The following is a 266,692-nucleotide window of genomic DNA, read 5'->3' as shown; positions in this document are numbered from 1 at the left end:
TGAAGAATGGTCTCCCTTCACCCACACAGAGACTCTCCTGCTGCTGAAGGCTTAAAGAGATACTCAACCCTTCCCATGAATGCACTTTAGATAACCATCTAAAGCGGAATAACAAAAATGTGTTTGTCATTTGTATAGGAAATGCCTTTAGTGTCAATTAGATAAACATTTAGCCCTAAAATACTCACAATATGTCCCTTTATATGTGGGCATCGTCATTTTGTTATGTGACACACGTATTTTCAAGAGTAATCAACATTCCTCCCAGAGTTCAAAATCCTGTTAGTCACATTATTCTGAATCTATAAATTGATTCAAGAAGTAAATACATGTGTATTATTAGTGATTATTTGTCACTGTGTGTTAGGCTATAATGCTAGCTGCCTGTTCCTCCTGCCTAGCATTCAGCGCTCAAATTCATACACATTTGTGCACCTCGAGGAATAATTACGAAAAAATATATGTATAAATTCTTATTCTAAAAAGCAAAATTGGAATGTCATATGTTTTTTTGTTTTTAGTTTCCTCAAATATCTCAAGTCTCCTTGATTTCTAAGCCTTCTTTGTACTACTAAATTGCTTTCTAATGATAAGAAGTAGAGATGTTCAATATTATCCGAATAACTGATATCCGATATTGTCCAACACTTAATTTCCAATATAGTCCAATATCGATAAAAACCCCCTTCTGTCCCCAACCTAATTTTAGTTGACATAATATATGTATATATACAGTATATATATGTCATAATTGTAATTAATTACAATTATAATTGACCTCAACTCTGACCGTAATCAATTGAAGGTGTAATTGTAATTAAAAAATGTAATTGACCCAGCCCTGATTAATGAACTACTGCTTTGAAACTTCTAAAGACTCGTTTTTACTGTTTACATGGATATCATAAAGTGAGCAACTGAAACCAGGTCCACTCTGTGATGTGGGAAATCTGGAGACCGATAAAGAAGTGCCCCCTCCCCAGGTGACCGAGTAAAGCGGATAAGCTGCTCTGAGGGCTCCCCCCCCCCCCAACTCCTGCCCTCAGCAAAGATGCTAGGTCTGATTTTATGTACAGTATTTGTGTTGTTTATGTTAAGCCTGGGACACGAGCACTTCTTGCTGCTCGTGACTCTCGCGTCAGTTGTTCCGTAGCATCTTTGTGTGTGTGGAGCTCAGGGGGTGGGGGTGGGGGTAGTCAGAAGTATAGCTTAGAAGTCTCTGCTGCGGGTGACTTATGTGGATTTGCCTATCTTAAATTTGCTGGCCCCTGTCACCATGGCAACGCCAGCAAGTCAGTGTGCTGACAGTGGCTAAGGAACATCCATGGCAAATGGACACACAAGGGTTAATCCTGTGTGTACACGTGTGTGTGCGTGCGTGTGTGTGTGTGTGTGTGAAGTGGTACATGATGGGGTTAATCCCCACTGTGTGTGTTTGAGTGAGTCTGTATCTGTGTGGCGGGTGATGGAGAGGAGGTGGTGGGAGGTGTGTTGGGATAAGGCTTGAGGGGCTTACACACACACACACACACTGTCTTTGCTCTCAGGCATTGGGTAAGCCTTATCTGCAACCAGCATCCCAAACACCGAGGCCAAACATGTACAAAATGTACACACCTAACCTTCACTTCATGCACACTGCTCCGCATTCATACATAAACCACTAAATCATGTAGAAAAAGGGATTACTGCTGACACATATACAGTAGCTGCTGAGTAAACACCTGGACAGCTCTGCTTAACTGACTACTTTTACAGAAACTTCATCAGAACTTGCTGGAATTATTACGCAGAAGTCAAGGAAACATCAAAGCAACCAGCAGACGCCTCTGAAGAAGACTAGCAGAGTTGACAGTCGAAAAATGTCAGGAGATCATGAAAAACTGTTATCTGGATAAATGAAACCTTAACATATGATTAAAAGAGAAGCCAAAAAGAACTTGCTGGAATTATTACACGGAGTTCATTGAAATATCAAAGCGATCAGCAGACGCCTCTGAAGAAGGATAGCAGTTGACAGTCGAAACATGTCAGGAGATCAAAGTAAATTTCATGAAAAACAGTTGCCTGAATAAATGAAACCTTAAGATATTATTAAAAGAGAAAACAAAAAGAACTTGCTGAAATTATTACGCGTGATTCAAAGAAACATCAAAGCAAATAGCAGACTGAAAAACAGTTGTCTGAATAAATTAAACCTTAACATATTATTAAAAGAGAAGACAAAAAGAACTTGTTGGAATTATTACGCGTAATTCAAAGAAACATTAAAGCAATCAGCAGACGCCTCTGAAGAAGACAAGCAGTTGACAGTCGAAACATGTCAGGAGATCAAAGTACATTTCCTGAAAAACAGTTGTCTGAACAAATTAAACCTTAACATATTATTAAAAGAGAAGACAAAAAGAACTTGTTGGAATTATTACGCGCAATTCAAAGAAACATCAAAGCGATCAGCAGATGCCTCTGAAGAAGACTAGCAGTTGACAGTCGAAACATGTCAGGAGATCAAAATAGATTTCCTGAAAAACATTTGTCTGAACAAATGAACCTTTAACATAATAATCTTCATCAAACACAACACAGAACTCGTGCAATGTCTCCGAAAAAAGAAAAAGTTTGCTGAGATCAGAGAGACATATAAAGGAAATCAGAAAAGAAAAAGACACAAAGGCAAAGGTCATCTACGGTCTTACCTCCATCAGACTCTGACATCGCCATTTTGTCTGCCACTAAACACACGTTCACAGCTACACACTCTGTGTTTTCATGCCTCTTCTTCTAGCTGATATCTGCCATGTCCAGACTGTCAGACTCAGGGGCACGATAGGGGTGAGAATGACGTGTGTGTGTGTGTCCCACATGCGTGTATAAAGTGTGCAACATGTCACTTCCACTCTCGAGTCAACAGGAAGCCGAGTGTCACATGTGTCTGCCAGAGAAGTGATAACAGCCGTCTCCTCGGCCTTTCCTTCAGCACAGCCCCAAACAATGAGGACAGAAACACGTTGGACTGACCTCTGGAAAATAATCAGGAATAACTCTTTATTTAGCAAGTGTTTGTATTCAGACTTTTAAAATAACAAACAACTTCTTAGGTGCTTATAAATGATTTATAGCAAAAGTTTAATTATACAAGAATACTACATTTATTTTTGCTGAATAAATGTCATTTAAAGGACATTTTACTGAGAAATGGACTTGTTAGAGCCCGATATGTGACAACAATCCAAAATGTAACAAGACCCAAATGTTATTAAAGTAATAAAACCCAAAATGTAATAACTGGCCAGTATTTTAACAAGATGCTGAGCCCAACACTTAAGATGTATTTGCCTTTTGTTATTACATTGTAGGGCAGTCAAAATATTTACCCTTAATAAGGTAATAATATTATTACATCATAGACTGAGTCAATGATTTATGGATTAAAGGACTCATTTCTTCAATGTAGAGAGTAGTATCATACACAAATGTGTATATGCATAAATGTGTGTGTTTTTCTTACGGTTATTAGATTATGGGGAAGGTAAAATACTTTTCCCCAAATAGTGCAATAATTTTATGACATTATATACTGTATATATTAGTTCTGGGACTTTCTTGCATTAATTGCGATTAATGAATCGCAAAAAAAAAACACACAGAGTTAATCGCTTTTTTTTGCACTCTAAACAGTGCGGAACTGTTCTCATTGTACGGGTTCCCCGTATTCCCATAATACTGATGCACAGACCACAACACAAGAAAAAGGACAACCCAAGGAGAAGTTGATGCTGTGCTTCGTGAATGGAAATTTTTGTTTAAAAAAAAATATAAAATAACAGATAGAAAACAATTATTACATTATTGACCAGTTGTAATATTTCAGGTTTTATTACATTTGTATTTTTTTTAATAACAATTTTGATCTTGTTACATTTTGGGTCGTTGTTACATTTCAGTCTCTAACAGGGCTGAAATTTGTCATTGTTCCTTTTCAATCTTTAACATACATACCACTCCCTGTATACTTTTATATACCCTGTATATAAAAATTACAGGTTGCCAGATATCCATTAGCTATCAGCAAAAAAAAAGTATTATATCGGCCTGCATCTAAAAACTGTATAATATTGTTTTTATTTGAATTATTGAGTTTTTCAGGGTTGTCTAAATTATTTTGTATTTATTTTATTCAATTTTAGAATATTCTTGAGTTTAAGTTTTAAATGTATGTAACCCATTTGTTATTATGTCACTTGAGCAAACCTTTTCTAACATTTCACACTAAAAATAAGTAATATTTTTATCCGATCAATATCGGTATCGGTCATAATACTCACGGCAGCAATATCAGTACGGTATAGGAAGTGAAAAAGTTGTATCGGCCCTAATATTCCGGTATATGGTCCCAAGGTATTAATAGAATGACTCTGAGGAGGTAACGGCACCAAAGCAGATCAAGCTGTGTAATTTCTGACCTCAGTTGTTTTCCAAATCAGGAAAGTAAACAGATCAACTCCCTTTATGACAGCTCTTATCTTGATTCTCTTAGCGTAGCCTACAAACAAAACATCTCATACAACAGCCGTACACACGCATTATAATGTATTATTCAGGTTCACATGGGATAATGCAGAAATACAGACTACAGTTAATCTTACATGCATGTTTTTGGACAATGGAAAGAAACAAGAGACAAATCCTCTAAAAGCTTGTTTTGAACTTGTCCCTTGGCCTGTTCAAAGTGAACTGCACTGATCCCTGTGCTTAGGATGAGAGCTAACTGTGAAATTAGTTTATTATAAGTGTCTTTCTGTCGTTTTTAGCCCAAACAGGAAGTACAACGCCTCTGCCACCCCCACAGACAACAATCCTTATGTTTCCTTCCCTGAGCATAAAACCAAAGTCCACCTTTCATGACTTCCACATGTTTTTTCACCGTTTAATGACTTCTTTAAACACAATGATCAAGCACTCGCTCCATGTCTTGACCTAGATATTATTTGGCATTCTGGTTCTGTTTTTCGGACAAAGAATTCTCTATTGAGGGAGGATCCAAAGACTGAGATGCAACTGTTGAAAGAATAAACTTGCTAATAATGGTGTCAGAAAGAATTAAAACAGCTCATATTCTCTATTCATTTGTTTTTCAAAATAATAAATATTTGTTATAATTTACTTGCAGATGAATAGATTTTTTCTAAAAGACAAAATAGACCATGATTAGTCTCATTTTAGTTACAGTAGCATACATATAAGAATATAAAATTGTCAAACTCATGGCCAGGGGCCAAATTTGGCTCTTTGGAGCATCTAATTCAGCCCCCAGGTGAAAGTAAAAATGACAGGAAAAACATGAATCATTGTGTAAATGAAAATCAACAATATTTGCAGGGGCTCACGGTATTCCCGGTGCTTATATCGCATGATTGCAGTCATCTTTAATGTTAAATAGCTGGTAAAAACTCAAATTACTTACAAAATCCTTCAATTTTTCTCAAATTATGACAGAATTTTTCCCTTGATTAAATATAAATTGATCACAAAATCTAGGACATTTGAAGTGAAGATCCTCTTGAGACTGATGTCTGATATGATACATTTCTGTTTCGTATTTTTTCAATTGAACTAAAATGAGTTTGACACCCCTGCGACTAAGCTTTGAGTAAAAACTTTCTATTTTAATACTTTGAATAGAAACACAGTCAAACACGACTTTAGAATTTGGTTTTTCCAAATGTTACAAAAGTCACTTCTGTTTTCCACGACAGGATCGTGCATCCCTGTGAAGGTGTGAAAGAGTCACGCTGAGGCCTGCAGGTTTCTAATGTGTCCTTGCTTCAACTGTAATTCAGGATAATGTTAAATGACTTTATTTAAAGCATCATGATGACTCTTTAATCAGACTCTGGTTTGTAGATTAAAGGAGAGATCTTAAAGCCGATGGACTGTATCGCTCCAGGACTAAATTTGACTCCTAAATCTGTGTTTGACCCCCTGACCGCAGTGTACTTATCTTTTTGTGGTTACTTTTAGCAGGATAAAATCCTCATTTAGGTATAATATTGTCCAAAAGTTTTCTGAACGCAACAGTGTTTGCTCTACTTCTATGTCCTTCCTTAAAGCCGGGATATACAGATAATACCAGAGGTTTATGGAAACATTTCTCACTATGACTCCCAAACATTATGATAATAATGTCAGCTTTTTTTAAGCATACTTTCTTTAATAAAAGCTTTACATGCAGCCCTTAATAATGCCACCTAGAGGATATAATTAAAGTATTAAAATAGCCCAAAGATCAGGAAAACCAAGATGTACAAAAAAGGAAAAATGATATACAGTATGTGTGGAGATTTCTCCAACAAACATGCAGAAACATGCATGTTATGCTATTTAATTTTTTAATGTTATAAGAAATGTTTTTAGCCAATGATATAAAGAATTCAGAGAAATCCAGAGGCATGAGGTTGTTAGAAGTCTTAAAACAGACCACCACCATTGAAAACTTTTAAAAGGGAGTACTGGTGTGAAACCTGGTGTGGAAGCTGCTAATAGAGATCTACAGTATGCCCAGAGGTGAAAGTAACAGATCACAAGTACTCACATTACTGTAATTGAGTTGCTTTTATGGGTACTTTTGAGTATGTTTCTAAATCAGTAATTTTACTTGTACTTAAGTATGTTTTAAAAGAAGTAAAGCAATTTGTTACATTTCTACACCAAACCATTACTGAGCTAATTATTATTTTTAGTTTTAAAATTATCAACGGACACTGTGAAACTACAAAAATTGAACATTCTGAACACTGATGACGTCATCATCAGTGTTCTAAAACAATGTTTTTAACAGAAGTTCCACAGTGTGGATGGGATATTCTTTTGGTAGCTAGAACATCACCAACATTTAATCACATCTTCCTTGTCCCATTAGAAACATTTCCTGAAAATTTCTTCACAATCCTTTCATAACTTTTCAAGTTATTGTGTACACAAACATACAAACACACTGACCAACATACAGTACTTCTGAAAACCGTTTTTGTTTTCCAAAGTAATAAATGTAAAGTACCACGCCAAAAAAAAAAACATATTGTTTGATGTTATTTTATTTTTATGATGTTTTAGAGTTCATAAATGTAGCTATACGTGGAACCTGAGAATCATTTTTTTTAATTTATTTTGAATTGAATTAATTGGTGTTATTTTATTTAAGAATTGTACATTTTGACAAACCTTTTATTTTATACAGATGCCTTTGTGGGGGGAAAAAAGCTTCCAATTTTGTGCAAGATTTGGTTTTGTCCTTTTTTGTATACATGAGATGTTTACAGTATGTAAGGGAACCGTGGCAAGATTTATTACCAAAGATAAGCCTGTAACTAGCAACTTTTACTTTGAGTACTTTTTAATAGAGATAACTTCTACTTGTACTTGAGTATTTTATGTATGACTTACTTGTACTTTTACATGAGTAGAATATATCAGTACTCTTACGCCTCAATCTAAGGTTGTCCTTTGACAGCAGCGCCACCGTGTGGCCATGATGAGTCTTCGTTTTCCTCTCACTCTACTTTGTTTTTTTCCTCAATGAACGCAGTAGATGAACACTAACTTTTCTACAACAGGAGGACACTGAACCAGTGATGTATGCAGTAAGTAGCCTCACAGATATTAGAATGAATCAGTTGGTGAAAGTTAACAATGATCATGTCATTAACTTTTTGACCCCTCACGTGTGTGTTAATGGAGTGTGGAACTACATGATAATGAGCCAATCAGAAGTAAACACATGTGGAAAGATAATGCCAGTTGAATGATGCAAGAACAAGTCATTTTACAGGAGCAAAATCTTAACAGATTGATTGATTCATTCATAACTGTCCTGGTCAGGGTATAAATGCCATTAGATGTTGGGTCGCCTGAAATGTCTAGTAATAATTTAAGCATATATTTTCTTAATTTCTATTACATTTTAAAAATAATTGAAAATACTTTAAATTTAATTTAAAATTTTTACAATCTTATTTATTTTCTTATTTTTATCTACTTTGCACAATTAAAATAAAAAATAATACAAAATATCACAGAAATATAGATATACAGAGCAGGAAGAGGCAGCAAGCTTAGAGTTAATAATAATATAATTATTAACAATCTCAAACAACTGCATTCTACACTTTCACTTTTGCAAATATAATGCAGTATAAAAAATATTTTGTCCACTGATACTGTATTTGTAACACAGAATAACAAAAAGAGAAGAAGAGAAAAATATCTGGAGTCGCCAGAAATTTGTTGTCTAAAAATGGGGTCACGACAAGAAAAAGTATATAATGTATATAATGATTTTTATTTTTTTTTTTGACTGGGAGGGAAAATCAGTGTAGCTTACCCCCAAAAAGCTACAGTGTAAATATTTTAATCCCACATAAGAAGGTTTCATAATGAATCACGGCTAGGTTTAGGGAGAGACATGGGGGTCCTTCAACATTTAACTAAATTAAAAATTAAAAAAAACACACTAATTATGTACAAAGCAAGGATAAAATAAACAAATATGCACATATAAAATATAATACATAAATTATTATTTTTCTTTGTTTTAAATTGCTTTTCTTTTTTAAGTTTTAGTTTGAAATCAAAATGCAGGACAGACATGACCAAGCAAACCTGTGTTGTAAAACACCTTCGACAGCATGTGCAGACAAGTTAAAAGGAAAAAGAAAACAAAAAGAAAAAAAGAAAACAACTTAAAATGATGCAAGGAGGTAATTAGGAGATTAGGTGGAAACAGTAAGGACGGACCAATGAAAATAACAAGCCACAACTGAAAAATGTGGCCATACCAGCCCGTCATTGCCTGATCTCGCTAGATCTCAGAAGCTAAGCTAAGCTAAGGCCTGGTTAATAGTTGGATGGGAGACCACTGAGAATTCCAGTCACCCCACTGGTATCTGTCATTGTGTCCTTGGGCAAGACACTTCACCCATATTGCCTAGTATGAATGTAGTGTGAGTGAGTGTTGGTGGTGGTCGGAGGAACCGATGGTGCACTATGGCAGCCTCACTTCCGTCAGTCTGCCCCAGGGGCAGCTGTGGCTACTATAGTAGCTTACCACCACTAAGTGTGGAGTGAAAGAATAATGCCTTTATTCTGTAAAGCGACTTTGAGTGTCCAAAAAAACGCTAAATAAAATTGATTCATTATTATTAAATCAGGGTTTGAACCCATGATGATCTAATGCTTAATCACATTTTCACTGACAGGTCACAGTTAGTGACACCAAGCTTGACAAATGAATATATGAATGAATAAGAATATTTAATAGGAACTGAAGACTAAAAGCACAATTCAACATGAAATAACCTCACGGGAAAAAATATGGAAAAAAATAGATACTGAGATTTACACAGGTCCAAGGTTTTGACTCTGTGTGCGTGCGTGCGTGTGTGTGTGTGTCATGTGACAGCTGTGGGTGTGATGATGACAGTGCCCTGATGCTGTGTTCTCTGTTCTCTGGGAGCCATTTTGTCTGTCTCTGATCTCAGAGTCAGGTCTGCCCACCACCACCACCATCACCTTCCCCCTCAGCCAATCACGTCAGGGCTCAGCCTTGCAGAAACACAGTCTGATCTCTCCCTGTCTCACCCTCCCTCTCCTCCTCCTCTGCCCTACAGTGCTTCTCTCCCTCTCTTCTCCTTCTTCCTATCTCTTTACACACCCCCCCCCCCATACACCTCTTATTTTCTCGCTCGCCAACTTCCCACCTCCTCTTCTTCTTCCTCCCTTAATCCACATCCTTCCCTAGTTCTCGCTCCCTTCTTCTTCCTCCTCCTCCTCCTCCTCTCTTGTTGTGCAACCCATTTTTAAACAGCTCAGCCTTTGTGCCTTTTTGTCTGTTGCCATCTCAGCCAGAGCTGCAGTCTTTACTCATTTTCCTCCAATCAGAGACACCATGTGACTCTCTGCATGAGAGGGCACAGTCCCTTCCCTCCCCCTTCTCTCCTCTCTTTCTCTCCCTCTTTTTTTCCTTATCCCTCCCTCCTCATCCTCTGCCCTCAGCATGCAACATACGCCACAGTCACAGGAGCCAAAGAGAAGGAGGGGAAGAGAGGATGAACACAAAAATAAAGAACAGAGGAGATGGTGTGCAGTGAAGAGAAGGGAGTGTGATGACATGATGAAGTTGTTGGACATGAGGGTGATAGGCAGGGTTGGGGTCAACTACATTTTTAAATTACAATTACATCTTCAATTTTCCATGTTCAATGACAACTCATCTGTGAATACGTTGACTGTCATTTTCCAGCAATTACAATTACTATTTCCCGCCACTGCAGTCAATTACAATTATGTTCTCAATTACTAAAGTTCGAATGACAATTAATCACAATTCAAATTAAATTATCTGTATCATATTTCTATTTTTTTAAAATATATGTATCATATTTGTGTATAATTTGTATGATTAGTATTATTAGTATTATCTATCTTACTTTATTTTTTACTACTGTAATGTGTGTGTATCTGATCCTTGTTTTTTTTAACAGTCTTTTACTTAATTATACACCTATTTAACGTTTATTCTTTCTTACGTCTTTGTTAAATGTTTTATTTTTTTATTTGTGATTTTTTTTTTCTTAAGTGGCTGTAACAAAAGCAATTTCCCCCTGGGATTAATAAAGGAATTCTGATTCTGAAAATACACTAAAAAGCCTTTTTCTTGACAGTGTACCCCACGATTTAAAAATGTCTTAAATAGTAAAAAGTAGGGGTAATATGGGAAAGGTAATGGGAAAACTTGATATGAAACGAATTTTAATAATTGTTAACTACGTATGCGTAAGACATAGAACTGTAACATGGTTTCCCAATTTTGCAATTAATTAAATTGTACTTTTTATTGAATTTCCATGCCAATTACAATTTCAAAAATAAATTATCTAAATTCTATTATAATTCAATTATACCACAGCAATAGCTTTGTTCGATTACAGTTACAATTATGATTACATCATAATTGTAATTAATGATTATTTAAGCGAATACAATTATAATTGATTCCGACCCTGCAATGAAGTCTCACCAGAAAAACAATTCTGGGTTAAATTTGCTGATACAAAATACCACACAGGCACATGTATTAACAAACAGCTGCACAATATGTGCCATTTAAGTCTTTTTCTCCTCTAAGGGACAGCACATGTGAGTGAGTTCTGTAGTGTGGCTTGTTTAGGGGAAGGTCTGGATTAGGACACACTCAGAAATCCATCAAATTGTTCTTTTTATGCTGTTAATTTAATACAGTATACAGTATATTCCCAAAATAGAAAACTCAATAAATCTTAAATCTTGATTTGTTTCCACAGCTCTTCTTCATCCTCTCCTCCTTTGCTCGTGTCATACACATGTTGGGGCACATGCCGTGCGTGTGCAGTCACACACTCAGAGCCCACACAAGAAGGAGGAGGAGGAGGAAGAGGAGGAAGAGGAGGAGGATCCCTGTGTCGGACACAGCTCTGGAATGTAAACATGGGAGACTGTTGACGACCAAAGACAGATTAAACCGCTTCATACTTTATACATTATGCAGTGTTTTCATCCAGGAGGAGACGATCAGCGTCTCTCCATGACATGTTTTAACTGTATAAAATCCTCCTGGGGAGGGTTTACTTGGCAGCATCGCCGAGAGGTCATGTTTGTGGATCATTTGAAGTTGAATGAAAGGACGCAATTGTTCCATGTTTGGAGATGGTGTTTATACTGGTTTAAGTTTACCTCATGTTGTATATATGCAAGAACATGTGAAGTTCATTAATCACATAAAACATTATTAAAGGTCTTTGAGCTTGCTGGAAAACCTGCACATCTTTTACACTTAAGTTATTGAGTACTCATTGAAATCACTGAAACATTTTCTCACTGAAGAGGATCTCAACACAATACTTATCGTTAAAATATCTGTTTTTCTTATTCTTTACAATAAATTAGAAAAACCACTAAAAATCCAGAAACCCTACGGCAGTATTTTTCAACCTTGGGGTCGTGACCTCTTGTGGGGTCGCTTGGAATTTTAAAAAAAAAGGATCACCTAAAATGTCTATTGATTGATAAAAAAAAAAAAAAAGTGACATATCAATATGATATATGATATACATATTTACTCCTAGAGATTGAAACTAATATGCATGTTTCTGGACCACACAAGGATACAGAAGTTTTCGGGGGGGGGGGGCATGCAAATGTAAAGAGAACATGCAAATCTGCCACAAATTAATATTTGTTCCCTTACTTTCTGTTTGCTTTTATAAAATGAGTGGAATGACAAAAAACAAAACAAAAAAAAGACTATCAAAACCCTCATCAATACACAAAATGGCTCCAAAAATTCACAGAACAACAACAATAACACACAAAACAACAACAATACATAAAAAGGAAAAAAAAAGACTGAAGGACAATATAAACACAAAAATATACAAAATGAGGGGCGGTGTTTAGCTCAGTGGGTAGAGCGCCCGCCCCATGTACAGAGGCTATAGTTCCTCACCTGCAGCGGGTCCAGGTTCGATTCCCGGCCTGGGACCCTTTCCTGCGTGTCATTCCCTGCTCTCTCTAACCCCCTTCCTGTCTAGCAACTGTCATATAAAGGCCACTAGAGCCAAAAAAATCCTTTAAAAAAAAAAAAAAAAAAAAAAAAAATATACAAAATGAAAGAAAAATAAATGGAATGACAAAAAAAATACACAAAACAGCTTCCATAACACACTTAAATACCCAAAATGACTTCAAAAATGCTAAAATCAACAACAATAACACAGAAAACAACACAAACACACAAAATGACAGAAAAACATGCAAAACAACAACAAAAATACATTCAAATGACAGAAAAAAACACACTAAAGGACAATATAAGCACACAAAGTTGACAGAAAAATATACAAAATGACAGAAAAAATAAATGTAATGACAAAAAAAATACACAAAACAACTTCCAAAGCACTCATAAATACACAAAATAACAACAAAGACACACAAAACCACTTCATTTCCTGTATTAATGCTCAGATCAGTCATTACTTTAAATGCTGACATGAATGTTGATTATGTGTTTTATGATTAAAGTTGCCCATCTCTGCTCTGAGAAAATCGAGCCGCTCTGCAGTTTTTGTGCTGCTCTGCTTGTTTAACGCTTGAGGTTTTCAACGTTTGCCTTTGTACGCTGAAGACTCAAAGACACTGGTGAAGCCTCCTTCATACTCGCTGTTAGATTTAACACCAAGGCACCTCGTCTCCTGTCACTGTGCCTTCCAGGGAAACTGTTATCTGGCATGTCGAGGGACTCCAGTGTCTCAGCTTGGATCTGTCCTATTTGATCACAGCACCATGAGTCGCTCTACATTATTCACTTTCCTGTCTGTAAGCTGCAGACTGTTTCTGGAAGAATGAGTTGGCTTTTTGCTCTCTTCAACTGAACTTTACACATTTCAAATGGTCTGTCAGCTAAAAAGTTTCCAACCACTTAATACAGGATTAGGTCTAATTTGTGAAGTCAAGATTGGCACAAGGAGGAGAAAAAAAAAGATTCTGGAATAGTGGTGGAATCATCTTTCTTTCCACATCCCGGTTGTTTTGAGGGCTGACCGCTGTGGTCACTGTGGTTTCATTGGCTGGAGAGAAAAGAAGAGGCCACACCAGGGTGATACAGCACCCTGAGCACACACACACACTGACTTACACAACTCCATCCCACTCACTTCAAAGTCTCCTGTTTCTAATTATTACAATGCTTTTATTTCCAGCTCCAGGATTATAACTCACGTGACAGTGATTCTTATCAGTAGTGTTTTATAACTCACGGTTAGACCTAATGATATGTTGTTTATGTATCAGCAATACAAGGTTGGTTCTAGTGTGTGTTTACAGTCAATATAAACAGAGCAAAAGCAACACTTAAACAGGTTTCTGAAGTCACACCTAAATTCCTATTAATGGTATATAGTATTGATACACTTACTTGTTATTATTATTATTATTATTGTTGTTGTTGTTGTTAATATTTTTATTATTATTATAATTGTTTTTAATTCATATTAATAAGAATAAGAAGAATAAGAATTAGATTTAAATTACAGTGGTAAACTAAATCTTGTTCAATGTATTCAATATTTAAAAATGATCAACAGGTTTAGACTTTAGGAGCGTTTTACAAAGACAGATCCAAAGAGGCCTCTGGGTTTAGTCACTGTGACTAAATTTATCAGGATTCAGCTTTAAGTTGCAGTGTTGGTTGATTTAAAGCCAGAAAAATCTAATAATTCTGCAGAAAAAAATAAGATGGTTTCTGATTACCAGTAGTTTCTCCTTTAGTAACTTCTGATGAATATAGATTTTTAGGAGTCCAAAATGTATAGCATGAACCAGTGTGTCCCTTGGGGAAAAAACTCAAGTGACAGTATTTTTTTTTTCAATACCAGTTATTATTAATCAGAAAAATACTACCAAAATAAAAAGGATATATCATTAGTTTCTTTTTTAAATGTGGATTATACAAGGTTCAAATTGAAGCAATTTTCTGAAGCAAGCGGAAGCGTCAGAAGTCCTTGTTTCTATTTTTATTCTATTCTCCTTTTATTCTGCTCTGTGTGGGATTATCTGACACTGTTAGACGCTGCTTGTATTTTAGCAGTATAGTATAGTGGTTGAAAAAGTGCAGAGACAAAAAGAAGGTTTTAATGTGTAGACTATAGGTAAAAAAAATTTTAAAAAAATAAAAATTAATGATGCTTTAATTATGTTTGATTAACTATAAATGATATGTATAAACTTTTACCTGGGGACATGGGTTTAAGTCCTATAAACAAAGATGTAAGAACTTCCTGTTTACACCGCAGTCTCTTTCAAAGTTTTACTTACTTCCACGTAGCCAATACTTACACAGCAAATGTAAAGCATTGACCAGAGTGAATATTCAGCACATTTTATGATGTATGAGAAAAATTTTAAGTGGGACTGGTATGTGTCATTTATTGCTTGAATATTGTCAGTTTCTTACATATGTTGTATTTATATATACAGTACGTACAAGTGCAAACTACTGCAAATGACTTGTTTTTCCACATAAAACCTGTGGCCCTCTTGAGATCTAACTGCTCTGTATTTGGCCCCTGAACTAAATTGAGTGACACCCCTAATATAACATAACATATTATGTATAATATTATATATCATGTCTTAGCTTTTCTGTTCTTAGCCGCTTTTACAAGCACTTAGTGGAAATACGTGTAGTTGTAGTTTTTCAGAGTTTAACAGACCATTTCTCCATCAGCTTGATGTGTCAAATATGTGAGGGCAAGGTCAACATTTGCCCTTCTGCCTCACTGACCCCTTTCCACGGACACTGGGAAAACCACTGGGAACAACAGAGTGGGAACACTCAAACAAGGTCACCACACCATACACCACCCACCAACCCATGCCACTGGTAAACACCATGGATGCAAGCAGCCTCTACAAACACAAAGCTGCTGACTTTTATCACTGCATTTCAACTCCTGTGCGAGCTGTAAAACGCTCATTAATAACTCAGGGGGCCGAGGTGAAGAATCAATCACGTTCCAGCCTTTTGATCCGATCCGTTGATCTCTGACATTTAAATGTCACACTTTGATCCTTGTTTTTCCTCACCAGGACAGCTGGTTTTAAAGGCACCAGCGTTACTGTGGATAAGTGAGTGTAACATCTGAGTCGAGTTTAAGAAAAGAAAAGAAAACCCCCACCGTCAAGTCTGAAACCCTCAACCGTGAAAACTGGTGAGGAAAGAAAGAAAGAAAGAAAGAAAGAAAGAAAGAAAGAGACGTTTCATTGGTGGTGGTGTCATGGCAACGACTTCATGTCCAGATGTGTGTTTGCCGCTGACAAACATCGCCTTCTGCATTTAATCTCAGTGCTGAACAACAACAAAGTGAAGTTAAACCAGCAGACACTGAACATGTGGATCAACCCCTGGTGTTTATTTCTGTCTACAGAGCTCCACCTCCCATGAGCCTTTGCAAATGAACTCACAGCTGGGAGCCCCTGGGGCACCTCTGTCCACCTCGTCCCTGTGGCCCTGTGGTCGTGGCATGGCAGCAGCCAAGAAAATTAAATCAGCAGCAACAACAACAACAACAACAAAAAAACACAGTGAGATGAGGTAAAGTGTACTCACCGGGACACGCACAGCCGCCCACAGACATCTTCTCACATGTCTGGTGTGAAGCCGATCAGAATGATGGTGATGGTGTCTCTGTTATCCCTGCTCTCCTCCTCCTCCTCCTCCTCCTCCTCCTCCTCACTGCTGCCGCCACTGAGGCTGCTCACATGAGCGTCTGTTATCCCCACTGTTCACACACACACACACACACACACACCACCACCACCACCACCAGGGAGCACAGAGAGAGGAAGAGAGTGACGATGAGGGAGGAAGAGGTTAAGAAAAGAGCACACAAAGGATCAGATTCTCTCAGTTGTAGTTGTACAGTGTGAATCACACAGTGAGAGAGAGAGAGAGAGAGAGAGAGAGTGTGAGTTAAAGAGTGAGGCGGATTCTGCTCTGCCCTCACCCTCATCAGCCCTGCAAATTACAGCTCAGGTGGGAGGAGAGAGGGAGGGAATGAGAGGCTGAGTGCTGAGAGAGAGAGAGAGAGTGTGTGTGTGTGTGTGTGTGTGTGTGTGTGTGTGTGTGTGTGTGTGTGCGTGTGTGTGTGTGTGTGTGTGCGTAAAGGAGAGGCAGTGCGTAGACTGTCAAAGTGACCTGAGGCAGATTTGAGAGAATCACAACCATGTGATGTGGGTCTTTTTTTCTTTTCTCCTTTTAAAATGTAGAGGCTGTTTCTCACCACTGACACACGCGCGCACACACACACACACACACACACACACACACACACACACATCCTCATGTGAAATCTGCTTACACATGTGTTGGTTTCAGCCAACAAATGAGCCTCCTCCTCCATGGCAGTGGGGGGGAGGCATTGCTTTGGAGTAGTGTGTGTGTGTGTGTGTGTGTGTGTGTGTGTGTGCGTGTGTGTGTGTGTGTGTGTGTATGGTTTAACTGGCCTGCCTCCTCTCTCCTCTCCTTTCTAAGCCGCTCACTCTCTTCGCTCGGCTGGTCTTTCTGTCTGCAGTATATGTCACAGTGTTGCTTCTCCATCTTCCCGCGCATACTTAGTCTTTTATTTTATCTCGTCCTCCCTCGCTTCCACTTTTTCTTGTTACTCTTTCATCCATCAGACCTTTCCCCTGCCTCCATGTATCTCACTCTCTGTTCTCCATCACTATGTCAACTATTGTGTAAGTTTGTGTAGGCTTTATATTTGTTTATTAGTTTATGAAAACACCAATAAAGCATTAACTCCCAAAATGAATATATGCTGTTAATGGTAACTGCCTCTCTCATGCTTTAGATCAGAGATGTCAAACTCATTTTAGTTCAGGGGTCAAATACGGGCCAATTTGATCACAAACAATTTCAACATTATAGTTTTTTTTCTTTAACAAGCATTGATCTAAACCAGGGGTCTGCAACCTGCGGCTCTGGAGCCTCATGTGGCTCTTTGACTCTTTTGCAATGGCTCCCTGTAGCATTAAAAAAAAATGAAAAATAATGAATTGTTATTGCTTACAGAGGGTGTTGATGATTAATGACATTAACTGGAAATACAATCCTGATAAAACAATTTGGGAACCTTAAAAATTAATCACTGTGCAATCACTTTGCTACCTTCCTACTCCACCTGCAACCTCTACAGACTGTCAATTCATTAATAACCTCAAGTTTTAAATCCCTGATAAGATAACTGAACTAACACAAAGACTATTCTGGAAGAAAATAGAGACTTTAATTGTGTGGGGAAATATTTATTTAATTGGCAACATACCAGCTTAAAATGCATGCTTGATATGTTGCAAGTAATGAGCAATTAGCATGTGACATCACATGATCATGTGTTATCAAATTCAAGTCATTTTTGCAGCCCTTCAAATTCATTAACTTATAAAGTTATTCAATATTATTTTAACTGTATTGTCTTCATTGAGAAGGGTTTTGTTCCGGCTCCGGAAGAACTTTAATCCAGGCGAGATAATGAAAAATGGCTCCTTTGAGAGTAAAAGTGAAGTCACATGTTCAAAACTCATAATAAAGTCTGCAAAACTCTCAGTCCATGTGAACTAAACTGTGAATCACTTTTCATTGCTTTCACACTAAATACATTCAGTGACCACAGTCACCAACATTCAATAACGTTTTTTCAGTCACTACATCACCACCTGCGAAAACACGACACTTTTACAGCACATTTTTCAAAACACAATCAAAACAGAACGATGAAGGAAAAATTACGGGGAATGTCTGCTGCAGCCACATTGACATCTATTGAAAATTATATTAAATAATGACGAATGAAAAGAAATAAAACAAAATTACAGACCACTCTTCTTTTTAAGTGGAACAGCTTGCACAAATACTTTTTTGCCCCACTGTAATTTAGTTCCAGATCATTCAATCAAACTCCCAGATATATGAGGAAGCCTGTTTACGTTTCAGTCGTATTTCATCACAAATTGTGGCAAGAACTCCTAATTTTTCATATATCCCTACAAGTTACTTTGCTATTTGAAGTCAAAATTGTAAAATCAAGGACTTTTGAAACTGGCTTTTCCATAAACCCTTTTTGTTTTTGTTTTGTCTTATTCCCTATGTAAAGCGTCTTTGAGTGTCCAAAAAAGCACTATACAAATTTAATGTATTATTATTATTATTATTATTATTATTATTATTATTATTATTATTACTATTGAAGATCCTGGACTTTTATATACCTGTAATTCATTGCTTGAATATTGTAACAACAGGATTCAGAAATGGCACAATAATGTTAAAAATGCTTTTGTCCTTTAAAAGTTGTTTTTTTTTTTTTCTGGTTCAGACGATTTGGGATCAAACTAGATTATGTATGCCCTCCAAACAAAAAAGGTGCAGCACATCTGTAACGAAACCCCCATCTGTCTCAGGGGATATTAAGACATATTTGAAATAACATTGCAGGTCCTCCGGGGGGACCTTTGTCAAACATGTCAGGTGGTTCAGCTCCAAATCTCAGTGAGTAAAGCTTCCTCACAGGTTTGGAATTGTCTCTGCTTACTGTAGCAGCCTGAGTCAGCTTTTTGCTTTCTATTGAAAAGGTAAGCACAGAAGTTGCACATATCAGCAAAAATGCTTTACTCACACAGAAATCTATTAACGCATTAAAGGGGGGCACAAGTAAAACAACACAATGAAGAGATAAACTGTGCTGTCAGAAGACCTGAGAGGCTCTAAGTCTTGTATAATTTTTTTTATTTATATATTATTATTTTTTTAAAAAGCATTGTCAAATCCAGAGGTGAAAATAAATCAGGTTCCAATTGCACAAGATTTTGTCTCTCGGTGGCAAAAATAAACAAACCTGAAATTTTACACATAAAGGCTGACATAACGCTGTCATTATTATGACATGAAACCTGTCATTAACATGAATAAGGTGTCATGAAGGCTGTCATTAAGTGTCGTTCGCTACCCTAACCCAGGGGTCTGCAATGTGTGGCTCTGGAGCCTCATGAGGCTCTTTGACTCATTGCAAGGGCTCCCTATAGCTTTAAAAAATATATATTAAAATAATGAATTGTTATTTATTACAGAGGGTATTGATGACTAATGACATTAACTTCAAATAGAATTATGATTAAACAATTTGTTAACCTAAAAAATATTCTGGAAGAAAGTAGAGATTTTCTTTGTGTGGGCAAATCTTTTTTTTAATTTAGTTAATTTAGTTTAATATGCATGCTTGATAGGTTGCAAGAAATGATCAGTTAGCATGTGTTGACCGACATGATCGTGTGTTGTAGCCCTTCAAATACATGAACTCAAAAAAGTTTACATAAAATGAAAATAATTTTATACACTATATTGTCTTTATTAAGAAAGTTTTATTTTGGCTCCAAAAAGGACTTTAATCCAGGTGAGATTAGGAAAAATGCTCCTTTGAAAGTAAAGGTTGCAGACCGCTACCCTAACCCTAACCCTACCTAATCCCACTAGATCCCTCCACCTAACCCAAAAAATGCCAACATAGCTCCAAAGGTGTCATAATTTAGCAAACAACACTTAATGACAGCCTTCATGACACCTTATTCATGCTACGGACAGCCTTATGTATAAAACTTTAAGGAAAGTTTTACGGAAAGTTTTACTTTGAGTACTACTTAATTGAGCTACTTTTTACTTGTACTTGAGTATTTTACTTGTAATATATTACTTATTACAGTATTTTACTTGACTGCAATTTAACTCAAGTGACAGTACTTCTTCTTGAGTAGGATATATCAGTACTATTTACACCCATATTGTTACATAAGGACAGACTGAACGAAGGGCATCAAGAGTTTTAGCTCAGACTGATTACAAAGGTCGTGACCCAGACAGGTTCTATAGAAGTCCATTAAATGACACCATACAGGTAACAGAGCTGTCTGAGCGTGTGCTGACAGCGGCTGTTGTTTCTCTTTCAAAATGACATCACTGACTTTGGTTAAATCAGGTCTCTTCAGAACCAAAGAGGAAGAAAAAAAGTCTGCATAGATCGCCTCCCCCACAAATTTTGCTTTTTTTATTTATTTTTTTTAAGACACTTGCTCTTTGTCCGCCCCCCTCCTTCTTATCCTCACCCTCTGTCTCATTAGGCCATATCTCATTTTGAGGAGGAGAATGTTAAGCCAATCAGAGAGGAGAAGAAAGAGCTGAGAAAGGAGGTGGAGAAGAGACTGCAGGGGGAAGAGGGCAGCGATGGAGAGGGAAAGAAGGAGGGAGGGAGGGAGGGAGAGAGAAGAGAGGACGGAGGGAAGGAGAGGGCAATGGATGGATGGATGGATGGATGGATGGATGGAAGAGGGAGGGAGGAAGGAAGAATAAATAGCTCTGACTGGCGCACTCGTCCCCCATTACCCCGGGAGGGCACTGTCGCCATGGCAATGTGGCAGAAAAAGGATAGTACAGGCATGATGATCCTTTACACACACACGCACGCACGCACACACGCTCAAATGCAGATCCACACATTAACAGACAATTGAACGATTCTCACCAACAGTTACAGACAAACTGTCTCACACTTTCGTCCTAATTATTTATACATGCACAAACACACACACACACACCCACACACCTCAGCACTTCACATGCATCTGTAACAGATGACAGAGACATGGAGGGTATCACACACAACACAGTCTGTGCAAATAAGATGAGGATGAGAGAGAAATCAAAGGCCACACATGATCACATTGTTCTTTTTCTCTTAAATTATTCAACTATGCTCACTTTTATTGTCCTTTGCTGTTTGTTCATGTGCACTCCAATATAAAGACATAATGATATGGCTTTTGGACTATTCTATTAAGGCAGTCAATAAACATTCATCTCTATAGCCTTTTACTGCCCATAAGTGTTTGAGAAGATGTGCAGTAAAGTAAAAGGAGTGTTAAAAGCCTGCATGAATACATTTGTTTTATGTTCATGTTGTGTTTATATGTTTACATTTGTGTGAAGTGAAGTCCTTTGTCTCTTTTCTATGGAAAGAATGCGTGCGTGCTTCTGTGTCTATCTGTAGAGAAAGCTGTGAGAAATTCCTGTGCCCTGAGATGAAATGGATAAACCAACAGGTGGAGGGTTAGTGGGCGACAAATCATCTCCTGTTTGTTTTTCATCTTGTACTAAAAGAACAAAAGGGGAAGCAGGAAAAGGTTTTATTGCTATGTCAAATGATCTGATATTGCTTTCTTCAAAGAACCATTTTGTGTGTGTGTGTGTGTGAGAGAGAGAGAGAGAGAAAGAGTGGCTGTTTAAAATAGCATACTAACGTACTACTCATACTAAGTCTGACATCAAAATGAGTATGTAGTGCGTTCACATTGGATAGTATGAAAAAACACCTGGATATACAGTATACTATTTTGGGATATTTCTAAGTATGCATGATAGGCACACGAGTCATACTCAACTGCCCCATTATGCATTGTGAGCAGAAGGTAAAATCATCTTAAGACAGGCTTCAAGCTAAAAAATCAAACATCCCCTTTTCAAAAAATCTCCTGAATGTCGGCATTTGTTTTCCATATATTGATATTCTACTTGGTCAATTTCTCACTTAAAATGCTTTCAGAACTTTCAAAGATGGAGAATCAACAGAGATATTTAGCCTCAGTGTGCTTTAGGTTTTTGTTGTTGTAGGTTCGCAATGCATCTTGGGAAACATGGAAGCATACTTCAGTGGGAACGGTCATCATCCTAATCATCCTAACCATACTTATAATATATAGTAGTAGTATACTCCATCCTGTCATCAGTCGGGTGTTCCTCATTTCCCAATTACCTTCCCTCACTAAATAAAGAAGTGTTTAGACAAACTGTGTTTGTTGGATCATTGTCTTCTGTTTCTGCACTTCTTGATGCCTGGTTAGTTTTTACCTCCGCCAAGGAAGTCATATTGTTACAAGAATTTATGTATTTGTTTGATTGTCTCTTAGACAAATGGAAGAGGGAAACATCTAAAACATGCTGGATAGTGGCCCTCGAGGACCGGAATTGGACACCCCTGGGTTAGGGTAACAAACGACACTTAAAGCAGAACTAAGTAACTTTTTCACCTTAATAAATCCTTCTCATAGTCTCTGTGAGTGTAATACAAGTGTTTATGGGGTGATTGGGGGATCTTTCATCCCCCCCTGCTGTCTCTGGCCAGAAAAACCACACTTGCAACTTTCCTGCCTCCGACCCGGTGGCAAGACGTACTGCTTTACGGCAGCCCAATACAAACACACTGTCGTCGCGACAACAGGAACGCACACACACTCGCAACCCAGCGCTCCATCAGGCAGCACACACACAAATATCCATCCCTCCATCTATCTATCTATCTATCTATCTATCTATCTATCTATCTATCTATCTATCTATCTATCTATCTATCTATCTATCTATCTATCTATCTATCTATCCATCAATCTATCTATCTATCTATCTATCTATCTATCTATCAATCTATCTATCTATCCATCAATCTATCTATCTATCTATCTATCTATCTATCTATCTATCTATCTATCTATCTATCTATCTATCTATCCATCCATCCATCCATTTTCAGAGCCGCTTTGTCAGTACACAAATAAACACATCACACACATTTCCACACTCCCTTCCATATTACTTATTATTCCGTATCATTATTTTACTTGTTTCTCTTCCTCATACTGTTCACATGGTCACATGGGACTACATGTGTGAAAGCACTCGAATCCATCCAGTGTGAAGTGCTCAGACAACAAACAGCACGTAGCAACGGTGAATAATGTACAGTTAAATAAAACAGTGAGTGAAGAAAAAACACAGAAGAAATAGTTTAAAATGTGGGTAGATGGGAAGGAAAATGACCGTAGTGTCATTTATGTGCCTTTGTTGGAGCACGTTAATGTGGAAAGGTTGTGTGGAAGGCAAATGTGGCATTTAATTAGCTTAAGAAATCGTTTGTGCATGGTGCCTGAGGGCAGAGCACAGAATGAGAGAGGCTGCTTTGAGCCAGGCAGCAAACTCTTATGTAAGGTAGAATGTGCATCCCATTTATCTTGGCTCCATCACTGGCTATTTCCTCTATTTCCAGGCTCTGTGTGTATGTGTGTGCATGGCAACACATCCACCTGTACGTCTGCACCTCTGGCTGGATGGATGTCCTCTTACCTTTGCTCTACAGGCCTCCTCTGGCTGCAGTCCTGCCACTCTCTCCTGCACTTCCTTTGGTTCTCTGTACTAATGCAAGCCTTCTTTCACCTCCTCCTCTCTCAGGCTTTCTTACAAACAGATGTTCTCTGAACCATGTGGGAGGGCATTCCTCCCCTTCGCTATGAAAGCAAAGGAAAACAGACAACTTGTGCAAAATAAAGAGAAAAACAAACAAAGATAAAGCAGCTTGACCGCCCGACTCAGCAGCGTGTCTGCATAACGTCTGCAGCGTCCTGCGTTCCTTGTGGAGATGGTGTCAAATTAAAGAGCAGGGTGCTCTTGCCTTTTTATAACACACTGCTCCCAGCGTTGCACAATATTGGAAAGGTCACAAGAGTGCACACGGACACACTCACAGCACACAATGGATGAGTGAGCAGCCAACAGGGCTGGAAGTCATAGAGGAAGCAAAAACCACACAAGCATGGAGAGTGAAAGGGACACAAATCATCATGAAATCATCAGAACCATAACACACCATTCTTCTCCTGTTTCTCTGCTGATGAATGAAATATAAGACTGAGAGAGATTTAGGTTCATTGAGCAAATGGGAACATTCTCCCACCTCAGCACACATAACATTCATTTGTGAGTCTTTATGACGGACATGGACAACTGCTGTCCCGGTCTATTTTTGTGTGGCCCACTAATGTAAATGTACTAAATGACCAAAAAAAGACACAAAAATAGAAAAAACACTAAAAACGACTCAGTAACATAAAAGATTACAGGAAAAATAGACAATAGGACATCAAAAATACACAAAAAGACAAGGAAAACACACAAAACTACAAAGATGCACAAAAGGACAGAAAAAATACACAAAAAGACCAGGAAAACACACAAAACTACTACAAAAAGGCCCTAAAGGACAGCAAAAATACACAAAAAGACCAGGAAAACACACAAAACTACTACAAAAATACACAGAAAGACCAGAAAAACACAAAACTACTACAAAAAGACAGCAAAAATACACAAAAATACAAGGAAAACACACAAAACTATTACAAAAAGGCCCTAAAGGACAGCAAAAATACACAAAAAGACCAGAAAAACATACAAAACTACTCCAAAAATGCACAAAAATACACAAAAAGACAAGGAAAACACACAAAACTACTACAAAAAGGCCCTAAAGGACAGCAAAAATACACAAAAAGATCAGGAAAACACACAAAACTACTACAAAAATACACAAAAAGACCAGGAAAACACACAGAACTACTGCAAAAATGCACAAAAAGAAAGCAAAAATTACAATAAAAATGTTGTAGCCCTTGCTTGGATAGATGTTGCCCATCACTGCTTTATGATAAAAAGATGACATTTCTCACAGCAGTCAGAAAATTATCAAACAGTCAGTACCTTCACAGACAAAATCTAAATCAAATCAAAAAATGCAATCCTCTAATTTGCAACTTTTACTAATAGGTAACTCCAGTATTTAAAAAAAACCTATTGCAAATTATGGGTCAATTACTTATTAAACCAATATCATACAACATTTTTTGCTCAAATGACATCAAACTTGCTCCAGCTTATCTTCAGACTGTCCAACACAAATGATCCACACAGATTTTTGATTTATCAAAATTTGACAGTGAATCAAAATGTTTGACTATAAAATAGTAATGTAAACATATACCTGCAAATTCTTGCATTATCCATGTTCTTTTTTTTAATTAAAAATGTTTTAATCATTGTAGATGATGTTTGAGAAATGTCCAAATATTACTATTGTTTTTACAGCATTTTCACTCTCGTGAACATTTGGAGTCAGTGCAAAAATTGCATTTTTAAAGATCAGTTTTTCAGTTATGGAGCCAATCAATCATTGTTTAAAACAAATTACCAAAAAGTGCAATATAAAATGTGTATTTTCAGATCTTGTCTTAATAACTGAATTATTGACAGCTGCTGTCTTCTTTTGCCTAAAATGGCCTGCCCCCAACCATTGCTGCGCGGCAGCTAGAATTAAAATTGTTCCTTTGCTTCCTCTTCATTACAGCAGCAATGATAGTGGCAGGTTGGTGAACGTTTGCCTGACCTTGACTTTCAGTATGAAAGCAGAGTGTGAAAGCAGGGCTTCATGATCTTTTTGAAGCAGCTGTCAGAAACCACGGGGACCACTTCTTGTGGTCGGCCAACAGTACATAGTGATGTTTCTATTTGATCCGTTGACGTCAACTCTTCTTATAACTGAGAGGCAGAATTCAACAAGCACTGGAATGTTTAGCCCTAATAGGGAGGGAGCGTGACCTGGGGTTAGACTGTTTGTGAGACAGATTAGGTTACTGTTTAACCCTAACAAAGATATTCATATTTTAAAAGCAAACTTCCATCAAAAAAGGAACAAAAACTCATCATGTGTGTCGACCTACTTGAATAGGCAAAAGCTTTTATTTATGAACTCATTTTAGTTCAGGGGCCAAACACGGACCAGTTTGATTTAAAGTGGGATGCAGATTACAGGTAAATGAGCAATTTAAACATTACTTTACCTATATTTGCACTTATGTATAAATGATATGTAAAGTATGTAAGGCACCGACAATATCCTCAATAGACCTAAATTATCTCTTATCCTGTATTTTTTTTTTTTTTTTTTTTTTTTTTTCATATTTTATTTAATTTGGGGATATTTTGACTGCCGTCATGTAATATTGGCACAGCAAAACTGTGAGCCCTGCAAATATTGTGAAATTTTGCTTGAAAACACAACATTGGTACTTTTCCTGCAGGCTACCATAGATGCTCTAAAGGGCCAGATTTGGCCCCCAGGCCTTCAGTTTGACTCATTTGATTCAGAGAACATACGGGAATGGTGAAAACTTATATTATTTTATACAAACAGGACATTTCTTAGAAAGTTTACTGGCATTTTTGTGTGAATCTGAAGGGCGCAAATATGGTGCCAAACATCTTTCATTGTTGAGGAATACATTTCTTTGTAGGTGTAAAACATGCTGTATTTGTTTGATAGGTATGTTTCTTATTTGCAAAACCAAATGCATTAGTTTGTGAATGATGTTTTGTATTTGCAAACCACACTGAATTTTTTTGTGAATCATTGGGCGTGAGTAGATATTGGCATGATTTTAACTCTAACATAGGATACACACACAGGCACATAAACACACAGGCATCCCACCACAGGATGCTTTGTTTGGGGTGTGGGTGCACGGTGTTAAGCTGTGCATGTGAGGAAGAATTGACCAGGACTGTGTGCTGCTAACCAATAGTGTGTGTGTTACCTTGTGTGCCAACTGGACATTTTCTGACACACTGATGTAATGCAGACAGAGTCCATGGTGACATTCAGCAGAAAGGTCATCTCCTCCCTGGAATGCACGAGATAACAGATCAGACACATGTGAAGCCCTGTAAAGGAAGGGAATCAAACACACACTAACAAAACAAGATAAGGCTGAGGAAGGAGTGATCGGCCTGTACTTTATGACCATCTCAACCATTCCTGCTGTGAATCTGTGACACTGAGGATGGTTAGAGTCCATGAATCAGATCAACCACATTCTCAACTCTGACAGAAACATCAGGGAGGAAAGTGGATGAGGTGTACAATGACACCATCTAGTGGTGAAAGTTTTTTTTGTAGTTTTGTTTGCAAATCTTTTTTTTTAATTTAATAAATCCATTATTTTATGTTAGCAAACTTTTTTGTTGTTGTTTGATTGCATAAAAAAGACCCAAATTTATCTCCATCGCCCCAAAGACGTTTTTCTTTCTTTCCAGAATGAGCAAGGATTAGTGACAAGTTACAGATACTTTTTTTTTTACTGCATTTTGTTGGAACCAGATTTATATTTGAGAAAGTGAAAGTATAGAATACAGTTGTGTGTTGTTTTAATCTAATATTTTAATATATCTTAATTAAATATTAGCATTTTTTTTCCCTTATATAAATTACTAAAAATGTCAGGCCACCCAATTCAAATTCCAGGTGACCCCACATGTGGTCACGACCCCAAGGTTGAAAAAAACTATTTTAAAACATCATGTTTATCTTCTTCGTCCTCCAGGTCCACCCAAACATTAGTGCTTTAGCTGTCCGTTACTATCTTTAATGAACATAAATAAACACCATTCTGTCATAATATTTGGATCTGCTTCATTCTTTACCTTTAAATACCACAAAACTCTCAACCATGCACCAAGCTACTGATCGCAGTGGTAATAAAGAAACATTGGGCCAGTGCTACCACAGCTGGGTTAAATGCAGAAGACAAATGTCATATATGTAAAAAAAAAAAAAACAGATATGACCGATTTAATCTTATTCTTAATCTTTAATCTTAATATCGGGTCTTCAATGAGGCTCACTTATAGCTAAAGCATTTTATGTTTTTATAGTCTGTAAACTAGACAGTGGAGGACTAAAATTAGGGCCATTGGCCATTGTTTAAAAAAGAAATAAAGCGTTTGTAGTGTAATATTCCAATGTTTCATTCATGTGAAGGAACAAGGACAATGCAATGTGGTTGTGTTTTTGTAGCTTTGGTGGTGAACAGTCTGACCCACTTTTTCTTTTATTTTGAAAAGCTAAAGAAAATAGAGAGTCCAACCTGGGTTGCTTTGACCTACATCCAAAATAGTGACCATAGAATAGATCAGCTGTTTACCTGAAGACATGAAGCATTGATCCATTTCTGTTTCCTGTTACCATCTTTATCGCTTTGAGTGATCGCAGCTTTTAAACTATCGTTTGCATTTTTACAGTGTAAAAGGAAAGATTAGTTACTTTTACGCTTTACTTGAAGTTTTATACATAAGGCTGACATTATGCTGCCATTTTTATGACATGACACCTGTCATTAGCATGAGATTGATGGGTTTTTTTACACAGTTTTTTTTAGATTTTCACTTTGTTGTTTTATTCATTGTATTGTTTTTATTTACTTTTATAGTAAAGATAAGATAAGATAAAATAAAACTTCATTGATCCCCAAATGAGGGACATTTAGATGTTACAGCTGCTCCAAAAAAACAGGGAAACAGGAAATATAACAGCATCAAACAATAATTAAATGAAGGAAGGAGAAAATACAGTAGAATTAAATAATAAAAGGCATAGACACTGTACAATTTCACTTGTAAAATGTCTATCCCTTCCTAACCCCACTAGATTCCTCCGCCTAAAATGCCAACATAGCTCCAAATGTGTCATAATTTAGCAAATGACACTTAATGACAGCCTTCATGACACCTTATTTATGCTAATGACAGCGTAATGTCTGCCTTATGTATAAAACTTCAAGTAAAGTGTTACCATGTGGAGTGTAAGAGAAACTTTGATGAATGGACATTACTCCACCACCAGACAACAATAGTCAGCAACAGTAGGGGGCAAACGACTACTTGTATCAGAGTTCTTATATCGGAGATTTTAGATGCAGACCAATATTATCTGATATTCTGTTTTCTTTTTTTTTTGCTGAAATCAAACCAATATCTAATATCAATATCTGACCGGGACACCCCTAATTACAGTGTCTGATGTCCAGCAGATTAAAGGAGATTATCATCACATGCAGGAGAAATATAAACATGCTTTATGTGAGATAATTCCTCATTAACAGCCAGGCCTGGACTCATGCTAAACTGCACAATGTTGTCACCAGATCAAGCTTTAAGTAAGGGAGTGCCCCATTTTTATTTATTTCTTCAGCATTGACTAAAACAGGAGTGTAATGGGTGGCAGAATCTAAAACCAGAGAGCAACTCTCCTCTGCTGAAGTGAATATGTAAATGTAATCAAACACAGCTGGAAACCCTAGTCTGAGCTTTATGTATGTGAGGCTGGGCTCTTTTTTTTTTTTTTTTTTTTTTTGATTGGTCTATTTAACGTAATTGGGGATTCAAACATCTCAGAAGATAAAGTGGGGAAAAAAACTAAGATTTTATGACACAGTAGTGCTTTGAAGTTTCTATTTAAAACAGATAAAAACAAAGCAGAAACCTGCAGCGCAGACAGACAAGCCTCGATGTAATGGGTTCCTCTTCAAAAAGTGGACCGGAAACTTTTATGGGGTCACATGAGGCGAAGGCGAAACAATCAAACTCAAGATAAAATCATAAAGCAGACGTACTCTCTTTTAATGCTGAAAAAGAATGATGGTCACCCACTGCTGTTATAAAATAATCTTTATTGTGGTAGCTACTTCTGTGATATGCAGAAATGCAATAGTACAAAAGACCAAACAAGAATAAAAGCATGGTACGAGTGTCGTACAGTTTATAGTTTATTGCATGAGGCGAATTGACAAAAGAACTGCTCATCAGATGAGTTCGTATTCTATTATGGGTCAAGTCCATTAACATAATTGAAAACAAGTGTCTGGGTCTGTTTGTGCACACCCTCAGAACCCTGAAGCTTCTCCCAGAGCAGCAGCAGCAGCTCAGTCTTATGATGTCCTGCAGAATACTGCGTGCACTCATTAGACAGCGGATGCTGGAGAGGTCCTTCAGGGATGGGAGAGGCCAGGCCAACCACAAACAGATGCAATATAACAGCACACTCTCTATGGAGCAGCAGTAAAAGACAGTCAGCAGCTTCCACCTCAAATCAAACCACAAATCGAAAAAAAAATTCTGCTCAAATTTTGGCTGCTTTTTAATGTATTCTGGATGAATTCTAACATCTGGGCTGTTGCATGACAACATGAAAGATTTCAGGCCACATGTAAGAATGTGAGGTAATGATTGTAGAGATTTCATGTTCTTGTTTCTTTTCAAAGTAATCTAGATTCCTCCCCACGGTCAAAAAAACATGACTCTTCCCCACCCCTTCCATTGTCCTACCCTGACTCCCTCTCCCCCACCCCTCACTAAGACATAAATAACACTGCCCTCTCTTTTTATATTCTCTTTTTAATAAAGTTTCCCTTAATCTTCCTTAGGAGCTATGATGGTCACAGTTGTGCAATATCTGTTTCAACCCCTAGTTTAATGTGGCTGTTGCCACTGGACTGACATGAATTTAAAAATCTTGCATGAACATGATATATTGGTGTTAAAGAGTCAGACTTTAAATCCTACAAACGTTTTTGTGTATATATCTTGGGGGTTTTTTTTTATTATGCAGTTTTTATTTTATTTATCTGCTGTGCAGTGTGCAAGTTTCCCCTCGTGGGACGAATAAAGTTATCTTATATTATCTTAAAAACCCCTATAAGAAATAGTGAGTTTAACTGCGATGTAACATTGTTCAGTGTTGACAGCACTCAATTCACTATATCAGACATTAGCAACTGGAAGCCTGGGGGAGTGGGGGCTTAAAATAATAAATAAGTAGAGAAAGAATAAAGGACTGCATAAATAGACAAAATGACAACGTTACTCCAAAAACTAATACTACGACTTCAGAAATCCACATAAATAATTTAAAAATATACAAAACAAAATAACAAAAAGTACTAATAACACGCAAAAAAAAAAACAAAATACCAACAAAAACAGAGATTGGGAGAATATTTTAAAAATTGACGACACAAATATATAAAATTATTTCAAAAGCACACAAAATTGACTGCAAAAACAGTCACTGTCACGATCTGACTTCAGATCAGTGGTTTTATGCCGAAATAAATAAATAAATAAAAACATTAAGTGGTTTTGTGCCGCTAACCACGTGTCCTGTGAGAGTGATGTTGCCAGGTCTGTTGCTTTTCCGTCAATTAGGCTATGTCTAATTCTGTTTTGTATGCACAAATATATTGATGCAAGTAATCAACGAGCTTATTTAAACTGTCTAACCACTTTCTGTGCTGGTATGTTGATATTTATGCTGTTTTAAAGCGCGAAATGTTCCACCGTGTTTGGCAACACTGACTCCGGCCCACACGCGGCTCGCAGCGTGGAGCAGCAAAGATGGCGACGCGGTGGAGCGGCTCTCTCATGGACTTAAATGCCGGGAATAGAGGCTTTGTGGACATCGACAGGCCGGAGCAGGTACCGCTTTTTCACTTTGTCGCTGCATACGTCCATTTGTGCGGATTTTTGTGGCGCGCGCGGGGCCCAATGCACCGGTGCCGTGAAGCCACGCGGCCCGGTGGCGACACGTGGCGGAGCAGCAGGAAGTGAGCCACGAGGTGACCAGGGCTTTGGGATCCATAGGGTGATCCCACTCGGAAACACACAATCGCACTGTGGAGGTCACGTGCTTTTGATAAGGTTTGCGTGACGATTCGCGGTGGAGAACATGCGGTCCCTTGTCACGTGTCCTGATGGGCCCCCATCACTCATATTAGAGCCTGATAAGGTCACACTATGGATCAGTCACCGATCCGACCGGTGGAGATGGTCATTAGCGGGCTCGTGCTCCTCATTCAGCCCCATTGGACTTTTTAATGTGTCCTCGTGAACATTTTAATCCCCTCATTAATATCCACACATTAGTCATTCGTGTTACTTTTTAAAGCCACAGGTTTTATTTATGAGGATTTCCTTCAAACCATCCCCCAACCTCATTCATGGCACTGCTACTTTCTGGTTAGGGCCAGGGGTGGACTGGGACAAATTCAGACTCAGCCCTGGTATTTTCTGTCCAGGCCAGTCCACTACATCATCAGCGACACCATGATAAATATGTTATTAAGTCAGTGATTCTCAACATGTGACTCTTTATGTTTTCATTTCAATTAGTATTCCCCCAGAAAACCTTAAAAAGGGGAAACTTTTTTACCAATATTCTTTGACCATTTTTTGCATTTCCTTTGTCCTTTGTCCCATTGGTGCTCTTTTCAAAAAGTTCTGACAGTTTGTTTTTTTTTAGACTTTAATTTCCTTTTTCCAATATATATCGCTTTTTCTGCTGTTTGGTTCTTTTTTTGCAAGTTATTTTTGAAACTTTCCATTCTTTAAGCTTTTTTGGTCACTTTTCATCACAATATGCTACCTTTTGCCTAACAAATACCACTTGTTTCATTTTTTCCCTACATTTTGCCTCTTTTTGTTCCACATTTTTGCCCTTTTATACATCGCAATAACAATAATTACAAATTTCACCTTTACACGTACAAAATAGTATGAAATACAATTTCTTTCTTATTCATTTTTTTAATTGTGAAAAGAAGTAAATGATGACAAACTGTCATTAAAGTACAAATATCAAAGACGTGGTATGTTTATCAAACTGTTAAATGACAGTTTACCTTTTGCTTCTACAACAGATTCTGATTCTGATAAATTCTTTATATATATATGTATATATATAAAGTAACCACATTCATCTATAAATGTGCACAGTATGTTTTATAAAAAATGAAATGCAATCAACTTCCAAGCTAAAATGCATAGATGAGTGAGGTAGTTTAATTAACAAGATCAATGTGGTTTACGTGCTATGTACACTATATGTTTGCGTAGTTAAATTTTTTATTTTTTTTCATTAAAAACATGATTTAAAGAAAATAGATGTGGACATTTTTTTCTTAATCGATACAATAATCGAGCTGTGAAATATGGCGATATATTGCAGAACACGTTTTTTTTTAACACCCTTAGTTTTCAGTGTGTCGAATTTAGGATCTCTAGTTTTATATAATGACCACTAATGTTCGTATAAGTAGTTTTTTCTGAACCTGTAATATGCAAACGCTCATTAGGGACTGTGTTGCAAATAGTTTTAGAAATTATAATCCCAACAGACACAGAGGATGTCAAGTAGTGTCATTGTGATGTTTGTTGTGCTCGTGGTTTTGACAGTTAAAGCAGTTTTTCTTGTTGGTTCAGTGTCACACTTTCTGTCCTCAGGCCTTGTTTTTACATTAGTTGAACTTTAACTGTTAATATCTGCAGGTAATGGAAGGTGATGGCGAAGGCGTGGGCATTGACCACTCCATCCTGGCCCTTTTTGAAGACTCCACAGTTGAATCTGAGGTCAGTGTTCACTTTTTAATCGATTAATCAATCAATTAAATCTCAGTTTTGCAGTCTCTATGCTTCTTAATCTTATTACATTACAGATTTGCAGGACACAGAAATTATTTTTTTAATGCACAAAACAAATAATAACATGCAACAATTAAACAAAATAATTTCACATGAGCTTTTAAATAAATATTACTGAATTAACATAAACATTAAACAACAACTTAAATGTGAATGTGATAATGTGCAATGCTTGTAGCTATGTTTTAACACTAATAATCAGGTAGGAGATACAAAAGGTACAAAATAATTCAATAACAAATACAGCTTCCTTTAAACATTAAGCAAAAAAAAAATAGTAATAATAATTAATGATTTTCAACTGTTTAATCAAAGGTAACGCAGTGAAATTAATGTTTTTATGTTAAATCTTTATTGTTTTTCTTATATCTTAAATGTTTATATGCAATTAAATTGTAGAATAAGTAGATGCATTGTTGTTTTTCACACACAAAAACAACAAAGAGCAGTGTTACTCAAACTTTTTCAGACCAAAGACCACATGACCAATTAAAGAAAATCCCCGTATCAGTTTGCTACTCCAGCAGTGTATTTAAAATTAACATAAAATGTTGTTATTTAAATAATTTAAAATGTATAACCATGTAAACGATACAAAGTCACACAGCATTGTCTCAATGAACGTGTGCATGTGCTGAGGTTTTCATTCACATTGCAGCTCATGTGCTTTCAGGGGAAGAACGGAGCAGATGAAGACGGCGCTGCGCTGCTGTCCGCTCTCACAGAGATGTTAGACAATGTGGCTGAAGAAGACGACAAGACTCTGTCCCCGTTCGACACCCTGCCAGACACCAAACTCATCAGCATCACTGATTGTAGAGATGAGTCGTTGGTGAAGGTAAAAATTAGTCAAATATGACCTTAAAAGTTCATTATGTCTGTGGTTTGCTGTGGTTAACCATCAAACCTCAATGGCCCAGTTTTTCAAAAGATAAAATTCACCTGGATTTGGTCCCTTTTTTTTTCGCTATTTATTATCACGTAATCCATCTTACTTTTGAGCCAGTTTTTCAAAGCATCATCGGATTGGATCAATCTCATCCAGATAGAAACTTTTCAGGATGACCAAATCTGGATAACTAGTAGGTGTGAGTATTGGCAAGGATGTTGCAATACGATATTATCATGATATATTGTGATATTCTACCCAGTTAATATCAAAATTAAACGTAGAGATGAAAAATGAAGTTGCTGTATATGTTCATCAGAAGGTATTGATCATTCAGTAGACAAATTCAGTCAAAACTATTTGCTTCAAAACACCCTGTTTATTATTAGTGTTAAACACTGCCGTCATAAAATAAAGTGCAACAAGTTCCTTTTCTCTGAAACTACTGCGTAGCAGTCTCAAAGTAACCATGACAACATAATGATGGCATTGTAACAATAATTTCTCCTATTGTGTCAGTTTAAACACTGATCTGAACAGTGCCTGTGCAGTGTGTCCAGCAGTAGAAAACACACGTCCATGAAAATGTGAAAAATACTGATTAAATATCAGAAAGAAAGAAAGAAAAAGAAAAAAAATTTGTGGTTAATATTGACAGCTGTTTGGGGGATTATTTTATGAGGTCAAAGTATTTCTACTCTGCTGTACGCCTATAGTATAGGCCCTATACTGTTATAGCCTCTCTAATCCCTGTAGTCTGACGGATGAACAAATCAGATTAGAGCCTTGTGAATAAATTAGATATCTTGTATTCTATACTGCATGATTCAAATATAGTATTATTTGATACACTTTTAAAGTTTTATTACATTTTGGGCCTGAAATCCACGCTGAATCCACCCTTCTGATGGGATCAGTTTAATCCAGATTATAATATTATTTTTTTTTAATCAAAGTGATCCCAATCCTACTAAAAAGTTCTGAAAAACCCAAACTAAAGGTTTGATCCAGATCAGAACCAAGACCCATAACTGTCTCTTTTTTTTTAAAATTTTTTTTTAATGAAGGGTTCAAGGGCATTTTACACATTAGCAGTCATGTTTACACACATTAGAAAAGAACCACAGTAACATAACTTATTTAAAACACTTTTCTCTCAGTACAGTAGTCCCTCGTTTATCGCGGGGGTTACGTTCTAATAATTACCTGCAATAGGCGAAATCCGCGAAGTAGTCAGCTTTATTTTTACTAATATTATACATGTTTTAAGGCTGTAAAACCCCTCACCACACACTTTATACACTTTTCTCAGACATAAATTAACATTTCTCTCTTGTTTAAACACTCTCAAAGTTCAAACCTTATAGATTTTAAAACAAAAACCTGTTTTCAAACATACAGCGCTTCAGAGTCACACTACTAGTGGTCAGACATTGATGCTGAAAGCATTCAGAGTCTTTGTTGATGATGACGTCAGGCCGTCAACAAGGACACCGTTCTGTTCACCCATTCAACCATGGAGTAGAAGCTGTGTGTGTGACCACCCGGAGCTGTATAACATGGCCTTTATAACCAGGACCAGACTAGGAAGGATTTGGTGTGGAGGAGAATCAGCGAGGAGGTGGTAGTAGCAGGTAAAAGTTCTCTCTATAGCACTGAGCTAGCATAGCATTAGCCGCTAATCACACCGTATGTTTTCACTGGTGGTTTATGTTTATGAGAGGAGAAAAAGGAGCGCATCTCCTCGCTTCAGCAGGCAGTGAAACTCATTGAGTTGGATGTGTCGCTGGTGGGTGAACGCAGCATTAGCCAATCAGGACGCAGAACACAATGCGCTTTCATACACTGTAAAAAAAAAAAAAAAAAGCATCCTAAATTGCGCTGTAAAAAAAATCTGCGAAACAGAGGCCGCGAAAGGTGAATCGCTTTATAGTGAGGGAGTACTTTATACCCTTTTCTCTTGTTTTTTCAAGTTTGAGTCTTTTACTTTAATAACTATTTACAACCATGACCAAGGAGTGTGTACACATGTAATACAGAAATAGATACAGAGACAATTCAGCACAAATCTTTTTCCAATTTATATCCAAATAATCTTGCATCCAATCTGACCACAGCTGGTAAAACCTTTCTGTTTATAATCAGAGGGAGAATGCGATTCTTTTTTGGTGATATAAATGTCATTAACGACGTTCTCCTGACTGTCTCTTTTTCTTGTAGGAACTGTCCCATGCTCACAGACTTCGACCAAGACATAAACCACCAAATGCAACCCTGACACCCGGTAGAGACTCAGAAAAAGAGCAGCGCTGTAGATCAGATAAAAAAGCTCAGAAGCTTGGAGGCAAACATAGGAAGTGTGAGGCCAAAGTTGAAGTGTTTTCCTCCTCGTCTCTGGTCGGTCTTGTGAGGCTCATGCACTCTTACTGTGTGAAGCTGCACGTGGAGGACAGTGATGAACAGAAAACGGGTCCAACGCTGTTCTCACAGGAAGAGGTGTGGAGGTACGAAAGACCCAGCGAGGAGTGCGAAGAGGAGATCAACGTGGTGTCTGACGACGAGGCGCCGACGGAACGGACGTGTGACAGACAGCAGCTGAAGAGCGTGCTGCTGAAGGGGAACGTATCCAAAGAGAAGAAAAGGGTTAGCTTTGGTCCTGTTCAGGTGACGTCGTACCAGGAATCTGAGGAAAATTATCCAAATGAGAAAAATGACTTGAGTGAAACTGATCTGGAGCCTCTGACAATTTTCTCAGCAAAATGTGTAAACATGACAGAAGTTCATCCAACAAAAGGTGGAACGAAGGTGAAATCCCTCAGTCTACAGCAGTATAGACAGCTGAGGCAGAGGACACGCCCCCTGGTGGTGGAGAAACAGGGAAACTACACCACAAAGTGGCCTTCAGTGCCAGTGCCCCCAAAAGAGCTCCCTCCCATCTTGTGTTTACAAGGACAGGAATCAAACACAAACTCACACAAAGTGAACTATCACTCATCATATCATGGATCAAAACGATCCAAGTCACTCAAATCAGTCATTAGTCCAGTTAAAGACATCAATCCAAAGCTCTCTGTGCGGGACGGCAAGAGGGGGCCAGTCCTGCTGTGTAGTGACCCCCCCAAACCCCGTCCTCCTCCCACTTACCCAGTCACTACTACCATCATCATCATCCCAGTCTAGGCTACCATCCGTCTTCCTGCAGGAGCCTCAGAGCGAGTGCTCGGCTGAACCTCTGCCTCCTCCACACACATGTACCTCACATGCAAACCGCTCACCCCACAATTGTAACCAAAGCATGGCCGCAGCACCTCAGGAAGTACAGACTAGTCTTACTGACACAGACACACACAGCGGGACCACCTCTGGGTCTCCAGTTCACACACAATCTGCTGCAGAGCCTCACCAACGCAACAGTAACCCAAAGACTCCCTCGTCACCTCATCCAGGATCACCAAAGACCAGTTTGTTCTCAGCACTGCTCAGTCAGCCTCCTGCTCTTCCTCCTACAGCTTCACACACATCCATGTCAGAAGAGCCGCTTTCTCCTCCTGATGAACCATCGCCTCCTGGTAACAGCTGTAAACAAGACAGACCAGCAACTGATTCAGGTAACTGAAGACACCTGGTTTAAAAACGTGTTCCATTATGTTATTATTTATTTGTGTATTTGACAGGGACAATGTACATTCATCAACATTACAGTAAATGTTCCAGAGTTAGACTAATGGCTATTTTACATCTGTTTTCCTGGACATCTTTTAAAAGTCCCCCTAAAAACTAAATCTATCCACATTACAATAAAAAGTGTCACACTGAAACAGCATAAAAACATTAATAAAACTTTATTATTCACCTTACTAAAAAAATCAGTTTCATTAAATGGTTCAATACATATTTTAAATATAAAGTAAAATGCAAGATAACTCATGACTATCAGGGCTGATGATTGCAGTTCTGATTTCTCAAAAGCCATTTTCTTAACTGGGTTTTAAATGAATTATATATGGGAGTTGTTCAAAGTGTAAAACCCATTTGACTTGTTTACATGTCATGACTAGGATGGTTCCTTAGAATTATATATCATTTTAAAGTTGAAGGTACTGTGGAGGATGTTATTTTGGCTTCAAATTCCAGGTAGATCATCAAGACCATTGGTCCTCCTAATTGTCAATCATTCCGGTGATATGTTTACGTAAGGCTGTCGTACGTGCTCGTCCATAGCTAGTTTTTGCTTGCTAAATCCTCCAATCAGCACTTTTCAAGACACTTCATATAGTCCTAAAAATTGGAATCAGGTTTTTTTATTAGACTAAAGCATTTTGGAAAAATAAACAAATACAAAAATCCATGAATAAAAATATTCCTTATTTTTAAAAAAAAAAAAAAAACATGAAAAGGAGGTTTTTGTATTTCGTACTGAACAAATCCTTTTTTTTCTTTTTTTTCTTTCTTTTCTTTTAAAGAATCCAATAAAACTTCCCTCCTTGTGGAGTAGGTTTGTGTTTGATTGAAGGACTGATGTCCAATGTTTTAGAAAACATGTTCCTTTCCAAGCTCTGATCACAGGAAGCTTGAATTTGATCTGCATTGGAATATAAATTGGGTTTATTAGCAACAGGAGACAGAATATTGCTCTAAATCCTGTTTCTCCCAGCAGGCATTGAAGCGTGTGATTTGACCAGCCTGTTGGAGCAGTTTGAGGAGACACAAGGTGAGCTCCCAGGTCTCTGCAGGCTCCAGGTTGATGGATGCATTTCATTCTGTCCTATTTGACCTGTTTTATATTGGTCCTCCTACAGCTAAAGAGGCCAGAGTCTGTATCCAGCCCAAGCCTGTTCTCTGTGGTTCAGCTTTCAACCAAGTTCAAGACGCAAGCTCAGAGACAAAGTCCACATCACCATCCTTTATAAAACCACCCGAATCTTTGGAAACACCAGAAACTTCGAGGACACAAATTACACCTCAGCAGGATCCAGATCTGCAGTCTTTGGGAGATGAAGTTGTTCCTGAGCCACTCTGCACTGAAACCATCCAGAGCTCTCAGCAGGATCCGCCTAGACGGACTCCGCCCCCACCCAAAGCCATTCAGATCATTCATCCACGTCCTCTACCTTCCAAAAGGACTCACATGAGCTCGACAGAGTCTCCAGTTGCTCGACTCCCACCTCACGTGTTTTCATATGTGTCCTTTGAGCACGATTACTGTGAGCCTGTGGGTCATCCCCCAACCCCCCAGCAGAACAGTTCCAAAGACCCCCGTCATCTCGCAGCCCCCCAGCAGAACAGGTCCAAAGACCCCCGTCATCCAGAGCAAACCAACAGAGCAGGATCTGAGGCATCCACAGAGGAAGCTCTACAGACGCCTCCATGCTCGCTCCCCACTCCTCCCCCCAGCCCCCCTGTCAGAGGGAGGAGGAAAAGGAGATACCGGAGTAGATCTTCACGCTCTGACTCCAGCTCATGTTCCTCATCGTCGTCCTCCTCCTCCTGCAGCTCTGCTTGCCGCTCTCCAAAACGACCCAGGTATTCTTCTGTTTCTAAACTCTTCAGGTTTCCCCTCATGTGCATCTTTAAACATCTGTGTGTCGCTCTAACAGGTTGCACCGCCAGAGTTCGCAGAGCAGCTCTTGTTCGTCATCGCCTTCATCGATAGATTCGCCCCCGCGGCGCAACAGGCTGTCTTACTCCAAGTCCAGGAGCAGTCGGTCAATATCCAGGTCATGGTCCCAGTCCAGGTCGCCATCAAGATCACCATCACCTTCTCAGTACGCATGTCGGAGGCGGTGGAGAGATGTTTGCAGGTCAGTTAAACCTGGAGCACCAAATCTATCAAGTCTTCCACACCATCGGAATCTCAGATAAAAGTGTGATGGAATAACTTTTACATTTAACTGTATTTGTACTTATTTTTGTTTTTCTTAGCATCTAAAAACCAATGTATTTATTTATTTATTTCAACTAGGACTGGGCAATATGGACCAAAATTCATATCTTGATATTTTTTCTCAAAATGTAGATATACGATATAACCCTCGACATTTTTACCTCAATAAAGTTTTACCAGAAAGACAAATTTGGGTTAAATTTGCTGATGAAAAATGCCACACAGACACATTTATTAACAAAGAGCTGCACAATATGAGCTGCTTTTGGCTTTTTCTCCTATAAGGGGCAGCACGTGTGAGTGAGTTCTGTAGTGACTTGTTTAGATGAAGGTCTGAGTTAGAACGCATTGAGTGATCATCTAACTGAGCTTCATGTGTTCTGAGAAGTAGAGGAAAAAACAACTCCTAAAACCAGTAATGTAATACAAAATAAGATATAAAATAAAAAAAATATGTTGATATAGGTGATGTTTTTTGTATCGCCAAAATAGAAAACTCCATCTATTTTTGTTGTCAAATTGTTTATTTTTGTAGTAGTTTTGTGTTTTTGGAGTAACTTTTGTGTTTTTCTAGCCCTTTTCTGTATTTTTGTTGTCCATGTGTGTATTATTTGTGTACCTTAGGTTTTTTTTTAGTAAGATATGTATTTTTTGTTGTGTGCCACATTTGGCTTGTTTTCCCCTAAGGACAGCACGTGTGAGTGAGTTCTGTCGTTGTGGTTTGTTTAGGACGCACTCATTGATCATCTAACTGTTCTTTTATGCTGTAGTGAAAGAAGCGACTCCTAAAACAAGTATTTATTTTAAAATCAGCTATAAAATAAAAATATATTCATATGTATGATATTGTAATTTTCTGTATTGCCAAAATAGAAAATTATGTATGTCTTTAATGTTGATATATTGCCCGAGCCTAATTTGAACTTTGAAATCGGAGGTAAAATATAAAGAAGTAATTTATGCATCTTCGTGGGTTGTGTAATCTGAATAATGTTTGTTGCTCACCCAGAGAGTCTCGGAGGATCAGGAGGGAGCATGAAATCAGGATGCAGAAACTCCGAGCCATAGTGAGTGAGCAACGTCAGCCGCTGAAAAAGTTTTTTCTTAGTGCTCAGAGTTCACCTTCAACTTTTGTGCACAGGACGAGCGCAGAGTGGTGTACGTCGGCCGCATCCGGACGACGATGACGCACGAGGAGCTGCGAGACCGCTTTGCTCAGTTCGGAAACGTCGAGTGTGTCTCGCTTCACTTCAGAGACAGAGGGTAAGACGCCTCTCAAGTTTCACTAAAATGTCAGTGTTTGGATGAGTTTTCAATCATCCTTTTTTGAATCCTGCAGTGGACCACTACGGCTTTGTCACCTTCTACAACATGGAAGATGCTTTTTGCTGCCATCGATAATGGCAGTAAGCTACGGAAGCCCGACGAGTTGCCATTCGACATCTGCTTTGGGGAAGAAGACAGTTTTGTAACTCCAACTATGCTGATCTTGGTAAGATTTCACATGTCAAACTCAAGGCCTGGGGGCCACATTTGTACGTTATGTATGCTTTCTAGTGCAATACATACTCACACTTCCGCATGTGCACCTGTGTGTTATGGGCATTGTGCAATATTCTAGCCAACATAGCACTTAATAATCAGGGAAAGTAGGGTAGTGTGCAGTGTAATATACTCATGTTCCTGTACAATAATCTGGCAATGTGCAACATAATGAGGACCTGAGCCTCCAGACAGCTAGCACCATGCACTTTAGCATTACGGCACTTTAATTAGCACTCTAGCACTTTACAATCAACAATGTATAATTGTCATCATCCCAAAATTTGTAACAAACTCTGGTTTTTGATAGTTTATTAGTCCATTCCTTTGGTACTACCTGATATAGATTCACAGAAAATCAAACAGTACCACATTTCGGGACCTAAATGCACCCTTGTGACTGTGAGGGAGTGGAAGAGTTGAAGAATTTCCATGCAGGACTTGAACATAACATTGCCCGCACATTATCGTCATGGCTCTGCTTTTTAAAATGCGATGCAGACCGAGCACTTTCAGGTATAAATGTGAGCTAAACCATTTAATTCAGTCCCTGAACAGCAGCTGTGTCGACTACAAGAGAGCTGGAGATGAAGCTGTGGAGGCAGACCACACTGGAACTACGTGAAGCCTCCATCAGCATTAGCATTAGAAGCAAACACATATTTTCTGACTGTGGCATCGCAAATCCCGCTATTGCTTATAGTCCATATTCATAGGTGCACAGCGGGTTTTGCGATGCCACACAGAGTGCACAGAGGTGGGGCGCATACACGCACACACACGCACGCTTCTATGTTCACCACTGCCATGAAACTCATAGAAAGAAGCCTCCGCTATGAAAGCGAAAATAAACGGGAGCGCTCCTCCCTCGGACTCTCCATTTTAACATGCTCAGGCTGAATAAACAAAACAGTCGCGCACACACTAACAGCAGACGCTACCCCTGCTTTCAGAGCCAGTAGACTGGGGAAGAAGTTTTTGCCGTTTACTCATAGGTTTTTACCTTTGTGCACAAATGCGAGTGAAATAAAGCTGTGTCACGTAGAGCAAATAACTCTTCGGTGTAAATGAGATGATAAAACAATGCAATGGGAGCGTCTACAGAAAGTTTCATCATGACAATGATGTCATTGATCGGATCGGCGAAAGAACACATTACAGCCGATCTCATTAATTGCATAAAATGCAAAATATATCAGACATAGCCGATCAGATCGGTATAAAGCCTAGTTTTTATCATGTAATGTAAAGCTGATAGACTGTTAGCATAGCCGGCTAGCAGCTATAAAAAAAATCATATGACGTTGACCATTAATCGAGGTTCACGCCATTATGTCCATCGTTTATGTCCTTTATCTGAATTTGTTCCTCTTTCCACAGATGCCAACAGAGACACAGATCAGTCTCCTTCAAAGAGCACGTTGGACGACCTGGACTTTGATTCGTTGCTGAAACAGGCTCAGAGAGGATTGAAAAGGTAGCAGTGGGACGTCAGCATCCACTCAAGATGGGCTGAAGATGGTTTTGGTTTTTTTCTCAATTAGCAGACTTATGTTTTTCTTTTAAACACGGTTTACATGCAGTTTGATTTGTGTATTAAATGTATTAAGCCATATTAGCATTTTTCATTTGACATGTCTGAATATTTAGCACTTCCATTTTGTATTCCAAGCACTGATGATTGAAAGTTGAAAATAGCCACTTTTGCATAATAAACTTTTTTTTTTCTGTTAAGCCTTCTTTTAATCATTCTGTTCATGTTTTCTCATGCAGTGGTGTTTTAAAGTAGTCATGGGTAACTGAGCAAGTACAGAGGATCATCTGTGCATGTTAGCATCAGCGTTGTAGCGTTGTAAGTACAGCACCTCATTACAGACCTGATAGTACCATTGATTGACATGGAGAGGCATGTCTGTGTGTGCTAGAGGGAATAATCTATACCTGAAATAGGTCCATTTAAGGACCCACTTATTAGGCAAGGCAAATTTATTTGAATAGAGCATTTCATACACATTGTAATTCAATGTGCTTTACATGATCTAAAAAGTGCAACAGAAAATATTCTACATCTTGAAAATCTCTGAAGGGGCCACATACTGTATACTAGGGGCGTTGGGGAAAAAAAAAATAAGATATATCGCGATATTACGTGAGGTGATTCTCGGAGCGATTAAAAAAAAAATTTATTGATTGATTTGTTTTTTTTTAAGCTTTATTTAACCAGGAAAGTATTTTCCACTGCAGGAGACATTGTAACTACACAAAGAAGTGCACTGAAACCTGGGCATGTTGACCAGCTTGTGTTTTTTCAATAAAATCTAAAAATAAAGTACTAATTTTCTGCATTTATTTGTTGTTCTAGGCATAAATACCTCAGTTAAGTTGCACTAAAGTCAAAGGTTTAAAAGCCACAGGCAGATTGTATGTTATTCTTTTATTTTAAGTTGTTAACATGGCATGTTAAAGCCAACGTGTTGAGTGTAAAATATGCCAATAAAATATATTTCATACATAATGTTCTCATGAAGGTGTACACGTTTTCAGATTAGTTGTTTCTTAAGTCATATATATTAAAAAAAAATAATCGTACCTACTGTACACCTTAATTTAATCTGAGCTGGATCCAAACTGGTCTGAGCATTTCATCATTTAAAATGCAAGTTTCAAATTGTTCATTGTTGTTTTTTTTTTTTTATTGAACTAATTGTTCATTGTTACTTATTTTAAAGAGGAACAGTTTATCCTCCCTAGTGGAGACTTCCTGCTGTGCCATCTCTCTCTCTGAGATTAGGATGGCGGAGTCGCTCAGGTTCAGTTCTAACCAGTGGGCTTTGTTGAAAGCAATGTTTAATAGCACCATGACAACCTATGGAGTGCTTTATTTATTTATTTATTTTAAAAGAAGGCAGAAATAAAACAGCAGGTATACGTACACCAGTTAATCAGAGTGAAGCTATACATTAAGAACATGAACAACTATACAGTACTTGAAAATGAATGACAACACTATATTCTGGTACAAGCGTCTTTACGCTGATGTTTCCTGTACATGGTATCGGCCTAAACTATATAATATTATACTAAATGTGTATGGGGTTGAACATTGGAATTATTAAATAATTGAATTGAATCTGATGTTCTCATAGAGTTTTTGTTTTTTCAGAAGGAATTGATGGATTTATAGTACTATTTCAATTCTCTATTGACCCAAACAGTAAAAAAAAAAAAAAAAAAAGTTTGTCTGCAGAAAACTGTAATTTGTCAAAAATTTGAATTTTGCACAGGTGAAAGTACTGGATTACAAGTACTCACGTTAGTGTAATTGAGTTAAAAAAAAAAACTGGGGGGGGGTTGAAAGTAAACAGTAACTTTTACTTTGAGTACTCTTATTGAGCTACTTTTTACTTGTACTTGAGTATTTTGTGTATGACTTACTTGCACTTGAGTACAATTTCAATCAAGTAGCAGTACTTCTATTTGAGTATGATATATCAGTACTCTTTACAATTCTGGAATTTTGTTATAAGTAACAAAATCACACTCGTCCCTCAGGGCAGTTGTCCCATTGAAATCATTAAGGATCCTGTCTCTTTAAGAAACTGAAGTGTTCCTGTCCCTTTAAGACGTCGCCAGGATGTCGGAAGCAGACGCATTACACTGATAAAGACGCTATTTCTTCACTTTTATTGCCTTGTTTTTTCACCTAATAGTGCTTTAGTCAGTAAATGTGCCACACAGTGACTCAGTGACAGCCTGAAGAAAGAAGTAGAATGTCTGAAACGGCTCACACCGGGAGGCGGGTCTTCATCAGCGGTGTGGTGGAAGGTGAGCTCACCTGTGGACCGACCGGGGTCATAACCCGACCCCTGAGATGGTCCCAGACTGTAGATCCAGAACGGATGTTAGGTCGTAACCAGTTGTGATGTCCCAGTTTGGAGTGAAACTCCACCTTTTATTGCCTCTGGTGCAGGTTTTTATGGGCGTCCATGGACCATGGAGCAAAGGACTGAGCTGTTTAAAAGGTAAAAGGTCTGCGTTGGATTCGATTCATGGAAATCCACCAGAAGCATTGCATGATGAACACATACATCTAGACACTTCTGTTATTTATATATAAAGCAAGCAAAGGTGCACTTCTAAAAGGTTGTTGCAGAAAATATTTTTTAGAAAGAGATTTGGAAATATACTTTAAAATGAAAACTACATTTTAAGATGTAATACATATAACATTAGCAGGGGTTAAATTATGGAACTGCAACTGCGGTCATGTGAACTGTCATGTGCAAAACTCCGGCCAAGCCAGCCCCCGCTTGAAATATGATGCGCGTCTATACTAGGACTTACGGTACGGGTACCTGGAGCGCCCAAACAACCTTTAGAACTTTCAATTAATTTTTTTCCTTCATGTCCCAGACTTATATTCTCAGACTTCGCAGATTTTTCAATATAGTTTTTGAAAAAATAAAGGATCATTTTGCTCAAATTGCATTGTGACACTTTAATATTTTACTTATATTCAAATTTTAATTTTGAAGAATTCTTGTTCATCATGTCCCTGGCTATTATCCTGGGTATTTTTTTTTTATGATCAAATTTTATTGTATAGTTTTTCAGAAAATTAAAGGTTAATTCTGCTCAAATTGCATTGTGACACTTTGATATTTTATTCATATTCAGTATTTTATTGTGAAAAATCTGTCACCGGTGACAAGGATATTTCAATGGATTCTTGTTCATCATCTCCCTGGCTATTACCCTGGGAATTTTCATTAGATTTTACTTTAAAGTTTTTTTTAGAGTAAATAAATCAGGGGTGTCAAACTTTTATGCAGGAAAACAAGTAATTTCAACATTATTTTGCCCTAGTTTGCACTTCTACATATACATAAAATACAAAATATGTAAGAAACCGACAATATCTAAGCAATAGGGGACAGATATCAGTCCAAACAGGATCTTTACTTTAGATTTCCTAGATTTGTGATCAATTTCTTTTTAATCAAGGACAATTTTAAGATTTTGTAAGAATTTTGAGGTTTTTTTTCCAACAGTTTAACATTAATAATGACTGTAATGCGATCTAAACACCGGGAAAACTGTGAGCCCCTTCAAATATTGTGGAGTTTCATTTTCACAATGATTCATGTTTTTCTCTGTTCGGGCCGAATTGGAAGCGCCAAAGGGCCAGATTTGGCCACCGAGCCTTGAGTTTGACACATGTGGCCTACAGGAGGAAATAAAACAAAGTTGGTATCCAAAAGAGAAATGACAAAGTCGCATAAATAAAAAATAAATGTTTTATATTTTAAGACAGAGTAATCTTTTTACTATACAAAGCTGATAAGATAACAGAGAGTTGAGGCATATACAACATTGTTTACTGGAGGCCAAAACATGGTGGCCAAAAAACTTTTCTCCAAATTTGAGGGGTTGGCATGTCCACCAGATAGGATGTATAGCAGATCTTTTTATATATTCTAAGACAGTAGGTGGAGCTGTATTACTATACCAAATTTCAGTTTCTGATGTGATGTAATTTTTTAGATATTGTAAACTGAAATGGGTGAAAAATAAGGAGGCATGAAAATCAATAGATTCACCCCTCACTGAATTGGCCACTTCTCAAAAAGTATTCATCTGATTTTTTGAGACCGAAGTGTGTGAAAATGTGTTGAAATGACATGGAATAATGACCCTAAGATCAACACATTAATAGTGTTTCTTTTCTATTCCTTTCCTTTCCTTAATGCGGCTGTTTGATTGCACAGGGAGCAGAAATGGGGTTTGAACACTTACCTGTACGCCCCTAAAGATGACTACAAACACAGGATGTACTGGAGAGACCTGTACTCTGCTGAGGAGGCAGGTGAGCTTTACTCACATACTCATCTGTATCCTGATGTCACAAATCAGACACACTCACTGCTACTAGTAGCTGACTTATTAAAACAGTGGTTCCCAGCCCTTTTATTTGGGTCGTGACCCCATTTTGATGACACAAATTTCTGACTTTTTATTTTTATTTTTTTCAAGCATTACTTCTTGATCATGTTTGTGATATAGTGTTGTGTCGAGTAGAACTACAGTGACGCCAGCTCAGATTATTTTAATTTAACTATTTAATAATTATACTGTATTTTTTTTTAAACTACATTGATATTTGAGGAAATGAAAGTATGAAATACAGTTGTCTTAGATTGTGTGTGGTCTTTTAATTTGGAAAAAAGAATAATTTAAAAACATTACAAAAATATAATTTTGATTTAATTGTTTAAATAATTATTACATTTTTATACTGTATTTTATTTACCTAGATTTATATTTGAGGAAGTGAAAGTATAGAATACATGATGGTGTTTTAATATGAAAAAGAATTATAATTTTTTAAAGATTACAAAAATACGTAATTTTTTTATTGAATTATTTAATTAATTATTTGATTTAGATTTTATTTAACTAGATTTATATTTGAGGAGGTGAAAGTATATAATACTAATAATAATAGTTTTAGAGTTTTAATTTGGAAAAGAGTAATAATCTAAAAAATTACAATAATATACTTTCAATCAGAATTTTTAAAAAAAAAATAATTTACTAGACATTTTAGGCGACTCCACTTGGATTCTGAGTGACCCCATATGGGGTCACAACTCCAAGGTTGAAAAAGCCTGAATTTAAAGAATAACAGTGAAGTAAATTTCAGGTATAATTGACTTTTGTCTTCTGTAAAAGTTTTTCTTTTAATTATATGTTCAATCCTGAAATGGGGCACCTGTATGTGATAAATACATAACTGAACAGGTCATTTATTATACGGTCACGTTTGAAAACAACGAAGGGTTAAGGAGAACTAATTTACAGAAACACTAATGAAGGTTTTCTAAAATGTATTTTAATCTGGGACTTAATCCATCCTTTCTTCTTTTACCAGAGCGTCTGAGGGCTCTGATCTCAGCAGCCAAAGAGCACGACGTTAACTTTATCTATGCAATCTCTCCTGGTCTGGACATGACGTTTTCCAACCCCAAGGAAGTGGCTGCTCTGAATAGGAAGTTGGATCAGGTATGGGTGCGCAGCGTGGGTTAGGCCTGGGCGATGTATCGAGATTCAAGATATATATCACGAGATTTCTGTTTTGGTCAAAAAGAAAATGGCAATATTGCCTACAACAATATATTTCAAAGCTTATTTTGTATTAAAATACTTATTTTAGGAGTTACTGCTTTCACTGCTTATTAGAACAGCATGAAAAATACAGTTTAGATGGATTGCTGAGTGCGTCCTAAGCCAAACCTACCCATAAACAAGCCACACTACAGAACTCACTCACACGTGCTGTCCCCTAGAGCACTGGTTCTCAACCTTGGGGTCGCAAGACACTGGCAGGGGTGTTACCAGATGCCTTCAAGAAACAGGGAATTTATTTTGAACAATTTGAGACCATTTTTGCTTATTTTTACCCTTTTTCTGCAACTACACCAAACTTGCCATATTCTAACCTATTTTCACCACTTTTTCTTGCCATAAATTTGCTGTTTTTAATGCATTTTGCTACTTTACTCCCATTTCTGCCACTTTGTCAAATTTCAATGCCTTTTGTGCACGTTTTCCACTTTGGAGACATTTTGGCCACTTATAAACCCTTTCCACCAGTTTGCCCAGCTAATATTGCATATATTGACCCATTAATGTCACCTTTAATATCTTTTCACCATATTTCATGCTTATTTTTGCCAATTTAATCACATTCGCGATTTGTTATGCCTATTATTTGCCAGGTTAAACTAATTGTTCCTATAAATTGCATTACCCCAACACCCCCTCCTCCCATTTCTGCCACTTTTAAGCCAATACAGACACTTTGAACCTATTTTTTTTACCACTTTTTCTGTTCTTTTTTGGCCACATTTGCAACTTTTAACCAATTTCTGTGGTTTTTGAAACCCCTTTTCACCACTTTTGGCTTAACCCATTTTATTTCTGATTAAAACAAAGATTTACATCTTTAAGATGACTATACACTATGGCGCAAATAATAATAAACATCCTGGATAACAGTGGATATTATTCAGATAAATAAATAAATGTGTTTATCACAGATTCATAGAACAAGGGACCATCATTTTGCTGAATTTATGGATTTTTTTATGCCTTTTGCATCAACAAATTTAAGCCAGTTTTCTTTCTGGTATGACTTTATTGGGTTAAAAATAATGAGATTTATATTATATATTGCCATTTTGAGAGAAAATATGGACCATATCGCCCAGGCCTAGTTTGAATGAATGTGTGGTATTTTATTGGACTAATAGCCTTCAATGCACATACATACATCACATTACCCTGCATGAGCTGTGTAAACTACATGGATATCATGGTCGTGGGAATGTGAATGCATCTGTGGTTCCAGGTGAGGGCTTTGGGCTGCACCTCCTTCTCTCTGCTTTTCGATGACATCGATGCCGACATGTGTCCTGCAGACAAACAGGCGTTCAGCTCCTTCGCCCACGCTCAGGTTGCCATCAGCAATGAGGTGTACCAACACCTGGGGGAGCCACAGACATTCCTCTTCTGCCCCACAGGTCAGAAGAGAAGACCGACTCCAGGGTTGGGGTCAATTATAATTGTGATTGCCTAATTGATAATTAATTACAACTATGACATAATTCTAATTCTAATCGTATTTGAAAAAATATGTAATTGTAATTGAGTTCACATAATTGTATTTGGTGTGGAAATGCTATAAAAACTGTCATTTACAATGTAATTAAACAGACAACTTGGGAACCAAGTTATAGTTCTTACACATATGTTTTCTTTGGTAACAATTAATAACATATGTTTCATATCAAGTTTACCTTGTAGTTTTCGAGGATCATTTTACCATAAAAAAATAAAAATAAAATAAATCTAGGGACATATTGAAACAAAAAAGGCTCAGATGTCCATGCTTAAAATAATAATACCAATATTTTCATGGATAAGGAAGTCTGACAAGCTAACCAAAAGATGAAAAACAAGTTAGATCATATTTTTTAGTGTATTTTACAGCTGATTTAATAATAAGAGATGCTAACACAAGAGGAAAGTTAAATTTTTGGGGATTTTAAAGCCTCAGAAATTGTAATTGATTTTCAAGGGGAAAATATTTGTCATTTTATTTGTAATTGGAAAAAATGGTGGTCAAAATAATCATAATTGAGTTGTAATTGGATAATTGAAGATGTAATTGTAATTTAAAAATATTACTGACCCCAACCCTGACTTAATCCTTAATCTGGCAAATATAACCCAGGAGTTTGTTTGGTTCTGTCCTGAATCTCCAGATTACTGTGCGTCCTTCTGCACTCCTAACGTACGTCAGTCCTCCTATCTGCACACTGTGGGGGAGAAGCTCCTACCAGGCATCGACGTACTGTGGACTGGTGAGGTTTGCATCTTCTGGATTTGGATACACAAGTCTCGGATCTATCTTTTCTGTTTGTTTAGTTTATTTTTGTTTTTTTTTTCAGGTCCAAAAGTTGTGTCTGAAAAAATCTCAGTGGAATCAATTGAGGAGGTTTCCTCTGTGTTGAAGAGGGCGCCGATCATCTGGGACAACATTCATGCAAATGACTACGACCCTCAAAGGATTTTCCTTGGACCTTATAAGGCAGGCAAATACAGAGCAGTTTGATCTCATGTGGACCACAGATTTTAGGCATTAAAACAAGAAATTTTATCATTCATGTGCCCTAGTTTTCACTTCCACTTATAATAGCATTGAAAGTATGTAAGGCACCGATAAGTGACAGATTTAGTCCCTGCATCTTACATTTCATTTCATTAGTTTCATTTAAATGTCATTAAAATGTCTTAAATCAATGTTATAAAAGTCTTACATTTTAACACATAATCAGTATTATTATATGATTGTAATTAGTCTCACATTAAAAAAAAAAAAAAAAAAAGTAACATTCATACATAATTTACCGCAACATTGCACAATTACGACAGCGGAACCAACTACTAAACAGTAACGTAGTTGTTTTCAACAACATGGGGGAATGTACATTTAACGAAAATTGTCTGTCCAACAAAGATTTTTCTGAATGCCTTTTCGTCATGGTTTGTATTTTTACTTTTGAAAACGTTTTTTGAAAGTATATTTGTCGTCATTTGTATTTTGGTTATTGTTTTATAGATTTCTGCTATTTTATTTTGTCATCTTGTGTGTTTTTGGAGTGATTTTAGTCTTTTTTTTTTTGTATATTTTACTGTAATTTGTTGTATTTTTACCCTATGTGAAAATGTAGCATGTCCCCCCCCCCAAATGTGTTAACTGTGAAGTTGGTCTTAAATTTAATTTCAAATGGCAATGAAAATATTTAAAAATCTTGAATTTAATTTGACTGAAGCTGTAGGGACCCTGCTCGGTTTTGTGACCAATTTTTATTTAATTTGGAGAAATGTTGGGGAATATTTTGAGGAAAATTGTAGGCTTTTGGAGTGCTTACTACAATTTGAAGTCAAAAATGACTGCCAGCATGTGACGTAAGCGTGGGGAAAACTGTGAGCCCTGGAAAAAATGTGCAGTTTGATTGAATTTGTGTATTTGGAGGTACCGAGATATGTACAACTGAATTAGTTAGTGAAGAAATTAATCATTGTGTAAATCAATTATTTTTTTTACTCTCTTGGGAGCTTTAAAGGGCCGGATTTGGCCCCCGGGCCTTGAGTTTGACAAGTGTGTTATAATGTACCTGATGTACTGTATAATAAACTACTGTCTCATCCAAACAGGAGCGACCCACAGAGCTGATTCCCAAACTGCGAGGAGTCCTCACTAACCCCAACTGTGAATTTTACCCAAACTTTGTGGCCATCCACACTTTGGCTACATGGTGTAAATGGGCTGCAGATGGAGGACAGAGGGACGTGGAGATGGGTGAGCCACTGTGCTTTTGTTAAGAATGTTCACAGACCTGTCATCCATTGAATCCTTGTTAAGGTGTTTGGAGTGAATTGATTTTTTTATTTTTATTTTTTTTCTCGCAACCAAAAATCCTGTTTTTTTTTTTTCATTTATTAGAGCATTGCATCACAGACTTGTTTGGCTTGTGTACCGCTAAATCAGTAGCACCCACTTAAAGTATTAGTTCAATGTAGTATACATATATATATATATATATATATATATATATATATATATATGTACCACAATGCACGTGTAGACATGCTCCCTTTAACATTACCCTGTGTTCAGACCAACAGTAATTCTGACTTTAAGCTCATTAACAATGATTTTCTGTCGTTCTGACTTTTTTTTTTTTTTTTTTTTTAGTTTTGCTTTTACTATTTTCATACATTTTTGTTGGTTTGATAAAAACATTCCACAGTCTTGATGTACTGTATTTAACAAAAGGTTTTTAAACTCAATAGGAATTAGGTCTGGGCAATATATTGAGATTCAAGATAAATCGAGATTTCTATTTTGGCGATATAGAATATTACAATAATGCCTATATCAATATATTTTGATTTTCTATCTTATTTTGGATTCAAATTCTCGTTTTAGGAGTCGTTTACTACTACTATTCTCAGAACAGCATGAAAAACACAGATGATCACTGAGTGGGTTCTAACCCAGACTTTCCCCTAAACAAGCCACACTACAGAACTCACTCACACGTGCTGTCCCTTTCAGGAGAAAAATTGCCATTTGTTAGTAAATGTGCCTGAGTGGTATTTCACATCAGCAAATTTAACCCAGAATTGCCTTTATTTAGTTAAAAAATATTGAGAATAATATCTTATATTGTCATTTTGAGGGAAAATATTGAGATATGAGTTTTGGTCCATATCGCCCAGCACAAATAGTTATCATGTTATGTTATCATATTTAATAGAAAGTGATAGATGAATGCTTTGGTGTACCCTCTGCAATCTGCTCACATAATAAACTAGGGAGAGATGTGAACCTTCTAGGAAAAAACCTATAGCGTGCATAGCTAGGGATGTCCCGATACAACTTTTACACTTCCGATACATACATACTTTTATTCCTTATTTTGTAGTGTGGAATGTTAAAAAAGACTTGATCAAGTGATGTTACTGAAACAGAGAACAATAGTCAGCAACAGTAGGTATGAGAAAAACTGACCTGTTTATTATTAACCAATTGGTTACATACATTTTTACCTTCAACATAATATCTACAGTATTCTACACTTGAACAAATATAACGTATATAGATTTCAGATGCAGTCCGATAAAATTCGATATTCGTTTTCTGGCTGATATTGGACCAATATCCGATATCAATGTCGAATTGGGACACCCCTATAGTATGTATAGCAGCTGTATCTTATTGTTAAAAGCATTGTTGTGGTTATGATTGTTTTCCACTCTTTTGTATTAATGTGGATCAACTCTCCTTTGGGATTATTTAGCTTTGATCTAAGCTTGTTACTCTCATGGCGTCCAAAAGCAGCAGACGAAGACCAGGACGCCTCCTACAGCCCCCATAAAGCACTGAGCCTGGCCCTCACTGATTGGCTGCAGGAGTTCATGACCACAGACCAACCAGGAGGTAAATAAATAACACGCGACCGCTGAATGATATGATGCACAGTAGATAGGACGTCTGTTTGGTTGCTTTTTGTGATTTATTTTATTTATTTTTTCCATAGTTTACACCATAAGTAATGGTTAATAGTTCCTTAGATACTGGGTAAAAGTCATTGTTCCTGTACATATCATCCCATACGTCCCCACAGCATGTGGCCAAGGCTTAAGAAGAAAGATAGAGAGGAAGAAAAGAAAGAGGAGAAAGGTTTTCCCAAAAAATAAAACCAATAAATTAATAATATAACGTAAAATAAAATTATACAAATACTATTCAAACCCACCCTCTCCACCTCCTCTCCTTTACGGTCCAGGAGTCCCTTGACTCTCATATTCACACCAAAAATCTCAAATACATTAGTAAATAAATGAGTTATTTATTTATTGACCATGATTATGTTGCAGTACGTGTTGTGTTAGATGGGGAACAAATTCAGATAGTAATTTAAATACATTTTTAGGAATAATAATGGATAGACACGTCGATCCCAAATACTGTACCAGTTTTAGGTATAACCACTCACTCCTTCCCTCTGTTCATGGCCAACACTATAATATTTAATCTGGATGCTGAGTCACCCGCTTCAGTTTCTCCGCACTTGTCACCAGACTGGCTGAACTAATTACACAACACAGTAAGCATAATATGCACAACTATAACATCACATTTCACTCTCACCTTAAAACAGTCAACTGTTCCCCACCCCTTCCATTTTCCTACCCTGACTTTCTCTTCCCTGTTCCCTTCCTCCTCACTTAGGTAGGTGTAACACTGCCCTCTCTTTTTATATTCTTCCTTTAATAAAGCGTTTCTTACTCTTCCTTAGGGAGGGCTTGTGTATGTCACAATTATGCAATAAAATACATTAATTTATTTAATTGCAATAACAAAACATGCATTGCTGTCTTAAAAATATTGCACTTCTTGTAGTGTTGACCTCCATCAGCATGTGCAGACAAAGTAGAAGGAAACAAAACAAGGAATGATAATGAATAATGAAATTAGTTGGAAGTCTCAAATCAAATTTCTCATAAATGTTTTCCCTTTTTAACATACTGTCGAAATATGGGGAAATAACTGTAAACTGTGCTACATCCTATTAGCATGTCACAAAAAAAGCAATAAGATTAGTTCATAAAGGCGGGTATAGAGACAATACAAACACATTATTTATTTATACAGTCAAGACTACTTCAATTTTATGCTGTATTGTTGATTTTCAGACTATCAAAGTTATGTTGAAATCATACAATATTCATAACATTGACAAAGTTAATGCAGAACATAGACAATATTACTTTTACTAGTGAAAATGATCAGTAATTTTCACTAGTGACTTTGACCAGCTGTTTGGCTGTGTTGTTGTCTACAGGTCCGTGTCGTCCTCCAGCTCATCTGAAGAAGGACGCGTCGGACGAGGAGCCCATGCAGACGGACATGGGAGAGAGCTTGTATGTTCCTGGTCCTAATGAGAACCCGCTGTACACAGCTGCTCCTCTGACGCTGGATGACCTGAGGCTTCTGTCAGACCTGTTCTACCTGCCCTATGAACACGGACCCACGGCCAGGACCATGCTGCAGGAGCTGGACTGGCTCAGAAAGCACAGTCAGGCTGCTGCAGCAGAGACCGACCAGGTAAATACATTACCAGGGATGAGGTCAATTACATTTTTCAATTACAATTATGTCTTCAAATATCCATGTTCACTTACAATTCTATTATGATTATGGTGACTGGCATTTTTTAGGCCAGTCACTCACTTTGTTCTTGTTGTTGTGTACACTAGTTAAAATCACTACTCCTTATTTGTTAACGGATTGGGCTGAAATTTGGTGGGTATCATCTAAGGATGTGTACGCATCGACACGAAGAGCCCAATTTTCGATTTGGGACCCTAAAAGACAAAAAAAAAAACAAAAGTTGATTTCTTATTTATTTGCGAGTCAAATATTACGACGGTTGGTGGTACCGAATCATTGGCACATACTAATGTATAATTGGGGCCCATTACCCCATACTTGTCACGGGGGCCCCATTTTTCAAATGACTACTCTTCCGTTAGTTCTTGTTAGATTGTAATGCAGTTTGGTATGAATACTCAATGATTGACTATGATGCTCAAAGCCCTTTTTTTTTAAAAATGAGGCTCGGGTAATTTCCAAATTTTTGGGAAGATAGTTGTGATAAATTGTTTCAAAGGTAATTCAGCATAGATTACAATTATGCCTCACACAATTTGATTAGGGGCCCGGACCACCCCTCTTTTTTTTTTTTGGCAATTTCTATTAAAGTCATTTTCTCATTTTTTTGCGAGTCAATTATTGAAGCAATCAGTCAATCACTTTATTTAGTCAATTAAGTCATACATAAAATACTCAAGTACAAGTAAAAAGTATTTTTGGTCATAAATCAAGTTTTAAATTAAGTTTCATGTATAAACATAAAAAATTAAGAGATGAAATCTTGAAACTTAAGATTTCGTCTCCTCACACATGGAACTTAATTTATTTATTTTCCACAAATGCATCTGTATAACATAAAGGGCTTGTAAATAAAATCTCAGGCTGAAAAAATTGATACTTAATAATAATAATAATAATAATAATAATAATAATATATATAATACATCAAATAAATAAGTGATAATAACTCACGAGTGCTCTGAGAAAATAACCAGCATTCATTGCTGTTTTGGTGCTGTGCATAGTTTCATAATGTTCTTTGATAGTTTTAAAACAGAATATAATAATTTACTCTGTAATGGTTGGGTGTAGAAATGTAACCAATTACTTGACTTTTTTTTAAAACGTACTTATGTATAAGTATCTATTACAGTAACGTGAGTGCTTGTTATCCGTTACTTTTACCTCTGCTTGTTAGGCTTCCTAACCAATGAAAATATGGTTTGCATTTAATTACATTGTAATGAACAGTTTTTGTAGAATTACCATGAAATTCATAGAAGTTTCCATAGAATTACAATTTCGAAGTTAATTATCTAAACTCAATTACATTTCAATTATGATTACAACACCAACAGATGTTTTTGAATGCAGTTACAATTATAATTATGCCGTAATTGTAATTATTAATCAATTATGCAATAACAATTATAATTGAGCCCAACCCTGGTAAGACGTGACTGATCTTAAAGATCCTTTTTCCTGATCCAACCACCGTCCTCTCAGACAGCAGAGTGGCGTACCAGAGCGCAGCAGTTTGACGACATGTGCGACGCAGTGGTGCAGATGTTCAACCGCCTGTCCAACGCGCCAAACCAAAGCATCCTGTACGACCTTTACAACTACATCTGCGACATTAAGAGCGGCGTGGGTTTGGCTCGAGCTTACGTCAAAACACTTGGTAAGAACCACTTCCTGTTCCTCTGATATTTGGATTAAATATTCTTCTTCACACTGGTGCATTTTAATAACGCAATGTTTGCAACGCTGCATCTCAGCCAGGGTTGGGGTCAATTACATTTTTTGATTACAAATACGTCTTCAGATATCCATGTTCAATTACAACTCATTTAAGATTACGATGACCAGCATTTTTTCCAATTACAATTAAAATTGCAATTATTATTTTTCCACTGAAAGTCAATTACATTTATGTTCTGAAGTTCGAATTCAATTAATCGCAGTTACTGAGCCTTAAATAAAAAACCCCATAAAACTTAGCCTTCCTCTTGTGTTAGCATCTCTTATTATTACATGTCTTAAATCAGCTGTAAAATACACAACAAAGTAATATTTATCATACAATTATTTTCTCATCTATTGGTTTCCTTGTTATGCTTCCTAACCTATTAAAATATCGGTATTAACATTTATGGTGCAGCCTTTTTTCTGTCAATATACACCTAGATATCATTTTTTTAAATGATAAAATGATCCTCGAGAGAACTGACAGGTAAACTTGATATGAAACATATTTTAATAATTGTTAACTACATATGTAAAAGCCATAGAACTGTAACACGGTTCCTCAATTTTGTATTTAATTAAATTATAATTGACAATTTTGACATAATTTCCATGCTATTTACAAAGTCAATTATCTGAACCCAATTACAATTCATCTATGAATACAAAAGCAATATATTTTATCGATTAAAAGTATGTCACGATTGTAATAAATGATCAATTATGCGATTACAATTATAATTGACCCCCAACCTTGCTCTCAGCTATAAAACCAGGCTTTAAATCTGCATTTTACTGTCTCCAGATACTGTACTTTGGATTTTAAACTGATTATTAAACAATACATCACAGGGAAAGTCTAGATTTAGCTGCAGCTGAAGTTTGAAAGGCTGTTTTGTCCTCAGGAAGACGAGGTCGACCCTCTGCTCAGGTGATGTGCTCTGATCCCGAGCCGTGGGACTTCAGAGGAGGCCTTTCTGGAGAGTTTCAGGTAATCGCACCAAACTAACAAAGAACAACGGAGTCATTTGGGTTTGTTTTCTATTTATTCATTCATATTCATCCTTCAACCAACAACATGTGAGTCTGGTGTCTGATGCCACAGAACAAGAAGTATTTTGTCGTCCATATGACGTCATGTTGAGAGAAGCCACACAGAATGTTGATTATTTAATTTTGAGTTGAAAGTTGCCAATCTGTGGTTTGGGGTCCCTGTTCTTCCAGTACAACTGTCCACAAACAATGTTTTCTCAGACCAAACTTTCTGTTTGTGATTTCAGAGGATGCTTCCTGGACATGGAAACAGAGACCTGTTCAGACAACCTGCAGCGACGGCCGTTTACTGCATTCGACCGTACTGCCCAGAGGACAAGGTGGGGAAGGCCCACATCCTGATGCTCTGTGTGGTGTTCAGGCCCACATCCTGATCTGATGTCTTTATGTGGTTTCTTTGTGGACTTAGGTGGAGGTGCAGAGGGTCTACAGGGGGATGCAGGAAGCAGGAGACGACAAAACACCTGCGATGATGGAGCCTCCACTGCTCAGCGACGGGTGAGGAGGAGTCAGCTTTTTTTAACGATGTTTAAAGCTGACTTCAAGTTGATTTGCTTAAAAAAAACAAAACAGGATGTAAAACGTTGGAATAGATGCTTGAAAGTTTTGATCTCCACTGTAAACAACCAGCTTTATTGTCATTGTTGGAGTCGTATAGGCGGATGTACAGAAGTGTTTTTACTTCACTTTTTTTCTATCCTGTATCTTTGAAAATGTATTTTGTGTCTATGAATTAATTTTTGTCCTACATTTGTGTCCAAAGTCATTTTGGAGCAGTGACGGTTGCCTAAAACTGTATAGGGCGCTGATTGTTAAGTTGCACATGCGAAAATAAAATGGCAACGTTTTGTAACATTTAGCAACAAACCACGTTTAAAATGTGGGGTTTTTTTATCATAAAAATATAATGTCAATGTAAAATCCTAATGTGAAATATTAAATCTAAGTCATGTTACATTTAAATATAAATGTTAAATCTGATCTTATTTTACATTTAGATTTCACGTTTAAGATTTACATTTAACATTATACATTTAACATTTAGATTTAATGTTTAAAATTTAGCATTTAGCATTTAGATTTGCATTTAGATTTACATTTAGCATTTAGCATTTAGATTTGCATTTAGATTTACATTTAGCATTTAGATTTAACATTCATATTTAAATGTAATATTTAGATTTAACATTTAGATTTACATTTAGCATCTAGATTTACATTTAACTTTTAGCATTTAGATTTACCATTTATATTTAAATGTAATATTTACATTTAGCATATAGATTTCAAATTTAGATTCAACATTGATTTTTTTATGAGAAGAAAATATCACAAAATTCTCAAATATTGCTGTATATCTGGTCAAAAGTAACAAAAAAATTCACATATGTTGTTTAAATATGGTTTGTTGCTAAATGTTGCAAAACGTTGCTGTTTATTTTAGCATGCGTAACGTTACAATGGGCGTCCCATAGTTCCTCTGTTGTGTTGCAGCCTGTCAGCGGGTGAGCTCCCTCCCTCCCCTCAGTGTGCGCTGGTCCTGGAAGACGACTTTGGCATCTGTGGTTATGCCCTTGCACTTGTTGATGCTAAACTGTCCGTAACTAAGCTGCAGGTGTTAAACTGTTACTAAAAGTCCTGCTAACTTTATTATTGGGTTGTTTTTAACACTATAGTTTAATTTATTTCCTCTAGGGGGCATTAAGTGATTCCCTGTTGGAGGAGTTCCCCTCCCTGGTTGCTGTGCAGGTGCTTCCACGGGTCAGTGATCCATCTCCAGCCAAGCGTTTGCTTACACAGCTGTTGTCCTGCCTCAGGAGCAGTGGTAGGTGTTTACGGATGATCCCTCATTTATTTACGAAATCAAACTCGTTTAATCACACAAAAAAGTGTGACAGAGTTCAGATGCTACACAGCCTAAACACCCATTTTTCTGACTGTGGATAGGAATCTGAATAGCCTGAGAAAACCCACACACGTGACGTGAGAATAAGATGCCAAAGCTGCTCAGACAGATTTAAAACTCATTTTTAAATTGGAATAACCAGATGGCACAAAAACATACAATTTGTTTTCAACAAGTTAAGTAATGGAGAAGGTGATTCATGCGTCATTCAAACCATGTGGCTGTCGATCACTTTCACAAGGATCATCAAAGTTTGTGTGATCCTCAAAGTAAATGCACAAATTTACTCCAAAAACACATCAGACGACTGCAAAATAAAAAACAACAACAAAGCAACTCTAACTGTATTAAACCACATTAAAAAAACACAAAGGACTCCTAAAACATAAAGATCACTACAAAAATAAAGCTTGTTTCTGTTTCTAGGATATCGATTATTATTATATTACAGTTGGTAATACTAATTAATACTAATTTTTAAAAAGTTGCCCAATTTTTTGTTTTTAAGTGCTCTGTGTAAATCTAAGCCATTATTATTATTATTATTATTATTATTATTATTATTATTATTATTATTATTATTATAGTTCAAGTGAAGAATTTAAAAGATATCACTCATCTATTTATTTAACCATTATTTTATTGCAAATTCCTTCAAAACAAATATGATTTTTGAGGGAGACCTGACCAAGAGGCACAAATAAAACATATTAAAATGATTTAGAATCCAGTTGCATTACTTTTTTAATGGCCTGTCCGTATGGGTTTGAATTCAGCCAGGGAAACAAAATGCTGAAGCTGTTGACTGTTCCATGACCAAGGTGCAGCATATGTAAAGGCCTGGATGGAGACGTGAGGAACCACTGATTAGAGCAGGGGTGTCAAACTCATTTTAGTTCAAAGGCTAATTACGGACCATTTCGATCACAGGAAGACAAAAAAAAAATCTTGCTGGAATTATTACGCAGAAGTCTAGGAAACTTCAAAGGTAACATCAAAGCGATCAGCATACGCCTCTGATGAAAACTGGCAGTTGTCAGTCGAAACATGTCAGGAGATCAAAGTAAATTTCCTGAGGAACAGTTGTCTGGTAAAATTAAACCTTAACATGTTATCTAAGCAATTAGTGACAGATACCTACATTTTCTTTGATTTTTTGACGAATTATTATTCAATTTGAGGAGATTTTGTGGAATAATTTGAGAAAAATTGCCTGATTCTAGAAAAATATTGTTCTTTCAACAACAATTTACAACAGAATTATTTGGTAATTTACTCAATGAGTCATGTTTTCTCTCTCATTTTGACTTTTTCCTTAGGGCCAAATCAGGTGCTCTGAAGGGCCTGATTTTGCCCCTGGACCTCATCACACATATGTAATAGAGGGTAGTTTGCCTAATGATGATGATAATATTCCTTTCAATATCTTTCTTTCAGCTCTAGATTAAAATGGCGATAAAGGATTTTTGTCTAAAATATTGAAACGTCTCTTATGTCAGTGAATTTACTTGTTCATCTTTTCCTTTTCAGGGTCCAAAGGTGTGTTCTGTGAGCTGAGAGAGTGTGACCGCAGGATGCTGGACTTCTTCTCTAAAGTGGGTTGTTTCCAACCCGTGCACGTAGGCAGTCTGCCTCAGGGCGTCGTAGTTCTGGCATCAAGCCTGTGAAGTGAAGCTCAGAACGGAAAGACGTTGGCACAAAATGAATGAATGATCACACGATGAACTCTTCACAATAAAGCTCCTCAAATCAGATGATTGGTGAACCACATGTTCATTCTCAAACATCTAAAGCACGTGTAAAACTCATGGCCCGGGGGCCAAATTCAGCCCTTTGGAGCATCCAATTCGGCATTGTGTAAATGATTGCATTCAATTTTAATGTTAAACTGTTGAAAAAAAACTCTAAATTCTCACAAAATCTTTATTTTTCCCTTAAATTATGACATATTAAAGACCCCATGTTAAGCAAATGGACTTTTCTGTGCTTTAAACATGATAAAAGTGCTATTAGGGCGTCATACACATGCCCAAAGTGTTTTTTTAATTAATTCCCTCAATCATTAAAGGGTGATTTGCTCCGTTCTTACTGCAGGGTGAGCCCAAACACCTCGCTCCAATTTGATGATGCGTTCCCACTTTGATGACGAATTTGACGTGGCACTGAACTAGAGAAGCCGCGCCTCCAGGAAGCTCTCTGCCGTGATTGACATGTAAATAGAAATGGGAAAAAAACCCTCAAATACTAAGTTTTTGGGGTTCTTAGAACAAATGGTGAAAAATAGCATGACATGGGACCTTTAAATAGAAATTATTTGCAAAATCTAGTAATTTTAAAGTAAAGATTCTGTTTGGAATAATATCCATCACTCTTTGCATATTTAGTATTTTATGTATACGTTGTAGAAGTGCAAACTAGGGCACAATAATGTTAAGCTTACTCATTTTCCTGCAAAAAAATATGTGGCACACTTGAGATCAAACCATATTAGGCCCCTAAACTAAAACATTTATGTGCATTGCATTGTGGGATGTGGAGACAGGTGCATGGAAGTGATTTTAGTTCAATCTGATATAACATGGAATACTGAGAACAATCTAGAACAAACATGGGGTGAAGAAAATCACTGTTTTCCATGTCTAATGAAGAATTCACATTAGATATTAAGTAAAACACTTCTATGCCTCTGTCTATGAGAATCCCACAATGCAATGCACAAAAATTTCAACAAATTTTGAAGAAGCAATATTGACCTTTTTCCTCATTTTCTTTTTGGAGTGAATGATGTTGGATTCATTGATCTATGAGGTATACACAAAAATGATCAGACAGGGGGTGTAGCAGCTTTAAAACTGAACACTTTTTCTGTGTTGATATCAGTTTGTAGACACAAGTATTTTTTAATAAAGAGACTGAGTGAATGCAGCCTTTTTAATCAATAATGACTTTAATTTGGTTAAAGAGCGTGTAAAGAACATTTTAACAACAAAACATAAGAAATACGTTTCAAGTTTCACATTTGAGTAGGACTTAAAATGACACGGTTTACCTTTAAGTTACTGAGGCTGCCAAAGGCCACAAGCCGACGCATGACATCAGTACAATAACAGAAAAGCTCAGTGTGAGAAAGATGAACATCAGTGTGTAAGCTTTGTTTCTCCAGTATTTACAACCACCAGTCGACCGAACAGAAATCAAGCCTAAAGTTTGGAAGGAAAACTGGTTTCAGTACTAAGTAACTTAGTTAAGATAATAATTATATATATATATATATATATATACATATACATGAAGATCATGTTTTTGTTCTCCTGTTGCCATGGAGATTCCAATCATGACCTAAGCTACTACTACCCTACACGTGAGCCAACACAGATCTACTTCTCTGAAACAGTCTTTCAGTCCAGATGTAGGGGTTCAGTTCAGGGTTGGTCTTCAAACAGGGGTTCTCAACCCCGCTTGTAAACCATTTCCACCACTTTTGCTACCTAATGTTGCATATATTGACCCATTATTGTCACCACTTTTCACCATGTTTCATGCTTATTTTTGCCAATTTAACCACATTCACGATTTGCCATGCCCATTTTTTGCCACTAATTGTTCAAATATTGACACTTTGATCCCTTTTTACCATTTTTTCTGTCCATTTTTGGCCACTCTAATTTGTTTCTAAAACCCTATTTCACCACCTTTTCCACCATTTTTGGTCACTTTTTTTTTTAACCCATTTTTATTTCTGATTAAAACAAAGATTTACATCTTTAAGGTGACTATATACTATGGCGCAAATAATAATAAACATCCTGGATAACAGTGAATATTATTCAGATAAATGTTTATCACAGATTCATATAACAATGGACCATAATTTTGTGGACTTTATGGATGGACCCCAAAAAGCTCTTCCCTTTATTCCCTGTCTCCACATGACTGTTCTTTAATGTTCATGTCTGTGTTCAACCACCTTCAGGTACAGTGGGGGTCCCCGGTCTCTGGCACCTTTATTTTGGGGTTGCGTGCTGAAAAGGTTGAGAACCACTGCTTTAGGGAATTCTCTATGCTTCCTGAGTGACGTTTAACTTAATATTTAAAATATTATTGCAGTACGAATGTGGAGAAAAAGTGACAATAAGGACAAAGAAAGAATCATTGTTGTTGTCGCTGTCGTCAGCTTTGGTTAAATTTAAGTTAATTGTTTTTAATGGTAAACAGGAAGCTGATGGTAGGCCATTTGTTTTTAAATCAGTCATGTAGTCTCAGTAATGTCAGTCAATTTTCCTAAAAGGAAACTTTACTTTTCTGAGATGATTTCCTGTGAGGTACACACAGCATTGTTTTTGACGTTTAAAAATGTGTGTTTGCATGTTTGATCTTCGTTGGTCATTAATCAGTCAGTCTGAAGTTTCTCTCATCTACTTCTGGTCATGGTTATTTTTGTGATCCATGCCGGTAAAAACTGAACCCTGTGAGCCAGAGTTCAGATAAACTCCAGCCCTTCATACTTCACGTCTCCGATCTTCGTCTCAGGCATCAGCACGCGACCGTCCAGCGTGAACGCCGTGATGTAGCTGGCGATATAACCTGCGTCTTCCTCAGACTTTAGAGCCAGGATGATCTGGTCGTCTGTGTCTGGGACGAATTTAAAGGAGGAGAAGCCGTGGGTGGGGTTAAGCGGCCCCACCTCTTGCACCGTTACGTGGCTGAAGTTCGCGTGGCACGACAGAACAATGTTGGTGGCTCGTTGCTCGTCGGCGATCTCTTCGTAGCGCTCGTGGCTAGCGCGCCGAGGAAGGAAGAACCAGCGCTGCAGCTGCTCGCTCCACGCGGCAGATTCATGGATGAGGTAGCCTGGAAGGAAGCAAATCATTTAGTTTGAACCTTTAAACACAGACAGTTGGTCACAGTTGGTCAACTTTGGTCTCCCATCACTAAAGCTCAGGTCTGTCTGAAAGGAATTTGCATATTCTCAATGAGTTTAAGTGCACTCTGGCAAAGTAGAAGAATATTAATGTATTATTATTTGGTACTTGCTATATTCTGATGGTTCCACATCAGGCCTAAGGCTTGTTACACCCTCAACAAGACATCTTTCTGTCAAAGGGCTCATAGAAAAAACACATTAAGTCTCCAAATTGAGTATAAAAATAATCGTCTTAACCATAAGTGGCACCTGTCTGAGAAGGTTCTCTGTAGGGAGATAAAAACTGAAATCTTCACGTAGCTGTAAGTACCATTATGCTACCATTATTATCTTACGATGAGTCATGAATTATGTTAAAGCAGCTGTTCTTTGTATTAGATAATTAAAAAATCTGTTAAAGCAGATTTCTTTTAAAATAAAAGCTAACTAACAGCTCCAATTAAAAAAAAATACAATAACAAAGGGTGTCCATTGGAGTATTACGAGTTGATAATTAAAATATCGGAAAATTATGGCCCTTAAAAACTATTCAAAAGTCTTAGTTACGATTTTATGAAGCATTACATTGTCTTTATGATCCGATTAGTCGACTAAAATCTTAATGTTATTTAATTGGCTATAACTGAAATACTCCTGATGACCACATTTTTCCTAAAACTAAGTTGCACTTTAGTCAAAAGACTATGACTACAACTAAATTAAAATATGCTCTGAAAATGAACACTGCTCAAAATAAGCAGAAGTTTTGGCGCCACCTGGTGGTTTGATCCCTGTGGCGCTCCTCAGGGCGTTGTAGCGCCTTATCCAGTTCTCGTGCTTCACGTCGCCATTGTAGCCAACGACTTTGACCCACTCCGGGTTGTTGTTGACCACTTCCCCTGAGGTAGTGGTCCACTCCTTTCCCAGACCTCCTACAATGAGGTGCTCGTCCTTCACTGCCAGCCACTCCGCCTTGAATCCTGCACAGGGATCATAGGAACATGCTTAGCAAAGTTTGGTTGGTCATGCTCAATATGACGCATTATTCTGCAGCTGGTATCTTTGGAAATAACGGTCAGAACCAGCTTAGATGGATGTCTAGTGGAGACTGACCTTTGGAAACGGAGCCATCGCCATCAGGCAGAATAACCCATGGGACGATCTTACTGCCACGGATCCTGTAGACCACGCCCGTCCGATCGTCCACACTGTAGAGGTGACCGTTGAATGCCACCAGCTCCGACAGCTCCATACCTGCAGGAGAACAAGCTCACACATTACTTCATTCTAATAGCAAAGCAATTAGGAATAGAAAATTATGAGAAATAGAATAAATATGGAGTTCTGACAATCAGGCCAATAAGTAAAATCAGATTGTGTTTGAAATGTCATACTAACGTACCGTACTAATCATACATCAAGTCTGACACCAAAATGAGTATGTAGTGTGTTCACATTAGATAGTATGGAAAGATTGAGTATGCAAGAAATACCCAGATGTATACTATACCGAGACATTTGCTAAGTATGCACGGTGGGCACACTAGTCTTACTCAACCGCCCCAACCGACGTAAAATGGTCCTGGGACCGGCTTCAAGCTAAAAGTCAAACATCCCCTTTTCAAAACAAAAGCATCTCTTCCTTTAGTTTAACACTTTTGTAAATAGGGCTCTTGTATTGAAATTAACCGGAAGTTTAGTCAGAAGCACAATGGTGTGTCTCTGAAAATCTCTGGAACATCAGCATAAAATGTGTTTTCCGTGAGTTTTATGGATCAAATGAGAACATGTTGATATTCTACTTGGTCACTTTCTAGCTTAAAATGTTTTCAAAAATTTAAAAGGTGGTGAATCAACAGTGATATTTAGCCTCAGTGTGCTTCAGATTTTTGTCGTTGTAGGTTTGAAATGCATCTTGGGAAACTTGGAAGTATACTTCAGTGGGAACTGTCACCTTACTAATCATACTTATAGTATATAGTAGACAGTATATACTCATTGAATGTGTAGTGTGTCGTAGGTGGAGGTGAAAGTAACGGATTACAAATATTCATGTCACTGTAATGAAGTTGCTTTTATGGGTACTTCTACTTTTTTGAGTATATTTCTAAATCAGTTATTTTACTTGTACTTAAGTACGTTTTAAAAGAAGTAAAGCTATTTGTTACATTTCTACACCCAACCGTTACTGAGTAAATTATTATTATTATTATTATTATTCTTTTAAATGGACATTGTGAAACTACAAAATAATGAAATGCCCAGAAAACAATAAAATGCATCACATCATAGCCGACCAATCAGATTAAACGTATTGCACGGCGCAAAAACAGCATTTAATGCTGGTTATTTTCTCAGGTTTAGAGTTCATAAATTTAGCTATACTTAAAACCTTTACTTGAATTCATTGCTGTTATTTTATTTTTAAAAGAATTGTAAATTTTGATAAACATTTTCTTTTATACAGATGCCTCTGTAGAAAACAAGTTAAGTTCTAATTGTGCAAGATTGGGTCTCTTCCTTTTTAAGTTTAAACATGAGATGTTTACTGTACACAAGGGAATCGTGGAAAGATTTATTACCAAAAATAAACGTAGGGGGTGAAGGTAACTAGTAACTTTTACTTTTTACTTGTACTTGAGTATTTTATGTATGACTTACTTCTACTTGAGTAGAATATATCAGTATACTTTAAACTTCTGGTAGTACGTTAGTATGAGATTTTGAACACAGCCTTAGCATTAGCTTGTGCTTGAGCACATTGTTACAAAGACTGATACTGTGACCTATGGATCATGTGACGCTCTGATATACCTCGTCCTTTCTCGGCCAGATGACTTTCTAACGTGATGGTTTCTGCGTCCCACTCCACCTCCAGTCGATCGGCGCTCTCTGCTATTGTCACATGTCCTTTCTTCATGTAGCTGAACCACGTCTGATTCTTGGAGCTCCGTGACGCCTCGTCCAGGTCGGCGATCACAGCGATACGATAGCGAAGGCCGCGTTCAGTCTTTTCCGGCGGGCTCAGTGGGTACGTGTCATTGTACAGTTCCACGTAAAGGTGACCTTTGGTCTGCGAAGTGTCTCCATCTCCTGCGGTCCGGTGCAAATACAACATAAGGACTAAAGCGAGGAGCGTCACCACGGTGATTGCTCTCCATTTTGGATGGAAGCGAGAGTCTGAGGAGGTGGTTTGTTGCATGGATGCCAGAGCTACGAAGAGGCCTCGGATGGTGAAGCTGTGGGAGGTCATGGAGGGATCGTCTTCATTCTCAGTAGCAGGTGTGTGCTCAGGAGCATGACCTTAAAACAATGGGACAAAAATCGATTTTGTGATACAACAACAACAAAATTAAAGCATTGTGTTCTGCTCCTTGTTCATGGAATGCTTTAATGTTACAGCTGGTTTCACTGGGAGAGTTTAGAGCCCTGTTACATCATCCTGTCATAAAATCCTCAGTATGTTGTTGTTATTTAGCTAATTTATCTTCTTTGGATGACTTGGTTGCATTTACGTTTTTTTTTTTTTAATTTTAGTGCCCAAACGAAACCTGAAGCACAAATGAACCTCGAAGCACAAACGAAGCAGGAAGCAGAAACGAAGCACGAAATAGAAACGAAGCATAAACCCAAACGAACCCCGAAGCACAAACGAAGAACGAATCCCATACAAACCCTGAAGCCCAAACAAAGCATGAAGCACAAAAACGACGCACGAAGCCCAAACAAAGCACAAATGAAGTACAAACGAATATATCGCCAAAAAAGAAATCTCGATATATCTTGAATCACGATGCATTGCCCAGGTCTACGTGTTGGTTGTAAAAATTCACAGATGTGACAACAGCACAACATCTGTTGTTTAGTAAATCTCCTCAACATCTCTGGTTGCATGAGACACATCCTGTTTAGAAGTTCAAAATTAATATTTTCTCCAGTTTTCACAAACTGGTAAGTAACTAGCAGAACTGGTCCTGCCAACAGAAAAACTACATGCTGAATCACTCGAGGTATTTAGGATTACAAAGATACGAGGCTCACCATCGGACTTACAGAGTTTAAAATAAATTCAAGGTAAAAAGTCTATACTCAATATATATTTGAAAATATATCAATTACACTGGACATTTTAGTCCTACTTTAGCTAAATGAAACACTGACAGTAGGCCTAATGCCAATGCTTTGTGGGTTGTAATGAGCAGACAAAGAGAGGAGAGCAATGACCTCTTTAACATGTCCATACAAGTTGAGGCTTTGCAGAAATGTGTAATACTGCATCACTAAACTCTACACACACACACTTGGCCGTGGCATAAAGCCCTTATTGTCAACATTGAATGAACGGCCCATATTCCCACCCACACACAAACACAACCTGACTGTTTGCTGTATGAAGAATGTAATTATTCACCCTTTCTTCGCCTCGTCTCCTCTGAATACACTGCAGCCATCATGTTGCTCTGCTTCACACGCATCCCATAGTCAACTCCTCGTCCCTGTAGCCGCACACAGATGACTGATCCCAACATGTCGTCTCATCTTTAGCTCTACATTACACCATCTCAAGTTTCTCCTCCAGCCTCCGTTCCTGTTCAGCCAACAAAGAGGCAAAGTTTTAATCATGTTACACCGACTACAACTGTTAATGATCAGTGAGTTCACTGAAGCCAAGAGAAACCAGTCTGGCTACGCTCTGCATGAGGGCTAAACTGGTCTTGTACAAAAGTGGTCCAGAGTCACCAGATACCGTAAAGAATAAAACATTTTTTTTTTTACAATTCATGCCCATTTTTGCTTATTTTAACCATTTTTCTGCAACTACACCAAAACTTGCCATATTTTAACCTATTTTCATCACTTTTTCATAACTTCCATTATTGTCACTTTTAACTCCTCTTTTCACCATATATCATACTTATTTTTTACCAATTTAACCACATTCACAATTTGTAATTTCTCATGCCCATTATCTGCCAGTTTTAGTTATTTGTTTCTATTAATTGCTGCAATATTGACACTTTGAACCCTTTCTAACATTTTTTTTTCCATTTTTGGCCAATAGCTTTTAACCAAATTCTGTGGTTTTTAAAACCCCATTTTACCACTTTTTCCTCCATTTTTTTGGACACTTTTAACCTTTTTTCTGATTAAAACAACAAAACAAGGACTTACATATTTAAGATGGCTACACACTATGGTACAAATAATAATAACCTTCCTGGATAACAGTGGATATTATTCAGATAAATAAATGTGTCTCTCCTTTATTCCCCCCTTATAGATGGCCCTGTTATTTCAGGCAAATCTGTGTTTTTTTCATCTCTTTTAAAAAAAAAAAAAAAAAAAAAAACTCAAATCAAAGATTGTGATGTACTGATGCACTTACCTCCTTTCAATTTGAATACATAGAGATCATATTATGGAGAGAAAACACATTAGTCAAAATACAGACACTTTTTCTTGTATTTAAATTGTCAGGATTTTTTTTAAGTAATATATTTTCTTCTTATAAACCGTTTGAACTCATAAACCAAAAAGAAACTGGATATTTCAGTCACAGGAACAGTTTTACCTAAATATGGAAGTGATTCTCAGTGAACTAATGCTGTACATTTAGAAAGTAGTGATAGACCGATACATTGGCCGGCCGATATTATCGGCCGATTTTTGCGTTTTTTTTCCGTATCGGCAGATGCGGGCTGCTGTGTTTGCCGATCCGCATTATTTACAGAAAGCAGAAATAATTTTTACTTGTTCTTGTTCTACATCACCTGTTTTTGATATTTGTTAAATATTTTTTACTTGTTGTCGTTCTCTCACCTTTGTTAATTTTAATAAATGTAATTTTTTTTAAACGTCCCATGTCATGCTATTTTTCACCCATCTCCATTTGTTCTAAGAACCCCAAAAACTTAGTATTTGAGGTTTATTTTCCCAAACCGCCTGTTTTCCAGAGTTTTAGCCTCTGAAAAGTCACTTTCTGAGCAACTCTACACAAACGGGCTGATTTGCGGCCTACTTATATATATTCATGAGTGGGCGTGTCTATAGACGGGACACTAACTTCCTCCTCCCCGCATGGTGACATAGGGCCAGAGGACGACCCGCCCTCCTCCCACCCACTCCGTAGCCGAGCTCACGCTGCTTTATAAACACGAGACAGAGCGTGGGGGCGGGGCGTTCGCCGGTACATACATAAACTGTAGAAAATGCATACATAGCACTGCGAGAAGGACGCTGAAATGCTCACCTTCGTGAGGCGTGTCTGTCTACATGTCAATCACGGCAGAGAGCTTCCTGGAGGTGCGGCTTCTCCAGCTCAGTGCCACGTCAAATTCGTCATCAAAGTGGGAACGCATCATCAAATTGGAGCGAGGTGTTTGGGCTCGCCCTGCAGTAAGAAAGGAGCAAATCACCCTCTAACTAATGATTGAGGGAATCAATGAAAAAAACACTTTGGGCATGTGTATGACGCCCTAATAGCACTTTTATCATGTTTAAAGCACAGAAAAGTCCATTTAGCGTAACATGGGCCCTTTAAAAATTGAGACTTGTACCATTTGTTATCATCATTGTGTAATTTTAATTATGTAAATTGAGGGACCAAAAGTAGTATCGGCTCCAAATATCGGCTCAAGAAAATCGGCAGTCCGTATCGGTCATCTGTCAAAAAAAATCAGCATTGGCCCAAAAAAAATCCATATCGGTCTATCCATAGTAGAAAATGACTAACTTGGTGCATTATTAAAAATATTAATGTTTAACAATAAACACACAGCACTGCATTACACATTGTAGAAAGACATATTGAATAATTGATTTGGGGATTTGACAAATTGATACTGGGCCATTCAAAGGAAAATACATTATTTTTTACTCAGCCCTATTATATTTTTATGTAGAATATCGGCTGCAACATCGCAGTTTTTGATTTGATACATTTACAAAAATGTCACTGTTAAAATACAAAAAAAACTACACTCTCACATAAGATAAGTTTAGTGAAATATTAAACAAATAATTGCAATAATAATAAATACACAAAAAGACAATACAATAACTCAAAATAACAACAATCCAAACACAGCTCTATATTGTGGACTGTATGAGAATGTACATTAGAAAATGGAGTTTCCTCCCTTCCTTCCACTCCCATAGACAGAGAGATAACATTACATAATCATAAGAACTGCTGAGTTATGTGAATAAACAAGCTTCGTCGCTCTATATCACTCCACTACTGTGACATTAACATTATTAAAACCATAATTCTTAACAGAAGTAATTTGGATTCCTGCAGCCACGACGACAAAACATGACCACCCTGAACGCGTTAACTTCGACCATACGTTACATAATTAAACGTCATTTTCCTACTTGTTTGATTAAAAACAAAAAAACAAAAAAAAACTATATAGTTACTTATGAGACAATGTGCTCCAGATGTTAGTAATATATGTAATATTTTTTTTAATCGTTTAAAAATAGTGTAAAGAATGTATTGGTATACTTGATGAATTGTGACCTAGATTTAAAAGAAACTTCCCACATCTGTGTTGACAAAACCGGAAGTCACCAGTTAGGAAGGAAACTAAAAGACGCGAAACACCAAAGTGACTCGCGTAAACTTTTGAAACCAGGCGACCGTCAATTAATAAAATAGCTCAATGTCGCATTGTGAAAAGTTCAGGAAATGTGTGCTGTCACACACAACAATCTACATGAATGTTTTACAATATATTCACACACGCAACGCTTAGAGGTGAAAGCGGTTTGCTATGGTGCTAACGCAGGCTAACAGTGTTTATATCATCCATGTTACAGGTTAATTTACACATTTCATCACTGGATTATAAGATAAAGAAAAACATACTGTCGTCCGAGGGGAATTTCTGTTGTAAACTCACCTGCTGGAGAGAGTGTGTGTGAGCGGTGGGATGAAGAGAGGTTTACCGGGGAGAAGCTCCTCCTGCCCGGCGTTCATTACAGCACAGTGAGCCCAGACACAGCTGTCACCATGACAACCGCTCAGTCACAAATTCACTCAAAATACATCTTTATTTTATTTCTAAGTGATTAAACCAACAGAGGTTGTAAGAAGTCATTTCATCCTGCTTCCCACACCCACAACTAGTCCTGGAGTTGAGATTTACTTTAAAACAAGTGACAAACTAATGGCCCGAGGGCCACATCCGGCCCTTTGGAGCATCCAATTCGGCCCGTAGGAGATATTAAAATGACAGAGAAACGATTGCAGTCATTTTTAATGTTAAACATTTGAAAAAACTCAATTCTTACAAAAACCTTACATTTTTCTTAAATTATGACCTAATATTACCCTTTCTTAAAAAGAAATTGGCTCAAATAGGAAATTTAAAGTGAACATCCTGTTGAGACTGATATTTATGATGTATTGCTTGGAAATGGTCAGTTTCTTACACATTTTGTATTTTAGGTGCAAACTAGAGCTCAATGTTGAAATGACTTGTTTTCCTGCATAAAATCTGTGGCCTACTTGAGATCAAACTCCTTATTTGGCCCCTGAACTAAAATTAGTTTGACAACCCTGCTTTAGAACATCCTCGAAAAAGTGCTAAATGTAATTCCTTAATGTAACCTAAATGATCTTTAATGCTTGTGCATTATTATTTCCACCCTCTCTCCTGGTTTATAATGCAAAATAATTGACCTGATTTCAGCCCAATCAAAGGGAACAGCTCGCTTTATACTCGTCACTTTTTATTAGAATAAAAACACCCTTTGTGGCAGAAAAAAGTGAATAAATAAATCCAAGCGCTCAGATGAAATTATCACAGTGTTGCTGCTGTTATAATTGACTCATGGGAAGAAAAGAAGAAAAAAAAAAACAGTGAATACATCCATCCATCCATCCTCAAACCCACTTGCTCCTGTTTTACAGGGTCGCGGGGGTCTGTTGGTGCCAATCTCCGGCTACAGTGAATACAGTAATTCCCAAATATAAATATTTATTGATATTTTCATTTACCATTAAATCTGAGAGGGCATTGCGGTAAAACTATTCTTACAACAGAAATGTGCATCTATTGCAATTATGAGTTTAACCTTTAAAATATAAAGGCCCTTTACATATTCAACTCCTCAGCATTTATCAGCGACACATTCAAGTTTTCTGGGTGAGATACCAGCATAATGAAAGCTACCACAAGCACTAGCCTGTACCGACTCTGTTATTAATTCCTAATGACATTTAAAAACACACTCCTAAAACTGTATTAAAGATAATCTTAGAAAAATAAACTGAACAAGTGAAGGTGACACCATTTACCACAATGCTTAGTTTATACACAGCTGAATAAGTGCACTGTAATCTGCTACATTACAGTCGTTCAGGTGACTTGTTGTTAGTCTCTTCGTACAGTGGAAACAGAAAAAAAAAACTCTGCAGTCTTTTTCCATTTACTCGTCGGGGCAAAAAAGAGTTTAAACAGCTCACAGAACTGTACCGTCTATATTCAAATGAACAAAAATGTAATATTAATACTGAATGGAGATAAATCCATTATCTGTCTTTTCTCCATTGCTCTGGGTGTGATGATTATAGACGTGGGATGAAACTCTTCAGCTTTTTCCCATCATCTTCAGCAGAAGCTAAAAAAGAAAAAGCAGCACATTGAAACACTTGACTCACACTTCTGTTTATTTGTTCATTGGATCCCCAATAGCATCCACCGTGGTGGTTGCTAATCTTCCTGGGGTCCATTAAAAAAAATAATTCTGGATTCTAGTCCACGTAAGTACAGAAAAACATTAAAGACAGTAAAAATAATTAAAAATATACAAAAAATATTACATTAAAAAAAGGCATCAAGACACATTTTCGTTACACCAACAAATAATTAAAAAAAATACATGATATATACATGAAGATTGTTAAAAATATGATTTTAAAGCAAGTTGACACGTCTTTCAGCTCCCTAGGCAAATTGAAGCATCAGGACATTGTTTGATGTTAGCTTTTTTTGTCATTATTCGATATGCAAATATTGTCAAACACTAAATTTCTGATTTCCAATATTGACCAAAACCGATACCCACATAGACACGCTCCCCCCGACCTAATTTTAGGTCACATAGTATATAGATCTCCATGGAAATACCAGGTTTAGCCTACCTAGCTAATAATATTGCCCATCCCTACACACAAACATGAGAATGGTGAACAAATTAGTGCAACCATGAAACATGATGTCAGCTGTTTTTTTTCCTACCTTTGTGAGGTGATATTCTCCATCCACCAGCAGCTCAATGACACTGAAGTGGTCGGTATTTTCCACGTCCTCCATCGTCACATTTAGTCCTGATGCCTCCAACGTCTAAAGACACAAACGAATGAGAAAGAGCTTCAATCATCACAAGGAAATGCAGTCTTTATGGAAGCTTCTCTTTATGATCTACTGGATTTTATCTCACTTCATTTTCCATTTTAATACAATTCATCTAAAGCTGGATTATTATTATTATTAATAATAATAATACCGTAATAATAATAATAATAATGGCTTGGATTATTTAGCTTTTTTCGAGACTCAAAGCGCATTACAGTAACCATTATTCCAGAGGTTCCCATCCTTTTTTGGGTCGTGACTCTATTTTGATATAAAATTTTTAGTGACCCCAGAGACATTTTTTTTTTCTATAATTAGTTTTTGATCATGTTTTTAAAAAGTGTGTAACAAATACAGAGTAGCAAGGATTAGTGAACAATGTGACAAGTGCGCCATCTCCGATATTTTTAAACTGCATTTTATTTTAACTAGATTTATATCTCTGAAAGTTTGAGTATAGGATACAGTCAATTGATATTTATTGTGTGTATTCAAAAAATAATTCAAAAAAAGTCTTTTCTTTTATTTATTTTTTTTTACCAACAACAGACATTTCAGGGAACCCCATTGTAACTCCAGGTGACCCCACATGGGGTCCCAACCCCAAAGTTGAAAAATACTACATTATTTATTCATTAAATCAGTCACTAACATCAGTCATACAGGTGGTGGTTAGCTACAGCGTAGCCACAGCTGCCCTGGGGCATACTGACAGAAACGTGGCTGCCAGTTCACGCCTACGGTAAGCCTGGGCAATATACCGAGTTTTCTATTTTAACAATATTGAATATTCAAATATTGCCTCTATTGGTGTACTTTTATTTTATAGCTTATTCATGCTCAGAACAGCATGAAAAGCACAATTAGATGGATTGCTGAGTGCGTCCTAACCCAGATCTTCCCCTAAACAAGCCACACTACATAACTCACTCACACGTGCTGTCCCTTAGAGGAAAAAAAGCCAAAAGTGCACATATTGTGCAGCTGTTTGTTAATAAATGTGTTTGTGTGGCATATTGTCTTTCTGGTAAGACATTGAGTTAAAAAATATGGACCACCACCAACATTCATTTCATATGACGCAATGTGGATAAAATCTGAATTGTCTGAATCTGAATCTAAAATGCCTTGCCCATGGACACAACAACAATGACTTGGACACAGCGGGATTCCAACCCCAGTTTTTTACTATGCACTATGACGTCTATCAGAACATCATTTTGTTGTCAGTCATGACTCATCGTGAGCGCGTACTTTAAAATAATCCTCCGACTGCCTGCGAAACTCGGTCGAGTCGTTCTGGGCGACGGCCACCACGATGTGACACGAGGAGGAGGAGAGTTTGAGCTGAGGGATGAGTCTGCTGGGGCTGTTCCTCATCGCCACCTCCCTGCACAACAGCAGAGGAGACAGAGGAGTGAGGCCCTGACAGGCACGACACACACACACACACACACACATCTTAACACATTGCATTCTCATTGTTCCAACCATTTATTTATTTTTTATTTATTTATTGTGTTGTAAATTAATAAAATATTTCATGCATCTGTTTTAAATTGATTCTTAGCTGCTTCGTGGCAATTCATCTTTTATCCTATGTTCACAACAACCCACGGACACACACTCTTCCCACTGCAGAATAATGACGATTGTGAAGTTCTCCTCTCAAATTTTAGCATTGATTTTAATACAACCAGACAGTTGTTTATTTATTTATTTTTTTACTTTAGCCTAAATTTATATCGCTTTTTATTCATTAGCCAAATCTTAGAAGCTACATTTTGTGTATAAATCTATATATTTTACAACTCAAAACAGGGCACTACACTGCACTACAACAATTAAAGCTGAATTGATCACCAATAAATCAATATCTAAACACGTATTTTGAATAATTTTAACAATAACTGTAACAACTCTGATATTACTCCATTTGTCATTTGCACACTGTTTTGTTTTTGTTTGAAATGTTATTCTATTCTATTCTATTCTATATATGTAATTGAGTTTAGGTTATGAAGTGTAAAACATGTATTCTTTTCACATTTTAGAATGTTCATATTTTGTTTATTAAGGTCCTGACTGAGGAAATTAGAAGATTAATTAATCTGAAGGAAATGATGAAGGATATATACAGTAATTATGAAATTAGATGGAAGAGGAGAAAACAGACGTGTGTGTTTTTATAATCAAACCTTATTGTACTCACTCTGTCATCTTTAAAGGCTCGTTGACGTAGGTGGACAGAATAGGCTGGATGTCATAGATTCCACTGACAAGAAAAGCACCTGAAAAAAACGACACACAGTAAAACATTTGGTTACATAAATTAGAACGTTGAGTTATTCGATCACAATTTGTAATTAAGTGTGAAAACATATTTATGACAACATTAAGTGACAGGAAAAACCTCGACAGGCATTTTTATATATGAATCAACAACGTTATAGCTACAAAAGTACAGCTTAAAAGTTAAAGATTATATCAAATAATACTTTACTTTCCTTCAGATTACATTCTCAAATGGTAAATACTGATATTATATTATATATATATTTTTTTTAAATGTTACCAAAGCTGTAGTGTGGACACATTAAAGCTATGCAGGAAATACACACCTTTCAAAATAAAAGCCTGTTATTTTTCACAGGCAAATGCATGCCTCCCTCTGAAAATACCTCAGGATTACACACAGGAAGAATTTTCAAGACCAACGTTAGAGGGATCTACCAAAGTAGGACTTAAATTTACTGGAATACTAAAAAAAAAAATAGAAAGATTTCAGGAGCATCGTCTCCACATGAGCAGAGATGGATCATAACAATTATTCGACAAATAGGCTGTGTCAACATAGCCTGGCGATAAGCCACACCCACTTCCTTTCTTTTTGTAATCGCCTGTATTAAACATTGAATAACACAAGGAGATTAGGATGGATTCCAGACCAGTGTCATCACTACTACATGAAAACCATTCAACACTGGAGCTTTTAATCATGTTGTGTTTACCTTGTATGTACAAAAAAAAAATGTATGCAGTAACCAAGAATGGTGTGTGGCAGTGTTAATTAAAGATGGTTCTAATTCTGATATACAACAACCGCAAACGATCTTGTCATTATATTCATAAAACACCATTTATAACAATAAACACATATTAAGGAATTTAAACATTTCATCTAAATAGAAGACATTTCTATTATAATTTGTTTCTGATTGTTATGCACTTTCTCTATTTACCTTTGTTGTTGTTAGTTTATTTTTTGACGTGTGTAATTGTTTTAACTGTAAAGTGTCTTTGAGTTTTAGAAAAGGGCTTATGAATAAAATGTATTATTATTATTATTATTATTAGAGTTTGACTAAATAAAGCCAAAGTGAATCAGCATAACAGATATGCTATCCATTGTGTTTATGCTCCCTACCTTTAATCTGAGGAGTGACACTGTACTGGGACCAGTCTGTAGAAAGCACCATTGCAGCCAGGTGAGCCCCAGCAGAATGACCACACAGGTATAAACCACTGCATAGGAGAAACACAAGCAAAGCTGAAACTGACATTTCTCTTCTCCTCCTTTAAAGCCGTATACAGAGGTGTTAAACTCATTTTAGTTCAGGGGCCAAAAACAGACCAGAGATCAACCAAATGCAACATTAATGTGCCCTGGTTTGCACTTGCAAATGATAAAGAATATCAGTCCCTGTGGGATATTCACTTCAATTTCCCTGATTTGGGGAAATTTTGTGGAATAATTTGAGCAAAATTCGAAAGATTTTGGGAAAAATTAGAGTTATTTCAACAATTGGAGATTAAAAATGACTGCAAATATTGTGGATTTTAGTTGAATTTTTGTATTTGGAGGGACTGAAATATAATTAATTGATCATTTCCAAAAAGTTTTGTGTCATTTCTATCGTTTTAACTTTCTCGAGCGGGCATTATTTGAGGCTCTAAAGTGGCAGTGGTTCCCAAACTTTCCACAGTCCCGTACCTCTTCAGACATATAACCTGAAGCCATGTACCCCCTACTCCTGCACACTTAAAAAAACATAATAATGTAATGTGATATACAATGTAACCCTACAGTGAATTTTACCTATCCTGTAATAATAAGTGAATTTTACCTATCCTATAATAATAATAATAATAATAACTAGATTATTTGCTTTTCCTGAAAAAATCCAAATGTGGATGCAGGTGCAGGCCTGTGTCACACTACATTAGCTTATCATTGGCATTAGCATTGTCTAGCATAAGCATTAGCCTTGCAATAACAATGACCTAGCAATAGCATTAACCTAGCATCAACATTAACATTAGCATAGCAATAGCATTAGCCTGGCATTAATATTAGCATAGCAATAGCATTAGCCTGGCATTAACATTAGGCTAGCATTAATACTGACCTAGTATTAGCTTTAACATAGCATTATCATTAGCCTAGCAAAAGCATTAACATAGAAATAGTATTAGCCTAGCATTAGCATTAATAATAACCTAGCAATAGCATTAACATAGCAATAGAATTAGCCTTGCATTAACATTGACCTAGCATTAACCTAGCAATAGCATTAACCTAGCATTAACATTAACATAGCAATAGAATTAACCTAACATTAGCCTAACAATAGAATGAACCTAACATTAGCCTACCAATAACAATAACCTAGCATTATCATTTTCTTAACAATAGCATTAACCTAGCATTAGCTTCAACATAGCATTATCATTAGCCTAGCAATAGCAATAACCTAGAAATAGCATTACCCTAGCATTGGCATTAACCTAGCAATAGCAATAACCTAGCAATAGCATTAACTTAGCATTAACATAGCAATAGAATTAGCCTAGGAATAACAATGACCTAGCATTAGCTTTTTCCTAACACTAGCATTAGCTTAGCGTTAACCTAGCATTAACATTAACTGTGCTATTTGTTTTCTAGTTTCCAATGTTGTCATTGTTTTTAAATTATCCCCTGTGATAATTTGCGAACCCCTGGGGTACCCGTACTCCACATTGGGAACCTAGGCTTTAAAGGGCGGGATTTGGCCCCCGGGCCTTGAGTTTGAAACTTGTGGCTTAAGATAAGAATGAAACTTGAAGCATCACCTGATATGAGAGTACTGCTGAACTACAGACACAACACTGCGGCGAACTTGTGACACCATCAAATCCATGTTTCCTAAAGAAGAAATTTAGCAGAAGACGGTAAACATTCTATTTTCTCCCACCTGAATCTCCTTTTATTAATCGATCACCAACGGCACATCGTGGATAGCGTGGCTCTACCTTTGGGGGCGACATCATAACCAACAGCAACCACCACAACTCCTTTCTCAATCAGGGGAACCGCCATGAATCCCGACTCTTCTTTGCTGTAAGAGCACGAGACACAGAAATAAAAACCCTGAACCATAAAACTAAGTGAGGAAAGTGATTGTAGTTACCGTAAGTCCTCATAACGTACCTGAGAAACTGCCAGTAGCCTCCATGGAGGTAAATAACCAGATGGACGTCTGAAAGAGAGACGACTAGTTTGATGTAATTTAATTCCCATTACTATTATAGAGATATATTCTATTGTATCTCCCTAGAACAATCATTTTCAAGTGCATAGAAGTAACATAAATCACAAAAACTATATTGCAAGAGACATTATTATTTACAAAGAAAATATATACATAGCTCAACTTTAGTTAAAACCTCATTATTAGATGGCTAACTTTATATTCAAACGGTCAAAGAGATGCCAAAGTCAAATGATCGTGAGGATTAAAACTACTACTACTACTACTACTACTACTACTACTACTACTAATAATAATAATAATAATAATAATAATAAACTGCATTTAGAACAAAAAACAATTAGAAAGACTATCCTACAGGTTGCTGAAAAGAATCAAGGATTACAATGAATTAAGTTTTGTTGGCTTTATGCTGTACAAATTTTAATTTAATTTAATTTAATTTAATTTAATTTAATATGTATATGTATTTTTTCACCCTATATTCTGTCTTTGTCTGTGCTAATAGAATGTATTGATACCCTCATAATGACACTTGCCTTCATGTTAAGTTTAAGTGTTTGCATGGTGTGTATTTGAAAATAAAATAAAATTATAAATCATAAAATACAGTTACTGAGTGCCTTGGCACGTGTAGAAGAGAGCAATTTATGGGTGAAATGAACAAAAAAATAATCAGGCCATCATAAAACAACAGATGATAACTTGTGTGAATGTGACGCTGTTGGACGACAACACCGAGACGACGTAAAACAACCCGAGCTCGTACCCAAAGAGTTGGTGTTTGGTATGTAGACATCCAGTTTCTCTCCGTCTCCTTCTCCGTACGGAACATTGAGCAAAGTTTGAGCCAAACTACGAGCTCGTTCTGTACCTGAACAACATGGAAAAAACAGGAACATCAAGATGAGAAACAGGCACACGTCACCATGCATTTCATTTTTCAAGACATTTGGTTTTAAAGTGCAAAGTTGATGCACCAGATTTGACAGGAATCTAGTTTCCATCTGTAGCCCTTGAACATACAGAAAAAACAGACAGTAGATATAATAGAACTTTAATGTTTTTCAACCTTTTTTGAGCCAAGTCGGATCTTTTTATTGAAAAAAAAATAAATCCCAAGGCACACCACCAACGGAAAATGTAAAGAAAAAATAATTAAACGTTGTAGCCTTTATTAACAATATACAGTCATTCTTATCCAAGTGTCTTGAATAGGAATCAAATAAACACAAAGAAAAACGTTTTTATGATCTTTCATATTTATTTGAATTAAAAGTGCAATTAACAATCTGCATGTGTTTTTAATACGACTCAGTTGAACAACAGCAAAAATCCACTGTGATATATTTATATTTATTTTTTCAATGAAAGTGTAATTAACAATATGTAGTCATTGTCTTGAATACAAATATGATACGACAACAGCAGTTTAACTTTATTTTGTTAGATATTGTTTTGTTTGATATAATGTATTTTTTTTTTACATTATATAATTTTAGATTATATTGATATAATATATATAACTATTATTATTATTATACATCCATCCATTTTCAGACCTGGTTTGTCCTATTTCAGGGTCGCGGAGTATTCATTTATTATTATTATTATTATTATTATTATTATTATTATTATTATTATTATTATTATTAATAATAAAATATAAATTTATAACACATTTTTATAATAAAATTGTGTCCTGTGTTGTTAAACGTTAAGATTGTTAGTTTTGAAAAATGTTTTTTGCGCGATTTGCCAATTTCACACGTGTGACGCAAACTTTCCATACAGTCATCTTAACCTTTACTAATAGAATCCCCATAAATCTAATCATTCGTCCTGAAAATGTCTATTTTTATGGCGGCTGCAGCAATAACCACAATATAAAAAATAAATAGTCCGATTTACTCCTAATGTGTGAATTGTATCTCACATCTATATGTAAAGCGTGTATTATTATTATTATATGGATTATTTATATGATCAGTGTCACAGTGTGAACCAGAGCCGCAGTTTCACCTCTTTCCCTTAAAAGGCACGCGCAGCATGAACGTCCAGCTCGTGCTGCACCGCTCTCTCACCTTTTTGACACGCCCGCTTCTGGGTGTGAAATAAATAAAATCGGACCCACCTTCTTTTAAGGCCTTTACGTGGGCTTTGATCACGGCGTCCGCGGACATCCTGTGGGACCACCTGCTGGGCGAGTACTGCCTCTCCAGCTCCTTCAACACAACACACTTCCGTCAGCAGGGCGGCCATGCTAGCCTGTGGAGGCGGTGAAACAGCGCCCCCCGGCGGCAATAACAACTACATACATTCATCAATGAATCGTGAATATTTTCTTGTCTTTTTTTCCTTTCCTTGTTTGTTTTTTATTTTATTTATTTATCTGGTTTTTAATTGTGTTATGGATTTCATGTTTTTATTCTTGTGTTTAAACCCTGTTTAATGTTTTTGATTGATTTTTAAACTGTTTAACCCTGTAAATCAGGGGTGTCAAACTCATTCTAGTTCAGGGGCCAAATACGGAGCTGTTTGATCTCCAGAGGGCCACAGATTTTATGCCGGAAAACGAGTAATTTTAACTTTATTGTGCCACAGTTTTCACTTCTACCTATGAAAATACAAAATATGTAATAAACCGACCAAATCCAAGCAATAAGTGACAGATATCAGTCCCAATAAGGTCTTTACTTTACATTTCCTATATTTTGTGACCATTTTTTTTTTTTTTAATCTAATTAAGGGAAATACTATCTAATCATTTGAGGAATATTGAAGTATTTTGTAAGAATTTTTAGGTTTTTCCAACAGTTTCACATTAAAAATTACTGTTGTTTTTCAAACATAAAAACATCACACACTATCTAACAATATATATACACACAAATAAAAATAAACAAAGTAATAATATTAAAATTAAACTGTATGCATATACTGTATATAAACACTTAGATACACACACACAAAAAATATAATAGCAAAACAATAAACTGATAAATGACATGAATGGTGTTAATTTCTCTGATTAAAAAAAATGTTCTAACAAATGTATATGATCCATTGTTATGTGTGGCTAGCATCGTGCTGGTGGGTTGACCTTGGGAGAGCAACTTTCTGTTGTTGACCACATCATCCTGTGATCCATCCACAATCTGCACTGTCATGAGGTATCTGTAAGGCAACCAATGCATGATACTAAAGTAAGTGCCTATGTCTCCAACGCGATCTGGAACAATAAACCTTCCAACTCTGCAATTGTTTGGCGTGCGCACCATCAGTGTTATATCCAGTGACGTGCAGTCAGGGTAGGCAAGGTAAGCAGTGCCTACCCAAGGGTGAATTGATATTTTGATTATTTGTTTTAATTATAATATAATTATAAATTATTTATTTTTCAATTTCCAATAGCCTACAGTTCCTATAAGTTTGAAAGTGTCTGCATTTTGTGCATTTCATACCCCAAAATACTAAACAGCGCTATTTCCTGGAACGGCTGCAATCTCATGCTGCTGTAAGGCAGGAGGAGGCCACGCCCCCTCCCAAAAGCACACGGCTGCTACGTTCTCTAGCTAGTGGGCGGGATAACACTACAGGCAGGATGACAGCGCCAGAGACGATAAAGAGACTTTTTTTTGAGGAAAAAACGACAGTTTTTGAAAGATGGAGACCAACACCTGAGTGCAAAGGTAAGATCAGAAAATGTTTCACACTTTTCACAGTGAATGGTACAAAAGTAAGGATTGACTTTGTGGATGTGCCTCACTGAGGCTGTTCCGAGTTGTTGTTGTTGTCATTTTCTCCGTGTTTCTGTGTTTCTAACACAAACAACGGATGCGCTGCTGTGTCATGGGATATATCTTGTTGGGAGAGTATGGAGGCTATATTATAATAATAATAATTATTTATGTTTCTTTAATGGTGTTTAAGATGTTGAGTTTGTGAGATGACTAAATGCTTGTTCATGTGGATCTTGTTGGGTTTTTTCTTTCTAATTATGAATTTTATATTTTGATAAGTGCATTGAGATGACTTTGTTGTAAATTGCTTTATACAAATAAAGTTGATTTGAACTGAATTAACACTTGCCAGCAGAAACATATGAAATTGTCATTGGTGGTCTCGATTTGCGACGTGCCTACCCAACCCTGGTGGTCACGGCACGTCACTGGTTATATTCCTCCTTGCTTAGCCTACCGTGGCGTAAAAAAAAACTTGCCACTCGGTCATCGGACGTCCGCCCGGGGCGGTCACTAATTTTGTCCATCTTTGTACTCCTTTTTATTTAGTTTTATAATAAACCTTTTTGTATAAAATCATCAATGCCTCGCCTGGACTCCATCATTCAACCAGAGCAATAAATCATGTCTCCAAATGAGGTCAACCGCAAATTTGCCGCGACAAGTCCATATGCCACAATAGTAGTTGTTTTTTTGTGTATTTTTCTTAGTTTTGTTTAAATGTGTTTCATTTTCATTTCCATGCCATTTATGTTGTACAACAAGTTTGTATTATTGAAGGAGTCTGTTCATGCAAAACATCGCAAGATGTAATATTTGCCTGACTGGTTTGTATTTTTTGTTTGCAGTAAAGAGTAAAAAACACTACAGGCCATATGGAAAAAAGGAAGGCTCAACTCGAAACTAAGTTGCAATTTATAAAAAGGTGCAGGGTTGGCTTGCGGTTAGATCTGATAGAATAACATGTAAAAAGTGGTTAGAATAGACTGGGTAGTCAGTCTGCAGTTGTGCAATAACTCTGCAATTGCTCTTCATAATATGGTATCTTTCAGATCCTGAACAAAACTTTAGTTTAGAGCAGGGGTCTGCAACCTTTACTCTGAAAGGAGCCATTTTGTGTAATCTCACCTGGATTAAAATCCTTCTGGAGCCGAAAAAATACCTTCTCAATGCAGAAAATATATTGTTTAAAATTCTAAACACTTAAAATAGTATAGAATAATGTTGTGAGTTAATGGCTTGAAAGGGTTACAAAAAATAACTTGAATTTGATTACACATGATCATGTGATGTCACATGCTAATTGCTCATTTCTTGCAACATATCAAGCATGCATATTAAGCCGACATGTTGGCAATTAAATAAATCTTTCCCCAAACAAATAAAATCTCTATTTTCTTCCAGAATAGTGTTTTTGTTAGTTTAGTTATCTTAAAATTTATGGTTAGCCACAGGTGCAGGAAAGTTGTTGGTTGATGAAGTAGGAAGGTGGCAGAGTTATTGCACAATGTGATTTATTTTTTAGCTAAACAAATTGTTTTATCATAATTGTATTTGAAGTTAATGTCATCAATCATCTATACCCTCTGTAAGAAAAATAACAATTAATTATTTTTTATTCTTTTAAAGCTATAGGGAGCCATTGCAAAAGAGTCAAAGAGCCACATGAGGCTCCAGAGCTGCAGGTTGCAGACCCCTGGTTTAGAGGAAAATAATCCATTCTAGAAGTGAATCTCTTACTTTGTTTATCTTTGTCCAGTCCTTCATTGTGTTTCCAAGCCAGCTCCACGACCTTGTGGGATACGCGTGCGCTGATCACGTGGTGCAGACTGGACCTCAGACTTCAGACAGTTAACAATTAACCGATAGTCGAAATTTACCACAAACACAGAGTGTTGTGTTTTTGTTATAAATACTTGACAGGACAACCACAAAGTTCAGGGTCTCAACACACGTTTATTTCTGTAGCTGTGACAGATCACTTCCTCAGCTTGTTTTCCAAGGCTTTGCCAATTCCACTACGGGTAGCTCTAGGACATAAACACTACACCGAGCACATGGTTATAATTGAACAATGGCATGAAAAGGAAAATCTTTGCATCCAACGTAGCACAATGGCCTTTTTATTCAAATTTGAACCACTGGAAATTTTCTTTTAATTGTGTATTCTGTAAAACTGTTTTTTTTTTAATAGTAATTAGTCACAATTTATATATAATAATTAAATCCTATGATTTCTCAGAACATAACGTATATTAATTATTAATTTTAAATATCTAAATTTACTTTTTCAGTATTTATTTATTATGTTTTTTTTTGGTGAAGTAAAATCTCGACTTTTTTTTATTGAAGTGCTTTCTTTTTCTCTCCCTTTTTCTTCTTAATACCGGAATAAAATATAATTTTACATCCTGAGGCTTTTAACTTCGTTGCATAACTGTTTACAGTGTATGCTAATTTCACAAATACTAACAACAACCCCTAATTTTGATGGACAAGCAGGATGAGTTGAATAGAAAAATATACTTTTTATGTTACAATATAAATATAGAAAATAACAATTTGTCACGTTGTTTAATTGTATGTTTGGACTGTCTTTGCATATTTATCTTTTTCATGAACGAGACGTCATCCTGACGCACAGTAAACGTAGATTTTGATTGGCTCAGAGGAGGTACGTCACGACGCTATTTGTCGAGGGAAACAATTGCCGTAAAACTGCAAATAGCTGCACTAGGTTTCAACCATAATATCCACTCTGACCGCCAATGAGATATAAGGTGTATTGTGATGTTTTTCAAGCTTTTAAACAATGTATTATATTTTAGCTGCAGGTTATGTTTTGACCCAGAAAGGTTGGTTTCTGAAATATGCAGATGCCGAGCTTTAAGATTTACGGTAATCGCTGACGCCGTTTTATGACGTTTCATTCGCTGATTGGTGGAAACGATGGTAAACTCAGTCTTTACCGCCTGCGCGCTGATTTTAACTGTTATCACTCAGTCGACTTTGAGAAGCATCAACGAGCAGCACTTTTTTTAAAAATATAAACTAATTAATTTATTCAGATATTGTGTATTTGTATATAATGGAGTGTGTAGATTTTCCAAGGGTTCACCCAAATTCACCGAGAAAACCCCGCGGACAGATACAGGTACGTGGACGATTTAATATCTAAATGGAGAAAATGTAAAAGATGGTTAACAGATATGCTTTTATAGATATTAGTTGGTGTTTTCATGGTGCTGACTGCATTCCTACCGTGGGTTTAACTGTTGTGTGTGTGTGTGTGTGTGTGTGTGTGTGTGTGTGTGTGTGTGTGTGTGTGTGTGTGTGTGTGTGTGTGTGTGTGTGTGTGTGTCTGTGCGCAGGTCATCTTTGGACCGATGTTTTCAGGAAAAAGGTGAATTATTCCTTAATTTAAAACACGCGTGTGAAGTCTGTACCATTCGTAAACATTGTAGTGTGAATCTGAGATATGATACATGAGATGTGTTTGCGGTGTCCGCCAAAAATGTCACCCTCCCGCCAATTCCTGCTTTGTTTATTCATTGTCTTTACATTATTCACCTGTCATACGAAACCTACTTCGTGCAGGACAAATAAAGTAATCCCAGAAATAAATACACTTTATTGAATTGTCGTTATAAAAACGTACATTTATAGTTTGACGTTGTTTACTCCCATTTCTAATCTGATGCTGTTTTTTTGTTCAGTTCAGGGTTTTAGGAACATGTGGTTAAAATATACGAAGTGTCTATAGTCCCGGGCCTCAGACAAATCTGACTATTGTTCCGATGTAGTGAAAACTAATCCTACGCGTGAAAGCATCCTACAGGCGCATGCGCACTAATAACGTAGTAAAAATGTACATGAATACATACAATATTTTGCTACCTTAGTTTTTCTTACTATAATAAACATCGAGAAAACACATTCCTTTACCTAAAAATTAAAAGAAAAAATTACATTTAAAAAAAAAAAAAAATGTATTTTTTTTTTTTTTTTTAAATGATGGACGTGCATGCGCAGTTCGCCAGGTGCGCATGCCCACTGTTTATGAAGGTAGATATGTTGCGAAATGTGAGCTTGTGTATAAAAAATCCACACACATGCAAAATAAATTTGTCACAAATTATGGGAAAATGTAAATATCATTCTCTAATTTTTTTCTCATCATTTGACATAAAATTTATTTCACATGTGTATGGATTTTTTTTATACACAAGCTCTCACATTTTGCAACATATCAACCTTCAAACACTGTCTACCGTAGGAAACTTTCACAGTAGTTTTATTCTATACTCTACACTGGCACTTCCTGTGCACATGCGCAGTTCCAGAGGATGGCCGAGTGGTCGAAAGGCGCTCGTAGCCATAAAGACGTTTCCTTCCGCTGATGTGGGTTCGAATCCCGCTTCTGACATTTTATTTTTTATTTTTATTTATTTATTTTTTACATATTTATCACAGCAAATTCCACCTTTAAAAATACATACAGAGAAAAAAATATATTTTAGGGTGATTTTTAAAAAAAAAAAATATTATTCAGTATATTTTTCTCTTATTTTGTGTGTTTTTGTTGTTGTTCTTGTGTGCTGTTTGTATTATTTAAGTTATATCCTCTTAGTGTGTGTGTTGTTGGTGTCTTTTGGTTGTTTTTTATGCCATTTTCTATGTTTCTCTGTTATTTTGTGTAATTTGTTGTGATCTTGTGTTTTTTTTTTTTTTTTGTTTTTTTCTTATTTAGTGTGTCTTTGTTTGTTGCTGGTCATATTAAGTATTTTTCTCTGGTAGTGTGTGATTTCTGTTGTTAATTTGTGTGTTTTGTTACTGTTTGTACTTTTTAAATATTCAGTATATTTTTCTCTTATTTTGTGTTTTCTCGTTGTCGTTTTGTGAGTTGCTGGTAATATTTAGTATGATTATCATTTTTAACTAAAAATAAACATAAAACCCCATATTTTAATGCTTTCATCTGTTAAGTTTCCTCTCAGGTTTACATACCCCCATTTGAGAAACACTGATATAAACTATGGTACCTACCTGTAAATTAAACTTTCCCTACCAATTTGACATTTATCTACAATATTTATCTTGGTGCTTTTTCCTGCTACATTGCTGAATTTGTTGACGCCCATCATTGTTCCTAAGTTTATTCTTGTCATCTTAATGTAATCAATTACAAATAAATCTTTTTTTTTTTTTAATCTCATCATGCTCATGATCAGTCGTTAGGGTGCATATGTATGACATCTGCTCGGGTAAACACGAATATTTGAAGCCGCACCTGAACAATGTCTTGTTGGTTTTGCAGTACTGAACTTATGAGAAGAGTGCGCCGTTTCCAGATAGCTCAATATAAATGCTTGGTGATCAAATACGCCAAAGACACACGTTACTCCGGCACAGGCATGGCCACACATGACAGGTGAGTTCTGCTTTACACACATTGAATAAAAGATAATTCAGTTTCACACTTGACTTAATACATTGTCTTTCAACCGTGCAGTCACCTGGAATTAACAATGTGGCTGCCTCTTTTATTTTTAAATCTATATATATATATAAAAAAAAAAACATCACATACAATATAAAAAAAAAACTGTATTCTATACTTTCACTTTCTCAAATAAAAATCTAGTTAAAGTAAAACCCAGTATAATAATATCTAAGGTGGTGCGTGCATCTGGTCACTGTGTGCACTAGTCCTATGTATTTCTAACGCAGTGTCACAAACCTGGGGGGGGGTAATTCAATATTTTTGTGTATTTGTGCAATATTTCAGTGGTGGTTACAATGCTTTCAATGTGTTCAGATCAGTGTTTAAACTGATACAATAGTAGAAATTATTTTTTCTTATTTTTGTGCAATTTGTCCTCTGAATGATCAATATCTTCTGATGAACGTATACAGCAACTTGATTTTTCATCTCTACGTTTTAAATTTAATTAACTGGGTAGAATATCGTGATAATATCGTATTGTGACGCACGTATCGCCATACATATCGTATTGCAACATCCTTGCCAATACTCACCCCTAGTTTGAGGTAAGATTTGAGCTGCACCAAATAATAATAATGATAATATATATTTATTTTTATTCAGAAGCACCTTTCTTAGCACTCAGAAACACTTCATAGAGTGATTAAAAACACAATAACATAATAAACTAGGTAAAATAAATAAAATATTAATAAATCACTAATAAACATGTATGCTATAGAGCTGCAAAGTTATGTTAATCCAATTGTGCTTTTTTTTGTCAGATTTTGTGGTAAGGTAATTGTAACTAAATACTTAATAGGAAAATAAAATGCACATAAGCCCAAAGGGAGAGCAGGGAAACATCTATTTAAATATCAGTTAGTTTGCAGGTGTTTGACTATTTTTAAATCATATTCATATCTTTGCATAATAAACTCTGTAGTCAAATTTCAATCCACCTTTATTGTGCTTTTGTGGGTTTTTTTTTTTTTTTTTTAGAAACACGATGGAAGCGATACCAGCCAGTTGTTTAGGAGAAGTGCGTCGTCTGGCACTGGATGCGTCCGTCATTGGGATTGACGAAGGACAGTTTGTAAGTGCGTTCGTTAACTTAGACCTTAGTACACATTGGGACAGTAACACAAAAAGTCCATAATTTAAACAAATATTGCAGAAGTTTTGTTCTAAATCAGTGGTTTTCAAACTTTTTTTTTGGCTCACGTACCCCCTTTTTCTTACTTTTAAATGCAAGTTGCCCCCTTATGTCCGACTGCAACATTTTACTCAGAATTCTGTGAAAAAAACAACTATAGAGCATAATGATGGAATGAATGAATTCAATCACATTTAAACAATTTCATTTTGTAGATAAGTGAAATGCAACTGTATTTAGTGGCTCCTGAATAGATTTATTTTTAAGGTTTTTATCAATTCCGGTCATTTCCCGCCTGATGTGGGACCAAGACTGACCCTTGTGGTTCATTTGTCTGTTCTTTTTATTATTCAGTATATTGTTTTTTATTTTGTGTTATTTTTTAAATTATTCTCTGTCCGTTGTGTGTTTTTGGTCATTTTGTATTATTCTGTTATTTTTTGTGTATTTTGTAGTGATCTTGGGTATTTTTTTTCTCTCATTGTGTGTGTCTTTGTCACCATTTTGTGTGTTGCTGGTAGTAGTAAGTCTTTTTCTGTCTTAGTGCATGTGTTCTTGGTGTCATTTTGTTGTTTGTTCTTTTTATTATTCAGAATATTTTTCTGTTATTGTGTTTTTGTTGTCATTTTGTAAGTTGCTGGTAATATTCAGTATGATTATAATTTTTAACTAAAACTCAAGTACCCCCTGTAGTGCTATCATGTACCCCCATTTGAGAAACACTGTTCTAAACAACAATAAAAAAGACAATAGGCATTCAAACTACTTCTAGCAAACGGGTAACTGGACCCTGAACCAGTGACGCTGTGGCCTCTAACTTATTGCTAAGATGACAGATAGAAACAAGAATGACTTACGCCACGTTTTTCACTGATAACTACAGACATGTTTGCTTTTGTTCAACATTGTTTAGCCTAACTGCTAATAACTAAGGTTGTTTTAGACTGACTGAGGCAATGAACCATCAACACTATCATGTGACCACCTGTTACATCAGCCTCATTTTAATGATTTAAAATGTAATTTGATACTAAATGATGATTCCTAGCACACTAAATGTGTAATGTCATACAATACATCAAATAGTGTGTGTTATTCTGTGTGTTGCCCGTGCACACACACGTATGCTGCCCTCTGTGTGACCCTCAGTTAGGGATGGGCCATATGGACCAAAACTCATATCTCAATATTTTTTCTCAAATTGGCAATATTCAATATAAATCTTGATAATTTTAATGCAAATCAAGTCTTACCAGAAAGACAAATCTGGGTTAAATTTGCTGATTACAAAATGTCACACAGACACATTTATTAACAAATGGTTGCACAAAATGTGTCACTTTTGGCTGTTTCTCCTATAAAGGACAGCATATGTGAGTGAGTTCTGTAGTGTGGCTTGTTTAGGGGAAGGTCTGGGTTAGAATGCAATCAGTAATCAATCTTAACTGTGCTTTTAATGCTGTAGTGAAGTGGTAAAACAATATATATATATATATATATACATGTATATATGTATAGGCATTGTTGTAATTTTCTATATCACCAAAATGGAAAACTCATATCTTGAATCTCGATATACTGCCCAGCCCTACCCTCAGTCATATTTCTGAAGGTTATGATCAACATTGTATATTTCTTGTCTAGTTCCCAGACACTGTTGAGTTCTGTGAAGAAATGGCCAACCTTGGAAAGATAATCATTGTAGCAGCTTTGGACGGCACCTTTCAGAGAAAGGTGAGTGTGTGTGTGTGTGTGTTGCACCTAATGCTGACAGACCAAATGTCTCAGAAAAAAACAACAAAATCCATCTGTGGACAATGTGCACACGCAGCCCTTGCACAGATGTCTCAGTGTTCCCATCTACAATGCATCCCTTCTTTCCTAATAATGCCATCACTGTTCTTATCAATGCAAACTGATGAATGTATCGTGCGCTGCATTCCTGCAGCCGTTTGGAAACATCCTGAGCCTCGTCCCTATGGCTGAGAGCGTGGTGAAGCTGAACGCTGTCTGCATGCAGTGCTACAAAGAGGCTGCCTACACAAAGCGACTCGGTAGTGAGAAAGAGGTGAGGACACAGAGACGTGTGAAAGTATCGATCAAATGATGCCGAGGATATTTTACGTTCTATTCTCTAGGAGAAGTCCAGCCAAATGAAATCATTTAGAAATACTGCTCAGATCTCATTTACACAGATTAACACAGTCTAACATTGTGTGCTTCTGTGCTGGAGTTAAATTCCGTGACTCTCACTATGAACCCTGAAGGCTATCTTCAACAAAAAGTGTCTAAAACAGTTGTGATAGCACGTCTTAATACCGCCTGAGAAAAAGTTGACATTTTTATAGTGCATGGGTTCTCAACCTTAGGTTCAGGACCTCATTTGAGGTTACAAGACGTTAAAAAACTAGGATTATTTTTTAAACAATTTAAGCCAATTTTTGCTTATTTTTACCCTTTTTCTGCAACGACACCAAACTCGTCATATTTTAACCTATTTTCATGACATGTTCCTGACACATTTTTTCCTTATTTTAACGCGTTTTTGCTACATTTCTCCAATTTCTGCCAAATTTCAATGATTTCTCTGCACTTATTTTCACTTTTGAGACATTTTTGGAACTTATAAACCCTTTCCAAACTTTTCCCACCTAATGTCGCATATGTTGATCTATTATTGTCACTTTTCACCTCTTTTCGCCATATTTCATGCTTATTTTTGCCATTTTAAGCATACTCACGGTTTGTCATGCCCCTTATTTGTCAGTTTAAACTAATTGTTCCAGTATTGACACTTCAGTTTGAACCCTTTTTACTTTTTCTATGCATTTTGGGATACTCTAATTTGCAAATTTTAACAAATTTCTGTGGTTTTTAAAACTCCATTTCACCACCTTTTCCACCATTTTAGGTCACTTTGAACCCATTTTATTTCTGATTAAAACAAGGATTTACAACTTTGAAATGACTATATACTATTATAAATAATAGTAAACTTCCTGGATAACACTGGATATTATTCAGAAAAATAAATAAATGTGGTTATCACAGATTCATAGAACAATGGACCATCATTTTGAGAACCACTGTTCCAGTGCACCACTGCTCAGTGAAAAACACTGGAGCATCATATTTACTCATTTAAAAGTCTAAATTGTGTGTGGAGGGAAATCCTGCTTAATACTGATTTTACCGTACATTTGAATTTAAAGGTGAAAGTATTGTTTTAGCATCATTGGTACTGACAGATAATGAGTGGATGTGTTTATTATAGTTATAGGTAAGTAACTTTGATTAAAGATTAATGTTCATGTTGAGTTTTTTTTATTTTTTACTTTCAGTTATGATTTCAGTGCACTTGTTAACAAACCTGTTTTTATTCATTCCAACCTTAAATCATCTATTGTGTTGTCACCCATAAGGACAGATTGTACGTGCTATGGTTGTGACCCTAGTTGCAACTGATTGAAATGTTTAAATGTTCCCGTATGTTTACAGGTGGAAGTGATTGGTGGAGCTGACAAATACCAGGCGGTGTGCAGGAAGTGTTACGGCGGTCTGATGGCGGACAAAGAAAATCGTTCTCCGTTCAGGGAGGAAACACCAACACAGGTCCTCACAGGGAAATGTGTGGATTCTGCAGTTACCCGCAGGCTCTTTCATTCCCTCCACTGTTGAATAATAACTTTGCTCCTATTCATACATCTGATATCACAAGTTTTGTTTTAAAGCTGCCTTTTTTATGCTATATACTTGAAAAACAGTTTTACACTGCCATTTTAGGTGTACTTATACGGCCTGTCAGTCAATGCAGAAGTATTCAGTCCTGGAGGGAAGCTGTCCTGCATTGCCCTGCAGATACAGGAGAAATTCAGGTCAGCTGACCCTTGCATATGAAAGTCACAAGCGTTCCAAACGTTAGGATTTTTCTGCTATTGTTTATTATTATTATTATTTGGGTTTGGTTTTTTGTACTTTTTTTTTAAAAAAAAAAAAAGGAATTGTCTCTAAATATCTGTTAGTTTTGTCTTCATTAATATGGATTATTTCATGATAATAGAGTGAATTGAGTCCTCATTCATTACAGTGTGAGAGGTTTGTATTGAGCAGTCAATGATGCAGGATACACTCGGACAGACAAAATCTACTGACAGGTTCACATTTGATGAAATACCATAGCTTTCACCACTTCATTTGTAGTTTGACCTCACTGGTGTATCATTCGTTACAATTAAATTATGCTTTTTTTTTTTTTTTTTACATGTTTGTCTCATTCATTTTTCCTACTGGTTATTCTCTTTTTGGCCCGAAAACTTGAATTTTAGAAAGTTTTTTTTTGGTCTTGTTCTTGGATGAATCAGTTATTTTTGCTTTCACTCAGAATGAAACTTTTCAAACTAGCCTGTAATTTAACTTCATCACATCAATCTATGGACCAACATAACCAGTTCAGATCACAGTAGCCTTAAAGAGCCACACTGTGCAGGTCATCAGGGTTGGGGTCAGTTAAAATTGTAATCGTGTAGTTGATAATAATTACAATTATCTTGTAATTGTAAATGTCTTTTCAAAAAAAAATGTTGCTGTTGTAATCATTGTTAATTTGTAATTGAGTTTAGATAATTGACTTTGTACATTTATTTTCCATGAAAATACTATAAAAAGTGTCAATTATAATTTAATGCAAAACTGGGGAACCATGTTACAGTTCATGTATTTGACAATTTAATAAATATATAAATCGAGGGGTATACTGACATAAAAAAAGGCTCAGATTCCCACCACAAATATTAAAACCTATGAATTTATTGATTAGGAAGCCTAGCAAGGTAAGAAATTAGATGATAGATAATAATTTTAGTGTATTTTACAGCTGATTTAGGACCTGTAAGAAAGCTAAAGCAGAAGGAAGGTTAACTTTTATTAGGTTATTTATTTCAGGCTCAGTAATTGTAATTGAACTTTAGTAACTGAGAACATAATTGTAATTGACTTTCAGAGGATAAAACTGATGATTGTAACTGAAAAATGTGATTGACCCAAACCCTGGTGGTCATTGCAACACATTTCCTTTGATCACATGAATAATTAAGTTTCAGATTATCAAAGTCACTGGTTTAAAAAAAAAAAAAGCTGATTAGAAAGAAGAGCTTTGATCTCATGAATTCTATCTTTTTTAGCGTTGTAGTGTAGATGAAACAGTCATGCTCATATAAAACGTGCATGACACTGGCAGTAAGAATTCAGGAACCAAAACCAACTGAGTCAGTGCCAGGCATCCAAGACACTTAGTCCCTCCCCCATATTCAGTCTATATAAAACTAATGGCATACAAGCTTTAATCCTGGCCCCAAATATCAAGCGACCCTGCATGGCTGCTGTCCTCTGCTGGGGTCTGGGGTGGGTGGGGGTCACACTGAAACAGCTTCTGTGAGTTCACTGGAATGTGAAAGATACACTGTGTACGACCAAGCCTGTCCTGCTGTGTAACTGGGAATAATGGTAAAGTTCTGTGAACAGAAGGAAAAGATACTCATACTATTATGACCACAGACTCAAACAGCTTTGAGCTGTTGATGAATAGAGGTCATAAAGAGTGTGCTGTGGTGTCTGGCACCAGAATGACTAGAAAATCATAAAATCTCAGTAACCACAGATCGTAAAGGTCCCATGTTATGCTATTTTTCACCCCTCTCCGTTTGTTCCAAGAACCTCAAAAACATAGTATTTTCCAAACTCGCCTGTTTTCCAGAATTTTCGCCTCTGAAAAGTCACTTTCTGAGCAACTCTACAAAAACAGGTTGATTTGCGGCCTACTTATGCATATTCATGAGTGGGCGTGTCTATAGACGGGACACTGACTTCCTCCTCTCCGCATGGTGACGTAGGGCCAGAGGACGGCCCGCCCTCCTCCCACCCACTCCGTAGCTGAGCGCATGCTGCTTTATAAACACGAGACAGCGTGGGGGCGGGGCGTTCACTGGTACATACATAGACTGTAGAAAATACATACATAGCACTGCGTGAAGGACGCTGAAATGCTCACCTTCGTGGGCGTGTCTGTTAACATGTCAAACACGGCAGAGAGCTAACTGGAGGCGTGGCTTCTCCAGCTCTGCCGTGTCAAATTCGTCATCAAAGTGGGAACACGTCATTAAATTGGAGCGAGGTGTTTGGGATCGCCCTGGAGTAAGAAAGGAGCAAATCACCCTTTAACTAATGATTGAGGGAATCAATGAAAAAAACACTTTGGAAATGTGTATGAAGCCCTAATAGCACTTTTATCATGTTTAAAGACAAGTCGATTGACCTTAACATGGGCCCTTTAAAGGTTATGAGGTATGATGAAAAAAAACACTTTTAAAGGTTTTACTACTGTGATCTACATCCCTTTAGCCTCATTCAGAGGGCCTGAGTTGAAAAAGTTTTGTTTTCTCCCTCCCTTGTTGTTTCACATCCAAGTTGGATTTTCACCCATTCCTGACGTCACCTACAGGAAACTCCTCCTCTTGACAATCCTCTCTCCTCCTACCATGGACACGCCTCCTTTCCTACCTTATAGGAATGTGAGCTCCTCCCTCTCAAAATATCTTACAGCTAAAACAAACACTGCGGTTTAATATATGCACTATACATTATTGTCATAGGTGTAAATGCAAACTGCAATACTTTTTCTGCTGCTTGTGTCAGGAGTCACTGCTTGGAGCCACGGCCCCATTGTTTACACCCAGCAGCTGTTAGCACTCTGTGCTAATGCTACGCCAGCCTATGGCCTATGCAGCGAGACCCGACATCCATCAAGAACTGTGGAGGAAACTATGGGGATGTCACGGGGCTGCAAAGGAGGAGAAGTAATGAGCCTGTCCTCTCCTCCGTCAGCATTTGGAATGAAAGATCTATTTCCAAAAAGACGGACGAGCGCTAACTTGGCGTGAGAAGCTCACAGCTCTAACACCGAACTTGGTAGTGGACGGCTTCCAACTTTTACATGGTGACAGGACGACAGAGAGAGGTAAGTGGGAAGGAGAGGGTCTGGCTGTGTTTGTAAATTTGGTATCCATATGGTTTCCATATCATATTTGGCCAGTTTTGATTACGTAATAGATCAGTCATTGGCCAGTTTAGGTCACGTGACTAAGACTAAACCTTACCCTAACCCTAAAAATTGTTGCGATATTGGGTTATAACCTAACCCTAAGACGCTACGTACTTGTACTTAGGTAATTATACCGATAGCACCAGGGGTTGTCCGTACGGCAGCTGTACAAATAGACACTTTCAAAGATGATCACTAGTGGTCTGCTGTTGTGTGTGGCTTGCGTCTACAGACACGCCCACTCATGCATATGCATAAGTAGGCCCCAAAACAGCCCATTTTCAGAACTACTTAGTCACTTTTCAGAGTGCTAAAACTCTGGAAAATAAAGCTCAAATACTATGTTGTTGAGGTTCTTAGAACAAATGGAGATGGACCTTTAAAGATGCTCCATGTGATTCAGCTCATCATTTTTCTGAGAAAACCCATAATAATTCAATAATCATATAGCTTGATAGAATATTGAATGCACCCACCACAACACATCCTGATCCTGGTCTTATCGAGCAGCTTTACACCAGGGTTGTGGTCAATTATACTTGTAATCCCGTAATTGATAATTCATTACAATTATGGCATAATTATTACGTAATTGTAATTTTAAAAATCTGTTGGTATTGTAATCGTAATTGAATTGGAGATGAGTTAAGATAAGTGACTTTCTAATTGTAATTACCATGGAAATTCAATAAAAACTTTCAATTACAATTTAAGTAAATGCAAAACAGGTTTATGGCTTACACATAAGTAGTTAACAAGTATTAAAATGTGTTTTATATTAAGTTTTCTCACTACCTGTCAGTGAATTTTCACAGTCAAACAAGAGGTCAGGGTTAGTTAGATATAATAGGAGGTTTTATATATTTGTAATAAATGCACTAAAACTGAAATGCAAAAATGCTAAAATGACATTGTACACACAAAAAAATAACGCATACAATCATTACAACGCTATATGAATAAAAGTAAAATCGTAATTGAACATGGATTGCATGATTAAAAACGTAATTGTAATTGAAAAATGTAATTGATCCCAACCCTGGTGCATACTATGTTTGAAAATACCAGTATATTAATGTAATCAACTTTTTTTTTTTAATAATGGGTGACTCAGCACCCATGCATAATCATTAATGCGTTAACGGACACAGACTTCAACGCTTTTCAATGATTAGGTTGACCTAGATCACTGACTGCTAACCTTTGATCTGTAAGGCTTGGTGATGCATTCAAAGACACTCAGACAAGGGAAACGCAACAGCTTCATGTCATCCTGAGTTTGTGTGTACTCAAAATATGTTAATGTGTCAAAGATTTCAGAGTGTGTAACCAGAATTATGGATCTAAAACTATTCATTCAAAGTTTGTAATTCATTGTAATTGAACTTTAGTAATTACAAACATAATTGCAATTAATTTTCTGATGATAAAAAAATAATAGAAATTTAATTGTAATTGAAAAAATGCTGGTCACTGAAAACATAATTGTAACTGAAGAAAGTAATTGACCACAAACCAAAACTTAAGAAAAAAGACCCCGTAAGCTGCACATAAGCTGCGTTGTTTCGAGGTTAATGAGTTACTTGTGTCTCTGAGGACGTTTGGTAAAATCTTATCTGCACATTACTCCCTGTTCTTTATCTGGAAGTTAGGTGTGAGTGAAAAGCCGAAGGACAACACCAGAGCCCAACACTTCCTTGTAAAACCTGACAGATATTAATACTTCAAACACATCACAGGGTCTTGATGGCTTTAATTAGTGAGGAGACTAAATTAAAATCTTCAGGAAACTCTATGAAGTTCATTTCTAGTGATGATTGTATGGGTGAGAAACTCCAGACACAAAATTACATTTGGCTTCATAAAAAAGCAATATCTGCTTTGAATTAACATTTTAATTCATAACTTTCAAAATTGTTGATGCATCCAGAACAAAAAAAAAAACACAATCAGGCGCATGCACCCATTAAAATGGCAGTGCTCCAGCACGGACGGTGGCTGCTGCTGCTGTTAGCATTTGTCCCTTCATGTGGTACAATATACGTCTCCATCCACGGTTTGTTTGAGGTAAAGAAAAAAAGCGTCTCAGCACGAAGGTCAAAGGTCAGATTAGTCTTCACAGTCCACCAGAAGCCTTCAGATCTGATAACAGACCCTACGTGGTGGCGGCATCCCTCGACTCCACCTGAGATCACAGAGCACAGTAAGCCTTTATTGATGTAAAACCACGTTGGTGTGGTTTTTCTCTACGTCACGACTCAGATGGTGCCTCAGTAGGATGGAGGCTGGTAGTCTCCCTGGGGTGGGACGTTTGTCATGAGAGAGGGCTGCGGTGTCATGTCGGGGACATTGCTGGGGTAGGCGTAGGTGGTCGGGGTGTAGGTGGTGGGGTTGTAGGAGGTGGGTGTGTATGTCGGAGGGTAGGGCGTTGTCTGGTCCGGTGGCGGGGGCGTCGTCTCTGTGTAGGTGGGGATGGCCACTTCATTACCGCCACGGTGGAATCGACACAGAGCAAAGTAGGTGAGGATTGCCTGCAGGAGAACGCACAAATGTTGACAACAGAGCTTTCATATATTCAGTTACGCAGAGCTGCTGGAAAATATTATTTTTTAACAGATGAAGACATAATGTAGGCCTCACAGATTAATCAATCAAGATCATTTTCTCTCGATATGGCAAGGGCGATATGGACAAAAATTCATATCTCAATATTTTTTTTCAAAATAGCGATATACGATATAAATCTTGATAGTTTTAACTCAATGAATGAATGTGTGAATGTGCATAATGTGAACAGTCGAACAGACCCAATACATGTGGGTACAAAAGATGAATGAAGTAATTATGTAGTTAAAACTTTGCAAAAATGGCTTCCCTCCTCCTTTTCCACTAAGATCTTCACAGGAGTTCATCCGAAACCAGAAACTACCATTCACTTCAGTTAGAAGTTGTAACCAGACATCATTGTCTTCACTTTATGGTGTTGTAAAAAAAAACTATTTCAAGGGGTAAGTTAGTATGGGCATCCCGCTCACCCAGGTAGCGATGGAGAAGAAGCAGAAAGCTATGGTGGCGCGTGCAGCTTCCACAGGGATACCTCTGACATCATGAGTGTAACTCCACTGATTGGCCAACAGGCAGAAGCACACAAACCACAGGAAGGTCCACACCCCTGGAAAACACACAAAGCCACAAACATCAGTGTAAAGCTCCTGATTTGAAAAACTTAACTTCCTGACAACACCATAGAAACGCTTCCACTGCCATGTGCACAAAAAAAACAAACAAACAAAAAAACACAGGCTGTTATTTCAGACTACAACGCCTTTGTTTTCCCTGAAGAATGGCTGACTGAAGTGTGCTGTGAGCAGCTGATGAATGTTTATTTTCATCAGGATCTGTGAGGTCACTCTCTAGCCTGCGGCTACTCATCGGCTCGTGAGGGCGAGGAAGAATGAACGCAATGTCAGGAAAACAGAAAAGAGTCTGTCTGCTATACCATTGTGGAAATTGAAATATGTTAAACAGCCATTCTCAACTGGTGGGTTGGGACCCAAAAGTGGGTCGAGGACCTGTCATGGATAGGTTGCGGACAGCTTAATGCTTTATGTCTCTATCCATCAGACAGCCACACCAACAATATTAATACAAATATTTTTACGGATAAGGAAGCCTAACAAGGTAACCAAGTGTATCTACAGCTGACTAAAGACATGGGTCAAAACTGACCCGTTATCATAAGAGATGCTAACATGGGGTTATTTATTAAAGGTTCAGTAATTGTATTTGAACTGTAGTAATTGATAATGCAATTCCAACTGACTTAAAGGGGAAAATAATTATTGTAATTTAAATTCTAATCGGAAAAAATGGCGGTCAATGCAATCGTAATCGAGTTGTAATTGATAATGAACAAATGAAGACGTAGTTGTAATTTAAAAATGTAATTGACCCCAACCCTTGCTGTAAATCATTATATCAATAATCCCACCTGAAAATCCCAGGTCAGCCATAACAGCATACTTCTTTTCCTGCATGTTGGTCATAAAAGGCACGTAAACATCCAAAAGCAGGAAGGCGACACAGGCCAGGAACCCCAGGACGCCGATGGTGACGGCGTACTGACACGCCGACGCATTCTGGTTGAAGACGCACAAGACATCTTTGCTGTTGGAGGGGTTGATGTATCCTTCTGCTGTGATAGTGCCAAACACTACGATGGCAAACACCTGCGATGGGGAACAAACAGAAAGGTGGCTGAACAAGTTAAGAAATGGCTTCTCAGCATTTCTAATGATTTGTCAACACATAAAAGCAATCACACAGGACATTGTGTTTTCCATTACCCAGTAACACCATTGAACATTTCACACAATTAAAAGAAGAAGGTAAACAATTCCCAGCTAATGTCCTTCCTATCCCAACCTTCAAAGCATCAACTAGTTTAGGTTTTACATTAGCCTCAGGGGAAAATGTATCATCAATGATTTATCCATACAGACACTCATTGGCTTTGTACCCCGGTGGAGCAACTTCATAACTTTCAACCCACAGCACTTTTAGCTGACCTTGATTCAACAAGTGATTGGCAGTAGGCCTGTGCCAATAATCGATAAATCAATTAACCGGATGGTAAATAAAATTAACTCGATAAGTATATTTCGGTATATTTCCATATGCATACGTATTTGGCGGCGAGGCTAGTGTTAGCAACAGATATTAAACAGCAGATAACTCAGTCAGTTCTAATAATTTCTCAGTGAACCTGCAGCGTAATTATTCTAAAATCGTATACCACCACCAGGTAATAGCAAAAGCGGCGATGCCGAGCGGGGCTAGCAACTAAGTCTAAGTATTTCGTTTTCCTTGTCTTTCGCCTCTAAACAGGCTGGATGATAAGGGGGTTCACCCTCAGCACCTGAGCATGTTTGTTCTATAGCAGAATGAATGGAGTAAACTAGAAACTATTTGGTCTGTATAATTTAAGACTGAATGAAAATGAAACAGAAAGAAACAAGGGGGGCGGGGCCGCTAGCATTGTTGTTTACAAAGGTTCTAACTGGATTGGAGTGTAACCTGTTAAGGAATGTACAACTATATACCTCTGTGCCTCAATGTTTAATATCTATTGCAAGTGCCATTTTGTTTTTTTGAGAGAGACTTGATAAACCATTTTATTTATTGCTTTGGTTGTGTGTGGTTTTGCATTTGAGGTGCTTTTTTTCTTAACAGAGACAGGGTCTATTTTATTGTTTTTGTTTGTGATATTTATTAAAGTGCATTTTTTTGCTAACAGAGACCGAGAGTCCATTTTATTTTGTTTGTTTTATTTGTTTACGATGTTTAAAAGTTCTTAAAATACTAATGAGAAATACAAGTTGATTGCATTTGAAAGGGTGTACTTGCATTTTTATGATAAGTTATCATTACATTAGTGATTGATTTGGTCTAAAAAAAAAAAAACGACAATAATATCGTTTATCGGCAATAACTTTTGGGACAATATATCGTCCAGCAAAATCTGTTGTCGGCCCAGGCCTAATTGAGATTATTTACATGATGACGTCACACAGTCATTGAGATTTACAATGTTTTGACATGAACTACTTCAAATCCCATAATCCCGTTGACCAAATTACACCAAAATGAAAGGCACTTGACCTAACTAAAGTTAAAATCTAACAGGCTCTTTATTTTTTAGCCCCTAATGTCACTAGATTTTAGTCCTTTTCATTTTTTTTGTACAAATATGGTATGAACCATGCTTGAAATTTAAAAACTGGATTCACCACTTGGGTAAATGAATGCAAAGTGTGCAGTAAAACGATGATGGAGCTCTGTTTCTGTCAGCTGTCTACTCTCATTACTAACCCAACCATGTGACCAACTTCAAGTGCAGCTGGCTGCCATGTGATTCCAGCCCAGGGATGCCACCGGCTCCCAAACAAAGTTCATAATGAGATCAGGGGAAGACAGAGAGGGTCTGTTCAGCTGGTGGAGGGGAGAAGCAGAGCCATGACAGTTTTACTGGCAGAGCCAAGACCTCTGGGACGCAACAGAACACGGACAAACGCGAGGACGGAGAGTGGGTTTCTAGAGGATTAAATGTAGGTGTGTGTGTGTACAGAAATAAAGACAAATATTTGTGTGCTGGTTCCATATATGTGTGTATTTGCTTCATTGCAGTTTTGGGCTTAATTTTAGAAGCTAGTAAAACCCATTGACAGCATTAAACCAAAAGCCTTTTCACCCCCAATTCAATTAAGAAATTTTAAAAAGTTTGACTCGTTCAAAATGTGGATTAAAATATTCATAGTCATCTTGAATTTTACAGCGATAACACAGCTCAAAGTTCAAAAATGGGCAACAAGTAAGTGTAAAAAACTAAAGCAACTGGACACACACTACACTATATTATATATTAGGGCTGGGCGGTATTTTTCAGAACTATATCAGTTTTCAATATGACGGTTGTTGGGTTTTTATGGCACGTCAGTGTAGTTAACCACATCCTTTAATGATTTAGAGCAGGGGTGTAAAACTCATTTCATTAAGGGGACAAATACGGAGCCATTTGATCTAAGATGGGCTGCAGAATTTAGGCAGGAAAACGAGTAATTTTAACATTATTGTGCCCAAGTTTATACTTCCATGTATTGATGATATAGAAGGTATGTAATAGGACTGTTTTTCATTTCCCAGGTTGATTTTAGAAACTTCTATATTACTTTTCATTGATTTCATTCAATTGTAGAATATTCTTATTTTCAAGGTTAAAATGTGTGAAACTTATTGGTTAATAAATAATAAATGCATCAGTTTGTCTTAAACCTGCAATTGCTGACTATTGTTCTCTGTTTGAGTAATATCACTTAATCAAGCCTTTTCTAACATTTAACAATACAAAATAAGTAAAATGATGTAATGAATGCTGCTACTGTGTCGAATCGATATCACTATCAGACAATACGCAAGACAGCTACTGTGTATCGGGCCGGGACACGTTTTTATAAATATATGTTTTATTTTCACATCCTTTCCTGCAGGGTAAACATGTTACAAATCATTTAAAAAAAAAAAAAAAATGAAAATAATTCTGTGTTTTAAAATGTATAATATTTTCACAATGAAAGGCCGTGACTGAGCAATATTTCTGAATCATACAAGAATGGAACAACAGGAGCGTCTTTGTAATTGTATCATAGCCTCAGTTTACATGTCACATGCTTTAATAATGCATAAAGCCCTTATGGTGTGATGTAGGAGAGTCCTGACCATTATTTACATGGTTTCTTTTGTTGTTTGGCTTTCAAAAATAATAGCTCTGTTGATATAATATGGGGAAAATACAGGATCACAACATTAATAATCCTCTTTGTCCTGTTTTATTATTACTATCTGGCTAAATTCACCTCGGCTGCACATTGAAAATATTCAGTTGGATTAAAAAACTGAACCAAAAGTAAAAGTAAAATCTCTACCAACTGAGATTGCCTGAGGTTCAAAGAGGGATAGGTGTAACCTTACCTTCTGTTTACCAGTGAAACACTTAGTATCTGACATACACGCCCAGAGTCACAACCAAGGACACGCTGTGTATTCAGACCATTTTAAACGTGCTATTTTTGCTTTGGCCTTCTGTATGTTCCACACACTGCTGCTGTCATATTTTCAGACAGACACATTTTAAGTACTGACAAGAATCTGCATCGATGAGAAGAAGAAGGAGTTGGTCAAAGACATGTTAAAACAAATGAGTCCACACATTCATATTTGGCCCTGCATTAAATTTGATTTGTTGTCCTGATCCATGATTTTACAAACAATGATAAAAAAAATAAAAATAAAAATACACAGTTCTTTTGCAGAAATGCTTGGAATTTTGTGGTCCAGTGTGAAATCTAACCGGTCTGAATGTGATGTGACCCATGAACCAGAATGAGTTCAGAGTCCACTCTTAAATCAACCACTGACATAGTCAAACCAAGCGCAGTGTGCTGCAAGGAGAGACACTCCCCAAGTCTGTCAACAAAGTAGCCTTGAACATCGATTAATAGCCCGGCATATTAACCGGTCAACAATAATGATATATTAACTTATTTCTATGTGGAAAACCTGTTGCTCTGTGCTGTGCATTCTGCATTAGAAGCTGCTACTTTTCAATAGGCAGTAATCATTAAAAAATGTGCATTAGTTCATTGCTTACGGTATAAAAAAGTATCCATGTTTACTCTTTGAGCAACTTTTTTTTTAACGTTTAAGTTTGCCTTTTATCATTTATCGGAGGCTTCACAGTCCTTATGTTGACAGTGTTAGTAATGCAAGTTTCTTATTTTAATTTAGTCGTGTTTTGCTTTTTTGTCTTGAATCATATTTTGGGTATTTTAAAAATTGGTGTTAGTGCATAGTATATGTCCTGTTTATACCAACGTTAATCGTTTATCGACAGATAAATCAAATATCAGCTTTTTAAGAAGGCAGTGGCTGTCCGTACGTAGCCGTATCAATATACCGACATTCTATCCGTATGTAGCGCCCCTCATTGGCCAGTTTAGGTGAAGCGATAGGCCACGTGACTAAGACGCTACGTACTTGTACTTCTGTTTGCTATTAATACGTAGATTCCAAAACTACGTCACTGACATGCTACGTATTTATGAATTGTTGTGATATTCATACGTGACGCCCCTCATTGGACAGTACTTCTGTTTGCTATTAATATTTAGATTCCTAAACTACGTTACGGACTAACTAACCCTTTACCGTATTCCTAACCCTTATGTCTACGTACGGATAACCACTTTGTTTTGGGAACTATAGATGCCATATTGGTCAGGCTCTAATTCAAAGTAACCAATTAATTGCGTTCAAGTTATTTTTGCTTATTATTCATCGTGGAGGGAGCAGTAAGGAGATTAATTTATGTATTTGGATCTTTTAAATATTGTTTGAAGTAGTTTGTTCATTATTAGCTGCTCATAAATTGGCCAAAACTGTTTTATATTCCTGCCTGTCCTGATTAAATACAAGTTTGGTTAAATTAAAGGATAAATAGAGTCAATAATAAATTAGATAGATGTTTTCTTTTTGGTGGGACTTTTCTCACAATGTTTTTCTGAGAGCAGATGGTCAGAAGTGTGCCACACTTTCTCATAGCCTAATGTGGAGTTCCTGGACAGGTGTTGGAGTGTTGGGCTTCCGGGAAAGAATGACACTTTGGTGTGGATCTGTCACACAGCTGCTGCTGCTGCTGCTGTGTGGAACATGACGCCTGGATCAACCTGCTGTATGTATGTAAGTCATCCAGTGCTATAAATATAACTTATACCCAGTCTTGTGTCTCATCTTAAACCTGAAACTTCCAAACACTAAACTCGGGCAGCGGGACTCACCCAGCTCAGTACCCGGACGATGGTGAGCGGTTGTCGGATAAATGTCTGCAGGTCGAAGCCTCTTCCTGCGAGCACGGAGTCGTACACGCTCGCAACGCTATTCCTCTCCATGGCTCACAGGCTTCACAGTTCAGTCCTCCGTCCGTCGGTGTCCCGTCAAACACGGACAGTGGGAACTACTGCCCCCTCCTGCTGGAGCCGCTCCGGCCTGTGACAGTGACAGGGTGCCGGGCTCACTGCTGACTGACTAGGAGGCGGAGCTGGGTGTGGACTACCTGAGCCCAGCTGGTGTTACCATGGTGATACCATAGAGGCGTACCTCAAATCTGTGACCCTCGTGACCACAGGCAGGGGCCACATTCCAACTCCATGTCAGTAGTAGAGAGTAGGGTTGTGCATTGCCATAAATCTGACGATATGATTCAAGGATTTGCATGTCGCAATACGATATATCGCTGATACTAACTAATACGATATAGATCGTGATATATCGTGATATCAATAACAAATTACACTTTTACAAGTTAAAGGTATGGTATGTAATACAATGTATTTATTTTTTCTTCTTCTTTTTCTAACGTGTGAGAACAAGTAAACAGTAATTCAAATACCAATATCAAAAACAATTGTTTTTATCAAACTGTCAAATTAAATTTTTCAAACTAGTTTAATCTTTTTTTCTGCTACCGATTCAGTTAAATTCTTAAAAAATTAAATAAATAAATAACCACATACCTGGTTCTTCCTGTTAAAAAGAAGTTTTTTTTTGTTGGATTTTTTCCCCAGCACTATGAGATGACCTTTGTTGTACTTTGTGCGCTATAGATAAAGATTAATTGATTGATTGATTGAACTATAAAAGTATGGAAGCCTGTTTTTGCCACTAAAAAAATAAATAATCACTATGGCAAGTCATAATTATGAGATAGGAAGTCATAATTATGACAAAATTATGTAAAGAAGCATACAAAAATGTGACAGAATCATTTTGTAATAAAGACTTATTTATGTGCTTCCACTATTTTTTACTCTATGTACAATGTGTTGAACTCTAACTGAATAAAATACGTGTTTTGAATTAATTATTATTCAAAGTGTCATTAAGAATGGTAACGGTCAGTGTTGGTAGACTGCAGCAATTGCTCAGTTTGAATCTCATAATTATGACTTCCTATCTCATGATTATGACTTTACTAACTCATAATTATGACTTGCTGTGGTGAATTTTATTTCATTTTTAGTGACGGAAATGGACTTCCATCATGAAAGTGTCCAGTATGTTTTATGAAAATAAAATGCAATCATTAGCCAAGCTAAAATACATTGAAGAGTGAGGTAGCTTAACAAGGTCTGATTTAGTTCACTGACACCTAGTGACCGGGTGTTTACGTGCTATGCATACAGTATGTTAGCACAATTATTATTATGTTTTTTTTTCGTGGAAAAAAAAAAATTTTGGACATTTTTTTTAATCGATACGATGATCGCATTGTGAAATATCGCGATGTATAGCCGAATCGATTTTTTCTTACACCCTTATTGTAGAGCCGAGGAAGAATTACATAAACACAACATTGGTCAGGTACAAAAGATTTATATATACTGTATTCAACATCTGACTAATTAAGAGCAATATACAAGGTAAATACCAAAAAGTTCAGTCACAAACAAGTAAAAAAAAAACACAAACAGCTAAACAAAAATGCTTTTTGTTCATTGTTTCACAATATTTTATTGTAACACAATATTCAGAGTATTTCTCTCCTCATGCTGCAGCTACTCATCCAAAGAAGCTTGAGATGGCTGAGGAAAAAACACAAACAGGAATAAAGCTTGTTTATTACATATTAGGTCACCTAATATTAATAAAACACACTCACTTGATCAAATTCAACTTCCTTGGCTGCTTGCAGCACAAGGTAATCCTCACCATAGTCTGAAATATCCTGCAATAACATGAATGGGCTCATTGTTTTACCAACGACAAAGTTGGCTTACCTCATCACACTATAGCTATTTACATATTAGATGTCAAAGATATAATCAAAATAAAAAAAGATAACAAAAAAATCTATTATTTACACATCCAAGTCAACACCGTGACATAATGAGAGTGGATTTTTAAAATATAAACTTACCAGATCATCTTCATATGCTGTCTTTCCTCGTTCCATTTTAAGGCCCAAACTGTGTGTGGGGGAAAAGAATGTGTTGCACCAATTGTTGCTATTATTTATAGTATAACAAATATATATTTATTTATTTTAAATCGCCGATGGTAGACTGCAGAAATCATATGTACTGTAAATTACATTTTTTTTCTTAAATGTTAAATAAACAGTTGTTTGTTTTTAAATAGTCATTACGTGTTGCAACAATGTGCAGAAATTAAAATTAGCAGAAAATTAGACTCCGTCAATCTCATTTTTTCTAGTCATTAAATGCTACGTGAGTGAGGTATTTTTGACTCATATCAACACATAAGAATTTGAATAAATGTCTAAAAGCAATTATAAATGACAGATTTTGTTTGAAATAGTCACGTTTTTTTTAAAGTTGAAAAAATGTAATAACTGTAGATGTTTAAAAACATATGGTAAAGTTTCAGTGATTTGGATCCTTCCCTTATTATTAGTTATTATTACCTGATGAAGCTCAAAGCTTAACTTTATCTATCAGTGTGGCTGCGCTGCCTTGTTTTAATCAGTTTTTTTTAGTTACAGCACTTCTTTGGAAAATGTATTTGATAATAGGGTTCTCTAAACCAAACCCATCTATTTTCCTTGTCTCAGGTTCACTCACGGTGATCTCTCGCCATACACCCGCTTCCCTAAAAAAGTAATACATTGTTTATGGAAAAATGGTAAAAGTAACATCACAAGATTAAAAAAACAGCTTTCAAACTCACTGTATACCACACCAATGCAGCAACAAATGGACACCAGGGAGATAAGAGTTGTGAAGCACCCAAAGACGACTGCAACCACCAAGACAGGAAGACTATTCAGAACTAAAAAAAAAAAACAGAATGAATAAATCAGATAAAACCTGGTCTCAACCATTATGTGGTGTAGATGAATCCTATACCCTCTTTATCCAAATAGCGACTTGCGCTTCGTATGGTAGTGGTGTTGTCGAAGCTGTCCGACACTTGGCAGTGGTACGTGCCGGTGCTGCTGACTCCCACAGACAGCAGGAGAATGGACTGTTCTGGAGCCTGGTCCTCCACATAGTAGAAGCTTCCTCGCTGGTGTAGAAGGGTTTTATTGAGAAACCACCGGTACTGGAGATGAGATCCCACTGCTGCTTTGCAGTAGAACCTCAAGCCAATGATTGCATAGTTTTCTCCAATGTCATAGTCAAAATGCATCATCACTGGCCCAGCAACAGGGACTAGGTGGAAAAGAAAGATAGAGAAAACAAATTAGACAGTAGACTATTTAATCTCTTTTACTGAAAGCTTGTCATTTTTGGTCATTTCAGACACAAGACATGAAGGCGTCTGATTGGTTCTTTCAGGCCGAACGGCAGGGATTGGTGAGAGTTTTTATGGTTCCAGCTGCTACAGAGGTTTGATTCTTTTTCTTCCTTTTTTTATTGACTGGTCTCAGAATGGAAGGACCAATTTACCTAGTATAACAAAAAGTGTGTCTGAGCAGGACTGTGGACTATACCTTTAAAACACGTGTGTGTAATTTAGAGTAGAATGAAATCCTTGAATGCTAAAGAAAACATGAAAATAAACATCAAACAGACCACCTGCTTACTCTGAGTTATGGCTGTTCACTTTCATAATAATAATAATAATAATAATACATTTTATTTAGAAGCGCTTTTCTATAAACTCAAAGACACTTTCCATAATTAAGTGTCTATTCATACGGTTGCCATACGGACATTGCGTTTACCAAAATACACGTACGTAGCTTCTTAGGGTTAGGTTATAACCCTATATCGCAACAATTTTTAGGGTTAGGGTTTGGTTTACGGTTAGGTTTAGTCTTATTCATGTAACCTAAACCAGCCAATGACTGACCTAACATGTGACCTAAACGGGCCAATGAGGGGCGCTGCATACAGATAGAATGTCGGTATATTGATATGGCAGCCGTACAGATAGCCACTACATGAAAATAAGAACAGCAAATGCAGTGATGAAAACAAAGAAATATAAATCAGCAAAAAGAATGAACAACAGTAAAAAGGCAGGAAACAGACATGAATTAATAGATGGTTAAATGTTAAAAGCAGAGTGAAACCACTTTCTGCAAATTGTATTGAATCCTATCATGGAAGTTTGCGGGTGATGAGCCCTGTTAACCAATAGTTAAAATCCAAAAACCTACAAGACTAACTGATGATTTTATTTAGTATTTAGTAGAAGTTTATTCCACAAAGAAATCAACTTTTAAATACATGACCCATTATTGATGAGCAGTGAGCACAGAAAAGGCACGTACCAACTTTTATGGGCATCCATTCACTATAAGTGGTCTGGTCTCCATTGTTAGCTTGGCACTGGAACCAGTCTGTGTGCTGGCCTAAGACGACTGGGACCCTAAACAAGGCAGACCTGTTTCCAGTTGTCACATTGGCTACTAGCTCCTTTGTGTTATGCAGTGAAAAGGTAATAGGCGGAGATCCTCTCGTAATGTGACAGGTCACCAGTGCAGAATAGTTTTGGGAATCCTCCTTTAAGACATCGAAGGAAATCTCAAGATCTGATATCAAATCTGAGGGTAAAAGAAAAAAATATAGATATTAACATGGGACTGAATGAAGAGGTCAGTTTTATCAGTTTAAATAAGTCTCTGATGCAGGCGACAGCTCACCTTTGACTGTGATTACCACTTCAGAGCTGTTGGAGGTAAAGACTTGTTTGTTGTTGAATGCGTTAGTAGCCACACACATGTAGCGACCACTGTGTTCAGAGGTTGTTCTGTGGGTTACATAAAAATGATAATAATGAAATTTAAAAAAAAAAAATTGTGTGTTAAAAAAAAATGCACCAACTTAAAATCTGTTATTCAACTATTTTGAAATAAATAGATTTTTAAACGATTAAATCGTCCACGAATGGCTGAATGATGGGTACCTGTTAAACATTCCCATATATCTGTCACACACTGTGCAACTTTGGAGAAATTTTAAATATGCCTAAAAAAACACAAGCCACACTGTATTATTGTAGTATATTTAATCTTATATCCTACGTTTATTATTTTTTTAGCTATAGAAGACACTTTTTTTTCTTCCTTAGAGGAAACAGAGGATTCAGATTTAGAGCCCCCTAGTGGCTCATGGGGCCCTATGCATCTACATAGTCCACCTATAGCCAGAAACACATATATTCAGACTTAGTAAAACTAAGCACAGCTATTTATCAAAGGTGATGTTTGAAAATTCTTAGTTATGGTTGGAAATATGGATCAAGACTAAAGACAATAGCTATTTTACTGAAAAAAGAAAATAGTTGGTCCAATTTGAATTTTATTTTTAATTTTATTAAATACTTTAATAATCCCTGAGGGGAAATTCAGGTTTACACTCTTATTATTATTATTTGAGGGATATGCTTCTCACCCACATGCACTAATAGCCAGGATCTGTGGACATACAATAATGGAGAGTCAGAGTTGGGCTACTTTTACTATGAAGGCAGCACACCAGAGAAGTGTTGGGGTTCGGTGTCTTGCTTAGGGGCACCTCGGCAGTGCTCGAGAAGTGCCCTGGCTACCGGCTACCAGAAAAACTTCAGTTTTTCCACACCAGGACTTGAACCGGTGACCGTTCAGTTCCCAACTCATGTAATAGATAAATAAATACATCTGAAATCAACGTTTTCATTACTACACTTAAAATGAAGGCAAGTCAAGTTAAAGTTAAAAAAATTTCCAACTCAGTATTTATCAAACCAAAAGTATAATATTGCTCCTTTCTAAGCAAATAGAGATAATAGTGATGACCTACAGTGGGGTTCGAACCGGCGACTCTCCGCCTACATCTTAGGCCATGCTCTACTTCTAACCTTATACTGTGGTTAAATTAAAAAACACTTTTTGTAGTTGTAAAGTTCTACTTTAAATTGGTAGAAAATCTGTTTTTTTAGAGTGCCTTCACTTCAGCAGAAATCTGAATGAAACTCAGAAATTTGAGTTACTTCAACAGCTATTTAAATTAAATTCTTTGATAGGTTTCATAGAGAGAGACTACGAACAGGTTCACAATCTAATGGTGAGGTCAGTGGAAACTCGCAACCCTAACAACAAAGCCACAGTTAGTGACTTATTTTGCAAAATTGAATCAAGTTATCACAGCTATTTGACCTGAAGATCCAGAAATGTTCATCTCTAACATAACTGAAAGGAGACTGGGAAATGGGCCGGCCATTGTGCATCCACAGGTAGGTGACATGATTTCCAGCGCTAATTTTGCAGTCCAGCTTTAGGGTTTGTCCCTCAAAGATCTCCAAAGAGCCTGAATGGATTATCTCAGCATCTTTTACTGGCTCTGCAGAAGAAAACCAAATCTAATGTAAATACATGCTGTTATTTATTTATACTTTAAAATATATACTTCTATTGAACAATATTACGAGAAACATGTATCTCAGGCAGGGTTGGGGTCAATTATAATTGTAATTGCGTAATTGATAATCAATTACAATCGTGGCATATTTATAATCATAATTGCAATTTTAAAAATCTGTCACCATTGTAATCATAATTTAATTGTAATTGAGTTAAGATAATTGATTGTGTAATTGTAATTACCATGGAAATTAACTAAAAACTATTTAATTAAATGCAAAACTGGTCTATTGCTTACACGTATGTAGTTAACTATATTAACGTATGTTTCATATTAAGTTTTCCCACTACCTGGTCAGGATTAGAAGATTTAGGGGTTAGTGAGTTAGAGTTAGGATATAATATAATATTTTTTGAATAGGAACAATATAATTTTAACAGTAACAATACTGTGAGTGTAACTGATGTTTAGTACAAATGGTTTATAGCTATTGCTAAATTACAACTCTTGTCCCAAGTCGGGCATTTACAAGCTATTACAGTAAATAAATAAATGCACTAAAATCTAAATGTAAAGATGATAAAATGACATCGTACACACAAAAAATTGCATACAATCATCCCGACGCTATGAATAAAAGTTAGTAAAATTGTAATAAAACTTTAGTAATTTAGAATGTAATTGTAATTGGCTTTCAGTGGAAAAATAATAATTATAAATCATGTGTAATTGGAAAAATGCCAGTTATCGTAATCATAATTGATTTGTAATTGAACATTGATAATTGAAAACATATTTGTAATTGAAAAAAGTAATTGACCCCAACCGTGATCTCAGGTATTAATCCATAAACAAATCTCTTAAACCCAAAGGAGAGACTCACCAATCACCTTTAGGTAGTGTGGAGAACTGACAACGGACGCAATATTATATCTGCTCTTGTTCTGTGGGCTGGCTTCACATTCCAAATAGCCTTCATTGTTTTTTGTGACTACCATGGGAATCACTCTGACCTCTCCAGGCAGTGACGTTTGTTCACCCAAAAGCTTGCTGCGGTCCCCCACCCTATGGCAATAAACAGATACAGTCCCACTCCTGTAAACTCATTTCTTAAAAAAAAAAAAAAAAAAAAAGCAGTTTTGCTTAAAAGAAATTTTCAACACCAAATACATTTTTTTGGGAAAAAAGACGTTTTGCAGGGAAAAAAAAGTAGTAATAAGACATAATGAGCGACATGTAGGCAATACAAGAGTTTTTTGGTTCTTACTTGAATAACTGCAGCTGTATGACAATATTCTCTGGATGGCGTGGAGCCGAACAGTTAAAATCCACAGGTTTTTTAAGCAACGCCTGCGATGGCCCAGATAGCAGTGGGAAATCCAGGAATGGTTGACCTGGTAAATAAGGTAGAAACAACAACACAACAGCTCACCATAATAAATGAACCATCTGCCACTTGGCATTAGCATTAACGACACAAAAAGCAATATTAAAAACTCACTGCTTTCAGTGCTTTGGCAGCACAACCCTGTAGGGATGAAAATCATAATAAAATAATCAGCAGATTCTTTGGTTCTGAAAACAAGGTATTTATTTTAATTTCCCAACTTACCCAGGAGGATGACCAGGATTCTAGAAACAAACATCTTATTGAGAACAAACCGACTTGACTGCAGAAGACTGCGGCACAGACAAAAATATGCACACGCATGCACACATTTCAATGTGCAAGTAGCTGATAATGCTAATCCTCCCTGCTGGACCTTCCCTTCTTTTAACGTCCCACCATCAGTTGGTGCTTCATGATGTTCTAAATGGCTGTCTGTTAAAAAGACTGTAAAATGTCTAACACAAAATCCTGATTTAGTTGTATTGACATTGAGAAGATGAAAAAAAAAAAAGAAACATGACACATTTTCAAAATTACCTTTTTTATTTGCACATTTCTGAAACTAAAAGTTGAAGTTTGATCTACCGTACATCAAATTCTTAGTCCGCCATCATGAAAGCAACAAACGATTAAGCAGGTATTAATAAATGGCACATGAGAGGTGGAATCCGTATGTATACCTGAGTTTATTATTTATTTTTTTGAAAAATATTATTATTATTTTACTTTTTTATTTCATCTTGACATGTCAGATGTGCACCAACAAAAAAAAGCCAGAAACAAACCTTTGTTTTTCACATGTTTTCTGCTGTGAAGCCACTCGATGACCAGTGACAAGCATCAGCTAGCGTCACAGTGGCCTCCTGTAGGCACCTAATATTTAATAATATTTATTGTACACTTGATTAGGGGCGTCACAGTCACTAAAGGTTGTGTCATTCATCTTGCCTTCTGACCACGATGTCACTTCATGCAGGGAACAATCATCTGAGCTGTGATGGAAAAAAGAAGAAACCGATAAAATCACCAGTGAGACAAATGCAAAAATATGAACAATTCTTGACTTTTACTTACTTTAGTTTACTGACTGTGGAACGAGCTGTGTAAAGAGCAGGATAGAGATATATAAGAATTAAAATGTGTTGACTGATAGCATAAACAAAGCTTGAGTCATGAATGCACACACACCTCGCATGTTGTCCAACATCTTGAACACACATACCGTGGACACCAACAGTACCAGAAGAAGGAAACAGCAGAATGATATTGCGATTATCTCCGTAGTGGTCAAACAAACCTCTGTAGAGAAGAACAGTGAATATTGGTTAGTTGTGTTTGGTGGAGGAAGAGTGTAGCCTTAACGACTTAAAGCAATACTGTTATTTGAAACACTTGTTTTATTGGTATCACTTATTATCATTCAAATAGTAGTTGGTCCACAAACTGTCGAGAGAATAAGACCAGATAACATTTTTAAAACAAGAAGTTAATGTGCTTCTGAATCTACGACACAAACCAACAAGTGCAATAGCAAAAATACAATTGGAGTCACTTATCAATGAATTAAACAATAATATAAAACCATATTGTGGTATAATGTACTTCCTTTTATTGTTATTGTGTAATTCAAAGCACTTCTTTACTTTGACTCTTTTCAAGCAGTGAACAAAAAAAATCACTAATTGTGACCATTTTCATGATGTAATCCAACAGCAATAACAAAAGGAAAGCATGTAATTATAATCAGACAAATGGTTAACACTTTACTTGAAGTTTTATACATAAGGCTGACATTATGATGTCATTATCATGACATGACGCCTGTCATTAGCATGAATAAGGTGTCATGAAGGCTGTCATTAAGTGTCGTTCATTACCCTAACCCTGAGCCTGAACCTTGAACCCTAACTCTAACCCTACCAAACCCCACTAGATCTCACCACCTAAGCCGAAAAATGCCAACATAAGTTGCTCCAAAGGTGTCATAATTCAGCAAAATGACAGATTATAACAGCGTAATGTCAGCCTTATGTAAAAAACTGTTACCGACATATGCACCAGAGTCTACAGAATAATGAGATCCATTCATTCATCCATCCAAATGATGGCTGTGTGATATTGGAACTTGATCTCATGACTTTCTTGTTTTAAAGCAGCAAACATTCCACACATTGAGTTTAAACATTGGTTTTAGTGGATTTAATACAGCAAATGAAGGAAATCTTGGTAAAAAAAAAAATTCAATAATTGGAATCTGAAACCACCCATAACGTTTGTGGTGCTCCATTCACCCAATGCCTAATCAGCCTTAGAACACTTAAATAGATTATTAATTGTCATTGTACAGATAAAACAGAATTGAATGCAAACCTTGGTGCGTAGAATAATTGCATGTTAACTAACCTCTTTCTGTTGTCCTTACCTGTAAATTGGACCAGTTCAGCCGTGCTCTCCACCCAGGTCCCAACATCATCATAGCTGTTTCTCGCCCTGCACTGGTAAAACCCAGACTTTTCTGGGCCGAGTTTGGTGAGGACCAGGTTTTGTTTATTGTCAGTGAGTATGTAGTCGGGCAGGGTGGACTGAAGGTGGGACTCCTCCTGTGTTTCAGCAAGAAGGACTGAGTTATTCTGGATCCAAGAGATGAGAGGAAAAGTACCCCGGCTGATGCGGCAGCTCAGCACGGTGGCGGCCAGCTTGAATTCGGCTGAGTAGAGATATTGTACGTCCACCTTCAATGGTCCTCCAACTGGTACTGTGCAAACAATGAGGACCGATGTGCAAAAAACAAAGGTTGTAACTTTAAGAATAGACCTTTCCATACATGTGGGTCATATATGTCATACGTCCGTGTGCCTCATACCTACTTCCAGATTCACCGCCTCACTCAGCAGCTTCTGGACCTCCGTCCTCACCTGACATCGAGCCTCACTCCGGTTGAAGCCTGGTATCAGATCCACTTTAAACCTGGCCGAAAGGGATTTGGTTGCAGTGACAGAGCCCATCTCCTGATCATCCACTATAAGAGAGATGTTTCCTGGAGGACTTCCTTTTGAGGACCAGCAGGTCAGGTTGCCATGGTAACGACCTCCCTCTTTGAAAACGGAGAAGTGTATCTTTGGTTTGGAAACATACACTAGAAAGAGGGCAACGGGGAACAAGGAAGATGAACAAGACAATTCAGTGATCATATCCAACATTCAAAGGTTACAGTTAGGGTTGTATTTCTTTCCTTTTTTGTGAGGATTAAGGGTGATTCTTTTATGAATGTTTAACTAACTGAAACATACCTTTAACTATCACCTGGACTTCTGAGCTGCTGGAGAATCTCTTGATGGTTTGCACCATCGACCAAGCAATACAGGAGTAATTCCCAGCATGTTGTGGAATCACTCTTTCCACCACTAGCTGGTTACCATTGAGGTGGAAGAGGTTCGAGTATGACGATGTTACTTCTTTCCGGTTGAAAAACCATGTGTAGGAGAGATGGGAGCCTTTTCTGGCGTCACAGCTCAGGATAAGGCGGGACCCTTCGTAGACGACAGGTGGAAATGGGTCAGAGGTCACGGAGGTTTGTGATGCTGGAGCTAAAAATTGAGGACATAAACTATGATGGAGGAAAGAAGGAGAACAAAGGGGAAAACACTCAATGACTTACAATTGTGTACTCACTGACAACACTCAACCTGATGCTGTTGCTGACTCCGGTGCTCCCTCCAGCCGTGGCCTTACAGTGGTACAACCCGTCCGATGTCACAGAGGTTTTCCTTAAGAATGATGCAGATCGGCCTCCCTGAAGATCAATGTTAGTATCGACCAGGAAACTATTGTCTTTAAACAGCTGGTACGTGATGGGTGGAGGAGAGCCTGACAATATACATCGAAATGCCACCCTGGAGCCGATGTAGGCCATGCTGGGACCAGTAAGAACTGGGTGATGAGAGGCTGAGCTGCCTAGAGAAAATAAAACAAAGTAGCAACAAGGGTTATGTTAAAGAGAAAGAGAAATAATTATAATATTAGAGCAAACTTTCTATTTCTCCCTCCATTATGTTAAAACATGTTATGCAGTCCCTTCCTGTGTATTTCACCCGCCAGTCTTGTTGGTGTGTAAGTTTAGAGAGCCTGGTTGATCTCTCTGTCTTTCCATCTGCTCTCTTTCAGGTGAAGCCCATCTCCCCCATTACCATGACAATTTAAGAAGGGTTTGGTGTTGGTGCATTGTCTTGGTTTGTTACGCTTTGTGTTATTGGATCAAGCTTCATGTTCACAGTACTTTACAGACATAGGTTTTTTGGTTTCATGGACTTTGTTTTTCCAATTGTTTTGGATTTTGAGTTTTTCTGAGTTTCTATTTTGTATTTTGAGTTTTATTTATTCATGGACTTTTGAGCATTAATGCTGCCTCTTCCTAATCCATATGCTCCACACACTTCAACACGTCATCCTAATCCTGTGCAGCAAAAATTTATTTTATGAATGTTTCAATGCAGAAACTGTAAATTTAAGTATACATGATTTGGTTACTATATACTGCTCATTTGTGTATTTTGTGGGACATGCCACATTTTTTTTTTTTGGTGCTATTATGGATGAATCCAATTTATTAGAACCACTGATGTTCCAGTCTTCATTTATATTCATGCTGTCTTAAAAATATTTTTTTTTTAAAAAATACTAATTAAATCGTACACAAATAAACAATACAGTTGTATAAGCCACTTTGTTGTGTTGCAAACAAAAGGTTTGTTTTTGTTAACAGTTATTCTTATAACTATATATTTGAAAAGTTAATTAATCAAAAATCACAATGTATATTGATCGGGACTATAGGCGTTCATAATTTATTACCTTAACATCACATCTAAATTGCCACCTCTGCATGGCTAACTGTCCCACTTGAGCCATCCCAGTAAAATGATTCCAGAAATGTCACAGATTTTTATCATAAACTTAGTAAATTATGCAATTATTTCTTTATATTTAAAATGCATGCGTTAGAATTATACAAAAAAAAAGGAGAAATCACACAACACCCAGCAGTCATACAGATGCACATCGCCACACTTACTTATCTTGATGAACAAACTTGCCAGAGCTGAAACAAAAATCATCAATCCATAGCAGTCAGAATAACAGTTGTCAAAACGTTTATTCAGATTTTAAAAAATCCAACTCACCCAAAAATGGCAACAACTCAAGAGTGCAATGATTCTTCATACCAATGCTTCGTATAAGCCTTTAACATTTTTTCCTGGCATCATTGGTGTGCATATTTGTCATTGTGTTGCGCTAAAGAGGTTTGTGTGCGTAGTGGCTGCAGGGTGTTCAACATGTGGTGTGAACAGATAACACATTAGAGCAACATGTTTGGACACTCGTGACAAATATGAATGAAAACAAACAGACATCAGAAAAGTTGACAATTTTGAATTACTGACCTGCATTCTTTAAAAAGCATTTTGAGTTATTAGTCACATTAAAGTAAATTTTCTCATTAAATTTCAATTAAAAAATGGGGGGAAAGGTTTGTCCCTTATCTGGTCGGGTTAAGATGAAAAAAGGCTAGTTTATTTCAAACATTGGCACCTTAAATTTGGGTTAAGGTTTTTGGAAATTGTTTGCAATAAATAGCTCAGACAATTTCAGCCTGCTGTCAGTGCCCAGTCAACATTCTACTGACTTTGGCTCCCCAGAGATTAAAAAGGGGTTAATAACGGTTTCTAAATGCAAAGCCCTCTGTGGTGTAGGCCAGTGGTTCCCAATCTTTTTTTGTCCTGTGTACCCACTTTAAATTTTTGTCAAACCATGTGTACCCCCTCTTCAGTGTACTCCCATGTGTACCCTCTCCATAATTTCATATATGCTTTTTCATTTGTGGAACAGAGGGCTCTCCTAAACCTTTAACTGTGTACCGAACATTGGTTCCCTAAGACTTAATTTACAAATGAGTGGAACTTACAGGGTTCCCACACTTTTTTCACAATGATTTTTCAAAACTTTTCCAAAATATTTTATTAAATGTCCATGACTTAGTTCTGAACCGCTGAGATCTATCAAGACCATTAGAGCGCAAAAATGAGTGAGCCTTTTCAGTGTATTAGTGTAACTATATTTCCAAAACTTTTTCAAAACAGTTAAATTATTCCATGACTTTTCAAGACTGGAAAATCGGTTTTTCAAATTCCACAACTTTTTCAGGAATTTCATGAATGTGGGGATCCTGATTTTAAAGTGAAATCTATTTATTTTTTTAAATACCATGCAATTTGTATGTGATTTTAATAATAATAGTAAGTAAATATGGTATCCCCTGTATAATGTAGCTAATTATTTTCTCCTGTTGTCAGAAGTGTGATAAAATGGCCTCTACAGTATTAACTAATCCTGTTTTAATAAATTACAAGAAAATATAGTATTTTATTGAGCAATAGTATTGATAGTTTGTGGTGAATTTATCAAAATTTGTTTAATAAGGAACTACAAACATTTCCCGATTATTCTTAAATCAATTGTTAAATGTTTCTGAGTACCCACTGCAATGTCCTCCTGTACCCCCAAGGGTACACGTACCCCTGTGTGGGAACCACTTGGCCTTTATAATGAAAGGTATTTCATAAATACAACTTTATGATTTAGTCCAGGGGTTTCAAACTCATTTTAGTTCAGGGGCCAAATACAGACCCGTTTGAGTTTACGTGGGCCACAGATTTTTATTTTATTTATTTTTTTTAAAAAGAGCACATTCAACATTAATGTGCTTTGGTTTGCACTTCCATGTATAAATGATATATTGTAAATTATGAAGTATGTGAGTATATCAGTGACTGCAGGAAATTTCGTGTAATATTTTGAGGAAAATTTGCTAGATTTCAGCAAAAATTGAGAGTTTGTTCAACAAATTGAGAATAAAAATGACTGCCATCATGTGATATAAGAACTGGAAAACTGAGCTCTGCAAATATTGCGAATTTTAATAGATTTTTTTTTTTTTTTGTATTTGGAGGGGCTGAATTAGTTGTTCATTTACATCTAGGCATTTTGAAATGGTGTTTACTGTAGCCATTCCTGTCCTAAGCAGCAGGGGTCAATCGTGGGCTTTTTTTTTTTTTTCATGATACAATGCGAATACATTCTGCAACAAATCTCCAGGTTTTTTTTTTTTTGTTTGCACCATTTCTATCGAAAAAGGAAGTCGACTGCTCTTTATTGGCAAACCCACTTCCGGTGGCAAGCGTGAGAAAAAGTTTAATGTACGCTTGGCAGGATAACAGCTGAGGTGTTGGTCGTGAACGAACCGTCTCCAGATACTCTCTACTTGTTTACATGTTTAAATACATAAAATGGCGATAACTCAAAGAGAGCCGGTGTTGTGACGAAATCGGTGACCTCAGGGGGTAAAAAGAGACTAATTCTCAACACTAATAACTGGATACTAACAAATCATTAAAAAAAAAAAAAAAATGCTGACTCATTTACTTGCTATAAAAGCTGTGGTTTAGTAGTTTGACTGTGTTTTAAGAAACACCGGTGGACTTTAGTAACCGGATTAAACCACTATTGGCGGTGGTGTGGGGTAGAAAACTTCCCGTTACGAGCAGAAAATCTTGCCAGAGATTAATTTACTTGATTTTGCTGTGTAGGTTATGAATTAATACTATGAAATTAAACGTGTTAGGGTAACAGTTTCTTACAAAGGCATAATTGTAACCTCTATACAACAATGGTTTCCCCTTTCACCCCTGTCATGTGAATGGTTTGGTCCAGCTTGGAGCGTGCTGTCTGTTGTGACTGAACAAAACGAGTTTAACAGGAATTCAGCGACGAGTAAGTGATCGACTTTTATTTTTATTTATTTAGCAAAAAAGCTGCTTCGTTTTGTCTTTCTTTTAGCCTAATTCCATCCTTTAAACACCCAGAACTGCTGTAAAAACTAACGCAAGGGTTTAAACTAAATAAAATTCACTAGTAAGAAGTTGACTTCGTGTCTATTGTCTCGTAAAACGGCGACAACACACGATAATCTGTGAAAGAACGGATTTAAAGATGTTGGTTTAGATCTGATAGTGTTGCTTTAATGGTCATGGTTTTTGTATTGCACGTTTCAAAACTGAGTTGGTCTTGGGAAACTTAGAAAGTTGACAAATAAGTTCTACTTTTAGTAGTTGCTTTTTTAAATATTTTAAAATATGTCTGATATATTCATTTACTGCAATAACATTATGACCACAAGAACTGTGAATGAGCTGCTGATCCTTTCAATCCTTTTGATCCTGATGTCAGGTAGGGGTGTAAATACCGGTTTCTTGACGATACGATATTGATTCTTTGGATAATGATACGATATATTTAGATTTTGATGTCACAAAGTCTGCCATGATTTGATTTTGATTCAATTTAGGGGCCTTCTATCAATTTAAGACAGTCGTTTGTTGGGTTTTTTTCTTTTCATTAAGAATTTTGTATTTTGAAATGACTTTTGTTGTGATTAGCGCTATATAAATAAAGCTGGGGAAAAAAGCCAAGCAATTTTGAGGTTTTGAAATTTTTATTTCTAAAACATTTCAGATATTTAAATTAAAATAATTATTTCTAGCAAAAAGGCGTATCCTGACGATGTTAATCGATGGTTTGAGCTTCCATTGATTTGATTGGATCGTAGCTTAACCAATCAATGTATAAGCCTTTTCATCCTCTGGAACTGCGCATGTGCGACCTGGGGAGTCATAGATCGAGAGATATAAACGTAAACAACCTTGTTCACTCTGTTGATATTTCCAACCTAACAGAATTTGTAGTTTTATTCCATAGATCGTTAGTGTTTTAATAGTGTTTATATTATTCATATTACACATATTCAGACTTGACGGGTGGATTAGGGTTTTTTGCTGATGCCACTTTGGGCCTCCAGCGGGCGGAAATTCGGACTCTACCCGGGAATGATGCACATATCAAAGCACTTTTGTAAAACCAATGGGAGATGCAGCGCGGAACCTTTATCATTCAAGAGTTCTCGTATACCCATGATACTGATGCACAGGTTACTATACAAGACGAGAGACTGCCTAGCTGCTCAGCTTTGTTTGCGATAATTTTAGCTTTTAAAAACACAGGATAGAAAACTAAAGCCTAGTTGTGTGCAAATTGTGCAAGAAAGAGTTGGCGATCACCGTAGCTTTGCAGCCTTGTCAGTGCCCAATACTTTTACGGCCCTGACAGTTTCAGATCTTGTCACTTCCTTCAGTCGCTATCCTTATGACCGAGCTGCTGGGACAAGATATTTGAATGTAAACCGACCATGGCGTATGTTAAATATTTTAATAGTCCACATTTAAATGTCAAATTCCTTGTACTGTCCTCAAAACTGTACATGGCAAATAAAACATTTCTGATTCTGATTCTGATTCTGATTCTAAATATGTGACTATCTTGTGGTGTTTTTATTTGGTAATTTAAAAAAAAAAAAACAGATAAAAACACAATACACAACATTGACAATAAAAAACCAAACAGAAAATAAGATAAAAAAAAAACAAAATAAATCTGAATTCACTCAAAAACATAAATGTCTAATTTTTTTTTAAATAGCAGGGTTTCAACTTTTTGAATAGTACACAAACTGCCGTAACATAGGCCGCCCGGATGGAGACGCGTTTCGCGCATGCGTTGAGAGAATCTGAAGCTCTCAGGCGCGTGAAAAGATTGGGCACTGACAGCCTTCGCTACCACCTCATTGTAGCAACTAGCATGGACAGCTAGCGCGGACACTCGGACAGTGCTAACTGCAACATTCTGCAAGCACGCCATGTCTGACAAATGAACAAACTCATTGGATAAATATAATTGTCTGAAAGAGAGAGAAAGCAACAAGTTTGGTGTCAGAAAAGTGTTCTTACTGTTTATGATGTGCTAACTTATAGCACTAAATATGACATTTTATTTCACTTGTATTTTCTGTTATTTGTAGATTCACTAAGGTACACATCAATATGACATGTAGCCCTTGGGACTATAGTGTCAAACATAGAGGAATGTAAATGATACAAGTCTGTTAAAAACAAACAATAAATGACTTCATAAAGTAAGCCACTTTGTGATATATCAATTTTTTGATCTGCCACAATAATGTAATTTAAATGAAAATACTTCAAGTTGAGGGTGTTTCTCATGATTAATTAATCGCACAATTTTTTTAATCTCTTGACAGCACTAGATATAGATGTCATTATCTATAAAAATTCTGATGTATTAATTTTTTATTGTTGTTAATGAATTAGTGTAATTTTTTGCATTATCTCTGTATATCTGGAACTTGTTCAGCTACTAAGAGGTATCCATTCATGAAAACGTAAAGATCAGTGTTTTCTAAACTATATGAAAACCGTTCCAGACACAAATGCTAATACAGTATCTTGAATGATAAACTTCTAGAAATAATGATAGATATTTATATCCGCTTTGCTCATTTCCAAACGTTGGTAAACGTTTCAGTGGCACTGGTTTGACGATTATCCAGAAACTTGTCACAGTCAGAGGTAAACAATGTAATTGAGTGTTTTCCGTTCTATAGGCTGAGTTGTCTTGTTGTTTTATAGATGTCAGAGTTTCCTGTTTCCTGACCTTTTTACCCTCGCAATGCAAACAAACTGCCTTTCTTAGTCTGGACTGAAAGCAGAAAATGAATGTATTATTTACTGATCAAGTGGTGACATTATTCTTTATGTGACAGATCTTAACCCTATATGTTTCATTCGTAATATTTACATATTATTAATTAAATGAGTAATGTTTTATTTAAGGTTGGTTTTAAAATTGGACATCTTGGAAATATTTTAGTAATGACAATAAACTAGTACATATCTAAAGAGAAAATGTGCAGGCCATTGCCATTCTCAGAAAGATGTTAACATTTTTGACTTGATGGAAAGAAAACTTGTGGTAAATGGAAAGTTGTATCCTTTAGACTTGCACAGCACTTCTTGATTGAGGTTTCGTGTACCAGTGCAACCTCTGCAATGCATACTTATCCCTGTTACCATGTGTACCAATGCTTTGTTGTCCTGCCGGCCTCTGTTGGCTTGTCACAGCACCGTGAGAACAGATTGCCCTGCAGTTGTTGCAAGATGGCTGTCATGGAAATATCTTATAATTCCCACCCCCCCACCCCACCACAAACTTTCCCCTATAATGTTTCACCTTCTTATCTACAGTAACTTACACAATTTAGGAACTGTCATGCACACCAAATTAATGTGATACTCAGCAGAATTCAGAATAGAAAAGATCTTTTCTTCACTTTAGGGGCTCCATTCACTTCAGTGCATGATACAAGAAGTTATAGATACTACAATATATATATATATAACGTTCCCAATGTATACAGCATATAAAAAGTAAGGTTAAAAATGCAAAACATATGTGATAATTGTGACAATTAGACTACTTTCAGAGTTCAGACAGCAGGTTTTAATGCACAATTCTGATTTTTTTTTTTTTCTTTTTTCGGAGCAATGAGATTTTTTTTGTACGATTGTTTATATTGTACATTAAATCTGACTTTTATCAGTTTAGAATATGAACTTAATGCGACCCTGGAGTGACCCAAAAGATAATCTGAGGTAATACGTGACAAAGAAGACACACCCCTTATTTTAAACAAGGAAATATGGAGGGTAAATTGTGACGTTTATTGAATTTCAATTATGTAATGGATAAATGCAACCTGGCTAATGCTGTTTACATCCCTGTCACCTCCAGTTCAATCCTCCTGTTTCTGAGCCTCACTCTCTAAACCTACATGTTACTACTTGTTACCATTTGATAAATCCTCCTTTTCAGTCCTGATGCCATCCTTCATTCATACATCAGCCTGATGTATGAATGTTGTGCAGTTTTCATTGCATTGATGGATCTCTTATAAGCTAAACCAGAATGACCAAAAGAAGCATCTGAAGCTGTTGTTTTTCGCTGGATCAAAGTATACAAGGTTTGTTTATGTGGTCAATAAAGGGAATTTATGGGGCAGTAATAGTTCCTAGTTTAAAAAGCCTTCTTCCTCTCAGTTCATTGAACTAAAGTTATGCAATAAACAGTACGATGTTTATGGTTTTGGGAGGATGTTTCCCTGAGGTTGTTGCACAGAAGAGCATGTCGTAGATTTTAGTCCTTAATGTGTTGACGAACATTGAAAGGAAGCGCAATACTTCCTCTAAGTCTCTCACACATGAAAAACATATCTTTTCAATTGTCTTCATCAATGAGTAATTATCTCTGTTGTGATTTCTCATACAAGTATAAATCTTAGCACTTTGGGCGAAAGAATTTAAGCGACACGACTCATTTCGATGTCACACTTTTTGGTTGGGCCTGTGTTTGCTGCTTTGTTTCAGTTTCTCTGAGACACTTTAAAACAATCAAAGACTTTTGTCGCTGAAATACAACATAATACTTTAGATACTTCATGTAGGTAGCGCAATATTTGTTATATTCATTCACTCTAGTTAGTCTATACACTTCTTTAGGTTGGATTCTTGGATGTTTTGGGGTTTTTTAAAAGTCAGACAAGCAGTAACACAATGGGTGTGTCTAAATTCCTACTTCTGCCATTTTTTTAAAACAACTACTCTTCCGGGCTTCTCCTTTCTCCTCCCCTCTCTCAGGTAGAGGAATAAACACCATGGTGGGAGTGGAGCGCAAGTCTGAGCAGGTAAGGGTGTGATTCTCGCCCACTGCTTGACGGACTTCAGCCTATCAAGAGGAAAAGACAAATGGCTCGAAATGTCAACTTCGACCTGAACCATCCGCTCATGGAGGCTGGCTTGGAGTGAGTGTCATATCACTGTGCTCGACTTCACATTCTTTCATTTGACACTTTTTTTGTGTGGTTTGTGGAAACAAGCTGTCAGCTAGCCTAGCTGCTTTTATTATGACAACCGTGAGCAGAGGATTAAAGCAGATCAGGGTGTCCACTGCTGCTAGACTTTCAGGTTTGTTTTTCTTTGGCACCGTGAGCCAAGCAGTAAATTCCCATGCTATTGTCCTTATAGATAAAAGCCCATTGGAAGGATCAGACAAATTAATGTGTTTGTTGTACTTCCTGTGCTGGGATGTATAAGCGAGTTCAAGAGAACTGTACTGGAAGTCCTGTCTTGTAGTTCTTCTCTTTCTCACACAGTAACAGGCAGTTCAGTTAACACAGTGATTGCAGATAGCACAGGCAGAGCTTACAGTGACCCAGCGTTCTAACATTGAACAGCTGAGATTGACTCAGAGGAGTTTTTAATCTGTCCTGACTCAGACCGTGTCTCCTCAGGACCTGCCTTTGAGCTTGGTCTGCAGTATTTTCTTAGTGCTTTGCGATGTGGATAAAATTTTATATCATGATATAGGTCAATTTATATCCTGAATGATAAAGATATATATCCCGATATAGTATTCCTTCCTTAAGATGACATGAAATGAATGGAAAAATGCAATTCATTATATATTTTATTATATATACTGAACAAAAATATAAACGCAACACTTTTGTTTTTGCTCCCATTTTTCATGAGCTTAACAGATCTAAGATCTAAAACATTTTCTATATACACAAAATTCCTATTTCTCTCAAATATTATTCACAAATCTGTCTAAATCTGTGTTAGTGAGCACTTCTTATTTGCAGAGATAATCCAACCCACCTCACAGGTGTGCCTTATCAAGATGCTGATTAGACAGCATGATTTTTGCACAGGTGTGTCTTAGGGTGGCCACAATAAAAGGCCACTCTGAAATGTGCAGTTTTGCTTTATTGGTCGGTGACCACAATTTGCCTCACTCAGTGCAACACATCTCACAAAAAATGGGAGCAAAAACAAGTGTTGCGTTTATATTTTTGTTCAGTGTATAAAAATAGACTTGAAAAAATCCCAAAAAATGTTTCTTCTCCTGTGTTCTGATTTGTAAATTTGTTTGTGGAAATGCCACCATTGGATGCAAAAACCAACAATAATGGCCACTGCTATCTTTTTAACCCGTACCCGTAGTAATTTTTACATGCAAGATCATATATCATTGTAGAGGTTTCGTGACGTTACATTCTTTAAAAGTCATTCTAGAGCAGCAGGAGATCAATTAACATTTCCGTTTGTTTGACACGTTTGTAGCTATTTTTCTTGGAAGAGTCATATCGGCTGTAGTGACATAGTTTGTAACCAGACTAATTGATGATTCCGGTCACTCCGGGGGACCCAATTTTGCCAAGAAAAACAGCGTTTCACCTCCACATACCATAGTATCCATTTTCTGGATCTTTGTCGCAGTAAACTAAACACAACGCTCATGTCCGAGCACAGTGTGAACACACAAACAAAGTCAAACAGTCAAATTTTAGAGTGATTGTTTCTATTAGTCTCGGAGCATTTCTAATTATAGTCTAGAGCAATTAGGACGCTCTCAGAACAGATCAAACACAGGACGCATCAGCGCAAAACAGGGCTTTAACTTGTTGCTGCTCCATTGGTGAATGTTGTGAAAGAACAAACGGAGAAGTTGAGAGCCTCTTCTTTGAGAATTGATCCACTCCAAGAGCGGTTGCATTCATGGTGCTCCTATTCACTCTAGACTTTGATTGGAAACGCTCCGAGACAGACAGAAACAATCGCTCTACAATTTGCCCGTTTGATCCGCCCAAACAAGGCGAAAAATCCAAGCTAACAAATCATTGAGTGTTTTAACCACTCTAGGATCTGTCGGTGTGAATGCAACCTTAGTCCCTGTCCTAATGTGTGAATGTGATGTGTTGTTGTCAGGAGCCCAGTGGATGAGGAGGGCGTTCATGACTCATTCAACCAGCTGATCGCAGAACAAAGCCTGAATGGAGGCCTGTCGGATGCTTACGAGCTGCAGCAGATGCAGAGGGCGATGGATGAGGAGGGCCGAGGTTTGTGAATATTAAGGCCTTACAAAGTTCGAAAACATCTAAAATATTTATTAACTCATTTACAGGAATTTTTGTCATTTTCACTTAATTCATACAATAAAAAGTAACGTCACCGTGTTTTTTACTGTGGAAGGAAAAATCCACAGTTTTTTGTTTTTTTTAATTTTTCATGGTGTAATAATCTGAGAACATTGATGGATGACGACATACCAGGATTTTTGTTTTTGCTGCCTCATTAGTTATTTAGTGATTAGAAATGGGAAAACTGGAAGATGTCAACAAATAAATACAAACATCATCCTCAACTTTAAAAAAAAAATATTTAGAGGCTAATGTTTACATTGTTGCATTCAGTCTCTGCTGTGAACGCTCTTTTTTTTCTCAGCCTCGTGTCTTTGCAGCTTTGCTGATTCAGATATTACCTGGTGTTGATGTGTTAATACACTTCAGGCATCAACAGATAAATCACTCAACAGCAGAAAACATCTGAAGCAACGAGGAAAAAAACTAAACCTATTTTTGTTCATCAGTGTCTTTGTGTTTTGTTAGTTATTGCGACACATTTTTGTTGTTTTTAATACTATTTAGATAACAGTTAGAAATGACCTCAGCTGATCACAATACAGACTGAACTCTCTAAGTAAATTTTGGTCCTTGTGTTTGTGTTGAACCCATAGATGAGGTGCCGTACTTATCCAGCCCACCGCGTGTGCTCAGAGGACGACGGCAGCGACGAAGGGATGTGGAATTTGAGGAGAATGAAAGAAATGTGGACCCACTTGTAGTTGAACGCTGGTCGTCAGCCACCTTAAAGGTCCTGTCCTCTATGCCCAGTCGCACCATTGGTGAGTCATGCCAGGAATAATGTTTCAAGAGGGAATTATGAATTTGAAGAATGTACTTGGAGATAATAAGTTATTTAAAAGATTAAATACAAAACAGGAGTAATTTACTGTTAAAATGACTTGTGTGTAATTTGTACTACTATTTAAAGTGGTAGTGCCTGTCACTGCCTGGTTTGCCACTTTTTTGTCACCATTATCACTGTAGACCAGCATCAGAATGAGTTCTTTGTTGAACTCACTTAACACTTGCCTATTGTTTCTGATTTTAAAGCTCAGTTTTTCAACACTATCCACATCAGAGAAGAAAAACCAAATCTGAGTCTGAAATCACTGGTCTGATGTTGCACAGTGAATGCAGCCTCCTTCATGGTCTTCTGAGCAAAGATAATGTGTAATGTTTTGTTTGACAACATCAGAAACTAAAATTATTTCACTTTTGCGCTCTAATTCACAATTATGGCTGTGGCGTTAACCCTTGGGGCGCCTTTAAAAAAATTACACTCTTTGAGCTTAGTCATAAAAATGTCATATATATTTTTCCCCTCGTTTTTTCACATCAGATCTTTTCAACAACTTCAGACCTATCCATAGATCTAAAGTTTGCATTATATTTCTTTATTTTTTTTTTTTTAACATTTTTATGCCCTTTTGTCAGAAATGCAATGAGAAAAACACAAATGATGATGCATAGTGATATATTTGGTATGAAGTTATTACAGCCTTGAATAGGTCGAGTAGGTCATATGAGGCCTACACTATGGATTTATCTGATAAAAATAAAATATTATTGTCCCTAGCAGCTTTAAGTATAACGTGTTAAGGACATAAGTAGTTAATTTCAGTTCAAAATGTACAGCATTAAACCTAAACAATGAAATCATTACAGTTTGTGTGTAATCAGTTTTTAATAATCATTGAACACTGTATCCAAATTAAATTTGTTTGGATAGCAACTAGTGCTGGGCAATATGGACCAAAACTTGTATCTCCATTTTGTTTTTTTTTTGTTTTTTTTTTCTCAAAATGACAATATACGATATAAATCTCAATATTTTTAACTCAATAAAGTCCTACTAGAAAGACAATTCTAGGTTAAATTTGATCTGAAAAATGCCTGACATTTATAAACTAACAGCTGTGCCACTTCAGTGTTTTTCTCCTGTAAGGGACAGCATGTGTGAGTGAGTTCTGTAGTGTGGCAAGTTTAGGTGAAGCTCTGGGTTAGGACGCACTCAGAAATCCAACTAACTGTGCTTTTATTCTATTCTGAGAAGTAGAGAACACAACAACTCCTAAAATGATTATTTCAATACAAAATAAGCTATAAAATATATATAGATATATATCTCAGAATTATGGAAATATTGTAACGGACACTGTTTGACCGCACTCTATAAATAATATTTAATGCCATGGTGGGATTTGTACTCTGATTGTATACATAAAAACAAGTTAAAAAAATAAAATAAAAAAATATATATATATGTATAGGCGATATTGTAATTTTTTTATATTGCCAAAAGAGAAAACTCGATATATCTTGAATCTTGATATATTTCCCAGCCCTAAAAGCGATGCTCTGTGTAAAAGATGACCTGATTAGAATCTGATGTTGGTGCTGATCGGATTTAACAGGTATCAAGTGTTGAGTGACATCTTCCTCATGAATGATCTTGTATCTGAAAGGTGTGACTGTCTTTCTCTGCAGGTCGCAACAGAGGAGCCATCATCTCTCAGTACTACAACAGAACTATGCAACTTCGGAGATGCAAGCAAAGTAGACCGTCCATCCAGGACTTCTCCCGCTCAGCCCGACCGAGCATCCGAGGTTACGGCGTGGAGATCGACAGCACAGATGCAGAGGAGGCAGAGTGTGAGGAGAACAAAGCAAACGTTTTCAGAGGTAAAAAGAAAAAAAGTTGTGAGCAGGAATTTAAACAATGCTTCTCTGTGCTGTCACACACACACAGTGAGTAAAAGGGACCGCTTGGTTAACAACCTGCAGAACCTGTCAGTGAGTGACAGAGTGCGGATGCTCCAAGGGATGCCTCTCAGCTTGGGTGAGAAGAGTGAACTCAGGTAAAGCTGCAGTTCGTCCATCAATTAGGATGATTGGGTTTCATTTAATGCAATCTGAACATCATTTGTTGTTTCTGTCTGCAGAAGGTTAGCATTAAAGAAGGAAAACAAGGTGCAGTCAGGCGGAAAGCTGCCCTGCTGCAGTAGACTGAAATACTACATCATCATCGTACGTCCCTAATGCACTGCTGCACACATCTGTATTAAGTCGAATGTCTTTTTTGTGACTTTTCTCTCTTCTGTTGTGTTTATACCTTATTTAACCTACTGCTGACATGTTTTACTTCACTAGTAAAGTGTTCTTGATCACTAGTAAACCAAAATTTAGTGCATGTACTCCAAATTTATGTATTAGTAGATATGTAACTGAAAAATACTTAACGCAGTGATTCCCAATGTTTTTTTGGATCTTGAGCCCATTTTGATATCAATAATTTTTGGCGACCCCAAAGACATTTTTTTTTAGAATTACTTTTTGACCATGTTTGTTATACTGTGTTACAAATACAGAGTAGACAGGATTAGTGACCAGTTGCGCCAGGACCGACATTTTATTTACTGCATTTTATTTATATTAGATTTATATTGGCAAAGTGAAAGCATAGAATACAGTTGTTTAAGTTTGTGTTTTGATTTGAAAAAAAATAAATAATTTTTTTAAAATCAGTAAATATTTTTTTATTAATTACAAGACATTTCAGGCAACCCCATTTAAACTCCAGGTGACCCCACATGGGGCCCCAACCCCAAGATAGAAAAACGCTGACTTAACACATCAAGAGTTGGGTTTATGGTTCATCTAGTAAATGTTATGTTATGACTGTCTTCTGATGGTGCTGCTGATCAGAACAACAGAGAAAACATTTAAAGCTGTCATCTGAAATGTATTGATTTGGTATTTTAACTGAATGTAGACACTGGAAGTGAGTGGGTTAATGCCTCGGGTGATGGTGTCACTAGGTATGATAGACACCAGTTATAATAGTTACCACTTACACCCCACTCTTTCCTACAAAATTGAGGTATTGCAATTGTTGATGTTCCTCACTTCCACTGTCTCGCTTTGATTTAGTTCTTTCTACCTCAAGAACGAGAACAAAATGCTCTGTTCTTGTGTAGTACGTAGGGCTGGGCGATATGAACCAAAACTCATCCAAACATTTCTGGGTCACAGTATGTGCCACTTTTGGCTTTTTCTTCTATAATGAACAGCACGTGTGAGTGAGTTTTGTAGTGTGGCTTGTTTAGGGGAAGGTCTGGGATAGAAATCCATCTTACTGAGCTTTTCATGCTGTTTTAAGAAGTAGCGAAAGCTGCGACTCCTAAAACGAGTATTTTAATACAAAATAAGCTATAAATCATCAATCCAGGCAAAAATTGAAAAATGTTATGTTGAAAGCCTAAGTGTAGCTTGTAGTTTGGGGGAAAATCTGTGTGGCCAGTTTGAGTAACATTGTAGACTCTTTGAATTTAAAACCAGTGTGCAATATTTACATATTTTATGAGATCATCCTGATCTGTTATTGTTGCTTAGTGAGATATAAAATGAACAGAGTGATATTTATTATGATTTTTATTCTCCTTATAATAGTTTTTGATGCGTTTGGTATTTGCTTGGGTTTCCTGCAGATATTGTAATAATAGCAGTCTAATTGCTGTCTCGCTAGAGGTTTTATCGCAGTTTGAATCGAATAAAGGTGTCTCTAACATCTGTCTTGCCTGCTTTGTTCCATGTCCTCTCCACAGGCTCTGAGACAGAGCTGGTACAGCTGCTTGTCCTTCCTGCACTCCCTTCACGTGTGGCAGTTCCTTCTGAAGAAAGTGAGCGGGCGCTTCGGCAGTGGAGTCCTCTCGTACTTCCTCTTCCTCAAGATGCTGCTTTTGTACAACCTCTTTCTGTTCCTGGTCACCGGTGCGTTCATGGTGCTGCCTCAGGCCGTTCATCCTCCAGAGGAGTCCGAGAGGAAACGTCCCTTCTCTGGACTGGAGCTCCTCACTGGAGCAGTAAGGTTTTACACACACACACACACACTAAACATAGTCGCCAATAACAAATTTAATACTTAATAAGTTGGCCGATGAAATAAATCGAGGGATTATTTTACCCTGTGAGTTGAATCAAGGCTCAATATCATTTTTGGGTTCTAACAGCCATTTATCAACATGTCTTTGCCGTCAGAACTAAGAAAATAAAATACAAAACTTCAGTTAACTCACATAAAGACACACGTTTCGCAAATATAATACCTCATTGGCTACATCGACTCCAAGTGAATAAAGCTGAAGTCTTCTTAAATAACAACTTAAGATATCCCTCTATCGACTTCTCTCAGACACTTCAGGTACAGTGTTTCCATCACCTTGTGCTGCTCTGGAGTGTCACAGCTACTTATTACCCCCAGCAACGCAATAAAACCAGGGTTCCTGCGGATCCTTAAAAAGTCTTAAAAGGCCTTCAGCGGCAATTGTGATGAAGTTGGGCCAATAAAACCCTTCAGATGTGTCACAAAGACTAAGTTTTGATACATGCAATCCACGATTCTGATAGCGGTGAGAACAAAGACCTAAACATTGGTTTCCTCCCCGTTTCTGTCTCAGGGTTATTTCTCAGACACAGTGATGTACTACGGATACTATTGTAACTATACGCTGTCAGGAAGCTGCAGAGATGATGCCTCAAATTCAACTGGACAGCCATGTAGTTCGAAGCAGCTCTCCTACAACATGCCACTGGCTTATTTCTTCACCATCGGCGTGTCTTTCTTCATCACGTGCATCATCCTCGTTTACAGGTGCAGATGGAATAAAACTCCAAACATCTCAGCTTCATTGTTTGGCTTTTAGTTCTAAAATTTACGTTTTTGTTTTTGTGTCCGCAGCATGTCAAAGTCATTTGGTCAAAGTTTCAGAATAGACAAATCTCACAGTATCTTGGCGATGAAGGCCTTCTGCTCCTGGGACTTTAAAGTGATCAAGAAAACCTCCGTCAGACTTATGTCTGATAATATCTGCACACAGCTCAAGGTATAAACAAACACAACAGCACGCCTTGTTTGTTCTCCTCTCTCTAATGTGCTTTTCTTTCTCGTTCCTCTCAACTCACTTGGAAACCTCGCTCTTTGTAGGAAAATAATTAAGTCTGTAGATATTTTGGGTAGAGTCCGTCCATTTGTTAATCCCTCTTGTATGATGACTATTAATTCATACAATTGTTTAATTTTTCATTACATTTCAGATGTAATCTTTATGTTCATATTAACTAGCCTCTAACAACTTTTCAACTAATCGTAAAACTGTAAAAAAAATTAACAATTTTTTTAATATTTCAGAAAAATCCTCTCAAAAACACACATCTTATCAAAATCTGCAACACACAAATTTGCCTCAATGTCTCAGTGACAATAAACATTTAAAGGTGGTTAATTTAATACAGAAACTTATTTAAGTGCATCATGTACTCTATTAAACCTCTGACTACATTTGTCGCCTTTATTTATCTCTGAGTTTGAAGCCTGGCAAGTAAATGAGATTTTAGACAAAGCTCATTGGTTAATACTAGTGTTCTTGTTAGAAGAGGCCTGAGGGCACCATGTTGGTGACACCCGTTTTATATTATAGTTTAGTTTTTCCATAACTTATCTATTGTAATATGGCTTGGGGCAATACCTGTCAAACTTATTCCAACACGGTTTTGCTAATTCAATACACATTTCTAAGAATGTTTTCTTCATCTGGTCCTCTGTTCACAAAATTCTAAATTTTGTCCTTTTTCAATAATAACATTTACATACATTGTTTATTCATGTATAGGTATGTGCACTTGCCCACTGAGTGACCAAATGTATTCTCTAATTTCTTTCAATATTCTTCAAATTTTCACAATTACAGTATATAACAAGGCTTTGCAGGGATTTTCATTTGCCTTATCGCAGAATTTTATTTAACGAAATATAGAGGCCCATCATTTTGGAACCAATTACCTCAGACTCTGAAATCTATATCCCTTTGAATTCTTTTAAAAAACATTTGCAGATATTGTTAATAATTGTTGCTTTGTATCTGTAAATTGTTTACTTGTAGTTGGAATTGGTGAGGTGGCTTCATAAGACCCTGTGGTCTTCTTAACCTCTACCAGCACTACAGTATGTTATAAATGTTTGATAGATTTTTAAAAATATTTTTATGTGCAAACAAATACATAAATAAGTAAAGAAGCTTTAACTGGGCCCTCTCTCACTTTCCAGGAGCTGCTGGCTGAGGTGAGTCATAAACATCTCAGGAACACTGGCTGCCAGAAGTTTTGGAGACTTGTGGTTCACGGGTTGGCCTGGACGATCTGCATCGCCAGCATCACTGCCTGCGTGCTCAGCATTTACTATTTCTCTGGTTACATGCACAAGGTGAGAAAACACTGCTTGTTTGTGTTGTTACTTTCTTTGTAAACAGAAAAGAATACTGTTATTCAAGGAAAACTAACACACTCTGTAGTGTACAGTCCAGGGTTGGGGTCAATTATAATTGTAATCGTGTAATTGATAATTAATTACACTCGTGACATCATTATAACTGTAGAAAAAAATGTTGCTGTTGTAATCATAATTGAATTGTATTTGAGTTCAGATATTTGACTATGGAAATGTAATTAGCATGAAAATTATATACCCTTTTTCAATTACACACACACGTAGTTAACAATTTTAAAAATATGTTTATATCAAGTTTTCTTACTGTCTGTGAGTTCTCTTGAGGAGCATTTTACATTAAAAAAAATAAATAAATAAAGGGGTATACTGACAGAAGAAAGACTCAGATGCCCAAACCAAAAATATTAATACCAATATTTTCATGGATAAGGAAGCTTAACAAAAAAAAAAAACAGGAGATGAAAAACAAATGGGATGATGGATAGTATTTTAGTGTATTTTAGAGCTGATTTAAGTATTGGGTCAAAACCGACGCATTATCATTAGATATGCTAACAGAAAGCTAACACAAGAGGGAGGTTTAGTTCTATAGGGTATATTTATTTCAGGCTCAGTAATTGTAATTGAGAACGTAATTATAATTGACTTTCAGGGGTAAAGTAATAATTGTAATTGGATAAAAATGCCGGTCACCATAATCGTTATTGAGTTGTAATTGAACATGGATAATTGAAGATGTAATTGTGTGATATCAACAGTGACGATGCAGATCATCAGGTCTGAAATGAACCCACCTCCACATTTAGTATCTGTAATCTTTTCTAAAACTGTCCAGAACCCAGTGGAGAATGAAGCTAGCAAGTTGGCGCTGCCTGCTGCGGTTTCCCTCATGAACCTGGTCCTGCCTGGGCTCTTCAACCTCGCAGCCTGGATGGAGGACTACAACTCTCCCTCCGTACGCACATACGTCGCCATCAGCAGGTGATCCAGATTCACACAGCACTGTCTTAATGTCATTCAAGATTTTAAAATGGCGCGCTTATGCATGCTTTAATATTTAAATACCAGTGACGTGCGGTGAGGTTCATGACTAGTGAGGCACGCACTCCTCTGGAGTCAGATGCACACATTTATGAACCCAATAGAAGCTTAAAAGCCTTTCTTTTTTAAAAATATGTATTTCTATTTGTAAATAGGGAGCAGTTATTTCATTGTATTTTTATTTGTATTCATTTTTATTCTGCAATTGCAAGAAGATTTTATTGCATAAATTGTATGTTCTGGCATTGAAGCTGTGATTTACAAAAAAAATTCTGATTCTGATGTGCGCATGCGCAGTAAATGAGTAATCAATATTAGCAATATAAAGACAGAAAGCAGGCATGCACTGACTGGCTGTTCATTAGTGTGTGACAGTGATTTCATAGGAGATGCAACACTACTCTGTGCCTCCCCTCGCTCGGGAATGTTTAAATTCAGTGATTTTTGACCATGAAAATGTTTAAATCATTTAGAAAAAAATCATTTCCAGAGCAGTCAAGTGGACAGATTAACTTTCTCTTATAATTAAAACAAAGAAATTTTAACTGATTCACCATCGCAGGTGGCGATTTAAACATTTTTGTGTTTTGTAGGAACTTGTTGCTGAAAGTGAGCGTGCTCAGCATCCTCTGCTACCACTGGCTGGGTCGAGTTGCTATCAAACAGTGGGACAGTAATGATCTTGAGGTGATAGTCATGTTATGTAGCAAAATAACATTTATGATAAGTTATTTTCTTTCAATTTTAATAAATATATGCTCTTTTTCTTTTTTAAATCTGTTTTCTAAGTGCTGGGAGAGTTTTGTGGGTCAGGAGCTTTATCGCTTTCTTATCATGGACTTTATCTTCACTTTATTGGACACCCTGTTTGGAGAGTTTCTCTGGAGGTTAGACACTCAAAAAAAGGTTGAATGGCTCCCTGAGTGATATGTTGAGCTTTTCTTTATTTACATTCTGAAACACTAATAAAAAATATCCCTTAAAGTGTTTTCTTGTTTTATGTTTGCAGGTTTTTCTCGGGGAAGGTGCTAAAGAGGCGACATAAACCTGTGTTTGACATCGCTAGGAACGTCCTGGAGCTCATCTATGGACAGACATTGATTTGGTACAACTACTTTTGTGAAGTCAAAATAAAGTTGTGACAAGTGAGGTCATGGGGTCAGTATTGTTTTTTTGTTTTTCAGGTTGGGCGTCCTCTTCGCTCCACTGCTGCCTGCCATGCAGATTCTCAAACTGTTTCTGCTCTTCTACATTAAAATGGTAATCAAACTTCAACTTAGAATGAAAATGCATGAAATGAGAAAGAGAAGTAAAATGGTTACACAAGATTTTTAATGACAGTTTGTGTGTGTGTGTGTGTTTCTGCGCTGACAGAGCAGCGTGATGTTGAACTGTCAGGCTCCCAGGAAGCCGTATAGAGTCAGCCAGATGACGACTATTTTTATCACTCTGCTTTGCTTCCCTTCCTTCCTCGGTGCCTCTGTGTGTGTCACTTACACTATGTGGAGGTATTCTCTCTCTCTCACACACACACACACACACACACACACACACACACAGTCAGTTATTTTTGTCATAGTTTTGATCAAGGAAACTTCACCTGTTTTCGAAATCGCATACTAGCATATTACTCATACTAAGTTTGACGTCAAAATTAGTATTTTCATATTAGATAGTAGGGGTGTGCATTGCCATATACAGTATATCACTATACTAGACAATAAGCCTTTTTACGCTCTGGAAATGCGCATGCGCGACCTGGGGGGGTCATAGGTCAAGAGGGATAAAATTGTGAACAAGCTCGTTCACTTTGTTGATATTTCCAACCTAACAACGTTTGTATTGTTATTCCAGAGATCGTTAGTGTTTTAATAGTGTTTATATTATTAATTAAGGTGTCCAGCGTTTTCCGCTAATGCCGATTTCGGGCCGATCCGAACACTTTTAAAAACTGATGGGAGCAGCTAAGCAAGGGCAGTCCCCTCGCTTCCACCCCTGGTGAATGAAAACACCGACTACCTGGGTCTCCAGTGGGCAGATTCAAACTCTACCCGGGAATGATGCACATATCCGAGCACTTTAGTAAAACCGGTGGGAGAAACAGTATTAACGCGACAGACCTCCTCTGCTTTCACATTGCTCTCCCAAGCTTTCAACTTTTGATTATGTATTTTCTGTATTTACTTTATTGTTGTTGTTGGTTTCTTTTTTTGACTTGTGTAATTGTTTTAACATCTGTAATATGTTTTAGAGTTTTTGAAAAGCGCTTATAAATAAACAATATTATTATTATTATTGATGGGACAAGTGAGATTTCCGAGTGTGAAAAGGACAGTATGAGTTCTCATTTTGAAAAGGTAAAATTACGAGGTACACCTGTACTAACCAGGTCCATGATTATTTTTATTAAGCTATTTTATTTTTTTAATTCAATTTACAAATTTGAAGGAAGTGCACAAGATGGACAGGTCAATATGTAAACTGGAGTAACGCCATTAGCTGAAACAGTTTGAAAAATCAGGAAAAAAAACTGATTTTTTAGCTTGGGTGCAGCATTCGCTTTAGCAGTTAACTCGGTCTTTCTGCCTCGGAGACAGATACCATGTTTACGCAAAAAATCTTTCAAGGAATCAGCGCTCAAACGTGTTAAATAATCAAAATGTCTGTCAAACTCGCTTCCTACACAATCATGGCCTTTGACCTAATGTGGAAGTACTGAACCAGTACGAGAGTGTGAAAAGGCTTATACGATAAACATTGTGATATATCACAATATCAATAATTACAAATTTCACCTTTACAAGTACAAAATGGTATGACATACAATTGATTTCATTTTTTTAAACTTAAAAACTTAAATGGTAACTAACTGTAATTCAAGTACCAATATTAAAAAACACATGGTTTGTCATGTTTATCAAACTGTCAAATTACATTTCTCAAAAAAGTTTAACTTTTGCTTCTACAACTGATTCTGATTCTGTTCAGTTCTTAAATTCTTTAAACCACATGCATCTATAAAAGTGCAAAGTATGTTTTATGAAAATAAAGTGCCAAGTCAAGTCAACTTCCAGCTAAAATGCGTGCTATGGATATGTTAGTGAAATTAAATGGTTATTTTGTTAAAAAACATGATTTAAAAAATCAATTTTGACATTTTTTGGATTTATACGATAATCATGCAGTGAAATATTGATATATCGCCAAATCTGTTTTTTTCTTACATCCTTATTAGATAGTATGAAAAGATTGAGTTCCCGAGAAATTCCTGGATGTATACTATATTGGCAAATGTTTTAAGTATGCACGGTGGGCACACTAGTTGTACTCAACCGCCCCATGATGCATTGCAAGTAGAATTTTAAATTGTCCTGGGACCGGCTTCAAACTAAAAATCAAACATCCCCCTTTCAAAACAAAATCATCTACTTCTGACTTCCATTAGTTTTTTAACAGTTTTGTAAACAGGGCTTTTGTTTTGAAGTTTTGAAGCAGAAGTTTTGTCAGTAGCACAATGGCGGCTCTCTGAAAAGTCCGTGAGTTTTATGGCTCAAATGACGACATGTTGATATTTTACTTAGTCACTTTCTCTCTTAAAAAATGTTCAAAACTTTCAAAGGTGGGCAGTGGGATTTGAAATGCATCTTGGGTAACTTGGAGGTATACTTAAGTAGAAACGGTTATCATCCTAATCATCCTAACCATACTTACTGTACATATATAATAGATAGTATATACTACTTGAGTTTGTAGTGCATAGTACGTTAGTGTACCTTTTCAAACACAGCCCAAAACTAAATACTGACAACTGACAAAACATCAAACGTGAGTTCATTTTGTCGATTGTTTTGACTATTTTTTTCACCTGGACTGAGACTAAATGTAAACAACAAAGTGCCTTCCATCGCCTAAATCCTCAACACGTTTAGTCGACTGAGATGCATGTCCTGTGTCCTCAGTATCACACCCTCCTTGTCTTGTGGGCCGTTTCGTGGGCGCCAGCTGATGTTCCAGGCTGGAAAACTGTGGGTGGAAGAACTGGAGAAAGAAGATGCCAACCTGTCTCTGCTGGCCATGGCTCATTCCTACCTGGTGGAACACCCTTTCTTCCTGTTTGTGGGAGCAGGCATCTTTCTGTGGGTACACATATACACATATACACATACTTATACACATACGTATACACACACATATACACGTATACATACACATAGACATTTACATACACGTACACACATACACACCAATGCAGCAGGTGTATTGCCAGAGTAAAACTGATAATCATCTGCATCTGCATGTAATCTGACTCAATTAATAACAGACTGTTCATTATATTATAAAACTAGATGTGTATTATAACTGATTTTTTTAAATGATTTTTTAATTAAACATTTTAACCCACTATTCTTAAGACAACTCTTACTTTTCTGTTTGTCAATATTTCCCTCTTTGTTTTATAAGGTTTTCAAAGGGGTATTGACCAGTAAGCAATTATCATTATTATTTGAATATGCATTATTAAAAAATAACATTTTATTTTTTTAATTGTATTGTTATTTATTTATTTTAATTATTATTGAATGAAAAATACACAATATATAATAGTAATAATGTTGGAACTATTTTCTAGCTTTAAATGATTTAATATTTTACCTTAAAGTGGTTAATTAAGTTACTGTTTATTTAAAGATAGATTTTTGTAGGATTTATTTATTTGATAGTTTGCACTGGATAAATTCTAAACGTTGACATTTAGGCACCAGTTGGTCCTTCATTAATGAGGAACCTTAAATGACAAGAGGAAACATTGACAGTTTTTTGATCCAGCGTAAAGTCCTCTTTCTCTGTGCCCCACGGACATTGATTTGAGTTTTTTGCTACAACAAAAAACAACAACAACAATAATAATAAATTATTATTATTAATTTTATTTTCAACAACTGAGCACAGTGTTGCCCGTTTAGGATCTGGTTTTGATGTTTCCATCTTTTCCAGGATCGTCATCTACTTCTACAGTCATGTGGTGGACGGTCAGAGGAAGATCATCACTTTATTGCAAGAGCAAATCCAAAATGTAGGACACAGCTGTGGTTTTCACTTTGTGCATGGTACCAGGATTGGGTTCAAATACATATTTCAATTACAATTATGTCTTCAATTATCCATGTTCAAATACAACTCATTTATGATTACAGTCACCAGATTTTTTCCAATTACAATTAAGATTAAAATTATTGTTTCCCTTTTAAAGTCAATTACAGTTACATTCTCAATTCCTAAAGTTCAATTACAATTAAACACAATTACTGAGCCTTTAATAAATTAGCCCACAAAACGTAACCTTCCTCTTGTGTTAGCATCTTTTATGATGACGGGTCAGTTTTGACCCATGTCTTAAATCAGCTGTGAAATACATTAAATAATAACATCTATCATCTAATTTGTTTCTCATCGCTTGGTTACCTTGTCAGGCTTCCTAATCCATGAAAATATTGGTTTTAATATGTTTGGTGTAGGCGTCTGAGCCTTTTTTCTGTCACTAAGTATACCTCTCGATTACATTTTTTTTAATGGTAAAATGATCCTTAGGAGAACTGACAGGTAGGGAGAAAACTGGATCTGAATCTAATTTTAATAATTGTTACTACATTTGTGTAATCCATGGAACTGTAACATGATTCCTGTTTTGCATTTAATTAAATTGTAATTGACAGTTTTTATAGAATTTCCATGCCAATTACTGTTACAAAGTCAGTTATCTAAACTCTATTACAATTCAATTATGATTCCAGCAGCAACAGATTTTTAAAATTCTAATTACAATTATAATGATATCATAATTTTAATTAATTATCAGTTGCACGATTGAGCCCAACCCTGCATAGTACACTTTGATGTTTTTAAATTGAGACAACATTTCCTCGTTATTCATCGTGCTCTTATTGTGTCTCTGCACAGGAGGGAGATGATAAGAAGTTCTTAATCACCAGACTCCAGTCTATCCATGAACGGAAGCGCACACCCATCCGAAGACTCCCAAGTCAGGTGTGTGTCTGAAGCGCTTCACTGCCTTTTACACATGTTACATGATACATGTTTGGGCTAATTTTGTCTCCCCTGTTTGTTTGTTTTTCAGAACTCGCAGTGTTAGGACATTTGAATCACCTGCAAATAAACTTTCTGATTCCTGTTTTTATACAAGTTTAGCGCAGGGCAAAACCATGGGTGTTTAACTGGAATGACAACATGTCAGAAATGTCAGGAAATCCACTCTCATGAAACACAAAAGTATAGAGATTTTCTCATAGAGGCACTTTTTTATATCCACTGTGAACAGATTTCAAATTCTTTCTTTTTTTTTTAGCCATTAACCTCATGAACAATGTGTTTGTGTGTATGCGGTAGGCCAGTGCGAGTATTGTGGTTTTAACTTTGTGTACATACATATCATGTAAATGACTTCAGTTTTTATGTTTCTTTGAACTTTAGTAAGTAAATTATGTTTTATCATATCACTGTGTTTGTTGTTTTTTACAAACTTTGACTTTTTATTAAGAATACAGAAACATGTGCCATCTATCTGCTAAAAGTAGCACTACTGTTCCTTCCTTTACTGGTGGATTGTAAAATGGGAGGAAAACCTGTTACTTTCAGACACTGACTTCGAGACACAAATGTGAAGAAATACGATTAAATTCACAAGAAAACACCAACTTACAACCAGTGTTTGGAATAACAGCGTTTAAAATAACGGCGTTAGGTAACAGCGTTTGTTTTTTAGTAACGGGGTAATCTAACCAATTACTTTTTGCGCCGTTACAACGCCGTTATCGTTACTGAACGTTAAATGCGGCGCGTTACATTCATTGATTGAATAAACTGTTATCCGAAAGCAACCCTGGCTTCTTACACAGCTGTAGTGAGGAGATGGGTTTAAAACAAGGTGTGCGATTATGATTGGCTAAGGCGGCGTCATGTTCCATGGTAGCCAATCAGAGCCAGTGTTTTTACACATGTGCCAGCACACATGTGGAGCAGTCTGATGAAAAGTTGTCATTTTTAAGGTGACGATACAAACACTACTTTAAATTAATTGTGGTCAAAGACGAGAACGTGTATGTGAAGTGTTCATTATGTCCAGGAGTGAAGACTTTGTCCACATCCGTTGTAAACAACTCAAATTTAATGAAGCACCTCACAACGACACACGCATCTAAAAGAATCTGAATTCTTTGACATATAGCAACGTTTTTTTTTTACAGTAACGCAAATAGTTACTTTCCTTGGTAATGAGTTACTTTTATTATAGTGTAATTCAGTTACTAACTCAGTTACTTTTTGGAACAAGTAGTGAGTAACTATGACTAATTACTTTTTTAAAGTAACGTTCCCAACACTGCTTACAACTAATTTGATCACACACAAAATGGGATTCCCTCTCTTTGAAAACCTCTGATGTTTGGTGTCACCTACATCATAAAGTGTTAATACCAGGATGGTGACGTATGAATGGCTTTCTGTGAGGCCTTTAATGAATTAGCTTTATTTTTAATCTATAAAGTGAATTATCAGTAAAGAAATAAACATTTAACTGTGGCTCGAAGAACAAAGTAATCAATATTTTATTGGTAAATTTTCCGATTGAAATATCTTTTTTATTTTTAACCAGCAGCATATTTGGTGAAGGGCAGGATCAGCATCACCAAAAATAAATGTCTAAATGTGATTCTCAGTGTGGACTAAAGACAGACACACAAACCCACAACATTTAGGGCCTGTACTACGAAGCTGGATTTCCTCTTATCGTGCTAACTTCCACGATTTATTCCATGAGTCCTGTACTACAACGCTGGCTAACTTCTTACGGGGCTAAATCACAATGGTAACTTAGGCTGAATGACTAACCTGGTCGGGAGTAGGTTTTGTTCTGGCTAGGATATGAGCGAGTATGAAAGCCCCGCCTCCTGACCTATCAGTTCTCTTAGAAAATGACCTGCCCAATAAAAGGAGGATAATTCTGTGAACACGTCGCTGCATGGATCTGATGTGATGCTGACAGGAAAGAGAATATTTAGGCAAAGATGGTGTCCTTTCATTTACATGGTACCTGATGACATCCAGGACTTTAAATTAAAACAACTTTTTTGCTCTGTGTTGTTTTTAGTCTGAATTATGGATTTTAATTCTTCATATTCCTAAATTGTGCACCGTTTCTCTGTGTTTGTGATTGGTCTGACGCTGCAATCTCCACCTCTGTCACTGGAGCATGCAGGTCGTCAGGCTGAAATCACCTGGCTTAAGTGAACGTATTTACATCCTGCTTCAGAGTACAGGTGCTCTGTGATGGAGAATGTTTGGTTCGGTGAAGCCTGCTAATGGAGAAATTCACTTATCCAGCTTTGTAGTATAGGCCCTAAAATCCTGGGAGGAGTTTCCTCCATCGATAGTCCATCCCACTCATCCTCTTGAATCATATCCCAGTCTAGTGTGTAGTCAGGGATTTCCTAAAGTAAAACATGTGTTTGGATATACACTGCCCAGAAAGACCCTACAAACCAACTCAATGCAACGCTGATCCAAAGGTTTCAGTCGCGTTTCATTTCAACAGCTATCTCTTTCCTTTGATACAAACACACATATTACTGTACATCAGTGATTATTAGAGTTGATTATTCCATCTCTGGTCTGACTATACTCATGTTCTCTGAGCTGCTTGAGCATCATGTTCATGATCAGCCTTTGACAAATGATTCTCAGTTCCCATTGTTGAGCATTCCCAGCAGCTTCCTGGCATCCATGCCCTGCTGCTGAGCCATCTTCTGCACATCAAAGCCCATGTGTTTGAGGAACTGGATGACATTCATCTGCTGCCCGGTCAGCTGGTCTCGGATGGCGGGGCAGGAGGGGTTGCAGTGCGGCCAGGGGCAGCTGTCGATCAGCCGCAGAGGGCAGCCTGGCCTGGCCACGCCTGTCTTGTGCTTCCGCTGATGGAGGGTGTTGTTTATGTTAATGTAGGTGTTTTCCTGCAGGTTGCGGTCCCAGCAGTGCAGCGCTCGGGGTAGAGAGGTGCCTTTCACCTGGATGTCCATCCAGTTCCTGTACGAGGAGGAAAAACATTACTGTAGTACTGAGTACTGAGTTTTCTAAATCAGTAATTTTACTTAAAAGAAGTAAAGTAATTTGTTACATTTCTACACCCAACAGTTACTGAGTAAATTGTATATTTTTTGGTTTTAAAATAATCATTGTGAAACTACAAAAATGAAATTATTAGACAACGATCAAATGCATCACATCATAGCCGACCACCAACCACATTAAACGTAATGCACTAGATTATTTTAACACATTCTTTGATTCAAATTGGGGTTTCTACTTATTATGTTGTTACCCACATGGCACATTTGGCAAGGCACTGTTTTAGAGTTCATAAATTTAGCTATAATTAGAGCCTGATAATATCTTTTTTTTAACTGAATTAGTATTGAATATAAATGTTATTTTATTGAAAAAAGAATTGTACATTTTGACAAACATTTTATTTTATACAGATGCCTTTGTGGAATTGTGCAACACTTGGTCTCTTCCATATTTAAGTTTATACACGAGATGTTTACTGTATGCAAGGGAACAGTTCCAAGATTTATTACCAAAAATAAACATGGGGGGTGAAAGTAACTAGTAACTTTTACTTTGAGTACTATTTATGTAGATACTTTTTACTTGTACTTGAGTATTTTATGCATGACTTACTTGTACTTGAGTACAATTTCAATCAAGTAACAGTACTTCTACTTGAGTAGGATATATATCAGTATTCTTTACACCTCTGGTCCAAAACGTTAAAAAGTTTAAAGTTTTTTTACTTACGTTCTCGTGATGAGTTTATGGGACAGACATGCTGGAGCAAAGATCGCCCTGTGAAGCAAAGCCATCCATCACTGTGTGTGTGTGTGTGTGTGTTTGTGTGTGTGTGAGTGTGTGTGTGAGTGTGTGTGTGTGTGTGTGTGTGTGTGTGTGTGTGTGTGTGTGTGTGTGTGTGTGTGTGTGTGTGTGTGTGTGTGTGTGTGTGTGTGTGTGTGTGTGTGTGTGTGTGTGTGTGCATGTGTGTGTGTCACTCTTACTTCACGTCCTGCAACGTGCTCCTCAGCTCCTGTCCCAGGGTCTGGATGTACCTCCACTGGTCCTCGTGGACCGGCTGTCCGGTCAGGTGGATGTTGTCCGCAGTCAGCTGGGCCTCGTCAAACAGCCACTGAACCACAAACACGGGGCCTGCAGGGTCAGGAGGACCATTTAAAGCTTAGCTTTTAATTCATATACCTAGTGTGCCAAATGTAAAATTACAGGGACGATATCTTAGCTAAGTTTAACATTTATGTTTAAGTTAAACATTTAGATTTATCGTCAACATTTATGTTTAAATTGAACATTTAGATTTAAAGTCAACATTTATGTTTAAATTCAACATTTAGATTTAGAGTCAACATTTATGTTTAAGTTTAACATTTAGTTTTATGGTCACCATTTATGTTTAAATGTAATATTTAGTTTAATAGTAAACATTTCTGTTTAAGTTTAATATTTAGATTTATGGTCAACATTTATGTTTAAATTAAACATTTAGTTTTGTGCTCAACATTTATGTTTACATTTAACATTTAGTTTTATGGTCAACATTTATGTTTAAGTTTAACATTTAGATTCATGGTCAACATTTGTTTAAATTGAACATTTAGATTTATATTCAACATGTATTTTCTAAATTTAACATTTAGATTTATAGTAAACATTTATGTTTAAATGTAACATTTAGATTCATAGTCAACATTTATGTTTAAATTTAACAATTAGATTCATAGTCAACGTATGTTTAAATGTGACATTTAGATTTATAGTCAACATGTATGTATATATATATATATAAACAGTGAATGACAATATAATATTGGTTTTACATGAATTTCTGTCTCAAATGTAAGGAAAATGAGAAAAGCATTCAAGATATATCGATTTTTCTCATTTAGCACCACCTCTGTCTCCAATAGAAATGATAACCTAAACTACATAAAGCACCTTTTTTGTAAAAAGCATGGAAGCACATAAAAAGCAACAATACTGTTTGTACGTTTTCACTTACTTTTTAACGTGGGAAAGACTTTGTAGCCAAAGAAACACTTCCACTCTTCTCCCACATGGACCTGCCTGCAGCTCTCTGGCACCATCCCCCCCCAGTATCTGCAAACATCAACACTCTGAAAATGTGGCACTTTCAACCTCCTTGTTTCAATCCTCGATTCTCCATCCCCTGTGCTTGTCTCACCTGATGCCCCTCTTTATGGCCTCAGTGGGAGCACAGCTGATGGTGTCCAGACAGTCTGTGAATTTGTACTGTTTGTTGTCCAAGAACCAGCCAGAGTCCATCAGGCCTCGGACCCGCACCTCCCCGTGTCCCTGGGAGCCCAGATGCTCTGCAACCTGGTCAACGTTCAGCAGGACACCTGTGCCACCCGCACTGGACAATGAAGAGGATGTGTGAGCAAAACACACTAATAACACACACACTCAAACACACACACACTGACCTGCTGCCTGCCAGGAGCAGAACCTTGGCGTTTTCCAAACCTTTATTGAGCAGCTCATTAATCACCTCCTTGATTATCAGAGAGCCCATGAACGCATAATCACCTGAGAATACACATTTCCACATTATTACACACAAATATAATAAAAAGCTGTATTGATTTTGATGTGATTGTGCGGTGACCTTGGGTACCTTGAAAGGCACCTTAAATAAATTGTATTATTATTATTACTATTATTATTACTTAGCAGACTAAGTTTAGAATGATGAGTTCCATGACAAAAGCCTTTTCCACTTCATTGGTCAGTGATCATAATATCAAGGTTTTACAGTAAAAAAAAAAAAAAAAAAAAGAAAGAAATAAGAAGGTTTTTGAATGACAAAAATAGACCATTTATACATTCACCAGGAAATTAAAGAACAACTAACCAAATCAATGAAATACACACACTTCTCACTCAATGTGTCACTCATCTGCAGTGCAACCTTTAAATGATAATATATATATATAGTTGTGACTCAACACAGTGTAGTCTTACTGTGATCCGTCTTTGGAGAAACTCCGCTCCACACATCGCTGGAGCAATAAGGGACAAACCTACAGGAAAATAAATCCACAGAATTAAAAGAGCTTTAATAATAATAAAAAAAATTTTAAAAAAAAAGAGAGAGAGGCAGCGTTATCCATTAAAAAATACAACATATCTAGTATTGTAATTGTCAACCAGTTTTTGACTTTGATTTAAACAAAACAAAACAAAAACGACTATTGAAAGGAAACATCACAGCATAATCCACTTCCTATTTACTATTCCCGGATATGACATTTCTGAATGTATAAGAACAAGAACATATCATTGATTGAAATAATTTGAGCAAAATATTCTTTAGATTTATTCCCCAAACCTTTATTAAATATATTATAGTTCAGAAATATGCAGTATTATGCAGAAAGAGTGAGAACTAGCAGTTCTTACACCATGTTGGCATTCCACCAGTGTGGATTTTCCTCTGGCTGGGACGACAGAATTCCTGTTCCTGAGTGATGGGGTGGGTTGGGGGGAAATGATGCCTCGTTAGATGAAAGATCCTGAGTGTGTGTCACGTGGTACAGTTTGCAGGCTTGTTGAAAGTGAAGGATCTCTACCTGTTCTGCTCAGTGGCCAGTTAGTTGAGCTCATCAGACTTCTCATCGTCTCGTACCTGCTGTCACAGGTTTGTCTGTTGAAACAGTACCACCCTCCTACACACACACACACACACACACATTACCACATGGTGACTATGTGTTCAGTGTTAGGTTTAATGAATGCAGTCACCCTCACCCTCCAGGAACAGCAGCCACCTCCTGCTGCCTCTGGACTCCTTGATGTAGTAACTGCACAAAAGACACCAGAAAGTGGGAAACAAATGCAGTCACTTTGGTTCTGATTACAACAATAAAACCTTATATTTTCACATGTTTTGTAAAATCATCCAATTTTGGAGAGCAGTGATGCCTCACAGATAAAGGACCGAGTTTAAACAAAGGGTTCTTCAGTAACATATAGATGTTAGGCGGCGGCCACACCTCCATATGTGATTGTGTTTGAATACAGCACGTGTCAAACTCATGTCCCTGATCTGTCACTTATTGCTTGGATTATGTTAACGCCTATACATACTTTATGTATCATTTATAGGCTATGCCGAGTAAAAATGCAAACTTGGATCAACTTAAAATCAAACAACTTCATATTTTGGCCTCCGAACTATAAATTAATTTGACACCCTACAGTATGTAATGGACTGGCAATAGGCTATCCAACGCTTTCAACATGCTTTATTTTGTGTTGGCTAATAATATTCAAAAATAATGAAATATTTACCAGTTTCCAAGCAGAAATGTACTGTATTCAGCTGTATCTAGCACTGTTTGAATTCCCTGTAAGCTACCTTATCCTTTCATTATTACAATTATTATTCATTATATAGTTGTTGATTCCTTGGTTTTGTAATGTAACAATACTTATTCATCTAAAATAAAAACAACAACAACAACAACAACAACAACAGCAGCAGCAACGTTAACAAACCAATTTTGTGAGAATAGTTTGTGTGAAACGGTAAAATAAAAAAAATGAAAAATAAATAAATAAATCACAGCATCGTTGGCGCATAATGGCACCCCTCAGTGACGCGCACTGCACTCTGGGCGCTTTGATCCAATTTTGGTCACATCCGGACTGACAGAGGAACGAAGCGCCTGAACACCAGCGACTTGATCAAATGTTTGGGAGTCATAAGAAATCTTTGCCACTTAGATCAACAATTCAGACATGTTTTCTTTTTTTTTTTAAATAAACATTTTATAATGAACAACTTTTTTTTTAGGACAATTACTTTAATCTCCTGACATGTCTCGACTACCAACTGTCAGTAGAGGCATCTACTCTATGTATAATAGCATTTTACAATTATTAGTATAGTATTAATAATTATGTCATTTCTGATGTTAATTTTATTTTTTTCTGTATTTTCCCAAATAACCGCACTATTTATAAAATTCACTTTTTTTATACATTGCTCCATGTGGGAGTTTCTTTCCATGCTGTAATCCACATGTGTTTATGTGTTGTATAATGACATAAACCATCAAATAATGAACACCCAGAGCTCGTCCACGTACCCTGCAGGTGATCCATCATTACAGGTCACAGAGACGTTCTTCAAAAACTGAAGCTTCATGTCCTTATCCAGCTTTTGTGCAGAGCACGGATACAGTGACTGCGCCAAGTTCTTGATCTGCACCATAAAGTTGTCCATGTTTCCCTCCACAGCGGTGAAGTCTAACGGGAAGCTCTCCGCTCCTCCCTCTGGAGCGGGCTGCTGTGGCCGCCGGGCATGAGTCCTTCCACCGCCCCGCACCTTGCGAGTGTCCGCCGGTGCGTTCAGGTGGATGAAGAGCAGCAGCAGGCACGAGCGCACCGACAGTCCTGGGCCACGTCTCTGCATCTCTGACTAGATAGAGACTCTCAGGTGTGTGTGTGGGTGAAGCTGCAGCTCATCTTAGGAGGAGATGTGGAACTGCGGAAACATCCAGTAAACGAGGTGTGCTGAATAAACCTTTGTAGTGCAGGAACTCCATGCTGTTATCCAAACACACGAGAAATGTGCCATTCACTGACGCGTCATTACGCACGTTGATGAACCGCTGGAAACTTGAAGTGGCGGGTTAAGGTCCTCACCAGTGGACTGCCTGGGAAGTTATTTAACCCGCCCCCCCACACACACACACACACACACACACACACACACACACACACACACACACACACACACACACACACACACACACACACACACACACACACACCCTCCCTGCCCCATAATGCAGCGGGCCAATCGATTTGGAGCTCCTGCCGGGGCGTCGGTCTCACGCACTCTGTCCTTTTGATGTGGTATCATCACATGACCATGAGGCCTTTTGAAGTTTCTCTAAAGGCGGTGCTGGGCGTAAAATAAACTGCAGGGCATCCAAACGTCCCACGGCTGTCCTGCACCATCTTTGACTATTTCTCGTGTTATATTTGAGGCAATCGATAATCTTTATTTCACAAATAAAAAAAAAATAAAAAAATTAAGTAGTTGTTTTTTTATTGCATTAAACCCAAAGAACAGGAATATTTGATTCGTAACTTTATGGGAAATCATATTAATTTCCATTGTTTGGCTTCTCTTCAAACAGCACTCTTCCTCTTGGTTGTGACTGGTGAAGATGATTATAATCCAATAGGGCAGTGTTTTTCAACCTTGGAGTCTGGACCCCATGTGGGGTCGCCTGGATAAAAATGGGGTTGCCTGAAATGTCAGTAATTGGTAAAGAGGAAAAAAACACCTTGGTAAAAACGGATTGAAATTCTATTTTCATATATTTTTTTGAATTAATATAATTTTTTAAACACACCACACAATTTCAAATAGGCAGTGGCTATTCATAAGGTTGCTGTATCAATATACCAACATTCTATCCATACACAGCACCCCTATTTGGCCAGTTTATGTCACGTGATAGGTCAGTCATTGGTCAGTTTAGGTCGCATGATTAAGACTAAACCTTACCCTAATCCTAACCCTAAAAATTGTTGTGATATAGGGTTATAACCTAACCCTAACCCCAAACCTAGCCCTAAACCTAATCCTAAAACGCTGCGTATTTGTACTTTGGTAACCGTACCAATAGCACTTGGGGTTGTCCATATGGCAACCGTACAAATAAACACTTTCCTTCAAATAACTGTATTCTAGTTCAAATGAAATGCAGTACAGAAATTTCCGAGGTGGCGCACTTGTCACTTTGTGCACATAAACACGATCAAAAACTAATTCTAAAAAAAATGTCTGTGGGGGTCAAAATGGGGTTACAAGCCAATAAAGGTTTGGAACCTCTGCAATAAGGCATTTAAAGGTAGGTTTTATGACAATCCTGTATGTTTTTCTTAATGTCTCAAGACTATATTATAAGTGTTTATGGAGGTTCTCTGTCGTTCAGGCCATATTCATTGTGATAAATTATGAGGCTTCTTCAGTGAAGATTAAAGATTCAACCTCTTCAAGAAAAATTCCGATTGAGGTCATAGTGCAAATGGAAAGCACTTTTTAAAGGCCACAAAATAAATGAAAAAATAAATCAACATTTTTGAAAAAAAAAAAACCCCAAAACACACTATTACAAATGCTGCAACAAATTAACATTTGTGACAAATTTTCACAATCGTTTTTTTATTACAAATTATAAAAGACTTTTACAAATATTCAAACAGATTTACGATATAATCTAAAAGTGTTGACACATTTCCTTATTTGTTTTCTTCATTTGCAAAAGTCTTTCACCGTAAGTTCAGTCACCTTCACTAAACCAATTCGCTTACTGGCCCTTTAAATAATTTCAGTCTACACTGTTCATATGTCAATAAAGTTTTTTTTTTTCCTTCTTCTTCTTCAACAATCTGACGTCATGATACACAATGGCGTCCAGTGGTTCAGCTGTTATGGTTCTTACTCCAAACGGACGGAGACAAACCATTAAAGTGTCTCCAAACACACCATTACTGCAGGTATTGGATGGAAACAGTACTCAGCATGGTCACGATGGAGGGGTTATGTCCAATTTTATCGAAGTGTCAAGAAACATTGGTGAAGTAGATAGCTTTGGGTTAGCTTGTGTGGCTAACCGTCTTTAGCCCGTGACAGTGCAGTTTATGTTTACGCTGTCATTAAATGTAAATGTTTATTCTGATAGTTTGTGACACCTGGTTTCTGTCTGACACCTCTAGGTTCTTGAGGACGTCTGCAGAAAACATGGATTTAACCCCGAGGATCACGGTTTAAAGTGAGTAGCAGGTAGATGATGAACAGAGCATCCTGCTGAGGAATCATACTACCTTTTTTTTTTTAAGTGAGTCTGGAAGCTTCAAATAGCCACGAATGCGCAAATGTGTAATAATATAATCAAAAGTATGATTAATGTCATCCTTAAAAACCATCATGGTTGTGTTTTTAGCTTTTTCTTTACGTCTCGTTTCTGTATTTTCAATAAAACAACAAAATTACCCAATTGTCTTAACGATAAAGTCATATTTTACTATGTATTGACTGCAAGAATGGGAATTTTAAAAATCCACTGCTCATAGCTGAAATAAATTGAGTTGTTAATGAAGTAAACTTCTACTTATTTGTCCTTCATGGTTGTAAAGTATGTTTTTTGGTTGAGTTAAGTAGATTTGATAAAGAAAAAGAAAAAATCTTTTTGTGAAAATTTATTCCATTGTTTCCTCAATGAGTATCACGTCTCTTGCACTTCCGTCTCTCGGTTGTGATGGAAAACGCTAAACAAGAGAAATGCATTTTGTAAAATAATTCAATTAAAACAGCAAATGCTTCACTATAAACCATACTGCTTTACACTATTAAAAAAAACACAATAGCCACAGATAGGTGACACACTTCTAAACAAATGAGATACACTGATTATACAAACAGTAATGTGTTGAATTCAGAAAAGCTAAAATCCTTGTCCAGACTGTAAACCAACCAAATAATCAAAACCACAATAATCTACTTTGTAAATTGACATTTCACAGCAATCTACAGTATTTCTTACAAATCACAGCGGGACATTTTACTCACAATTAATGACGACAACTCCTGCATTACCAGAGACTAACGCTGTCCTGCTCTGACTGTAAATAAATGTGAAATAACTAAGAAGTAAAAGACCTTCCAAAACAAGTAGGATTAAGGCCTCAAATTGATTGTCAACATATTTTGTAAAAAAGCAATTCTCCTATTCAAAATGCACTAAGCTGCAGCATTTAAGTTGTGCATTTAATTGACAATTAGCATTAAGTAAAGGGGTTTTGTGGATTCATTTTTAAATTACAGCAGTTAAAACACTTGTGGACCCTCATTAGGATAACAACACAGTAGATGAATAAAATCAGTTGGGGTTTATTTATAGTCCCCAAAAGTAAAGAAGTGAACCCACAGGCTGAGGCTATGTAATAAGCCTTTTCACACTCTTGTTCAGTTCTCACGCGTGAGGTCAAGAGTTCTGTTGCTTTGATACTGCTTTTCTCATCGGTTTTACAAAAGTGCTCGGATATGTGCATCATTTCCGGATAGAGTCCAAATTGCGCCGGCTAGAGACCCAGGTAGTCTGTGTTTTCGTGCACCAGGGGTCACCTGTGTGGAAACGATGGACTGCCTGGCTTCCATACTGCTGCTGAGCTGCTTCCTTTGGTTTTTAAAAGTGTTCGGATTGGCCGAAAGTGGCATCAGCGTAAAACCCTGGTCACCTCCTTGAGTCTGAATATGTGTAATATTAATAATATAAACACTATTAAAACACTAAAGATCTCTGGAATAATATTACAGATGTCGTTAGGTTGGAAATATCAACAGTGAACGGGCTTGTTTACATTTATATCCCTCTCCAGGGCTGGGCGATTTTGTCTTTAAAAAAAAAAATCTTCGAGTTTTTAAAGAAAAATTTGATTTTCGATTTATTTTTTTTATGCAGTTAAAAATGAGTGCAGACATCAGATATATTGTCAAAAGTGCAACTTTATTGCTGTGATTGTCCTCAAGAGTTAAAATGCATAGAACAATCCCAAAATAAAAAGTAAATGAGGCTCTGTCATTCAACTATTTCAAGCTTTAACTCAGGTTTAAGCAAAAGTGCAACAGCAACTTCACAGTAGCTTACATTTTCTGATTAAGAAATCAGATAACTACATATTTTATAACATATAACATTACAATTAAAAAAATAATAAACTCTTCGCTTAGCATCTCAGCATAGTGCGAATAAAACATTGAGCATGGCTGTGGCACACATATAGCCTACTCAAAGGGTAAACAAAGAGGGGGCTGGCTCACATCGGAATGCAAAGAAGTTTGAAAAAACTGTGGTGGGAAAAAAGAAAATTATTTAAAAATAAAATGAAAAAAATATATATATATTGTATTTGTTTTAAACTTGAATTTGCAAATTAAAAATCGATTTTATCTACAATTTCAATTAATCGATTAAATCATTTTTTTTTTTGCCCAGTCCTACTCTCAACCTATGACCCCTCCAGGTCACGCATGTGCACTTCTAGAGTGTGAAAAGGCTTATTGTCTCATAGATATGGCCAAAGCAGTGCACCCTTTTTGTGAACTAGTATGAGATTTTTGATGATCAAAAATTCATATCAATTGAAAGAATAACCTCTGCCAACTTAATTCATAATGTTGGAAATGAAGCATCTGATTATGTCAATGTGAACACCTGAAATGTAAAGTTCAAACCTTTCTACAGGAAGGAAGACTCATGAGATTTACTGGAACTTAACTTCATAGTTGAAATTTCTTAGTTGTCTCGTTATTTTTAATTGTGCTTCCTTTGTCACCACCTTCCACAGGTTTCAGAGGAGCATTCTCGACTTGACGCTGCCCTGGAGATTTGCCAACCTGCCCAACAATGCCAAACTGGAAATGGTTACAAGCACAAGAAAACAAGCAGACAGCCAGGTTGGTAATCCTAATCCTGACTGAAAATATGCTGGTTCACTTATTTCTGTGGTAGCAGTTCTGAACTATTGAGGTACTGCACTCTACTTCCATTGGGTTTGGTAACTGACACCAAGATTTTAGCAGTAGATTAAAGCCAATTTGCCTCTTTTGATACATATTTTTTGAGGTTGAAACTTTATGCTCACCTCTTCCCTAGAGTTTTTCGCACATTTAAGGTGCCATGATAAAGAGATAATCTTTTGTGCTCCTTTGAACACTTTAAGGTCACTATGATGTAGAAAGATAAATCTTTTGTTTACAAATTATATCCCAATCATAGAAGTCAGTATGGAGCTGATAGATCACCAAAGAAAGTTAAAAATAGTGGAGACTTTTTTATGAGGTGTTAAACTCATTTTACTTCGGGAACCACATATGACTTAATAATAGTTGTTTTTAGTGATAGAAGAGCAATTTTAACATTTTTGTACTCAAGTTTGGGTTTTTGCATTTTAAAAATGTCTTTGATTCACTATATCATAGATGAACAGGTGTTGGTCATATAATTAGAATATCATGAAAAAGTTGATTTATTTCAGTAATTCCATTCAAAAAGTGAAACTTATAGATTATATTCATTCATTACACACAGACTGATATATTTCTGTTTATTTCTTTTATTTTGATGATTATAACTGACAACTAGTGAAAATCCCAAGATTAGTATCTCAGAAAATTAGAATATTACTTAAGACTGATACAAAAAAAGACTTTTAGAAATGTTGGCCAACTGAAAAGTATGAACATGAAAAGTATGAGCCTGTACAGCACTCAATACTTACTTGGGGCTCCTTTTACCTGAATTACTGCAGCAATGCGGCATAGAGTCGATCAGTCTGTGGCACTGCTCAGGTGTTATGAGAGCCCAGGTTGCTCTGATAGTGGCCTTCAGCTCTTCTGCATTGTTGGGTCTGGCGTCTCGCATCTTCCTCTTTACAATACTCCATAGATTTTCTATGTGGTTAAGGTCAGGCGAGTTTGTTGGCCAATCAAGAACAGAGTTACCATGGTCCTTAAACCAGGTACTGGTAGCTTTGGCAATGTGTGCAGGTGCCAAGTCCTTTTGGAAAATGAAATCTGCATCTCCATAAAGTTGGTCAGTAGCAGGAAGCATGAAGTGCTCTAAAACTTCCTGGTTGACCTTGGACCTAAGGAAACACAGTGGACCAATACCAGCACATGACATGGCACCACAAACCATCACTGACTGTGGAAACTTTACACTCGACCTCAAGCAACGTGGATTCTGTTCCTCTAATTTCGTCACTAAATTAAGTGCATGACACACATGAAGTTAGTATCTACTGTAAATGGTGTCCACATATATTTGACCCTTGTGGTGTATAAAGGCTAGTGGAAATCTTCAAAGCCTTTACCATGAACTGTTTACCGGTTTTATTTATGTGCCTTTTATTTTTTTACATTTTTAAATCAAATCCAGCTGCTGTTCTTCACCACATCTGTCACTTTTGAAGTCAACAACAAAAAAAAAAGACCTAATGAGTGTGATGTCCGTTTCACAACCTCTTGGAGTAAACACACTCGCACATGGGAAGTTCAGCTCTCTGGAGGTTTAACACTGATTAGGTCTGGATGTCATTTGTTTGTTTGTTTGGATAATATCTGACGTCTGTAACAAGCATTTATTTGCATTTGTGGTTTCATCAGATCCGGATTGCTCTCCAGATGGAGGATGGATCTCGTTTACAAGACTCCTTCTCCTCTGGACAAAGTCTATGGGAACTGCTTAGACACTTCCCCCAGATCAGGTTAGGGTTTGAAACCTTTTACACAAGGTGTAACATAATGCTGGGCAATATATATTAATATTTCAATTTCTATTGACATTAGGGATGTAAAGAATAATCATGAGGCAGTTAAACATTGATTCAAAGGTGTCCTGAATTTCAAATTCTATCCATTTAGAATTTGAAATTCAAGACACACCACCATGTTTTAAATCAGAAGTGTGGAAGCATTTTGGCTTCCCCAAGACAAAATCAAAGAAGTGAGAAAGAAAGAACATGTGAAATCCAAGGTAAGAGGAACACAGAGAGGAAAGGGAGAATCAGAGAATGACAGCGATAGTTTGTTTATTTATATTTTTTCTTTGAAATGGGATTTGTTTTAAAGTCCACTTGTTAAGGCACAAAATACATTTTCAGTTGCACTTTTAAAAAGAAAAGGAACCTTTATGCAGTTTTGCTTAGTTTACTGTACAGCCAGAATTTAAATTAATAGGCTTCTTCTTCATTTGTACTATTTCTTTATTATTTAATTCAGGATTTATTTTTAATTAAATTGCATTGTTTTGCATAGTTTATCAAGGGATTCTTTTGACAATGAAAGATAAAATAAAATAGTACACTATTTTAATTTAAATTTTCGAATTTTCAGTCATCGTTTGTCTACAGTCTCATTTTGTAAAATAAATCGTGAGAGAATCGTATCGTTGAACCCAGTATCGTGAACCGAATCGTATCGGGAGTTGAGTGAATCGTTACTTCTCTGATCGATATATTTATAAGCATGATATCACATGGGACAATATCGTTTATATTGATGTAGTTCATTTTGAGTTAAAATAGCAATACATATATTTTTATTGGCCGTAAGTCTGCACCTATTTCTTCGTCTCTGTCTGTCAGTTCTCCTTGCGTAAGCTTCTCATCGGCCTCAGACTTCAGATCAATCCTGAACAAACCTAACGTGGTGATTTAACATTTTAATACTGTTTGCTGTTTCGCTACATTGCAAACTGGATGACTTTTACTTCACATTGCTGCAGCACTGTCTCTCTCTCTCTCTCTCTCTCTCTCTCTCTGTCTCTGTGTGACAACTTGAAAGCTACATCACATGAATTGCTCTTTTTCTTTGCCATAATGAGGGTGTTCATCATGACAAAATGACTGATCAAAATGATCCAGTGGGAGTGCATTTGATGTAATGTGAACGGTTTCATTGGTCCACCTGGTCTAATGTGACGGAGCTCAATTTTTGGTGGCATTAAGCTTGTAAAACCGGAAAAAGTCCACAAATTAACCGTGTCATTGAAAGCGTGGGAAAAAAGTAGCGGCTTATGGTCTGGTAATTACGGTATTTGTTTGACTTTAAGATGGAAGTCAAAATAACCAGTTAAATGACAAAACCTCACCCAGAAAAAGAAAAGGCTTAACCAAAGCAGACTACTAATTATTTGTTTTACATTATAGAAGTAAATAAAAGTTTTAAATTAAGTGTTTCTCAGGGTTAGACTCTGAATCTTAACTGTGACGATGCTTCCCACATATCTTTGTGCTCATTCAAACACACTTGGATGCAGCTGTTGCTCAGTAGTTTCCAGCTGTGCGGTTCCAGGTGCTCGCGTATCCGTCCAGCCTGCATCATATCCTCATTAAAATGACATCACTCCAAACCCTTATTTTTCTGCCAAGGAATTTACACTTCCATGGAATGAGCGTTAGCCGAGAACTGACATTACACAACTCTGGGAAAGAGAGCGATAGTAAAACATTTATGGTTCAATTAAGTTCTGCTCAGGTTTGAGCACACATGGTTTACACATGCAGAAAATGTGACACTGCATGGATATTTAATGTTGAAACAAAAAGCTAATACAAAGTCACGCCAGTGTTTTTTTTTTTTTTTTATTTTTTTTTTTTTTTTAAATCTTTCATGTCCCCACCTCTCTGCAGTCCATCAGAGCTGTCAGCCTCAGGATCCACACCTGTGTGTGTTTACATGAGAGACGAGGTGTGTTATGTTTCCTTTCACTCTCAGTTTCACAACAGATATAGATGAAAGTGCGTTAGATGATAACACACCTACGTGTGTGTGTGTGTGTTTGTTGGCGTAGGTTTGTGGACAAGATGCACTTCAGAAGGCTACATTAAAGTCTCTGGGGCTCACTGGAGGGAGCGCCATCATTAGGTGAGATACTCCAAGTTTATTTACACACACTCAACAGCAATGACAGTAAATAACAGCGCAATGGTGAAAATCCCTCCACAGACTTTGCTTTTTGTTTGCAGCTGTATCTTGTGCGTCTATTTCGACTTTTGCTGTAACTGCAGAGAATCTGTACACAAAGCACAACACAAAGGGTTATTACACTGCACTTGGCCCCCTTTTTTGTTTACTTTATTTGTTAAACTGAATTTATCTAGAAATATCCCATGAGATTTAAAAAAATCTTTTTCAAGGACGTCCTGGGCATAAACGGCATGAACACACGGTATTTGGCTGGCTATGTTATAGTATGGATCAATTTTCAAGTGTCTAATGCAACCTTTAAATATTAATTCATTTGCATAAAGTTTAGACCTAAATAATTTGGAATGATGTGGAATCAAAGACAGGATTCTAACCTAAAAATAATAATAATTCTGGACCACCCGAGCCATCGTTGCCTCAATTGTTTCTGTAGCGAGCAGAATGTAACTTAATGTAATGGAGTAAAAGTAGCGTTTCTTCTTCACAAAATACTCAAGTAAAACAGTAAAACACTAAAAGTATGCCCTTTTAAATGTTACTTAAATAAGCATAGGGCAGGATCTAGACACTCCATAGTGACACCACAGTGGTTAGTGTAACTGCGGCTATCAGCGGGGGAGCGCATCAGCTCTTTGTTTATGACCAGAGCACAGCTGATATTGTGGATAGAGGATGGATACCCGACTGAACCCGACGGCACCGGACGGGCTGGGTTTGGACAGATATTTAGAACTTGTTTGGGTTCGGTCACATAGTGTCGTTTGCGCACAGCGTTCTTCATTACCTGCAGCTGTGATCCGCGGTGGAGGAAGAATGGAGCAGAGGACAGTTATAAAGGAATACCACGTTGAAAAACTTCCTTTTTCTTCCCAATATCATGGATTATCCTTATCTTTGATACATGGTGTGCACAATGGATTATGTAAATAGATCCGATGGGTCTCTTGTTACCTGCTTCCCTGTTTGTGTTTGATGTTCACTTGTTTCCTGCTGATCTGATGTTGACATTAACAATTGTTTCCTGCAGCCCAAAAACCACAATACCTTTCCCTCACAAATACAATTAGATATCTAGGCTTAACTATATCATCAAACTTGAATGAACTAATTAAAATAAGATTTTGATCCGCTGTTGGATAAAGTCACAGAAGATCTGCGGAGATGGAACAATCTCTCCATCACACTCCTTGGCAGAATAGCTTTAGTTAAAGCAAAAATCTTACATAAAATCTGTTCTCTGTGATCCCACTGAAACCGCCAACGCAATGGTTCCAAAGATTAAATTCTGCAATTACAAAATTCTATGCTAGGAATAAAAGCAACAAAATTAGTCTTTCAATCCTTCAGAAAAATAAAAGCGAGGGTGGTTTAGAAGCCCCCAACTTCATGCATTATTCCCTAGCAAACCAAATGCGTGGTAGAAAGCCCTGGACATTATAAACGTCCAGTTAAAACGAGCATGCTCTCTCCAATTTGGCACAACCCCGACTTTGGAAATAGAAAAACACCGCTCTATCTGAAGATATGGAAAGAGAGCGGAATTCGTTCATCTCCAAGACCTCTTTCAAAATGACAAGCACAGGACATATAACAATCTAACCCAAACATTCAATATAAATAAAAGTAAAAAATTTTTACAGTACTTACAAGTAACAGAGGCAATCGAGAAAAATACTTCAGTCAATATAATTACTTTACAACCCCCAGAACTGATTATATACAGTATATGAAGAAAAAAAAAATTTCGAACACTAACTCTATTCACTTAACAGTCGCTAAATGGGAGGCTAAACACTCAATCACCACAAACATCAATTTCTGGACAGAAATTTGTTGTAGTACTTTTAAGATGACAAAAAAGATCCGCCTTCCAACTGTGACACGGTTATTTATTTAGTCGCTGTTCATGTGACTGTTTACTGCAAGACCTGTGCACATGCCTCTGCATACTTCTCTGGAACCAAACAGTAGTTTAGTCCACTGTGCTTGTGTTCCTTTAGTCTCCAAGCCATCTTCTTCTCATTCTTTGTTATTTCTGGTATTGGGACGCCTCTCCAAGCAGTCGAGAACACGTACTAGCGTGATTTGACGTCACGTCTGCAGAACTGCACGGGGAAATCGGTACTGTAACAGCAGTACAAAATGTATCACACAATCTCTTCAAGGAAATAGGTAGAAATATGTGTGGACTCATTCTCTTGGGTTTAGAGCGCTTCATCACCCATTAGAATAAAAAAAACTTAAAATTCATGTTTATATTTTCTCAAATCCTGCCCTATGCTCTTTTAGGTAAATCTAATGTAGTGCATTACCATCGACCTCTGCCTGTGACCTTCAGTAAATGTTTTGGTCCATAGTTTTGATAGCAACGTGCCTCCAAAACATATGAAATCCAACCTGTTTATGTTCAACCACTGGTTCACTCTGAAAGCTACCAACAGGTAATAAAATCTACTGTTATGTTTTTGTTGTTGAAGGTTTTTATTTAAAAAGGAAAAAACACCTGAAGAAGAAGAAGAAAAAGTTGAAGATTTGACTGAAACTGCTCCTTTACCAACCCCACCTGTTGCCAAGGAAACCACTACGACTACATCGTCTCAGTCAGATCCGTCACATTCAGAGACGTCAACAATAGAAGTGCAAAGTTTAAGCCTCGACGCAACAATGGAAACCTCTCAGACGCCAACTTGTGTCACTGCTAAAAACAAACTTCCTGTTCAGCACGATTGTGATCCTAGCCCCCAAAATGCAGTTCGCCCTAAAATTAAATCTGCAAAGTTGGAAACATCGGGAGAAGATGGAGAGCAAGCTGGACCTTCTGGATTGAACTGCCATCCATCTTCCACCGCTCCGTCTCCTCCTTTCATTCCTTTCTCTGGAGGTGGTCAGCGCCTTGGGGGTCCGGAAGGAGGACAAGCAGCTGGAGGCTCATCGTCCCCATCTTTATCAACACTTAGTGCAGCAGTTGAATCTCCTAAAGCCAAAAAAGCAAAGTCAAGCTGCAGTTCCAACAGTAAGGTGAGCTGCATTCTAAAATCCTCTTGGATACAGGAAGTCGTCTGCAAAGCCACACGAGCATTTACCCACCTGTCGGGTCTTATCGATTCATTTACATTCATTTAAATGTTTGCTGACGTAATTATGCCATTGGTTAAGGGAGAACATGTGATATGCAGAACTGATACCTTTTGATTGTTTAATGGAGAATTTGATTTTCACAAATCACTTCTTCAAACTGCTTTGGTTTATAACTGGTGGGTATTGATTATTTAAATAATTAATATTAAATAACAATTGTTTGTGGGTCTCTAGACTCCAAAACGTAGCTATTTTTACAAGGTCTTCCATCATATTTTAGTCGGAACAAAAGATCTAAACCAAATGCTAGTGGCATCAACAGATTTTTGTATTTTTTGTGTTTTTATATTTGGTACGACCTCGTCCGTTGTGTTATTCTCTGTTCACAGTATAAACACACTGCCATCTCACCAGGCGAGGACTTTAACTTCGGAGAGAAGTTTACTGAGGTAAGAGCATTTATTAAAGCTGCTCGGAACTTTGTTTTTCTTTTTATCGGATGAAGATAGTTTAGGCCTCATCGATTAATAAATCGAAAATCATTTGCTCGAGAAAAAGATGTAAAAGCTTGAAATCGTCGCTCAAAAGTCTGTTTTGATTTCCAATGTAAACACTTTTATTGACATTGTTGGAAAAGTTTTGCACATTGCATTGTGGGATGTGAAGTCCCAGACTGAAAAGTTGCGGCAACACAATTACGGCTGTTTTAGTTTCGGGGTTTACACGGAAATACACGAATCCGGCCAGGTGATATCATTGGGAATACCGGGAAAAAAACTAGTACAAAAATGATGTCAAGCGAAATATTGTCCTCCAAGTTTTTGTGTTTGTTCAGATTAAATTAGCTGATTAAGCTAATATTTTTGTTATTTTTATATTGTTATGTTTAGTTATTTCACAATCTGATTGCTGTTGGGTTTGCCGATTTGACATAAATGAAGATAATGCTGATACATCTGTGTGGTTACTTTAATTAGTGGATACTGACACATAAAACCTTGTTTTAAAAGTATGAAGTAGCCACAAAGTGAGGAAAAAAAGAAACTCTGAATGGGGAAAAAAGAAAAGATACATAAAAAATAATCGTTAATATCGATTTGTAATAATTGTTAAATAATCTAATCGTAGTACCCTGAATCGTAATAGATTTAAATTGTGAGGTTTCTTAGATGGCACACCCATAATATCTATAGTTTTTTGAGCAAATGATCATCCCTAGCAACTTTAGGCTTCTGATCTGTTTGTGAAAGCTCACTTGAATAAAATTTTGCATCAGTGTTGTTGTAGTTACAATAATAATTTGTAAAAGTGTCTTCTTCAACGTCTTTATTATGTTTATTTATTCACTTGCTGTCTGTAGCCAGTGGAGAGGGAGCCGCTGATCTACCACCTGGACACCATCTCTCACCAGTCTGGGGTTCATGGAGATTTACCTGATGAATTCTTTGAGGTGACTGTAGATGACGTGCGGAAGCGTTTTGCTCAGCTGAAGAGCGAGAGGTGAGAAGAAGAATTTATCATCACAGGCCTTTGCGCTCACAACACCGGTAATTAATGGTTACACGAAAAGGCAACACAGTCTCAAAGCCATTGTAGTTAAATATGGAAAACCCAACTGACCCACATGAAATTAAAAAAACTTTTATTTTGATGGGTCAGATTGAATGTTTGGGTTGTTGTGAATGAGCTGCTACTTCTGTTTCTACAGTATCCCTAAAATGCATGTTTTCATTTTGCAAACTCCCCACATACAGGCTGGGAATCAAACCCAAACCTGTTTTCCCCCTAGTGCTGCTGTTTTCCATGCGTCAAAGATATCAATGATGCTCTTATTATTTTTATGAGGGACTTAAGTTTTAGTGTTTTTCATACAATAAAAATCATGCAAGAGATTTCAAACATTTCAAACAGGCTTCTGTACATGGATCCAAAACAGCAGAGGCTGAATGAACTGTAATGTTTGTTTCATATTTGCAGCTGTTAGCAGTTAGCATATTTGCAGCTTCTAGCAGTTCGGGTCCTGGTTTAAGGTCACGTCTATAAAGTAGATGAGATTCTTTTGTCCTGAATTGAGACTATGAGTTTGTTCCATGAAGTCAATTTATTGTTTCATTAGGAAGCTTCATTAACTCAGCGGTCTTGAAACGAAGACCTCTGTTTAAAAAATGTGAAATTAAGTTAGTAATGACTTGATTTAAAGTCAGTGAAAGAGGGAAATATGGATAGAATGTGATCAACCCTGTTGTATCTGGTTAGTATTACCACTTGCTGCTCAATTTAAATTAGCCTGTCATTGAAAATCAGGAACATTCAGATTTTGAAGAATTATTTCAATAAATGCTTTTTTTTAACTGCACATGAGTGGCTCTAGGTTTGTGAGAGTTAAGTCAGTGCTGTGTTTGATTTCAGTAATGCAGACAATACTATTGCAGTAATGAGGAAATATTTGCAAACTTGTAAAAATTTAATTTTTTGAATACTCTTGAAACCACCTGCACAAATGTATAAAGCTGCACACCCTGAAGCATTCTGTGTTTGTGCACAAATGTTTCCATTCAAATGAAAAGAAAATGCACACATTTAGGGCTGGGCAATATGGACCAAAACTCATATCTTGATTTTTTTTTTTTTTTTTTTTTTAAATGGCAATATATGAAATAAATCTTGATCATTTTAATTTAAATGAAGTCTGACCAGAAACATAATTTTGGGTTAAATTTGCTGATGCAAAATGCCACACAGGCACATTTATAAACAAACAGTTGCACAATATGTTCCACTTTTGGCTTTTTCTGCTCTAAGGGACAGCCCATGTGAGTGCGTTCTGTAGTGTGGCTTGTTTAGGGAAAGGTCTGAGTTAGAACACACTCAGTAATTCCTCTAACTGTGCTTTTCATGCTGTTCTGAGCAGTAGTGAAAGCAGTAACTTCTAAAATGAGTATTTTAAAACAAAATAAGATATTAGAAAAAAATAAATATATATGTATGTAGGCAATATTGTAATTTTCTATATTGCCAAAATAGAAAACTCGATATATCTTGAGTCTCGATATATCGCCCAGCCCTACACACACTGTAAACGCATCCCAGTGCGATGCCGAGGGACTAATTAGTAATTCTGAATTGACTTTAATCTTCCAGCCTGCAAACAACCATTATCAGGTTGCACACTTTAATCTTCGTTTGCACTGACTTCACTAGTTGCCTCACGCTATGCTGCTACCATGTCAATGACTGTAATTACTGAAGGTGAAATTAAGCCAACTGAAGCATTTATGTCTACATGACACGTACATGACCACACACGCAAGCATTGGGGGGGGGGATTGCTAGCGCACTTCACTTTCATTTCTCTGTGATTTTATTTCCTGCTGATCTCACTGTGACATATTTATCTGTATGTTTCTCATCGTTACAGGAAATCATTGGAGGAGGCCTCGCTGATGACAAAATCTTTAAGGGAATCACAAATAATGGAGAAGTTGAATCGATATCCTAAAGTGAGTACATGTAGCAAGTCCTCTTTGTTGTCCCACAGACTTAAACTAAATCCCTTCAAATGTGCACCTCCAGGTTGTCCTGAGGGTCCAGTTTCCAGACAGATGTGTTCTGCAGGGATTCTTCAGACCTCTAGAGACAGGTTTGTGTGTGTGTGTTAATTTCAGCTGGCTCGCCACAGGTATTTTTGCAATGTTGGAGCTTCTTGTGGCTTCCTTCCCCGCTTATCTGTCTGCAGCCACGCTAGAGTGACAGAAAGAATGAGACAGGTCTGTAATTCAAGGGATTAGATGCACCTCAACCGAGAAGAACAACAAATTGGAGGGAAATTCCTCCTGAGGACGGACTTGCAGTCGGCACACGATAGCACTTGTGGGTGTGGCTCAGTCAGACTTTGTATTGCTGCAGCTCATTTGTTCCCTGTGTGTGTGTTTTGTGCCCAGTTGATGCTGTGAGACACTTTGTGAGAAGTCATTTGGAGGATCCTCAGCTCAGTTTCCATCTGTGTAAGTGTCATCTTACTTTCCAATGATTACCCACTCCATCCTGCATCAACATGTTCTTTCTCGCATCTCATTCTCGACTGGTCACAAGTACAAAGAACTCACTTATTATAAAAACACAATTAGAACAGATTAGACAGTTCTTCCCCCATCACCCATCAGCATATTTTAGGTCTTCTCCTCGTTAAAAAGTAGGATTCCGAGCTAAAAATTGTAAGGAAGGATATTTAGCTTCACTCCATTGATTCATGAAAAGGCTAAGGATAAGGATGCCGATTGCTTAAAAAAAGAGGTTGCAATAGATTTGTTTGATTAAAATTTAACTGAAAACTTAACCCAGAGGTTTGGGCTGGAAATTAAAAAAATGCCTTGGTTATGGGCCGGGCTCCTGGAGCAGTTAAGACACACCCAGTCTATACTATAAAATCTTCAAAGAACAATTTATGCTATGCTAACTAGCTACTCAATGCTCTCTATTCACAGTTCTCCCAATCCAACCTACTCTAGTGCTAGTTTTTATAGGCGGGGCGGGGCTAACAGTAGTGGTTTGTGACGTTAAAAGCCACAGAAACGTCACAAACCACCATTCTCAGCCAATAGTAAAAATTTGATTGGAATAGCCAGGTTTCAACTCATAGAGGGCAGTCACTCTGACACTTTTACAACAAATTACACCAAATTGAATGGGTTTGACTAAAATGTCAAGAGCGGGATTCGAATCGATCAACAACACTACCTCATACACAAAAAATGTAACTAAAAGACTTTAGTAATCTTTAAATTAATTTAGAGCAGGTTAAATGCTGTCCTTGTGTGCTTTACATCCACTGTGTGGCTCTCAAATATTTTATCATATCTGAAGGCAGTTTTGTTGCTCATTCATTTAAGGTGTATTGTTCTGTGATTATGTTGTTTTTTTGTTTCTGTTTTCAGTCATCACCCCACCAAAAACCATTCTGGACAACCACACAGCCACACTTTTCCAGGTAAGACCATGTAATTCAAAATCCACAACAAGTTTCTTTAAGCTCTACATCCTTTCAAAGCACACACGCGTACAGACACTGTTAAATGTATCTGCTGGTCGATCGCTCCTCTTCAAAGCTTCCTCGCATTCCCTTTTCTTCCACTCACACTTGTGCCCCCCCTTTGTTCACTGTCCTTGACCCCAGCTGGGCTTGATTTTTCCCAGACTGGCTCATGGGGTTAATACAATCTTAACTTTGATCTCCTCTCGCTCTAAAACACACGCACACACTCTCATGCTGGCAGCCTTGATGATTTGTAGCTTTTCAGTCTCAGGGTTTAGAATTTGTAACAGTTGAAAAGCTACAAATACTTTGTTCCAGCATTTGTGCTGTTATTTCTAGAATAAGTAGCAAATCTTCAGGACCTCCAAAACTCTCATCTGATAGTATTTGCTTTAACATCAGTGACAGTTGAAAACAAAAAGGCTCTTGATATGCAATGAGGTTTTGTGCCTTCGAGGCGTCGGCACAAAAAATAACATCCACTCACTCAGTGGTTTACCAACCTTATGACCTACCTACTCCCTGAGCCTTCCATGTCATAACACGTGACCTGCATACCCTGAGAGTACCCACTTATCATTCTATTATCACCCATTGAAAAAGATGGAATTAAACTCCAAAACCACTGACTTTACAATACATTTCTGATGTTTCCACGGACGTATCACAGTAAGAATGAAGTAAAAACTATTCTATGCACCTGCATCTAGGACTCCACATCCCACAATGCAATGCACAAAGCTTTTTTGACAATGTCAATAAGAGATTGTTTACAATTGAGATGTATAAAAAAGCTTTCCAGTGGCAATTAAAACCTTTATCATCTTTTTTTGAGCAAATGATTTTCAATTTATTGATCTATGAGTCTTACGCTATGTCTTTATCTGATTATGGTCTCTGGCAGCAGCTTTAAAATTGTGTGCGTGCGCGTCCCTCTTCATTCCACGGTTTCGTCTGAAGCCCGTCTCTTCTCGTCCCTCTTTGTTTGTCTCCCTGTCCTCCTCTGAACCCTCCTGGCCTGGTTTCACCCACTCTGACCTCAGCCTCATCTCTCTCCTGTGCATGCATTTGTGCCTCAAGCCCTTTATAGTAAGTTAAAGCAGGGGTTCTCAACCTTGGGGTCAGGATCCCATTTGTGGTTGTGAGAAACTGGGAGGAATATTTTTTTAACAATTTCAGCCCGTTTTTGCTCATTTCTACCATTTTTCTGCAACTACACTGAACTTACCATATTTTTGCTCTTTTTAATGCATTTTTTCTACATTTCTGCCACTTCATCAAATTTCAATGCCATTTTTGCACATTTTTTCCATTTTCAAGACATTTTTGGCACTTAAAAACCCTTTACACCACTTTTCTACCTAACGTTGCATATGTTGGCCCATCAATGTCACTTTTAACCTCTTTTCACTATATTTTATTTCATTTAACCACATTCACAATTTGTCATGCCCATTATTTGCCAGTTTAAACTAATTGTTCCAATAGTGACACTTTGAACCCTTTTTATCATTTTTTTTTTGGCCACTCTATTTGGCAAATTTTAACCACTTTTTGTGCATTTCACCACCTTTTCCACCATTTTTGGTCACTTTTAACCCATTTTATTTCTGACTAAAACAATGATTACATCTTTAAGTATACTTATACAGTATACTTGACTGCAAATAATAAAAAAGTTCCTGGATAACAGTAGATTCCATTCAGATAAATAAATAAATAAAGTTATAATAGATTCATGGAACAATGGACCATCATTTTGCTGACTTTATGGATGGGCCCCAAAAAGCTCACCCCTCTATTCCCCCTTATAGATGGCCCTGTCTCTACATGTCTGTTTTTCAATGTTCATGTCTGTGTTCTAACACCTTCGGGTACAGTGGGGGTCCCCGGTCACTTTTACTTAGGGGTCGTGGACTGAAAAGGTTGAGAACCACTGCCTTAAAGCACTGAGCAGGGTGACACATCTTTAATATCCTCACTGTGATTAAAAACACACACACACACACAAATTATGTCTGGGTCTGCTTTCCCGTCTACATCAATAACTTACAGAGTCGTTTTTGGTCACATGCACATGAGTTCTCTCTCTCTCTCTCTCTCTCTCTCTCTCTCACTCTCACTCTCACTCTCACTCACTCACTCACTCACTCTTAGACACACACTTTAATCAGTTTGTGTCATGTCAGCAAAGGAATGTTTTCCAACCCAGAGCCCTTTGATACCAGGATTTCCCTCCCTCATCCGTCTCCCTCTCTGTCTTCCATCAGGATTTGTTCTGCTTCTTTTTCTCTCTCTTCATTCCTCGGTTTTATATTTTTTACTCTGAGAGAGAGAGAGAGATCCTGTGCTATTCTGAGAGGAAGCCGCGTAGCAGGAATGCTGGTAGTTTTACTGTAACACATTGTTTCTTGCTCACAGGACTGTGATAATAGCAATTAGGCTGGTCTGTCCCAATTTAGCTAACAAACTACTCAAAGCCAGATAAAAGGATGTTGTCTGGGATTGTTGTTGCAGTGTATTAGTAAGGCCACCCTACACTGTGTGTGGACCAATTAAAGTCTGTTCAATTGTTATTTTATTGTATATATTTTTGTTTTGCACATTGTTGTTGCCATTTTGTATAATTTTATTGTCAGTTAATTTTACAGTTATTTATTTCTATTCATCTCTTGTGTTTATGGAGTCTTTTGTGCATAATTGTTGTACTATTTTGTATTTTTCAATTATTCATTTTGTGTGTGTTTCTTTTATTTTGTAGGCTTTTAGAGTCATTTTCAGTATTTTTACTGTTTTTTGTATTTTCTTATGATTTTTTGGAGTCATTTATTTTGTGTACTTTGGGGGCCACACAAAATTTGATTGAGGGCTGCCTGTTGGTTGTTTGCCCGCTGGTTGCCCATGTCTGAAATAAACGATACACCCCCATTATAACTGGTTTCAGAGGACTTGTGTACGAAACATAGTGCTAAGAGTTAAACCACATTTTACGACACATTTGTTTTCAATGTTTTAGTTAACTCTTTCAGGTTAATGTCTGCTCTGCTTTTTTGTGGTTTCACTTTCTAATTGTACGGCTGCGACTGGTCCCATTATCCTCATTAAGACTCCAACTGTGGAGGAATGTGACTCTTAAAAGTGTTTTCACCAAACGTTTAATTGGAGTTTAATTTGGGGTTTGCCTCAAAGACATTATCACATGTTTAGAACTGAGACTCATCTCATCATCTTTGGTGCCATTGTTATACAATCCTGCATTATTGAAACTTTTTGTCCATTTCTCTGTCTTTTGATAGGCTAACTTGTTTCCTGGGGCCCTTGTGTACTTTGGCTCTGATGAAAAGACAGGTTTGTTTTTGTATCCCTTTAAAACATGCCATTTATTCTCAGTGAAAAACAAACTACAAACATTTACCCTGTGTCATTATTTTTTCCCCACACAGACTTTTACATAAAGAGAGAAATGCTTGATTCCTCCGTCACCGCCTTGCAAGCAAACGAGACCATTGCAAGGTATGTGCACGTGTGTATGTGCGTGTGTGTGTGTGTTTAAACTTGGGCATGGTTGTCTCTGTGTTTGGGTGTGTATATATCAGTGTTTGGAATAACGGCGTTTAAAATAACAGCGTTAGATAACGGGGTAATCTAACTAATTACTTTTCACACCGTTACAACTCCGTTATTGTTACTGAACGTTAAATGCGGTGCATTACATGTATGCGTTGTATGCATGCTTCATACTTAGCTGTTGTGAGGAGGCGGGATAAAAACAAGGTGAGCGATTATGATTGGCTAAGGCGGCGTCATGTTTCATGATAGCCAATCAGAGCCAGTGTTTTTACACATGTGCCAGCAGGAGGAGGCGGGTTAAAAACAAGGTGAGTGATTATGATTGGCTCAGGCGACGTGACACGCGCACACACACGCGACACACACACACAACCACTACAGATTTGATGAAGCAGCAGAGATGGTGAGCGTGGAGCAGTCTGATGAAAAGTTGTCATTTTTAAGGTGACGATACAAACACTAACACTTTAAATTAATTATGGTCAAAGGCAAGAACGTACATGTGAAGTGTACATTATATCCAGGAGTGAAGATTTCGTCGACATTCGTTGTAAGCAACTCAAATTTAATGAAGCACCTCACGACACACGCATCTAAAAAATCAGAATTCTTTGACATATAGCAACTTTTTTTTTAACAGTAACGCAAATAGTTACTTGGTAATGAGTTACTTTTATTATAGAGTAATTTAGTTACTAACGCGGTTACTTTTTGGTACAAGTAGTGAGTAACTATAACTAATTACTTTTTTAAAGTAACGTTCCCAACACTGGTATGTATGCACATGTATCTCCCTGTAACCAGCCCATTTTCCTGTCACAATGCTGCCATCTGTGGAATCCCTTTGAGGTTTGGCCTGAACAGCAGGTGCCGCCCGTACGCCCTCATTTCCTACACACAGGCTGCATTTTTCTTCCTTCTAAAGATAGCGCCAGCTCTCCACCTGTTGCTGCTTCGTCTCTAGTTAACTCCAGCCCTTTTATCTCATTTAGCTTTTAACTAAGAAGGCATGATATTTATTAACTGATCATGACGTAATATGTAATTTTATTTATCTGTCCAATGATGAGATGATTCAAAATTAGATAATGATTTGATAACTTATGCTGCGTTCCAGGCAACTCGGAACTCTGCGTTTCCGAATTGAAAATTCCAATCTCCGTTAAAGCATAAAGCAGACTCACCACGTGGAAATATCAAATGTCAAAAACATGGCTGACTGAGATACTATTTACAGTAAAGGCAACAATGTTTGTGTGATTATAACTGTGGTAATTTAGAATGGTATTTTTTTTTAATTTGCCCAACAAATCAAGGCAACATCATGTAGCACATGTCAGACATTCACAGTGATTAACGCAAGGTAGTAAAACATGACACAGGGCACAAAAATAAGTAACAGAATACAATAATTAAGAAATTAAATACAGGTGCTGGTCATAAAATTAGAATATCATGAAAAAGTTGATTAATTTCAGTAATTCCATTCAAAAAGTGAAACTTGTAGATGATATTCATTCATTACACACAGACTGATATATTTCAAATGTTCATTTCGATTAATTTTGATGATTATAACTGACAACTAATGAAAATCCCAAATTTAGTATTTTAATATTACTTACAAAAATTTTTTTCGAGAAATGTTGGCCAACTGAAATGTATGAACATAAAAACTATGAACATGAAAAGTATGAGCCTGTACAGCACTCAATACTTACTTGGGGCTCCTTTTGCCTGAATTACTGCAGCAATGCGGCGTGGCATAGAGTCGATCAGTCTGTGGCACTGCTCAGGTGTTATGAGAGCCCAGGTTGCTCTGATAGTGGCCTTCAGCTCTTCTGCATTGTTGGGTCTGGCTTCTCACATCTTCCTCTTCACAATACTCCATAGATTTTCTATGGAGTTAAGGTCGGGCGAGTTTATCAAGAACAGAGATACCATGGTCCTTAAACCAGGTACTGGTTGCTTTGGCACTGTGTGCAGGTGCCAAGTCCTGTTGGAAAATGAAATCTGCATCTCCATAAAGTTGGTCAGCAGCAGGAAGCATGAAGTGCTCTAAAACTTCCTGGTAGACGGCTGCGTTGACCTTGGACCTAAGGAAACGCAGTGGACCAACACCAGCACATGACATGGCATTACAAACCATCACTCACACATGACTGACTTTACACTCGACCTCAAGCAACGTGGATTCTGTGCGTCTCCTCTCTTCCTCCAGACTCTGGGACCTTGATTTCCAAAGGACAAGCAAAATGTACTTTCATCAGAGAACATAACTTAGGACCACTCAGCAGCAGTCTAGTCCTTTTTATCTTTAGCCAAGGCTGTCTCTTGTTCAAGAGTGGCTTGACACAAGGAATGCGACAGATGAAACCCATGTCTTGCCTACGACTGTACGTGGTGGTTCTTGAAGCATTGACTCCAGCTACAGTCCACTCTTTGTGAATCTCCTGCACATTTTTGAATGGGTTTTGTTTCACAATCCTCTCCAGGGCGCGGTTATCCCTCCTGCTTGTATACTTTTTTCTACCACATCTTTTCCTTCCCATGTGCTTGGACACAGAGCTCTGTGAACAGACAGCCTTTTTAGCGATGACCTTTTGTGTCTTGCCCTCCTTGTGCAAGGTGTCAACTGTCAGGTCAGCAGTCTTCCCCATGATTGTGTGGCCTACAGAACTAGACTGAGAGACCATTTAAAAGCCTTTGCAGGTGTTTTGAGTTAATTTGGTGTCTTCAATATTGAACCTCTCCACAATATTCTAATTTTATGAGATACTCAATTTGGGGTTTTCATTAGTTGTCAGTTATAATCATCAACATCAAAATAAATAAACACTTGAAATATGTCAGTCTGTGTGAAATGAATGTGTACATTTTACAAGTTTCACTTTTTTAATGGAATAACTGAAATAAATCAACTTTTTCATGATATTCTAATTTTATGACCAGCACCTGTATAAAGGAAAAAAAATTAAATCGTGAAAATCACTCATTTACTTATATTTGAATATTGTATAATGTTTCTGACAACGGTGTCTGCCTTTCAGCGATGGGTACCGAGTTCTGTACTTCTTTAGATACCAACAGAATTCCTTCGGTTTTGCCTGGTACCAAAACGGGTTCCTCAGCACACATCTTAAGATACACAGGATCAGAGCCACCTAACCTCTGGCACTAGCAATAGCACCAAACGAAAACTTGGTTCTTTTGGCCGAAAAGGGCTCTCGAGGTCCACATATGTTTTCATCTATTTTTTTACATGCAAGTAGAATACTTGCAATAAAGAGCCCTGTCACATAGAGCTGCTTTTTCATTTGTGCATTATTAAGAATAATGAAAATAATTTTAAAAACTACAATTTGTAGTTGTAGTTTTCATGAAGACATTTGTGCAACAAATGTTGCTACAATATAAACAGTTGGATGTTGGTTTGATATATTTGTTTGTTGTTGTTGTTATTATTATGACAAATAAATATAGTAAATTTGAACATTTTGAAATTTTATTTACCATCTGCTACTACACAAATGTACCGAAAATGTTTCTACCGTTGAGTACCATTACTGATTCACAGGTACAGAGTATCTATTGGTTAAAATGTGAAAGGTAACCATCCCTAGTTATAGGCCATAAATGTTTGTAAAGATCCATATCTGTGCACAACTATTGACACCTAAAATCAACAAAAGAACGTCTCCGTGGCCTCATTATATGCTGATGATCCTGGTGTTTGCATTTACTAAATGTTTAGTTTGACTCCTTGCAGCTGCATTCTCCAGCCCACACCACCCTGCAGCTCTGCAGACAAAGACGAGCTGATGCTCAGCTCAGAGTCTCCTTCAGACGCCAGCGATTCAACACAGGACGAGAAACCTCTGTCTGCACGCGCTCACAACGATAAACCCGAGCGATCTGACCTGGGAAAGTTGCCCAAGTGGCTTAAACTTCCAGGTCAGAGGACGAAAGAACTCAAACACACACACACACACCAGGGTTGGGGGTAATTACAATTATGTCTTCAATTATCCATGTTCATTTACAACTCAATTATGGTGGCTGCCATTATTTTCCAATTTTTTTTTTTTTTTTTTTTTTTTTTTTTTTTTCAATTATGATAATTATTTCCTCCCAGAAGGTGAATTACAATTGTGTTCTCAATTATTTAAGTTCAATTACAATGAATCACAATTACTGAGCCTGAAATAAATCACCCCACAGAACTGACCTTTTTTGTGTGTTAGCATCTGTGTTAGCAACAGTGTTTTAAATCAGCTGTAAAATACACAAACAAATATTATCTATCATCCAATTTGTTTCATCTCTTGTTTTTGTTATTAGGCTTCCTTTTACATTAGAATTGTAATATTTTTGGTGTTGGTGTCTGAGCCTTTTTTATGTCACATATGTTTTATTATTTATTTTTTAATGGTAAAATGATCCACAGGAGAACTGACAATGGGAGAAGTTGATATGAAGCATGTTTTAAAGATTGTTAACTACATATGTATAAACCATAGAACATGGTTCACCAGGTTTGCTTAATTGTAATTCTCAGTTTTTATATAATTTCCATGCCAATCACAATTACAAAGTCAATTATCAAAACTCAATTACAATTACAACAGCAATATATTTTTTCAATTACAATTGTCGTAATTGTAATTAATTATCAATTACGTGATTACAATTATAATCGACTCCAACCCAGACATACACACACAGGCATGTTAAGGCAGTTTATCTTTCTTGTCGTGGAGCTAAAGTTTGTCGTGCATATTATGATTTTAAATAACTTTTGCAATCACTGAAAAAATTGGTAAAACTGTATTTTTAACAAAAACTATGAAAATAATTCCCGTAGTTAACAGTAAAAAAAAAACTGGCTTCCACCGTTTTCTTCAGCCATTCACCTTATTTCTTGTTTCATTGGTTGGTCTAATACATTTAATGTTTGTTTTTGTTTTTTAATGAATAAATCAATTATATAGGAAGATCAATGCAATAATTGATTTGCCACTTGTTTGCTGACACAGGCCTATTTACAGCTGCCCTTCAGTAATATAGTAATGAGGTTGAGCTTCTGTGAACTTTGTCTGTTCTTTTCTCAATTTCAGGAAAGTTATGTAACTGTAACTCTCAACAATGGGAAAGTAAAGTACTACAGATTTTCTTGAGGATAAAAGGCAGTTTAGGTGTTTTTACTTCTTCTCCAAGAGCTTTTCATTGCTTTTCTAAGAAGTGGAGTTCTACTCACTATGAACACCAGGTGGTGATAGTAATGCCAATTTCACACCGATCGTTTAGTTTCGATGCTCTACATTTGATAAATTGTTCCGTTTACTTTAAATGAACTGATTTCAAGCAGATTGAATCAAAGCAGGTTACATGTCTATTCAAAATAAATAATTTTATCACAACACGTCAAATATGGCATCATACATGACGTCGATCTAAACTTCCAACCTGCCAGCATTGAACAATGTCTATTTCTTTGTTTTTCTCCACAGGTAAGAAATGAAACAGGACTGAGGTTGAGTTTTTTGCTTTGCTGCTGCAGAGAGTCGACACCTGAAGAGTTCTGAGTTTGGTTTATCACAGACAAAATTAAATTTGCACTCAGTTTCCTTTCCATAAAAAATGTGTTAAAAATGAATGAGTGGGGGAAAAAAAGGGTTTGATTCCTGCTGAGTCAGCTGTGGAGGAATTGTAGTGAAGTGAATAAAGGTGATTGTAATAGAATGTGTGCCTGTGTTTTATTGTTCATTTTTATTCATAGCCACATTTAACCAAAGCAAACACAATTCACAACACATCAGGAAGAAAAGTTAAATCTCCATCATGAGCTCAGTGCTTTTATTTTGAAGGGGATTTGTTTTTAAACAGAATGCAGTCCTCTCGCATTTCTAACACTAGAGAGCAGTAAATGATTACTTTTCTTCGAAGCAAATCGTTTTTTAGTGGTATCTGATCATTTCAGCAGGAGAAAATATATGTTTTTATAACGTACTTTATATAAAGGTTTCATTTATTTTGATTTAATGTGTTAAAGTGACTGCTTAACACACAGAACTGTTTCCACTTAAAATTACTTTTAAGTTGCTGTAAACTTCAATTTTATATTTGTGCATTAAAACACTTTAAAAAAGAGTGAATTCTTTATATAACGTATTTCTTCATTTTTGCAGAATTGTATCCTGTTCATCAGTAGAAACATTTATAGGTCTATAATATAGACTTCCTGCCATCAACAAGTGTTTCTTAAATCCACATTCTGATTGTTAGTTGTGCAAATTCTAGAAAATACTCATGCATAATAAACATGCATTACTAAAATATTTACTTGACTCATACATTGTGGAAATATAATAGTGCTCTCATTATTATTATAGTGATTATAAATTACACTTATTTCATAATATACAGTGCCTTAACCAGAGATGGGCAATTTCAGTTATAGTCTTGTATAAGATTTCTAAGTATTTCTATATTTTTCCCATCATGTTCATGCAAACTTTGCCTGATGTTGCCCATTTAATTAAATATCACGTGGTCAAAACCTTATACATTTTAAATTATTATTGTGTTTTTTTTCACTAGTGTAACCAATTTTTGTGTGTTTGTAAGTTTCCTGCAGCCTATCTTGGCTAGGTCTCCCTTAAAAAAGAAAAAAAAATCTTTATTTATTAATCTTTATTTTTTAATTAAAATTTTTTTTTTTTTTTTTTTTTTACTTTGTTTCAATACAAACAAATTAAATCGAAATACAGACTGGTATCAGGTTGAACAAATAAAAAAGAAACACAGGAAAATTCAATCAAATTAAAGCTACACAGTAAAGCATATAAATTCTGGGCTTTTGTGTATTTGACATGTTTTAGAGAGTCATTGACCTTTATTAAATTGTGTATGTATAATTTGTCAATAAAGTTTTTTTTTGTTTTGTTTTTTTTTAAAATGGAGTACCAATAAGGCGGCGCGGACAGGGCGTGTCTACTGTGGTAGCCAATGAGATTGAAGGGGTGGTCCTTCCTACTCGTGCCCCTCCCTCCACTGCATCTTTAACGCGGACATGGCTGCTGTTATTGTCGCGAGGAGGAGGCACAGGCTTAACAAAAGGCTCAGGAGAGAACGGATCTTTCCGACTCGTGTCAACATCTTCGGAATGAATGAACCAGAAATAATTGACACATATCGCCTGTCCAGCAATGCCATTTTGGAGCTTCTGGATGAGTTATGGTCGGATTTGGAGCCAGCTACCAAGAGGAGCCATGCCATCCCATCCATGGCTAAACTTCTGGCAGTTTTACATTTCCTTGCGTCTGGATCGTTCCAGCGCACCGTGGCTGTGCACGCTGGCCTGTCCCAGAGCAGCTTCAGCAGTGCCTTGTCTCAGGTGTTAAACGCCATGTCACGGAGGATGAACTCTCACATACAGTTCCCACACACGCCCGCTGCGTTAAAGGACACTAAAAGTGGCTTTTACGCACTGGCAGACTTCCCCAATGTTATTGGAGCGATAGACTGCACTCATGTAAAGCTCGCTCCCCCCTCACCCATTGACTATGTTTGCAGAAATCACAGATCATCACACATGTTGAGTGTGCAGGTTGTGTGTGACTCAGAGGGGATCATTACCAACGTTGTAGCAAAAGCCTCAGTGAAAGACAACCTCATCCTCCAAAACAGTGCGTTGTTTACAAAGCTGAAGGACGGAGACTATGGAGAAGGATGGCTTTTAGGTGAGTTCATATGAGGCACAGATTGGTAAGTTGCGCATTCTAAAATAAACAGCGACTTTTGCTAAACAAATCACTCTAAAAAAAACGTATGTGAATTGTTTAAGGCCGTGGATATTCATACGGAGACGTATGAGTAGAACGCCCCTCATTGGCCAGTTTCGGTGAGGTGATGGTGCACCACGTGACTTAAAGTACCGTCAGTTTTATTTTAGCTCATTTTTTAAATTTTTTATTTTTTATTTTAGCTACCCCGCTAACCCTTTTATTTTAGCCCTAAACCAAGCCTTAACCCAGGAAATGCCCTAAAATGTAATTTTCATTTTTTTTTTTTTTTGTATTTGTAAGTTTAAAGGAGGAATTTGCCGTTTTAAATATGTTAAAATGAAAAAAATATTTATGACAAAAGCGGGATTCGAACCCACGGCAGCGGAAGGAAAATTCCTTGAGTCAGGCACTTAGACGTCAATCTAAGTAACATGTACTATAAATGTGAAATCTAAATTCTAAATATTAAATCTAAATGTAAATCCTAAAGAGTAATTAAACCTCTGCTGAATACAAATGTATTTGGGTATGAAGTAATGCTGTTGATTTATCCTGGTCCAACTCTTAACATTTAAGTATTTCAGTTTGGCATAATTTGTTATAAAATATCCGAGTGACTGCCCTCTGTTGGTTGAAACCCGGCTATTACAATTGATTTTTTTCTATTGGCTGAGAACAAGATCATGTGACATTTTGGTACCATCTTGCGTCACAAACAAGCTCTGTCAGCCCCGCCCCTTTTATAAAAACTAGCATCTGTGGACCCTACAATCTGTGGTGAGTAGGTTGGATTGAGAGAAGAGTGAATAGGTAGGCATATTTAGTAATGAGTAGCTAGTTAGCATTGCATAAATTGTTCTTTGGAGATTTTATAGCATAGGCTGGGTGTGTCCTAACTGCTCCAGGAGCTCCGCCCATAATCAAGGCATTTTTTTTTTTAAATTTCCCTCCTCGTGCCATGTCAGGAGAAAGCAGGGGTTTAGTTAATCTTTAAATATAAATATTAAATCAAAATGTTAAATGTTAAATCTATTTTGTCTATTAGCTTTTATGATGATACTTATGCTGAATTTGCATATTAGCTAAGTTCAGCCATGACATTTAGATTTAAATTTAATATTTACATTTAGATTTCCTATTATTATGTTTTCATGAGAAAAGTGAATAACACAAATTCCCCAAATATTGCTCTAAATCTCATCAAAAGTATATTAAAAAAATCAAAAATGTTTTTTATGCATGGTTTGTTGCTAAATGTTGCTGTTTATTTTAGCAAACGCAACCTTACAATCGGCGTCCCATAAGTTAATGACCTAATTTCACTCATACAGAAATAATTCCTCATGTAACAGTGGTTCATGTTTTCAGGTGACAGTGCGTACCCCCTGCAGCCCTTCCTTCTGACCCCCGTCCTGAACCCGTGCACTCCAGGTGAGCACTGCTACAACGCCGCTCACAGCCGCACCAGGAGCATCGTGGAGCACACGTGCGGCGTGCTGAAAAGTCGCTTCCGGTGTTTGGACAGAAATAAAGGAGGACCCGTTTACAGCCCACAGAAGTTGGCCCAGATCGTGGTCGTGTGCTGCATGTTGCACAATATCGCAGAACGCCACGGGCTGGAGCACGAGGCCACGGTGGTGGAGGAGGAACATCAACACTTGCCTCACGTGGGCTTACTGAACTCAGCTGGACTGCAAGCACGAGCCAGTGTGATTCAAGAGAGTTTCCCATGAGCCGTTTTACAGATGTGCATTTATTATGCGTTTCATACAGTAATAAGTTATAACACAGAACTATGGGGCGCCATTTGTTAAGTTGTGCATGCTAAAATAACTAGGGATGTCCCGATACAACTTTTTCCACTTCCGATACGATACCGATATTGCAGCCTTGCATATTGTTCAATACCGATACAATATCAGGGTATCAGCACGAATCATACATACTTTTCTAACATTCCACACAACAAAATAAGTAATAAGTCTTGATCAAGTGATGTTACTCAAACAGAGAACAATAGTCAGCAACAGTATCAGAAAAATGGACCCATTTATTATCACCCATGTGGTTACATACATTTTAACCTTCAATATCTACAGTATTCTGCAATTCAATAAATATAAAACAATATATTTCAGAGATTTTAGATGCAGACCGATGAAATCTGCTATTAGTTTTCTGGCTGATAACGGAATGGTACACCCCTAAAAATAACCAGCAACATTTGGCAACAAACCACGTTTAAAACATTTGTGATGTTTTTTTTTTTTTGGCCATATTTACAGCAATATTTGACACTTTCTCGTAAAAATAGGTCAATGTTAAAACTAAATGTTAAATCAAAACATTACATTTAGATATAAATGTTAAATCTATATCTAAATGTCAGCTTTCATTCTGGGACTTCCTGTGAATTTTCATACAAGCTAAATATTTTTGTTTTATATTAGCATTTATATTTTACATTTTGGGGCGGCCGTGGCTCAGTGGTAGAGTGGGTCATCCAATAATCGAAGGGTTGGTGATTCAAATCCTGCTCCATCCATGTCATTGTGTCCTTTGGCAAGGCACTTTACCCACATTGCCTAATATGAATGGGTAAGAATTGTGCATGAACGTGTGTGGTCGTCAGTGGGGCCACACTGCCCCAGAGCCACTGTGGCTACAGTGTAGCTTACCACTACCAGTGTGACTGTTGTGAGTGACTGGTGTGCATGAAAAATGGTTTCTGTAACACACTTTGAGTCCTTGAAAAAAGCACTATATAAATCCCAGCCATTATTATTTATATTTAAATGTGAAATTTAGATTTAACCTTGACATATTTCTACGTGAACAGGAAATATCACAAATATTGCTGTAAATCTGGTAAAAAAAAAAATTCACATCCGTTTTTTTAAACGTGTTTTGTTGCTGTTTATTTTAGCATGAGCAACTTTATAATCTACAATATTTACTGGACACACTGTAGACTGATATACCGACTGTTTTTCCACTACATCATAATGTCTCTGGCATCTTTCTCTTCCGCGGGTTGCTTTGTTGTGCACGCGATAACGGTAACGTGCGCTCCTCTCCATTTCCGGGCTGCACGGGTGAGTCCACCACACTGGGGCTAACCGACCCCCCAACGGCCCGCACACCGCCTTCAACCACTCTCACCAGGGCGTTAATGGCGGTCGTCAGGCCGGAGACAGCGCCAACTAACTGCCTCGTGTGTGCAACGATGGCCTGGCTGTTCCGCCTGAGCGCGCGCGACACAGCGGACGCAGCTCGGACCTCGTGCGCTATGGACTGTAGCCCGTCCTCGAGCGCTGTGGTCTGTCTTTTCTGCTGCTGCAGCAGCTCCAGGTCCAGGTCCTCCACAGAGGTCCGGGCTCTGGGCTCCGCTGGCGGGCACGCTGGGGGGTCTGCCAGGGTGAGCTGGATGGAGGAGTGCGGGGGGGACTGAGGGACTTCTGGTGATGCTGCTTTAAAAAAAAAAGAAAAGAAAAGAGAAAGGAATGTTATTTTCACAGATTAAATGCTCCAAAATAAAAAAAAAAATTACATAATTTACACACAAAAAATCTCATAATAATTAAGACAAAGGAAGTCATAATTATGAGAAAATTATTTTTAATGTACATTTGCAAAGAAACGTACAAAAATGTGCTGGAATCATTTAGCAATAGACCTATTTATGTACTTCTATTTTCTACACTATGTCCCATGTGTTGAATTCTAAAAACTAGATAAATAGCCACACTGTGTTTTTAATGAATTATTATTCAAAGTGTAATAAAGAACGGTTAGCAGTCAGTGTCAGTAGACTGCTGCAAATGCTCAGTTTGTATCTCATAATTATGACTTTACTAGCTCATAATTATGACTTGCCGTGGTGATTTTTATTTTTGTAGCCGAAACGGGCTTACATATAGTCAATAATACATCGGAAAGAAATTGCACGTATAAAGTTTATTTTCAACAAACCCAAGTCAATAATAAGAACAATTATTTCCACTTCAGGTAAGTACTGGTAAATATGTTGGTTACAGCAAAAGGGCTTTTAAACTTATGTTTGAAAAACAGACATTCAAATATAAATATAAGTCTGATTTGACCTTATTTGCAAAATAATAAAATAATATTTTTGGTCATACCTAGCAACAATGTTATTTATTTATTTTTTTTAAGATTTAAGACTTTAAAAGTTAACAAGTAAACATCAAGGGTAAACCTCTTTTTATCAGTGTGCACATGTGACATAATATGTGTGCCACAGAGAGTTTTGGCCTGCTCTAATTTATTTAATAAAAATATTGCGCAGAAAAACATCAAATAATAAAGAAAAAATATAGAAGTGGGGGTGTGTGCTGAGGGATTTCTTGCTTTGATGCTGCTTTAAAAGAGAAAAAAGATGGGAATGTTATTTACACGGATCAAACGCTTCAAAAGAAAACAGTGCAAAATGTGAAATAAATAGGAAATAATACATTGGAAATAAATAAATTGCAACAAATGACGTTCTTTTTTTTTAAATTCATGAGCATATGTATATTCATAAACATTATTATTTTGTGTGTGTGTGTGTGTGTGTTTTCATGGACCTACCTTGTTCTGCAGGCTCTATCTTAAGGGTGTCATATCCTAATATTTCACTATTCTCCTCCTTGCAGACGCTCAGCTGCAGCTCATCTGTAGTCACAGCCACTGTCGCCTCTTCCACTGCTTTTTTCCCACAGGATTTCTTCCCACCCATGGTCTCCTTCGCTCTCCTCCTCATATCCTGCCATCTTCTCTTCACTTCGTGCGTTGTTCTCTTCGTTTTCCCCACAGCGTTGACTTTCTCACAGATCGCCTCCCAGATGGCGTTCCTCTTGGTTATATTCAGATTGGTTTGCTGTAACGTGTGCGTGTGTTTCTTCACCTCTTCCACCAACACCTCCAGTTCAACCACTTGAAATTTCATTTTGCGCTTACGCCCACTGTCCTCTTTCACCATTTTTGGATTCCACAAAGCATACAAACGCCACCACTTTAAGAAAAGCCAGTCTCACCAGTTGGGGCTGCTGGTTTCCACTCGCAGAGGCGCTCGTGGTAAATCACCCGAAACAGCTGAACAAACAACACTCTTTATTTGCGCGAGCACATAACTTAGCACCCTTTGTTCTTAGTAAATCACGCCCCCATGACAGGATATCAGAGAGCCGGCTTCCGGTCATGCGCAGTAGGCGACATTTTGGACTCGACCATAGAGACAACGACGACGACGCTCAAACCCTCTTTTTAAGCTCGTATCGGTGTTTGTTGGACATTTGAAGCTTTAATCACACCCCAAAGACCTTATTAGAGTGACATTGCAATATTTAAATCAAATGTATGACACGGAAGGGTGTTTCTTAGGAGATTAATACGCTAGTGTGGGGGGAGGAAGACGTGAAATATTTATTCTTCCACCCCCACACGAGGTTGTGTTTTTTGTGAAACGGTCAAATCCCACGGCCCTGTGTCTGTTTACCGTTTGATAAAGTAGAAAAAAGGCTGTAATGAGTTATCTTGGATGTAGGAATGACTTCCAGCACTTTGTGAAATGCGCTCCGGCTTCAGTTTCTGTTTTTATCTCTCAATAAAATGTTAACGTGAGGTCAGGTTTTTCAATATTAGCCATCAAACCTCTTGCTATTCTCCCACTGCGCATCGCACATCCTTTATTTTGGTGTTAAATCGTCTACGTTAGTCATGTACACAAAGGAAGTGTTGTAAACAGCTCAGTGTAGTTTAAATAAAGTCCAGCAGGGGGCGCCACAGGACTGATTTATGGTAAATTGAAAACACCTAAAACAGAGAAGAAGGGCAATTGTTATCACAGCGGGGGCCACAAACCTGTGGTAATCTGTTTTATGGGCCACATTATTAACATCCACGTCAGCTTTTTGAATAATAACCAATCTAAGCATTAATACAGGAAAGAACAAAGTTTTTTTTTAACTCTCATTTATTGAGTTTTTGTTGTTTTGTGTATTTTTGATGTTGTTTTTTGAAATATTTTTCTCCAATTTTGTGTGTTTTTGTTCTCCTTTGTGTTTGAGTGTATTTTTCATCTCCTTTTCTGTATCTTTCTGTCATTTTTTGTGTGTTTTTGGAATCATTCTTTTTTTTTTTTATCGTGCTGGGTTTTTGTGTAGTTTTTTTTATTTGTTATTTTGTGCATTTACTTTGGGGCGCTGCACAAAATTAGACCAAGGGTCGCATGTGGCCCCCAGGCCACTAGTTGCCCATGTCTGACTAATAAAAACATACGTTCATTAAGTTTGAACGTTTATCTGCACTATAAACACTGCTACACATAAATCTGCAGGTAAAGAGACACAATTAGTGTTTCTCACACATCACACAACATCTGAACTTGTTTGAAGATTTGTCAATTAAAACAACACAAAATTCTGATTGATTTGAGGGCCACATTATCCCAATTGATGTCAGCAATCTAAAAAATGATGACCAACCAGAGCATTATTATTGGGAAGAACAAAGGGGTTTGGGTATTTTGTGTTGTCGTTTTGTGTGTTTAAGTTGTGATTTTGTGTATTTTTCTTTCCGTTTTGGTTGTTTTTGGAGTCGGTTGGTATATGTTTGTTGTCATTTTGTTTGTTTGTTTTCATTGTCATTTTGTGTTGGTTTTTTTTTTTCACCTTGAGTATACACATACATATATATTACTAACTCATTGTATCCTTGTTTATTTTTGTCTTTATAAGAGTTTTTAGGTTTGAGATTAGACTGGATGAGCTGAGGTCATGCCCTGGGGCCTTCAGGACACATGGTGATATTGACAAAGTAGTTTAATGTATATTTCTGACACGAGAACAGAACTAATCACAGTTGGGTCATTCCAACTCATTCTCACGCGCTTTGGTCTAAAAACAAAAAATCCAAAATTTTAACCCATTGTTCTGTGATTATTCACAAGGCTCACTGTACAATTTTGGTTTGACCAGATAAGTACTTTTTGAGATATGGCCCATTTAGTGAGGTGGGTAGGTGTTGTTATTTATATATATATATATATATATATATATATATATATATATATATATATATAGAGAGAGAGAGAGAGAGAGAGAGAGAATTAATGAAGAAATGAAGAAGTTAAAAAAAAATCATTTTTTATCCAGAAAAGGAGTCATCTTTATCCTATAAATTAAAACAGAGATCAGATTTCTTTCTTACATTCCCTCATTTTTTGGAATTCAAGAGACTGTCACCCAAGAACCAATGCATATATGTGACTAATCATTAGTGATGTGAACAGTCTATGTTCATAGCTCAACGCTGGTCATGTTACAGGGATCTGAGGCATATGCTAAGTTGTTTACTTAAGGCCCAAACATGTTAGAGCCTGAAACCCTGACAAACTTTTTTCCAATTTTGAGGGGCTGGCATGTCCACCACATAGGCTGTATAGCAGATGTTTTTGTATATTCTAAGATAGTAGGTGGAGCTGTATTGCTATACCAAATTTCAGTTTCCGATGTAATGTAGTCCCTGAGATATTGGAAACTGAAAATGGAAGAAAAATAAGATTACACAGAAATTGACACATACCCCCTTCACTTAATTGGCTATATCTCATATCTAAAAATGTAGAGTGCCTATTGAATAATAATGAAACTATTGGTAAACATTCCAGACATTTTTGAGACACAAAGTGCATGGGCTATTCATTTGTTGAAAATACATGGAAATACCCAGATATCTGCATTTCCATATACTGTACTCATTCTGAAATTTCAATACTAGGATCCTTGACTACTGAGGCAATTTTCCATTGTGAATGCTTTCCCATCCCTGCTGCATTCTCTACCCGAGCTCATTCCACTGAGGTGTCTGCATTCTTGTCTTCAAACCAATCATATTACTTTCAACCATGTCATGCAGCCCAACCCTAAATAACTCCAACACTGGAGCCACTGACCAGCAGCTCCTCCTGTTCACTGCTCTGGAGAGTCAGAGAAAGTGTGTGAGAGGAAGAGTGTGTGACCGAAGGAGACCAGAGACCTAACACAAACCATATCTGAATGATTTACTCAACCAGAGTCAGATTCTGGACTGATTATTGGAAGGATTGATAAGTTGTTGTCAAGGAGTTTATCAGAAATTTTGGGACTTCATCTCGACTTCTTTGCTTTAGGGACTTTACCAAATGACAGCTGATGGTGTGATCCTGTTTCAACGGTGAAACTATCAGTAGTGCCCTGCTGAGTGACCATGTGGACATGCTCTTGCCACCTGAGGAGCAGAAACATTCATCCATGATTATAGAAGTTCTGAGAGAGTTTCCAACACGCGTTACAGAGATTGAGTCTCGCTGAGGAAATGCAAAGCAAAGAAAAAGGTTAATGAAGAAAGCACAAAGAGTACAAGGCTGTGGAAGAAAAGAGGTAAGAGATTTTTAACTCACTACTAAACTGACTAATACACCACAGAACAGTTTGCATGTTCTCGCTGGGAATACATGCCTTTCCTCTGAGCCCTGATTTCCTTTAATGGGCAAAAAACAAGGCCCTGCATTTAAATCATTGCATGTTAAAAAAAACAAAAACAAAAAAATCCGATAATTCAATATATTTACTTCTTAAATTCTTATTTTTGAGCCAGTTTTTCTAATATAGTGGAAATGCACAAATGTAAAAACATTCTGACCAAAAAATATCAACTTAATTTTTCATTGGGCCTGATTTTAAAACAGCTTGAGCTGGGCCAGACATTTTTTTCGATGAACATTAGAAACAGTGCTAATGCAAGTAATTAAATGAAAAGATATATATACATAAGCTAATATTTATTAACTTAAAAATAATATCTATCTATAGTTTTTAGAGGAAGGAAAAATTGCATTTATTGTGACAAAAATGCGCCAAGAAACCCAAGTCAAAAATAAGAACAGTTATTTCCACTTCTGATAAGTCCTGGTAAACATGTTGGTTACGCCAAAAGTGTTTTAAACTTATTTGTTTTAAAAACATGCATTCAAATATTATGCTAAGTCACATCTGACCCTTCTTGCAAAATAATAAAATCATATTTTTGGTCATATCCAGCAAGCATGTTACGTTTTTAGATGTAAGACTTTAAAACTGACAAATAAACATCATGGTAAACTTGTTTTTTTAACAACGTGTACATCAGTATCATGTGTGCGCAGGGCCGCTCTGCCACACAGAGAGTTTTGAAAATATGGAGCTGAAAAACATCAAATAACACAGACTAGTCCATAACATTACAAAATATAGAAATACAACAAATACCAGAAAACAAATAGATATTTATATAATCATCCAAAGCTTCTTTCAAGGTGCACAACACACCACACATAATTCAGAAACCCTGGCTTTTTAAAACATGGGTGTTATATTAACCACATCTCTTACAGTAATCATAAATAATACAGACATTTTTTTTTTTCCAGGAAGACTTTTGACACCCACATTGGTCATAACCTAGTAAAAGTTGAGAAACTCTGGTTAAAAGCAGTAAAATGCAACAAACTCAGACTGTGATAAATTATATAAATATATTTTATTGTTTGTTTTTATTCTCTCCACAGTCATGGACTCCCAAGCTGGCCCCTACCTGAACAAAAATGCCCTCTGCTCACCTTTGGGTGCTGCCCGCCTCTGTCAGATGGCGATGGGATGTGCAGTGGTTGCCATGGTGACCCACAGTGCTGGCTACAGTGGCTCTCAGGGGGTTTTCTGCATGGCGGCGTGGAGCTTCTGCTTCGCCATGACTGTCCTGGTGTTTTTCCTGGACGCCACCCGACTCTACAGCTACCTGCCTTTGTCCTGGGACAACCTCACAGTCACATGTGCTGCCTTAGGGACGCTCCTGTGAGTCACATACATACATACAAACAAACAAACAACAACCACAGTTTGTCCCCAACATAGAAAATTCACATGTTGGTTTTTTGGAGGTCTGTTGTGTATCTTTTCTGACACTCTCTCACAGTATTACAGATTAGTGGTATATCATGTATTCCTATACAGTAAATCTATAGTTTGAATCATACTGGTGTAAACACCATGTAAAAGGTTCTTATTTGGATTCAAATCATCCTAAAATATTTCACATGAACTAACTTCATAAAATGTTCATTGATCTGTAATAGTAATCAGTAATATCTACAGCAGTATGATAATGATAGCAAGAGTCAGCTTTCATTATTAACTAAAATCAACCACCGTATCAGCTACTAAACCTGGATCAGTAATCCTAGTCATTCACATTTTAAAACCTTGGAAAAAAATTATATCGCCATTAATAACGATACAGTAGGTCAAAATGTATTGCGCACCTCAAATTTTTCAAAAATTTGTAATGAAATGCGCATTCCTGGTCCAATATGAATAAAACTCTGTGGTAATTGAGGAACCAAACTGAATAAAGCAGTCAAGTTTCATAAAGATCAGTCAATTATGAATCGAGATATGAATCTTTTGAATTTTCACCAATGATGAGAGATAGGGATTTTTTTTTCAATTTTTTTCCACATTGATCCAGAATCAGTGTATTGATCTGGATCTCCTCCAAAAATCTTATGGAATCTTCTATCTTTTGTTAAAATCAATTTAGTAGTTTTAACCTATTCCTGTTAAACAGACAAAAAAAAATAAATAAATAAAAAAAAAAAAAAAAATATATATATATATATATATATATATATATATATATATATATATATATATATATATATAGGCTGGTGAAAATATAACTAAATAAAAAACTAAAAGTGATCATCAAAGCCATCCATAAAGAATGACTGTAAGATAAAAAAGTAAACGCATCTAAAATCAGTCCAATTTCAAAATCTTTCATCACCAAGGACATTTTTCTCACTCTCAGATTTCCTGGTTCCCCTCGTTAATGTGATTTATTCCTAGGTTCAAGTCTTCATATATCACTAAACCTGTGTTTCTGTCTTCTCCTGCAGGTTTGTTACGGCCTCTGTGGTTTACCCGCTCTTCTTTGTCCGATCCGAGTGCCCCTACGCTGGCTGTGAGATCCGGGATTTCCGCATCGCTGTCACTGTGTGTTCCATCCTGGGGACTTTAGCCTACGGGGTCGAGGTGATCCTGTGCCGAGCCAGGCCGGGTCAGATCGTGGCGGGCTACATGGCCACTGCCTCTGGCCTGCTGAAAGTAGTCCAGTGCTTTGTGGCCTGCGTCATCTTTGGAGCGCTTGCCAACGGCAGCCAGTTCTCACGTTATGGTGCTACAATCTACTGCGTGGTGGTCTATGCCTTCTGCTTTGCACTGACCACGCTCGTGGTCATAACGACCGTATGCAGGCCGACTAAGAAGGTGCGTTGTCTGCCCTTTGACCGCTTTGTGGTAGTGTGCACGCTCCTGGAGGTTTTGCTGTATCTGAGCGCGTCAGTGATCTGGCCCGTTTTTTGCTTTGACTCGAAGTACGGAACTCCTTGGAGACCCTCGTCGTGTCCACAGGGGAAATGTCCATGGGACAGCAAACTTGTGGTGGCCGTTTTCTCCTTTCTTAACTTTGGACTGTACACAGCCGACCTGGTTTACTCTCAGAGAATACGATTTGTGTCCTCACCCGCTAACCATCGTGTATAGCACAGATCCACACACCTACTTTGTATTCTGGATGTTTAAAGTTATTGATTTGTTGAGACTTTGTGAAGATTTAGAAGGAAATGAGATCTCGTGAAGGAGAAATACCAATGGCCGTCATGAATCCCTGGTTTGTTCCAACTGCAGTCAGCTGCTGAAATGTTCAGAGTGTGTATAGTTAAAGAGGTCCTTGCATAGGGTGACCAGATTTTTAAAACTCAAAACTGGGACAGTAATTTAACCAAAGAAGACGACAGATTTTCAAAAGAAACTATTTCCGTGTGCTTCTATTTTTAATGGAAAAAAGTCTTCCTTTTGGATGAAATTTTTATTATTGCAACTGCTGAACCAAATTTGAAATGGCCATCAGAAGAAGAAAAAAGCAACATTTTAAGTTAAGATAAAATTGTTTTGAATTATCATAAAAACGTGTTTTTTGGCATGTTGAAGGAGAAAGAATGAGAGGAAGCAAACAAATAATATTGTCAATGCCATCGACCAATCAACATCAAGTTACAAACGTAAGACTTTGGAGCTTTTTAATTGGTTTATATTGCAAGTGCTACTATGGCAACTGTTGTGATTAACAGTTCACAGAGATGACGGTTTTAAGCAAAATGTGCTGCTGCTTTCAGGGCATTTCTGAATAAACGGGACTGAACTTATGAAAAACCGGGACAAATGGGTGAAATCGACCGCGACACGGGCTGTAACTCTGAAAACCAGGACTGTACCGGGTAAATCGGTGTGTCTGGTCACCCTATCCTTGAGGCAATTCAACAGGACATGTGATTATTATAAGGGAAGTACATTAACTCTTTGGTAGATTGCAATGATCCAAGACTTCTTTAAATAGAACCATATGATGCCCCCTATGGGTTGGACATTACTGCAATAGAAAACAAGAACACCCAGAGAGCACAAACCTACGCCAAGTGCCAAATAGAAAGATCATTCAATTACAAACTGAGATATACATTTTTGAAATTTTGCCAACTATGAGAAATAGGGATTATTTGATTTTTCAGACTGATTCAGAATCAATACATTGATCTGTATCCACACGCCTTACTTTGTATTCCGGGTGTTTAAACTTATTGATTAGTTGGAACTTTGCAAAGATTTAAAGGGAAATGAGATCACGTGAAGGGAAAATACCTATGGCCGTCATGAATCCCTGCGTTATTCCATATGCAGTCAGCTGCTGAGATGTTCAGAGTCCTGTTTGCCACACCTCACCAAGCTACAAACCATTTCCGAGTGCACCAACCTCGCCCGGCCTCTGTGGAATGTACCTCCAAATCCTCTGACCTCTGACCTGCTATACAACACTCTGTTACCCACTTCTTATATTTCCGATAATGATACATAAAAGTCTGGAATATAAATAACCAAACTAGCATCTGTGGCATTCCCGTCATCTGCAAAATCTCACAGCAGCCATCTGTGGACTATCCCAGATGCTAAAAATAAACATGAGCTGTGTGGAACCAACCATCTCTACTGGATCTCAACACCTTTGATGCTTCAAATATCCAGGTCAAGGTAACCAAGAAGGTTACAACAGTGTAACTATCAGCACGCCGTTTCCAACTTGTAGTATAGCAGTTGTTTGTTTGTTTTTACCCTAAAATATCCATTCATCATCTATATTTGATGCTTGTGTCCAGGGTTGCAGAGCACTAAAGCCTGTCCCAGCTAATTGGCAGCATACAGCACTGTTCCCATCTGACCACACTAGATATTCAACCAAGTCCAGCATTTTCTGGCTGTGAGACTCACATCAACCAATTAAAGAGGTTTTTTTTTTTTAAAACTTGTTTGCAGCACAAATAGCTGTCTCACTGCAACAGGCTAAATCTGGCTCATTGGAGCATCCATTCTGACACACAGTACACTTCTGCAAAGAACGGAAATGACTTGGAAAGTATCGATCATTAAAGTGTAAATACACACCGAAGTTTTTCCAAGGTCAAAATTAAAAAATTTACTTTAATATAAAAATTTCTACTTATATTAACTACTAGATTAGTTAAGACACGCCAAGTCACAGCAGCCCCGCCCCCACAGCACTGCACAATTCAGCATGGAGCTGTCAATTAATGCTAACTGAAGGCTGTGATAAGAGGAAACCAGTCCCTCCTCCCATCTTTTACTGTATATATTATTTTAAATAGTGTAATCATAGACTTGTGTTACATCATAATAATATAACTCTGGCCCCTTTGGTCTTCTTTAGCCTCCCTTTAGCAATTTTACTTGGATGGCGCAATTTACAACAAAGTAATCTCAATGCGCTTATCAAAATATAAAATTAATAATAAGAAAGAAAAAACCCAACACGATCCACAAAGTCAAGCATTTAGCCAACTAACAGAATCAACACTGTAAAACAACATTAAAGAAACATAAACAATTATTTAATATAGCCTCCATACTCTCCCAACAAGATATATCTCATGACACGGCAGCGCATCCGTTGTTTGTGTTAGAAACACAGAAACAGAGAAAATGACAACAACAACAACTCAGAACAGCCTCAGTGAGGCACATCCACAAAGCCAATCCTTCCTTTTGTACCATTCACTGTGAAAAGTATGAAACATTTTCTGACCTTACCTTTGCTGAAGCTCTGGTAGCTCAGGTGTTGGTCTCCCATCTTTTAAAAGCTGTCGTTTTTCCTCAAAAAAAAAAGTGTCTTTATTGTCTCTAGCGCTGTCATCCTGCCTGTAGTGTTATCCCGCCCACTAGCTAGAGAACGTAGCAGCAGCGGTCACATGGAATCAATTCATTAATGCACTGTGAACTTACGTATAGCATTTAGCATAGCGCGGTTACGTCCAAAAGCAGCGTAGAGAGCTGCCTTTTTTACGTAAATGGTTGTCATCTTAGGGAACTGACTGCGCATGCGCAAACACATACAAACACGCTATGGGAACAAAGGCAGAGCAGCAATGTGCTTTTGAGAAGGGGAGTGGCCTCCTCCTGCCTTACAGCGGTTAGGAAATAGCGATGTTTAGCGATTTGGGATATGGTAAGCACAAAATGCTGACACTTTCAAACTTATAGGTACTGTAGGCTATCTGAAATTGAAAAATAAACAATTTATAATTATATTATAATTAAAACAAATAATCAAAATATCAATTCACCCTTAGGTAGGCACTGCCTATACCTTGCCTACCCTGACTGCACGTCACTGTCACAGACATTCTCCGCAAATATAACAATTCACATGTGGTCCTGAGGTAAAATAGAAAAGGCCTTAAGGCTTCTTAAAAATCCTCCTCACCACTACACTAACAGTTTTTTTTTTACCTTAGGAGGTCTCTTAGGGCCTAAGATGCTTTGTGAATTAATTTTATCCTAACAAGGATGAATTCTAAGAAAAATCGTAAAATTCAAGAATTCTAAGATTTTTCTAAGAGTGACATCACTGAGAGCTACTTTTAGCCTTAGGATGCTTTGTAAATACAGGCACTGGTTGTTTGAAAATTAGATTATGAGTTGAAAAAGTGTTGCTGATGCTCTCATTCAGGTTTCCTCTGCGTTCTCTTCTTCAGGTTCTTTGATCTGTTGTGATACATGATTTTTTTTTAAAAAAATTTTTTTTATTAGTTTCTGGTTCGTTTGACATGAAGGTGATTACTGATGTTGTAAATTGTGAAATTCCCGCAATCATTATTTCATTCTTCATCTTCGTCCCTCATCTTCTACAGGCAGGAGACGCGTCTACATGACTGACTGTCTGACTGTCCGTGTTACTAAATATGAACATCTTCACTCCTTCTCTTGTGTTTCATTAGTTCGGCGCCTTTTTTCCTCACCCTGCTGTGTTCACACACGCACACACACGCACACACACACACACACACACACACACACACACACACACACACACACACACACACACACACACACACACACACACACACACACACAGATGCGTAAGTACACATTCTGGGACACTCATCACCGAGAGTAACTATTTGTTGTGAAAGCTTTTTTGGAAATCAGCTAGTTGGTATTTTTTAATAAAAGAAAGGAGTATGTGCAGTTCACGCCTCAGTGCACATTCGTAGTCAGAGTGAGAGATAGAAGAGAGGCAGGATGTGCTAAATTGACTTTGTCAGTCAGACAAAAGGGGCAGGTGCGGGAAAATATCACAGAAAAATGACATTCTCTTTCATTTGCTTCTAAGCAGAGACAAACTAAAAGCAATTCTGCATCAGCAACGCATTGTTTGTCTATTTGTTTTCCCTCAAATGTCCTAATATAGCCTGTTGTGAATGTTAAAAGCATTTAAAGCACCTTCTATACACTTTCTGATCTTTAACAAAAAATGCAGAAAATGTCTTTACCACCTTGTTTTTATGACATTTACTTCCTGGTTATGTGTGCAACTTCCTGTGGGATGGAAGAAGACAATAAAAGCTGCAGGATGTTAGTTATACACTTGCAATTAACTGATAAGTTGTATTACTGCTTCTTAATATGAGCAGCAGGGCGGTAGACCGGCACTGCCCAGTAAGAAGGTCCTGGGATCAAGCAACGTGGACCCTTAGCAGGTCTTTTCTGTGTGGAGATTGCATGTTCTCACTGTGGTTGTGTGGGTTTTCTCCTGATACTTTGATTTTCTCCCACCATCAAACCTGTCAGGTTTATTGAAATATCTAGACTCCCCATTGGAGTAAAGTGATCGCCTCGCTGAGATACTGTATGAAATCTGATTGGTCACACCCAGTTGGTCAAAAATGAAAACCAATACAAATACAAAATCAAAAGATTTATTGGATAATATTGTACAATTTTTCATTTGCAATGAGCTTTTATTTTAGTACTTCATTATTAAAATATTTACCGTGACATTTGGATTTATCATTTAAAATTTAGATTTAACATTTAGATTTAGATTTAGACTTAGATTTAACATTTAAAATTTTACATTTAGATTTAGATTTAGATTTAACATTTAGATTTAGATTAAACATTTAGATTTAGATTTGACATTTAACATGTAAATTTAACATTTAAGATGTAAATTTAACATTTAGATTTAGATTTAATATTTATATTTAGCATTTAAATTTAGATTTAACATTTATATTTAAATATAATATTTAGATTTAGATTTTAGATGTAACATTTAGATTTGTATTTAACATTTAGATTTAACATTGATATATTTTTATGAGAATAAAGTATCACAAATTTCACAAATATTGCTGTAAATGTGATCAAAAGTAACATAAAAAAGATTCACATGTGTTTTTTTAAATGTGGTTTGTTGCTAAATGTTGCATAAAGTTGCTGTTTATTTTAGCGCATGCGTAACCTTACATTTGGCACCTTATATAACATCTAGATATGCATTGAAAGCCTTAATGTAGAAGCCTTTATCATCAATATTGTGATTCCTCAGCATTGTCTAGGTACATTTACGCGTCGTGTTAAAGGGAAAACACTGACAGAAACTTAGAATTTGATTTATTTGGCATTATTATCTCACGATTTAATAACAACTCTGCAGCTGAGGGAGGAAGCTTAAACCAGCTGCTTCCCTCACTGCTCAGCCTCATTCCATGGATTCTGCTTTATATATAGACTGTGCATTCACTCACTCATTCCTGTGAGGGCATAAATGGAGCTGGCCTCTGTGAGGAGACAGGACAGTGTGTAAACTTAGCATGTGTGATTCGTAATGGCATGAGAAACATGAAAGGAAGAGACAGGCAGATAGAAATATGGGCTTGATCCTATTAAAACGTGCAAAGGCGAAGGTTTCAGCATCAAACTGACAGTTCAGGGCTAATTTTCAGCGCACGTGCAAGTAAGCTACCAAGGATCTGTTTAAAAATACCTCTGTAATAATAAATCTCTGGCACCTTTGCAGAAGCACCTTTCAATTCTGCTTTAGTTTGAATGTAATCAAATCTACAGGAATAAGGAAAAAATAGCTTCACGTTTAGTTTTCTGAAAAGAAATAAAACAAGTCTGACACTGGTATGTTTTGATCACCATTCATCATCAATACAGAAGAAACATTTAATTAGTTCATCTTCTATACTTGCTTTTCCCTTACCACAGGGGCATTCTACTTCATATCTAATCACTTTCAGATTCTAAATTAAATCTCTGGCTGTGCTGAACGTTTTTTTATGACCATTAAGAAAATTTCAAGTGCAAATAGAAAATAGGAGGTCATTATTTTTCCACATCCATGGTTTTTAAAAAGCTTTTATCAAGTAACCAGGAGGCAGTTTTGTTTTGAAGTCATTTCTCAAGATGCATTGAAAAGATGCAGCTCATTAAGGAAAAAAGTTATTTTCAATCTAAAAAATACATTATTGTATGGCAAAGTTGTAAAAATGCTTGTACAGATTAAAACAGATACAACCACATTGATTTGGTTATGCCAAATGTTTTTCTTGTTGATTATAAGTTACAGAGCTCAAACAAAGTAATTTTTGCTCAATCGTGCAGCATTTTGTGTCAGAATTTCTGCTGTTTCTGAAAAGTAAGCTAGTCTTTGTAGCATAGGACCTATGCTTCCTTTTGTCACGCTAACTTCTGGGATTTAATCAGTGTGTGCTGGACTACAAAGCTGGCTAACATCTTACAGGGCTAAATCACCATGGTAACTTAGGCTGAACGACTAACCTGGTCGGGAGAAGGTTTTTGTTCTGGCAAGGATCTGAGCGAGTACTAAAGTCCCGCCTCCTGACCAATCAGTTCTCTTAGAAAACGACCTGACCAATAAAAGGAGGATCATTGTGATGCTGACAGGAGAGAGATGATATTTAGATGACATCATATAGGAAATACAGAATTTTTTATCTGATGGACTGACAAAGTAAAATAAGTCAGTTGATAAAGCCTGCGTGCATCGGACGCTTTCAGACCGATAAATTAATTAATTATTTAATGTATTTCTTTATTCATGTATTCTGTGGAGATATAAAGATCCTCAGTCCTGTAAGATAATATTTAATATAAATATATTCCACCTTATGATTTAGGCTAATCTGTATGAACGCAGCATCAGAGACACAGACAAGGTAAAAGTGAAAGTGAAACTGATCAGTGTCTGTTTATTCCCCATTTATAATCTCACTAATTTAAGCATCAACACTCATCATTTTCTGCATTAATTACTTGCTGCTTTTACTGCAGCGACAGTGTTGATTTTGGTCTCAATCATTTCTTCATATTTTCAAAGAATTATTGGTAGCACTTTATAATACTTATTCCTCAATTGTGACGTAAGTTGCTCTGCAGCTTCTACGTGTTTGTGATTGGTCTGACGCTGTAATCTCCTCCTTTGTCACAAGAGCGTGCACGTATCCAGTCTGAAAGCAACTCGCTTAACTTAGAAAGTTGTAATCTAGATTCGCTGGACAGCTTCTGTCTGACTGAGAAGGTTTGGTTAGGTGAAGCCCGGCCGCTAACGGAGATAAATCCAGGATATAATTATAATGTTATCCCATGTGACAAAAAAAAATTATAGTTACATTTTTAATACTTGACAAAAATATCAATATATTTTAATAACGTTTCCATGCACATGTATTGTATGTTTTTGATTTAGTCATAGTCTCATTATTGTCACTTAAAAAATATATAGTTGACGAAATGTATGACGAAATTTCTCGGTCAACTATTATTATTATTATTATTATTTTCTTTAATCGAAAAATTTCAACAATCTCCATACAACCAATACATAATGGCCAAGTCCATTTTCCTTTCTCAAACATCCTCTTGAAATAAAACATGACATTTTTCCTCAAAGTTTCTCTATTGAAATAGAAACAAACTATAAGCCGAACCACTTCATAAACATCAACAAAATTATGTCCAAGAATTACACGTCATTCATTGACACATTATGACCAGATAAACTGGCAGAGTTTCCAGTAAATCAAAAACTTTTCAAATAAAAAAAAGAAAGTACATTTTAACTTTCATAGCCATGGAAACAGGATGTTCTTTTTTCTTTTCTTCTTTTTTTTCATCATAATTCCTGTCTAACTTAATCAGTCATACAAAATCCAACCAGTTTCACCAATCATGTTGCATTTTTCCCAAGTATTAGTAAAAAAAAAAGTGTTAAAATGCAAAAAAAAAATTTAAAAAATGATCTAAAATGATTGCATTTGAACACGTTTTTCTTTGATTGAAAATGTTTATTATTGTTTAAAAAGTTTTATTTAATTGAATAATAAAGACACAAATCTACCACCATATGGATGTGACCTACATCCCGCCTCGGGCTGATGCAACGGAGGCGGGATGAACTGAAAGCTCCGCCTACTTTTGAAATTCCACACCTACCATTGGTCAAAGCCTGACCGATCTTTGCTGTGATTGGAGGGCTGCTGACATCCTTTATCGGTACAGTGATGAGGCAGCCACGTTGACACTGTAAAAGTGGGGTTTTTGTGTGTTTTCTGTCCCCGCTTACGTCCTCTAACACCTTCTGTCCACTCGGGAGCGTCACTCGGAACTTTAAGGTGATTGTATGGCTTAGTATTTGACACATTTGTGTAGTGTTTGTCAGTGATTTTAGCTAGCATAGCATAGCACTGAGGCTGAGCAGCTAGCTTAGTTATTGATAAGTATGTGGTGCTAATGCTAACATACTGTACCCCGGCCTAGACTGTTAAACTACACATGATTGAAAAGGACACAGAGAGCTAATATTTTAAATATCTTCTTAAACTTAACGTTAATGACCTTAAACTAAAGGAGGTTCGATAATGTGACAGTGATTTTACTCATGTTAGTCCCAGTTAACTTGTCATTGTTATCTGTAGTGTATAAACTTTTTGAATATATTTAATTTACAATGTAAAATGTTGGTTCAGTACTTGGGTAACCTTACTAAATCACTGTGTACAAAGCAAGTTACCTGGATAAAATTATTTGGTCTGTTTATTGAATGAATTTGTTTTAAAAATGTTAGTCAAACGAAATAAAAAGGCATCATTAGTTGTATTATCAGTGCTCAGGGTAAAAACATTGTCCATATCTGCATTTCATTCATTTTATGAAGTTCATTATGTTTAAAAATAATAATAATAGTTTATATATATATATATATATAACTATTATTATTTTAAAACATAATAAACTTCATAAAATAAAATAAAAATATGTATATATATATATATATATTATATTTGTGTGAAAGGCATCTTATTAATCAATTGGCCTTTGACAGAAGAAGGCCATACATACAACACCAAGAGAATATAATATAGTTAAAGATATCAAGGAATATAGTATGTACTGACATATCTAACAACACAGACAAGCTTCTACATACTGTATGTACTTCATGAGAACTAAACGAAAGGAGGAATACATAGCTTTCATCTGAACTACATTTATTTAGTAGATTCATGTATTTTATGTCGTCAATTAGTTCTGATGAAGCCCCGAAAGAAAAAGTGTCTCTACTTTAGTCACGTAAGCATTTATGTCAACAAACCAAGCTAGATAGTTTGATCAAATGACTTTTCAAAAGATCCTAAAAGTTCTTGAGAAATTGAAAGGAATGAGGATTTCCTATTTATGTGTTGAGGGGATTATTGTTCACCCTGAAAGTGGATTTAATATTTAAATAAATACTAAGGCTAGTGAAGAATACTGATTGTGCTGGGATAGAAACAAGTTTTGTGGCTGTCAGAGATTATTTTCTAATGTCTGAGCAATAGTCCTGAAATTACACTGTCTGTTCTATCAGAGATTATAATAGACTGAAGTGCTAGTTTTTTTCTTCAATAAAAAGTCAAATAATTTATATTCTTTGAATTGCAGCAAAAACTAGTTGTGTTGCGTAATTATTCTTGCGCTAGTCCAGAGGTGGTCAGGCCGTGCGCCCTGGGTCACTCTGTACTGAGTTGGAGGTTTTTTCCCCTTTTTTTTTGTTAGCTTGCTTAGCTGGGTTACTGAAATCACTTGTTTACAATAATGCAAGTTGACCCTTGAAAAAAAAAAAGAAAGAAAAGGAGTTCAGGAGTTAAGAGTAATGTTTTTTTTTTGTGTGTTTTTCCATTGCATAAAGATTGCTCTGTTTTATTTGTTAATGGTGTCTGGTTATCTTATCTACCTGTTGTTCCCAGTTTGTGGTGCAGAAACATGGTTGGTTTGGACTAGTTTGCACTGGAGTGACATGGTTATTGGGTAAAGTGGTGGTTTCCTCTTGCCATAATGTAGCAGTCACTTGACCTGTTTGCATGATGTGTCCTTTAGGCCTTATTTACAAAGTGCATTGCACATTTTCTTTGATTAAACATTTTTTTAATGTCTATATTTGTACATTGACCACTGTTTGTTTATTTATTTGCGATTTTTCAGTTTTTCCATAGTTGTGTTGACCTCTTTTTTACGTTTATGTTATGTTTAGAATAAAAGTATTTAAAGTCGTAATGAGTTAAAAGATGAATCGATTTCAACTGATATATTGTGATACAAAAGTTCCAGGCATATCGCTCAGCCCTATGCTGTTTATTTATTATTATTATTATTATTATTATTATTATTATTATTAGGTTGTAATACAATCTTAACAGTTTGGCACGTGTGGCTGTTTTGATTTTAAAATAAAAGTTGGTATGAGGGGGAAAAAACCCTATCCTATGAAACTTTCCAGGTCCCAGAAAAACCAACCTATGACTAAACAAAGAAATAAATAAATGGCTCTGAATGTTGCTTCCGAACTGAGTTAAACACCAGTGCTGTTGATAAAGATGTATTTATTTAGCTAAATTATCACATAAACCTTTGGTGTATTTGAAAGCCTTGAAATGATTTCTTTCTGAGGATTAAGCGGGTAAACTAGTGTGTGTGTGTGTCCCCATCCCCCTTTCAGAAGAGGTTTCATCATTGTGCAGTACCTGTGGACTGATACGGTTTCCTCAAGATTTCATCACTTTAAAAGACTCTCGTTTCATCAAGTTTAGAAGTGGAATGTAAAAAGAAGGCTGAATATAGTGGGGTAGGGTTGTTGTAGGGCTGCTTGATTAACGAAAAAAAAAAAAAATCACGATTATTTTTGTCATAATTGAAATCCCGATTATTTGTCAACCAAAAAGTTATTTATTTTTTGTACGAAACAGTGTCAAATATATTTTTTAAACATAAATAAAATGCTTCAAACCCAAAATCAAGTATGTTCACTTTTGCACAAAACAAAATACTACTTGTCCGTGATGTGTCTTCATCATCAAACCCAAAGTGTTCCTATATAAGAGATAGGGATGTAACGATTCACTCAACTCCCGATACGATTCGATTCACAATATTGGGTTCACGATACGATTCTCTCACGATTTATTTTACAAAATGAGACTGTAGACAAATGATGATTGAAAAATATTCCTTTATTTTTTTGGGGGGAAAAAAAAACTAGAAAATACTGTACTATTTTCCTTTTATTTTTCATTGTCAAAAGAATCCCTTGATAAACTGTTCAAAATAATGCAATTTAACTAAAAATATATCTTGAATTAAATAAATAAAGGAATAATACAAATGAAGAAGAAGCTTATTAATTTAAATTCTGGTGCTATAATAAACAATGCAAAACTAAAAAAATAGTTATTTTTCTTTTTAAAAGTGCAACTGAAAATGTATTTTGTGCCTTAACAATTGGACTTAAATGTATTTACGTCAGATATTTGTTTGGACCAGCAGAGGGCACTGGTAACCCCGTGGTCGGTTGGCATGCAGCTAATCTAGCAGTGAAGAAGAGATGCTATGCTAGCAGACAGAGCTAATAGAATAATGTGACTTTTACAGATATCCAAGTAATATTACAGATATTCTTTTGGTGTTAAAGGGGTAATGAATCATTTATTAACATATTTAAGAGTAGAAGGCGGCCAGAAAGAAAGTATTAGCAGACTCCGCCCGCCGCCTACACTTCTGGATAGCGCCCTCTGCTGGTTAAAAAAAGTACTGCGATTCAATTTTCAGAAAATCGATATCAATCGTGATACCTATGAATCGATTTTTAACTGCCTTACGATTAATCGTTACATCCCTAATAAGAGAATTTGACTTGATTCGCTTGTTTACCAAGCGTTTTTGCTGCGTTTATCCTGCCACGTTTTAAGACCGTTAGCAACAACTTTCCTCGTGTTGTTTGCGGGCTAGCTTTAGCTGTAGCCTTGAGAGGGGCGGGGCAAAACAACTCAAATTTTGTATTGATAATCGTTTTTTCTCGTTTGTGCCAAGCTTTATTTTTTGTAGCTATCGTAAATCGTGGAAGTTTTTTTTATTTAGCAAATAAAACACAAGTATAATTGACTAAAAAAAAAAAAAAAAAATTGTATTTTCTCGATTGTTATTTTTGTAATCGTTGAGTCACAATAATCAAAATCGTAATCAAATTTCAATTAATTGCACAGCCGTAGGTGGTTGTTTTACAGGTTTATGCATGAATGGCTGTGTTTGTGTCACTGTAGGACAGAAACGCCACATCCTCTGACAGGATGAGTGTTGGATTCATCGGAGCAGGCCAGCTGGCCCATGCACTGGTGAAGGGATTCACTGCTGCAGGTGAGCTGTGATTAAAACCTGTCAGCAGCACCTTGAAAGTGATTTAATTACAGAAAAAATGACGCAAACACTCACAGCTGTTATTTGTTACCTTTTTCCTCCTCCTCTCCCTTTATTCCACATGTTTTCCTTCCAGGTGTAATCGCTACACACAGGATCACGGCTAGCTCCCCGGACACAGACCTGCCCACCGTGTCTGGCTTGAGGGTGAGAGCATTTCTGCGCAAAGTGTAGTCCATGTGTGATTAACCTGATGTTTTTTCATGTTGTTCTTTTTTAGAAAATGGGGGTGAATTTAACAACAAGCAACAAAGAAGCCGTCAACAAGAGCGACGTGCTTTTCCTCGCAGTGAAGCCACACATCATTCCCTTTGTTTTGGATGAGATCGGTCCGGACATCGAAGACCGTCATCTGATCGTCTCGTGTGCTGCTGGTGTTACCATCAGCTCCATAGAGAAGGTCAGCTTCACACATCCAAAGCCTGTGGATCAAGTGGATCCTGTTTTTAGTGGCTCATAGGCTGGAAACATATCTTGTGCTTTTATTTTGAAGGGAATTTCTGTAGCACCACCTTTTCATTTCTCTAACAATAATTGGTAATTTAAAGGTAAGGCTTCTCCCCCCCAATAGATTTGGCAATGTATCGCTATATTTCACTGCTTGATTATTGTATCGATCTAAAAAATGTCCATATTTTTAATCATGTTTTTTTACTGAAAAAAACATTTAATTGCGCTAACATATCCAAAGCACATACAGTAAATGGCTGGTCACTAGGTGTCAGTGAACCACATCAGACATTGTTAAACTACCTCAGTCTTCTATGTATTTTAGCTTAGAAGTTAATTGCACTTTATTTTCATAAAACATACTGAGCACCTTTATAGGTAAGAATTTAAGAACCTAATAGAATCAGAATCTGTTTTAGAAGCAAAAGTTAAACTTTTTTGAAAAATGTAATTTGACAAACATACCACTTGTTTTTGATATTGTACTAGAATTACAGTTAGTTACCATTTACTTGTTCTCGCAAGTTTAAAATGAAATAAATTGTATTGAATACAATTTTGTACTTAAGATGAAACGTGTAATATTGATATCGCGATGTATATTGTATTGTTTAGTATCTGGATATGTATTGTATTGACATGCAAATCGTGATTTGTACCTTGTTTGTTTTCCAAAGATGAACTTTTTGTTGAATTTTCCTAAGATCACACCTAGCGCCACATTTGGTTCTGCATTAAACTGACAAATTTTTCTGTGTTTTCTCTGGTTTTAGTTGCTTAAGTTTGTGAGAACTAAAAAAAGTTGTCCTTGATTTGAGGTGCAGGTTACTAATCTGTTTTAATGTCTTTGCTTCTGCAGAAGTTGCTTCAGTACCGTACAGCTCCAAAAGTAATGCGCTGCATGACAAACACACCAGTGGTTGTGAGGGAAGGAGCCACAGTGTACGCCACTGGGACACATGCAGAGGTTTTGAAATATATTGAGTTTATATCGCCTATCGCCATTTTGAGGAAAAATATTGAGATATCGCCCAGCGCTATTTAGTTGAACCTGAGCTGTCTGGTTGTTCTTGTAGGTGGAGGATGGGAAGCTTCTGGAGCAGCTGATGGCCAGCGTGGGTTACTGCACTGAGGTGGAGGAAGACCTCATCGACGCTGTCACTGGTCTGAGCGGCAGTGGACCTGCATATGTAAGTAACCTAAAGGCTTGTGTTGAGTCATTTACTTAGATTTTACCCATAACTGTCACATCTCATAGTTTTAGGAAGAATCTATGAAATCTACCACCCACAAAGAGTAGAGGACTGCTCTTTTTGTATTTCAATATTTTGTGCTTTTAATTTTCTGCAAGCTGCCAAGAATTACAAGGATTTGTTATTTTTCAAAGCCATCATTATTCTTAACATTTCCTTCCAAGCACAATCCCTTGTCATCATGTCCTCGTAATAATTAACATCTTTCCCAGCCTTGCCTCATTTCTTAATTTCCCACCAAGCTGCTTATTACAAGTAGGGTTGGGTACCAAAACGTGGTACCAATATGGCACTGGTTCCGACATAAACGGTAGTAATCAGACCGAATAGGAACAAACATTTCAGTGCCCCTCCCCCCCCCCATTGGTTGTTGATCGTGCTGACGTCATTGCCGCTACTCCTCAGATTCAGCACACCCATTGCTCATTACTGATAGCGAGAGGATAAAAGACCACATGGAGTTTAACTAAAAGCCGAACATCGTAAAGCTAAAGTTTTTTTCTTCTTAACTTTGTAACTGCCTTACCTTAAAGCAAAAAGTTATTTTGGAATTGGTAAATTCAAGATTCCATTCATGATGAATGGCGTTAGTAGACTGTTTACATTTGATCCTTCTTTGAAGATTTTTACAGTTTTTACTCAAACTAACTCAAATACCGGTACTTTGGTATTATCTTCATACAGTATTTTTGAAGATGTTGGGTAACGTTTATTTTCATTTTACAACTACGTCTTTTGATGCGTGTGACTCCATATTTACATTTTCTGACACAGATTTGGAAAACTCAAACAGGCCTGCAGCGTTTGTTCATTTTGTTGACTTTTTCTCCAAAGTCCCAAATTCTCAATGCTTCTGAACACCTTGGATGTGTTTGACAAACAAGGCCAATGAAGTTCCTCCTCACATAACGCAACACCTCAACTAAACCTATAAGTGGCTTTTTTTTTTGTCAAAATAGGGACCAGTTTTCTTTTTAAAATGGTCTTAATGTTGTAGGGATTTATTTTTTACTTTATTACAGCTAAAAGCCCAAACTCTGCCCTGCTTCAAACAATTCCTCTTTCTTTGTGACTTGTAATCTTGTAACATTTAATTTTGAGTCCAAACTTTGAAATATCAGGAGCAGGTGGCATAAATGTCCATTTCCCAGTACTGACTGTTTAACATGAGGAAGCCCAGATGTGGTAATGCCTTACACCGGCTCCTAAAACTCTCTTGTACCTGCTTGATAAAACGGTCACGTCACATTAACGGCATGGCAGACGGAGTTAAGCAGCAGCGATGGGGAGAATTAAGAATAATTGTCACTGGCTTTTTATCTGCTGTCTGCAGAATGTCTCAGCCCCAAACGGGTGTTTTGAAATGAGTTCAAACCGTCTGAGTATGTTTTTCTTTTTTTCCCCTGTCTTACTGTTCAACTTCATGTCTTTTTAAAGTAGTTGTTTTTTTATGTCGTTTTCCTGCCTGTACATGTAGTCAATGAAATGTAATCTGTGGATTCAAATTGTGGACTTGTGTTTGTTTGCCTGGAGGGCTGCTATCAGACATCATGTATGAATGAATAGCCCTTAAGGACCTGGTTTAGGTGATCTTCTACTTCCACTCAATCTGCTGCATTTGACAAAAGCCATATCACAGTCCTCACTGAAGAAGTCAAAACATACCAAACACTTTGGGCCCAGGGTGGCGCTTGGGTTTACACATACATTTGTCTTGGATCCACTGGCATTCCATAGGCTGTGGGATATAACTCGTACTGGGCTTAACCTTAGACACCAGATTAGCTTGATTACACAACTACAACGTCACATCTCACTCTCACTTTAAAATAATCAACTCTTCCCCACCCTTTCCATTTCCTACCTTGAGTCTCTCTTCCCTATTCCTTTCCCCCCCACACAGGTGTAACACTGCCCTCTTTTTTTTATATCTTCCCTATAATAAAGTGTTTCCTTGCTAGTGATGATCACAATTATGCAACAAAATAATGCATTTATTTAATTGCAATAACAAAACATGCATTGCTGTCTTAAAAAGATTGCACATCTTGTAGTGTAGATCTTTGACAGCATGTGTTGACAAGAAAAAAAAACCAAAATAAAAAAACTTACCAAACACAATTAGGCAGATGATTCGTCCCTTTGCAGCCGCTCTTTATTGTGTGTGTGCGTGTAAAGTTTTTGCCATATTTGCCATCCCTTGTTTGATGGAACTAACCACAAAAGCAAGTACATTTAGCTACAGTGCACTGCTTTATGATGACGTTCAAACATCAAAACTGAGCAACACTCTCTATTCCTTTCTGTTTTAGTCCTGTTCCTATAATCCATCAGTCTGCTCTATAATCATACTCCTATTTATTTTTCATTTATTGTAATTAAATGTGTTTTGTGCTTGCTGGCAATGGTGCAAAGTCTCCATTAGAGCAGGGGTTGTCAACCTTTGGGTCAGGACCCGATACACTGGGAGGGGGTTACCAGATTCCTTCAAAAAACAATATTTTTTTTAACAATTTGAGCCCATTTTTGCTTATTTTTACCGTTTTTCTGCAACAACACCAAACTTACAGTATTTTAACCCATTTTCTTCACTTTTTGTTGCCATATTTTAGCTGCATTTTTGCTACATTACTCCCATTTCTGCCCCTTCTCCATCAAATTTCAATGCCTTTTCTGCACATGTTTTCCACTTTCAAGACATTTTGGCCTAATGTTGCATATGTTGGCCCATTATTGTCACTTTTAACAATATATTTAATGCTCTTTTTTTTTTTTTTTTTTGCTAATTTGACACTTTAAACCCTTTTTACCATTTTTTCTGCCCATTTTTGGCCACTCTAATTTGCAACATTTAACGAATTTTTGTGTTTTTTTTTTTTTTAAGATCCCATTTCTCGATCAAATTTAAACTATTTTCCCCCCCACATTTTTAAATTCCATTACCCACAATTTGAAACTTTTAACAAATTTCTGTGGTTTTTAAAATCCCATTTCACCACCTTTTCCACCATTTTTAGTAACCTTAAACTCATTTTATTTCTAATTAAAACAAGGATTTACATCTTTAAGATGAGTATATACCATCGCGCAAATAATAATAAACTTTGTGGATAACAGTGGCTATTATTCAGATAAATAAAATAAATACATAAATGTGGTTATCATCATTTTGCTGACTTTATGACTAAATAAAAATCTCCCCCCTTTACTCCCCCTTATAGATGGCCCCGTCTCCACATGACTGTTCTTCAAAGTTCATGTCTGTCTTCTGGTAAAATTATACAGCTATTTAAGAATCTCTGTCATCTCTGCTCACACAGGCCTTCACTGCCCTGGACGCTCTTGCAGACGGAGGAGTTAAGATGGGTCTTCCCCGGAGACTGGCCGTCAGACTGGGAGCTCAGGCCCTGCTGGTCAGTTCTGCTGCGCTTTGTGCAAACACTCACTGAATAGACTGAGCTGCTTCCAGTGCATCCAGCAATTAATTCTACTGCCTGGAAAAACTGCTGAATCTGTTCAGCTGTAAATATTAGGGGAAATAAATTGCAATAGGATGCTGCAGCATGCAGAAAACTGACTTTAAACAACTTCAATCTGGGGCTGAGTCAGCATGAATCTTAAAGAAGACGTCTGTACACTTTACGATCCTCTGCACTTTTTGTTCCCGTTTGTTTGTCAGGGAGCAGCGAAGATGCTGCTGGACTCGGAGCAGCACCCTGGACAGCTGAAGGACAATGTGTGCTCACCAGGGGGCGCCACTATCCACGCCCTGCACGTGATGGAGAGCGGCGGTTTCCGTAGCCTTCTCATCAACGCTGTGGAGGCCTCGTGCATCAGGACACGGTGAGATTGTCACATTTAGAAACACACGCCCCATTAAAAAAACTACACACATTTAGACAATTACATGTTTTACAACACGTTTCAAACTCGAGGCCTGGGGGCCAAATCGGGGCCTTTAGAGCATCCAGTTTGGCCCACAGGAGACAGACAAAATGACAGATATAACATGAATTATTGTGTAAATTACCGAACAATCCAGTTGTAGATATCTCAAATTCACCAATTTAATGAAACTACAATTTTGTAGGTGCTTCCAGTTTTCCTTTTATATCACATGAATGCAGTCCTTTAATTGCAAATTGTGGAAAGAACTCTAAATTTTTGCAATTTTTTTACAAATCATTCTACAAAGTTGCTCTAAATTACACAAAAATTGGTTACAAAACCAAGAATTTTTAGAGTGAAGATCCAGCAGTGACTGATATTAAAAACTAGGGCACAATTGATGCACAATTGTTCTCTTTTCCACCTTAAATCTGCGGCCCACTTGAGATTAAACTAAAACAGAGTTCAACATCTCTGTTTTACAGATTTTGATTTTTTTTTTATCTTTTGTTGCTAAAATCCTTTAGAGTTTCTCACTGTTTAAAGGTTTTGCAGGTGCTCAAAATCAGATTTTTCACAGTAATTGTTTTACAAGAATAGAAGGAGGAAAAAATGTACCTCTGTACGAGACCTGCCTGTGTTTTTCTGACACTAATGTTGTGTATTGGCCAGGGTTGTGGTCAATTATAATTGTAATTGATTATTATTTACAATCATGACGTACTTGTAACTGGAAAAATCTGTTGCTGTAATTGAATTGTAATTGAGTTCAGATAACTGACTTTGTAATTGGCATGGAAATTATATAAAAACTGTAATTTGCAATTTAATTAAACAAATAACTGGGGAATCACGTTACAGGTCTATGGCTTACACATATGTAACTAACAATTTTAAAAATGTGTTTAATATCAAGTTTGCCTGTCACTTCTCATGAGGATTTTTTAAAAGTGGTATATTGAGGGGATCCTGACAGAAAAAAGGCTCATACACCCACACCAAAAACATTAAAACCAATATTTTCATTGATAAAGAAGCCTAACAAGGCAACCAATAAATGAGAAACAAGTTAGATGATAGATAACATATTTTAGTGTATTTTACAGCTGATTTATCATATGATGCTAACACAAGAGGGAGGTTAAGTTTTATGGGCTTATTTATTAAAGGCTCTGTAATTGTAATTCAATTCAACTTTATTTATATAGTGCAAATTACAGCAATAGTCGTCTCGAAGTGCTATATCACAATATAAAATTCTAAAGACAAAACCCAACAAATCCACATGAACATGCATCAGCTACAGTGAGGAGTAATTGACTTTCAGCAGAAAAACAATAATTGTAATTTTATTAGTATTTGGAAAAAATGCCGGTCATCATAATTGAACATAGATAATTGAAGACAGAATTGTAATTTAAAAATGTAATTGACCCAACACTGCTGTTGGCTCTGTAACTTGTGAAGCCAATTTGTCGTTTCCACTGATATGTGATGTTCTCAGGGAGCTGCAGTCCCTGGCGGATCAGGAACGCATTTCCCCAGCAGCGATTAAGAAAACCACGCTGGACAAAGTTCTTCAGCAGCCTGGAGTCACCAGCAGCGGCGTCGCCAACGGCAACGGACGAACAGGCCTCAGCTTGTTTAATAACCGTAACAACGGGATGAAAAAGAAAAGCTGAGCACACCAAGAAGATGCGCACACACACACACACACACACATTTACATACACACACAGCAACAATGTCAACATGTTACGGGCCTAATTGTGTGCTAACTTGTGCACATCTGGAAAAGGACACTTCTACAACAGCTGCCACTGAGGCTGAACTCTGGATAAATCTATACATACTTGAATGAGGTGTGCACAGTGGACACGGTAGTGACATCACGACCTGTGTATCACAGACACAGCTACAGCCTTATATCACAAACCCGGATCCAGAGCGAGGAGCGGGAGTGCATTAACGATCCGTCTGTCTGCTCCGAGTCTCAGCGGCGCTTTAACCATAACAACCTGCGGGGCATCATCAGGCAGCAGATGGCTGCTGGGAACATTTCCAGCTCCTAATGTAGCTCTTTACAGTCTGTCTTTAAAATAATTTAAACCACATCATGAATTAAATGCTCCTATTTCTGTTTGAGGCGTTGTTTGGCCAACAGTGTTTATTGTCAACAAGGACATAGTATTAGCAGAAGAAGCTTTTTCTTAAACTCTGGTCTTTTTGCATATCAGTGACTTTGTGTCTTTAGCCCTACACCGTTTTATTCATAGACAATATATACATCATTCCAGCTTTGAGTCAAAAATGATTTCATTATTATTTCATTTCTGGAACGTAAAATGTTACAGCACTTATATTATCTCATATGAGAGGGTAACTTCTCTCAATTGTTCAAATGTTAGTGTAAATGGCATTTTGCCAACCATCGATCCGTCCTTATTGTGCATTTTATGTTGTTTTTAAATTTTTGTCCTCACTTGTGTGTTTTATTTGGCATACCAGCCCCTGAAGAGTTGACAATTTCAAAAATAAACCAATAGAATCCACTATTTTGCCCATTTTATTTCTGTCTTTTGGCTTTGTCAAATGTTCAGCTTCATGCGCTGCAGTTGGAATTAATTTTTTATTTTTGACATCTCTGTTCTATGACTTACTGCGATGTCCTAATAATAATGTATAAGAAGTGGAAGTGAGTATGTAAACCATACTTTTTTCAAGCATAATGAACCATCCAGGAAGCCATAGCAGGGGTATTAAACTTTCATTTCATGTTAAGCACAGAGGTGCAAAGGATGTAGTAACAAATACTAAATTTTCATGTTAGATGTGGCAGATTTTGCAAAAAAATCTGTTGAAGGGCCAGATTTTATGCTCATTGGGGCCTGATTTAGTCTGTGGACCTTGAGTTTGAAACACGTGAGTACATAAAATGAATAAGAGCTGTGTTTGTGTGTGTGTGCTGACATCCCCTGACTCGTCTATAACTGTTCCACAGAGGAAAACCTTTAGTTCACTAACACTTTTAAATGCTAACCATTATAGCTCAGCTCTAATGTAGTATCTGATTACTATAATACAGTTTTATTGTTTGCTAACTACTTTTTAATCAGATTTTTGTCATGCTTTTAGCCCCATCTCTTTGATAAAGAGTGGTAAAATTGTGTGCAAACCAAGTGGAGGAGAGTAGAGCATATGTAATGTCATTGTCAGTTTCCTCTTTCTCCAGCCATTTGACCAACACAAGCTGCTTAAAGCTGATGGTGTATCGACCCTGAGATCACAGCGATGGACACATAGACACAGACAGGAAGCACACAAAAACTCAAATTTGCTCATTAAATACTCACAAATGCAGTCAGATACAGAAACACCAGTGGAAAGCTGTTTATCAACCATGGTTTAGCTCTGCTCACACTCAAATTTGGAGTTTGTTTAGTTTTTCTAAAGCAGGGGTTCTCAACCTCAATTTTTTTGTTGTGAGACACTGGGAGGGGGTTGCCAGATGCCTTCAAGAAACTAAGAATATTTTGTGAACAATTTGAGCCCATTTTCGCTTATTTTTACCCTTTTTCTGCCACTACACAAAATTTTCCATATTCTAACTTAATTTCATCGCTCCTGCCATATTTTTGCTCCTTTTAACGCATTTTTGCTACATTTCTGCCACTTCCCCATCAAATTTCAATGCCTCTTATGCACATTTTTTCCAATTTTAAGACATTTTCAGCACTCTTTTCTACTTAATGTTGCATATGTTGACCCATTATTGTCACTTTTAACCTCATTTCACCATATTTCATGCTTATTTTAGTTAATTTAACAATATTGACGATTTGTCATACCCCTTATTTGCTAGTTTAAACTAATTGCTTTACCCCAACCCAGCCTCCTCCATTTGTGCCACTTTTAAGCCAATATTGACACTTTAAACCCTTTTCACCCTTCTTCTGTCCATATTTGGCCACTCTAATTTGCAACATCTAACACATTTTTGTGTTTTTTAAAATCGCATTTCTCCATCAAATTTCAATGCCTCTTCTGCACATTTTTTTTTTCAATTTTCCCACCAAATGTTGCAAATTGTGACCCATTGTTATTACTTTTAACCACCATTTATCATAATTCACACTTAATTTTTGCCAATTTAAACAGTCATGATTAACAATGCCCATTATTTGCCAGTTTACTCTATTTTTATCCACAATTTGAATCTTTTAACCAATTTCTGTGGTTTTTAAAACCCCATTTTACCACCTTTTCCACTATTTTGGAATATTTTGGCTTCACTACTACTACAAAGTTGTCCACTAGGAAACAATTTTGCATTTCTAGTACTAAGTAAAGCTTTCAGTTTTATTCGTAACATTTTTAAGGTCTTTTTTATTAGTACAGAGTACTCACGCCACGCACTATTTAACCAAATTTGAGTACCGGTAGAGCTAAACTATGGTGGATATCACCAATATTACATATTTTTTTTTGCTGAAAGTCTTTCCATATACTCCAGCCCAAAAACAGCTGTGTGTGCACAAACTTGAACACACGGGCCTATTTGCAGTGTTAAAGTTTCAGAGTGGATTGCTGTGTGGATGGATTGATTGGGAATTCACTCATTGTGGTTTCTGGTGCTGCTCTCGCTGCTGAAACAGTACACAAAGAACCATGTTGCAGGAAAATGTCAGTGATTGCACTGATGAATGGAGATGACAGGCAGCATCTGGCCTACCTGTGGAGAGAAATACCACACGCTGGGCAACACACACACACACACACACACACAATGCAATATAGGCTCCACTCAAAATTATCCAGTGCTCAACTGCTGTCTTAACCCCTCAGCTGGCATCATTATAATTGACACAGTACAGTCTCTTCACCTGAAGTGTAGGAGAAGCTCTGGAAGCCACCTGACCAATAAAAGCAAACAGAAGTCTAATAACGAAAAGCAATTGGAAATCTCCTCAGGAGTGGCTAATCCAAATGGACAGGAGAGGTGCTGAATAACCTTTTGTCATAAAAGAGGGATTAGCAAAAAATGCAAGATGTCACTTCAGTGCAGAAAGAACCATTGCAGCACAATGGTAAACAGGTAGAGCATTAAGGGTTTAATCATGATGTGGATGAGTTCAAGGGAAAATAAACTAAATCCTACTAAAGCTGCAATCGTTCAATTATAATGAACACATGGCTCCACTCATTTTCGATGGTTATTCTTCCCTTCACCAATTTACACCACGTGTGTCGCCTGAAAACTCACATGCCTGTATCTCATCCAAGCACGAAGCTGTGTGCAGAGGTGAAAGTCATGGATTACAAGTACTCATGTTATTGTAATTGAGTTGCTTTTACGGGTACTTGTACTTTGTTTGAGTATACTTCTAAATACGTAATTTTATCTGAACGTTTTAAAGGAAGTAAAGTTATTTGATAATTTTTTTCTACACTCAACCGTTACTGGGTAAATTATTATTTTTTTATTTTTACATTTCATGGCACAATGAACATAATCCATATGTTCTTAGTCGTGCCATTTCTGATCAACGCCCACCCACTTTCTTCAGTTCAGGTTGGGGTTTCTACCTATTATGTTGTTACCTACATGGCACTGTTTAGAGTTCATAAATGTAGCTGTACTTGGAGCCTGATACTTTTTTTTTTTTTTAAATGTTGAATTTAATGTATTTGTGTTTTTCTGTTTAAAAAAAAAGTTGTACATTTTGACAAACCTTTTATTTTATACAGATGCCTTTTTGAAAAATAAATTATGTTCCAATTGTGGTAGATTTGGTATTTTCCATTTTAAGTTTAAACATGAGATGTTTGCTGTATACAAGAGAACCAAAAATAAACGTGGGGGGTGAAAAACTAGTCATTTTTACTTTGAGTACTATTCAATTGAGCTACTTTTTACTTGTACTTGAGTATTTTATGTATGACTTACTTGTACTTGTATCTGAGTACTATTTCAATCAAGTAACAGTTCTTTTTCTTGTAGAAATGTAACAAATTACTTTACTTCTTTTAAAATATACTTAAGTACAAGTAAAATTACTTGTTTAGAATTATACTAAAAAAAGTACAAGTTAGAAACTTAGTTACAGTAACGTGAGTGTCCGTAATCTGCTACTTTCCCCTACAATAACGATGTCAAAGATATTACATTTAAAGGCAAATATCGGCCAATAACATTGCCCACCTCTAATTTTATTATTTCACTTATTTAGAATTTCTGTTTTCTTCTTGTAAAACTGACATAGGCTACTGGCGGCCCAAAGAACAAAATAAAACACAGAAAACAACAGCAAAATGTCAACTAAAGCAGGGGTTCTCAACTGGTCTCACCCAGGGACCCACATTTTGCCAGGGTCATTAGATCGCGACCCAATTTTTTTTTTAGAATTCAACCATCCAAATTTTGTTTTTCAAAAATAGCTGTTGAAAAAACACATATATAATCTTTTTCTTAAAAAACATAAATCTATAAATTTTCCTGTGCAACATGCATTTCACAGCATGCCTGTCAAAAGAAAAGTTTCTTTAAAAATAAAAGGCATATTGAGTGTTTGTTTATTTTTGACTAGCTGTCCGCTACCCACCCAGTACAGGTCGGCGACCCACTTTTGGGTCCCGACCCACCAGTTGAGAATCACTGAGCTAAAGTACACAAAATGATAACAAAGACACACTAAACAACCACTTATACACAAAACGACTACAAAAACAACAACATATATAAAAAAGGACTTCAAAGACAACAAAATGCCAACAAATTTGTCCAAAATGACAGAAAAATGCTCAAAATCACAACAATAACACAAAAAGTAGAACAAAAACACACATAATGTCTCAATAAACACACAAAAAGGCAACAAAATTTCACTATATTGACAAGAAAATAGACAAAATGAATTCAAAAACTAAAAAAAAAACACATAAGGACAACAAAGACTAAACCCTTTGTTCTATCCTGTATTAATGCTCAAAACCCTTTGTTCTATCCGGTATTAATGCTCAAAACCCTTTGTTCTATCCTGTATTAATGTTCAAAACCCTTTGTTCTATCTTGTATTAATGCTCAAAACCCTTTGTTCTATCCGGTATTAATGTTCAAAACCCTTTGTTCTATCCTGTATTAATGTTCAAAACCCTTTGTTCTATCTTGTATTAATGCTCAAAACCCTTTGTTCTATCCTGTATTAATGCTCAAAACCCTTTGTTCTATCCGGTATTAATGCTCAGATTGATCTTTATTCTAAATGCTAACATAAATGTTGATAATGTGGCCCTCGGATCAGACAGGGACATTTTTGGGGGCCCTGCTCTGTTAGAAGTTGTAAAACGTGTCTCACTACCACCACCTTCTCTGTTGACACACACACGCACACGCACACGCACGCTCGGTGTTCCGCGTGTCTCTTTAAATGCCGCCTGCGTTGATCCTTCATGAATGAAACCACGTGACCCAAACATCACTTTGACGTCTGGCGCCTCCGACCGTGGACTAAAAACAAGCGCGGTGGGAGTGAGTCTGTCCGCAGACGTGCGAGGAGGCGTGCGCGGAAAAGCATCGTGTCCGCACACCGGGTGCACCTACCGCCAGGCCAGCCGCTGAAGGCGTGGAGGGGGGGAAAGGCTTTTGGTGAGTCAGCTTTTATGTGCGTGTTACAAGTCCATGTGTCCACAAAGTGTTTGCTGTGTGTCACCGCTGTGGTGTTTAAAGAGCAGCTAGTGCTGAATCATCACCGCTCCATACACACACCGCTACACTCCGGGGAGTCTTACCGGGCCCGGGCATTCCGTAACACCGCAGACAAAGAGGGAGCAGGCGGCGGCTGTCAAGCTTACAATAAGCCATGTGTCGGAATTAGAGTAGCGCGTCACTGTAACCGGGGATTCCCTCGGTGTGCGGCCGTTAAATGGCTTTATTTGTCAGTCAGACAGCTTCACTAAGCAGCTCTGGGGGTGAACTTAATGTCAGTAAATAGTCTCCACCGTTACACCGGCGTTCAGGTGAGAAGACCCGTCAACTGCTGCTGCTGCTGCTTAGGGGAACCGGTGCCCTTTAACCCCGTCTAAAAACTACGTGTGTCCCCCTCTGTCTGTGACACACACACAACTTCTCACACACACACACACCTTCTCACACACTGTGGCTGTGAGCGTGTGCGCGCGCGCGTGTGACCGGCGTGTTTTGACGTTCGCTTTGTGTCAGGCCTTCACGTGCCTGACTCCTTTTCTTTCCTCTCCAGTCGGTTCGTGCCGGTTCACACACACACACGCGCGTGTCGGTGTTGTTTGTGTCGGTTTTGTGTTACTTATCCGGCCGGTGTGTCGGTGGAAAGAGTCTCCGGTGCAGGGATGCTGATTCATCACAACGTCGTTATGTGTTAACGGAGGCTTTAGGGAGCCATGGCAACAATGGCAGCGCGCGGACAAAGGTTCTGACGGCGGGAAGGGAGCATGCGTTTGTACGGTGAACCAGGTCCCCGGTTTGGTTCTAGTATCAACAACTCTTTACACATTATCCTACTAAAATATAATGTTTCAAGTCAATGTTGGAAAAAAAAAAAAAATGCGAAAACAATTTTTTCACGCCAAATTTACCGTAATTTATTCTTGTTTAAATGGCGTTTGGAGTGATTTGACTAAATTCCACAGTGTAAAAGTGGGATTTTTAATGTAGTGCACTACAAAACAAACCCTGAATAAAGGGAACATGTAAAAAAAAACAAAAAAAAAACGACTTTAATAGACAGCATTTAAAATTCCTCTCCTCCAGAAGATGAATAAATGCATCCATAATGGCTGCATGTGTGTTTAATTATCAGTCTATTATGATAAGGCTTTTAGTTTGTCAAATTGATCCCAACTGCTTTAAATTTCATGAATGTTTTCTAATAAACTCAGCAAAATGCTCAGAAAAGCTTTTTATTTATTTATTTATTTAATTTTAGCTCAGTGATTCACTATATGGCCAGTGTTTTAGAAGTTTCCAAACTTTTTCAACCTAATAGATCCACAAACAGTGAATTTGTAAGAGGTAAATTGACAAAAAAGAAAGTAGCAAAAAAGATCCGATATGAGCAAACATAGTTTAGATTTATGCTGTCTAGAAACATATGTAAGGCTAGTTAGTCTCACAAATTCAGCCATTGGAGTAAATGTGTGTATTTGAGCCCTGAGTAAGAAGAAAACGTCTCCAGCACACTGCAAGCCTGAATAAGATTATATGTTTGATAACACTATAAGTGTAACGATGATTATAGTTTTATGGAAATGTACCATTCATTTGCTTTGTGAGAGCTACAGACGTGACCTGCAATTTAAATGAGTTTGAAGCTTCTGGTTTATATAACATACATGTTATTGGACCTTAAGAAGAACTAATTTGAAAAATGAAGTAGGAAAAACCCTTCAGGCAAAGTCTCCTATACTCTTGGAGATAGAAAACACGCCCTAGGCATGATGATCTTCCATAATGCCGAATTGATTTATGTAGATTATATACAGTTATTATTACTACTAAGTACTATTAGTAGTACAAAAACGTTCAGAAAATGTTTCCAATTCTTACAACCTTTTTTAAACAGTTAATAAAACATCCAATGGTTCCTGACTTCTTTACCATAGAGCCCATGAAGCCCACCTTAATGTTGTGACATACTTTGTAATTGCTTGATCAATACAAGGACACAAAAGAACTAAGGAAGGGAATCATACATGATTTTGAATACTCCATTTTGTTTTGATTTTTAACTCCCACTAAGGAGGTATTATATTTAGCGGCATTCATTTGTTTGTCTTTTAGGAGGATTACATCGAAAGTACTGATCAGATTTTGACAAAATTACCAACCAAAGATAGACCCTAGGACTGGGCAAAAAAAAAAAAAACAGTTTAATTGATTTAATCGAATTTGTGGATAAAAATGATTTTTCATTTGCAATTTCGAGTTAAAAAAAAAAGTTTTGGTTTTTTCTAATTATTATTTATTTATTTTTCTTTCCCACCACTGTTTTTTTGGACTTTTTTACATTCTGACCTTGTGGGTTACCGTAGCGCAATGTGAGCCCGCTCCCTCTTTGTGTTTACCCTTTGAGTAGGCTATATGTGTGCCACAGGTATGTTTAATATTTCGCACTATGCTGAAATGCTAAGCGAAGAGTTTATTGCTTTTTATTTGTGATGTTATATGTTATAAAATATGTAGTTATCTGATTTCTTAATCAGAAAATTTAAGCTACTGTGAAGATGCTTTAGCACTTTTGCTTAAACCTGAGTTAAAGCTTGAAATTGTTTAATGACAGAACCTCATCTATGCATTTTAACTCTTGAGGACAATCACAGCAATACAGTTGCACTTTTGACAATATACCTGATGTCTGCAGTCATTTTAAAGTGCATTGAAAAAAATAATAATTGAAAATTGAATATCAAAACTGGAATTTTTCTTTAAAAAATTAGATTTTTTTTATGAAGGCAAAAATCACCCAGCCCTAGACCCTATGCAATGGAAGATTCTTTTAGATTCTGGAGGGGCTCCAGATTAAAGTATTGATTCTGGATCAGTTTGAAAAAGTGAAAAATCCCTTTCTCTCATCACTGGCGAACCTTCAAAAATGTATATCTCGGTTCGTAATTCACCAATATTTATGAAATTTAACTCTGCTATCAAACTTAGGTTGGTTCCTCAGTTACTCCACTGAGTTTCATTTAGATTGGTTCCGAATTGCGCATTGTATTGCAATTTTTTGGGAAAAATGGGGTTGGCCATACATTTGGACTTACTGCATTGTTATTATTGGGGATATACATTTCTTCCAAGCCTTTAAAGTGTGAATGAGAATGGTATGTTGATTAGGATCACTAGATAACTGCCATTATCTGGCAAAAAGGATATTTGTTTGCATTTTTAGGTTGTTCATATTTTCATTTAAGACACAAAAATGTAACTTAGATGACTTTATAAGCTCACATCAGATAAGGTTATGGTCCCCAACCACCGGGCTGTGGATCGGCACCGGTTTGTGGACCCTTTTGTACCAAGCCGAAATGAAGAATCCTGATATTTTATTTTGAAAATTTACCACTTCCACTTTTGTGTGCATCACACTTTTGCTTGACTGCATTTGATTAGACCTATAGTGTGGAAGTGAGGTGAGCAGACGCCGGCGAAAAACGCAAATGGGTAGGGACCACTGAGATAAGGCGTTGCACACACCCTGAGATCACTTGCAGCCCCTGTGGTAGGTGCGAACCACAGGTTGGGGACCACTGCCCTAATCTTGTCTCGGGCCCCCTCACCACTGGACTTTAAAGGACAAATTCACAGTAGTCACCTCTCTCCTTAAGATTATTTTGTGATTTAGTTGTTTCTTCAATGTTGACACATTAAAGGGAACACCAAAAAAACTATATTGAATAAATTGTGTAAAAAGCACTGCAAAAATGTATATAAAGAGGAAAATCAAAGAAAGACGGTAGAAGCTGATTCAAAACGCTGCCCAAGAATTAACAATACACCTGGTCAAAAATGGCAGTTCCCAATTAGTTGTATTTCAAAGAAAAAAGTTGTACATAAAAGTACTTTAAAGGTGTTTTTTTTTGAATGAATAGGCATATCTTTGTATATCGTTATTACATGAAACATGATGTTGTCGACTCGTACAGGTACTCTTTAAGTACGTGAGCAGTGGCATGATGTTCCGTATCGAATTCATGGAATCCTATATTTTAGGACAACTACAGATGAATTAACTACAGTAACTAGTTACTCCTTGTAAATTGCTATCAAAACAAATTAAAGATTGAAGGAATTGTGTAGAAGTGATCATAAATCTTAACAAATCAAATTCTGTGTTATATTTCCATTAAATTAAGTGCTACTTGCTTTAAAACTGATGCCAAAATTTGTCTTTAGCACAATTTATGTCTCAAACAGGCAACTTCTCTACTGATAAACATCTCGAACCCCGTAAACTGTTGTGTTGGAATATTGTGTTGCAAGAAAAACCAGGAGATATCTTACCCAGATAAGATAGGAGCAGGTTGTAAAATGTGAAGCTTTTGAAATAATGACTTTCTGGTGTGATAGACAGATGTGCTAAATGCAGGACGGAGACGGACATGCTTCCTTTGTGTCTTTGGTGCTTTTTAGTGAAATATTTATGTTGGCACCTTAAACAAAACAATTTCTGTCATACAAAAACATTTAGTAGGCATTTAAAATCAATAAATCAAAGATAATTTGCTCAAAAAAAGATGTAAAAGGTTTAAATTGCTGAGTAACATCACTTGATCAAACTTTTTCTAACATTCCACACTACAAAATAAGTAATAACAGTATGTATGATTCGTGATGATATCGTATCGTCATCGGCCAATGCTCAAGACTGCAATATTGGTATCGTATCAGAAGTGAAAAATTTGTATCGGGACATCCCTATTTATTGGTCCTTAAAAGTTTGTTTGACCTCCACTGTAAACACTCCGGTTATTGACATTGTTGGAGACGTTCCACACAATGTGTGATGTGGAATCCCGTAGACAAATGTAATGAGGTGTTTTTACTTCATTCTGACCAAGATTTCCTGTGTTTGCTGCCAAAGTGACTGACCAACAAGTTTTCACAGACAGAAAGTAATGGCAAAACAATGGTGAATGTTTATTTTTGGGATTTTATACTGAAAGATTTGAAATCGGCCTAAATTGGATGTTCAGAGGAGTGAGGTGATATTAAGGGGAATACCAGGAACAAAGTAGAACAAATATTTTGTCAAGCAAATCCCAGTCCTCCTTGTCTGGCCAAGAAACAAAAGAAACCACAGTAAGAATGAAGTAAAAACTCTTCTATGCATAACTCTATGGGACTCCATATCCAATTGTGCAATGCATGAAACTTTTCTGAAAATGTCACTAAAAGTGTTTACGGTGGAGATGAAAACAAACTTTCGAGTTGCAATTTCTACCTTTTACATCATTTTTTTTTAAATTTAGCAAACGTCCCCCGACTTATTGATCAATGAGGCCTATACACTTTGTTTTTATTTGATAATTGTCCAGGTAACACAGAAGTGTGTTAAGCTCTGTTGGGTTTTTCAGGTTAATAACGGAAGTTAAAGATGAGGGAGGAACCTTGGTATAACTTCCCATAAAAACAATTCCTATTTGTGCATTTAAATCTATGCAAAAATAAACAAATGTCAACTTTGGAGAGCAACTAAATCCCATGGTCGTTAATGAATCCACACACAAAGGCTAAATAAAGAAATCACCTACAATGCCTTGCAACTGAATATTCCCTGATTGATCTCTCACGGATGGGCCATTATCCGCTGCCTGCTAGCAACATATGAGCATTGCAACTCTTAAACACTGAAGAGTAATAGGGAAGCTCTGTGGGCACAAGAAAAACAGAAACTTCACCCCCTAATGACTCCGTATCAGCAGCTTTAGCGAGAGTCAGCACTCTGCAGAGTGTATCAAAAGTATGTAGTAAGCAAGTTGGCAAGTACTGTAATAGAGGGTCATAATGATGAAACAGTTGTATCAGTATTGGAGAGGAGAGCGCCCCCCCCCCCCCCCCCCAACTCCCCCACCCTCACTGTCTTTCTCTTTTAAACACACACACACTTTCCTCATTTCCTTTCCACGTTGCATGTGCACACACATACACACAACCTACGGGCTAAGCTTTTATATACTTGGTATCAGTATTTAATCAGTGCTTGAAGTGCATTTCTCTGTCAAGTACTTCCCCATCCTTCCCTGGTGTTCACAGTAATTGAACGCTGACCAATGCTTATGTGTGCAACTTTGCTGATGGTGGCGGAGCGGCAAAGGCGCACGGAGCACAGGGGGATGAAGGAAGAGGGAGGAAGAATGAGAGATGGGATTTGCGAAGAGATTGAGAACAAGGACCTTTTTGTCTTCAAGGCATTCCCCTGAAAATGCTGAGGCGAAGCAAATGCGCTCTCGCTTGACAGATGGCGTTTTCACTTGTTACTTACCACAGCTAGTTTTTTTGCCTTGTCGCGCATCTGCGTGTGTGTGTGTGTGTGTGTGTTTGCGCCTGTGTGTGTGAGTGAGAGAGACCAAGGCAAAGAGAGAGCAAAGAGCATGGTAGATACGTTTTATTATACCCGAGGTTAAACATTGCACCTGAATTCCTATCTGCCTTCATTTGGACATCAGAAATAAGACGCAACAAAAGGGCAACGATTTTAGTCGTTTGCTCTTCACAGCATCTTGTCCTTGGTGTTTGATTCCTCGCCAATCTTTTTACGATGTCCAAACTGAAGCGTTAGAACATAGTCGTTCAGTTTATGCCTGTGTAAATTCGTAAAAGTTGGCTCATTTCTCAGCACGCTTAGGGGTAGGGCTGCTTGATTATAGAAAAAATAATAATCACGATTATTTTAGTCATAGTTGAAATCACGATTATTTGTCAACCAAAAAGTTATTTAATGTTTGTACAAAAAAATTAGGGGTGGGCGATTTGCCTTAAAACAAAAATCTCTGATTTTTTAAAGAAAAATTTGAGTTTTGATTTGATTTTTTAATGCACTAAAAATGACTGCAGACATCAGATATATTGTCAAAAGTGCAACTTTATTGCTGTTATTGTCCTCAAGAGTTAAAATGCATAGAACAATCCAAAAATAAAAAGTAAATGAGGTTCTGTCATTCAACAATTTCAAGCTTTAATCCAGGTTTAAGCAAAAGTGCAACAGAAACTTCACAGTAGCTTAAATTTTCTGATTAAGAAATCATATAACTACATTTTTTATAGGATTTAACATTATAATTAAAAAAAAATAATAAACTCTTCCCTTAGCATCTCAGCATAGTGCGAATAAAAAATGAAACATGGCTGTGGCACACATATAGCCTACTCAAAGAGTAAACACATGTAAACAAAGAGGGGGCTGGCTCACATCGGAACAAGAAAAAGTCAGAAAAAATAAAAAATACAATAAAAAACTTTTTTTTTAAAACTCGAATTTGCAAAATAAAAATCGTTTTTATCTGCAAATTCGATTAATCAATTAAATCAATTTTTTTTGCCCAGCCCTACATAAAATATATTCTTTAAACATAAATAAAATCCTTCAAACACTACAATCAAGTATGTTCACTTTTGCACAAAACACTTGTTGCACGTGACGTGTCTTTGCTCTACATCATCATCAAACCCAAAATGTTCCCATAGAAGAGAATTTGACTTGCCACTTGTTTACCAAGCGTTTTTGCTGCATTTCTCCTGCCATGTTTCAAAACCACTAGTAACAACTTTCCTCATGTTGGCCTACAGACTAGCTTTGGCTTTGAGAGGGGCGGGGCAGAGGGGAGGAGCTTAAAACAACTCAAAGTTAGTATTAATAACATTCTTGTGCCAAGCTTTAGTATTTGTAGATGTCCGAAATCGTGGGTTTCTTTTATTTAGCGTATAAAACATATTAAAAAAATAAAATAAATAAAATAATTGTTATTTTTGTAATCTTTGGGTGTAATAATCAAAATCATAATCAAATTTTGATTAATTGAGCAGCCCTACTCAGGGGTAAACGTTGTGCAAAGGCCGCTTTAGTTGAATGTTGATTGAAGGACAGGTGTCTATTGGAGTTATAAGATAAACCACGGAAAGTAACGGCAACAGCCTGGAAAAAAACTTAGAGGTTTCTTGTTCATGTGGGTTTTAACAGCTCAAAAATGCTTTCATCTTATCAATAATTTATTTTACTAATTGTTCAGTTGAAGCAAATACATACTTAGCAATCGAAGTGCTTTCAATTAATGAATTTATATGATTTAGGTGTCACCTTTGAAAAGGGAAGACTGTGCTTTCACTCTGTGTAGAGTGAATTAGGGCTATGTGATACGGACCAAAACTAATATCTCAATATTTTATCTCATAATGTCAATATACAATATAAATCTTGATATTTTTAACTCAAAGTCTTACCAGAAAGATAATTTGGGGTTAATGTGCTAATGAAAAATGCCACACAGACATATTTATTAACAAACGGCTGCACAAAATTTGCCACTTTAGCCTTTTTCTCCTATAAGGGACAGCACGTGTGAGTGAGCTCTGTAGTGTGGCTTGTTAAGGGGAAGGTCTGGGTTAGAACACACTCAGCAATTCATCTAACTTTGCTTTTCATGCTGTTCTGAGAAGTAGCGAAAGCAGCAACTCTTAAAATGAGTATTTTAATACTAAATAAGATATACATATGTATATATATATATATATATATATATATATATATATATATATATATATATATATATATAGAGAGAGAGAGAGAGGAAAAAAGCATGATATTCAAGATTTCAATTTTCTGTATCGCCAAAATAGGAAATTTGTTAAATCTTGAATCTCGATATATTGCCCATTCCTAGAGTGAATGTTAGCCAGGAACCAGATTTCTTATTTTATTTTCTTTTTTATCTTTATTATTTTGGTAGGGTGTGGTGTTCGCATTGTAATTGTATAGATCATGGGTTCCAGCCCTACCAATGCACAGAGACAGATACGCAAAGATTCACTGCCCTGATAAACCTCACATACTTAATCTATTGAGATTATTCTGCTTGTAATCTCACTAGATTATACTATTTTCTGTGTGGGGTTTGTATTCCAGGTAGATATATTTCTTCCTAGTTTATAGTTTGAACTGGGACCGTGGACGTGAATGAAATGTTGGAGATTGACTTTCCCTGAGTGTTGTTCCAGTCTGATAGACTGAATCTTATCCTGTCTTTTCTGCACCAAAATAGCAAAGGAAGGTTCCAGTGCATGCTGTGACACTGAATAGTAGAGCTGGGTGTCGCCAGGTACCTAGTGATACGATACATTGTGCTATTTTTTTTTTTTTTTTTGCCCACGATAACGATATTATCAGCGATTCTGCGATAGTCGATATATCGCAGGAAATTTCATCCACGAAATCTGTGTCACTGAAGAAATTTTAACTTCTACTGACCACCATGTGTAAAGTTCACCTTAAACCTCCAATGCAGACTGCACATACATTTCAGTGCTAATACTAATATCAAGTTATTTATTGTAAACTTGAAAACTGGAGAACATTTAACTTGTGCTTAGTGCTTAACTTGTGTAAAAAACAAACAATAAAAAAATGAGATATCGCAATATATTGTTGTATCGATATTTTGGTACACCCCTACTGGACAGGACACGCAGATAAAGGAAAATAAACAATTAATGTTTAGGTTATCAGAGATGAACAACTTTTATCATTATTATAGTGGGGGCCACAAGAGTGCAATTTCTTCATGAGGACCACGTTACCAAGATACCACGTCCGCATTTACAATAAAAATTAATCTGAACACTGACACAGGAACATAATAAGATCTTGAGCATTTTTCTTTAATTTTGTGTGTTTTTGTCGTAATTCCAGCAAATTCATTTTGTCTTCTTTTTTTCTTTTTTTAAAATATCTTGAAGTTTAATTTATTATTAATTAATATTATTATTAACTTTTTTCACTCCAAACATGTCAGGAGATCAAAGTCAATTTGAAAAAAAATCTGAAAAAAGTTGTCTGAATTAATGAAACCTCAACACATGTTTTTGTTATAGTTCCGTGTGTTTTTAGATTATTTTGTGTGTTTATTGGAGTAATTTTGTGTATTTGTTTTGCGTTTTTTTAAGCATAATTCTGTGTGTTTTGGTTGTTATTTTGAGTTTTTTTTGGTCTTTGTTTAAACATCTGTCATAATAACTTCTTAAATTACAGTTTTTTTTTTTTTCTTTGAGAGGTGTCATAAAATTAGACCGAGGGCCACATGTGTCCTTAGGGCCGCCAGATTGTCTAAATTAGGAACTTAAAATGTGTTTCCTGTGTTTAAAATAAAAAGAAAAGAAAAATGGAGTTTCTTAGCTCTTAGAATTGTTCGAGGATATTTTTTTTGTTAATACTCCATTACATTGTTTGATATTTATGCTGTTGCTACGTCCATCCTCGCTTTGGGACTACATTAAAGCTGATGAAGCACAGAGGCTGCACTTATTACAGGGCTCTGGCACCAGATTGCATTAGATTGCACAGGTGTCTGTGATATTGTGTCCACGTCTTGTGTGTTTGTGTATTTATGTCAGGGATTTTGGTGTTTTGTGAACAGAATTTCTGAGCTGTGTCTACATGTTTATGGTCTTGTTTACTACTGGGATACATTTCAGAGAAGTCTTGTTATGCTTGCAAATTTCTCTGCGACCGAGAGAGAGTGAGGGAGAGAGAGAAGTGAGACGAGCACTGAAATAAAAGAGGGAATCAGAGCGGGAGAGGCGCAGAGAAAAGGAACCAAAGGGGCAGATCAATAGTTGAGTGTTTTTTCTCCACAGTAATGATGAAACATGGTGTAAGCAGATCTGGTGCATAATCATTACTGCATTTTTTTTTTTTTTTTTCTGTTTCCGTTTGAGCGTGCTGCTGGTCTTTGTGTTATCTTGTCTCCACAAGTGCCTCCTTTCACAAGTGCCTCCTCAAGAGCTAAAAAGGGTGTAAAATCAATCAAAGTCCTTTGAAACAAACAGAAGTTGAAAAATTGCATGAATGCAAAACAACTTTAAATGAATCTTAAATTTGTGTTACTGCTCATTAAAGAGTTTGGGCCCCATTCAACATCACTCATGGTCAGAACACACTTTCAAGAATTCCCACATTTTCCTTTCCAGGCGGTTTTATTTTGGCGCTCTGAAAACGCACACGTTCTCTCTCGTGAGTCAGTGCCATAGGAGCGCTTGTTATTTAGATGTTGCATGCTGCGACAAAAGTGTAAAATGGTCGTAACAAAATTACCCTTGCCAGTGGTTGTCTTCCTGTTGCATCATCTTTATGCATCAAGGTGCCGCTTTTCTTTAACTGCAGTGCGACGATTGCAAGAAGGTTTAAATGTCTGAACTTTGAAAATACAAACGGACTCATGAAGATTCAGCCGCAATATTGTGTCATCGGATCTGACGAATAGGATCAAAATCAGAGGAAATTGCATCAAGAGTCAGAATAAGTTTTAAAAACTGTATATGCTTCAAAGGTGTAGCCAATATCTGTGTTTGCTTAGTCAGTGTATGTTTTATTCATTGGATTTTTCATTCAGAGGATTTTAAATGACAAAAAGAGTTGTTATTTGGCTTTTTTAAATCAGGGTTGAGAAGGGATAAACAAATGTTTAAAAAATGTTGATTTAAGTTTATTTTCATTTTCTGTTTCTAAAAAAAAATTTTTTCCAAATGTTGGAAGAATGCTCGATTTTTCACATGGTGCGACAAGAAGTTACCGTTTTCAAAGTAAGAGCACGTATGAGGACGGTGCTATGTTTCTGGCAACAGCGCCAAAATATGATTTCTACCTGTGGTTTCGCTAGTTCATGCTAAAAGGTCTTTGGAACCTTACTCTGACGTGATATTTTACCAGGCAAAACAAGGCTCTGCACATATCACACCTAAGTGGGCGTGGGAGATGTTTTTCCGCAGTCATTTTCTTACCCTCGGATACACTCTTTTATTGTTTTGAAAAACAACGTAAATGGACTTGATTTTATATAGCGCTTTATCACCACACTGAAGCAGTCTCAAAGCGCTTTACATATCAGCTCATTCACCCAATCACTCTCACATTCACACACCAGTGGGACAGGACTGCCATGCAAGGTGCTTGTCGACCACTGGGAGTAACTTAGGGTTCAGTGTCTTGCCCAAGGACACTTCGACACATAGTCAGGTACTGGGATCGAACCCCCAACCTCTCGATCAGAAGACGACCCACTACCACCTGAGCCACGGTCGCCCAACGTACTGATCCATGTCCATCAAATTCTGTTACACAGTGGCGCTAAAATTCTTTCTCTCTCCTCAAACACGCTCTTACTTTGAAAACTGCAATTTTCCTGCAGCACAATAGGAAAAATTGGGTTTTTTTTTTTTGTTGGTTTCTGTTTTCTAATATTTCATTTCTTGTCTTTAGAAACAGAAATTTAAAATCAACCTGTTTCAAACGTTTTGTTCAATTCTTATTGACTCTTAAAAAGAAAAATATTTTGAATTTTAATCTTCATTTTTGATTTTTTTTAATCAAATAACTACTTGTTTTTTGTATTTTCATATACTTTTTTGAATGGAAAATTCCAATGATCATAACATACACTGACTGATGACCTTCTGTCTGTTTGGTTCTTGATGCTCCTCCTTTAAAAGTGTGTGTATGCGTTGCTTATAGTTTGCAGATGTCAGAATCAGAAATGACTTCTGTAGATAGAATCAAAGCAGACAAGGTTTCTCGAAATCTTTACTCATCCTTACAACCTGTCAGTCAAAACCAACTATAGCATGTATTTCTTTGCTTGGGGTAGTTCAGGTTCTGTTTGGAAGTTTGAGTTCCTGAACTGGAACCTGCTGGTGTGAAACCAATAATGTGTATACTGTATGAATGTGAATTTGCCGAAGTGGCTTTCTTTTTATCTAAAATAAGCGACAGAAATCTTTAAAGCGGACACCAGAAGAAGTCCTGAGCTGCTTTCATTGTAACCTTGAAAGCCCTTCTATCTTATCCCGTCAAAACGATCACTGAGATCTTTTCATTTAGAGTTTTTCATTAATGTGATGGATTAGGACGACTGCACACTGCTTACTTTGCTCTTACCGTCTAACTTTTTGTCCTTTGTCTGGAGTTCGCTGTGCTGACTGTGGATGTGTGCGCTCAGAGGAAAACAACCTCACCCTGTTTCCTCCCAGAGGCTCACTGATGTCTTCTTTTGCAGCTTATTGTTTGATAGTCAGTCACACACACAAAGAGTGAAGCCAACGTTAACCTATGATATGCTCTCTCTCTCTCTCTCTCCCTCTAAAAAAAAAGCTTGTGTGAAAAAAGGAGCTTGTGCTCAATTGCCTGACAGTGCAGTTTTTCTGCTTGTGTTGGGAAATTTGTCATCACACTCCGACTTACTACCTGGAATGGGAAAAACGTGTCTATGCCAGGACTTTTTCTCGCCTTTAATAACGCACTTTTCTAATACATGTGTTACATCTAACACACACACACACACACTACTCGTTTTGAACTCCGGGCAAAGTGTGAAAGTGATCACTCCCGAGGTTTGATTCTTGCTCTCACTGAGCTTTCTTTTCCTCCGTCTCCAGTTTTTCTGCTGCTCCTTCTCTGGTTACTATGCTTATTTCACGCTCTGCATGCCTGCCAGACCAGTTATTAATTTCCTTTCACCACAAACACACACACACACACGCACCTTTGAATGTGTGCTTGCTAACCCCCCTACTGCACAGGTTGCCCTTATCTCTAATGTGATTGCTAATTCTAAATTAGCTTCCATGCTGTCCTTTTCTGAAATAAATAATTTGGAATTAAAGTGTTCTGCTTCGTGTTTACATGGAAATAGTAATTCCGAATTGAGGTTTACATGGAAACATATTATTTTTGCATTTGTTAAATACTGCTTTAGGTCTGGGGGTTGGGAAGGGTTCGGATTTAACAAGGTCAAACGTGACATATTCACGTCTATCGGAAAAAATCACAAAAAAAACTTTCATTTTTGGCTACAACAAAGAAGATTACACAATAAGAATTTGATTGTAGTTTTGAAGCAGCAGCTCGACAATAACATACTGTTTCACTTTGGTCCACTGAGCAGAAGATCATACTTTAGCCAATCAAAGCCAGCGGTTGATGCAACAGCTCCTTTACCTCCACTTTACAGGATGTTGAGTGGAAGGTGAACTTTTGGACAACCCGTGCAAAATTTGGAATGCTTTGTGTTCTGGAGAATGTCTGCATGTTTATGCAGTCCATCCACTATTTTTGTTATATCCATATCCTCTAAGGCTGGCATTAAATAAATAGTCTTAACTCAAGTCCAACGCTCGCTTCGGTCGGTCATCCTGGTTTATGTCGTCACTAGCATGTCATCGCGATAGGACGAGCATACGCAGAACGACCAGAATGAATTTAAAGTGGAATGAACATTTACAAAATCGAGGATTCATTCCATTCGGAATTAAAATCAAAATAAACCAGCCACTTACTTCGGATTTAGGTTTAATTCGAAACGGCCATTTTCATTCCAATTTAGGTGTTTAAAAGGTGATTATTTTTTTTTTTTATCTTTCAAGAGGATATCATTTTTATTCTAATATATGATATCTGACATAGCCATTGTTTCTCAACACCGTCTGTCCACACTAAATCAGTGAGTACAAGCACTACTACCAGTACTTTTGTAAAATCTTTGTTCAAGACAGCCAGGAGTCAAGTTTCACGCTAGAACACATTTGAGCTCCTTCTACGTCTTTATATCACTTCCTCTCCAGGTACTACAGTCGGTGTGTGTGCTTGCCATTATTGCTCAGCGAGTCGCCTGAAGGGAGAGGAGGTGCAGTCATGGCAGTTGTTATGGGATTATTCAATAGACACAGTGCTGTCACAGCTTCACAAACAGCATGAGGCTTAGAATCTATTCTTGATCATTCTCTCTCCTGACTTGTTTATGTGCCCGTACGCCCACATGGGCGCCAACCTCCAGGTCGTTTTAAGAGCAACTAATCTGGCCGCTTATTTTCTCGCTGTATTTTTTTTTTTTTTTAAGTAGGAAGGTGCTTTCTAAGAATTTTTTCCATGGAGGGAGTGTGTGTCTGAAGCAAAAGACTCTCAAACAGGATTAGTTGGGGATCTGTCTACAAACACCCACACACACACACACACACACACACACAGTTCTTGATACTGTTCACCTGCACAACATGAAGTGAAAGAAAGTCTTGAGCTTTAAAAGTCCGATTAAAACAACAAGTTTACCATGTTGATCTTGTTTTGTCTCTTTGTTTGGTGTAATGCCGCTGCTCTCGTGCACTTGTATGACTTTTTGTGGATGCATCATCAGGAAAAAAGAAGCGGAAAAAGTTGGAGCTGCACCGTTGTTACTGAAGTGGATCAGCTTCTGAACTTTTCTAATTGGAGGTTTTAGTTGCGGTTGTTGCTGAGCTCAGGTTTTCTTTTCTTTTTCCACCTTGATCCACCTCCTCCCTCCCTTTGTGGTCCTCTACCTCCCTCTGTCCCCATCCCTCTCTCCTTCCTCCCTCCTCCAGACTCAACAGCTAAGCTCTCACAAATGTGTTGAGGATGCATTTTCACCTAAACGCTTTCCCACCCCCTCGTCTTTCTCCTCCTCTGTCCTCAACACCGTCCTCCTCAGCCACGATCCTCCCTCCATCCCACCTCCTCCTTATCTTTCTCCTCACTTCTCACTTGCTTCTTTTTTTTCTCCCCCCCTCGGCTCCTTCTCCCTTGTCACTTGCAAACATTACCCCCACCCTCCCGTCCTCCCGCCACACTCAGCATTTTCCTTGGCTGTGGGTGTGATGTCTCTGTGTAACGCTAATCAGCTCTGGAGACGTCAGCATTCTTTCAGGCCTTCTTCACCACCACCGCCTGCTGTCGTCCTCTTCCTCAACCTCTCAGCTTCTAACTCCTGCCTTCACCCAGCTATCTTTACCAATTCCACAGTGTTTTCATCAGATTTTCTAATCCCATCTTTAAGTTTTTTTGTCATCTCTGCTACTTTTTCACCTCCTCTTTCATCCATGTCCCTGTATCCCCTCCCTCCGTATGTGTTTGTTGTCTCTTCGCTGTAACCGTAAGCAGCTCTGCTGTTGAATCGTCAGCGTTCTTTCAGTTGCCCCATAAAAAAATACAGCATGCCACAGCAAAAACCTGTCTGTTGTAGCAACAGTGGCTGTGGCATCGTCCACACTGCAGCGATACCCTGGAAGCTCTATAGGAAGGACGCTCACGGCCCTTTCTGTCTGTTCAGCATAGGTGTGTGTGTGTGCAAGATAAATGGAGATGACTTTCATCACTAGATACTCCTTAACCTTTTAAACTTTGGTAGACTACACCTAATGCTGAACACACACACACACACACACACACACACACAGAGGGATGAGAGATGGGGACATGGATGAGAGAAGAGGTGAAAAATTAGCAGAGATGATGAAAACTTGACAACGGGATATGAAATTCAAATGAAAGCTCCGTTATCTGATAAATGTGGGTTTAACCTTAATGCAATGTACCTCCTACTGAGCAAAACTGGCTTACAAATTCTAAAGTAAAACCCCTTGACCTGCAAAGACTGGATCCGGATCTTAGTGTTACTCAAGAGAGATGAGTCAGTTTGTTCAACAAATCACAGTTATTTCATTGTTACCTCTGCATGCATGTAAGTTCATGCACGGATGTATAAAACATAACAAAGACCTGCCATAGAAAAAGATGTTATGCTGTGATCAAAAGTTTTACCAATGGAGCATTCTACTACTTCCAGTTACTGCGTTTACCCACAATCTTATACATTGTCTATTACTTTGTTTCGCCCATACATCTGAAACGACAGTCACACCTGTTAATGTTAACCACACTAATTTCTTATAATACATGTTTAGAGACTAAATCAAACTGTTTTTAGTTTTTTTTTTTTTTTACTCTAAAGTTATATTATTTTTTTGGCTCGATGAAATAAAGCAACAAACTTTCCTGTTCACATATGTAGTGACAGAGTAAAATCCACGCGAGCCAAAAAGCAATTGCATTATATCTCAAAAACTTGCATCTTATCAAAAAATACATCTCACTTTGCACGATATTCAACAATTTCCAATTTTTTTTGTAGTTCCAATAAAGCAATTTGATAACATAGCTCCAAATTTTTACCATTTCACCCTGGTACACCAGCGTTGCTATGTGCCAAGCAAAACTCATCGACTAATCAAAACGTGGGATTTAATGCTGGTTCAGAGTTCTTAAAAAGTCTCAAGGAAACATTAACGGTCACAATACATTTTGTTGAATTTGTGTATTATTTTGTAGATATCTACAACTGAATTAGTTGGTCATTTACCCAATGATTCATGGTTTTTCTTACTTTTTTGCTTTCTGCTACGGGCCAATGTGGATCCTCTGAAGGGCCAGATTTGGCCCCTGGTCCTTGATTTTAAATCGTGTGGTTTAAGTGATTCATTCCTATGTCATCATATACACTGAAGCTCTCCTTAGTGAGCGCTGCGTCTGAATGCCGAGTTTTTGATAAATTGATTCCAAGGAGTGTCTCGTCTTTAACCAAGAAACAACCATTGAATAATGAATTAATGTTGAACGATAAGGCGTCGCTATGGAAAGAACACGACCTCTAAAGCCTAAAGCTCTGCCTTTTTCTTCGTAATTCGTAGTCTCCGTCATCAATAAAGGGCCCTCCGTGTTTTCAGTTGACTCCATGCCGTTGAGATGACGGCTATTTGTGAGACGTAGTTTTATGCTGAAGTTGATTTTTTTTGGGGCCACTGCGGTGATGGAAGATGAATTGGGGATTAATCAGATGCTTCCTGGCTGCTTTTTTTTTTTTTTTACTTAACTGTCAAACCAGTTGTAAAAGTAATTTTAATTATGTCTTAATTAAATTTGGTATCCAACCTCTGCCTCCCTGCACGGTTCAAGTACACCCTGTTCCTTGTTTTTCCACACTTACCGAGCGTTGTTTAGCCACGTAAACACCTACGTCTTCATACCCACAGACAGCCGTTTTACATGTGTGTTATATTGTGCCCCCGCTGGCATAGCAGCAGGGTTTTGTGTGTTAGTGTGTTTAGCAGCCAGATTTTTGCTTGTATGTAGAAGATGAGGATGAGGAGGGCAGCCTTTTAGGCTCAGGGGAAATAAACCAGTGAAAGCCAGGAAAACGGCCTTTGCCCCCCTCTTTTTTCCCTCCCCCATCACGGTATACCACCCCCATCCCCTGCAGCCACCCCTTCATGTCTTTGATTCATCTTTTGTGCAATGATGCACTTTTGGCAGTGTGGAATTGCATGCCTGTAGGATTTAAGACTTTTATGTCAAAACAAAGATTGGTTTAAATTAACCAATCTAATAATGGAAATCCTTAAGTACTAAAGTCAAGTGTTGTTTGTTTTTTTTAAGCATGATTGGTTGATTATTATTCAATATTTTTCCCTGCCAGATTCTTTAAAAAAAGAAGAATAAAAAGTATACTTTTTTCAATGATATCCTGTGTATATTTTCGTATTCATTTTCACTTCATTTCATTTGTTTTTTTCGAGCAGGGACAAGAAAACAAAAAAACTCTTTGTGTACAAGGAAACTCCAACAGAGAAAAACAATGAGATCCATGTACACTTATAATTGTAATAATATGTCTGCTCAAACTTTCTTTCTGCTTATTTTTTGCATTTTTTTCTTACTGTTTATGACATTTTCCTTTTTGCTGGAAGTCAAGACCTCTGACCACGTTGATGACAATAAATACATTCTGATTCATAATAAATTCAATACTTTTTTTTTTTTTTTTTTTAAACAAAATGGTTGCCTTATTTTTTGTGTTTTCTGATCAATCATATTCACTCCCATCTTCATGCTGATACGTTTTTCTTTGATCTGAAGCCTTTTTATATCCGTTGTATTCACAGACAAAGGAGCATTGCGGGGGAGGCAGCTTGCATCACTCTGTGCCATCCCTTTTGATCACAGAAAGAAGGCATAAATAGAGACATGCTGTCAGTAGTGTAACTACTTTCTCTTTGGCCTATTGTAATCGCGCAGCACGTCCAGGAATGAAAAATAAAAGCTTTTCCCACATATGATCCTGGCTGTTGTGCGATTCCTGATGAGAGACAAACAAAGTGCGTGTTTAATCAACAAAACAGCTGAGCTACAATTGTGTAATAAACACAAGTGTTTAATTGATAAATATGTGTTAAGCAGCCAGTCACACGCAGGTTTGACACGGTGTTGTTGATCTCTCTGTACCCTTTCGCCTCTTCTAAGGTTACAGCTGTGTTTTTGGCAAAGCTACTTCAAAGAGGACAACACTGATAAGGTGATAAAGGTGGACAGGGCCGTGAAAGCAAAGAGAGACAGAGAGGGAGGGAGGGAGTGGAAACTGCTGAGTCATCGTGAGTGGTGTCATGATGATCATTCGGGAGCAACAATGGCTGGCCTTTAACACACACACACACACACACGGGGTGTTCATTAACTTGGGTGCATTAGATTGATGTGCATTCATTTCCTGCACTGACTCTTAACTTAACCGCACGCTAAGCACCACTTTCCCAACTCTAGCACTGAACAGTGATCTGATAACACAAAAGTATCCTAATCAGAATATCATGTGTTGATGCTGCATTATTATATCATAGTATCGCTTTCAAAGGTGGGATAGATATGCCTTTAAGTAAAGCAACTTTGTATAATCTACCTTTGTCAACAAATGTATATCCCTATGACAGTTAACACTCACACGGACACTTGTTTTTTTAAATCAAACTAAAGTAGTCAGCAAAAATCAGCAAATCAAAATACCGATCCAAACAAAAGACCTTCTTCTGTAATCCTGTAATCGGTATCAAAATACCGATCCAAACAAAAGACCTTCTTCTGTAATCCTGTGTCACGTGCAATTTTAAGGTCCCTAAATACTACTTTCTGAAAACAGATTTTGGTAACAATTCACTTGAAGTTTTATACATTACGCTCCCATTATCTGTCATTAGCATGAATAAGGTCTCATGAAGGCTGGTGTCATTAAGTGTCGTTCTCTAAATTATGACACCTTTAGAGCTATGTTGGTATTTTTTGGATTAGGTGGAGGGATCTAGTGGGGTTAGGTATGGTTAGGGTAACGAACAACACTTAAACCTGGTTCTGTGTAAAATCGCTGCCATAGACGCACGTAGCTCTCTACGTAGGTGTAAACCCCCTCCTCGTAATATGAGTGAGATGTCAATATGGGATGTACGCATCTGCGCACCATTTCCAGAAGTGCTTTCTCATTCCGCCAATCTGATTGATGAAAAATGTATTTATCCGCCGTAGCTAGTCCCACCTACTATAAGTGGAGTGGGCGGAGAATACATTGGCATTCTGTAAGCAACTCTTCTCACTGACATGTTTGGCTGAAGCCAAAGCCAGCAATAACACCGCCTTTAGGGACACAAACTTAAAGTTTGCGAGTCCCAACGGCTCAAAATGTAGGTGTTTAAGTCCCTTCAGGACCACACTCATATCCCACGGTGGCACCAGTGGCCTGGTCATAGAGAGGAGCCTGCGTGCCCCTTTCATAAAGCGAACGATTAGCAGATGCTCGCCGTCTGAACCCCAAATCCCACATGACAGTCAGCAATAGCTGCCAGATAGAGCTGCTGCGTTGAAGGCCTCCAGAGCGAGAAGAGGTGAAAGAATGCCTATGTATTCTCCACCCACTCCACTTATAGTAGGTGGGACTAGCTGCGGCGGATGAATAAATTTTTCATCAGCCAATCAGATTGGCGGATTGAGAAAGGACTTCTGAATATGATTGGCGGAGGCATATATACCATAGTGAGACATTGAAACAAATGGTATGAAAGAGAACCTCGTGTGAGGAAATATGAGATTAACTGAACAGACGTGTGCGTGATGTGATCACAATGTTTAACTCGGATCTACAAATAAATCTGCTTCACAGACCAGAACAAAGCCCCTAAACAAAAGAAGGAAAGACTACCTCACTACCTCAGTCAGGAAAAAAGCCAGAAAGAACAACTAAGAGAGTTCAAGCCACCAGAAATGAGAGCGAGACCAATAGACCACACAAAGTGTCTCATTGAAAGCATGTAGAGATGCATCACCATTCACAGTGCTCTAAGGACTGCTCTCTAACACACTTTAACACTCTTTGTTATAAATCACACTTTTGTGTCTCCAGCCTTTAACTCGGTACGAATGACTCACTCTATTCTGTTCTTTCTTCTTCTTATATCTTTATCTTTCTCTACTTTATCTTTCATTACTTATACAACATGGACTTCACCAGACATTTGTCCGCTGTGGTGTATGCTTTTAAAAGCAGCAAATTGTCTATTTCATGAACATTGTGAGTTGGAAACTTGCATTATTCTGTCTATTAGTCTTTGGGTCAATGACCTGAGATCGAAATAGTCTATCCAACTTCATTTAGTTAAAAAGGTTTAAATGCATAAAATGATACATATATATTGTTACTTAGTATATATGCGCTCACTTTGAATATTTTTTTTTAAGCGATGGCGTGGAGAACTTGATTTAAAATACGATGTCGATTGTGCTGATTGTTACGAGGTGAATTAATTGAGACATGGATGAAAGTTAACCCAATGAATTTGACAAAGAGCTGCTACAGATTTCAAAAATGTTGAAAGACCAAATTGTCACTCCTTCCTTTTTAGACATTCAGACGTTGGAGGGACTGTGACCTCAAGCAATTGGTTTTCCCCAGGAGTCGTTCCCACAACTTTTACCACTTCTCTTTTAGTCATTTCAGTACCATTGGCCTGAATCCAGCCAATAGGAGTCAACCAACACATGAGTAATAGATACCGTTGGTGTAACCGTAGGGAAACAGGAAGTCAGGGAAATTCTAAGAAGCACTTGTGACACTTTCACTTATGCAGTCTGATCCAGATCTACATTTCTGTGGCATGCTTCCCCAAAGATAGGCTCCAGACTAGTGTGTCTTATTTTGTCCTTCATAGTAGAATTCAATAAAATGAACAATGGCAGATTATTTGTTTGACATTTTTATGACCATATGTTCCCTCACAGGTCAGTTCAAAAAACAAGGTTCTTGTGGCATGACGACGAATAACAAAGGAAATAAAGCCTTAAAGGTGAGCAAGAACTAATTTCCCATTTAAGTCATAGATTTTATTTCTGCCCCAGCTTACTCTACATCCACCTCCAGGTGAAGCGCGAACCGGGTGAGAATGGCACCAGCCTCACGGACGAGGAACTGGTGACCATGTCGGTGAGGGAGCTGAACCAGCACCTCCGAGGTCTCACCAAAGAGGAGATCCTGCAGCTAAAGCAGCGACGCCGGACACTGAAGAACCGGGGCTACGCTGCCAGTTGTCGGGTGAAGCGCGTCACCCAGAAGGAGGAGCTGGAGAAGCAGAAATCCGTGCTGCAGAAGGAGGTGGACAAACTGGCCAATGAGAATGCCTCATTGCGAGTGGAGCTGGACGCTCTCAGGTCCAAGTACGAGGCATTGCAAACCTTTGCCAGGACTGTGGCACGGAGCCCGAGTCTCGGGGTTGGGGTCAGAGCCGGAGGAGGAGGGGGAGGGGGTGGGGTGCCGTCATCTGTGATTGGTTCACTCATACCGGGCAAGGTGGCGACGGCAACAAGCGTTATTACTATAGTGAAGTCAAAAACAGACGTACGGTCGTGAGATAAAAAAAGATAGATGTACTAAGATGGCGCTTGGCTCCATCACAGATACCCTTCTCTGTCAACCCCCAACCCTTCCTCCTCCGCCTCCTCCTCCTCCTCCACTTGCACCCACTTCAAACAGCTGGAACACCTTGTTTATGTCATCATAGAACGCCCCTGTCACTGTCACACATAAGGGGCAGATGGAAGAATGAAGGGCAGCCGATGATGACAATGGAGTTTGCACTTAAGCGTTTATTGCAAGGCTAAAAACAGAAGGATGGATGGATTACAGAAAACTCCCACAGATTAGTGAAAAGTCAATCAACAGTCAACACATTAGGTGGCATTTGTGAATTTGGTAATCTACACAAAATGTCTCTTTTCAAATAAATAAACGTGTCTGTATCTAGCAGCCTTCTGTCAGAACGGTTATCTGCTGGATGTGAGTTCCTTCCCTACAAACTCTTTATCAGTCCAACTTATTTAAAAAAATGCGTTTTCACGCAGCATGCAGTAGTTTACTGCTACTAAATTAGCTGGGATTGGCTCCAGCAGCAAGTGGTTCACTTCAGGATGGTTAAAAAAATGTTCTACTATTGGAAAATCTCCCATAGCCCTAGATTACTGTGATCAAGAGTACTTTCTTTTTCTTTATTAAACCAACTTGATCAATGTCCAAGGCTATATCTGATTTTAGCGCTCGGCCGGTTTCTGTGGCTGCAGAGAGGCTCCATCTTGGTCGACCTCACCAGGAACTTTTTCAGAAAAGTACTAAAGAAAACTATATATTATACAATGTTGGTAACTGTATTTTTACTGTTTTGTACTGTATTGTCATTCACATGAGGTTCAAAGTGTATTCTCTGTGTGTGAAATGTTATATATCAGGAATTCTGTGAAATTCTGTGGCGTGAGACGTTCTTGGTATCGCTAAAAATAGTTAGCTGAACACTTTTTTTCTCTCCCGGCTTCACTCTCAGTATCGGATGCTCTCACCAATCATTTCTCTGTCCTTTCACTTTCAATCCCAACTGGCTTCAATGATTACACACAGTACTTCCTGGGTTTTGGCTGTAGGAAGGGCAAAAGGCAATTGATGCTGAACAAAAACAGACAACATTATTGAGAAAAAAGTTACTCATTTCAGTTTGGGGGAAATTTGGGGTTTCAGATCTGAACCAAGACAAAGTTTTCTTGAGTTTTGTTCCAAAAACTTATTTGAGTATTTTGAAAGGGCAAGTGCCTTGGGTTCCTAGTGATATGCATTAAGAAGTCATAAGGACGCGAGAAACTGTTGGAGGGCGGTGGTTGTTAGTGCAGGTGTGTGTGTGCGTGTGTGTGTCAACCTGTGTTCAGTAGGAAACACACTGACCAATCAGGAATCAGGTTGTTACAGGGAGGATTTAGCTCTGGCTGTGCATCGATGTGAGAACTGTGTTGTAGTAGCCATAAGTAATAAAAAGATAAATGGCACTCATTTATGTGACCTGGAAGCTCATTTTGAAAGGGAAACAAAGGGTTTTGCACAACAGTAGTTTTTCTGTTGGCAGGCAACAGTCAACTAAACGTTTTTTTTTTTTTTTTTTTTTTAAACTTAATTTCATCCACACATAAAATAAATCTCCAGTCACCAAAAGCAAGGATACTTGTAAGATGATGACAGTGGAACGTGTAATGTTTTTGTAAGTAGTTTTTTTTTCTTTCATTTGGACTTTAAAGTATGAAAGAATGAATTTAGAGGTAGTGAGAAGGAACTACCTTTTTTAGTTTTGCTTCTTCAGCTCGCTCCACAATAGATAACCTCAGCTTTGACTTCATGTTTATCAATTAGTGTGAAGTAAAGGTGTCCCGATCCGATATTGATATTGGATAGCGGTAACATTTCAGCAATAAAAAGGAATATCAAAATGTATTGGCCTGCATCTAAACTCTTTGAAGCACCCCAATACATAAGTTGTTTGTATTGGATTTACTGAGGTTATTTTTGTTGTCTTCTAATTTATTATTTTTTTTATTATTGTATTGAATTGTAAAATATTCCTATCTCTAAGTTAAAGTATTGTTTATTTTGTGCTTTAAAAATATATTTTGTTTTTGTAAAATTTGTTGGGGTTATTTTTCTGGGTCTTTTCATTTATTTTAAACAATTATAGGATTTTCTTCTGTTTAAACCCATTGTTTTATAATTAGTAAGTCTGTTGTTCATCATACCTACATTTGTATTAGGTATTGTATTAGGACTATTGTTCTCTGAGTAATATCACTTGATCAAGCCTTTTCAAACATTCCACACTACTAAATAAATAATGTACGTATGATTCATCCTGATATCGGATTAATATCAATTTGATATCGACTAATAACCAAGGCAGCAATATCGGTATTGTGTCAGTATCATAAAAAAAGTTGTATTGAGATTTGTTTACATTGCTGTACTTCCTAGGTTGTTTTTAATATTTTTCCCTTTTCAGTGACTTTGCTTCACCATCATCAGTCAAATTAAACGTTTTATTGTTCAATTAATCATTGTTGTTGGGGAGCACGCTTTTGATTTATCTAACAGTCTATTGATCGGTACAAAGTTTTCCCAACTATTTGAAACAGTTAAACTTAGTTTACATGATAAATGTGGACTAATTTGCTGCTGATGCATTAATGCAGGTTAAAACTGGTTGTGTTTCATTGTATTTGCATTTAAAGCTGGGGTATGTACTTTTTTTTTGGTTTTATTTAGTCAAAAATCCATAATCATCTTATTATATTGAATTGCATATTGTAATCCAAAGTGTTCTGAGTGGACAGTAAATCTCTTCTCCTTCTCCTGGCTCTGTAAATGAGCTTTAGAAATACAGGAGCGTAACGCTTGACTTCAGCCAATCAGACATCTTTCTACCAACAGATCCCATGAGCTGCTTTAAGCATTACTATTGGCTGCTCGAGCTGCTCATCAAAAGTCGATGTGCGTTCCTGATCTGAGAGTTGGGTCAGTCCCATGGCATTATATTCCAGCTCAAGTCTCTAACGTGGCTTTTGGCACAGTGGTTACACGGCAAAGCAAGAGGAAAAAGGAAGACGGAGGTGGAGAAGCAACAGAATAAAGGCACAATAAGTGCAAGCGATCCACTTTCCGTCAGCGCAGTCCACCCCAAGTCAGAGAGAGTGAGAACAGACGGAATAAATAACTTGTTTAAAAATGATCTAAGGTGGAAAAAACAGACCCAATTCACCTGCAGTGTGGACGGAGTGTGTCTGCTCTGACCGGCTGTGACTCTGAGCCTCTTACTGTCCTCACAGCATTAAGTGATCATGTCTAAAACATCAGAAAACTCTCCAGTAGCACAAGATAAAGTTCCTACTTTTGTTACTAGTCTCTATGGAGAAAACAGTCGCAAAGAGTTCCACAGTGTGTGCACACAAGAGTTCCGTTCAGGAGGGGAGCGTGGAGTGCCTCACGATTCTACATACCCCAGCTTTAACTTGCCCGTGTGTAGTCCCCTCTGTCTGAGTTTCCTGTCACATAAATGAGTTGTCGGTCGGCACTGGTTTTACCATTGAAGAACTCCTATGTGATGTTGTTATATATAAAGAATCTTCGTGTATATGTGGTGAGGTGGAATTTTATAAAGAACAAATATCTTTGCATTGTTTATAACTACTTGTGGAGTAAAAAAAACATAAAGGTGTAACAGAATCCCGTTTGATAACAGTTTCTCTCTATTTTGCAATTGTACCAAAAGTGGCTTAACTACTGAATAGCTTTGTTCTTCTCTAGTGACTAGGCACGTGTGTGTAACCGTGAACTAGCGTGTGTGTGTTGTGTAGGTATACGTGATGAGGTGATTTAACGTTCACATTGTTTCATGGTTACGGCTTTGATCCGTGTTTGATTTCAGGCCCAGGAGGGTGATGACATTGTGGGTAACCGCTCTCTGTCTGTGATCATAAAGACTTTGTCCCCCTCCTCCCCCCCTCGTTGAACTCTCATGAGATCTGAATTTCAAAGAAGTTCACATCGGCTGACCTACCTATTTTTAATATGTTCCCGCACAGGCCTTTGTGTCTTTATTTTGGTCCCTGAGGCTTTCAGAGCTGAATTTTTCTAGATTAAATGACTGACGTGTTGTGGAAGTGTTGAATCTATCCTCAAGGGTTCTGTGGCGTATTCAGGTCATGTGACTAAGGTGACCGAGATGTGAAACTCAGATGTAGGCCTATCTCACACTCAGTTTCAGTAACTCGTTTTTACCAGCCTGCTATGAAGATGGTTTTGTTTCGCTGTGTCTTATTTACTGTAGTTATGTATATTTAATGTTCTTGCTGTGATTGTGTTTTGAACTGTTTCAGGTAGTGAAAGACTAAGTTAGTTGTTGTGGTCAAATATTCTGCTGTTTAAAGAGTATCTAAACCCCGAAACCCCCTTTTTTTCCTGTTGAGAACAGATGTATTTGGGTGTGAAGTAGTGTTGGTGATTGATTCTTGTCCAACTCTTGACATGCTATAGTCGGTTATTTCAATTTGGGTGTCTTGTTTTAAAAATGTAAGAATGACTGCCCTCTTTGGGTTGAAACCTGGCTTTTACAATCAAATTTAGCTATTGGTTGAGAATGGTGGTTTGTGACGTTTTGGTGACTTTTTACATCACGAACCAGCACGTTTTGGCCCCGCCCCTTTTAGAAAAACTAGCCTCTGTTGACTTCGCAATCTATGGCACGTAGGTTTGATTAAGTTAAGTATTAAGTTGTTAGTTGGCATGGCATGAATGTTTATTTTTTGGAGATTTTAATAGTGTCATCTGGGCGTGTCTTAATAGCTCAGGAGCCCCGCCCATGATCAAGGCATTTTTAATATTTTCAGCCAAAAAAACTGGTTTAGTTACTCTTAACAAACAAAAAGTCCTCACACACTGAAATGTTTTTTTTTTTTTCTAATTCACTAAACATTAAAGCTGAGCTTCACTGTGAACAACGAAAGGTTGGCTCACTAGCTGCTGTACAGACATCAGGAAACTCACAGGTGAATTAAAAAAAAAAAAAAAAATTACACATTATTTTATAACAACACATTCAATTAAAAAAAACAAACAAAAAAAAAAAACAGAAATACAAAGGACAGGAAATATAACCACAGATAAGTTAAAAACAGTGACGATGCCTAGTTTAGCTCAACTTGCTGACGTTATGGCTGGTTCTTATGGATAGTGAAAAAAACAGTTTGGGCATAATAATGTGTATCTGTACTCTAGTTTTACCCCCTCTTGTTTAAAAAGGGATGTTCAATGTTTAGAAATGTGTTAACATAGTGGCAGCACTTAAATAGAAATATTTATTGAGGCAAACTCTATGGCAATATTAAAGCGCAGTGACGCTATCGTGGTTTCGTCAAGTTGTCTGTTTTTAATTTCATACGGTGAAGTGTTAAATGATGGATTAAAAGCTCTGATACAGTGTTTACTGCTAAGAAATGTCTATTTTTTATTTTATATAGGCTTATATGGGATCTTACACATTTTTAACCAAGTAGCTTTGACACAACATTTGATAACCATTACTGAGGTTTAATCCTGACTTTCCCAGATCAAGACACTGACCTCCAATGACCATCTGAGGATTTTTACTGCAGAGTTTGCAGGTTTATGATGTGCTGACCATATATTTTCTGCAGCCTGAGCAAGGGTCAGACCCTTCTTATGATTAGGCATTTAATGACAAACCTCAATACCAATCCGCACCATGAATATTTTACGACGGTAGGAAGTGGTGGAGAGTGGAGACACATCTGGTAGGCCATCCCCTACTCCACTTGTCCTTTTCCATCACTTCTGCGTAAGGTCTGGATCTTATCAAAGCTTTCCTTAAAACATTGAATTCCCGAAGAAAGAACAAATCATTAACTCCTTATCTCACAGTTTGACCAGCCAGTACACAGACACTGTTGTTTCCTTGTCCACTGAATCACGCCATCGTCCTCTCACCCACCTTTGACCCTGATCGACGAGACTAAACAAACCAAGAATTCTTTTGATCGTTTGTGTGGTGTTTCCATCAATAATCCTGTTTGTTTTGCTTCATAAGCCACAAGTCATGCAGCTGCTGTGATTCCATATCTGCTACCTATCCTCTAATAGAAAAAAACTCAGAAATCAAGTCCCATGATCTGGTTTTTGATTTATATTCTCACTGCATCGTCTCACAAAAACCCTTTGTTTGTTTGTTTGTTTGTTTGTTTTTTAAACAAAAACACTTTTCCGAGAGCTATAGAATCTTTATGGTGTTTCTAAAGTATCCAATGGTGGATTTGAAGCTGTAAGAAGTTGTGAATTGGTGAGAGTATATGGTTAACCTCTTTCGTGAAAGCCCTTGTAATAGAAGATTCTGTGTTTTGTAATATTTATCTATGAGTTGTGATAAATTATTCTACAACAGTGCTTTCTATGGGACAATACCTAAAAATGTGACAGTCTTTGTAAGTATTTATCTTTAACTAATTTATCGTACTTATTTCTTTTTTTTTTTTTTTGCAAATTGTAGTTAGCGATAATAACAAGATATCTTGGTAATAATTTAAATCAGTCTGATGCTTATTTTAATTTATTGATGTATATACTGTACGTTTGTCGATAAACAGCTTACTTTATTTTGTATATGACCAATAAACATGTTTCAAAATTGAATATCTCGTTTTTGTTTTACTATTATTGGTATATAATTGATACTAATAGTATTAATTTTGTGTTATACAATTTGTTGCTTGTGTTAATGCATTTTGATGATTTATGAGGGCCACCTGGTGGAAAAATGGTTGTTATTGCTGCCTTGCTGCAAGGTTAAAGGTTTGTGTTGGATGGGTCGTGACACCTGAGCATTTGCAAAAAATAACTGTTTTTTTGTTGTTGTTTTGTTTTCATCTGAAGGGACATAAAAAAGTGTACTTATTTTTTTTTTGTTTTGTTTTTGTCCCAAATTCAAATTACGATAGCAAAATTCTGTTTACCATTCACCCAACAAAACACCCTAAAAAATCAAATCCAATATCATTTTATACTGTTATTAAACCTGCAAACCTCTCATATCCCTGTAAAGGTAACACAGTTAGTTTTTTTGTTTATAGATGTAGTTAAACATTCAGTAACTAATTATTATGAAGGTATAAAAGCTGGAACACACACAGGTTTTTTTTTTTTTCTTCTCACTATTACTTTCTAAACCTGTCCAGAGTACTTTCAACACAGAAAAAAACTAGGAAAAGTACAATAATAATAATATTTTAAAAATGTCTAAGTCATAATTATGACCAAAATGTTCAACATGAAAATAGATTAGGAAACGTATTGGTTCCAAATACATTTCAAGGGTACCCCTAAACTTTATGCCGAACAACAAGTTCATCTTAGAACTCTTAAATAGTATATCTCATAATTTTGACTTCGCATCTCATAATTATTCAATCCAATCCAACTTTATTTATAAAGCACTAAAGTTTGTGGAATTGTTTGTAAGAAATTGCAAGATTTGTTAAAAAAAAAAAAAAAAAAAAAAAAGTTATTTCTACAATTTGCAATTAAAAATGAAGGAAAAATTACATCATTAAATTGGTGAAATTGAGATATCTGAAAATGAAATATTTGGTGATTTACATAAAACAATAATACATGTTTTTCTCTGGTATTTTGACTTTCTTCTGCAGGCCAAATTGGATGCTCCAAAGGGGCAAATTTGGTCCCCGGGCCTTGAGTTTGACACATATGGTATACATAGACAGTTGAGAACCAGTGAATAGACCTTTTTGTTTTTGTGCGTCATATCCTCCAGGCCTTTAGGGGGCAGTGTCAATGTATCATGATCTCCTAAATCTTTCACAGGACTTCATAAAATGTTCCTTATTAAAGCTGTGCTGCGACCCTGTTGATAGGAAACTGTGTGGTGTATTTGTACAGTGGATGTTTAATCCTCTGTGGTGTGAATGTTTGCTGTGTTTGCACTCTACAGTCACATTCGTATCCAGAGCTGAAAGAATCCAGTCCGGGTTTTTGGTTCGTCTCAGCTGCGTCCTATGAGCCGTTACTGCGGGAGGAAAGGCGGTAATTGTAAACACACAGAGCTGCTGTGTGTTTTACAACTGGTTAAGCATTAATTTGATGTTTTTCTACTTTTCCAACACATCAGAGTCGCTGTGCAAAGACTCAGCTTTATTTTTTGTCTGAACGTCATTCAGAATTCCGTTTATTCACGAACAAGAAACTCTTGATGCACCAGGCTAGTTAGCCTAGCATAGCTTTTTGACAATAGTTGTTGTAGCGTGTTAGCTGTCAAATATTAGGACCTGACGGAGTCCTGATGCGACATGATGGAGGACTACGAAGTGTTTGTGCAGCACAGACTGTCCGAGCTGAGGAAGAGCACGGAAGAAGAGTGGAGACCGACAGCAGCATCATCATCATCATCATCTCTCATTCGCTTCTATGGACGAGCCATCCTCCCTCCTCTGGTACTGAAGCTGTTACAGCATGTCTCACAGTCCACTCATTATACACGAAAACATGCAAGTTCGGAGCTATCAGGGAGTGTGTTTTACATTTTATTTTAACTGATTAACATCTGGATAAGTAAAGAAGAAAAAAAAATCACAATTTTCTGACTCGTTTGCTTAGTTTATTCATTGAGTTGTGCACCTGTTCAGGGACTGTAAGAAACGTTTTTGTGTTATTTATTTATTTTTGTTATCATTAATATCAATCACACACCTACTGGCCTACCTAAAAAGCCATTATGTACATTAGTTACTGGTTTATTTCCTCATGATTTCTCCCTGAATGCAGCCTAGCATCTGTTAGACTCACTCAGTCACAAATTTACTAAAGTTTCAACCTTCAATCTTTGACTCTCACTTTTTAATCAATCTACTTGTTTATAAACCTATTAAAAAAAAAAGAAAAAAAAACCCCCTCTAAATTACATTTAAATCAGTGGTTCCCACATTTCTAGTGACCCTAGAGACCTTTTGTTTTCTCAAAAATGAGTTTTTGTTTATGTTTGTTATGCTGTGTTACAAATACAGAGTAGCCAGAAATAGTGTACAAAAGATGTGCCAGCTCAGATATTTTTATACTGCATTTTATTTGAACTAGATCAGAAATACTTTAATGATCCCAGGGGGAAATTACTTAGATTAGACTAGACTGGAATTATATCTGAGAAAGTTTTAATAATAATAATAATAATAATAATAATGAAATTGATTATAATTTTAATTGGTAATCAAAAAAAAAAAAAAAAATCCTATTTCTGGACATTTTAGGCAACCCCATTTTATTTCCAGGCAACCCCACATGGGGTTACAATCCCAAGGTTGAGAAACTGCCTTAAATTGAGGATTTACGTTCATTCACTGACTTAATCTTTATTGTTCTACATTACTGCGAACTATTTCTAATTGCTAAACTAATAAATTGATACACTTTATAACTTGTATTTTTCACATTTGTGATCTATTAATTTTACTGACTGGCATACTGGCAGGGACAAGTGTTTGCTTTCTAAATTACTTTCTGGGTAACTCCCTCATTTACTTTCTTAATGATTTCTTTACTCACCGTAACTTCCCATGGTCTTACCTACTGATTATATTTATCTAGAATGTTTTCTAATCAACTCTCTAACTTACTCACCCATGCACCCACATGTGCATTATGGATAGATTACTTATACAGAACCAAAAAACAATTCTAGACTCAAAGACTACCACAAAATACAGATTTTGATGTTTGAGATCAAAATTTCTTGAGATACTGTAGAAACAGCCTTGTTGTGGAACATGTATGTAACCCTCTGTCTGCTTTTTGCTAAAAACAGCTTTCAAAGAACGACAAAGAAGAGATGCAGCTTTACAGAAAACATGTGAAGAAGGACGCCGTCAGAAGGAAGGCGAAAGATGACACTCGAATGGCTTACGTGCAAACTGTTCTTCACAGTGTTCAGGTAATGTGTCTACTTTGCGCGCTTCTTTGTTTGCTTTTAGTTAGATCAACTCTAGTTTAAATGGTATCTATTTATTTTAGGCCCCAATGGGCTCTGTGCATGCAGCAACATGACGTAATTTCCACTGAAATGTCAGGAAGGCTTTTTACTTCCGGTGATCACTGAATGCTAGCGGTGTGAAAAAAAAATCTATTTCATGATATATCGTGATTTTTTGGGTGCCGATTTTAAATTAATTTTTAAAGAAAAGAAAAGGAAAAAAATCTCTGATATTTAATCAATATCTTTCTTATTGTATTTTTCACATTTTCATGGATGTGTGTTTTCTACTGCTGGAGACATTTTCACTTCTCAGCGGAGCAGCCTAACTACTGGACATGTTGACCAGCTCCTGTTCTTATATAACATTTTTGAAAATTGTGTCACTTCCCCACCTCCACTCCGTAGAGGGCACCGTAGATATAATAATAATAATAATAATAATAAATAGGATGTTTTGAAGCAAATAATTTTGACTCAATTTGTCCTCTGAATGATCAAATCAATATCTTCTGATGAACATAGACATAGATTTTTCATATCCACGTTAAATTTTGATATTAACTGGGTAGAATATCGCAATATATTGTGATAATATTGTATCATGACCCAAGTATCGTGATACATATCGTGTTGCAACATCCTTGCCAATACTCACCCATACTACTTTGCTGTGCTATAGCGACCTCATCACTCGGTTTAGTCAATATTTGCCTTTTATTATCACGTCTTTTACTTGTTGTTGTATTTTTTTTACTATTTGTGTCTCCCCTTACATGTAATACGACATGTATGTGAACAAAGCTTTGTCTTCAAAAACGCAAACAGCTGTACAATGTGTGCCACTTTTGGCTCATTCTCATCAAAAGGACAGCACATGTGAGTAAGAGGTGTAGTGTTTCTTGTTTAGGGGAAGGTCTGGGTTAAGATGTAGTCAGCAATCTGTCCGTTTTCATGCTGTTCTGAGACATAATGAAAGCAGCGACTCCTAAAACAAGTATTGTAATACAAAATATAAGCTATAGGCAATAATGTTTGTCGTCAAAATTTAAATCTGGATATATCTTGAATCTTGATTTATTGCCCAGGCCTAGACCCAATGTGTTATTCTGAATGCACATGTTTTGTAGGAGTAATTGAATTCTCCTGTATGATCACTAATCTATTGATTATTCTGTTCATAAAATGCAGCTGAGGACGACACCAACACTGGACGAGTTGCTCCAGGAACAGCACAGCAACAGATCCGCTGAGACAAACCACGGCATCTCTCCACAATCATTAATAGAAACAAGTGGTGTCGCTCTCCCTCCGCTGACACCAACACCGTCCAGTGCCTTTACATCTTCGGAAAAGTCTCACCATGAACGATGCCTTCTTGACAAAGTTGACAGCCAACCAGCATCACAGCCAAGTTCATTTACTGGTACATCGCACCAATCAATGTCCTCAGATTACGTGACGTTTGATGATGTGGAAAACACTAAATCTGCCTCTGATTGCATCGAAGTACAAACTCGGAGACCAGCACATGTCTCATCAGAGAGAATCTTTAACTTTTCTGGTTTTTTCCTTCATTCCTCCTCTACAATTACCAAGATACCTGATATAATCAACCACCCTCCTATCGATGGAGAGGAGTTAGAGAGAAGTGGTGTGGAGACTTCCTTTTGTCATGACTTTATTGCAGTTAAAGACATTTGTGGCTCCTCATTCCAGGAGGATTCAGTCATGTGTGACAATTTACCAGTCGATAAATCTGAAGGAACTTCTCTGAACGATGTGGAGCACGAAGAAGAATTTAAAACTTCTATCACACTAGACTCTGACAAAGTTGGACATTTGGAGCAAAAGGAGGAATTATTCTCTTTGTCTGAAAATAGCAACATTTCAGATAATACCGACACATCACAGACATTAAGTGATCACAACCAAAAAACAGAACCAACACACAACCAGGAAGATGACTCAGACTCTGTGCCATCTGCAGAGCCGCATCGCCCGAGCCTACAGGCTTTGCTGAAAAAATCTCAGGAATATCGCCGGCGCCAGCGAATGCTGAGGAACCAAGCTAGAAACAATAAAACACAGGAGAGGAACAGAGAACCACAGAGAACGAGTGATGAGCAGAGCCACTCAGATAAGGAGAATGATGGATTCCCCCACAAGGACATCACGACTGCAGTAGAGAAGGAAATGAATCACATGAGTGCTTTTATTTCTTCAGATTCGTGCATAAAAAAGCCTTGGGAGAGTGAGAAGAAAAAGGAAGGTGAGCTAATTTTGTGGAGTAAGAATGATCAGTCTGAAAACACACATTCACAAGGACATGGAGATACTAAGGAAAGTGTTGAGGAAGAAACAAACTTCAGAAATCAGCAGAACTACTCACAAGAAGTCAAAGCACATGGAATATATCACACTGTCCCAATTAGTGATGGAGCAAAAACTCACTTGGCTGAAAGTGTTGTATCTAATGTTTCATCTGAAAGTTTACAACATGATGATCAGCTCAAGTCTAATCTCTCTAGTGTGAAAGTGCTGATCTCAGATCTGCAGTCTACAGTGAGAGAAAACTCTGCCAAGCATTCCCAGAGTGAGAACACACAAAGTGACTTAAGTTTTACTGACGTCCAGGACTCGCAGCAAAACGAGCCAGTGGTCAAACACAGTGATGATGAAGAGGAGCTCAGAACTTTGAGAAGACAGTCAATCAACAATGTTCCTGAAGGTTCAGAACTTGAACCGTATTTTACTGGCACCAAGTGTGTTTCCCTTCAAAGGGGGGAAAAGGAAGCAGAGACGTTTATTGAGACCAGTTTAGGTAAATCCTCAACCAAAGTGCAAGGATTGAGTGAAGAGGAACAAACCAAGCCACCAGCCAAAGGCAGCCTCTCTATTGCTCAGTGGAAACCCATTCCCGAAATGTTTCGAACTGTTTCATCTGAAACCTTGAGTGCATGTGATATCTCAGTCCTGTCAGATACTTGTAGCCATTCTGTGGAAAAGAGGGAAGAGTTCTATACTGAAGGTCATGACTCCATCCGCTCAGACTCTCTCAATCAGTCCTATAATGTGGACACCCCATCCGGCCTGTGGTTTCAAGAAGAATCGGGATCTAACTTTGGCTCGCAAGGTTGCCTCGTTCGCGTCCAGCATTTGACTCCAGAGAGCGACAGTGAACTTCAGACTAGTGTGTCCAAGGTCAAAAGGAGGCTGGACCTGCATTTGTCTGAGGGCGTCCAGGAAAACAAAGCAGAGCTCCCTGTGGTCAGACGTTTATCCAGCACTTACCGAGGTAAGAAGTTGAACCCAACAGAGTAATAAGTCGGCAGTAGGGCGAGGTTTAAAAAAAATAAGAAAAATAAAATCAATTAATCCATTTTAATGGGTTTTCCTTTGAATGGCCTGACATTGATTCATAAAATTCATAATTTATTGTGTCTTTTCTACTGTGTCTAATGCAGTGGCGTGGGTTCAATTTTTTATTCAAAACAATATTTTTAATACTGCACGAAGTTGGAGTCCATGGCATGTGGCTTCAGGGTAGCAATAGCTGGATTGAGTTTGAAAATGAGAAGCACGCAATAATTTTTGCTGGCATTACTGCCCTTGTTCTGTTTTTTTTTTTTTTGACAAGGTATGTTGATGACTTTTTTCTTGTTTATTTATTTAATTATTTCCATAAATGCAGACATCTGTTACAGGCAATAACTTCATACACAGATTACCTCCAGTTCTAGGCAAGATGAAATGCATATTTTGAGAAACTAATGTTTTTTCTGTATATAAACATACACAAAATAAAATAGAAACATAACAACAAATGGGGAAAATGCCATCTTCATCCCCGAGCAGTTCTTGTCTACATTTTCTTTCTTTTTTTCCCTCCTTTTTCTTTTAACCAATAAATGAAAAACAAAGGATGTAACTTTTTAGATCCAGAGAGATCCAACAAAAACTATAAAAACAAAACAAAAAGAAATTTAAGAAAACTAGAAGTTTGACAGGTTGATTACATATTAAATAATAATTTCTAAATATAATAAATGATTATCTACTTTAAGACACTCCAAATAATGCTTCAGTAATTTATTTTGACAAAATCTTATTTTAGAGGTAGAGCTTGTAAGCAAAAATAAGTCTTTATTAATTAATTTGATTTCACATAAAATAAGGCCCAAGTACATACCGGTAGTTTTGAAGTCACTTGGTAAGCGCACACTGACGATGGTTTTCTAATGTTTCATGTAAATATTTCCAGTAGGTTCAAACACTGGGACATCCTCCAAAATAAGAGAAGGGTGGTCCATCTATTCCTTCCTGTTAACAGATCGTTACCATATGGATTATAGAATCATCACTTGTACCGTCTGTTTGTAGCTGCATTGAGGGGCTTGGAAGGTGGTGGGGATCACAGAGACAAGCAGGAGCAGCTGAAACAGACTCACGCTGCCCAGCGCAGGGCCTTACAGGAGGAGCACAGGAAACAGCAGGAGGAGCTGCAACAGGTGAGCCATTGCAATAAGATGTGATGAATTATTAAAGCTTATTTTAATATAGTCCTTCTAGAGGCAGATGGACTTTAACGCTGCACTTTTGGAGGTTTATTGGTAAAAGCTACTGAGATCTTAATCAGTTTGTGCTTTTTGTGGCTTTGAATTTATAGTGTGGCACCAAAATGTAGTCAAATAAATTATTCAAACATGTATAATAATTTTTTTTACAAATAGATTAGAGGTGACAGCACAAATCTACACAACATTTAAACATTTAGTTTTAATCGCTGTGTTTCTTGTTGTTCTTAGGGACTGGACAGTAAGCCTATAATTAGGGTGAATGCTGTCCAAATCCATTCTGAATGTTGAAAAGTAATCATAAGAATTTATTTTAATACATTCAATGTTACATTTATTTTGAAGAACTGTGTCCATCAAAAACTAAAAAACTAAAACACAGAGTGGGAACTGTCGCCCTTGTGGTCGTAGATTATTTTTGGAGTCGCAACAGTTTTTATTCTTTTTTGGTAAATAAAGGAGAGTTACATCGACAGATTTAACTTTTCCTGATTATTTAGAGCAACCAAAACCAGAACAAATGGGCATTTTCACTGGAAAAGCTGCTAAATGAATTGAAAAGCAGGCTGAATGCTTCACTCCAATAGAAAACAATGGGAATTTTACAGGCAAATGGGTCAGTGTGACGTCTTCAATCACATGATTTCAAGATGGCAGAATACAGGCTCTAAAATGGTAAAATAGTCCCATTTATTTTAAAACTCATCAAAACGATTACGGTGCAAAATAATGCATGTTGTTGTCATAGATCTTCTAATAAGGACATTTCAAAGGGTTTAGGCCACATTTGTAAAAACAGTGAAGGATCCCTTTAAGGAGAGAAGTACCTACGTGTGAGAAAAGGCAGAAGAAAAGGGAAAAAGATTAGAGAGAACAAAATATGGAAGTGAAAAAGACAGGTAATATTAGTTTTTTTTATTTAAAGGTTAATAAAGTTGCTGTTGGTGTCCGTGTATCGTTGAGGAGAAGATGCTGGGGTAACAGGGTAACAAGAAACCATCACCCGCTAATGATGCTGCCACTGTTGGAATCAGTCCAGTAACTTTCTGCTTTCAAGTTGTGTGCTTAGACTGCTCCACCCTGAAGACACATGGCAATACTGGGCGTTGCTGCCCTGGTAACACCACAGTCAAGTCTTAACCATTCCATAGACTCCTACCTCTGTACCCTTAGGTCAGGGGTCTGCAACCTTTACTCTACAAGGAGCCATTTAACCTCATCTCACCTGGATTAAAGTCCATCCATACTAAATTCTATACAGTCAAAATTATGTAGAATAATGTTTGATTTCATTTGATTTGATTTATATTGATCATGTAAATGGCAACTTAAAAACAGTTTAACATAAAATAAAATAAATGGACATCAAGAAGTAAAACAGTATCTTGCATTTTCAAATTCTTACGCATCACAGTTTACATAAACACAATGTTATATAAAGATGTATTTTTTTCTGTTAATGTATTTGAAAGGCTACAAAAGTAACTTGAATTTGATAACACATGACCATGTGGTCAACACATGCTGATTGCTTATTTCTTGCCACACATAAAACATGCATATTTAACCAGCACATTGGTGCTTAAATGAATCTGTCCCCATATAATTAAAATCTCTATTTTCTTCCTGAATAGTGTTTTTGTTGGTTTAGTTATCTCACCTGGGATTTATAACTTAAGATTAGCCACAGGTGCAGGAAAGTTGATGGTCTGCAGATGTTGCAGGAAGTGTAGTAGGAAGGTGCTGAGTCAATGCACAACGTGATTTATTTTAGGTTAAGAAATTGTTGTATCTTGATTTTATTTGTTGTTAATCATTAATAGCCTCTGTAAAAAACTATTTATTTCAATAGTTTTTTTTTTTTTAAAGCTATAGGGAGCCATTGCTTAACAGTTAAAGAGCCACATGAGGCTCCAGAGCCGCAGGTTTCAGACCCCTGCCTTAGGTTAAAGGCAGTACATTATGTATCCTTAACATAATGAAGTTTGGACTGGTGGATTCTCACGCTCTGACATAGAACATTTGTTGGCAGTGTTTTCTCTCCAAAATAAGAGCCTGTCTGCGTCACGCTGTGAGCTAATGGACTCGCACCTTAAAATCAGTGATATATTTTTTAAAGCGTTAGTGAGAGGGTAGATTATTCTTCAGGCAGAAGCGGCTACCTTCAGGGAATACTGCTTCCATACAAGAGCAAATGTGTTCCGCTGCAAACTGGCTGAAACTCTAATGCTTGCTCAATTTTCCTGCTTCCACCAACTTTGGGGATTAATTTTCACTTGCTGACTAATACATCCAACCAACTAACAGGTATCTTACTAAAGACACCCATTCATCTTCTATCCACTGCAGTGTTGCAGTGCATCAGCGTAGCTTTCTGAACCCACTCAGAGCTAACGCACGAGGACAGACGATCCCTGACACTCACTTTCAAAACAAATGACCTAAAAGACATGTTTTTGTAATGCCACACCTTTAATGCTGACATTCGGGTGCTGTAAATTACAGTTTTTATTTTGTGTTTCTCAGGTTAAAAGTTTGGGTTTTTCTAAGGTTAATAACAATATGACTGACCCAAACAATGATGGTGATTCCACATGAGTTTTGTTTTTAATCTGTTTTAAAAAAAAGCTTTGCTGACCACACCCTATCATTTTCTGATGCACTTGTTTTTTTCAATGTCAGAGTAAGATAATATATCAGGGAAATCCACAGCGCACTAAAAGGATTAGAGTAAATCTGACCCAGAAACAAGCGGACGGTTCTTCCATCTGTGGTGGGAACAGAGTCATCGACGATTCCTCCGTCCCATTGGCTCGTCTCTTGCATGGGATTGCATCACGTCTTGACTTTGCATCTACGTAATTTTGGTACAGCAACCATAATTCACTCCACCAAGGTTTTGTACTTTACACAAAGTCACCTACAAAAATGGCATTTAATGCCCGTCTGTATGTTTTTGTTTTTATTTTGTTTTTTTAAAGCAAGATTAATTAAGGTCAAGATTAAGAGTTTGAATTGATCACAATCTTTGTGCTTTCTGCGGAACAGAAATCAGGATTTTGAGAGACTAGCAAAAGAAAAAACACAAACACGTTGTCACCCTACCTGTTAGAGGTGACTTATGGAGACCTGGGTCGTGTGCAGACTACAGACATCTGCTCATTACAAGAGACCTTCAGACTCTCCCCAGTTAAAAAAAAAGAAAAGAAAAAAGCCAGCTCTCCTACCATAAATGTTTCATTACGTCCCCTAAGAGGCAAGCTGGCATGGTTGCCTTATTTTGTGTGTGTGTGTCCATGCAAGGATTCAAGGACGCCTGCTGTTCTCTGGCAGCCACCACTGCTCCGCTCAGTTCCATTTGTCTGTGTATGTCCTTGGCCTGTGAATCACTTCCTGTTTAATTCCTTCAGCCTTAAAATATTCCCACTGTGGGAAACTGTTGGACACTAATGTACTGTATGATTACATCTAAGCTGTTGAACATGACGGAGTGAGTGGAGGACTGAGGGAAGTGACACAGAAAAGGAAAAGGATCACTTGTTTAATTCATGAGTGTCTGTGGTTAAGTGTCACATCGTCCCACTGAGCGCCGCCGCTGATGGTCCCGTATCCCTCTCTTCCCATCACTCTCTTTGTCTTTTTGCTGCTATCTCCTCCCAACATTGTGTTTCCCCCTCAGATATATTGTATTAATTTCCCCCCCTCATCGTCCCGATCAAAGCCTCTTCCTAATCCTTTCTTTTTTTTTTTTTTCTGTGCTCCATCCTCACCCCTCTGTCTCTCCCTCACCGCCCTCAATTAATTTCTTTCCTCCTGCCTCATTTGCTGTCCTTTCCAGTTCAATATCCCCCCTCCACCCCACCCCACCTTGCCTGCACCCAACACACACACCCATCTTCTTTTTTTGTCTTATTTTTCTCCATCTCTCTCTCTCTCTCTCTCTCTCTCTCTCTCTCTCTCTGTCTCAGGTGTTTGTGCGTTATCGTCACCTTCACAGTGTGTCCTTGCCTCGCTCCAAGTCAAGTTATTCACAGCCTGGAGACGCACTGACCTTTTCTACTCATGCTCAGGTAATCGTCACGTTCATCCTCTTTTTGTCTCTGATTAAGGAGTCGTCCTGCCTAATCAGCAGGGTTTGACTTTCCTCTAATCATTCATTAAAATATCTTGTTACTGCTTCGTGACACTGCTTCTTTATTTGTTATTCAAATGTGTATTATTGAAGCAAGAGCTTAAAAATCAAAAAGTCCTCTGCTTCTTATCATTCTGCTTATTAATCCCTGGTGTAATAAAGAGGTGTGAGACCACTTGCATTGAGCCTCTAAACAGATGCCAACCTAAAGACCTTGAGAAGCTGTTTGGGAAATTAATTGCTTGTCATTGATGGAATTAGCATTCTCCTCTCTCATGTCCGCCCCCCCCCCCCCCCCCCCACCCCCGTCTTCATTATTCACCGCTCTTGTCGCCCCTGCTTTCCTCCCCTCCCTCCTCTTGGTCCTCAGACGTCCAGCTCATCCCTGCAGTGTTACCGCCCCCTCCTGGCTGCTGTCCTGAAGGGTTTTCTGACCCGGCGGCTGCTGAGGACGGAGAGGGCAGCACAACTGGTTCGCACCATCAGAGTAAGCAGCAGACACAGCATTGTTTTAGCCTTCACCTCTAGCACAGCTGTGTGTGTGTGCGTGTGCGTGCGTGCGTAAAAACAACAGCATGGTTTTTTTGTGTCTGTGTGTGTGTGTAGGACACACAGCAGTTCCTGCAGGCCTTTGAGAAGCAGCAGCAGCAGATCCTGAGCAGACACGACATCATTCTGCTGGAAAGAGTCACTCTTCAGGTTTGAAGTCAAAAAACACATGCATCTTTTTTTTTGTGATCAATTGTTTTATTTATTTTTTTCTATACTTCACGTCATAGGTACTGGAAACCGTGAATAATTCCTTACATACTTGTTAAAAGCACATTGTTTTAACATCCATGTGGTCAGTCACGTTAAGTAGCCATTGAACCTATCAGGGCTGGGGTCAATTACATTATTAAATTAGAATTACATCTTCAATTATCCATGTTCAATTACATCTCATTTATGTTTACAGTGACCAGCATTTTTTCATTTACAATTTACCTACAATTATTCTTATCCTCAGAAAGTCAATTACAATTATCTTCTCAATTACTAAAGTTCAATTACAATTAATCACAATTATTGAGAGTGAAATAAATAACCTAATAAAACTTAACCCTCTTTTTGTGTTAGCTTTCTGTTAGCATTTCTAGTGATAACGTGTCCTGAATCAGCTGTAAAATACACAAAAAATAGATCTATCATCTAATTTCTTTCCTATCTATATGTTACCTTGTTATGCTTCCTAATCAATGAAAATATAGTTTTTAATATTTTTTGTGTGGGCATCCGAGCCTTTTTGTGTCAGTATACACCTAAATAAAAACATTTTAAATAGTAAAATATGGGAAAGCTTGATATGAAACATATTTTAATAATTAACTATATACAGTATGTGTAGAACTGTAACCTGTTTCTCCAGTTTTGCGTTAAATCATATTGACAATTTTTATAGAATTTTCATGGCAATTAAAATTACAAAGTCAATTATTTGAGCTCAATTACAATGTAATTATGATTACGACAGCAACAGATTCTTTAAATTTCAATTATAATTACACTATAATTGTAATTTATTATTAATTACGCGATTACAATTATAATTGACTCCAACCTTGTCTGTAACTTTCACATTTATCATCTTCTCCCTTTATACGCCATTTAGATACTTATTCACCCCATTTGTGATTCCACAACCAGTGATGTGATCTGTTCTGTGTTTGTGACGCCTCCAGCTGCGAGCAGCAAGGTATGAGATCTACGACATGTTCTTCAGCCTCTCTGCCCGAGAGCAGATGCTGCTGATCAGCAGAGACAGAGAGCTCAACAGAGAGAGAGAGCTCAGACGCCTGGTAATAACCATATCTGTTTGTATGTAATAAAAGGTCAAACAGCAGGAAAACATCCTGTGAAAGAGAACGTCCAAAACGCCATGTGGCAAATGTGTCTGTTTTACTATAATAGATCAGTTGGCAAGGACTTTGTAAACACGAGTTCAACCCAAGGGGAAAGAAATTTATATTTTCGTAATTTAATGTTGCACAAGTTTGAAAGCGGGCACAGCAAATATTAAACACACACACCAGCTATCACTTTCATGTGTATAAGTCTTATAAAAGTTCATTGGTTTTACTAGAACAAGGCTGTATGGAGCAGTGTGATCCATCTTTGGCCTGAAACAGAACAATCCAAACGTTTTTTTAGGGAAAAAAACAAGTTTATGCCCTAATTTTAACTCTTCTGTATATAATTTACTGTACATTAATCACTTAGAGTTCCTAAGGTATAGAAAATTCAGTTTTACTTTTAAGTAATTTGTATTTGACCCTCAGGCTTGAGTACGACACGCAATAGGGTGTGTGACATGTTGTAATGCAGCTCTGTACTGTGTTACTTAGAAAAATAACTGCAATAGTTCCAAATTGCGGTTGTTGATCCCCTGTGTAATATGTTGGCTTGTAGGTTTTCTTTGTGTTCACTTATTATTTTTCAAAGCCGTTTTACAGGATTTGTTAAACATGTTTTTAGAGTGGAAGCGATGATCGTCTGAAAGAAAAAAGTTCTTTGTCAGCAGCAACACGAAAATCCCTTGAAAGAAAGAGAGGAGTGCTGTGAGTATTTAGTGAATCAACTATTTTTTATATTGTTGTTCTTTGATTCTTTTTTAGAATTGCTTCTTTATTTATTTTTTTATTTCCGTATACTTTTGATACGTGCACGGTAAGATCCTGATCATTACAGGTATTTCTAGAGTTAATGTTTGTCAAAATTTCAACCTCAGGTTTCAGAAAAAAGCTGCAGAGAGCCACACAAGGATTATAAAGAAAACTGAAGGAAAGACCGGATTCTCTGCTGAGCAACCGCCAGAATCCAGGCGACCACAAATCAGAAGAAACCCTCAGAGGGTCTTAAAGACCACTCCGTCTCCTAGACCCAGATAAGACTTTACTGAGGAATCATTAGAAAAAAGTCCAAAAACGTCTTGTAAATCCTGTCGTTGACTTAAGTGTTCTTTCATATTTTCAGTGCTGGGTATTTTTTTTTACCTTCTCCACGTTGGAGTTTAACTCTTCAGGAGTTGTTTTTGTTCCTAACATCTGTTACTCTTCATTATTGCGTCTGTCGATTGATGCTGTGATCAAACAAATGACAAAAATGCAGACTGTAAATATAACATGGATCACTATTTCCTCCAAACTTTGGGCTTTGCTTTTAATAAGTGCAGGAAAAAGTTGATTTGGGAAAAAGATTCTCCATCTACAGTGCATTCAGTTTGATAAGACTCGCTGACAATCATACAAACTCTACAAGGACTGTTTAGATATGGTCTGACGTTGTCAGACTCTTTATAAGGAAACCGTAAAATCTGTGACTTTTTAAATTCTTCTTTTTATTTTATTTTTTTGCAGTTGTAGCTTTTTGTGTTGAACCAAAGTGAAATTGTTGCAAATCTCTGCTCACTAATGTCACATTTGTGTTGGTAGCTAAACGTCTTCATTCTTTTCTTCTTTTCTGCAAAACTTGATACTGGTGATAGAAAGATGCTATAAAAATATTTTAAATGCATCCAGGAGACTAGAATAGACAACGTTCCCACCTTGTTTGCATTGACAGGTAAAGCACTTGCTTTTCAGAGGTTTTCTTTGTATTTTAGTGTGAGTTTTATTTATTTATTTGTCCAAATGTTAAACTTAACTTCAGCTCTTTTCTTTGTACCATCTGTCAAAATCCACTAAAACCTTTGAAGGTTGTTTTTTTTTTGGTTTTTGTGTTTTAATAAATTTTATATTGAAGTTGAATTGTGTTTGGGATGTTTGTCATCAGCTTTAATGTTTTCAGGATGATCATCAGCAAAATAAAGCCCCATTTTTTTTTTTAAACTTGCAATTTTTAATTAAATATTTTAAAGAAACTGATTTCACTTACCTAAAGTAATAAAAAAAAAAGCTACTAAGTTATTATTATAAGGATAATTTTATCTAGTTTGAGGTAATTTTGTCTTATTTTATTTTCTTGCAATTACTGAGAGTCATGGCAGTAAGGCCTTTTTGATACTATCATTTTTATTTATGCAAACTGCTGGAAAACAATGATTTATTAGCTAAGATGCTATCACTAAACTTTATTTAAAAACTGAAAGACAGAGAAATCAAAGCCCACAGGTTTAAACTGGCTTCTCATATTCTCAATAAAGAAATAAATCATAACCAAATCTATTGATAAATCTGTTTGTATTCAGATGCCTTTTATACATTTTCATGTAATATACAAATATAATAGACATATACAAGAAGCTATCAGGTTGAAGTGAGGAGTTTTACAGTTTGCTACAAATTGACCATGTCACGCCCACTTTAGTTTGCATCATGTGATAAATCGGTTCAGGTTTTTCACAAATATGTAAATTAGGGCTGAGTGATATGGATCAAAACTCATTCCTTGATATTTTTTTCTCAAAATGGCAATATATGATATAAATCTCGATATTTTTTTTTATCTCACATTCTTACCAGGAAGACAATTTGGATTAAATTTGCTAATGAAAAATACCACACAGACACCCTTATTAACAAACAGCTAAACAATATGTTCCACTTTAGTCTGTTTCTCTAAGGGACAGCACGTGTGAGTGAGTTCAGTTGTGTGGCTTGTTTAGATGAAGCTCTGGGTTAGAA

At 37.1% G+C, this 266,692-nt stretch overlaps 19 protein-coding genes across 29 annotated transcripts in view; 11 read left to right on the top strand and 8 right to left on the bottom strand.

Moving 5' to 3' along the window:
* Nucleotides 1-24,104, bottom strand: part of ldb1b (LIM-domain binding 1b) — a 46,967-nt gene extending 22,863 nt beyond the window's left edge. The window contains exons 1-2 of one of the 2 annotated variants that reach the window (XM_028445144.1): nucleotides 23,816-24,104; nucleotides 16,202-16,373 (exon numbers count right to left, since the gene is read on the bottom strand). In XM_028445144.1, the coding sequence (XP_028300945.1) occupies nucleotides 16,202-16,229 (28 nt within the window). In that variant the 5' untranslated portion in view covers nucleotides 16,230-16,373; nucleotides 23,816-24,104. Of the gene's footprint in view, nucleotides 1-2,696; nucleotides 2,855-16,201; nucleotides 16,374-23,815 lie in introns of those variants that run through there. The other variant, XM_028445223.1, reaches the window with a different exon arrangement.
* Nucleotides 24,105-31,711: 7,607 nt separating this feature from the next.
* Nucleotides 31,712-37,928, top strand: LOC114464466 (uncharacterized). Its single transcript, XM_028448696.1, has 4 exons — nucleotides 31,712-31,828; nucleotides 33,677-33,757; nucleotides 34,503-34,667; nucleotides 36,939-37,928. The coding sequence occupies exons 1-4, from the start codon at nucleotides 31,748-31,750 to the stop codon at nucleotides 37,896-37,898; spliced, it is 1,287 nt and encodes a 428-aa protein (XP_028304497.1). The 5' UTR covers nucleotides 31,712-31,747; the 3' UTR covers nucleotides 37,899-37,928.
* Nucleotides 37,929-37,978: 50 nt separating this feature from the next.
* Nucleotides 37,979-44,362, top strand: LOC114464458 (peroxisome proliferator-activated receptor gamma coactivator-related protein 1-like). Of its 2 annotated transcripts, none has more exons than XM_028448685.1 (8): nucleotides 37,979-38,326; nucleotides 39,376-39,429; nucleotides 39,518-40,241; nucleotides 40,316-40,519; nucleotides 41,612-41,669; nucleotides 41,744-41,865; nucleotides 41,942-42,094; nucleotides 43,525-44,362. In XM_028448685.1, the coding sequence occupies exons 1-7, from the start codon at nucleotides 38,014-38,016 to the stop codon at nucleotides 42,072-42,074; spliced, it is 1,608 nt and encodes a 535-aa protein (XP_028304486.1). In that variant the 5' UTR covers nucleotides 37,979-38,013; the 3' UTR covers nucleotides 42,075-42,094; nucleotides 43,525-44,362. The 2 variants fall into 2 exon arrangements, with proteins under 2 accessions (XP_028304486.1, XP_028304476.1); XM_028448675.1 differs by having other exon boundaries at nucleotides 39,373-39,429.
* A 1,412-nt stretch (nucleotides 44,363-45,774) lies between these two features.
* ogal (O-GlcNAcase like) lies at nucleotides 45,775-62,893 on the top strand. 2 transcript variants are annotated; one of them, XM_028447099.1, is made up of 17 exons: nucleotides 45,775-45,969; nucleotides 46,115-46,166; nucleotides 47,913-48,010; nucleotides 49,076-49,206; nucleotides 50,555-50,726; nucleotides 51,471-51,569; nucleotides 51,657-51,796; nucleotides 52,927-53,071; nucleotides 54,617-54,715; nucleotides 56,124-56,386; nucleotides 57,941-58,115; nucleotides 59,086-59,171; nucleotides 59,461-59,553; nucleotides 59,643-59,731; nucleotides 60,728-60,848; nucleotides 60,929-61,058; nucleotides 62,670-62,893. In XM_028447099.1, exons 1-17 carry the CDS (start codon nucleotides 45,915-45,917, stop codon nucleotides 62,804-62,806), a joined length of 2,085 nt encoding a protein of 694 aa, XP_028302900.1. In that variant the 5' UTR covers nucleotides 45,775-45,914; the 3' UTR covers nucleotides 62,807-62,893. The 2 variants fall into 2 exon arrangements, with proteins under 2 accessions (XP_028302900.1, XP_028302890.1); XM_028447089.1 differs by having other exon boundaries at nucleotides 54,614-54,715.
* Nucleotides 62,894-65,068: 2,175 nt separating this feature from the next.
* On the bottom strand, nucleotides 65,069-74,051 carry cant1b (calcium activated nucleotidase 1b). 2 transcript variants are annotated; one of them, XM_028452930.1, is made up of 6 exons: nucleotides 73,950-74,043; nucleotides 70,454-70,630; nucleotides 68,857-69,345; nucleotides 67,156-67,296; nucleotides 66,819-67,022; nucleotides 65,069-65,990 (listed from the first exon to the last, which is right to left on the bottom strand). In XM_028452930.1, the coding sequence occupies exons 2-6, from the start codon at nucleotides 70,569-70,571 to the stop codon at nucleotides 65,620-65,622; spliced, it is 1,323 nt and encodes a 440-aa protein (XP_028308731.1). In that variant the 5' UTR covers nucleotides 70,572-70,630; nucleotides 73,950-74,043; the 3' UTR covers nucleotides 65,069-65,619. The 2 variants fall into 2 exon arrangements, with proteins under 2 accessions (XP_028308731.1, XP_028308742.1); XM_028452941.1 differs by lacking the exon at nucleotides 70,454-70,630 and having other exon boundaries at nucleotides 73,950-74,051.
* A 961-nt stretch (nucleotides 74,052-75,012) lies between these two features.
* Nucleotides 75,013-87,639, bottom strand: afmid (arylformamidase). The gene is made up of 11 exons (XM_028452951.1): nucleotides 87,427-87,639; nucleotides 84,078-84,168; nucleotides 82,713-82,817; nucleotides 81,883-81,931; nucleotides 81,705-81,790; nucleotides 81,525-81,597; nucleotides 79,837-79,934; nucleotides 78,622-78,700; nucleotides 77,664-77,799; nucleotides 76,293-76,397; nucleotides 75,013-75,672 (listed from the first exon to the last, which is right to left on the bottom strand). Exons 1-11 carry the CDS (start codon nucleotides 87,451-87,453, stop codon nucleotides 75,643-75,645), a joined length of 879 nt encoding a protein of 292 aa, XP_028308752.1. The 5' UTR covers nucleotides 87,454-87,639; the 3' UTR covers nucleotides 75,013-75,642.
* A 1,044-nt stretch (nucleotides 87,640-88,683) lies between these two features.
* tk1 (thymidine kinase 1, soluble) lies at nucleotides 88,684-96,281 on the top strand. Its single transcript, XM_028453444.1, has 7 exons — nucleotides 88,684-88,840; nucleotides 89,058-89,089; nucleotides 91,004-91,117; nucleotides 92,174-92,267; nucleotides 93,972-94,061; nucleotides 94,276-94,395; nucleotides 95,826-96,281. The coding sequence occupies exons 1-7, from the start codon at nucleotides 88,775-88,777 to the stop codon at nucleotides 96,003-96,005; spliced, it is 696 nt and encodes a 231-aa protein (XP_028309245.1). The 5' UTR covers nucleotides 88,684-88,774; the 3' UTR covers nucleotides 96,006-96,281.
* Nucleotides 96,282-101,159: 4,878 nt separating this feature from the next.
* On the bottom strand, nucleotides 101,160-109,082 carry syngr2b (synaptogyrin 2b). The gene is made up of 4 exons (XM_028460712.1): nucleotides 108,816-109,082; nucleotides 103,415-103,652; nucleotides 102,459-102,595; nucleotides 101,160-101,954 (listed from the first exon to the last, which is right to left on the bottom strand). The coding sequence occupies exons 1-4, from the start codon at nucleotides 108,924-108,926 to the stop codon at nucleotides 101,694-101,696; spliced, it is 747 nt and encodes a 248-aa protein (XP_028316513.1). The 5' UTR covers nucleotides 108,927-109,082; the 3' UTR covers nucleotides 101,160-101,693.
* On the top strand, nucleotides 105,378-146,560 carry tmc6b (transmembrane channel-like 6b). 4 transcript variants are annotated; one of them, XM_028460645.1, is made up of 23 exons: nucleotides 105,378-105,530; nucleotides 108,662-108,717; nucleotides 112,299-112,385; nucleotides 129,396-129,559; nucleotides 131,529-131,659; nucleotides 132,337-132,504; nucleotides 134,213-134,377; nucleotides 134,475-134,583; nucleotides 134,668-134,752; nucleotides 136,330-136,587; nucleotides 137,182-137,375; nucleotides 137,463-137,607; nucleotides 138,828-138,983; nucleotides 139,843-139,988; nucleotides 140,642-140,735; nucleotides 140,838-140,935; nucleotides 141,058-141,153; nucleotides 141,233-141,308; nucleotides 141,423-141,556; nucleotides 144,008-144,184; nucleotides 145,044-145,122; nucleotides 146,007-146,093; nucleotides 146,185-146,560. In XM_028460645.1, exons 4-23 carry the CDS (start codon nucleotides 129,504-129,506, stop codon nucleotides 146,197-146,199), a joined length of 2,469 nt encoding a protein of 822 aa, XP_028316446.1. In that variant the 5' UTR covers nucleotides 105,378-105,530; nucleotides 108,662-108,717; nucleotides 112,299-112,385; nucleotides 129,396-129,503; the 3' UTR covers nucleotides 146,200-146,560. The 4 variants fall into 4 exon arrangements, with proteins under 4 accessions (XP_028316446.1, XP_028316454.1, XP_028316437.1 ...); XM_028460653.1 differs by lacking the exons at nucleotides 105,378-105,530; nucleotides 108,662-108,717 and adding an exon at nucleotides 108,927-109,186; XM_028460636.1 differs by lacking the exons at nucleotides 105,378-105,530; nucleotides 108,662-108,717; nucleotides 112,299-112,385 and adding an exon at nucleotides 124,499-124,563.
* LOC114471772 (uncharacterized) lies at nucleotides 110,540-117,208 on the bottom strand. 2 transcript variants are annotated; one of them, XM_028460688.1, is made up of 13 exons: nucleotides 116,959-117,207; nucleotides 116,848-116,874; nucleotides 116,614-116,740; nucleotides 116,230-116,411; nucleotides 115,142-115,325; nucleotides 113,648-113,754; nucleotides 113,276-113,548; nucleotides 111,903-112,208; nucleotides 111,724-111,825; nucleotides 111,618-111,645; nucleotides 110,954-111,002; nucleotides 110,696-110,761; nucleotides 110,543-110,618 (listed from the first exon to the last, which is right to left on the bottom strand). In XM_028460688.1, exons 1-13 carry the CDS (start codon nucleotides 116,990-116,992, stop codon nucleotides 110,592-110,594), a joined length of 1,512 nt encoding a protein of 503 aa, XP_028316489.1. In that variant the 5' UTR covers nucleotides 116,993-117,207; the 3' UTR covers nucleotides 110,543-110,591. The 2 variants fall into 2 exon arrangements, with proteins under 2 accessions (XP_028316480.1, XP_028316489.1); XM_028460679.1 differs by having other exon boundaries at nucleotides 110,540-110,618; nucleotides 111,618-111,825; nucleotides 116,959-117,208.
* LOC114471782 (Fc receptor-like protein 5) lies at nucleotides 117,327-122,072 on the bottom strand. The gene is made up of 9 exons (XM_028460701.1): nucleotides 121,917-122,072; nucleotides 121,808-121,834; nucleotides 120,409-120,690; nucleotides 120,027-120,323; nucleotides 119,600-119,872; nucleotides 119,159-119,491; nucleotides 117,925-118,035; nucleotides 117,811-117,835; nucleotides 117,327-117,728 (listed from the first exon to the last, which is right to left on the bottom strand). The coding sequence occupies exons 1-9, from the start codon at nucleotides 121,954-121,956 to the stop codon at nucleotides 117,617-117,619; spliced, it is 1,500 nt and encodes a 499-aa protein (XP_028316502.1). The 5' UTR covers nucleotides 121,957-122,072; the 3' UTR covers nucleotides 117,327-117,616.
* A 1,015-nt stretch (nucleotides 146,561-147,575) lies between the features above and the next one.
* Nucleotides 147,576-154,854, bottom strand: notum1b (notum, palmitoleoyl-protein carboxylesterase b). The gene is made up of 11 exons (XM_028451073.1): nucleotides 154,298-154,854; nucleotides 152,955-153,007; nucleotides 152,777-152,872; nucleotides 152,607-152,667; nucleotides 152,169-152,227; nucleotides 151,631-151,733; nucleotides 151,369-151,560; nucleotides 151,186-151,283; nucleotides 150,173-150,320; nucleotides 149,919-149,966; nucleotides 147,576-149,144 (listed from the first exon to the last, which is right to left on the bottom strand). The coding sequence occupies exons 1-11, from the start codon at nucleotides 154,621-154,623 to the stop codon at nucleotides 148,802-148,804; spliced, it is 1,527 nt and encodes a 508-aa protein (XP_028306874.1). The 5' UTR covers nucleotides 154,624-154,854; the 3' UTR covers nucleotides 147,576-148,801.
* Nucleotides 154,855-156,606: 1,752 nt separating this feature from the next.
* Nucleotides 156,607-181,141, top strand: aspscr1 (ASPSCR1 tether for SLC2A4, UBX domain containing). Its single transcript, XM_028458433.1, has 17 exons — nucleotides 156,607-156,725; nucleotides 156,945-157,000; nucleotides 159,576-159,684; nucleotides 161,395-161,495; nucleotides 163,422-163,479; nucleotides 163,583-163,656; nucleotides 166,197-166,737; nucleotides 167,187-167,246; nucleotides 168,158-168,297; nucleotides 170,216-170,297; nucleotides 170,371-170,437; nucleotides 170,739-170,801; nucleotides 171,732-171,784; nucleotides 175,126-175,177; nucleotides 175,273-175,342; nucleotides 179,169-179,353; nucleotides 180,910-181,141. The coding sequence occupies exons 1-17, from the start codon at nucleotides 156,636-156,638 to the stop codon at nucleotides 180,918-180,920; spliced, it is 1,812 nt and encodes a 603-aa protein (XP_028314234.1). The 5' UTR covers nucleotides 156,607-156,635; the 3' UTR covers nucleotides 180,921-181,141.
* A 1,325-nt stretch (nucleotides 181,142-182,466) lies between these two features.
* LOC114471018 (putative nuclease HARBI1) lies at nucleotides 182,467-186,389 on the top strand. Its single transcript, XM_028459529.1, has 2 exons — nucleotides 182,467-183,141; nucleotides 184,555-186,389. The coding sequence occupies exons 1-2, from the start codon at nucleotides 182,472-182,474 to the stop codon at nucleotides 184,917-184,919; spliced, it is 1,035 nt and encodes a 344-aa protein (XP_028315330.1). The 5' UTR covers nucleotides 182,467-182,471; the 3' UTR covers nucleotides 184,920-186,389.
* Nucleotides 185,464-188,357, bottom strand: LOC114471029 (myb-related transcription factor, partner of profilin-like). 2 transcript variants are annotated; one of them, XM_028459551.1, is made up of 2 exons: nucleotides 187,780-188,357; nucleotides 185,464-186,656 (listed from the first exon to the last, which is right to left on the bottom strand). In XM_028459551.1, the coding sequence occupies exons 1-2, from the start codon at nucleotides 188,168-188,170 to the stop codon at nucleotides 186,187-186,189; spliced, it is 861 nt and encodes a 286-aa protein (XP_028315352.1). In that variant the 5' UTR covers nucleotides 188,171-188,357; the 3' UTR covers nucleotides 185,464-186,186. The 2 variants fall into 2 exon arrangements, with proteins under 2 accessions (XP_028315352.1, XP_028315361.1); XM_028459560.1 differs by having other exon boundaries at nucleotides 185,464-186,653.
* A 2,818-nt stretch (nucleotides 188,358-191,175) lies between these two features.
* LOC114471023 (myeloid-associated differentiation marker-like protein 2) lies at nucleotides 191,176-197,287 on the top strand. Its single transcript, XM_028459543.1, has 3 exons — nucleotides 191,176-191,609; nucleotides 192,776-193,058; nucleotides 194,162-197,287. The coding sequence occupies exons 2-3, from the start codon at nucleotides 192,778-192,780 to the stop codon at nucleotides 194,805-194,807; spliced, it is 927 nt and encodes a 308-aa protein (XP_028315344.1). The 5' UTR covers nucleotides 191,176-191,609; nucleotides 192,776-192,777; the 3' UTR covers nucleotides 194,808-197,287.
* Nucleotides 197,288-203,171: 5,884 nt separating this feature from the next.
* pycr1b (pyrroline-5-carboxylate reductase 1b) lies at nucleotides 203,172-215,574 on the top strand. The gene is made up of 9 exons (XM_028459594.1): nucleotides 203,172-203,317; nucleotides 207,278-207,371; nucleotides 207,508-207,578; nucleotides 207,652-207,831; nucleotides 208,741-208,848; nucleotides 208,958-209,071; nucleotides 212,455-212,547; nucleotides 212,814-212,977; nucleotides 214,527-215,574. Exons 2-9 carry the CDS (start codon nucleotides 207,305-207,307, stop codon nucleotides 214,702-214,704), a joined length of 975 nt encoding a protein of 324 aa, XP_028315395.1. The 5' UTR covers nucleotides 203,172-203,317; nucleotides 207,278-207,304; the 3' UTR covers nucleotides 214,705-215,574.
* Nucleotides 215,575-220,517: 4,943 nt separating this feature from the next.
* Nucleotides 220,518-245,426, top strand: mafgb (v-maf avian musculoaponeurotic fibrosarcoma oncogene homolog Gb). The gene is made up of 3 exons (XM_028450038.1): nucleotides 220,518-220,667; nucleotides 242,701-242,765; nucleotides 242,840-245,426. The coding sequence occupies exons 2-3, from the start codon at nucleotides 242,730-242,732 to the stop codon at nucleotides 243,323-243,325; spliced, it is 522 nt and encodes a 173-aa protein (XP_028305839.1). The 5' UTR covers nucleotides 220,518-220,667; nucleotides 242,701-242,729; the 3' UTR covers nucleotides 243,326-245,426.
* A 5,766-nt stretch (nucleotides 245,427-251,192) lies between these two features.
* Nucleotides 251,193-265,727, top strand: cp110 (centriolar coiled-coil protein 110). 2 transcript variants are annotated; one of them, XM_028461520.1, is made up of 10 exons: nucleotides 251,193-251,793; nucleotides 253,158-253,283; nucleotides 254,514-256,620; nucleotides 257,706-257,833; nucleotides 261,868-261,969; nucleotides 262,402-262,518; nucleotides 262,638-262,730; nucleotides 263,753-263,869; nucleotides 264,546-264,628; nucleotides 264,799-265,727. In XM_028461520.1, the coding sequence occupies exons 1-10, from the start codon at nucleotides 251,650-251,652 to the stop codon at nucleotides 264,956-264,958; spliced, it is 3,177 nt and encodes a 1,058-aa protein (XP_028317321.1). In that variant the 5' UTR covers nucleotides 251,193-251,649; the 3' UTR covers nucleotides 264,959-265,727. The 2 variants fall into 2 exon arrangements, with proteins under 2 accessions (XP_028317321.1, XP_028317329.1); XM_028461528.1 differs by lacking the exons at nucleotides 261,868-261,969; nucleotides 262,402-262,518; nucleotides 262,638-262,730; ... (1 more) ...; nucleotides 264,546-264,628; nucleotides 264,799-265,727 and adding an exon at nucleotides 261,579-261,712.
* Nucleotides 265,728-266,692: the final 965 nt, after the last annotated feature.

Source organism: Gouania willdenowi, chromosome 1 (assembly GCF_900634775.1).
Source record: "Gouania willdenowi chromosome 1, fGouWil2.1, whole genome shotgun sequence".
NCBI lineage: Eukaryota > Metazoa > Chordata > Actinopteri > Blenniiformes > Gobiesocidae > Gouania > Gouania willdenowi.
This window is presented reverse-complemented; position numbering and strand designations above follow the sequence as displayed.

Excerpts from the sequence above, each read along its gene's own strand:
- LOC114471023 (XM_028459543.1), top strand. The coding sequence starts at position 192,778 with ATGGACTCCCAAGCTGGCCCCTACCTGAACAAAAATGCCCTCTGCTCA. Across the intron at positions 193,059-194,161 it reads GCTGCCTTAGGGACGCTCCT|GTTTGTTACGGCCTCTGTGG; the intron begins GTGAGTCACATA and ends CTTCTCCTGCAG.
- LOC114471018 (XM_028459529.1), top strand. The coding sequence starts at position 182,472 with ATGGCTGCTGTTATTGTCGCGAGGAGGAGGCACAGGCTTAACAAAAGG. Across the intron at positions 183,142-184,554 it reads TGGAGAAGGATGGCTTTTAG|GTGACAGTGCGTACCCCCTG; the intron begins GTGAGTTCATAT and ends TCATGTTTTCAG.
- LOC114471029 (XM_028459551.1), bottom strand. The coding sequence starts at position 188,170 with ATGGTGAAAGAGGACAGTGGGCGTAAGCGCAAAATGAAATTTCAAGTG. Across the intron at positions 186,657-187,779 it reads GATAGAGCCTGCAGAACAAG|CAGCATCACCAGAAGTCCCT; the intron begins GTAGGTCCATGA and ends TTTTTTTTAAAG.
- ogal (XM_028447089.1), top strand. The coding sequence starts at position 45,915 with ATGTCTGAAACGGCTCACACCGGGAGGCGGGTCTTCATCAGCGGTGTG. Across the intron at positions 59,554-59,642 it reads CGTACTGCCCAGAGGACAAG|GTGGAGGTGCAGAGGGTCTA; the intron begins GTGGGGAAGGCC and ends TTGTGGACTTAG. Across the intron at positions 59,732-60,727 it reads CCTCCACTGCTCAGCGACGG|CCTGTCAGCGGGTGAGCTCC; the intron begins GTGAGGAGGAGT and ends GTTGTGTTGCAG.
- tk1 (XM_028453444.1), top strand. The coding sequence starts at position 88,775 with ATGGAGTGTGTAGATTTTCCAAGGGTTCACCCAAATTCACCGAGAAAA. Across the intron at positions 92,268-93,971 it reads GGATTGACGAAGGACAGTTT|TTCCCAGACACTGTTGAGTT; the intron begins GTAAGTGCGTTC and ends TTTCTTGTCTAG. Across the intron at positions 94,396-95,825 it reads GACTCGGTAGTGAGAAAGAG|GTGGAAGTGATTGGTGGAGC; the intron begins GTGAGGACACAG and ends GTATGTTTACAG.
- cp110 (XM_028461520.1), top strand. The coding sequence starts at position 251,650 with ATGATGGAGGACTACGAAGTGTTTGTGCAGCACAGACTGTCCGAGCTG. Across the intron at positions 263,870-264,545 it reads AGAGAGAGCTCAGACGCCTG|AGTGGAAGCGATGATCGTCT; the intron begins GTAATAACCATA and ends ACATGTTTTTAG. Across the intron at positions 264,629-264,798 it reads GAAAGAAAGAGAGGAGTGCT|GTTTCAGAAAAAAGCTGCAG; the intron begins GTGAGTATTTAG and ends TTTCAACCTCAG.
- syngr2b (XM_028460712.1), bottom strand. The coding sequence starts at position 108,926 with ATGGAGAGGAATAGCGTTGCGAGCGTGTACGACTCCGTGCTCGCAGGA. Across the intron at positions 103,653-108,815 it reads TCGTCCGGGTACTGAGCTGG|GTGTTTGCCATCGTAGTGTT; the intron begins GTGAGTCCCGCT and ends TCCCCATCGCAG. Across the intron at positions 102,596-103,414 it reads GGCTGACCTGGGATTTTCAG|GGGTGTGGACCTTCCTGTGG; the intron begins GTGGGATTATTG and ends TGTGTTTTCCAG.
- tmc6b (XM_028460645.1), top strand. The coding sequence starts at position 129,504 with ATGGCTCGAAATGTCAACTTCGACCTGAACCATCCGCTCATGGAGGCT. Across the intron at positions 137,376-137,462 it reads TGCATCATCCTCGTTTACAG|CATGTCAAAGTCATTTGGTC; the intron begins GTGCAGATGGAA and ends TTGTGTCCGCAG. Across the intron at positions 140,736-140,837 it reads GGGACAGTAATGATCTTGAG|TGCTGGGAGAGTTTTGTGGG; the intron begins GTGATAGTCATG and ends CTGTTTTCTAAG.
- pycr1b (XM_028459594.1), top strand. The coding sequence starts at position 207,305 with ATGAGTGTTGGATTCATCGGAGCAGGCCAGCTGGCCCATGCACTGGTG. Across the intron at positions 209,072-212,454 it reads GCGGCAGTGGACCTGCATAT|GCCTTCACTGCCCTGGACGC; the intron begins GTAAGTAACCTA and ends CTGCTCACACAG. Across the intron at positions 212,978-214,526 it reads GCCTCGTGCATCAGGACACG|GGAGCTGCAGTCCCTGGCGG; the intron begins GTGAGATTGTCA and ends TGATGTTCTCAG.
- LOC114464458 (XM_028448675.1), top strand. The coding sequence starts at position 38,014 with ATGGCCGCAGCACCTCAGGAAGTACAGACTAGTCTTACTGACACAGAC. Across the intron at positions 40,242-40,315 it reads CGCTCTCCAAAACGACCCAG|GTTGCACCGCCAGAGTTCGC; the intron begins GTATTCTTCTGT and ends TCGCTCTAACAG. Across the intron at positions 41,670-41,743 it reads TGCAGAAACTCCGAGCCATA|GACGAGCGCAGAGTGGTGTA; the intron begins GTGAGTGAGCAA and ends TTTTGTGCACAG.
- LOC114471782 (XM_028460701.1), bottom strand. The coding sequence starts at position 121,956 with ATGAAGAATCATTGCACTCTTGAGTTGTTGCCATTTTTGG. Across the intron at positions 119,873-120,026 it reads AGTCCAGGTGATAGTTAAAG|TGTATGTTTCCAAACCAAAG; the intron begins GTATGTTTCAGT and ends CCCTCTTTCTAG. Across the intron at positions 117,729-117,810 it reads TCCACAGTCAGTAAACTAAA|CTCAGATGATTGTTCCCTGC; the intron begins GTAAGTAAAAGT and ends TTTCCATCACAG.
- LOC114464466 (XM_028448696.1), top strand. The coding sequence starts at position 31,748 with ATGGCGACGCGGTGGAGCGGCTCTCTCATGGACTTAAATGCCGGGAAT. Across the intron at positions 31,829-33,676 it reads ACATCGACAGGCCGGAGCAG|GTAATGGAAGGTGATGGCGA; the intron begins GTACCGCTTTTT and ends TAATATCTGCAG. Across the intron at positions 33,758-34,502 it reads ACTCCACAGTTGAATCTGAG|GGGAAGAACGGAGCAGATGA; the intron begins GTCAGTGTTCAC and ends ATGTGCTTTCAG.
- mafgb (XM_028450038.1), top strand. The coding sequence starts at position 242,730 with ATGACGACGAATAACAAAGGAAATAAAGCCTTAAAG. Across the intron at positions 242,766-242,839 it reads AAGGAAATAAAGCCTTAAAG|GTGAAGCGCGAACCGGGTGA; the intron begins GTGAGCAAGAAC and ends ATCCACCTCCAG.
- afmid (XM_028452951.1), bottom strand. The coding sequence starts at position 87,453 with ATGAAGGACTGGACAAAGATAAACAAA. Across the intron at positions 82,818-84,077 it reads CGTAAAGGCCTTAAAAGAAG|GTACAGAACGAGCTCGTAGT; the intron begins GTGGGTCCGATT and ends CATGTTGTTCAG. Across the intron at positions 77,800-78,621 it reads GAGCCTTTAAAGATGACAGA|GGAGGTGGCGATGAGGAACA; the intron begins GTGAGTACAATA and ends GCTGTTGTGCAG.
- LOC114471772 (XM_028460679.1), bottom strand. The coding sequence starts at position 116,992 with ATGTTTGTTTCTAGAATCCTGGTCATCCTCCTGG. Across the intron at positions 116,412-116,613 it reads ATACAGCTGCAGTTATTCAA|GGTGGGGGACCGCAGCAAGC; the intron begins GTAAGAACCAAA and ends TTATTGCCATAG. Across the intron at positions 113,549-113,647 it reads AGTGGTAATCACAGTCAAAG|ATTTGATATCAGATCTTGAG; the intron begins GTGAGCTGTCGC and ends TTTTACCCTCAG.
- notum1b (XM_028451073.1), bottom strand. The coding sequence starts at position 154,623 with ATGCAGAGACGTGGCCCAGGACTGTCGGTGCGCTCGTGCCTGCTGCTG. Across the intron at positions 152,873-152,954 it reads GTGGCTGCTGTTCCTGGAGG|GAGGGTGGTACTGTTTCAAC; the intron begins GTGAGGGTGACT and ends GTGTGTGTGTAG. Across the intron at positions 151,561-151,630 it reads CTGCTCCTGGCAGGCAGCAG|TGCGGGTGGCACAGGTGTCC; the intron begins GTCAGTGTGTGT and ends TTCATTGTCCAG.
- cant1b (XM_028452930.1), bottom strand. The coding sequence starts at position 70,571 with ATGTTGGGATCAGTCATCTGTGTGCGGCTACAGGGACGAGGAGTTGAC. Across the intron at positions 67,297-68,856 it reads TCTGGCCGAGAAAGGACGAG|GTATGGAGCTGTCGGAGCTG; the intron begins GTATATCAGAGC and ends GTTCTCCTGCAG. Across the intron at positions 67,023-67,155 it reads CGATGGCTCCGTTTCCAAAG|GATTCAAGGCGGAGTGGCTG; the intron begins GTCAGTCTCCAC and ends ATCCCTGTGCAG.
- aspscr1 (XM_028458433.1), top strand. The coding sequence starts at position 156,636 with ATGGCGTCCAGTGGTTCAGCTGTTATGGTTCTTACTCCAAACGGACGG. Across the intron at positions 157,001-159,575 it reads CCCGAGGATCACGGTTTAAA|GTTTCAGAGGAGCATTCTCG; the intron begins GTGAGTAGCAGG and ends CACCTTCCACAG. Across the intron at positions 175,178-175,272 it reads TGGCTCTGATGAAAAGACAG|ACTTTTACATAAAGAGAGAA; the intron begins GTTTGTTTTTGT and ends TTCCCCACACAG.